The following is a 250,822-nucleotide window of genomic DNA, read 5'->3' as shown; positions in this document are numbered from 1 at the left end:
ACCCCATGAATCGCAGCACACCAGGCCTCCCTGTCCATCACCAACTCCCAGAGTCTACCCAAACCCATGTCCATCGAGTCAGTGATGCCATCCAGCCATCTCATCCTCTGTCGTCCCCTTCTCCTCCCGCCCCCAATCCTTCCCAGCATTAGGGTCTTTTCCAATGAGTCAACTCTTCACATGAGGTGGCCAAAGGATTGGAGTTTCAGCTTCAACATCAGTCCTTCCAATGAACACCCAGGACTGATCTCCTTTAGGATGGACTGGTTGGATCTTCTTGCAGTCCAACGGACTCTAAAGAGTCTTCTCCAACACCACAGTTCAAAAGCATCAATTCTTCAGCGCTCAGCTTTCTTCATAGTCCAACTCTCACATCCATACATGACTACTGGAAAAGTTACTAAGTTAGCTTTACTAACTACTAGCAGTAGTGAGCATCTGAAGTGAAAGTATTAGTCTCACAGTTGTGTCCGACTCTGTGACTCCATTGACTGTAGCCTGCCTGGCTCCCTGTCCATGCAATTCTCCAGGCAAGAATACTGGAGTGGTTAGTCATTTCCTTCTCCAGGAGATTATCCCGACCCAGGGATCAAGCTCCAATCTCCCGCATTGCAGGTAGGTTCTGTACCATCTGAGCCACCAGGGAGGTCTTATGATTACATAAAAGATACTCACTTAACTTCTTTTATGTAATCAGAAGACTGACAACTACTTCTTTGATGTTGTATCTTCCGTTAGTTCAGGGTAAACCCTGGTTCTAACAATAGAGGACCATCCTTGAGTCTAGGGCAAGAAATTAGGTCAACTCTATTGGCTTTCAAGGGAGCAAAACATAAGGCAACATAATTTTTCCTACCTGTCTCACTGCTATAATCTGAATATTTGTATTCCCCTAGTTTTCATATGTTGGAACTGTAACATCTGACGTGATGGTATTAGGAGGCAGGGCCTTAGAAAGATGCTTAGGTCATGAGGATGGGGCCCTCCTGAGTGGGATCAGTACCTTTGTTAAAGGCCCTAGAAGGCATGCTAGCTGCTGTGAAGTAATAGAAAATGCATCAGTTGGTCTTTGCCCCTGGTTCATGGCACCGAGCCCTTAAAACCCTGTAATTTCCTAAATGATAAGAGTATTAGAAGCATCTAGAAGAGTATCTTCTCTTCTAATATTTGGTCTTTCCCAGGAAGGGGAATCATGGGAATCTCTGATTTGTAACCATATCAGACAGAAGTTGTGGGTGACTTGGGGACCTACCACTTGCCATTGGCATCTTAAGTGGGGAGCAGAGGGGGTAGGCTGTCTCATGGGACTGAGCCCTTCACCTAGGGAATCTGTGCTAACTCCAGCTAATATCAGGGTTAAATTGAATTGCAGGACACTCAGCAGGTGTCACAAACAACTGTTTGGTGTGGGGAAAAAGAGTCTATGTGAATGGTCTCAGAAGTGTTGTGAGTATGGTGGTAGCATGAGGCTTAAGGAGAAACACAGGGTGAGTTTTTCTTTTCCATTCCCCTTCTACCACGTGAGGACAGATCACTCATTATGAACCAGGGAGAGGGCCCTGACCAGAACAAAACCACGCTGGTGCCTTGATCTGAGGCTTCCAGATTCCAGAACAGTGAAAAATAAATTTCTGTTGTTTATAAGCCACACAGTCTTTAGAATTCTGTTATAGCACCCCAGGCGGACTAAGACACTTACCATGAAAGCACTGATGTTTCCATGGTGGGTTGAAGAGTCTAACTCTTAGTTTCAAAGATTTTTTTTGACATATTCTTCATCATAGTTCCCAGCAGCATGTCAATTGTCAAAAAGGAGCCACTTTGAAAGAATATGCTAAGTGAGGTGTTGAAAAGTGCTCTCTCAGGACTTCCCTGGTAGCCTAGTGGTTAAGACACCATGTTTCCACTGCAGGGGACGCAAGTTCAATCCCTGGTCAGGGAACTAAGATCCCACATGCCACGTGATGTGGCCAAAAAAAAGAAAAAGAAAAAAGATAAGAATGGAAAAGAAAAAAGAAAAGTACTCCCTCCCCCCACACAGTCAAAGCTCTGTTTGCTTTATTGACAGCTCCATGCACAGACCTAGGCTCAAAGTGTTCTTTGAAGAAATAATATTTATTGAGTGAAGGCATCAAGGTAAGTGCTGGAGCTATGGAAGTGAACAAGACGGGGGCCTGGTCAACATGGTGATCAAACACATCAAACTGCACAGGCTTGTGCTTCTTAAAATTTGGTCCACTAACCACTTGCATCAGAAACTCTTGGAGCACTTATTTTAAAAGAATATTCTTGGACCTCACCTTAGACCAATTGAATCAGATTTTGTCTGGGTATAAATGATTTGAGACCAGTCAAAGTTGAAGAATCCTTGCCATAAACTGAAAACAAACATAAGCAATTCTATTTTTTTAACTCAAGAAATTTTTTGTTCTCATTTGCTTGCCTCACATAGACGCTCACCTTTTTTCCCTCATATATTTAGCACAATGCTTTGCAAACATTAGCTATCACATCAGCTGAGCAATCCCAGAATCTCAGCTATTCTTCTATGCAACCGTAGAACTAACACACCATTTATACCACAGAATAGCTTGCTCTTGGGGAATTGTGTTTCATCTAATTTCTTACAATTAATGAACAAGTTCTATCAGTTTTAATGGTGTTATCTCAGGCCTACATTTTGACATAAATTATTTATCCTACTAATTTAATGGCAAACAGTCACTAAGGTGAGCTTAAGGCAGTAATTTCACACATATATTGGTTATAGGTTAATTATTTAGGTGCCACAACTAGCTTTGTGATAATGAACTCTCCTGGGCAGACCCCATAAAATACATTCCTCAGCTTTAAAAAAAAAAGGAGTTTTAATGCTTCAAAGTCTCTCATGCTGAGGTTTATGTAACTTCTGAGTTGGACTGAAATTTTACAGAAGAGACAGGAAATGTTTGTACCAAGCAAAAGACAGAGACTGGGATGAAGGAAGAAAGAGCAAGTGTATTTGCAAATCTTTATATGAAACTTCTGAAAATTAGTAGTGCCTTTAGTCAAAGAATTATGAGACTTAAAAAGTTAAATGCCCACATTTTACAGCATGTCATATTTTTTAAAGTCTTTTAAATTCTTCATTTTTACTATACAACCTTAATATTTATAACATTTTTGAAATTAATTTTTGTTGGAGTATAGTTGATTTATAATCTTGTGTTAGTTTTTGCTGTACAGCAAAGTGAATCAGTTTTATATATATAAGAATTTGATACAACAGTGGTTCTCCACAGCTATGATGTCACATTGGAATACTCTGAATCTTCTGCAGGCATGTGCCAAAGTTTGATCACTTAAATTTTTATTTATTACAAAATAGAATATATACAATGAGATCCAAGAGGGATTTTGCAGTTTACACAATGTGACATATTACAGAATAAAAGCCCTGAAGAGTAAGAGATGCAGTATTAAGCCACAGCTGTAGAGAAATTACTGAAATGTTTGAGACATTTTTTTCCTGAGTGCATGAATCATCAGGTTAAACATCTCTCTCAAATAGTAACACAAGGCTGAAGTGCTACCCAATGAACACAGTGACACTGATAGATATGCATTAATGTCTTCAAATATTCTGGCAAAAAATCTATGCTCAAAACCCAAAAAGTTGAAAACTGCTGCCATACAGAGTAATAGGGGCTATGGCACAGATATGCACACTATTTAAGGGTGTAGAAGAGGAACTCTTATTCTGTCTGAGTTTGCAGACAGCAGGTTTGCCTTGAGTAGTTGAAATCATGGAAGAACATAATGTAACCTATGTGGGTAATTAATTTATTTTTCCAAATAACCAGGAAAATAGTGAACAGAAAGTTAGACAGTTCCCTTGAGAAGATAATAGACAATGGTTGGGGAGGAAAAAGTATTTCTGCTCAGATGGTCTCAGATCCATCATCCCATCATTTGGCTGCCCACATCAGCTCCATCTGTTTTCCCTGCATAGTAACTAGCCATATTTCCTCTTGTCTTCTGAAGCTAAGAGACATATTAGACCAACAGGCCAACATTTCACCTCTGCAAATCTGACAGCATTTAGGCAATGTGAGAAATGCAAACTTTTCAACCACTGATCCCAGTATAAATCCCAAAACTCTCATATCTGTGTCATCCTCTTGACCCATAATCTTCAGGAAATCCTTTTAGTTCTTCTTCCCTGCTGAGTTCATTATTTTCTCCCTTGTCCCTTTGCTCCATTCAACACTTAGAATGAATCTCAAATCTATGAACTCCCTCCTGGAAAAGCCCAGCCATCCTTCGTGCTTCTGTACCAGTCTCTCATATTCACAGGAGTTTCTGTAAAGGTCTGATATATTCTCAGTTTTCTGATGAGCAACAGATAAGCTCTGCAGTTTACGTGGTAGCTTTGGAGCATTCTATATTATGCCTCATTTTAGTTTTTTGCTTCTTTATTTTGTGTTTTGCTAACGGGCATATTCATGTTTTTCAGAAACTGTTTAAGTGTTCTTAAAAAACAAACTATCATTTCAGTTCTCTGTGTTTCCTAAGACTCTCTCTCACTGTGACTTACTGTAGAATTAACTATCTATGTAATTATTTCATCCCCTTAAATAACACCATTGTTTTACCTCCTATATGTTAAATATCTTATAATGGGCGGCAGGATCAAATAAGATTTCAGCATTTATGTAACTTTAGACCTGGAACGAACATAGTCCTTTGATGAACAACTATTGGTCCCAGAGGATGAGTCCTGCCCAGTTTCTCTGTAGGATTTAAGATTTAATTTCAGCATGAATGATTGCAAAATTGCCTCCAAAAATAAAACCTTTATTTTTTTATTCTTAATTGATTTATAGGATAACTATGTGTTCAAAATAATAGTAATAACAATGTATTCGATTATGTATGTTAATGTATTTATATATCATGCTTTTATATATATTATGCTTTTATATAAATGAAATGAATAACAGCAATGATATAAAGGGTAGGAAGGAGGAATTAGGAACACTTTGTTTTTATAAAGTACTTACACTATATGTGAAGCAGTATAGTGTCATTTGAAAGTGGACTTGGATTAGCTGTAAATGTATACTGCAAACTGTAGAGCAACCACTAAAACATTAAAAAAAAAAAAAAAGACTGTTGATATGAGAAAATAGAATCATATAAAACTTTCAATTAAAACCATAAAAGGCAGAAAAAGTATAGGAAGACAAAACAGGAACAAGGATAAAGGGCAACAAATATAAAAGAATAGCAAATATGATATTACTCCAACTATATCAATAATCATCTTAGATAGCAATTGTCTAAATACATTAATTAAAAATAGAAATTGTCAGAGTAGATTACAAAATACCCAAATATATGTTTTCTATAAAAATTCCCATTAAATATAGAAACACATATAGATTAAAATAAATGGTTGGAGGGAGATGTACCATGCTAACACTACTCAAACAAATCACTATACCACAAAGGTCCATATAGTCAAAGATATGGTTTTTCCAGTAGTCATGTTTGGATGTGAGAGTTGGACCATAAAGAAAGCTGAGCACTGAAGAATTGATGGTTTTGAACTGTGGTGTTGGAGAAGGCTCTTGAGAGTCCCTTGGACTGCAACGAGATCCACCCAGTCAATCCTTAAGGAAATCAGTCCTGGACTGATGCTGAAGCTGAAGCTCCAAAATTTTAGCCACCTGATTCATTGGAAAAGACCCTGATGCTGGGAAAGACTGAAGGCAGGAGAAGGAGATGACAGAGGATGAGGTGGTTGGATGACATCACCGACTCAATGGACATGAATTTGAGCAAGCTCTGGGAGTTGGTGATGGACAGGGAAGGCTGGTGTGCTGCAGTCCATGGGGTTGCAAAGAGTCGGACATGACCGAGCGACTGAACTGAACTGAACACCAATCAAAAGAAAGCAGTAGTAACTATAGCAATTTTAGCTAGAGAAAACTTCAGAGCAAGGAAGATTATCATGAATAAAGAAAAGCATTAGATACTGATAGAAAAGGTCATTATTCCAAGAAGACATAACAACCCTTTATATGTATGTGCCTGACAATAGAACATCAAAATACATGAGGCAAAAATTGATAGAACTACAAGGAGAAGTAAATGAATGCACTGTTATACAGCTGAGACTTCAACCCTCTTCTGTTGGAAACGGACAGATTCAACAGGAAGAAAATCAGAAAGGACATAGTTAACAGCACCATCAATCAACAAGATATAATTAATAACTCTAGACTACCACATGTAACAGCAGAATACAGATTTTTCTCAAACTCTCACAGAACATTCGACAAGGTAAACCACATTCTGAGTCAGAAAACTCGTCTCAACAAATTTAAAGGAAAGAGAAATCATGCAATTTGTACTCTTAGACAGCAATGGAATTAGACTAGAAGTCAATAATAGGAAGATAGCAGAAGAATTTCAAAGTAGTTGCAGATTAAACAACAGACTTCTAATCACACATGTCAAAGAAGAAATGTCAACAAAACTTAAAAAAAACATTTTTGACTAAATGCAAAAGTAAAACTTATTAAAGATTATGTGGAATACAAAGTTTAAACAGACATTTAAAGCATTAAACCTCTATATTAGAAAGGTAGAAAGATCTAAAATCAATAATAACCTTTCATCATAGGACACCAGAAAAAAAAGAGTGAAATAAATCCAAAGTAAAAGAAAAAAAGAAATAACAAAGATTAGAACATAAGTCAATTGAAAAAATGGAAAACAATAAAGCAAAAGGCTGGCTTTTTGAAAATATTAATAAAATTGCTAAGCCTCTAGACAAGCCAACTAAGAAAAAAGACTCAAACTGCTACTGTCAAGATGAAAAATAGAACATTAATACAGAACCTATGGATATTAAAATGATAAAAAAAGAAATATTATAAACAATTCTATGCCCACAAGACTCACTCCATGAAAGACACAATCTGCAAAAATTCATACTCAGAAGAAATAAACTATCTGAATAATCCTTTATCTATTAAAAAATTAAGTTAATTGTTAATCATTCAATCCAATAATCATGCTCTGTGGTATTTACCCAAAGGTATTTACCCAGACTTACATGTCCACATGAAAACCTGCACACAGAAGTCTATAACAGGTTTGTTCCTAATTGCCAAAAGTTGGAAGCAATCAAGATGTCCTTCAGGTTCATCCTTCAGGTCCATCCTTCCAGATGATGGATCATTATTTGAAACTTAAAGAAAAAAAGAGCTACCAAGCCATGAAAAGACAAGGAAAAACTTAAATGCATAATTCCAACTGTATGACCTTCTGGAAAAGGCAAAACTATGGAGACGATAAAAGATGGGTGGTTGCCAGCAGGTGGGAGGAAGGAAAGGATGTACAGGCAGAACACAGAGGATCTGGTGTACAGTGAAGCTAATCTTTGCTATACTACAGTGGTGGATACACACCATTATGCATTTTTCAAAATCCATAGAATGTATGACATTAAGAGTTAACCTCAATGTAAATCAGGGAGGTTGAGTGATAATGAAGTGTGAAGGCCCATTTATTGTAATGAATGGATCTAGTATGGATGTTGATAGTGAGGGAAGCTGTGCACTGTAGAAACAGCAGGTATACGAGAACTTTCTGTGCTTTCTGCTCAATTTTGTTGTGAACCTAAAAAATAAACTTCATTAATTTGGGGAGCAAGGTAGGGAAAGTAAGTGACTCATCCAAGGTCACAGAACTAGGGTGAATATTTGAAGCCAGAGCCCCTGTTTTTCAGCCCAACATTTTCCCTTTCCATTCTTCTATCAGATTTTATTTTTATTTCTTACCTTGAAAACAATAGAGAAAATATTTATTTGTCATGTGCTCTCTTCTTGGTAGAATTTAGCTTACTCTTTCATAATTTCCCAAACATTCCTCCAGTTACATCCTGATTAAAGTGGTGTATATTATTTGTAATGAGAAAATGGTTATTGGATTCATTTGTACTTCAGAATTTTCCTAAGGCTGCATCGTAACTTTTCAGGAGTGTACAGTTCAAATACTTCTTTTCTCCTTTCGGAGTATCCGATATTTCTTCTCAGGTGCACACTGCGTTCTGAAGCTTCAAGTAGATCGTTCCCATGCCAAGAGCTGTTCAGTGCCATAAATTTTAATTTCTTGATTATCTGTTCAAGCATAATCTGTATTTCATTAGTATTACTTATTTCTCCCTAGAGAAAACTCCAGACATCTTACATCTGTTTCTCATAGTCTGATATAAATAATGATGATAAACTGTACATACAAAAAGACAGTGTACTGTTTCACAATATTTTCTACTCTAAGTCGTGTCAATTCAAACTCTTTTATTGAAGTTAACATTCTATCTTTTATAATCTTAGTTGCACCAGGCATAGTAGACAAATATTGTGAATGGGCATTATTTTCTACCTTTCATATCCAGCATCTGCAGACTGTTTATCCTCCATCAGGAAGTTAGCTAATATAAATGTCTAGTGATTTGGATAGAGTTCTCCAGAATTCTTTCAACTGAGATTTGAAGAATTAAACTAACCTCTGCCTTAAGGCTGGGGCATTATTATGCTGAAACTTGAGATAATGGGCTAAATAGAAACCCTGTCACTTAACATCCTCCTGAACCTAAACACAAAAGGAAGAAATTTGGAGTTGAATTAATATTTCTCTTTCAAAAATGAAGTAAAACACATTTGGAATAAGTCCCTTTGAGAAATATGATCTGTATGATTTCACTGTGTGCTTTACAGTTGCAGTTTGTAGGAATATGGAGAAAGGAGAGAGGAAATATAAAAGAAAACAAAGAAGAATTTGGTTTGTTTTTAGTCCTCTCGGAAATTATTAGTTTGGTCATAAAGCATACTAGGATCACAAAACAATCTGAAGGAGTGTATTAAGGAAAAAAAAGATGAGCAGAGAAAGTCCTGAGGACTGGTCAGTGGTGTGTACCAGCCTTTTGTTTCCCGGGACTCAGCAAACCTGGAGAAAATCATAGTTTGCCTTGGTTTAAGGAAGGTAAGAGTAGATGAATGGTTTAGAGTTTGTTTGGCTTTGACTTGTCTTGTTTTGTTAAGAGGGTATAGAATAAGGTGATTCATCAGAGATAGCACCCAACCTAGAATTAAAATTGCTTTATTCATTCATTCAACAAACTGTCTATTTGAGGAAATGGCAATTAAGCTGAGATCTACAGGATGGAAAGCAAAAGTAAAAGACTTCTAGGTAAAGGAAACATCACATGTAAAGGCTTACAGGTATAAAGAGTTTTAAGAAGGACAAAGATCAATGCAGTTACAGTATAAAGTCTAACCAGAAAATTGGCATGAGATGTGGTTAGAAATACAAACAGCAGCCTTTGCAGGTAAGGTCTTAAAAGGCTTTACAAGGAGTTTGAATAATTGTCTTAGACCCACTAAAGGGCATTCAATGATGGGGGGCTAATGACTTATATACTTTTTAGGTTTAACTTTGTATAATAAATAGATTAGAACAGTGGTTCTCAATGGAGGGTGCTTTAGTCCAGAAGAGACAATTGGCAATGTGTGCAGACATTTTTTGTTGTCATAACTGAGGAGGGAAGGGGGAGACTGCTACCAGCATCTAGTGGGTAGAGACCAAGCATCTGCCAAACATTCTGTTATGCACAGGACAGCTCCTCCACACCCAGTTCCCACAATTCACAACAAAAAAAATTGTCGGGCCTAAAATGTACATGGTGCTGAGATTGAAAAACATCAGGTTCAAAGAGGCAACCAAAAATACAGGAAAATTAAGTGAAATTGCTCTTTCATCAGTAGTCTCTGTAAGAGATGATGGTGTTTACTCAAATGGAGAGTAGTGAAATGGAGGCAATCGGATGAATTCCAGATACAGTTTAGAGAAAAACTGATGGAACTGACTTCAGGTTTTGGCAATTACAGACTTGATCATTTAAATAATCACTGAAGACTACTAATAAAGGTGGAATACATGGCTTTTAAAAAAGTCTTTTCAAGATAATTAAACAGCTAACAAATAAGTGAGACATCAATACACCAAACTTAGTCAATAGATTAAGATCAAACGTTTGGATCACATGCTGCATTCAATACACCAGCAAATCAAAAGAAAAGAAATAACAGTGTTTTGGATCATAAGAGGGACCCAGTTATGTCCTTGGACAAAAACAAAACAAAGCAAAACAAAATAAAATGAAGCAAACACATTACAATAAGAGAACAGCAAGAAAGATGAAGCACAGCGGGGGAAAGTAAAAGATGATCAAATATTCAAAAGGACATTGGCTCCTACCTTGTGCACTGCCGGAGTTCTAGCATAACTAACAAGATCAACAATTCGTATTAAATAACAAAGTTTTGTGTTTCAGAAATTAGTTTCTATAGCAAATATGTATAATCGGAAATAACTTCCCTAATTTAAGAAAGTTATAAATGGTGTTTGAGTGCAGCATATGATCCAAACTTTGGCTTCGTGTCACAGAACTCAGCCAGTAGCTGAAATGACACTTGCAACATTTTGCTTACCTTAGTAAACCCAGTAGTGATAATTTAGCCTTTCAATGCCACTTACATATGCTGCATAGTTCTATATTGAAGTAGTGATAAATGAGTTCTAGTTTGATCGTGATAATTTCCTAGAATCTGAGACCAGTGTTTGGGAATTATCTGATATAAAGCTAATCCTATATTTTATCATTCAATGGACACGAACTTGGGCAAACTCCGGGAGATGGTGAGGGACAGGGAAGCCTGGCATACACCAGTCCATGGGGTCATGAAGAGTAGAACACAACTTGGCAACTGAACAACAACATATTTTTTCAAGTTAACTGACATAGAACATTCTGTCTTCATCCGGCGTCATCATTGAGGCATTGTCAACTAGTAAAATCTCAGTATAAACTCTGAAAACGTAAAGTTAAAGGCATAATAAATTAGATTAAATTAAAAGGATTAAATTATGTAGCAATTTATATATATACTCAGTACATTTTATTATTTTCAAGCATGATACTACATTAATATTAGAAAAATGCTTATACAAATTGCTGTATTGTGGAATGTAATTCTCCATTTCAGATGCTCTTCCATGGTTGGGAGCTTTGTTGTTGTTGTTGTTGTTTTTAAATTGTAAGTTCATACAGTTCTTTTACTTTTTAAACTATGTAATGTGATACATTAGGAGAAGGCAATGGCACCCCACTCCACTACTCTTGCCTGGGAAATCCCGTGGATGGAGGAGCCTGGTAGGCTGCAGTCCATGGGTCGCGAAGAGTCGGACACAACTGAGCGACTTCACTTTCACATTTCATTTTCATGCATTGGAGAAGGAAATGGCAACCCACTCCAGTGTTCTTGCCTGGAGAATCCCAGGGACAGGGGAGCCTGGTGGGCTGCCGTCTATGGGGTCGCACAGTCGGACACGACTGAAGTGACTTAGCAGCAGCAGCAGCAATGTGATAGATAATTTTTATTTTCTAAAAAAGGTATAAAAATAAACTCTTAGAATTTTTCTTAATATCTTCTTTTAAAATTAATGGAGATAGTATGGATTTAGAGCATAGATGTGGGTTTTGGTCTTGATTTTTCTTATGATCTATATGACTTTAAATTTATTATTTTATTTCTCTGGCATTCAGTTTTCTTGCCTGAAAATTGGAAAATATTTCAAAGAGTTCTGGTGAGGATTAATGGCATTATTATCATTCAGTTCAGTTAGTCACTCAGTCGTGTCCGACTCTTTGCGACCCCATGAACCGCAGCACGCCAGGCCTCTCTGTCCATCACCAACTCCCTGAGTCCACCCAAACCCATGTCCATCGAGTTGATGATGCCACCCAGCCATCTCATCCTCTGTCGTCCCCTTCTCCTCCTGCCCTCAATCCTACCCAGCATCAGGGTCTTTTCCAATGAGTCAGCTCTTTGCATCAAGTGGCCAAAGTATTGGAGTTTCAGCTTCAACATCAGTTCTTCCAATGAACACCCAGGACTGATCTCCTTTAGGATGGACTGGTTGGATCTCCTTGCAGTCCAAGGGACTCTCAAGAGTCTTCTCCAACACCACAGTTCGAGAGCATCAATTCTTCTGCACTCAGCTTTCTTTATAGTCCAACTCTCACATCCATACATGACCACTGGAAAAACCATAGCCTTGACTAGATGGACCTTTGTTGGCAAAGTAATGTTTCTGCTTCTTAATATGCTATCTAGGTTGGTCATAACTTTCCTTCCAAGGAGTAAGCGTCTTTTAATTTCATGGCTGCAATCACCATCAGCAGTGATTTTGGAGCCCAGAAAAATAAAGTCAGCCACTGTTTCCACTGTTTCCCCATCTATCTGCCATGAAGTGATGGGACCAGATGCCATGATCTTATTTTTCTGAATGTTGAGCTTTAAGCCAACTTTTTCACTCTCCACTTTCACTTTCATCAAGAGGCTCTTTAGTTCTTCTTCACTTTCTGCCATAAGGGTGGTGTCATCTGCATATCTGAGGTTATTGATATTTCTCCCAGCAATCTTGATTCCAGCTTGTGCTTCCTCCAAGCCAGCATTTCTCATGATGTACTCTGCATATAAGTTAAATACGCAGGGTGACAGTATATAGCCTTGACGTACTCCTTTTCCTATTTGGAACCAGTCCGTTGTTCCATGTCCAGTTCTAACTGTTGCTTCTTGTTCCATAAACATTATCATTAATGTTTATGATTAAAAGGTTAAGTAGAATGTAGACCCTCAAAGAATAGCCATTTTCTCTGCTTTTTCCTTGGGTATGTCGTAAGCTACTTCATAAGAATTTATTTAATTCCTTAATGTTTGGAACAATGTGGGATATTCAGGGTTTACTAAATTCTCATTAAGGTGAAATATCCAATAGAAATTTTGGAAGTGAATTGAAGTTTTTTTTTTCTTATTCATTCCTTTGATTTCTTAAATACCTCCATGCTTTTGCTTAAGGGATACCTTTTAAAATAAACTTCTTCCTTAAAAAAAATATTTATTTATTTAATAGGCTACACTGGGTCTTGCAGCATGCATGATCTTTAGTTACAGCATGTGAGCTCTTAATTGTGGCATGCGGGATCTAATTCCCTGACCAAGGATTGAACCCCAGCCCCCTGCATTAGGAGCACACAGTCTTAGCCACTGGACCACCAGGGCAGTTCCATTAACTTTTTACTTAAATACTGTAGGACTGGGTTACATAGCTCTGCCTTGTTTTCCCAAAAAGCCTCTAATGTATCTCCATCATAATGTTTATCACGAAGCTTTATAATTATCTATGAATTGGTAGTCCTTTTTACCAGACTGTGAAGGCTTTGTAACAATATTATTCATTTTTCTTACATCCCTAGAATTTTGCACAGTACCTGACATGTAGGAGTTTCAAGAAACATTTATTAAATAAAAATATGAACGAATTTATGGTTCAGCATTTGAATCTAGCATTGTATATATCATCATCTCTCCCTTCATCAGTTAAAACATCGAAAGAGGGAAATCCAATACAGAGAGTTAAGCACTTGTTCTTATCTCCTTCTATTTAAAAAACGATTGACAACAATGAAGCATACTTAATACATTTTATGATGTAAAGAATATAGTGATAAAAGTATAAAAGATTTTATATTAAAAATCAGAGTTTATAATAAGAATACTAGGATCATAGAAGTTAAGCATGAGTACAATGTATTAATAAAGATAGTCAGAAATGTCCCAATATCAATCAGATTCCAATAGAAAAAGAGAATCTCCTCTGAGGATTTCAAGGCAGGGAATTTTTTACACTGGTGACAGAGGAGCTGAAAAGCCAAAGAGGGAACAATGAAGTAACCCAGAAATTGACAACAACCAGGAATGTCCACTCCATGACCCTCAGCCAGAAAGACAAGGGCCCGGGAGCTCAGAAACAGAGCTGAGGGGCTGAAATCTCTTGTTGGAATTAGGATCCATGAGGGGTTTTCACGCGGCAGCTGTAACCATCAGGGAGATACAGCTGCTTCTGGAGGTGCCACCCAGACAGAGAGGGAGGGAGAGACTCCCTAGTTTCTCCCCTCCTCTCACCACCCACCTCAACCCAGTGGCTCCCTTTAGGCAAAGCCAGCTGACATGGGAGCCTGGGAAACTCAGGCTGCAAGGGATCTAAGCATCCTTCCCTCCAAGGAGAGGATTACCTCCAGAATGAAGCAGATAACATAGGGAAAAAATAGAAGTATGCTTTGGCACAAAGCCCACACTTCAACCTCTATCAACTTACCAAACGGGTCTTCAGTCTCATGTTTGATATTGCAGTAAGCACAGATGTTTAATGTCTAAATGACTGCTTTTAGAGCTTCCCATCTTCCTCACTCCAATCAGAGGAGTGTTTATGATAAAGCTATTGATTCTCAAACCTCAGGACCCCACTGTTGCTCCTGTCTCTCCTAGTGCCCTGCAGAAGAGCTTAACTACTTTTAAAAATTTATAATTGTATATTCTTTTTGAAAACAGAGGATCCAAAATGTTGTATAAGCATCTTGCCCCTTGCATAAAATCTGCCCCTTCCTATCTGCAGTCCTCCCCTTCCTCTTAGATCTAAGTTAGCTTCCTTTCTCAAGTTTCCTTCTGTAACTCAGTCCAACAAATTAAACCAGGACCCCGAATCAGATGAGCATGGGAAATTCTAATTCCATTCAGCAAGGTGGAAAAAAACATTATTCTGCTTATGGAAACTTTCTTTACAATAAGAATCACAAACTCAAATTCTTCCAGGGATCTAAGCAAGTAACCAGTGAAATAGGATCAGTAAGGGCTAGACTAGCCTCTGTGGCTCAGGCACAGGTTGAAATGAGCAATTGTTCTTTAGCTCCAGCCAAAGGTTACGTGAAATTGAGCTGACTATATCCAGATCATCTCCTTCTTTTCTTTTCAAGAGAAACGGAAAATATAATTTTTTTTTCCCAAGTTAAACTGTGAACTCTTTTGATTTTTAAATGTACACTGAAGAAACTTGTCTACACTGCCGAGCAAAACAAATCCCATTCAAGAGCGACATGGAGCCCTCAGGCTCCCAGTTTACGGCACTTGTTTTATAGGAAATATGCATAACCTGAGAAACTTAGAACCAGTCTTTGCAAAAATCTGATTTTGAATCAAGAAAGAAAAGGATATTGCTACCCCAAGAAGTCTGTCTGAGCTCTAGAATAGGTTATTATTTATTGTAGTAAAAATACAGATTTAACAGAATCAGTGTAGTGTCAAGCATATTACTGGTTCTGTTATACATAAGTGAGAGAAAAGTGAAAGTCGCTCAGTTGTGTCCGATTGTTTGTGATCCCGTGGACTATATATCCGTGGAATTCTCCATAATAAGTGAGAGAGATGGGGCCAAAAAATCGAGAGGCCAATTGACATACAACTAAATAGAATTCTGGTGATAAAACACCTAACAGATATTGAGTACTTACTATGTGCCTGCCATGGTGCTCAGTGTTTTGTCAGTCAGATAGTCAGTCAACAAACATGTTCAGCGACACACTGTTCTATGTTCTGGGATAAAGCATTGATGAGACAGAGGAGGCTGTTTTCCAGAAACTTAGACCCCAGAAGAGGATGAGAGTAAATAAATGTATAAGAAAGAGATATGTAAGATGATTGCAAGTGTTCTGTGATATAATAAAGAAGTGGAATAATAAAATAGAGAGTGACTACAGGATGGGAGATAGGAGTTTTCAAAATTGGCCCAGAAAAGCTTTACTTTGGATGAAGACATGACTTATGAGAAGAAGGCTGTCATGAAGCAAAAATTGTGAAGTTTGTTCCAAGCGTAAAGAAGAGCAAATGCTGAAGATCCTGCCATGGCTACAAGTCTGGCATAAATGAGGGATGAAAATTAGGCGAATGTGAGTATAGCAAGGGAAGAGTGAAAGAAGGTGAGCTCAAACCCACATGGCACTGTAGACCATGATCAAGAAGTTGGATATTCACCTACGATGTGCAAGGAAGCCACTGTGGGTTTTCAGCAATGCTCGAGGATGTTTTGATGTAAGCATTAAGGTCAGTTTGGCTGGTCCATGGAGGATGATGTATTGATGTGAAAGCAGGGCTTATGGAGGGCTGGATTAGACTATAGCAGTGCCAAGAGTGAGATACTGGAAGATTTTTTTAAATCTATTTCTTTATTTTTAATGGACTGAAGGCAAGACCTAAAACAAAAATGATATCTTGATTTGGTGCTGACAGGAGCTGCACGGGCCACCGCCACTGGCCTCTAGAACCCCTTAGCAATCACCATCGACTACCCAACTTCCCGTCAGCATCATTCCCACGCCCCGTTACTCTCAGTCATAGCTGATGCTATGCTAGATCATTAGGTCTTTGTAGAGTCAATAGAGTGTTCCTCTTTACAGTCAGAATGGAAGCATTTTAATATACTAAAAACTGAAACAGGGCCTCCCTGGTGGCTCCACGGTAAAGAATCACCGTGCCAATGCAGGTGACACGGGTTCAATCCCTGATCCTGGAAGATCCCACATGCCACGGAGCAACTAAGCTCCTGTGCCACAACCACAACCCTTGAGTCTATGCTCTAGAGCCTGGAAACCACAACTACTGAAGCCCACAGGCCCTAGAGCCCTCACTCCGCACAAAGAGAAGCCATGGCAATGAGAAGACCACCAAGCTCTGCAACTTAGAGAATAGCACCCGCTCGTTGCAGTTAGAGAAAAGCCCACACAGCAATGAAGGCACAAGCACAGCCAAAAAAAATAAATGAAATGTTTTAAAAATTATTTTAAAAATCAGTATTAAAAATAAATAAAAACAATAAAAACTGATACAGCCATACCAGGTGATTGATACCAGCTAAATATCCATCTGAGACTAAGAAGTTTTAAATTGGTCCTGTTGGACATGGACAACATTGGTAGTTTCTGGCCAGGGGAATGACACGATCAAGGTAGAGTTTCCAGAAGGCTGAACTGGCAGCTGTGTGCAGGATGAGTTAGAGAGTGGAGGGAAAAGCTGGAGGCAGGGATCAGTTACCAGGTTATCCAGAAGAGACACAAGATCAAGTGAGTAGAACTCGTAAATTCCCCCGAAGGATTTTGTTGTGAAAGTGAGATCCTCCCTTGATAGGAGGAAGGTAATATAACCCCTTCTCCCCTTTAAGTTGATTTGTTGGAGCTTTGTTTTGTTGCTGAAGGTCCCCAGTGAATACTCGTTCTCACCCACATGCCCTGTGGGTAAATGATAGAATTACCATTCTGGCTTCCTCTTTCTCCAAGGGATGAACTTTAGAACTCTATGGTATGAAGTGGGTTGGATTAGGCACAAATGCCTGAGATAACTTGGTACTTTCCAGAGATAGAATCTCTCTATGAATCTTTAACACATTGGCTAAATTGGGAAAAAAGGAGAGATTCACACTCACATGAAAAACATTCAGAAATCCTTGAAAATACCCTAAAACATATCTTCGCTTATTTATGACTGTCAGAATAGATATAAAAATTGAGGGAAAGAGAAAGAGAGAGAGAATAAAATAGTTACAATAGAATAATTGGTGAACTTTGGTAAGTATATGAATAATCATTGTATTATTTTGCAAACTTTCTGTAGGTTTAAAATACTTCAAAATAAACATTGGGGGAAATACTTTGCTAGTTTGCTACTTGTTCTCTCTGGGAACTAACTGACCTTTGATTTTTAGTAGTGATGATTTTAATGAGTCACTTTATTTTCACTCTTGGAAAAGTCTCTCTGTGGTTTAAACGATAAAGTGAATTCCATTTTTCCAAATCAAGGGATCAAGATCTTAAATATGTCCTAAAGTACAATGGTCTTTTTCTTCTTGTTTTAATTTCCCTAATTATCATTATATAAGCAAGGGACCATTTGTATGGCTACAGATTTTCCTAGGAGGAAAACTGTATTTCCCTCTTTGCCATTTAATACCTATTCAAGTTGACACAGAAAGCACTCAACTCAGTAACTACGTGCTGTGCCTTATCTATTTACAATGTTTGTTTGAGTCTGATAGTTTTGAAAATGTCTGCTAGTTTGAACAAATGTGATATAATATTTAAGAATGTCAGAGCATACTAAATTTTACAGTTAGCCCTCTGTATCCACAGGTTCTGAATCTGCAGATATGTAGGGCCAATTATACCCTGCCATCTAATATAAAGGACTTGAGATCTATGGATTTTGGTGTCCACGGGGGTACTGGAACCAATCCACTGTGGATACCAAGGGACAACTACATTTATTTTTCAGTCCATCTCATCAAAAATACAAAAAAGTTTGAATCTCCATAGCTTCTATAAAGTAGAAAAAATTCCAGTGTAACTCCAGTTATTCTTAGAATCCAAAAAATAATATCATTGCTTGTGGTTTATTTACATCTTAAAATACTAGGTTGAACCATATAAAATTGACATTTAATAGATCAAAAACAGTCAAATATTGACAATGTCATATAGTTAATCCTGTTAAAATAGGTACATTTTCTGTAATGATGACATCAGATAAAAATATTATTCATACTGCCTATTATATATTATTTCCTCCCCAATGAAAGCTCATAGCTTAACAAAAACATGGAGGCTTAACAGTCTACAGAACCTCAGAGCATGTGCCCAGACCAAGTGGGCACATAAACTCACATAAATTTACGAATAATAGAATTCTGTGTGTAACATCCAGATTATTATTATTTTGCTCCATTATGTCCAGGCTGGCAGCAATGGAAGAAATAAATTTTTGATTAAAGTTAACTGGGGTTTTTGTATATTTTGCACATATTCTGTACAAATTCTAAAAACTGTTTGAATGCCTTTTGAGTCCCAAGATTGTCATCATCAAAGTGTGTCATTTCTTTGGCTCTCAAACCCCACTGAGGAGATGGAAAGTTCACTAAGTAGTATTAATCTGTTGGGCAACCTACATCTTTTCCTTTCATTTTTTCCCCCTGAATTACAGCTTCCGATAACCTCTGACAGGTGAAAAACCACTCACAGAATTCTCTTACTCTTACAAGTGGATATTTTCAATTAAGCATGTATCATACTTAAACGCCAAATCCTGAATGTACCACATGATGCAATAGAGCATAGATTATCCTAACTGCTCTGGTAAGTGCAATAAAAAAAAAAAGTCTGTGAATAATTCTCATAATTTGGCTCACTTACAACACAGGAATATCTTTTCCTTGACATAGAAAATGTATTTTCCCCTCAAATGATGAGTGTTTCCCTTGGATATTCCTCATTAATATCCTTAAATATTGTAGTCCTGAGAATTGCAGTTTTTCTAGAAGCAGAAAGTTATATGGGTTTTTTTAACCAAACTCTCTTAATAGAAAATAAAATATTGGAGCTTCTGTACAACGTAGCTGCTCTTTTGATTAATACTTGAAAACTATACTAGCAAAATGAAGAAAGAACTAAAATTTGGGCTCCTTTACTTAATGAATTCACACAAAACTTTTCTATTCCAGTTGCTCTGAAAGTTCACTATTTCAGTTAATAGAAATTTGTTTCCTTTTTTGGCAGAAAACCTACACACTTCCTAATATTACATAAAGTATCCCAATAGTAAAAATAAGCAGAGGAGAAAAGGAATCAGACTTTAATAGAACAAAAAGTCAACTGGAGAAGGAGAGGTATGAAGAAAACAAGTATTATGGAAGAAGGCAGCAAAAAGACTCAGCATATGATAAGGATAAAGAGACTCTTGATGAAAGTGAAAGAGGAGAGTGAAAAAGCTGGCTTAAAACTTAACATTCAAAAGACAAAGATCACGGCATCTGGTCCCATCTGCTGCTGCTGCTGCTAAGTCGCTTCAGTCGTGTCCGACTCTGTGCGACCCCATAGACGGCAGCCCACCAGGCTCTGCCATCCCTGGGATTCTCCAGGCAAGAATACTGGGGTGGATTGCCATTTCCTTCTCCAGTGCATGAAAGGGAAAAGTGAAAGTGAAGTCGCTCAGTCGTGTCCGACTCTTAGCGACCCCATGGACTGCAGCCTACTAGGCTCTTCCATCCATGGGGTTTTCCAGGCAAGAGTACTGGAATGGGGTGCCATTGCCTTCTCTGTCTGGTCCCATCACTTCACCGCAAATAGATGGGAAGACAATGGAAACAGTGAGAGGCTTTATTATCTTGGGCTCCAGAATCACTGCAGCCGCAAAATTAAATGACGCTTGCTCCTTGGAAGAAAAGTTATGACAAACCTAGACAGCATATTAAAAAGCAGAGACATTGCTTTGCCAACAAAGATTTGTATAGTCAAAGCTATGATTTTTCCACTAGTTGTTTATGGATATGAGAGTTGGACTATAAAGAAAGTTGAGCGGCAAAGAATTGATGCTTTTGAACTGTGTTGTTGGAGAAGACTCTTGAGAGTCCCTTGGACTACAAGGAGATCCAACCAGTCAATCCTAAAGGAAATCAGTCCTGAATATTCATTGGAAGGACTGATGCTGAAGCTGAAACTCCAATACTTTGGCCACCTGATGCGAAGAGCTGATTCGTTAGAAAAGACCCTGATGCTGGAAAAGATTGAAGGCAGGAGAAGAAGGGGACAACAGAGGATGAGAAGGTTGGATGGCTTCACAGATTCAATGGATATGAGTTTGAGCAAGCTCTAGGAGATGGTGAAGGAAAGGGAAGCCTCGCGTGTTGCCAACCATGGGGATGCAAAGAGTTGGACATGACTCAGCGACTGAACGACAATGACAAGGAAGCTGCTAGAGAAATCCCTGGGTCTGGTACTGACCTATGTGTGGCCTCACAGCAGCACTACTGGCCAGGATTCAGGTGTCACACTAAGTGGGGCCTAATCCTAGATGTACTTTGGGTGATCTTGGGTAAATTGTTTGCCCTTTGTGCCCCAGTTTGCTTGTCAACAAAACAGGTATAAGAATGGCTTGCATAGGATTGGATGAAGAGGACTGTGTATAATACTTCAAGCAAAGCACATAGATCTTTAGATCTTGATTCTAATGAACTGACAAGAAATGCTAAGTATAAAAGCCATAGCTCATATATTGCAACTTCATTAGATGTGCCTGCAGAAATGCATTGTGCTACGTTGGAAAGAACTAGCAAACTTTTAAACCAGGTAGGGCTGGATTCTATTTTTACCTGTGTGACCTTGGGCAACTCATTTGATCTTCCCAAGGCTCAGTTTCCTGACCTTTACAACAGGAATAACAGCACCTCGTGTAAGGTTGATGTGGAATAAGCACTAATAAACAGGCAGATGCTAGGCAGGCCATGAGCTCTCGACAAATGGCAACTCTTTATTCTCAAGGGAGGGCAGCTATTTGACACAATCATACCAGAACATCAGAGACTTTAACACATGCAAACCATTCAATATCACAGTAATCCAAGTCTATGCCCCAACCAGTAACGCCAAAGAAGCTGAAGTTGAACGGTTCTATGAAGACCTACAAGACCTTCTAGAACTAACACCCAAAAAAGATGTCCTTTTCATTATAGGGGACTGGAATGCAAAAGTAGTAAGTCAAGAAACACCTGGAGTAACAGGCAAATTTGGCCTTGGAGTACAGAATGAAGCAGGGCAAAAGGCTAATAGAGTTTTGCCAAGAGAACACACTGGTCATAGCAAACACCCTCTTCCAGCAACACAAGAGAAGACTCTACACGTGGACATCACCAGATGGTCAACACAGAAATCAGATTGATTATATTCTTTGCAGCCAAAGATGGAGAAGCTCTATACAGTCAGCAAAAACAAGACCGGAAGCAGACTGTGGCTCAGATCATGAACTGCTTATTGCCAAATTCAGACTTAAATTGAAGAAAGTAGGGAAAACTACTAGTCCATTCAGGTATGCCCTAGACCAAATCCCTTATGAGTATACAGTAGAAGTGACAAAGAGATTTAAGGGACTAGATCTGATAGAGTGCCTGATGAACTATGGACAGAGGTTTGTGACATTGTACAGGAGACAGGGATCAAGACCATCCCCATGGAAAAGAAATGCAAAAAAGCAAAATGGCTGTCTGAGGAGGCCTTACAGATAGCTGGGAAGAGAAGAGAAGCGAAAAGCAAAGGAGAAAAGGAAAGATATTCCCATCTGAATGCAGAATTCCAAAGAATAGCAAGGAGAGATAAGAAAGCCTTCCTCAGCAATCAATGCAAAGAAATAGAGGAAAACAGATTGGGAAAGACTAGAGATCTCTTCAAGAAAATTAGAGATACAAAAGAAACATTTCATGCAAAGATAGGCTCGATAAAGGACAGAAATGGTATGGACCTAACAGAAGCAGAAGATATTAAGAAGAGGTGGCAAGAATACACAGAAGAATTGTACAAAAAAGATCTTCACAACCCAGATAATCACGATGGTGTGATCACTCACCTAGAGCCAGACATCCTGGAATGTGAAGTCAAGTGGGCCTTAGAAAGCATCACTACAAACAAAGCTAGTGGAGGTGATGGAATTCCAGTTGAGCTATTTCAAATCCTCAAAGATGATGCTGTGAAAGTGCTGCACTCAATATGCCAGCAAATGTGGAAAACTCAGCAGTGGCCACAGGACTGGAAAAGGCCAGTTTTGGTTCCAATCCCAAAGAAAGGCAATGCCAAAGAATGCTCAAACTACCGCACAATTGTACTCATCTCACATGCTAGTAAAGTGATGCTCAAAATTCTCCAAGCCAGGCTTCAGCAATACGTGAACCGCGAACTTCCAGATGTTCAAGCTGGTTTTAGAAAAGGCAGAGGAACCAGAGATCAAATTGTCAACATCCAATGGATCATCGAAAAAGCAAGAGAGTTCCAGAAAAACATTTATTTCTGCTTTATTGACTATGCCAAAGCCTTTGACTGTGTGGATCACAAAAAAACTATGGATAATTCTGAAAGAGATGGGAATACCAGACCATCTGACCTGTCTCTTGAGAGACCTGTATGCAGGTCAGGAAGCAACAGTTAGAACTGGACATGGAACAACAGACTGGTTCCAAATAGGAAAAGGAGTACGTCAAGGCTGTATATTGTCACCCTGCTTATTTAACTTATATGCAGAGTACATCATGAGAAACGCTGGGCTGGAAGAAACACAAGCTGGAATCAAGATTGCCAGGAGAAATATCGATAACCTCAGATATGCAGATGACACCACCCTATGGCAGAAAGTGAAGAAGAACTAAAGAGCCTCTTGATGAAAGTGAGAGAGGAAAAAAAAAGAAAGTGAGAGAGGAGAGTGAAAAAGTTGGCTTAAAGCTCAACGTTCAGAAAACTAAAATCATGGCATCTGGTCCCATCACTTCTTGGCAAATAGATGGGAAAACAGTGGAAACAGTGTCAGACTTTATTTTTTTGGGCTCCAAAATCACTGCTGATGGTGATTGCAGCCATGAAATTAAAAGACGCTTACTCCTTGGAAGGAAGGTTATGGCCAACCTAGATAGCATATTTAAAAACAGAGACATTACTTTGCCAACAAAATTCTGTCTAGTCAAGGCTATGGTTTTTCCAGTGGTCATGTATGGATGTGAGAGTTGGACGGTGAAGAAAGCTGAGCGCCGAAGAATTGATGCTTTTGAACTGTGGTGTTGGAGAAGACTCTTGAGAGTCCCTTGGACTGCAAGGAGATTCAATCAATCCATCCTAAAAGAGATCAATCCTGGGTGTTCATTGGAAGGACTGATGTTGAAGCTGAAACTCCAATACTTTGGCCACCTCATACGAAGGGTTGACTCATTGGAAAAGACCCTAATGCTGGGTAGGATTGGGGGCGGGAGGAGAAGGGGACGACAGAGGATGAGATGGTTGGATGGCATCGCTGACTCAATGGACATGGGTTTGGGTAGATTCTGGGAGTTGGTGATGGACAGAGAGGCCTGGCGTGCTGCAATTCATGGGGTCGCAAAGAGTCGAACATGTCTGAGCAACTGGACTGAACTGAACTGAACTAACACATGACAGAATCAATTCAACAAACCACACTTGCTTTGAGATCCAATTTACGATGTTTTTTTCATATATTAACCTTTTAAATTCACTCAAACTTTCTTTTGGTCACCCTGTAATTTATTATTGCCTTAGACATTTCAACTTTCACAGCTCCAAGAAATTTGAAACTGAAATTAAACAAAACAAAACAAAAAACCCACTTCAAACAACAAAAGCTCTCCTATGCTCTTGTTGATTGAGCTCTTGCTATGCATTCTACACTTGGGTCTAGTGTCAGACCTGAACAGAATACATTAGTACTCAGGTGATCTTAGACACCATTAAATTAATATTCAAAAGCAACTACTGAGTTTCAGAGACATGAAACAAATTACCTATAAAACCAGTTAAATATATTGTTAATATTTTAAGTTCTTTTCTGTGCCTCGTAGTAAACTAAGTACCATGTATGCATTATCTTATTTAATTATCAAACTACCCTCTGAGGTAAATATGATCATGATGCTTATTTTATAGATGAGAAAGCTGAGTCTTGGAACTGTACAGTCTAATAAGAAGCCACGAGCTACAGGTTGCTGTCCAAATTAAATGAATTTAAGCAAAATGGCAGCCCACTCCAGTGTTCTTGCCTGGAGAATCCCAGGGACGGGGGAGCCTGGTGGGCTGCTGTCTATGGGATCGCACAGAGTTGGACACGACTGAAGCGACTTAGCAGCAGCAAGCAAAATTTAAAATTCTGTCCCCCAGATGTTTCTCAGGCCAATTTTCACATGCTCAAGAGTGGCTATGGTACTAGATTATATAGAACATGAACAACATCATAGAAAGTTCTATTAGACAGCACTGCCTTCAAGTCTTAATCACCTAAGTTAATACAGGATTGGATTGAGAACCAGGACTCAAATCTAAGTGACCTGACTCCTGAACTTGTCCTTTTAAGACCTCATTGCCAAAGTCAGAACCAAGATTTCCCAATATCCACACAAACCTTCTTCCCATTGTCCACTCTTTCTTCTTAAGAATATCCCTACCTTGATGAATTGTGTGCTTCATGGTGACATAGCACTGATGTTCATAAAACCAGGGTTTTCTAGACCTCAGGTATTCATATATCACTTCATGAGTTTTGTACATATACACACAGACTGTACTAGTATTACTCACTTTTTAAAATTTACCTACATTTTTATTTAAATATATTTTTCAAAAATTTTATGTTACTATAGTAAATGATTTACCTCTATCACTTGCCTGTATTTATATATATTAGAAGAAATACAAAACAGCAAAATATTTTGTCATAGTCTATTCAGAATAGATTCTAAGGGATTTTCATTTCTATGTAAGGAGGAGTGTGTTTTGTATAGGTATTAAACAGAGACTAGTACAAAAAAGATACTTTTACTTATCCTCGCCCCAATTATTGAAAAATAATCAAAGAAGGAATACATCTCTCACAATGTGATAGGATGCTATTCAGTGCTACATCTGTAAAACCACCTAAAACTTCCTTTGTGCCCGACCAGGAGATTGTGTAGGAACTCTGCACCAAATATTTAGGGAAACTCAAAGCAGCATATAATAAAGAACAAATATAACCATGTGCAAAAACTATCACACAGACAATGGGTAATTCAGAAAGGAAGTGACTTTCAAGGAATAGCATCATGGAAGGATGTGGAAATGGGCTTTAAACATGGAACAAAATGGGTAAGACATTTTGGCCAAATATTCACTAGAGTGAGAGGGCACAAGTAGTTTTGGGGACAATAAGACTATCAGCATGATTAGCACCACAGGAACACTTTGAAGAACTTTATGAAATAGACTTAAGTAAGTTTGAGAAGGCTCAATTTGGAGTTTTGATGCTAGATTAATACAAACTGAGAGGAAGTGAAATCAGTTCCAAGGAGTGGCTTCAACTTGTACACAGAAGGGTCAGGATGGGAGTGGCCTTGCTAATATCATTATGGAAATGAAGAGCAATGATGAGCAGGATAACTTCATAGAACCAGAATATTCCAGCCTTTATCAGCCGTGAGTTGAAATTTAATCCCCATTGCATGAATATACCAAAATCCCTTTATCAGGCAAATCCTTTTCACTTGACTTAACAAAGTCCAGTTTTCCCAAGGAACTCAGTCCCCCAATATATTTCTAATCCTCAGATGTCAGCTTCTACTTCACTAGGCCCAAGTCTGGATGTCTGGCTCTGGGTCGGTTGTGAGAATAAGTCACAGCCACTGTTAACTGGATGCTGAATGTGTGGAAATCCTACTACAGCCTTTCCGTTTTCACAACGCGTTCCCCATGCAGTGGAGAAGAGAAAGCATCACCCACTATGGTACAACCCTGACACAGGTGTGGTTTTCAGAACCAAGTTAGCTGAGAGGGCTCCAGAGTCACACTGCTTGAGTTCAAATCCAAATCTAACCATTCAATTGTATTCCTTTCTCTTAGTTAAAATAAATTCATAATGATACATATATCATAACTGCTGTTAATATTAACCAAAATAATTCATAGAAAGTATTCATACAACTCCTGATTAAATTCATGCCAGATGTCTCCCTGTTACTAACCCCAGATTATTAGAGCTCTAAGTCACTCATACAGGCAGGCAAGCAAGCAAGCACATATACACACAGACCCACAGTCCCCAGACAGCTCACATCCCAGCAGGGTGACTATTTTGGCACGCTTCCCAGTATTAGCCAAGTTATTTACCCAAATACATCTTGAACCATCACCACCCTCTGATACCTGAGCCTTGGTGCCATCTTGCTGAGACAGATTCCTTCACCTAATTGCCTTCTCACCCCGACTCCCCCTCACACACATACTCCCTACCATAGACTAACTTTTGCCACCAAGGCACCAAGCTCTTTCTTATCTCAGGATCTTTGTTCCTGTTAAACCTTCTCTCTTCAATGGTACTCTCCCCACTCTTCTTGACTAATTTTTATTCAACCTTCAGGGCACTGAGAAGCCTTCCCCAAACTTCGATCTAAATGGGCCACTTCAGTTCAGTTCAGTCCCTCAGTCCGGCCCAACTCTGCAACCCCATGGATTGCAGCACACCAGGCTTCTCTGTCCATCACCATCTCCCAGAACTTGTTCAAACTCATGTCCATCCATCGAGTCAGTGATGCCATCCAACCATCTCATCCTCTGTCGACCCCTTCTCCTCCCGCCTTCAATCTTTCCCAGCATCAGGGTCTTTTCCAATGAGTCAGTTCTTCATATCAGGTGGTCAAAAGTGTTAGGGCTTCAGCTTCAGCATCAGTGCTTCCAATGAATATTCAGGATTGATTTCCTTTAGTATTGATAGGTTTGATCTCCTTATAGTCCAAGGGACTCTCAAAAGTCTTCTCTAACACTACAGTTCAAAAGTGTCAATTATTCAGCACTTAGTTGTCTTTATGATCCAACTCTCACATCCATACATGAGACTACTGGAAAAACCATAGCCTTGACTGGATGAATCTTTGTTGGCAAAGTAATGTCTCTGCTTTTTAATATGCTGTCTATGTTGGTAGACATTTAAATGGCCATTTAGTTATCTATTTCTATGTATGTGTGTCTATCCTTTCTTTGTGAAGTTCAGCTTAAGAAATTCATAAATGTGTGTATAAACAAAGTTTTACCCTGGAGCAAAGCCAAGTTAATTCTGTTTACCAATGACTGAAGACAGAAGTGGTCACGTACAGTCATTTTAATCTTAGTCATCTTGTTTTCATTTATCTTAGTTCTCTAGAGCTTGTTATGTTTGTGTGTAATTTTGAGGTGTTTTATGAGCATTATTAATCTCATTATGTCCAATGAATGTGCAAGCAGTGAGAATGATGAAAACTACTAATTAGTGGCATAACATTATGATGAAAACAAAATGAAACCTAACATTAATTGATGTACATATTTTCATCATTTTTATGGCATCATTTTGGATGTACAAACAAATAGACTTACATAGTCTTTGGAAATTTAACTTGTTTGCACCCGAGGAATTTCTCTTATTCTTTCTTTCTTTGGCTGTGCTGGGTCTTAGTTATGGCATGTGGAATCTTCCTTGTGGCATACATGATTTTTAGTTGCAGAATGTGAGATCTTTAGTTGTGGCAATCTGTATCTAGTTTCCTGACCAGGGATCACACCTAGACCCCTTGAATTGGGAGCTCAGAGTCTTAGCCACTGGACCAGCAGGGACATCCTCCCAGAGAAGTTTCTATGTTTGGCTTTCTGGTTATATATTTTTTTTGTCTCTCTGTCTGTCTATACTCTAAGCTCCATGAGGCTAGGGATCAATGTTTTGTTCACCATGGTACTGCAGATTTCCTCAGGGTGACTGTAACTACCTACAGTTATGCCAAACTTCCCAGATTAAGGGCAGAGTACTCCACAGGACTGCCCTCCCTTAGACCAGTCACAAATTCAGGAGTCCTCAGGCCACATTGACTTCTGACCAGATGGCTGCAAATTCAAAATTTCCCATCATCCTCTCAGGTTGGATAATTCATTAGAACAATTCCCTCTACTGAATGATTATAGTGTTATTATAGCAAAAGGATGTAAATCAGAGCCAGCCAAAAGGAGAAGCACAGAGAATGATGCCTAAGAAGGCCTCAAACATGAGGCTTTGAGTGCTAGTTACCTTCCGGGCACACAAGTGTGTGCCAGAACACAGAGTGTTTGCCAGCCATAGAAGCTCATCTGAACTTCAGTATCCAGAGATTTTATTAAGGTTTCATTATGTAGGCAGAGTTGGTTGAATCACTGCCTTGGAGTTGGTAACTCAATCTCCAGCCCCATCCTTCTCCTCAGGCTTATATCAGTTTTGAGGCTCAAAGCCCCCAAATCTAATCATCTGGTTGGTCTTTGAGGCCCCTCCTGACTCATCTCATTAACATAGATGTCATAAACACTATGAGCTTCCTCATTAGCATAAACTTTCAAGTGTGGTCTGAGGGGTGCATCATGAATAACAAAGATACACCTATCTTTTGGCAAATTCCAACTGCTTAGGGGTTACTTCCAGGAACCAGAGACAAAAGCCAGTGAAATTCTTTACCACATATTGATGCATAGTGGTACTTTAGTTACTAAGTCATGTTCAACTCTTTCAACCCCATGGACTATACCCTGCCAGGCTCCTCTGTCCATGGGATTCTCCAGGTCAGAATACTGGAGTGGGTTGTCATGTTCTTCTCCATTGATGCATAGTAAGTGTAATATCTGTTCAATAAATGACCCCCTGGAGAGTTAGGCCAGATGAAACTGGATATCGCTATGACTATGTCAAGAAGAAAAGTAAGAGAAAACATGATTGAATTTAGCAATTAGGTGATTGCATTCAAAGAAGTTTCAGATGTTAATTGATTAAAGAATAAATGGAAGTTGAAGTTTTATAGATTACTCTATTAAGAAGTTTGCTGGCGACTAGAAGGCTGTAAATACAGGAGGCATGAATAAGCAAGACATGATGGGAAGGATCCAGTGGACTAAAAGGTATTAAGGAGAGAAGGACTGATAGGGAGAATTCAAGCTGGCCTTATGGGTGATTAACTTACTCTTGGCTTTATGGACCAAGCACTGCTCATGGTAAAATACAGGTCTTAGGGATGACGTAGAGATCACTTATTCAACCAGATGGCTTCTAATGTCCCTTCTCAACCTAGAAGTCCATGAATGAACTTGGTAGAAATACAATTGTTCAAAGAAGTTTGCTCCTTTAGATGAGTAGTCCTTAACTGGGAGTGATTTTGCCCCCTGCAACCCAGGGACATTTAACAATATCTGGGGACATTTGACACAGCAATTCCACTTCTGGCCATGTACTCAAAAGAATTAAAAGCAGAACTCAAACAGATATTTGTATACCCATGTTTATAGCAGTATCATTCAGTCAGTTCAGTCCTTCAGTCATGTCTGACTGTTTGCAACCCCATGGACTGCAGCACACCAGGCTTCCCTGTCCGTCACCAACTCCTGGAGCCTACTCAAACTCATATCCATTGAGTCAGTGATGCCATCCAACCATCTCATCCTCTGTCATCCCCTTCTCTTCCCACCTTCAGTCTTTCCCAGCATCAGGGTCTTTTCAAACGAGTCAGCTCTTCGCATCAGGTGGCCAAAGTATTGGAGTTTCAGCTTCAGCATCAGTCCTTCCAATGAATATTCAGGACTGATTTGTTTTAGGATTGACTGGTTGGATCTCCTTGCAATCCAAGGGACTCATATCATTCATATATATATATCATCATATATAGTATAGATCATATACTATATACAGAGTATATGTATATACACATGTATCATATACATATATAGTATAGATCATATATAGTGTCATATATAGCAGTATCATTCATAATAGTCAAAAAGTAGAACCAACCCAAGTCCAACTGACAGATGAATGAATAAACAACATGTAGTATATCCATACAATGGAATACTATTCAACCTTTAAAAAGAAAGGAAATATTGACATGCTACAACATGGATAAACCCTAAAGACACTACAACATAAAACTGGCTAGTCACAAAAGGACAAATATTGTATGATTCCATTTACATGAGGTATCATTAGTCAAATTCACAGATATAGAAAATAGGATGGAGGTTAGCAGGGGTTGGTTTGGGGTGATGGGAAAGGTAAGTTACTGTTCAATAGGTATGAAGAATCAGTCTAGGAAGATGAAAAATTTCTGGAGCTGGATGCTGGTGGTTGCACAAAACAGTGAATGTACTTAATGCCACTGAATTGCACACTTAAAAAATGATTAAAATGGTAAATTTTATGTACCTATGTTTTACCACAATTTAAAAACAGACTGAAGTGTTACTAGCATCTAGTGGGTAGAAGCCAGGCACACATTAAACATGCTACAATATATAGGTCAGCTCCTGAAAAAAAGAACTTGCCAGCCTGAACTGAGGTTGAGAATCTCACTTTCACAGAACAGTGAAAGAACAGGGAGAGACTTACAGTGATGCTGGTCTTTTCACTTTTATACTGCTTTTCCACACTCAAGCCACTTTCTTTTTTTAATATATTTGTTCGTCTTTTTGGCTATGGCAGGTCTTACTTGTGGCACATGGCTCCAGAACTCCTGGACTCAGTAGTTACAGCACTCAGATTAGTTGCTCTGGCATGTGGGATCTTTGTTTCCTGACTAGGGATCGAACCTATGTCCCCTGCATTGCAAGGCAGATTCTTAACCACTGGATGACAAGGGAAGCCCCTCAAGCCACTTCCTTTGTTTCACCAGATTTCACTGGCCACATCGAGCTTTAAAAGGACAGAAGTAGTAAAAATAAATGAATAAATAAGGAGAGAAAGGATCACTTAAACCTCAAGCTTAAATTTTGGAATTCTCTCTTTCTGAAGTACATATATTTCTCTCTCTGTCTCTCTTTTTTAACAAATTTCACCATGAAGTTTGAAACTACGTAAGACTCCCAAGCTTGGCTTGAACTCTTCATTTTGTTGTATTTCCAAAACTATTCTTTGCATGTTCAAGGAAACTATTCTTTGCATGTAATAAAAGCCTTGTCAATGATGTATTATTTCAGTATATATTGTGTCTAAATATATGTAATCTGATTTAAATTCTTGTGAAAATCGTGAGTCTTCTACAGTGAAGAAGGCCTCCTGATTTAAAGTATGACTTTATTTTTCCTGTTCAAAATCTTAAGAGAAATCTCAGTGATGAAGAATAGTTTCTTCCCACTGCTTGCATTATCATTTAAAAGGGGACAACGTCTCCTGTTAAATAACTAAAACAAATTAAAACTTGAATGAATCATGACAGGAAAGGAAAATTATCCTTTGTATTTTTCTGTCATGGGGCCACGAGATCATTGGCCTTTCAATTCAGTCAAATAAACCTCTGATCCAGTCGAACAATCAGTGAGTCATACTATTTTCAAGAAATTGAGCAGCTTATTTGACTGAAAATGATTGAGGCAAGTGTGTGTGTGTGTGTGTGTGTGTGTGTGAGTGAGTGGCAAGGTGGGTGGGTGGGTGCATATGTTGAGACCCACATTTGATACAGATTAAATATAAGTGAAAAATGACCACAATTTGGAAACAATGGAGCTGGATTTTTTTTTTTACTATTTTATTTGCTTGTGCTCATCTCAGTCGTGTTCAGCTCTTTGTGGTCCCGTGGACTGTAGCCCACTAGGCTCCTTGGCCCATGAAATTTTCCAGGCAAGAATAGTGGAGTGGGGTGACATTTCCTACTCCGGGGGATCTTCCCCATCCAGGGATTGAACCCGAGTCTCCTACATTGCAGGTAGATTCTTTACCACTAGTGCCACCTGGGAAGCCCCATTTTATTTATTTAGTATTTGTTTATTTCTCTATCCTGTTCCAAAACAGTTTAGGGCAGCTTTGAGTATTTTCACACTATGCAGGCTCTTGTCTTACGTTTGTGAATATTTTGTAGACTGAGTGATAAATGTTGTTGCTGTTCAGTCACTCAGTCATGTTCAACTCTTTGCAACCCCATGGACTGCAGCACGCCAGGCTTCCCTGTCCTTCACCATCTCCTGGAGTTTGCTCAAATTCATGTCCATTGAGTCGGTGATGCCATCAAACCATCTCATCCTCTGTCATCCCTTTCTCCTCCTGCCTTCAATCTTCCCTAGCATCAGGGTCTTTGCCAAAGAGACGGCTCTTTGCATCAGGTGGCCAAAGTATTGGAGCTTCAACTTCAGCATCAGTCCTTCCAGTGAATATTCAGGACTGATTTCCTTTAGGATTGACTGGTTTGATCTCCTTGCTGTCTAAGGCACTCTCAAGAATCTTCTCCAGCACCACAGTTTGAAAGCATTAATTCCCCGGCACTCAATGTGCTAAATACTAAACTATTAAAGATTATGAAAGGATGAAAGAGAAAGAAAGGAAGGAAGGGAAGGAAGAATGAAGGAAGGAAGGAAAGGAGGAACGGAAGAAGAATGGAAGGAACAAGGGACGGAGAGAGGGAGGAAAGGAAGGAGGCTAATATCGAACATCTAAGCAACTATTTTATCTTGAAGATTGTTTCAGTGACTTCATTCAGTAAAACCATTAGCAGACAAGGTGTACATTTTCCTTGCTATTAATTTGTATTCTGCGATACTATAACCTAGAAACTTGTTTATTTAAGTAGAATGAAATGTGATCTGAGTGCATTCATTGCCTTTTTACCTTCTGTCTCCACGTGTCCTTCTGAAAAACATCCCACTTCTTTTTGGAGAATTTCTTTCCCCTCCAGCCATAGTCTTGGTGAGGATGATATATCCAGGTGCCTGCCTTTCTCCTGGGGAGTCACAGCAGCTCCTGGAGGCTCTTCGTGCCAAATCTTTCCTGTGTCACTCAGATACAGACAGGAGGTGGACTTAATGGCCTCAGCTTTATCTGTGGCTGTACTCTCCAGGACTTTGACTATTGAACAAGTGATATAGGATTGAAGAGACTTTGGGGCTGAGTCATCCTGGTGGCAGAACCGCAACCACACTATTTATGCTGCAAGATATTTATGCTGCAAGAAATTTCTCCAGTTCCCGGTTCCTAGCTCTTTTCATATTCTTTTCTTGATTCCTGCTTCCTGACCAAGTGCTACAACCCATCCCCAGTTTAGTGGTTTAAAACAACAATAAAGGCAATAACATCATTTTGTTCAAGACTCTGCACTCTGGGCAGGACTCAGCAGGGAGAGCTTGTTTCTCCTTTACTCATTTTTATCTGGGGTGGCTTAAAGGCAGGACTTGAAGGCGTGCTCACATGTCTGGCACCTGGTCAGAGAAGACCAAACAGCTGGGGACCAGAACAGGTGGGTCTCTTTGGGCATGTCTTGAAACCTTTATATGATCTTCCCATATATGGTAACTTTAGGGAGGCCAGACTTCTTATGTGGCAGTTCAGGAATCAATGATCTGCAGAGAAGCCAACCTAGCCTCCAAAGTCATGTGGTATCACAACTGACGCGTTCTTGAGTGAAGCAATGCGACAGTCCATCCACATTCAAGGGGAAAGAACTCAGACCCTCTCGTGAACTGGCTTCCCTCATAGCTCAGTTGGTAAAGAATCTGCCTGCAGTGCAGGAGACATGGATTTGATTCCTGGGTGGGGAAGATCCCCTGGAGAAGGAAATGGCAACCCACTCCAGCATTCTTGACTGGAGAATCCTATGGACAGAGGAGTCTGACAAGCTACAGTCCATGGAATTGCAAGAGTCAGACACAACTTTGCAACTAAACCACCACCACCACCTCTCGAAAGAGTACCATCAACATCACATTGCAAGAAGAATGGGATAGAATATTTATTCAGTTCAGTTCAGTCGCGCAGTTGTGTCTGACTCTTTGCAACCCCATGGACTGCAGCATGCTAGGCTTCCCTGTCCATCGCCAACTCCCGGAGTTTACTCAAACTCATGTCCATTGAGTCGGTGATACCATCCAACCATCCCATCCTCTGTCGTCCTCTTCCCCTCCCACCTTCAATCTTTCCCAGCATCAGGGTCTTTTCAAAGACTTTTCAAAGAATATATATTAGTGCAATAATTTTCAGAAAATTTAATCCATCACCCTGAGCCTTTGGATTGATGTAATCCTGTTACTTTTCAATAAACTTCCTGTTGCTCATCTTAGCCAGGGTCAGATTCTATTACTTATAACTAAAGGATCCCAGTCTAATAGAGTAAGGATCTGTTTTATTAATCCCTGGGCAATTAAATGCCACTTTAATGTTGGATATTTAATTAATATCACCATCTAAAGGTTGGTACTTATTCATTAATTAATTACTAGACACACCTGCTTGACTCAGAAGCCAGCTTTGCTTCACTGATGAACGATTTCAACTATTTTATCAGGCTTCCCTCCATCGCTGCAAAACAGACACAATTATAAGAAAATAGCTGAGGCAGAGAAAGGTTATTTGGTTTATCACAGATGGCAATGGGAAGTGCAATGCTTCCAGAAACAGACCCAGAAGTTTTCATTCCCTTGGCCAGGCTGGAATATTAAATCACATAGAAATACCAGGAAAAGATAAGCTACATGAACCAGTGATTGTTGGCACTAAACACTCTAGTGAGTTCAAAGAACCCTTAGGGCCTGTTGTTTATTTGGAAAACCAGGGGGAAAAAAAAGTAGTGAGAGAATGGCGGGATAGAAGCCTAGCTACATATTATCTTATGATTTTATCTTAACCAGGCTTGTTTGAAGAATTTACATATTAGGGGTGCATGAGTTTATGTATATATGTGCTTCGAACGTTTAATCCTTTTTTAAAAAAAGGCTTCGGGGCATGCGTACACATATGAAATAAAAATATATGTGCCATTAAATATTATCAGTCAGTCATCAAAATATTATCCTGAAAAGAATTTTAACATAAGAGCACATAAATTTCAGAAAAGCAAGTTAGAAAAATAACTAATGATATAATTAATATGTAGACTATGATGCTGCTTTACTAAAGGTGAAAATGTTAAAATAAGTAAAGAAGTAAGAGAATAAGCATGTTGTTTCTAGAAATATTCCATCCCTCCTTCTGAAACTTATTAGTCAATTTCCCTAAGATGCCTGAAGGGTCTAGAAGATATTTTTAATGTAATTGTGTGATTGACCACCTATACTTTCAAACTTTTTTATTAATGAAGTTCTTGGAGATAGGAGAGAAAAATATATGCCTGTGATTTCAGCAACTGAAATTTTTTTCAGGGTTTAGTTCTCACCTTTTAGTGTTCAAATATTATATTTTCATCTACTCTTAATCCATCTCTCTCTCTCCCTTTCTCTCTCTCTCTCTCTCTCTCTCTCACACACACACACACACACACACACACACACACTCCATTTCCACCTCTTTTCCTCTTTGGTTCTCTTCCAGAGGCCATTCTTTCAGTGACAGACGTCTCCCTGGGCTGTTCTTTGTGACCACCGGCCCCGTTGTGAGAACTGTTTTGGTCTGGCTTTTCTTCATGCCTGTCAAAGGCCACAGGGTGTTGGGGTCTGAAAATAATAGCTGGCATCAGTATGGACCCCAGAGACTCCCAACACATCTCAATAAAATTTTCAGTGATCTCCATTTTCCACACAGCATTTTGGTTGTGGATGATACACCTCATCCGAAGAGAATTACACTGACCAGCATCTTAAGTGAAAAGGTTTGTTCAAACAGAGAATTACCTCCAATACCTTGTTTTTTTTAATTCTCCATTAGGAATAAAATCACCACTAGACCCCAAGAAAAATCATAAACATTCCTTTAAGAAGTACAAATGGGCTAAAACCTTTGATTTGAAAACCTCTGTGGCCCCAGCACTTTCAGCCACCTTGCAGAAAATCCTATGTGTGTAAAAATACTTGCTAGGACTATTTTCGCAAAGAAATGATGATTAAGGGCTAGTAGAGAAGCACCTTTCTATTGACTAATTTTGGAGTCATCACTTTATTCATTGTGTGTGTTTATCTAATATTATTAGCCACTTGTTGCTGGATTCTAAGGTATTAATTCTATGCAGCAGTTAGGACTTTTTGTGCTATGTTAGTATGAGGTTCCTTTTAAAATGCTATGTTTTTACCCCTGTTTTGCACGGTGCCAAAGAACTAAAGGACATACATAACTCTCGATCTATCATCTGCATTCCCTTTGCATTAGGTGTAACACTGGCACAAAAATCAGAGCCCCAGCTCCAATTTTTCCAGCTGTCTCTGTCGCCCTGTGATCTTTCGGTACAAATTTTCTAGCCTGTTTGAAAAGGCAGCCTCTACCCTCTTCTTTGATTGTGCTTAGGCATTTGGCCAGCCTGAGACATGGATTAATATGAACAGAATCATAGAGTTTTCTGAACATAAGTCATTTATGTGTGTTTAGTGGCAGATACCAAGCAAGGAAAAGGCAGACCGCAGTTGCCTTTGTATAGAGTCTGAGTAGGTTTTGATTTCACTCAGAGTCAAGAACAAAGCAACCTCTGACTTTTCCTCAAACTCAGTCCGTATGGAATGACTTCTAATGACTTCACGAACTGCTAGCCTTCAGATGACTGCTGCGTTTTCGCTTTTTAAGTTTCCTCCTTCTATGACGTTTTATGATTATACCTTATGGTGCAGTTCTATTTTTGTTCTTCATGATTTTCTGCGTGCTTTAAGTCTAGAGGGAATTTTTTTTAATCATTTGGCCAGCATCAAATGTGCTTTTCAGTTTGGGGATGATGTGGAGCGAGGCTTTCAGTACTGTGCCAACACCAAACATGGCATTCCCTGTTGAATGAGCCAAATCCGTCCCTGGAGTCTGAATAATTTAGAGGAGACGTGATGTCATTGTCTACTTAGAGATAAATGGAAAGGAGTCTGGGTGTAGACTTTTGGAGTGGCCTTTGTAATAACAGTAATTAAAAAAGAGCATTACCTCATATATTTAAACTTTTTGTACATACCATGTGCTTTTCTCATTTTTACTCACTATTACTCAGAAAGGGCTAGTAGTTCTGTTTCATTATTTTTGAAGTACTGTTTGATGACACTGGTTTTAACAGTTTCTCACAGTTCATTGCTTCAGTTTTCATCAAATTATATTTCTAGTTACACTAGACATTTTCATCGTCAATTTCCATATGCCTCAAAGATATGCAAGGACCAGTTAGCTAACAGCAAATTTGTATACCAGATAATAGCTGCTGCAGGACACGTTTTTCTCTTAGCACAGCCTTTTCTAAAATGAAAATCTTATACTCCACCAGGCAAACCCCTTGACGCCCAAACACACTCATATTTCTTTAACTAAATTAGCTTACGCATATGGGAAAGGTTGAGGATCATCATAGACTATTTAATTTTGATGTGTAAATCTTATAATAAGATAAACACTAGCCATATACATTTTCATACACTTCAGTTCCCAGCTGGTGGAAACGCAGCAGTCATACAATTTGCCAAAGATCTGCCAAGCTCCAAAGGATTCTGAGATCTCCTTCCCTTAAGTTCTACAACTTTCCCATGTTATTGTCATCACGTTTTGAACCTCCTGTTGTCAAATGAATGCTACAGATTAGGGCTTATTATATATTCTAGACAACTCTGAAGTATGCAAATAAGTGTTATATCAACAATTGGTGGTAAAGTTAAATATCAATTAGTCATCATTCTCAACAAATGATCAGCTTGTTTTGCTTATAAATTTAAACAACATAAATCACCAAAACTGACTGCAGCTAGCAAAATATAAAATCCCTAAATTGCTTTTTATAATATTACCTTTGCCTGAAAAATTTTTTTTATTAATAATATAACAATAAATTAAATATAAATCTTTTGATCTTTCAAAGATCAATGATTCCCATAAATGTGAATATCAGAAAGATTTTCTTAAAATGTTTTAGGATTACCGAATCCTATATTTTTTAACCTCTATGATCATAATGGGGCTTCCCAGGTGGCGCTAGTGGTAAAGAACCTGCCTGCCAATGCAGGGGACATAAGAGATGCAGGTTCGATCCCTGGATTGGGAAGATCTGCTGAAGGAGGGCAAGGCAACCCACTCCAGTATTCTTATCTGGAGAACCCCATGGACAGAGGAGCCTGGCAAGGCTATGGCCCATAGGGTTGAAAAGAGTCAGACAAGACTGAAGTGACTTAGCACGTGCACATGATTATAATATGTGTGCAGTGTCCTGACAAGGAATATGAACTGTTGGTATTCTAAACTTACAGAATGTGTAACACTTCTTTTAATGAAAGTTCCAGTCTACAGAGCCACAGAACTATGTTTAATGACATGAGGAAATATTCACAGTATCTATTTAGTTGAAAGAACAGGTTATATAGGTAATAGGACATGAGGAAGAAAGAGGGGAACTTTTATTTCATAATGTACTTCAGTCTTTAATTTATTTACAATGGCTTCTATTTTGTATTAAAAAGATTTAGAAATGGATTACAAGACTGTACAATAATTACTTGATACATATCATGCATTTTTTAAGTTAGTTTTCTTAAAAAACTAACTCATTTAATATTTGTAACAGCTCTATAAAGTAGGTACTATTAATATCTCCTTTTTACAAATGAGGAAACCCAAGGTACAGAGCGTTTAAGCAACTTACCCATGGTCACACAGGTAGCAAAAGGCAGAGATGGGATACCAGTCTTGCTTTGCCCTCAACTACTACAATATACACTTAACTATGTTCCAAATTTTACTTAATTTTTTGTAAAATACATTTGACTGAAAACTGTATAACCAAAAGTCAACAGTGGACAATTCTGAATGATAAAATTATAGTTATTTTAATTTTTTTTCTTTTTGCTTGTCTGTATTTCCTATTTTCAGAAAATAATAAATAGAAAAAGAAAAAATATTGAAGAGGAAAAAAATAATCTTTTTATAGTTCCTTCTGTAGTGAGCATTATTATAGAGCTGTGACTTTTTAAAAACTGTCCTCCTGTAAACCTTGCTTTTATTTTAGTATCTGGTAAAACCATGTCCTGAAGATCTTGGCCATTCATCTGTTTTCTTGTGTACAGATTTTGCTTTGTTTACAGATGGTCACTATGGGGAATCATGAGGACAGAAGAAGAAACTGATAGAACTTTCAAAACATAGAAATGCCAAGAAAGGGGCAAATTTAGAAAACATGCTTGCCATTATGAATGTCCTTAAATGTTTGTATATATTTCCATTGCATGCTTTCTTGGCAGTCTGACTTGCTAAGCAGGGCCATGGTGACTTAGCTTGCATCAGGAACCCAACAACTAGAACATCTTCACAACAGGTTGGTGAAGACTGATTGGGTCCACATTGAATAATCCTGTACCAAAAGAGCAATATTCTTACTTGTATTTCCTTTGAAAGCATATCTGCTTCTTTCAAGATTTCACTTAAAACACAGCCATATTTTAAGAATCACTTAGAATATTGTTTGGAATATTGAATAGAAATGAACTAGTTCCAATGAAGACAGACGTGGAATTGATGTAGCATCTGCAAACTTTAAAGCAAAAGCAGAAATACACTTACCTCTTGCATTTATATTTCATACAAAACAAGACAAGTCCATATGTGGACCAAAAATAGGTGTGGGACATTGAATGAGGGATGATGTTTTAGAATCTGTGTGTTTGAAAAAAAGATTAGTGACATTTTATGCTAGTATTTAATACTGCAGTTCTTCATGACAAGATGGCATCCCAAAAGGATGTAGAGAATAGAATGAAGGTGACTTGGAGACAGGAGAAGCCTGATCTAAGAGGGAAATGAGGGGTTTAATAAAAGAAGTCGTCAGGTAAGTATAGCTCTCAGCCTCTCTGGCTGGGTACTGCCATGCCTTCAGACAGTATTTCAAGATTTTGGTAATCTTTGTTTTGGGGCTTCCCTGGTATCTCAGTGGTAAAGCATCTGCCTGCCAATGCAGATGAGGGTTGATCCCTGAGTCAGGAAGATCCCCTAGAGAAGGAAATGGCAACCTACTCCACTGAACCCAACCCACTGAAAAATCTCACGGACAGAGGAGTCTGGAGGGCTATAGTACACAGGGTCGCAAAAGAGTCAGAGATGACTTAGAGACTAAACAACAACAAAACTTTGTTTTTATTACATGAAATGTATTCAGATCTCTTAAATCTATTCACATCTCTTCATGCCTTACGTCCTCCAAACTGTTTTGCTGGGGGTTACCATCACCTTCAACCTAATGATTGTTAGAGCTTGCAAATGACCTCCTAAAATTGACCCTAGCCCCCTAAAATCCATTCTCCATGCTGGGGCAAGTGTGGCCTTTGCAAAACATAAATCAAATCATGTTAGCCTTTCTACTTAAGATCCTTAAACAGCTTCCAGGAGCCCTTAGAATAAAGTCAAACATCTTCAACAGGGCCTTAGCTGTGACCTTCAAATGTTTTTAACTTGGCCCTTTAGTTCAGGCTTCTGCTTACAGAGCTGCGTACAGATCCCTTTTGAACTCAGCAACCTGCCAGACGTCTTCTCTTTTCTATGACACCCTTGTATTCCTTTCCTCACTCGGAGGAGGAAAAGTACCCCTACTTTAAGTTTTCTTTGTACCCGTTGCCTCTCCTTTTCTTAGATACAATTTTCACTTGTGTGATTATTTAAAGCCAGTCTCTCATCAGGCTCATTAGATTACATACTTCATAGTGTGGGAGAAAACTTTTGCTTGTTTGCATCATAAGATCATCAGCATGGTTTTGAGTACTCTGCCTGTCACAGAGCATGGCCTATAAAATATTTAATAAATAATCAAACCATAACATTAATAATACTTAGAGAAATGGAATTTAGTCTGCTGGTCTCTCAAAGTCAATTTTTAAAAAATGTATTTATTCATTTATTTTTGCTGAGAAGGAAAATTACATTATATGTTGCTTACTCAAAATATTGATATATCTTATACTAGCTTGTCAAATTGAATTATTAAACTTGAAAACCCCCACATACATTTTCTTTAATCAGGTTATTATGGGTCTTCTACACTGCCCATCTTTCAAAAGAGATTACTTTGGCTTTTACTTCAATGAGATTGCTCATCTTCCACCATGACAAGCCTATCTCAAGTACCACTAAATTCCATCCCACTTTCCCAGAATTGGGACCATGATATACGAAAGACCCAGCAAACACTAACTGACAACAGAGATCATACAGGTTTGTTAGGATGGAAAACATACCAGCATATGCTCAGTATCTTGCTCAGATTTTTTTTTTGAAATTGATTACTAAAATTATTATCACATAAATAATATTCATTTGATTTGTTGATACATGTGAGGCATTAACTAGTAAATATGGTAAGAATTAGTGAGTGTTTTGCAAAATTTTAAGATTTTTCACTTCCTCCATATTTATTACTTAAGCTGCTGGCAAAGGTGGTTCAGATTTAGTCTTTCTAAGATAATGACTATAAAATTTATTTTATGATACAAAATTTCACCAGTTCTAGTGTTTCTTGAATCTTTCTTAGTCACACACATTTCTATTGGTTAACCATAATGAAATTTTAAATAAAAAGGACAAAAACCATTATTTATATATTTATTTTGCCCACTTCAATAAGGATCTAGTAAAGAATCAGGTTAAGCACATAGCTTTCTTGTGAGATTATATCTTGGTATACTAAATATGTAAATTTTAAGACACAAATTCTTTATTTGTACATCCTACTATATTTAAAAACAAGGCTGCCTTTAAATGGATGAGATACATAAAAATCATCAGCTTCTCCATGAGAAAATCAACTTATGAGAGAGTCGTAAGTACTATTTCATGTTTTTGAAGATGTTAACAAACACCTTTAATTGTACTCTTTGAACTCCATAGGAAATCCTTAGCTCTTATCCTCCACACTGGTCTCAGGATGTCACTTCCATTCCTACACATATGATATGGATTTTCATTCATTGCGTAGTTGCTTCAATCACTCATGAGTTCTCTTATTCATTTTCTCATTAATTGACTCATAAGGTTGTTTAACAAATATTTCCAAATTTCTATTAATACTATGTGCATAGCACAAAAGAATGAAAACCAGAAAGGAATAGAGGGCATCATTCTCCAGTTTGAGGGGGATACAATGAAAACATTTAAAACAAGTTTTAAAAAAGTAAAAACTGTAGGAATTTAGAATGAAGTAAAGGTGATAGTTGGCTCAATTTTCTAATTGTGTCATAATAGTTCTATTAACAGTCACTGATTTCTGATCATATATATCTTAAGTTTTGTTGGAAAATGGAATCAAGTTTTTAAGTTATATGCAAGTATCCCTGAAGTATTGGAAAGCTGTTCTTATAGGGAGAATGAAAGCCAACTCCAAATAAAGTACTGAGATTTCAAAGGAAGTAGTATTCACTTTCCAGGCTTCCATCTAAGGTTCTCCCACACTTCTACCTCTCATTTTCTTCCCTGAATGCATTCTGAAATGATATTTTACAAGACACTGTGGCAGGCTATTGGGAAGTGTACTTGCCAGTTCCTTCAATGAAATCACTGGAGAAAGAGTCCAGATTTACATTCCATTAAAGGACAAAATTTATAATATTTGCATAGAAGCAAGCATAAACTTGGCATTTGACTTTCATCCTTCTTTTGTTTTCCATCAGAAGCAATAAAAATTGAATTTAACAACAACAAAAATGGATCTTATAGGCTTACTTACCTTAAAAAAAAAAACAAAACCCACAACTCCCAGAATATAACATTTAAAATTTGGTATAATGAGGCTTGATGTTTCAAAGCTGATGTCAAGGGACAGCCATAGTTCGCATCCAATCATTTTAAAACAATCTTTTAGTGTAGGCAGCTATATTGGTAGAGAATATGATTTCACAAAATGCAGTATGTTCAAATACATGGGATGAGAATTATTTGAAAAGTGAGTTTCTTTTGTTCTTATTGTTCAAATTCATGTATACTTCCCCAGGTTTTTATTTTGGTAGACAAATGGAAATAAAAATTCATAATCCTAATATAGGTTGGTCACTCTCAGTAGGTAACTGATTAGCAGAGACAAAGAAAGGTGAACTTCTTCCTACACTACGTTACAATTTTAAGCTATTTGCCTCAATTTCTCCTCACTCAATTAAATAATAAACAATTCTTCATCAACTTTGTAAAGATCACTGACTTGATTTTTTTTTAATATCATTAAGTGTCCTATAAAATGTGCCACTAAAGTAGAACAGGCTATTATTTATTTTTTGTGTGTACATTATTTAGATCCGGTATCATGTACAAACTAGTTTTGTTGTTTTGATTAACTATCAAGTTTTTTTTAAAAGGAAGGAAACCACAGAAATGATTTGGCTGGTGCAGATTTAAATCAGTCAAAATCAGTTGAAAAATTTTAACCATTTAGATAAGGAGTGTACTGCTAACTCACAGAATAAACAAAAGAAAACCAAGCATATCTTCAAAAACATGACTCCAGTCAATGTTTGCTGCTGGACTGGAAATCAAAAACAAAATATAAAAGGTCCATCCCACCACTCATCTTCGATGTTCTTTTACGCCAGTGCTCCTTGCTGTGGTTTATGCTGGGCAAGGAAAGTGACTGGCCTATGGTTCCCAGTACATTTGACAAGGACGGACACTCTGCACATACTATACAACAAAATAAATACATTAGCAAGACCATCTCCCCTTCATTTCAGCTCGGGCAGAAGACATAGCTTACTTCAAGTGCCAGGAAAGTCCATTGTAAAAGGGACATATTTTCAAGTGAATTCCGTTTGATCTTTTTTATAGGGGCTCCTTCCAGCCCCTCTCCCTTCCTCCCCTGACCCTGGAAACCAATTAGTCTCAACACACAGGCCACAGACCAGGTTGTAATGGCTCCTTTTTATTTTCAGGGGATATAATTTCAGCCAGGATGTCTAGCTCGTTGTCACATAGTATACCTAGCACACTTCACCCTCTCACACACATCCACTGGATTTCCCTTTGGAGAATGCCTCGATTTTTGAGTCTGACTCCTGGAAAGGAATTAAGAGCTGGTTGGCATCCAAATCCTTCAACTCTGACAATGGCATAACATCACAGGGTCCCCTCGTCTTTCACAGTCAACGTCATCAACCAAGTTTTCTAAAAGCTTTCTCTTCCTTATCTTCTGTCTTCCCAGCATCTCAGCGACTTTTCCTTTTCTTAAGTGTTTGCATACAATTCTGAAAATCTTTTCTTCCATAATCCAAAGTAGCAGGGGAAAAAAGGGGGCAAACTGATTTTTACAATGTTTTTGAATTGCTTATCCTTCGGGGGAAATGTGCCCCAAAGACCAAAATGTTAACACTTGGACTCTTTGCCTCTCCTCACCTCTCTAAATTGAACCTGGAGGTGAAAGAAATTGTCAGCTGGGTTGGCCTTTTCTCAGGAACAACATTGCAGAAAGAAAGAGGTGTGTGTGCATGCGTGTGTCTGTGTGTGCAGAAAAAGGTGCATAGCTTTACCCTATTAAAGTCTAAGCTCTGAGACGGGAGGAGACCCAGGGTAGCCCTCCCCCGTTTCAGCGCAGGGCCCGAGCCGCTCTCCTTGCCCCCAGGCAAGCTCTGCGCCCTGGAGCTGTGCCAGGACTCCAGACCGCGCCTGGCAGGTCGGTGGGGGGGGGGGGGGCTGGGGCCTGGGTGTTCCCTTTGCAGAAGACGCCCATTTGGAGGGAAAACTCCCTTTATTTTCCGTAGCCCCCCTCCTCAGTACCCTATCATTTTTACGCTGATCACACTCATGATGATGAACTTGCAGCTCAGCTTCCTGCCGCCTGCTTGACCCGGGAACACCAGCAGGCTACCGGCCTCGCCCTTAGCTCCCGCCTCCTCTCGCAACCCCGGGGCCTCGGGGCGCCAGTGGGGGCTCCAGCGGGCCGGGGCTGCACCAGGGGCGCGCGGGGGCGCGGGGTCCCGCCGGGGAGCGCGCACGGAGCGGCGCCTCGGCCGCCCTGCTTCCTGGAGCTCTGCTCCTTTGACCCCAGTGGCAGTCCCTGTCACTGCACCGCTCTCGTTCCCTCCGGCTCGCCGCGCCCTCGCTCCCTCTCCTCGCCCCCACGCTCGCTCTCTCCCCAGATCGAGGCTGCTCGGGTCCTTTCTCCCCCCGCCCCCCGCCTCCCTCTCGCGCCGCGCCCCCCGGCCCCCCGCCCCAGCCCGCGGCGGGACCTTCAGGGTCGAAGGTTCTGGCCCGCCCGCGCCCCTCGCCGCCCCCGCGCGCCCCCCGCGCGCCTCCCGCCGGCTCCGGCTGCTCCGCGATGGATCGCCTGCTCGTCGGGCGCTGAAGGCATCCCCGGGACCCGGAGCGCAGCCCGGGAAAGGTAATCCGCCCCGGGAAGGGAGGCGGAGGGCGGGGGAGGGGGAGGAGGCGGCCGGGCGCCCGGTGCCGCGCGCGAGAGGAAGGGAAAAAAATGCACACACAAAGCGGAGCCCGGGTGAGAGGTGCCTTGTCAGAGGCGCGTGCGAGGGGCTCGGAGGCTGCGGACCGCGGCTGCCCCGGTGCCCCTGACAGTCGCTCGAGTAGGCGCTTTCCGGGCAATTCGGAACCCGAGGAGGGCTTCTTTTCAACCCACGGAGCGAAAGCGAATTCTTTTTTAGGAGCTGTCTCCCTCCTACTCCCCATCTGGCCCCTCTGCCCTTCTCCCCTCCCCCCGCCCCCGTCCTCGGCCCCCGACCTCCCGGGGTCCCCACCTCGCCGCTCCCTCCTCCGCCGGGCTCTTTTAACAGCGAAGGAGGGGGTGTAGGCGAGGGGCAGCGGAGAAAGCCGGGCGGCGGGGATGGGGGTGGGGACGAGGGCACAGCGAGATGTTTACTAGAAAGTCCCGGGGTTCTGTGTTCGAGGCGCCCCGGCCTAGGCCCGGGTGCATTGTGTTGGCCCGAGCCCTGGGCGCCCGCGGCAGCCGGAGCGAGGTGCGGCGGCCGGGAAGGCGCCGCGCAGCTTTGTGCTAGGTCTGCGCTCCGCGGCCGCCCCCGGGCCGCCTGCGCGCGCGCCGCTCTCGCGCGGGGCCGTTTCTCACCCTCTCCCCGCGCTCCAACCTGGATCTCCCCCGCCGCCTCCGGTCCCCGTGATCGCAGCCTGCAGAGCGGGCCGGAGACCCGGGCTGGGCGGCGGGGGACGAACGGCCAGAAAAAGTAACCGTTGCCGCTCGATTTCTTCCCTCGGGAGGCAGGAGTTTCTTTGCTATTTACATGTAACAGGGTTGTCTTTGCAAAACCTTTGAATTCCGAGGTTTTGCGGCCTAGGAGGTGAAGGGGGCATTTTTCTTGGAGATTGGGGAGGGTATTAGAATCCACCAGCAAGGAAAGAAATTAAGGATGCCCCAGTGGGCAGATTTATACCACACCCCTCCCCAGGACACCCCAAATTAAGTGCAAATGCAGGTCTTGAAAAATGTGTAATTGAGATGCTGCAAACACACACAAACAGGTCAGGGTGGAGAAAAAACAAAACAAAACTTTAAGTGAAAGAAAAGATTTCCAAAGAGGGGGGTGGAAATCCATGGCCTCCACACCCCCTTCGAACGCTCGCTGGATCCCTCCCTTTCTTTCTCTGCCGCTCCAAGGATGCAGCCCGGCAGCTCCGGGGCAGAGAGCAGGGAGGCGCCGGCGGCCCCGGGCGCGGGTTCGGCTCTCAGGGTTCGGGGATGCCAACGCGCCCTGGAGGCTGACGTCGGGGGCGTGGGGCTGTGATGCTCGAGCGAGGATGGCGCGGTGTCAGAGCCATTGGCCGCCGGTGGTCATCAATCAGTTCGGGGCTGGGGAAGCGGTAGAGAAAGAAGGACAAGCGCCCAGCGGAGGCTGGGGCCGCGAGCGCCAGCGCCAACAGTGCCAGCCGCGGCGGCTGCGGCGGAGACGACGGCGGTGGCAACGAGGGACTGAGCGAGTAAGGCGAGCTGGTGCTCCAGGATAGAAGGGGGAGCTGTAGCCCGATCGAGCCGGCCGTGAGCCGGGAGGGCAGGGCGCGCGCACGAGTGAGTGAGTGAGTGTGTGTGTGTGTGTGTGTTTGCTGACCCCCTCCCAACTGCCCACCGTAGATTTAAAACAAACACACCAATCCAAAGTAGAGAATTCCGCACCCCCCGCCCCACCATATATCGACTCCACGCGTTGCCAGAGGCGCGGGAGAAAAGTCCTGCCCTTTCTCTCCGAAAGAATGTGCCAGCCGGGTGTCCGAAGTGCTGGAGACAAGTTCAGGTGTAAGTGCGTTGGGAGGGAGGGCGCTCAGTGGACAGAGGGCACGTGGGACTTTGTGCATCCGTCTAAAAACCTTGGCGGAGAAACCGCCCGGAAGGCTTCTGGGCATCGCTCCGGGATACAGGGATGAGTAACTGGAGATGGGCATAAAAGAGGAAGGGCGTGAGTTGAGAAGGCACTAGCTCTGTGCGGCAGAAGGAGGAGAGAGTGAAATTTGGCGGAGTTGGAGCCGGCGAGTTCCAAAGTCCGGCCAGGAGGTTGGTCGGACGATCTTCTTAGGGGCTAGTGAATAAAATGAGCATCCTTGTTTAAACGAGGAAATCACGGGCTCCTTTCTCATAGGCTGTGCCGTGCGGTGTTCGGGTAGAGAGGTCATGAGTTGTTGCTTTGAAACTTTTGGTAAATTGGACTTCTGGTGTCTAGGAGGTGGAGACAGTTATTTAATTCCTCAGCTTTTAATCCTTTCATTGCCAGCAGACTTTAAAAGGATTTCCCACTAGATTCCTAAAAAAGAATATTGCAAGTTGCACAGCTTAAGGCACAGGAGACGTGATTGCTGTCTAGGAAATGCAAAATGTGCTCACATGATTTTTTTTTTTTTTTTAAGAGAAAATCAAAGTAGCACCAGCATGAATATTTGGCAATGTCAGTCCCTTTTAGATTTTTCTTTAGGATTGCTGGCATTTAGTACTGAGTTCCTTTGTTTTGTAAAGCTAATGTATTGAAGTATAAAAATGGAAATTAAAAAAAGTACTGCTCTCTTCAAATATTATACGTAAAAAATAATGTGTGTGATGAGGATGAGGTGCTCCAAAATCTGATCATTTGGAGGGTTTTATTGCCTGTGTGAAGCAAGGGGAAGCAGGTTCTTAGTAGTTTGAGGTGGTGTATCATTCTGTCTTATTTCAATCTTTTTCTAGGTTTCTCAGATTAGAGGAGGGAGTTTACCAAAAAAAAAAAAGCCTTTCCCATGTGTTGGTGTTTCATATTCTTGAGATGATTATTATCCTGTGATGTGAATGGGGGTGAACATAGCATTTTTTAAAAATAAGCTTTTTCTTGACTTGTCTGTAAAGGTTCCTGTGAAAGTTTTGAAGCTCTCTGCCTCAGTCTGACATTTTCTTCAAAGGACTCCAGATTAAAGAAGATAGACGCTGCAGGGGCACTGTTTCGATAAAACATTTGAAAGAGAACATGGTAAAGATGAATTCAAATGAGGTGCCAGCCACCCATTTACCCTTTTGAGTTACAGGGGCCTGTGCTTGCTGATGAAAAGATGTTCTATTTGTCTTACTGGAGCAAAGGTGCAAAGAGATCTCATCTGATAGAAAAGGCAATCCCATGTTGACTATAGGACATAGTGGACCATAGAAGAGTGCAAACTGATCACCTTCTAAGTTCCTTCTTTTCTGGACTTCAAATGGGAAGGTCTGATGCTAACTACTGTAGGTCATTACCTAGATATTTACATAATAGGTATGTATCTTTCATTTCTAGGCCATTTTGCTGAGTTTAATTAGTGAGTTTACTCCAGGAACATTTAAACTGTTTCTGGCTCCGAGTGCAGAGATTGTTACAGAGAGGTCACAGTGGTCTAGACATGAATTTTATTTCCTTTGCTTCTTAATGTTCTGTATTTCACACAATAGACATTGATGGCAGGAACATAAGAATTGCCGTGTAATTTTTACACCACTCTCTAATTTATGCAAACATGAAGTTCTCCAGTCTGAAAATGTGTATTTTTTCCCCCTCTGTGCTTTGATGGCTAACATTCTTTTTAATGACAGTCATTTCTATAACAGGAAGATGTTTTCATTTGTATTTACTTTTCAGCATGTCGCAATTATGCAGTTTTGCACTTCATTCGTGTCTCAGTACTTTGTGTCTCAAAAGAGAATTACAGTACTTAGAACAGGACTGCAATTTGAAGCAGGTGTTGTGTTTTACTGTTATGCAAAATAACAGTAAAATATAATTGTGGAGGAAATTAAGGAAACAGCTGCAAACTTGGTATGAAAACTGCTACATTATGATTTGTAAGCAGTTCTTATAGATATCTTACATCAGAGAATCAGGCAAAGATTTTAATTTCGTTAATCCTACTGGCCTGGTTGTCTGTCAGCCGGTGCTTAGAGGACTCATACCTCCCATGAAGTCAGGAAGAAGAAAGAGAACCCAAAATGACACTTTGTTTAAAATGCCAGAGCAGGAGGGATTCATGTCTTGGCAGCGCCATTGTGTGTTAGGAACGCAGGCAAGGTGGGTGTTATTTAGCTTGCTTTGCTAATATGAAGAAGGCAATGATTTGAGTAAAAGGCTGTGGAATTTCTTAGCTCAGCTAGCATATGGAGGACTACACAAGCCCTGGGTTGTAAAATAATAAAATAAATGGCCTATGGCAAGCCATCTGCCTTTTGCTTGATATTTAAGGTGTTTCATGCCAAATTTAAATCTAATCTTATTATTCTAAATATTTTTATTTGAGATAGCATCTAAGATTCCCAGAACTTAATGGTGCACATGGTGAAAGTATTGTAATGCAGAGCGCTTAAAGTAAAAGAGTGTGGGTTAACCCAAGGGTATCCAAGGAGCATGCTGTCCCCTTCTTTAAAACTTCCCTGATCAATTGCAGCAGCTTAGAAGCAGGGATGGGCTCTGCTCAGTCTGTGCACACTTGCTATAAAAATAAACATCCTCATTTCTGAACCCAGGGCAATACATAATATAGTGTCTTTTATACAAATAATCAAAATGAGCTGAAAAAAATGTTAAAGGATGAAACCAGCTACTGAGAATATTGCAGTACCAAGCAGGAGTGAGGGCTTCCCTTGTGGCTCAGCTGGTAAAGAATCTGCCTACAATTCAGGAGACCCGGGTTTGATCCCTGGGTTGGGAAGATCCCCTGGAGAAGGGAAAGGCTACCCACTCCAGTATTCTGGCCTGAAAAATGCCATGGACTGTATAGTCCATGGGGTCACAAAGAGTCAGACATGACTGAGCGACTTTCACTTTCAAGCAGGAGTGAAGCGGTCGATTCACTGGCCACCCTGCTTTACTGCTCCTTCTGGTCTCCAAGAGGCTAGTAATGAATGCATCCAAAATGGTGATCCAAGCCTGGATGTGTTCAGCTTTCCCCTGAGTAGCTGGATGGTTTTAAGAAACTATGTTACATGTAGCAAGAAGGATTTTCCTTAACATAAAGTTCTTGGCTAGAGAGGAATCCATATGTATACCATGCTTTGAGTACCTATGTATTTTGGAACCACTGAAAAATTATATGTGATGTGTACATATGTTATGTGTGTATCATAGTTACACACAGGTATCTGTGATGAACCCAGCATTTTAAATTTACATTTGGCATTGTGTTTTATGGCTGTGCTAAGCACCGAGATTTCAAATTATTCTGTGACACCAACTTTGTACAGACCAAACATTCCAATTAGCAGGGAAGGTTTGGAAGACACTCCACTTTGAGCTCAAACCATTTATAGTTAGACACCATGGCAACTGTGGATGTGCCCTTCCGTAATTCACGTTAAGTGCCATAATTATAATAAAGAGGAAATCTTAGTTTGAACACCATTGAAATGATTTGCTAGCAGCCAGCCGTGTCATTTGGAGTGTCATGTCCATTCTGAAGTACGTGCTGGGTGGAGAGTTGGGAAAGGTTTTGTCTATGAAGTGACCACACAGATTAAGATTTTTCCTGAACCAATTTCACATCCAGGTGTCACATCTGACATTGTTTAGGACATCCTCTTTTTCTTTGTCCTCATTTCTTTTTTGTTGTTTTGTTTTTTCCAGAAACGCAGAGCGGCATTGATGAGTAGATCCTTGGGTTCAGAGGTTGGCTGAAACGCACCATGCTCGCTTCCATTCTTTGCTCCGGAAAGTTGTGAATTGCTCATGCCTATAGAGAGGAAGGATGGCACATGGGATTCCTTCTCAAGGCAAAGTTACCATCACGGTGGATGAGTACAGCTCCAACCCCACCCAGGCATTCACGCACTACAACATCAACCAGAGCAGGTTCCAGCCGCCACATGTACATATGTAAGTATCACTCATGAACTTAAAAAAATTAGCCATCAGGGAATTAGAAAGTTGCTAATTACTTGGAGAATAAAAGATGTATGCTTCACCAAACAGATGGGTTATCTGTGTTTCCAAGTACAGCTCAGAGGAATCCTCCACATCTGGGTAATGCTGAACCTTTCCAGAGTATGTACTGTTGATCATAATTTGCCATTAGATCTTTAGAGCCCCCAAGGGCTTGCCTACATTTTGTGGATAACAACAGAGAGGTTCAGATACTCGTCTAATGTCACACAGCGAATTTTGATAGATTCGCCTGACCCCTAGTTCAGTTTGCATTTACCTTGCATTGCTTGCTTCCCTGATGAAATGTCCTTAAAATTTCTGTAGTTTTTTCCCCCTATACCTCACCCCACCACCCCTTTACATTCAGCTGGGAAATAGGCCTAATTGGGACTAACTGTCCAGCCACTGCTAAATCTGTTGTCTTGCCTGTTGCTCGCAGAACGTGTACAGCATGCTGCTGGATTTGAACAATATGGGGAACAAAGGATTAAGGGACAGTGGGACAGTGGGTTCCAGGAATTGTACTTTTCCCTCACTCCCTAATACTTTTTAAGCCCTGTCTTGGTTTAAACTGTTTAAGGAACAAAGTGTGGGAGAAATCCAGAGGCAAGGATTTTGCAGCACCTGGGTGCACACTAGCTTTTTTTCTGTTCCTTTGCTACAGGATGTGCTGGGCTTTCAGCAGAAAGGGCAAAAGGTCACCATCTCCCTTGTTTATTCAAGGCCTGGTGCTCATTCTCTATTAGACCCTTCCAATGTCTAACATGAGTCTTTCATGGTAGGACTAAACCCCTTTGAAAAGCATTGTATAGTCAAGAGAGAAAGGAGGTTAGGGATCTGTTGACTGATTTTGCCATTCCTGGCAAAACTGAACTCAGGGCATGTCCAAGTCACAAGCTCTTTTTTTAAAGTAATTGTTTTATTTGGGCATTAAAAAAAAAAAACCTGGTAAGTCCGCCTCCCTCCCACCACCAACACAGACATACACAGATACATGCAACCCCCTCCTCAAATTTACAAACACTAACCAAACACAAAACTCTTTCTCTTGACTGCATGGGTATTGTCATAAGTACTAGGATGTTACTTTGCAAGTTTGCATGTTCTGTAGAGCTACTCAATTATCTATGATAGGATTTCTGCAAAAAAAAAAAAAAAGAAGAAATAGAGAAATCCTTGCAAATGGTTAACACTAAACTATTTCTAAGATTTTTGTACTCTCTTTAAATCAGGATATGTTCATAATAATGAAGGTTTCCTAACATGGTTTTAAGGAAAAGTTTTTAAGGGAAATATTTTTCTTTGTTAAAATGGCTTTTCTGAACAGTAACTGTGTGTTCATTTCAAATACTCCTTTTATTCTTCTGCTTCTAATAATTGCTTTTCCTTCAAATATGTTATAGAATGTGTGCAAACGGGACTTAGGAATCCTTGAGCTCTGCTTTGCTGGTGTAACATTTCTGTTAAAGAATGGCACAGCACTTTGTGGATTTTTGTTTCCTTCCAGGCAAAAGAAAGTATGTTTTGCCCCAGATTCCTTGGAAAACGACTGACAGGGAATCTCAGCTTAGTCTTTGCTTGTTTATAGCCATAAGATTCCACTGGTGAACTGTGAATGCACAGTGTTATTTTAAAAATCATGTAACCTTAGAACTGATGTACATGATCTAGCCATGAAAAATTTGAAGGATCAAATTATACCTTTTATGAAAACAAGGCTTGAAAAATGGAGTTTGCAGTGGCAGCCTGGACAGCTGTGTAGTCCTCTTACCAGACTTCTGCCCTGGGAGTAGAGGGTTCTTCCGCAGTCAACTCCAGCTGCCCTTTGCACCTTCATCACCCGTGAACAAAAGGTACCGGTGGAGGGCTTCCCAACTGCACCTTTCGTTCCAGCCATGCATGTTGGCACCCCGTGGGCCTTTCTGTCTTGCTGCCATTGCCTTCACTATTTCTCACAGCTGAGGCGCTCACATTTCAGCTCTGCTGAGAGTCAATTCTTGTCCCTCTGCATCTAGGAAACCTCTTCTCTCTTCCCCAGTCCAGAGTGACTATGCCCATCCACCCCCTCTACCAACATGACATGTCTCATCACTTGATATTTTCCTCCAACCAGACCACCTCCATTTTTATTCTTCTCTTTTTCTCTTCTCCCCTCCACTTCTGCCTACCTTCTCTCTCAAACTATGTCATTCATTTCTTTTTTTAAAATACTGGGACAGGTTTGTTTTATTAAAAAAAGTTTTTAACATTTATTTATTTATTTATTTACTGTGCTGGGTCTTAGTTGTGTCACGTGGGCTCCTCAGTCTTCATCGAGGCACGTAGGATCTTTAGTTGTGGCACTGTGGCAAGTGGAATCTAGCTCCCTGACCAGGGATCAAACCCAGATCCCTGTATTGGAAGCACGGAGTCTTAGCCACTAGACCACCAGGGAAGTCCTGTATCATTCATTTTTTTAAAGGCAAGGATTGAGCAGGTGATGGGTGTTTAGAAATATTGATTGATCACTTGATTGATCCATGGATTTGATTGTGCATTGTGTTGAAAAATTGTGATTGAGATTTGGAGATTTTCATTGGGATCTCTCTGACTAGTCTTAACACTCAGTGTTGTTTGAAGGAGTGTACACATTATCAAGATGCTTGCCAACCTTTTCCTTGACCTTTCTTTTCTTGCTGCCTTGGCACAGTGACCAGCCCATACTGGGCATTCAAGTTTCTTGGTTAAATATGATCATGTTATATCTAAAAAGATTGCCCTGAGTCTAAATAGAAACTTAAATTGGCTGGAAACTACCTATAAAATATTTAGTCCAAAATTTCTTCAGTTTTTCTAAAATTTTTAACATGTCATGGTAAGAGCTCTGCTCCTCTCCCTAAAGGTATTTTGTCTTTTCTTCTTGAATAGTTGCTCATTTATTTTGCATGAGTTTCTTAAAACATTGGCTTTCCTTTTGCACTTACAACTGACATCTATGGAGACCCATGACAGATTACCTGGACTGGAGTTACAGTGCTGGTCTGTTTTCTTTTTCTTTTAGGAAAAATCTGATCTTTTTCTTTCAGTAAACCTAGTTGAGGTTTATTTAACTTAGTTAAGAAATAGTTGACTTCCCATTTAATTAGTTTGTCACACCTTAACTATGTGACCCATCTTGGACAACTTACTTTGTCTTCTCTCTCACTAAGTGTAAACATTTGCACCGAGTGATAGATACGAAGCCTTTTAGCTCTGACATACCAAGATTAAGATTGCAGTTAGGATATTTATTTGCAGGATGTGCTGTGAGGGGAACACACATGCATAAGACCCAGTTCCCATCTTCATAACCTCATCATTGATTTCAAAGCTGTCATTTCAACTGGCATTAAGGGTTTACCACACGGTCCTGGTTTGGTTTCACTTGGGAGTTCTGAACAGGTTGCCACCAAGCTTTCTAGGAATCACTGGTCTGCATCTCTGCCTGTGATGTAGGGAAGATTTTTTTTTTTAAGAAAGCAATCCCATATGACCTTGGGAAAGAAAATTAAAGCACAGCTGAAGTTGGCAGGGCAGAATTGAACCCAGAATTTGTAAGCCCCTCTCATCCAGATTCTTAAAGATACTGATAGATGTGATGGTTGAAAACCAGCAATTAATAGGACTTCATTTTTCTATAGCCCTGTCATCTTCCCCAAGCAGAATGCTATTTAGTATTTTTAATGATGAAAATTATTTAATATTTTCAGTGAGGGTGGGAGAAGGTGCTCAAGGAATCAGTGTAGACCTCAAAACGCCAACAAGATTTTGTATGTTTTACATTGTCTGAGCCTAATTAGGTACTGTAAAACATCTTTAGGAAGGTATCTAACCATATCTGTTTTTGCATCAGAAGTCCCATTTCCTGGGAGACCCTTCAATCCCCTGCAAACCAGGATGGTTGGCTCCCCCAAGATTGATTGCTAGGAAGCTCAAATTAAATTTTATCTTCAGTTTTAGATACTTTATACTTTCTTATCTGTGGCTTTAGTTGTCAACACCCGTGGAATCTTACTTAACTCTTTTTCTTTTACATTTGTTTTGAGGAGGCAGTGTAGTATAGTGATCTGTGTTGCCAGTGGAATTATATCGTTGGATTTAAAACCTGGTTGCATGACGTACTAGCTGCATAACCAACTGTGGAGAAATGTATTAACTTCTCTTTTTCCCCATTTCTAAAACATAGATGATAAAAGTAGCACCTATCTCCAAAGGTTGTTGTGAAGGTTAAAAACATTATTGTTTGTAAAGTTTTTAGAGGAATGCTTAGAATATAGTCTGTACTCAGTAATTCTTAGCTCTTCTCTTTGATGATTGTTTTACTGATTCTGCACTTTTTTATTCTGTCTCAGTTCATTTTGAAAATTAGTGGAGTATAGATAAATGAATAAATAAGAAAACCACTGGTAAGTTTTGTCCTGTCTTCCTCAAGGAGTCATTACTAGCAAACTTGCCCTGTGCTCAGTCATGTCTGCGACCCATTGGACTGTAGCCTGACAGCCTCCTCTGTCCATGGGATTTTTCAGGCAAGAATACTGGAGTTGCCATTTCCTTTTCCAGGGGATCTTCCCAATCCAGGGATCAAACCCACATCTCCTGTGTCTCCTGCATGGCAGGTGGATTCTTGACCTACTTAGCCATCGGGGAACCCATAGTAGCAAACTTGACTGGGTGTAATTTTTAGCTGTCAGTGTTGGAAGGTGCCCTTACTTCTTTTTTAAAGTTTTTTCATTTTTTAAAATTTTTATTGAAATATAGTTGACTTGCACAATTATGTTAGTTTCAGATATACAAAATAGTAATTCTATATTTTTATACTTTATACTTCATATAAAGTTATTATAAAATATTGGCTATATTCCCAGTGCTATATATGGCGTTCTTGTAGCTTATCTATTTTATACCTAATAGCTTGTACCTCTTAATCACCCGCACTCGTTTTGCTCCTCCCTCTGCCTCTCACCAGCAGTCTGTTCTCTGTGTCTACGTTTCTGTTTTACTATATTTGTCCTTTTATGTTTTAGATGCTACATGTAAGTGAAAATGTATAGTATTTGTCTTTATCTATGCCCTGACAGTGCTATTGGGATGTCTCACCTACCTCGAGTTACTCCTGGGATTGTCAGTTCCAAGGGGACAAGGAATCTGGAGAGCTGAGTGTTGTCACCTGATTTTTCCCTGTAGAATCATAGTGGCCTTCATTCACTTGTGCTAGTCTTAAGCCTTCGTAGCCCTATCAGTGTCTTAGGCTCTCCACCTATGGCTGTGGTTAAAACAGAAGCATTAAGTCAGTCAGTCAGTCAGTTCAGTCGCTCAGTCGTGTCCGACTCTTTGCAACCCCTTGGACTGGACTGCAGCACGCCAGGCTTCCCTGTCCATCACCAACTCCCGGAACTTGCTCAAACTCATTTCCACCAAGTCAGTGATGCCATCCAACCATCTCATCCTCTGTTATCCCCTTCTCTTCCTGCCTAAAATCTTTCCCAGCATCAGGATCTTTTCCAGTGAGTCAGTTCTTTACATCAGGTGGCCAAAGTACTGGAGCTTCAGTTTCAGCATCAGTCTGTCCAGTGAATATTCAGGACTGATTTCCTCTATGATTGACTGGTTGGATCTCCTTGTAGTCCAAGGGACTCTCAAGAGTCTTCTCCAACACCACAGTTCAAAAGCACCAGTTCTTCGGCACTCAGCTTTCTTTATAGTCCAACTCTCACATCCATACGTGACTACTGGAAGAACCATAGCTTTGACTAGATGGACCTTAGTGGTTAAAATAGAAGCATTAAGAGTTAACTGGATTTAACCAGGACTGAGTACAAATGGCATAGCTTGAGCTGGGGAATGAGGACAGTGTTCACATTGGCAGCTGATAATGTGGTGTGAAGTCAGAGATCTCTATCTGAAGGCTCATCTCACTCATTGCTGGCTTGGCTAGGTGATGATGGGCTGGATTACTGAACTTCTGTCTTCTCATCTGTAACATGGGTTCAATGACTCTCTAAGATGGTTGTAAGCATTACTTGAGATGATGTATATGACATAGTGCCCAGAAGATAGCATTGGTAAATAAATGCTATGATCATATTTCTGGTCTTGTCCGTTAGCTGGTGAGCATGAAGTGTTAACATCTTTTTTTTTCCTGAACTGCTTTGTGTGAAACTTGACAAGTCCAACTTGTCCTTTTTGCTTTGTTGCATTTTACAGCATCTGTCAGTGTTTGCTTGGGCATTGCTAATCAAAAATGGTCTGAAACTTTTGGGTAGCTAGGTGATCATCCCATGACGAATTCTTACAAGATTTTGTTTGTCTAATCTGAAGTTTTATTCTTCAGTGGTAGGAAATAAATATTTATTTCAGGTCTGTATAAGTTATCCTTGGCACTTCCAAGGTGGCAAAGTGGTAAAGAATCTACCTGCCAATGCAAGAGATGCTTGGGATACAAGTTTGATCCCTGGGTCGGGAAGATTCCCCTAAAGTAGGAAATGTCAACCCACTCCAGTATTCTTGCCTGAAAAATCCCACGGACAAAATAGCCTGGTAGGCTACAGTCCATGGAGTCATAAAGAGTCAGACACAACTGAGCGACTAAACACAATAGTATCCTTAGATGTAAGAAGAAAGTTACAGAAGAGTGTTAGAGAATGATGCTGTTTGGTTAAAAAAAAAATCTCAAAATGTGTAAAAAGATAAATATCAACATTATTGGGGATTCTGTAGGAAATTTACAAATAAATTTGGGGGAGGGAATGATGGGTAAAGATCTCAACACTTTTTATTTTGTATACTTTTGTCTATTTTATAAAAACTGTATAATGCTTTTACGATAAAAAACATTTAGTTAAAGAATGATAAACATGTGATCTGTCTGCAGTCCCTTCTGCTTTTAGTTAGCAAGATTTGCGTTGAAGGCTCACTCGCATGTAAATCTGCTTTCTTTGGGCCCAGCTTCCTTGGGTGGTACCTTCTTCTGTTCTGTGTTGTAATCCAGGTAGAGACCAAAGGCTGTTCCTTGGTTCAGGATCATTCAGCGTGCTCATGTGTGTGAAGATGTGAGGCCAAGGATGCTGCTAACTTCTTAGTCCCGTAACTGGAAGGAAATCTAATATTTAAGAAATGCCATCAAGTTCATTTTTGGAAGCCAGCAAAGTGTACAGTATCAGTAAATGAAGAGCTTGCTGTAGCAGATGACTTGCCAGTATTTCAGGAAACCTGGATTCTGGTCCTGTCTTGGTCACTAATTAGGTCTGTGATCCTGAGCAACTTGAGCATCTTTGAATTTCAAGTTCCTCACCAGCCATTGGACTGGATGCACTTTAGCATCGTTCCTTCCTACTCTGGCCGTCTAGGGTTTCCTCTTTTCTTCTCTTTTCTTTAGTCTGTTTGAAATAAAGAACACAAATCCCTCATCATTAGTGATATTCTGTAGGGAAAGACTACATAGTGAGACATCACGGGGTTACACTGGAGGAGAAGACCAGTGACCCCACCTCGCATAGGAAGGAGGAGGAGTATCAGTGAATGAGTGATTGTGTGGGGCTCTGTAAAATTGCACAGTACTAACAAGGTAGAAATTCATTCTTTGTTGCAGAGCTGGGTTGCATTAGCTGTGTGGAAAAAAAAAATTCTAAACATTTTTCTCTTGGTAAGCCGCTTTCTCATTCTCATTACAAATTTATCACTGGCCTGCACATTAGCATGGCCATAATTTTTGTTAATGTTTTCAATCTGAAATTCATCTTGGAGATGCTGAATGGCCCTTTTGGTTTGCGTTCATGTACAAACACAGAGTGTTTTTTCTTTTCCTCTCTCATTTCTTTTTAAAAATAAGTTCTTTTTCCTGTTATGCTCCCTGAGGGTACTGATCTCGTGGTCCGTGACAGTTTAGGCTTCATTTTAGAATTGACTTCTTTCTTATTCTGTCGATTTCTTTGTTTGCATTCTGGCTTTAAAAAGGCAACCTAAAATTAGACTTTTTTTTTTTTTTTTTGTCCCATATGGATTTGTTCTTAGAAATTTAGCTGTATGTTGCATAACTGGGTAGTTTTGTTTGCTTTTGGTTCTTTGACTCTCTGGGAGGGTAAAGAATTTTGACAAAGCCGATTCTTTCTACTATGGTATGCCTGGATTTCAAATCCTGAAACAGTTACCTACTTTTATAGAGAGAAAAGATTCATACGAAAAGTGTGGCTACAGTTAGTGGATTGGCATATCCTGAAACTGGGCAGTTGTTAATCACCTCTCCTTATAGATTAAATTTATCTCCTGATCTGAGTACAATTTTTAAAAAACATTTCTATCAGGGAGACGTTTTGATAAAAATAGACAAAAATGACAAGACTAGCTAACCAGGAAGGGGGTACTATAATAGGGAGTCTGTATTTGAAACCTACTTAATTTTAATTCTAAGATTTAGAGCCTGTGAAGATGTAGATTTTAAGATATGAAAACAAGCTAATAATTAAATCTGCCAGCTCTCATCTAACAGACCCCAGGTATTTCTGAACTGTTTCCAAAAAGGAGAAAAAACTCACGGAGTCTCGGAATGTGTGCATCAGCTTGTTTTTCATCTTCTTCAACGTTTTCTTCGCTCTCTCCCTTCCATGTCTCCTTCCCTTTTAGACTTTCCTAGCATCCTGGAAACTGGATGTTTCAGTAGCTATCCTGGCATAATTAGGCTATTATTTCAATATCAGTGTGGACAAAATTGCCACGATTTTCCAGACCACTGTGTTAGTCTGCCCTTTTTTTTTTTTAATGTCAAAACTACACTCAAAGGCTTTGTCTGTGTAGAAACACTAACTTTGCAAAGAGGAAACTTTGTTGAATTTATTGGCCTTTGCCGTATTTGGGTCTGCATATTTTTCTTCTATTTTGCTTTGAAGATTTTTTTTTTTCTTCAGTTAGTCCCTGTAAAAGGGTAAAATGTATGCAAATAAGAAAATGTGCTGTTTTGCAGGCTTTTAATTTTTTTTTCCTTTACCACACATCAAGAATATAAACTCCTCTAGTTGGTTTAAATTTTCATATGTTTTTATATTAAATAGCAAAGCTCTTGACACTAGTTGAAAAAAAAAAACAAACAAAAACACTAGCACCATTTCATAGAGCAAAGAGGTAAATTTTCAGAACTTGATAGTATTGAGCCTTAAAATTTCATGTGAGAACTAAACCCTTCTTGAGGTTCATCCGTCTGCAGTGGCTTCCTTAAAAGATTATGGTGCCCTACCACCATAACATGCACTGTACTCAAATCCATTTACTTCTTTGAACAGACAGTCTCTGAAACCTTCTAGCTAAAAGATTTGATAATTCTCCAATTGGAGGAAAAATATCTTTTCTCATCTTTTGGTAGACTGTTTTGGCATTTCTACTGACTGGCTAAGAAAAGCAGTTTACTTGTGGTATTTAGTTTTAGGTATTTGGGCCACAAACCAAGTTTCAAACCGTTTACATATTGTACACTTAGTTCAAAATGTGTTTTGCCCAAAGACTTAAAACTGAAATTAAGGGGAAAAAAAAGGTGAAGTCTCCCACTAGCTAAGCAACCTCAGCATGTTTCTCTAATTTCCTGAGTTAGCCTTTTGCTTTGACATAGACCTTCTTCTACCAGCTCTATTTTGGTCCTGAGTTTTGGAAAAATTTCCCCCTTTTGTTTCATTTTGCTTTGACTTAAGACTGCATAGATAACCACAGAAGCCTGTCAGACTGTATTAGGCATTTTTTAAGAATCACAGATACCATACCCATTGCTCTTAGTTTTGCCTTATATTTAATATTATTCCATTTTTTAAAAAGTACCAACTTTTGTACATTGGTCCTGCGAGGGTGTGGAGGAAATATAATGAGGAGATACACGTTTTATGGAGAAGAGGGAAAGTAGTGGTATATGTGAAGAAGAGAGAGAAAAGGAGAGGAAGGACCTGGCAGGTATATTATTAGATTCTAACTCTTTTTTGCAGTTATGATGTACCTGGCCTTGGGCTTGACCTGAATGCCAGGAGTATGTCAGCACATCCCTAAACATCAGTCAGTGGGGAGATAAGACAAATTTCACCTTAGCTTTTTGAGGTATGCATGCCAACTCTACATACCAATGAATCCAGCATTTGAAAGGATCCGAATCAAAATTTTTGATACACTGACCTGTGTTGATCCCTGAGATGGAACAATTTGTTAGACTTTTTTGGGTAACTCAGAACTTTAGGTTTGTGTTTCAATATTAAAAAAAAAATCCATTTGAGAAATAGTGAACCATGAACTGGTTTTTGAGAAATGTAAAAATATCTGAAATTTCAGCTGCCCAAGGTCTGCCCTCTGTTAGTCTCTAGGAGACTTACCGTGTGTTGTCCTCCGATTCTGACTTTCACAGTTAACTTGTTTTCACTTTGTTCCTGACCCTCACATTTTGGGCACAGCTGGATGCCCTGAAACCTATTTTGTCTCCACCAGCTTAGAGAAAAGAACAGTGAGGAGGGGGGAAGTCTTTGGGAAGAACTGACAGACTAGGAAGCAGGTATTAACTCCTGAAGGACATTAACTCCTAATTCTTCCCTAGTGCAGTTCAAAGAAGAATCTCTTCCCCCCTCCATGTGAAATAGAAAAGCACAGGTAGGTGTCCTTTTCCTTACAGAAGAGTGAGTCTAGTACCACCCCCTCATCGGCTGATGCTCTTGAGAATTCAGAAGGAAAATAGTAACCGCGTGGGAGGTGGTTGGCCCCGTGTCCCTGCCCCTCGGTGCTGGATGGCTGGCCTGTTTTGCATCTCTCCATCTCGACCCCTCCACCACGTTAATGGCAGCCGGCACGCTCCACTGTTTATCTTGGAATTCGATACCATCATCTTGGCAACCAAACTGGGACCTTTACTGCTCACATTGTTTGTCATTTGTTGTTAATTATCTGTTACCATAAATTCTGCACTTTGAGAAAAAAGGGAATGTTTTGAAATATTTCCTCCCAACATGTAAGTGGAGCTTCATTTTCTGTGGACAAAAGAAGGGGAAAAAAATCAGCCCTTTTGGGAACTGGTTTCAGGGAATTCAAATGCCCAGGTTTTTCAGGCCGGCTGGGTTTGTTCTTGCTAATGCGGCCAGGATTTGCAGCAAAGGAAACTTTGCAATTTAGGATTGACCTGTATTAGTGAGAGGTACCCCCTTTCGAGAAAAAAAAAAATTAACGTTACATAGGGAGTTGTGCTTTTATTACAGTCTCTTTGTGCCATAATTGTGTGTTGCGTTCTGTGTGAGAGCCTGTTCGCCACAGTGGATTTCTTGCTTTCAAAGGTTATTAAGACAGAGCAGTCCAAAGTGGAAAGTAGCTTCTGCTTACCTGCCTTTATGAGGTGTTTATTTTGTCAAGTGTAGAACTCGAATGAGCTTTCTGGCCATTAGTGGATTTTAGTCACGCCCCCACACTCTGCAGGGAGGGCTGTGTCACCTTATAAACAAACAGCACTGCTTTGAGAGGTGCTCTACCATGGGCTGCTGGAATCACCGCTGGGCTTAACAAAGCAGTCAGCAGAACAGGAGACCAAAGAATGCATGAGTGTATTTTGGAGAGGAGAGTTTGGGAGTGGAGTGGTTGTTGCTAAGCAGAAATCTAGGCACATTTAAAGATATAAAAACTGCTATCATTTAAGAAGTTCCCCAAAAGTATGTCCATAATCCTGGCTGTCTACCCAGGTGCCCCCTGTGTGTGTTCACTTACAGACTCCACTCCTAGAATCTCATCTTTACTGTGGTGAGCACAATAATAGATGCATCCATAGGTAATGGTGGAGGTTATATTAGATGATGCTTAGTACAGAATAAGGCACTTAGCACCGTGTCCCAGTGCTCAGTGCCTGGTAACTATTGTTATTAATACTGTTGTTTACCAGGATTGTACCCACAGCGTCAACACTTCAGCAGAGTTTTAATGGTGCCACGTGGCTCATCCTCACCATCACTTTTTTGGTTGCCCTTAAGCTGGATGTGGTTTGTTCTATTCTTGTTGAGAAGTTTTTGTTTGTCTCAACACTTTGAAAGTATTTAGGGTAGTGCTGTCTCCCAAGGGATTCCCACACTGGGAGGGAGGGATTGAGTCTTTGTTAACCTGCTGGTAGCCAGGGGCACAGACTTAATGAACACTGATCACAGCTCCTGTCTGCTTCTTGGGACAGTGTAGCTCTTGGTTTTCCTGGAGATGAGGCTTGGGTCTGCTGCCTTTGGTTTCTGCAGAACCAGAAAATGTTCTTCCCAGGCTTAGGAGGAAGGGCTCCTGATAATAGTGTTGCCCCCTGAAATAAACCCCCCTTTCTACATAGTCCACTTCCTTTATTCTTTTATTTCCTCTCTTAGTGTTTTTTAAAGGGAGTATGTATGGTAGGTGCACATGCGCAGTTTTAGAACACTGATTACAATCAGAAGAAATGAATATTAACTTGGTGTTTCAGATTTAGGAACAGTTTGGGTATGAGAAAAAGACCGGATGGAGAGGAATGGAGGTTGGAAAAAAAGCACCCTCAGACCGCTCTGGGGGAGGCTGGGAAAAGGATTTAACACTTTGGATTCTTTAGAAGCCATTAAAACTCTGATGGGATCGGATTACCTGACTGCACATCTGAAACATGAAACTCTTGCCCTAAACCGTGCAATTGAGTTAAGCTCAAAATTCAAGGCCTCCCCCCAAGACTGGCCTCTGGGTAAGCCTCACTGTGGATGGCAAAATGATTTCCTTTGAGAGGAGCAAGACTACAGTGAGGTTTTTATGGCCAATTTAGCCTGTGTGTTTGTGCCAGCCAGACATTTGGCAGCAGTTAGTGCCAACTTCGGTGATCTGTCCACCAGTTTTTCCCAAGGTCTTCAGTTCCGTCTGGATTCTGGGCTGACATTGAAGAGAAGATACATTGTAAATCCAGCTTCCTAGGCATGCCTCCTGAATTTTTTATTTTTCCAAGTGGAGAAGTACTGAGAGGTGTGGGGAGAGCAGCAGGCCCCCAACTTTGAGGCTCAGACTGATGCTGACGGTCCTCCTCCCTAAATATACTTTCTTTTCCTCCCTCCACGTTTGTCATTGCTTCAGGGGAGCCCCTACCCCTTTCTCTGGACTCCGTGAACTCTTTGTATGTATGGACTCAGAGCACCTCCTATGAGGAATGCTTTTCTTTGGTTGCACTTTTTATAAATATTTGTTTTTGAGTGTTTGTGAAGTGACTGTCTTCCAACTAGGCTTTAAGTTCTCTGAAGGCAGTGACTGTTTGCATTTTACTTTGTTGCCTTTCTGTACCTGCAGCACCTGTCACAGTGCTAGCACATTCTAGACACTCTTCAAATACCTGCTGAAGGAATGAGTGACTGTTGAATTTGCAAGAATTCCATATTCTCTTACTGTGTGCTTCCCCAGGAAGTGTGTGCTCCCTTGGAATCATTCATTGATTTTGAGAGCGTGTATATAGACTTGACACTATACGTGCCTTTAAAAAGGGTAACCTGAGTCTCCCGTGTTTTTTTCAGGATGGAGCTGGATGAAGCTCAGAGTGAGTATTTCTGATACTCCTACACTAATGCTATCATCTATCCTGCCTCCAGTTGACTCTTACTTTGACAGTAGTAGACTCTCATTTCTAACATAGGAAAAATACCAGTTTCACTTTCATCTTGACCCTAAAGTTTTGGGTTTCCTGTGTCATTCTCAACCTTAAAAATGGAGGCGTTAGAAAGTATACTGTCTTAACTCCTTGTAAAGTGTTTATTTATTGATCCTATTTGGCATCAACTATTATTGAGTAGAAGCATGAAATTGACTCAGTGGTAAAGAATCTGTCTGCAAATTCAGGAGACACAAGATGGGATGGTTCGATCCCCAGGCTGGGAAGATTCCCTGGAGGAGGAAATGGCAATCCACTCCAGTTTTCTTGCCTGGAGAATCCCGTGGACAGAGGAGCCTGGCAAGCTGCAGTCCACGGTGTCGCAGAGTCCGACACGACTGAGCACGCACACATATGCACATAGCAGGACTCTGACTGACAGCTGCCCCTAATATGTGGAGTTTATCTGAAATGAAGACCATGAAACTGGGTCATCTTTATCATGGGAATCACACATTTTGCATAAAGTGAACCAATTTTATTCTGCATCCTTGTTTTCTTAACAATTTCAGTTATTATTTTTTTTTGATAGTAAGCTCTTGTATATCTTACCAGATGACTGTTTCACAGAAACCCGTAATTTGGGTTTAATACAGGTACCAACATTATAACACCATTGGTGTTAGGTACTGATTGAAAGTGTTTTAAATTTTTTCCTTTAAAGGTAAAACAAATTAAATTTAAAATAAGTATTTGATGGATTTCTAATTACTGGTGATTGAGCTATAAACCTCTTAAAAATTAAATGACAAAAAATAAATGCTACTAAAGAGTGCCAAGCTTAAGGAAGAGTTTTGCAAGGGGCTTGCAAGAGGCAGACGGTAAAAGAGGGGAGATAATATGAGAGATTTGCATGGCAAGCACTTTGGGGCAGGAAGTTGTTAATTTAGGTTAATTTGGGGCTTTAGGTTTTCTCCCTGACTGTCTTCTTACTGTGTCTACTGAGAAAGGTGCTATATAATTAGGCTTTCTGGCGATCTCCTTTGGCTGAGGACCTAATTGAGTTTCAGGGCTAGACTGCTGAGCTGGGCTGGAGTTGACGCAGCTTTTGGCCCTGCAGGTCGAAACCCTGGATGGACCTGCCTCTTTGATAAGTACCTGGATCGACTGGCAGTGACACTGGGGAAAGTATAGGTTGGTAACCGAGGAGTCGGTGCTCCTCATTATATGAAAAACTCTCTTTAACACAGGGAAGACACCAAAATCCACATGTGCAATTTAAATGAGCTTGTATTCTGCATTATAAATATGCACCGGATGCCAAGTAGAAAACCGGAACACTCTCTCAGGATGCTGTTAGGGCCAAGCGGAATCTCATTAGGGACGGCTTCAAAGATCAGTTCCTCGTGTCCATAAAAACAAGTGTAAATTATCTGGTGCGCGCCTGCTGTTAGCAGTTGCGGTGTTGCATTATGCATGATGCCAGACTGCACGGAGGAGACACAAACCGCACGGAGCTCCGAAATAGACGTGGGGATTCCTCCACCCGTACATAGATATTTTTTGGTGCTGAGTCCTACCTTTTGGAAATTTATGGGTGTGTTTCAGTTAATGGAGGGTGCCACATATAACCTGCTCCTACATTTTTGATGAATTGGAGTCAGTTCGGAGAGGCATGATAAGACTGAATTGTTTATATGAGCTACCGGTCTACTCAGATTTATGTATTTTGCTTGTTCACATCTGGAGTCAGATTAGGGGGCGATGAATGCAGTCAGTGCTCATAGAATTGGGTGCCTTTGTTTCTACGTTTCTCCTTCTCCTTTTGGGCTCTTGGTTAGATTTTAAAAAATAACTGTGAATGCTCTGGAACTTAAGAGAATGGAGTTGAGTTTAACAAAGCTTTTGGAAAGGAGTTTTGGAATAAATGCCCAAGGGTCTAGAAAGTATTCCTGAGCTTCACTGGACAAGAAGGTAGGAATACATAGTGTTTAAGAACATGGAGTCTACAACCGGATGGCCGGCGTGTGTCTTTGTCTTTTATTAGTTGTATGATTTGGGACAAGGTACTTACCGCCCCCCTCCATATTCTTGTTTATAGATGAGGGAAAAAATTTAGTACCTACCTCGTAGACCTGTCATGAGGGTTGAATCTGTTGATTGTTGTATAGTACCTGGAACACTGCCTGGGACACAGTCCTGTCAAAGCGTTTGTTCATATTAGTGTTGTCATCACTAGTTTCAGAGGTAGAAGCCCTTCTAGTGCAGCTGAGGGTGAGACACGAGGCACAGCACACCCAGAGACTGAGCTCATAAGCACGTCTGTGCCCGAGTGGACATGCACATGTTAGGGCTGAGGCAGGCGAAGGCAGGAAATGATTACCTTGGTGTCAACTGGGAGAAGCCATTAGAAATACAAAATACCAAGTAGATGTCTTATCTTTCTGGTCCACATAATGGAAGGGAGAGAATCATGGTATCTTGGGAGAAGCTTAAGATACAGGCAGAGAGAGGCATTTTTCCTCTCAAAGTAGAAGAGGGTGTCTGTTATGGTCTTTCTCCAGTTGTTTCTCAGAATAAGAAGCCTAGGACAGGGACTTCCCTGGTAGTCCAGTGGTTAAGACTTCACCTTCCAATGTAGGGAGTGTAGGTTGGATCCTGGTCAGGGACCTAAGATCCCGCATGCCCTGGGGCCAAAAACTAAACAAAAAACAGAAGCCATATTGTAAAACATTAGTAAAGACTTTAAAAGTGGTCCACATCAAAAAAAAAAAAAAAGAAGCATGAGACACAAAGATCAAAAGATCAGCCTTATACAGTGTCATGTGACCTACATCCACAAATGGTCCAGCACCAGTTACCTCCATTTGGAAATTTCCATTTGCAAGTATGACGGGGAGTCACAGATAACCAGCACTGCACTTCCTAGACTGGAAGTTTTGTAAGGGTAGGGCTGATGCTGGCTGATCTTGAATCCTCTGCAGCACTCGTGGGCTCAGTAATTAAATACATCTTTGACCAATCAATAAACAGTCTTCAATATGTATTTATTATGTCATCTGTCCTTACTGTAAACTCCATTACATTTGCTTTTCAATTTTATTTCCTGATTTTCCACTGTAGGTATACCCTAGGTGAGTCAAAAATGTCTTCAGGTCTGATCCTTTCCCCAAACATGAAAGAAGGAAGGCTCCCTGTAGGAGGCATCCCGTGATGGAAAACAGTTTAAGTGAAACAGGAGGAGCTGTTCTCTGCCCTAAAGGATCACATTTTGTTTTCATTTCATAATAGCTCCTGTTCTTACCACCCATGTGCCCCTTGGTTCCTCTAAAATCTGGCAGCATTTTTCTGGACTTCAGAGCTCCAGAAACCACTGCCATTTCCTACTCAGAGACTATGCATATTGGACAGCAGTTGCATTTTTGCTGGGATGTGGGAATGGAGAAGTGTGTGGCCATATGCCGTGTGCTTGGATAAGGGCTCACATTCCAAGTAAGTGAAATGGTTTCTGGCCCACTGCTTGTGCTGTGTGGAAATGAGCAAACCTATACGCTTCTGGGTCTTTTCCACTTGCGGACATGAAGATGGAAGGTTGGATGCTTCAACACAATACATTTTCCTAAGTTTCATTTGAGTACAGTTTTGGGACCTGACGTTTTTGAATATGAAGGCTAACTTCAAAGACACCTCCATTTTTGAGAACTTCTCAAAGGTTGCTGTTTGGAAATAATCTCTCTGACCGAAAAGAAGTGGTATTACTACCCAGAAAATTGGTTCTGTGAGCTGTAAACAGTGTTTTGGCCTCATTTAGGAGACCGTTGAAGTGTGTCTTCTTCATTAAGGTTGAGAAACCCTGTAGCCACAAGTCACTCTGCAAGGAGCGCTTCTAGCCATATGCAATTTCCCTCTTGGAAAAAAGCTCTGTGGCAGGTGTGAGGTATCCTATTAAACTTCTTTATGTTTCAGCTGCAGCCAGGCCCAGGTCTGCTTTGGCGATGGTCCTCCCTGCCTAGGGTGCCACAGATTTAGCTATCAGCCAGACTCGAGCCAAATGCCTCGGATGCGGATGCTGTGGCTGGCAGCTGGGCCTTGGCTCAGTTGCTGGTGGTGAGCCCGAAGTACCTGTTCCATCTTTAAAATCAGAGCAGCACAGCAAGTAGGAGAATTCTTCCGGCTCTGTTGCTTTTCTGGGAAGTTCAGAGATGGCAGTTGGCAGTAGCTTTTGCATTCAGTTCTAACTTTTGAACTTCGTAATAGGAAAATTATCTAATAAAAGCTCTATTTTGGGGTGGTTAAAATTAGTAGTTCCCGAATGTTCAAGACCTCAACTTACTAGACCGAGAAGCTCATAAAATACGCATTGTGAGGGATCCAGCTAGTGAATATATTAGTTATAGCAGTCTATAGCTGCCTGTAGAAATTATACGTCGTATCTCTCCATTGTCTTTATACAAATGTGTGTGTAAGTATATGCATACATAAGCCACAGATAAATGAAGGTTTAAAATTAAACACAAGATGAAAGCATCTTCAGAACATTTCTTATGACCATCTAAAAAACAAAACGTTGGACATTGTTAGCTGCACCTCAGCTAACAATTGACCTTGTTTTCAATTGAGGGCACCAAGATGCCACATTATTAAGCATATTGGGTCAACCCAGAGTTCATGGTTAACATCATTTTTCTTTCTGTGGAGATGAAAAGGTCTTCAGCCAGATTGTTTTCTTTTGGTTCCACCCCGGGTGCGGGGTGGCATGATTTTTGCATGACTATGGCTCTGCTCTATAAATAAGCAGATTCAGTCTTTTGTTTCAAATGTAATCAGCAAGATTGCATTTGCATTGCTTGTAAGTGAATCACATAAGTGAAATTACATTGCCTGCATCTCATTTGGTATCATAAAATGTTATGGGATGCAGGCTGTTTTTCTCCGACTAAAGTGTCTTGAGTTGGTATTAGGGTGCTTGCTTTCATTTTCCTTTGTGACCAAATTTGTTGCATTCTAGAGTTAGGGCTCATATTTTCACTTAGGTTAGTTGCGGGAGAAATGCTCCTTCTCTTTCCCTAGAATGAGCTTAAGATATTGGTTTAGTAGGGGGTAAATGGGAGTTTTAAGACCATTCACGTCATGCAGCAAGTGATGGCTAATCACTTTCTCTCATTTGAGACAACTTTTGCTTACTAAGAGTAAACGCCAGTCACTGTGGGTTGGATGTATAATGCAATCTAAAGCTTTTCAGGCAGTTGGCGACAGAAAACGGTTTGCATAAAACAAAATCAAAAGCTTCAGTTAGTCACTATTTTTTAATGACCGTCATAAAATACGTATCTTAATTGGCTCTTAGGATATCCGTAAGGCAGATAACTTAAAAGTCATTTTGAGATTCTCTTGCTTATTTCCTTGAAAATAAATGATTTAACACAACAGTAATAATCACTGACTTCAAAAGTCAGTAAGTTCAGTGACAAATGAGAATGCCCTGTTTTACATATCACCTTCCCCTTCCACTGTGGTTTTCTTAATTCATAAATGTTTAAGGTGGAAATCGAGGGAAGGGTATGCATTCTTAGATAACCTGGAACATGGTGTGGTTATCCACAAAGCCTCTGTTTGTTAACTACATTATTGATAAAACCCCACAAAGCAGTAAGCAGCTATAGTGCTGGGTATGCCCTTTGGTAAATGTGAAAACTGCTTTCAAAAAGAGAAAGGATACCAGTTATAGTGATAGACCAACAAAATGAAAGTGCTGAATAACAAATGATGATCTTCAGTTATTTGGATGGCTATTAGTAGGAAAAAATGGGAAGACTTAAACGTGATGAATAGGACATGTAAATATCAGAGGGTACGTTTTTCCTATCCAAAGAGATGACTTAAGAACACTAAATCCAAAAGAAAAACTAACATTCTAACATAGCTGACAGTTTTTTTTTTTTTTAACAGTAAGACATTGTAGGAGATGTGCAGTTTTGTATTCTCTTTGTTTTTTTAATGTACTTAGGAAAAACATTTCATGTGGAAGGAGAGGATCGAGTATACCTTCTTTTCAATTAGTAAATTTTTAATTGAAGCATAACATACATACAGCGAAGAGTCCAAGTTAACTGTGTTTGACTAAATGAATTCTCACAATAGGAACATGCTTGTGCAATCAGTATTAAGAATTTAAGTATCATAATCTGTGATAAACTTTTATTAATAAAAATTGTAGAGACCTTTGTTACTAGTGCTGTGTGGTTTACAAAGAAGATAATTGTAAACATTGGGATCCCAGTGGCCTCCCTAGGATTCCTCTGCAGCTGAATATTGCAGGGCTGAGAGTATATGTGACTACTGTGACTTTTATTTAAACTGGTCTCCAAGGCATACTTTCCATTTGTAGTCACTTAAGATTTCCTGAAAGCTCCTTTCTGTGATTTGATAATTCTCCGGATAATATTTCCAAATTGATGACCTTCTTGAGTTAAAATATTTTTTTTTAGTCTAGCTTTAAAGACATCTTTATTTTCTCTTCCATTCATCACCATTTTCTCATTGAAAAAATTAAACATGCCTATCTCACTTCAAATGAGCAGCTGCACTTTGAAACTAGATCCTTCTTTTGGCCATAATTGTCCAAATGAGGAGGACTAGGTTGGCTAACTATTTTGAAAAGAATTGGTTGTGACTGTAAAGCATTTTTACACTTTCAGTTTTTTTCTCTTCAAATTTTGATGTGTTTCCAGCCAGGAAAAAAAAAAAAAGAAAGGAAACAAGGAGAGAGGGAAGAAATAAGACCAAAACAAAAGAAAGAGGAAAAAGAGGGAAAAGCAATTCACAAAATACTTAAAACCAAGACAACTCTTACCTGGAAATAGCTTAACTCCAGCTTTGGAGGAGAGAGGGGGACAAAGAATTACTCCAAAATCTAGCCAGAGAGAGACTGTTAGGCTTCAAGTATGTCTGTAAACTACCGATTCAGGATTTTCTTTTTCATAAATTTGCCAGAATAAATAAAATAATAAAATGCATACATACATATATACTTGTGTATGTGTATTCATTTTCATCTATTCCTGCAATACTTACATTGCTGAGTATGGTTCTGAAGCTTTCTTTAGGGGTGGTTTTTGGAGCCAGTTCATGGATATATAAGAAAGGAGTTCTGTTTTCTGGTTACAGAAATCGTCTTCACACATACTCTTCATACCTTCCTAGTGAAGCCCCTGAGGTGCCCAAGGAATAAAACTCATCAGTGAGTTTTCACCTTTGACTTCCTCACTCTGGCCACAGGGCACTTTAGACTTACCAGGCTAAATGTCTTCTCTGGTTGCTGTGAAGAGTTCATATTATATACATAGTACTACAGCAACCTTGGGGCTTCCATGGTGGCTCAGCTGGTAAAGAATCTGCCTGCAATGCAGGAGACCTGGGTTTGATCCCTGGGTTGGGCAGATCCACTGGAGAAGGGAAAGGCTACCCACTCTAGTATTCTGGTCTGGAGAATTACATGGACTGTATAGTCCATGGGGTCACAAAGAGTTGGACACAACTGAGCGACTTTCACTTTCACAGCAACCTTATACTTGTCTGCAAAAGTATTGGACTGTCTGCTGGAAAGTTGATCCAAATGATCCTATATGAATGGGAACTATGGTCCATCAGCTTACAGGCTGAAATAATTGCACATTCTGTTTAGGTCACCAAGATGGCTGACTGGAGATGTTTACTGATTGGTTACTTAACAGATAGTCATTTTTTTCAAAGGAAACTAACAATCATAATAGGTTAGCTGGCTATAAATTTATGTTAAATTTCATAATAACTAGGAAAGAACACTTCCAAATGAACATGAATTATAGCTCTGCTTATTATACAATTGTGAAAGCTAATAATTTGTCTTGACATAAATAGCTGCTTCAAGCTATCAGGAGTCATGAATAAGTGAAAATATATATAAATTTCCCAAAATATATTTAAATTCTTTTATTTTGATTATACAAAATGATACATTATCTCCAACCAAAAGTTTGGACTGGTACCTCTAGTTAAGACAGAAATATTCTAAAACTCACTTAACCTTATAAATAGAATGGCAAATACAACTGTCTTGAGTTTGATATGTACTTGCTTATTTGGCATGGTCATTCTTTTATTCATCCACTAATTAAAATATTTACTGAATTCATGCTGTGTTCTAAACAAGCAGACTCCCTGATTCTGGGACCATTCAGCAAATAGAAAGAAATGATAATGTCATAAATTTATTATGGGGCAAAGTAGTTCAATGTATCGCCCACTGATGATATGTGTTGGCCTTGATACAAAATTTGTCATAGCTTGGAGTATGAAACTAACCCTCATTATTTTGATTATTTTCCATTTGATGGCCTTTTCCTCAACTTGTTGTCTTATTTTCCTTGGTTAAACACTTCTTTTGGGGACCCCTTTCCCCCCCTCCTTCAAGGCATCTTGGATCTTCTGGACTTCAGCGTAGACAGCCTAAGTTAGACCAAGGAAACGAGTTAGAATGAGCAAACCAGACAGAATAAGACAACATCCTCAGAGATAGTAATAATAACAATAATGATAAAATAGCTACCATCTTTTGGGTGTTTATTGTGTACCCAGTAAGGTGGTAACTGCCTTAATACATTGTTTTATTTAATTCATACTGTAACCCTCAGAAGCAGGTGGTAGTCCCATTTTGCAGATAAGAAAGCCAAGGCTGAAAGAAGCCACCGAGAATGACCTGGGTTTCACAGTTGGTCAGTGAAACATGTTTACCTGAGTCTGTGCATCAGGCTGTCTGTCTCAGAGACAGTGACAGACCCATGGATTAAAGATTTGGATTTTGACTGTTTTCTTTTCTAAAACAAATCTCATGATAAAACCATGTGGTACTGAAGTCATGAAGAAGATGAAATAAATACAATCCAGATCCACAAACATATTTTTGGAATAGTTCCACTGATTGAGGCTCTGTAGAGAAGCATGACCTAGGATGACTTATTCTCTCAGATAGAAACACAAATATGGAGGAATTCATTATTTCAGGATCCATGGAGAAAATCATATTGGACTGAGACTCAAGCAGTGTGGGCTTCAGTGCCCACATCTGTAAAACGGAACTAATGCTGGTTAGAGCAGATGGTCGCCAAGGATCCTGGCATTTAGAGTATTCTAAGACTTCAGGCTGATGTTACTCAGAATTCCCTGTATTCGTGGATTTTCTACTCAAATGCCACGTGGATTGGAAGATAATGCAAGAGAGAGGTACAAATTGAAACATTACACTCACAAGTCATGGAATTCCAGAAGGAAAGCTCAAGACTGTTAACCCATTCAGCTCAACACTCAAAGCTGAGCATAAATATTTAAGAAGGAAAAGACTAGGAATACATCAGCAGCCTGAGTGAGCCTCCAGTTTCAGAATAGCTGCTGACTCAAACTTTAATACTGGGCAGGTCTCTCCAGCCTCACTTTCTTATCTGTAAGACGTGGAGTAGGTCTCCCTAACTGCTGAAACATCTGTGAATCAGTTTATATTTTGATGTCACAAAAAGAGAGTGACAGTATTGAGATGGTGTTTGGAGTGCCAGGGCTCCCAAGTGACTGGAGTTAAGGCTGAATGAACAATCCAGAGGACCTGAACTCGGGTCACTCCTATGGAGAGGAAGAAGATACGCCCAGTGTGAAATAAAGGTATATGCAGTGGAGTGAGAACGGTTTGTCCTTGGAGAGGAGTTGCGTGGGTAATGCTGATTCTGCTGTTATACACAGTGGCATCTAGAAGAGTGGTGGAGAAAGCCAGATACTCCAGTCCAGCATTGCTGTGGAGTCCTGGAGACGCCTTGGGGTTGGTGTGAGCTGCAGGTCTGGAAAGAATGAGAAGGCCCGAGGCTGTGAGGAAGTGTGTACTAGTGCAGTCATGTCAGGGAGAGGAGGCTTAAGGGAAGGCAAATATGAGGGATCTTCTAGCCCCAAAGGTGTGGCAGCTGGTGGTAGACTTCTAGTAAACACTGCTGAGTTTGGGGGAAGAGATTCTAAAAATCGGAGCCTTTTAGCCTGGTTTCTCTTCAGATCGTATAAATCTTTCACCTTTTAAAATAGGAGCCCAACCTTAAAGGAACAGAGTGAGGGCAGTTGGCTTGTATGCCGTGGAATTGTGGTAGGTTATAAAAGGCTTGGGCTTCCCAGATGGCCCCAGTGGTAAAGAACTCACCTACCAAAGCAGGAGACGTAAGAGGCGCAGGTTCAGTTCCTGGGTTGGGAAGATTCCCTGGAGGAGGGTAAGGCAAACAACTCCAGTGTTCTTGCCTGGAGAACCCCATGGCCAGAGGAGCCTGGCGGGCTACAGTCCATAGGGTTGCAAAGAGTCGGAAACAACTGAAGTGACTTAGCACACATCAAAGGCTTAAGGCAGGAAGGAGGCAGGAGCCCATTTACTAGACTGAAGTAGAAGGCAAAGCAGAGGGAGATGCCCAAGTGGCTTACCCCTGAGCTGCTTGAGGAATGGACTAGAATTTTTTGGATGCCATCTATGGTCAGAGCTGGTCAGGGTCAGCCCAGAAACCTGGCCTGGAACCAAGCTGAGCGGTGGGCATGCAGCTGCCTATCTCTGGGTAGAGAACTGGCCTGGGAGTAGGGAATCTCGCTGTGCAGTTGCTGGGAAATTCACAAAGTGCCTGGAGGACCCTGTGTGTTGGTTAAGGTATCCCAAGACATCTGGGAAGGATATGCATTTTCTCTTTAGTTCTTAGTTTGTCTCATAAAGTTAAAAAAAAGAGCAGTAGTCCTTCATTTCTTAATCTCTAGGCCTTTGACTTATGTTTTTGATTATTTACAGTCATAAAATGGTCAGTGTAACCTGACTACCTGACAGCTTCCTCCTTGAATCATAGGCTCTTCCTGTTAATATACTGAAATCTCTGCTTCCCTGGTGGCTCCATGGTAAAGAATCCACCCGACATGCAGAAGACACAGGTTTGATCCCAGGATCAGGAAGATCCCCTGGAGAAGGAAATGGCAACACACTCTAGTATTCTTGCCTGAGAAATCCCATGGACAGAGGAGCCTGGCAGGCTACAGTTCATAGGGTCGTAAAGAGTCGGACATGACTTAGCAACTACAAAATGTAAAACAGACCTGCCCTGTGTCAGAGATGGTCCTTGAAATTGTAGATACCATATTTAACACTCTGAGAACCCTCTGAAGTGGCTGCGGAGGGGTCCCTTCTTCATGAGGCCTGAATTAGAATTTAAACCCAGCTCTTATGACAACGCCCATTCTTTTCCATGAGGCCATCTTGACTTTAAATTTCCTGTGTCTCAATCTTGTTTTTAACAGCTGATGATGATTTTCAAAATTCTGGCTGCTGTGCCTAAAAATCCATCCATAGAAAGAAATGCTGTCTTCCCTTTGCTCAAACTTTATTTGCTTCATAAAAAAAAATAATGTGTTTTTTAACTGCTGGAAATGCATACGTATCTCACAAGTTGTTTTTTGAGACAACACCATCCTTCTCAAATTTGAAAGCCATGAAAATATCTTAATGTCATTAATTTTGCACCTTAAGATGATGTTCGTGGGTGAGCATGGAGGTAGTGAGTGAGCCCTGATTATTGTTTTCTGACTTCAGTGTTACATTCTGTGACTCTAAGCAAGATCTACTTGGTAGTTTACTTTATAAAGTAGGTTTGATGGTGCAGTTGGCAGCAAATGGTGTGGAGTGGTGATGGAACGGTGAGTTTTGGAAATAAACTGTGTAGGGGAAGAAGAGGGAAAGAGATACATCTGTGCCCTGTGTCTTCATTGGAGCACATGCTGCACAGGTGGGAGATGTTTGTGCTCATCCCTGGGTTCACCATGGGTGACCAGGACTGTCCAAAATATGATTTTATTTATCTTAGAGGAGTTACTGTAATTTTTTGCCCAGAACTATTGGCATTTGGGGTTCACACATCACTGAACTCCTGATCTGTTGGCATTTGAAGAGCAGGACCCACAGTGTTTCTCACTTGAGGTGTGAAGTTATATAGCAAGTGCCCCAAATAGCCCAGTTCATGATCACAGACAGCCCCAGTGTTAGGGCTGTGTGTCTAGAAATCTTGTCTGGGCTTGACAGCTTAAAAGCCTTTTGGGGGAGTTCAGCAATGGGAAATGGCTAAAAAAATTATGACAAAACTAACCCATGAAATATCCTGCAGCTAGTGAAAACGTTTATAAAGAGTCTGCGGTAACATTGAAAATGCTGACATTGTAATGATTTAAATGGAGCCAAAAAATCCCTGAAATATAACATTTTGAATGCAGAATGATCCCAATTACGTTTTAAAAATGTACAGTGAAAAGACGAAAAGGAAAGAGACCAGAATGTTGCTAGTAGCTCTTCTTATGGAGTTGAGGATGGGTTTCTCTTCTTTGCTTTTTATATGCCTGTTCTTAATTTTATTAATGTTAGTTATTTGTAATTTTAGTAAGCATATATTCTCTAATTAAGAGGAAAAAGTTTTTTTTGTTTTTTTTTTTTACAGCACAATACTAATTTCTCATATTGGGGGGAAATTTACCTTTCTGGATCAGGGAAATTTGCTTATTACTTTTCGGTGAGTCTGGTCTCTTAAGTGGCTCTTACTTGACTGAGTTAACACGTGACGTTTGTGTATAATAACACCTATTTGACACTAGTACTGGGGTGACCTAGAAGACTTGGCAATTTTAATACCATCAGGTGGATAATCATTTTAAGAGCGGGTTGAATTTTGAATCACAAAATGGTATGGTCTTTCCTGTGTAGGCTGCTTTATTGTCTGTTTAGAAGAGAATGTGGGAATAATTCGTTAAGAAGACTAGCAGGTTTTTGTCATCCTAGTGAAATTTGGGCAATCCTGAGAAATTTTGGAGAGACAGAAATAATAACAAAACAGTATTCTGTGTGCTGAGTCGCTTTGGTCGTGTCCAACCCTGTGCGACCCTGTGGATTGTAGCCCGCCAGGCTTCTCTGGCCATGGGGTTCTCCAGGCAAGAATACTTGAGTGGGTTGCCATGCCCTCCTCCAGGGAATCTTGCTGACCCAGGGATCGAACCTGTGTCCCAAGCATCTCCTGCATTGGCAGGCAGGTTCTTTACCACTATCACCACCTGGGAAGCCCCAAAACAATATTAATTGTGATCATTATTGGTTCTTTACACCTTGCCCAGTGTGTTCTCATTATTTCCTTACAACATCTCTGTGGGGTAAGTATTTTTACCCCTAATGCAAATATGTGAAAACTGAAGTATGAGGTTCAGAGACTGTCCACTTGTAAATTTGTGATTTGAATCCATTCTGTTTTGTGAACTTATTATGCTCATAAAGTATTCTGAAGGATTCTAGTAAATTTCATGCAGGAATTTATATTAAACCATCTATTTTTCTTTTAAATGAACTGAGATGGATGTGAATGATACTTGGACCAGTCAAAACACCTGATGAAAGATAGCACTTTATGGTTTTCAGAGTATTTTCTATTGGGCAATATCAGAGTGGACACAATTTGAATTTCAGAAGTTTATTAGGTATTAAAAGTAGTATCTAATATTTGAACTCCTCAGATCTGGAAAAAACTTGTATTTCTTCAATTTAACATTGGATTTGTGGAGAAAAAGGTATTGGACTAGGAGGCAATATAATAGTGACTAGGCCAGGAGTCAGACAAACTTCCATTGTCATTGAAGCTTCACCATTTATGGCATCTCTGACCTTGGGGAGATTATTTAACCTCATCAACTCAGTAATTCTCATCTGTAGAATGGGGTGAATGCATTCATGCTAAAGTCATTTCAATTGTGTCTGGCTCTTTGCGACCCTATGGACTGTAACTAGCCAGGCTTCTCTGTCCTTGGAATTTACAGGCAAGAATGTTGGAGTGATTTGCCATGCCTTCCTCCAAGGGCTCTTTCTGACCCAGAGGTGGAACCTGAGTCTCTTATGTCTCCTGCATTGGCTGGCAGGTTCTTTACCACTTCTGCCACCTGGAAAGACCATAGGATTAATAGTACCCACCTTATAGGGTTCTCACAAGGAATAGATGAGGGAAAGTTTATAAAATTCTGGCACAGTGCCCGAGGCTTGGCAAACAACTTCACTGATGGAAGTCAATATTTTTGTTCCTGGGAGTTGCAGTAATTTTGTTGTTGTTCATGGAACGCGGATCCAGTTCTGATGCTAACACTGACCTGAGCAACTCAACCCATCTGGATCTGAGGCTCCAGTGGCAGAAACAGCACTATCTTTTTTACCTACAAGGTGAGGATGAAATCAGATTATACATGAAGCAGCTTTTTGAAAAAGTCTGAAGAGTTGTACCAACATACCAGTCAAAGAGGAAAGAACTTGTAAGCAGATCAGAAGGGGCGAAGTCGTGGACTTACATTTAGGTTGTAACTGGAACTTCCCAGAGGAGTCCAGTTTGCAGAGAACAAGTTGAGTGAGTAATACTCAATCTCCTGAGGAAAAAAAAAAAAAGCTTTAACCTAGAAACCCTGCAGCACTATTCAGAGATTTGCCTGTCTTGTGACCTCTTATCAAGAAAAAGCCAGCCCCAAACTGGACCTTGTGGGAAGTCTTATTGCATATTTTCCCAGGTGTGGGCTGTGCCTTTGGTTCCTAGGGAACTCTCTGTCAGGCCTGGCCCAGGTTTACTGTTTTCCCTTGAGAGTAAGAATACTCTCAAGGGAAGTGTCCAAGAAGAACAAGAGTCCATTTATTCGGCCTGGCAGGCTGTGGAAGCATCAAGTGTAGATGTGTGTAAGCTTGTCCATACCTCAGAGCACTATATAAAAATTGTCTGTGTGCTAAATTGCCAGCAGCGCTCAGAGAAGTTTTGCTTTGGCAAACTCATATCAAAATTCCTGGCTATTCTTACATCCCTGCCTGTCCGCAGGTCCTGTAGCAAACATTTAGCTTTCTCTTTATTTGTCCTAACTCTTCAATGCTTGCTACAGGACAAAGAGAGATTCTATTCCAGTCCCGCTGCACTGATTGAAACGGGTTCATAATTTTTACTGTGTTTCCCACTACAGTGACATGCTGCAACATGGGTGGGCAAAAGACACAGTAATTTCTTTGGAAGCAGAAACTGTTTGTAGTTGGGGGTTAGAAATGCTTCCAATGACTTTCTCAGGCCACCACCCACCCTAGATTCCAGCAGGAATCACATTGTCTTCACAGAACAGTTCCAGCTCCAACGTTAATCAAGTTTAATATGTCAGCCAAGACCGCTTTCCTACCGTGGGCATTTGGAGGCACTGCCTATTAAAATATCAAAGTCTTTGGCACTTCCTCGAAAGCAAATCTGAAGGCTTGAGTGGGACTACCATCTTTTAATTATTATTGTTGTTATTGTTATTTTCAGGAGCAATTGATATGGGAGTGAGGAGAGGACTGGCTGGAACTTAACCTGCCCCCTTGGCCACCCCTCCCTAAACGATGATTTAAAAACAGGCAGTGAGCCAGAGAATTTTCAAGGCTAACTTTCTCACATGGATGAGAAAAATTATTGCAGTGCCCTTTAGCTAAGTACACTCGCTTCAGCCTTTATGGATGGCAGTGGTCACGTGGTCACCTCTTCAGGAGGAAGAGAGCTTGAAACAATCACACAGCCCAGCCTCCAGAGATTGGGGGTGGAGGGTAACTGATAGTAGGGCACAGGCAGTACTTGGAAGATTTTATTTTATTTTTTCTGAAAAGGCGAAGACTTTTTGAGGAAGTTATCTTCTTGCCAGAAAACTAAAGTAGCCTAACCTCCTTTTCATCTTATCCATCACTGCTCTAGCAAAAAGATACTGGCATGCCTGAGTCTTAGCAGACCGGCAGGGCACTACAGTAGGCAGTTTTGGGGAATGCATTTCAGAGAACAGCCCTCTACAGTTTAGCATTCGAATGGATACATGGAGCATGAAGAGGCACAAACAGACTTATGCAACCAAGGTGGATGACAACTTTCTAGCAAACATTTTGCAAATGTTGATAGGGACCTGAGAATTAGCTGAAGTTTATTCCCCTATCCAGAGTTCCCAGGCAAGTCACTGGTTTGAAATAGAACAGGGTAATTTTACATGTGAACTATCATGAGACCAATAAAAGAATGTAGAAATGACACATAACCCGGTGCTGAAAGAAATTGGATCTGGCCAAGATAAGGACTAGGGTGTAATTAGATTTGTGTGTTATTTCTGTGGGTGTTTAGGAGATCGTGTGTGTGTATGTGTTTGTGTGTGTGTGTTTGCACTGAATGTAAGCTCACTGTTAAAGTACATGGTAGGAAGTCTGCTGCTGCCGCCAAGTCACTTCAGTCGTGTCTGACCTTGTGCGACCCCATAGACAGTAGCCCACCAGGCTCCCCTGTCCCTGGGATTCTCCAGGCAAGAATATTGGAGTGGGTTGCCATTTCCTTCTCCAATGCATGAGGGTGAAAAGTGAAAGTGAAGTCGCTCAGTCGTGTCCAACTCTTCGCAACCCCATGAACTGTAGGTAGCCTACCAGGCTCCTCCGTCCATGGGATTCTCCAGGCAAGAATACTGGAGTGGGTTGCCATTTCCTTCTCCATGTAGGAAGTTTGGTCTCTATAAAATGTGATCTGTACTTTGGGCTCGGTCATTCATGGCTAGTACCATTTGTTGTTTTTATAAAGTTTAAAATAATACAACCACTTGTTCCTGTTGGGTACCTGGGCTGGGTGAGTGTCATAACTGTAGTCATGATAATTTGTTGTCTGCATTTTGTGAATCTGAATAATGCGTTCTGACCTGACTTAGCAGTCTTATACCACTGTTAAGTAGAGAGGTACAAGCTTTAACACTTTAGGAAAATTCAGGTCACCTTATAAACACAATGTCCACTGGGGAATAACCTTCATATAAATTTGGCCCTCTGACTTACTTCCTCACCTTCTTACCTCTCTCTTTTTTAAATAGTGTTCCTTTTATGTTGAATGACATTACCCTGGCTCTCTGCTTGGTGAGCTCCTCCCCCTTCAAGACCCAAATAAAATATATCCACTTTGTGAAGACCTCCCCATCCCCAAATGGAATTAATTCCTTCCATCAATCTTTTTTCTTGGAAGAATCACAGTAATGATTGCTAGCACTTAATGAGCATTTAATATGCACCATTTGCTTAGTCACTCAGTCGTGTCTGACTCTGTGAGACCCTCCAGGCTGTGGTCCGCCAGGCTCCTCTGGCCATGGGATTCTCCAGGCAAGAATACTGGAGTGGGTTGCCATGTCCTCCTCCAGGCAGTCTCCCCAACCCAGGGATCAAACCTGTGTCTCTTATGCCTCTTGCATTGTCAGGCGGATTCTTTACCACTAGTGCCACCTGGGAAGCCCCGTCCCTTTATAAGCAACAGTTACTTAATCTTTGTATCAACTTTATGAGGCAATTACTCTTATCATCCCCAGTTTACAGATGAGGTAGCTGAGGCTTCTAGAAATTTAGTGGTTCGTTCATGGTCTCAAAGCTAGGCAGAGACAGAGCCGTGGCCTAAACTCAGACCCTGTTGATGCTCTCAGTGACATAAATGACCCCTGCAGTGAGCTCTTAATCACTTTATTCTCCCTCCTTTCTGACCTGCATAGATATATGTGATTTATGGTGACATTGATCGTTTGGTACACATACCCTCCCAAGCAAAAATGTGAAGTTCAAGATGGTAAAAATGACAACTCTTATAAAAGAATAATTCTTAAAAATTCTGACTCATAGATATAAAATGAACACTTGTTAAAAATTTTATGTAACTCATTAACAAGAGAACAAAAAAAAAACTGTTATGACAGGTTCTTAGGAGGACCACGAATTTATGTAGAGTAAGAGAATGTTGAAGTGAGTTCACAAATGGATGCAAAACTGGAGGGGGAGTCAATTGAATCTACTGGACAGGAGTTATTTGCATTTATAGATCTTATTTGCATTGCTTTCACTTATCTACAAGTCACAAAGTTGTATAATAGCCCACAGCCTAAGGCCTATATCCTCATGGAATCAGATAATGCCTGGAGGCATTATCATTCCATTAAAAGGATGCTCATTCCAGCCTTAAATTTTTCCCTAAGAAACAGTACATATAGTAAAGGGCAGAAACTTGTGGTTTAGACCGTCTCCGAGTCCAAAGTCCCAAGCTTACTATGTGACCTTAAGTAAAATTTGGAAAGAATACAAAAAGGTTCACATGCGTGGCAGATGTGTGTACACATGTACACCCGTCCTATACAGAAGGATCTTGAGGGAATTAAGTGTAATAATATAGGAAAGGTCCTGGCACATAGTAGATACTAAATTTCTACTATAAATTTCAGGTATTATTTCTAGTAATAGTGTCTAACACATGGTTGTTTCTTAATAAATGTTGAGTAACAAAATCAAGAGTGGACAGACTTTCCTCCGGAGGTCCAGAGAGTAAATATTTTAAGCTTTACATGCCATATGGTGTTTGTCACAACTATGAAACTCTGCTGTTGTAGCTCAAAAGCAACCTTAACAATATTTAAACAAACAACGCAATTGTGTTCCAGTAAAACTTTCTAAAACCATGCACTGGGCTAGATTTTGTCTTTGGGCTATAGCTTACTGACCTTGGACCAAATGATTAAAATGGCTAATTCAGAAACTTGGGGTGGAGGACTAATTGCTAGTCACACCTGTTGGTAAACTTGCCAGCGGCACTCAACAGGGAAACCTGGAGAAGTTTGTTGTTATTGTTGTTGTGGTTATGGCTGTTCAGTGCTCAGTTGTGTCCGACTCTGTGCGACCCCCTGGACCGCAGCACACCAGGCTCCTCTGTCTTCCACTGTCTCCTGGAATTTGCTCAAATTCATGTCCATTGTGTCTATGATGCTATCTAACCATCTCATCCTCTGCCACCCCCTTCTCCTTTTGCCTTTAGTCTTTTCAAGCATCAGGGTCTTTTCAGTGAGTTGTCTCTTCACATCAGCTGGCCAAAGTATTGGAGCTTGAGCTTCAGTATCAGCCCTTCCAATGAATATTCATAATTGATTTCCTTTAGGATTAACTGGTTGAATCTCCTTGCTGTCCAAGGGAATCTGAAGAGTCTTCTCCAGCACCACAGTTCGGAGGCATCAATTCTTTGATGCTCAGCCTTTTTTATTGTCCAGCTCTCACATCCCTACATAGCTACTGGAAAAACCATAGCTTTGACTATACAAACCTTTGTTGACAAAGGGGTATCTCTGCTTTTTAACTCACTATCAAGGTTTGTCATAGCTTTCCATTCAAGGATTCCATTCAAGGAGCAAGTGTGTTTTAATTTCATGGCTGCAGTCACCGTCCACAGTGACTTTGGAGCCCCCCAAAATAAAGTCTGTCATTGCTTTCACTTTTCCCCCTTCTATTTGCCATGAAGTGGTGGGACCAGATGCTATGATCTTAGTTTTTGCAATATTGAGTTTAGCCAGTGTTAATCAGAAGTTGACATGAGAGAGGATATTTCCCTCTGTCATTATTCCTGATAAACAGACTACTGGATATTCAGTCAGATCTAGATTTGAATGTTTTCTCAACCACGTACTAGCTGCGTGATCGTGGGCAAGTTGTCCACCAGGCAGTCTGTACCCTGGATATACCAACCCTGAGATAACCTTGAGAAATGAAACTATGAAATACTCTACCAAGGTGGTAAGTACTCACTTCCAGAAAGGGAAGTAGCCATCTATGGGTTCTGCCATTGTGTAGGAACTATGTGTTGGTGTGGCCAAAAAATTCATTTGGGTTTTTTGGTAAGATGGTACAGAAAAACCTGAATGAACTTTTGGGCCAACTCAATAATTTTTACAGTAGAAGTGGACTAGCTATTTCAGCAAAAGATAAAGATGTAGGGTAAAATGGTTTTCTTACTGTCACAGTCTCCAGAGTGAGATATACTAAGTTTGAAAATTATTGTATAGGGTTTGTTTTGAAAGGTCTTTAAATGTTGGCATCATGTTAAGTTGGAGAAGGAAATAGTAGCCCACTCCTGTATTCTTGCCAGGATAATCCCATAGAGCGAGGAGCCTGGCGGGCTAAAGTTCATGGAGTTGCAAAAGAGTCAGGCATGACTCGGAGAAGGTGATGGCACCCCACTCCAGTACTCTTGCCTGGAAAATCCCAAGGACAGAAGAGCCTAGTGGGCTGCAGTCCATGAGGTCTCGAAGAGTCGGACAAGACTGAGTAACTTCACTTTCACTTTTCACTTTCATGCATTGGAGAAGGAAATGACAACCCACTCCAGTGTTCTTGCCTGGAGAATCCCAGGGACAGGGGAGCCTGGTGGGCTGCCGTCTATGGGGTCTCACAGAGTCGGACACGACTGAAGTGACTTAGCAGCAGCAGCAGGCATGACTTAGCAAATTCTGATTTTAATTTAAGTAATCATATTATGTGGTCTTAGGAATAAGCATTTGTCTCGTAATGGACTTAACATGATGTTGGGTCCTTCTGCCTTAGGGATAACTGATTTTTTGAAAGTAAGTCAATAAACTCAGCTCGAAGTTGGAAAAAACATTTTGTTGTTGTTCAGTCACTAAGTCTCAGACTCCTTGTGACACCATGGACTGCAGCGTGCCAGGCTTCCCTGTCCTTCACTGTCTCCTGGAATTTGCTCAGACTCATGTGCATTGAGTTGCTGATGTCATCCAACCATCTCATTCTCTGTTGCTCCCTTATTATGGACCGTTAAAATTCAACTTTTGGCCACACACTTTAAAAAAGGCCCTTTAGCCATGCAAATATGAAGTTACCTACACAAACCAGTCAATCCTAAAGGAAATCAGTCCTGAATATTCATTGGAAGGACTGATGCTGAAGCTGAAGCTCCAATACTTTGGCCACCTGATGCAAAGAACTGACTCATTGGAAAAGACCCTGATGCTGGGAAAGATTGAAGGCAGGAGGAGAAGGGGATGACAGAGAATGAGATGGTTGGATGGCATCACTGACTTGATGGACATGAGTTTGAGCAAGCTCTGGGAATTGGTGATGGACAGGGAAGCCTGATGTGCTGCAGTCCATGGGATCACAAAGAGTTGGACACAACTGAGTGACTGAACTAAACTGAACTGAACACTTCTGATAAGCACAATTAACTAAACAACAAATTCTGTTAACAGCTTCTTGTGAGACATTGAGCCTTAGAAAACTTGACTTTGATGAGTTGAAAAGTGGAGAAGAAGGATTCAGTTTCCTTTGGTAGAGTTTTAATACCAAAAAAAAATCCCTTTTTATCCATTAGACCCAATGCTCTTCATGAATATCTCCCCCAACATTTAAAAAAGTAAATGGTTGTCTTTTTTATGTCTCTTAACGTTCTTTCTCCTGGACTGAGCCAGATGAAGACATGTTTTTCAGGTGTACCTAGTGTTTGGAAATCACCCGCAGTTTATTTTTGAAGTTGGTCGTTGTAATTATTGATTAAAAAAACTGTTTGCCCCATTTTAGGACAGAATCTGCCCTAACATCTGGATGTGCTGTGTAAGTGTTAATTGCTCAATCGTGTCAGACTCTTTGTCACCCCATGGACTGTAACCCATCAGGCTCCTCTGTCCATGGAATTTCCAGGCAAGATACTGGAGTGGGTTGCCATTCCCTGCTCTAGTGGATCTTTCCGAATCTGGGTCTCCTGCAATGCAGGCAGATTTTTTTACCATCTGAGCCACCAGGAAAGCTGTGTAAGAGGAGGCTGTAAAACTGTCCGATGACAGAGCAGACTCTGGATGGTCATCTTGGGTCAGAGCCACCTACTGGTCTTGTGCCTTTGCTTAATCTGAGTCTCAGGTTCCTTGTTTGTAAAATGGGAGAAATATGGGGCCTACCTGCTGTAGGGATTAAATGAAAGCTGTTCAGATGAAGGGCATCACATAGCACCTGGCTTCAAAATGAAAACGGTTGCTGTCGCTCCCCATCATGACCATCATTATTTTCAGCCGAAAAATTCTATGTCGGGATCCAGATTTCATCCAGATGTTTTAGTCAACTTGAGTTGCTATCACAAGTACTGCAGACTGAGTGGCTTAAACAGCAAATATTTATTTCTTATGATTACAGAGCCTGGGAAATCCATGATCAAGGTGCCAGCCAATTTGGTTCCTGGTGAGATCCCTCTTGCTGGCTTGTCGATGGCTGCCTTCTTGCTCTGTCAAGGTCATCTTTCTTGTGTCTCTTCTTATAAGGCCACTCACTCTGTTCATAAGGGTTCCTACCTCTTGACCTAATTACCTCCCAGAGACTCCACCTTCAAATACAATCATATTAGGACTTCAACATATGAATTTTAGGGGAGGATACAGACACTCGGTCTGTAGCATCAGATCAGTGATAAAAATGGGGACCGGGTGGAGCTACAGGAACTATAATCATGTAGGATGTCGTAGTTCATTTTTGACTACTTCTCCAATTATCATTTAAAGTTTCTATTTTTAATACCATCAGGTTTCTACTGCCTTTCCTTCTTATCCTCTACTTTCTGGGTTTACTGGGTGTGGCTTTATCAAACATATGCCTAGATTTTTTTTTGCAGGTAATTTTGAGTCAGCCTCCTTTTCTTTAGTGACCCAGCACCATTCCATCCCTCACATCCTGCAGTGGCCATGTCAGTTTTCCTTAAAGCCAGCTCTCTTTGTGGCCCCTGGCACCATCCAGTGAGTGTGGTGGAGGGGGCGGGTTTCCACAGCCTCCAGGACTGGTTCAGGCCCTACAGTCTGGCTCTCTTGGGTGTGGTCCCCAGTCCCACCAGCCTTTCGAACCTTCTGCTGCTCCGTGATACAGTCACTCTGCTCTGGCATTGCCTCTTCACTCACAAGTCCCTAAATAAGAGATGTGCTTCCTTGCAGTGCGCACTGTTGCCTGGATAGTTCCTCTTTTCTGCCTGACTTTCCAAGTCCTGTGCTTGTTTAAATCCCAATTCAGATTCCAGCTTCAGGCCACTCTCATGCCTCTTCTTTCTGAGCCTGAGATCCTTTGTCTCTGGCATTTGAAATTGAATTGACACATCCCCTTGTGTCCTGTGTCCATTGTAATGTTCCCTGTCCTTCCTAGCCCACAAGCAGTACCAGGCATTTTCTCCTTTATCCCACAGTACCCCACACATCCTTGATTCTTTGCGACAACAGCCACCATGCAGGTCCTTGATTCTAGCTGTTCACGAGTTGTTTCATAAATCACTTGTTTATGTACCACAGAAACCCTCTGGGGCGTGGCTTTACCCATCTCCCCAGCACCGAGCGCAGTGTGGTCCATAGAAGGTGCTTAGTAAATGTCTGGGAAAGAGCTCAGTGACTGAACAGAAATCATACATTTGTTGAATACGGACATAGCTAGATTTATTGTGCTTCATTTTGTTGTGCTTTACAGATGCTGCATTTTTTTGTTTGCTTGTTTGTTTTTTATAAATGGATGGTTTGTGGCAATCCCTCTGTTGAACAAATCTTTTGGTGCTATTTTTCCAGCAGCATTTGGTGACTTTGTGTCTCTGTGTCACGTTTTGGTAATTCTTACAATATTTCAACATTTTTCCGTATTATTATACTTACCATGGTGATTTGTGACCAGTGATCTTTGATGTAACTGTTGTCATTGTTATGGGGCGTTGGATGCCACAAACCATGCCTTGTATAAGGCAATGAACTTAATGGGTGTTTTGTGTATTTCTGACTGCTCCACTGACCAGGTGTTCCCTGCTCTCTCTCCTCCTCCTTCCCTATTCCCTAAGACACACAAAAAATATTGAAATTAGGATAATTGATAAACTTACAGTAGCCTCTAAGTGTCCAAGTAAAAGGAAGAGTTGCACAGCTTTCACTTGAAATCAAAGAAAAGTAGGAATGATTAAGCTTAGTGAGGAAGGCATGCCAAAAGCCAAGACAGACTGAAAGCTGGGTCTCTTGCACTGAATAGTTAACCAAGTTATGAATGTAAAGGAAAAGTTCTTGAGGAAAATTGAAAGTGCTACTCCACTGAACACATGAGTGATAAGAAAGTGAGACAGCCTTATTGCTATTACAGAGAGAGTTTGAGTGGTCTGGAGAGAAGATCCAACCAGTCACAACATTTCCTTAAGCCAAAGCCTGATCCAGAACAAAAGCCTAACTCTCTTCAATTCTGTCAAGCCTGAGAGAGCTGAGAGCTGAGAAAGCTGCAGAAGAAATGTTTGACGCTAACAGAGCTGGTTCGTGAGGCTTAAGGAAAGAAGCTGTCTCCAAAACATAAAAATGCAAGGTGAAGCAGCAAGTGTTTATGTAGAAGCTGCTTTAAGTTGTCCAGAAGATCTAGCCAAGATAATTAATGAAGATGGCAACACTAAACCAGGGGTCTCCAGCTGCCAGGATCTAATGCCTGATGATGTAAGGTGGAGCTGATATATAATAATGGAAATAAAGCGCATGATAAATGTAATGCACTTGAATCACCCTGAAACCATCCTCCTACTGGTCCATGGAAAAATTATCTTCCAGGAAACTGACCCCTGGTGTCAGAAAGGTCAAAAAGGGGAGCCTTGCATTAAATAGCTATTTTTCAATGCAGACGAAACAGCCGTATGTTGGAAGAAGGTGCTATCTAGGACTTATATAGCTAGAGAGGAGAAGTCAGTGCCTGGCTTCAAAGCTTCAAAGGACAGGCTGACTATCTTGTTAGGGGCTAATCCAGTTGGTGGCTTTAAGTTGAAGCCTGTGCTCCTTTAGCATTCCAAAAAGCCTAGGACTCCCAAGGATTATACTTAATCAACTCTGCCTGTACTCTATAAATGGCACAGTGAAGCTGGGATGACAACAAATCTGTTTACATCGTGGTCTAGTGAATATTTTAAGCCAACTATTGAGACCTACTGTTCAGGAAAAAAACATTCTTTTCAGAATATGACTGCTCACAGACAGTGCATGTAATCAACCAAGAGCTCTGATGGAGATGCTCAACACGGTGGTGTTGGGGACGTCCCAGGTGGCTCAGTGATGAAGAATCCACCTGCCAATGCAGGAGACGCAGGTTTGACCCCTGGGTCACGAAGATCCCTTGGAGAAGGGAATGGCAACCCACTCCAGTATTCTTGCCTGGAAAATCCCATGGACGAGGAGCCTGGTGGACTACAGTCCATGGGGTCACAAAGCATTGGACACGATTGAGCACGTATGCATGCCACACCAACACAACGTCCATTCTGTAGTTGTTGGAACAAGGAGTCATTTTGACTTTCAGGTTTATGATTTAAGAAATGTATTTCTTATGTCTGTAGCTGCTATAGATAATGATTCCTCTCATGCATCTGGGCAAAGTAAATTGAAAACCTTCTGTTTCCAAACAGTGAGGGATTCACTGTTGTAGATGCCATTAAGAACACTGGTGATTCGTGAGAAGAGGTCAGAATATCAGCAGTAACGAGAGTTTGGAAGAAGTTGATTCCAGCCTTCCTGGGTGACTTTGAGAGGTTTAAGACTGAAGTGGAGGAAGTGACTGCAAATGAGGAAGTACCAAGAGAACTAGAATTAGAGGTGGTTCCTGAAGATGTGGCTGAATTGTTGTAATCTCAAGATAAAACTTTAACAGATGAAGAGTTGCTTCTTATGGATGAGCAACGAAAGTGAGATGGAATCTACTCCTGGTAAAGATGCTATGAAGACTGTTGAAATGACAGCAAAGGATTTAGAGTAGTAGGTAAACTTGGCTGATTCAAGAAGAAACAGGATTTGAGAGGACTGGTACCAGTTTTGAATGAAGTTCTTTGGATGAAATGCTATCAAATGGCACTGCTTAATACAGAGAAATTATTTGTGAAAGGAAGAATTAATTGATGTAGCAAACTGTTGTTATCTTATTTTAAACAGTTACCACAGCCACCCCAACCTTCAGCAACCACCACCCTGATCAGTCAACCACCACCGACAGCAAGGCAAGACCCTCCACCAGTAAAAAGTTTGCAACTCACTGACAGCTCAGATGATAGTTATTTTTTAGCAATAATTTTTTAAAGCGTGCACCTTGGTTTTTTTTAAAGATACAGTGCTATTGCACACCGAATAGACTATAGTATAGTATAAATATGACTTGTATATGCACTGGGAAACCAAAGAATTCTTGTGATAGTCACTTTATTGTGGTGGTCTGGAATTGAACCCACAATATCTCTGAGGCATGCCAGTAAGGAACTGACAGATCAACTCCAGAATCCTTGTAGGTTGCTTCTTTGTCTTCCTAGAGCTTACCGTGACTCCTGGCATGCAGGTAGGTGTTTAAGAAATCGCTGCTGACTGTGGAGTGACAGGCACTCAGTTCAGTGTCATATGCCTTCTTTTTTCAAAGGCAAGGCCAGTACCCAGAAGTGTAAGCTAACAAACCTGGTTGTTAAAAGAGCAGGAAACATTTAACCCTGGACAACACAGCTCCAGTGGGATATTTATGACCCAACTGTTTGCCATTTGAGAGGCTTCAGTGGCTACCACAGTAGCTAGCCTGATGGGCACCAAAACACCCCAGTGGAATCAGCAGAAGGACCAGAAATTCCTATCACATGCAGTGCTCAAAGAATTAAATTATTACCACTTAGTATTCATTGGATGTCAGCACTGTACTTCTGTACTAGGAAAAAAATAGATGAAACACGAGACACACTCTGTGCAGTGGGCTTTTGTTAGCTATAATTAGTTGGTGGTAGAACAGTGTTGATACAGCAGTTCAGCAGTTAAAGGAAAGCAGTGCCCTTGGTACAAATGTGAGGATATTTAAACATTTGGCTGTGTTAATGCTTCCTCACCGTGTTTCAGCATCATTACTGTTCTGGGACATGAAGGCTAAACTGGGAGAGTTTCATCAGCTCAGAGTTTTAGAAAATGGAGAACAGCCCATTTTTGAAGCAACTAGTTAAATCCCACATCGTTTAATTTTTGTTTAATTGTGGTAACTGGGATTCTGGTTTCTTTGCTCTTTTTTACACTAGAAAGACCTGGGAGCTCCATCTATGGTCCTAAATTGCAATTTCACTTCTCTTTGTATGTGAAGTCTGGCTAATTCTGATTCTGTTTGGAAGGATCTGGACTGCATTTACTTTTGCATTGTCTGGAAAGCAGAAAATACAATTGCAAAGAGAAAGAGCGTGTTTTAAGCTGCTTACGAGACTGACTTGTTTCTAAGGTCTTGCACAGATTTCTGGCGGTGGAGAAACCAGGCAGGTAATCATTTGAGCATCATTTGGTCCTGCCTCTCTTTTCACACTTGAAGAACAGAGGTTACAAGAAGGGCAGTGACTTGCCCAGGATCACATTACTAATTGATGACCACCGTAGTGGGGTACAGGAAGGCCCTGGACTCCACAGCCAGAGCTCTTTTTAATGAAGCTTGTCTGTCAGCTAAAGTGGCCCCTCTAATGCCACCTATATTTGGAAACATTCACAATCAGTTTGCACGTGTGACTTGACGTCTCCGAGAACAAGAAGCACTCTTTATCTTTGTTGTTGTTGTTGTTCAGTCGCCCAGTCGTGTCCGACTCTTTGCAGCCCCATGGACTGCAGCACGTCAGACCTCTCCCCTCACCATGTCCCAAAGTTTACCCAAGTTCATGTCCATTGCGTTGGTGATGCCATCCAGCCATCTCACGCTCTGACACCCTCTTCTCCTTCTGCCCTCAGTCTTTCCCAGCATCAGGGACTTTATCTTAACCAATACTCAAAAAATTAAATTCTATATTGCTTATTTTCCTAATGAACTCTAATGTGCATTTTCTTGAGGTTTTAAGAGACTCCAGTCAACTGGATAACAGTCATAAAAATAGAGGCATCAGTTCACTAAGACTTGAGTATTTTTGACAGTGAGCTCCAATAATTTTGGGCAGAGTCTCTAGATAGTAATGATTACAAGAGTTTAGGTGGTTTGCTTTGATGTCATTTTATTATTTTTAACATCTTTTATTCTCCAAGTCCAAGCATATTTTTAGTTTCCAAAGTTAGGTAAAAAGAGAAGTAAATCAGAAGTTAGAAAACTTTAGTTCTAGCTCTTTAGACTGGACAAATCTTAAAAATTTTCATACCTATGTGTTTTTTTTTAATGTTAGTTGAAAAGTACAATCAGCATATCCACTTCATGCCTACATAGATGAAACTGTTTAGGGCAAAACTAAACAAAATTGTGTAAAAACTGTAAGATGCTTAACAAAAATTAAGTAATAGCATACAAAAAAGGCAAAAACCATGAAGCCGATGTTCAGAGAAGAGAAACACAGGATTATATCATCTCTGAAGCCCTTCCAGTTGAAAAATTCTGTTACCATACTAACTTAAGCCTGGTATTTATTTATTCATTGTTTTGCTAGAGGGTTTTGCATATCTTTATCAAACAGTCGATTGGAGAGGGGACTGAATTCTTTATCTAGGGTGGATGGTGTAACATCACAAACGTAATTTTAACTCTCATGTCAGCTGAATTGTCAGGGTAAAAATGAAAGCTTTAATATCACATTTGAAAACTTGTTAAAGTCACTGGGATGCGTAAGCACAGCATCATGGTTTTCAAGTGGAATGGGAGATGGTAAATACATTGGAATCCTGTCAAAATGCTTTGTAAGAGTTTTATTCTAGTTTGACAGTGAATTATAGTCTAAATGTATACATAAGGCTTTTACTTCTCATTTGGCCTAAAGAAGAAATTCATGTCATAACAAACCACATGATTACAGCTCTTCTGAAGATCTGTCAATAGGGCTTGCAACAGTGTGTACATTTGCTATTGAAAAAATAACAGATATGACCAATAGAGCTTTCCAGAGTGGAAGCAATAATATTATCATATTAGTGTTGTATGATAAAAAGAAAAAAAAACTCTAATGGATCAGATGGAATGAATGAGAATGGTTTATTTGTTTGAGTAGGCAATGGAATATATAAACATTTGACGATCAAGCTTCAAGAACAAGATTTGAGGCTTGGCACAAAACCTGGAGACTTAATTGGAAAACTCTTCAACATGATAGCTCAGGCTTCCCCTAGGAAAATCCTCCAGGGTGTCCAGCTTTGGTGGTTCTCCAGCGCCTGTGCTAGCATTTGTCTTGGATAAACAGCTCACGGGCCCATGAATCCATATGTGCTTGTGTTTAGTCGCTAAGTTGTGTCCAACTTTTTGTGACTGCATGGATTGTAGCCTGCCAGGCTCCTCTGTCCGTGGGATTCCCCAGGCAAGAATACTGGGGTGGATAGCCTTTCCCTTCTCCTTGGGATCTTTCTGACCCAGGGATCGAACCTGGATTGCATTAAAGGCAGTTTCTGAGCCATCAGGGAAGCCCCCCATGAATCCATATGGCTCATGAGTTCTGACACTACAGATAGAGGAGTTCTGACCAATTGGATTGTATCCAGGAGATCACCAGGATGCCGAGGGTACTTGACATTCTATCGCAAAAGGAAAAGTTGAGGACAGGTTGGCCACTCAAGTAGGTTAGAGACGATTTCAGGGGATTATACTACATGTCCTCAAATATTTGAAGAACTCTCCAATGGAAAAGGGACTGAATTCTTCTTCTCTGCTGTTTGAGTGCAGAACTAGGATTAACAAAGAAGTGACAGGAAGGAAATGCATGGTTTTAATTTTTTTTAAGTATTTTTATTTTCGTCTGCATCGAGTCTTAGTTACAGCATGCAGGATCTTTGTTGTGGCATGTGGGCTCACGGGCGTCTCTCTAGTTGCAGCACTAGAGTGGCTCGGGGATTCTGGCATGTGGGCTTCGTTGTCCTGTGGCATGTGGGACCTTATCCTCCTGATCAGGGATAGAACCCTGGTGTGTCCCTTGCCTTGGAAGGTGGAGTCTTAACCACTGGATCACCAGGGAAATCCCAAGAAATGAATGTTTTTATTGACTGTGGATTATGTGCCCAGTGCTTTGCTGGCTGTTGTGTGTGTAATCAGCTTTCATTGAACAAAGTTGTGTGCTAGCTGTTATTATCTCCTTGTAATGGAAGGAGACATGGAGGTCAGAAAAACTTAACTACTGCTACTAATAGTAGTAAAAATATTACTACCGAGTTAAAATAAAACCTAACATTGATAGTCTGCTGTGTATCAGGCACTGTTCTAAGTGCTTTGAGTACATTATTCTTTGTCATCCTCGTGGCAACCATATGAGTTAGGAACTATTTTTATATTCATTTTATTGGTAAGGAAACCAAGACACAGAAATCAAGCACGTTGCTCGGTGTCACACTGTTAATAAAAGGGAAGTGAGATTCATAGCCAGATAGTCTGGCTTTATAGCCAAACAATGACCCTCCCCCCACACCCCACCTTACATCACTCAGTATCTTTAATTTCGAAGCATGTGCTGCGTGTCAGATCCAGTACTGACAGTTTATTTCCTTATAGTGATAGAGTAGATTAGGCAGTGAAAAAGCTGGCTTAAAACTCAGCATTCAAAAAATGAAGATCATGGAATCTGATCCCATCACTTCAAGGCAAATAGATGGAGAAACAGTGGAAACAGTGACAGACTTTATTTTCTTGGGCTCCAAAATCACTGCAGATGGTGACTGCAGCCATGAAATTAAAAGACGCTTGCTCTTTGGAAGAAAAGCTATGACTAGCCTAGACAGCATATTAAAAACCAGAGACACTGCCAGCAAAGGTCTATGTGATTAAAGTCATGGTTTTTCCAGTAGTCATGTATGGATGTGAGAACTGGACCATAAAGAAGGCTGAGTGCTGAAGAATTGATGCCTTGGAACTGTTGGTGTTGGAAAAGACTTTTGAGAGTCCCTTGGATAGCAAGGAGATCAAACTAGTCAATCCTAAAGGAAATCAACCCTGAATGTTCACTGGAAAGACTGATGCTGAAGCATCCAATCTTTTGGCCACCTGACGTGAAGAGCCGACTCATTGGAAAAGATCCTAATGCTGGGAAAGATAGAAGGCAAGAGGAGAAGGGGATGACAGAGGATGAGATGGTTGGATGGCATCACTGACTCAATGGACATGAGTTTGAGCAAACTCTGGGAGATGGTGATGGATAGCGAAGTCTGGCGTGATGCTGTCCATGGGGTTGCAAAGAGTCGGACATGACTGAGTGACTAAACAAAAACAGCAGAGATTAGGCAGTGTTATTCCCATTTTACAGATGAGAAAATCAAGATGAAAAGAATGAAATATCTTGCCCAAAATGAATAACTCAGCCAAACTGTTACTCAGTCTTCAGGCTCCTGGCCAAGTCACTTTGGACCATGCTCAGCTTTCTTAGAGTTTCTGGATCGGAAACTTTCTAGCAAGTAGAGCAAGTAACCAGAATTGGCTGCCCTGGTGGAGAGGAGGGGATGCAGGGGCGGGGCTTGCCTTCTCCGGAAAACTTGGAGAGAACATTTATGTCAGCTAACCAGGAAAAGGATAGAGGAGGTTCAAGCTTCGTATAAAGCACTGAACCCGATGCCCCCTAAGGTTTTGTCCTGCTCTGGGATTTTATGATGCAGTGTTTTCTTCTCATCTTCCCATGTCATCTTGTTTTCCCCTGGGTGTACTCAGATGTACGTGCAAATCTCACTCTGCTATTTGAATCTGGCTCTGGGGGTTAGATTGCTTTGGTAAGAGACTCACTTGCTAGGATATTTGACATGTTGCCTTAGGGGAAATGTTAGGTCATGTGAGAAGTCAGCAGCATAAACAGTAAGCAGTAAGGTTGTTAACTAAGAGGGAACACACAGCAGGAGGGTCTTCCCACAACACGAACAGGTAGATCTTCTGATAGCCTTCAGGGTCTCCCTTAAACACGCTTTTACGGGAAAATGTTTGGCTGTCTTTCCTTTTCAAAGTGTTTACCAAATGCTCAATTTGGAAATGGTCATTTCCCTAGGGTTGTCTCAACTTTAATTATATCTGCTGCAACTTGCCTCCTCTACTAGGGGTCTTATTTTCAACTCTGAATGTCTTTGAGTGGAAATGCCTTCTTTCCTGTGACCCCTACATGATACTTGTCCTGTTATCCTGCAGTGTGGCTCTGACAGGCTATGCTGTCTTATTTTCTTGTACTTCGATGGACGGCAGAGGACATCGGTGCCTCTGGGTCAGGGGATGTATGTAAATTATGTTTTTGTGTGTTTATACCCACCCCCACCCCCGGCTTGGGGCTTCCACAGTCCTCTTCCTTGAATCAGTCCTCGATGTCTTTACCAGTGGCTACTAATTGTTTCTCTTGGATGACATCAAGTTGGTGGTGGTGATGGATACACCTTCTCAGTCATTCTGTGTCCCTCTGATTCATTATTTTATTTCAGCTCAAAGCTGAGAGGACTCATTTTTCTCTCTTCTTCCCATCTCTTCTACTTTTTTAATTTCTTGGCCTTTGCTGCTGCTGCTGCTGCTAAGTCGCTTCAGTTGTGTCCGACTCTGTGCGACCCCATAGACGGCAGCCCACCAGGCTCCGCCATCCCTGGGATTCTCCAGGCAAGAATGCTGGAGTGGGTTGCCATTTCCTTCTCCAGTGCATGAAAGGGAAAAGTGAAAGTGACGTCGCTCAGTCGTGTCCGACTCTTAGCGACCCCATGGACTGTAGCCTACCAGGCTCCTCCGTCCATGGGATTTTCCAGGCAAGAGTACTGGAGTGGGGTGCACCATTAATTCTGTTGGACCTTGGAGTGTTTCTCTGGAGGAGGAGGGAAGGTGGGGAAGGACTGGAAACCACTCAGAAATTGACTGATGTTTTAATAGTCATAGAAAATGATTGTCCAGCACAGAGCTAAGAAACACAACGTGTACTGAGTGGTGATTCACTTCTCTAAACTGAGTAGGTGCATAGCACAGGGGCCTGTTTACAGGGAGGGATTTATATCTGTGCTCCTTTCTGTTTTATAAATGGAAAATGATGACTCTGATGTCACTCTGATAAATTCGTGTAGACTCTTAAAGCTGGGGTCCCCAACCTCTGGAATCGAATGCCTGGTGATCTGAGGTGGAGCTGATGAAATAATAACAGAAATACAGTGCACACTAAATTAATGTGCTTGAATCATCCCCACACCATCCCTACTCCCCTTCCGCCAGTCAATGGAAAAATTGTCTTCCACACACCTTGTCTCTAGTGCCAAAAAGGTTGGGGGCCACCTTCTTAAAAGATTTTGATGCACTAGTTGTGCCCATAGCTTAGCTGAGTTACAGAAAGGAAGAAATGGGGCTGTGTCTGTACTTGACCATTAGGATGAGAACAGAACTGGAAAATAAAGATATATAAATAATGAATTTATGTATACCTTTAAAGTCCAGTGGTTGATGAATTTTCTTTCAGACATTGGTGGTTTCCACATAGATGTGCACAGCCCCTTTCTAGCAAGCATCTTAACTTTGGGTGTAGGAATAGAATATTAAGTGTCACTTCCAGAGGGTGACACAGTCTGCTGTGGCAGGAAACAGTCCTTCATTGTCTGGGAAAACTACCTTTAGAAAACAGGCAATGTCAACTGATACAGTTTAGAACCACTGAGATAGTATAATAGAGTCTCAGTAATGGAAAGGAAGACAAACATTTTAATATATATTTAAAAAATCAACACTGGATACTATCAGAAGGGTTTCTAGGTTGCTTATGAGATCTCAGTGGATTAGTGAATTTTCTTCATGATGACAGCATTGTTAATTTCTAACCTTTACAGGAAAAATCAGGTGTGTGTGTGTGTGTGTGTATATATATATATTTTTTTTTTTTTTTGCAGAAGTTAAACTTTCTTTTTGGGTTTTCAGTGAGCCCCACTGTGTTCACCAGTTCACAGTCCCTGCATCCTTTTTGTCTTCTTCCAGTTCTCCTTTCTTCTTCCTTACTTCTCTGACAAAGGTAAAATAAAATTAAAAGACTAACCGTTAAGGAAATGTGGGACTCGGCAGGCTGTATACTGAGTGCCTTTGTTTCCCTCACAAACATTGCCATTGTGAAAATAGATTGTTTCTTTTTACAAAAGTGGGGAAAAGAACGAAAAATTAAACAAAGCCTTTGGAGGCAACTGGTACAGAGAATCTTGTGTTGAGCTTTCCCTGTGTTCTCTGCTGCATGTTAATGACCCAGGGTGGGGCGGTGATATGAAATATTGTTCCTTATTTAACATTTTCCACTGTCATCTCCACATTGCGTATTTGCTTCTCTTGTGACCTTCTCTTTGCTTTGATAGCTGCTTCTTTTCACCCCTAATCCAAAGTAAGTGTATATTCCTACAGAGAAATTACAGGAAGCTGTCAGTGTAGAGTTAATATAGTTAAAGCATCCTTAACTCTGCTATAAACCCTTTAAATAATTAAAACTGTATGCTTGAAGAGTCAGATTTGCATTGCTTTACCAAGTTTATTTAGCACACTTTGTTACACTCAATTAAATGAGAATGTTCTGTTTCATTTTCTTTGCTTCGGGTGGATCATTTTGCCTTTTGATTCTTATGCCCGAGTGTAATTTCACAGTGCTTAGATCTCTAAAACTGTACGTATATTAATGCATATGTAGATCTGTACACACCCATTAAAAAGCTTACTATATTTGTACTGAATAGACTCTTTGCCCAAGGCATGTGAGCATTCCAGGTAACCTAAGGTGTAACTGAGGCTGCAGGTGGTAGTAGAGAAGCAGCTGGACAAAGTTCTTGGAACATCCAGTGTTTTATTTAAAAGTCCTTTTACTTTGGCATCACCTTCCTTCCCCACAATTTGATTTGTGAATCTCTGCTTGAAAACGTGATAGAGGTATTGAATGGTTCTAGAAAGGAAATTACATAGAAGTCCTTACCATCTACTATGTCTCTTAACATTTCAGTTGGCAAAGCATGTTCTCCATAAATTAGAATGTTCTCCATAAATTAGTTCTTTGCTAAAGTTATGCATGTTTAAGGAGGAATAAATTAGTTATCCATTTCCTAATGAGTAGTGGGATCAATTGGAGTATGAAGAGAGAGAAAATAGTATTTTGCTTCCCCAGTTGGGGTTCAATATCCCTAAACTTCACCATTAATCACTCTCTCAGTTGCCTGGGTTACTTCTGACTCTACGTGTAAGATAGTGTGGCCTTTTAATTTTCCTACCAGGTAAGTAAGACTTTTTGAATTTGCCCAGTGGATTTGTAGACGGGTGATGCTGTCTCTTTTGCACCCCAAAGGGTTCCTTGTTATGGTGGGCCCTTCTGTCTTTGCATCGGTTTGTCTGGGTGCGTTCACGGATAACAGTCAATATGTATGTGCGATGACAATTACGAGGGTTCTAATATATTTAACTGTTATGGGATCTGTTATGTCTACTTCAGGGTCGACCCCATCCCATATGACACTCCAAAACCAGCGGGCCACACGCGGTTTGTCTGCATCTCAGACACACACTCCAGAACAGATGGTATCCAGATGCCTTATGGGGACATCCTTCTCCACACAGGCGATTTCACCGAGCTGGGACTGCCCTCAGAGGTTAAGAAGTTTAATGACTGGTTAGGTAAGGAATGATTGCGTTCTGGCGCCCCCAATTAACCTTTCCCGTCCGAGTGTCACTCACTGCGTCCTAATTGAATTAGAGCACTTGGAAGCCAGCTCAGCCATTTCTCGTATGATATGCGGTGGTGTCTAGCTTTAATCCAGTTCTGTTAATTAAAGATGAATTTTTAGATATTTAATTTTACTGTGCATCCTTTCAGCGCCTGGCCTCGGCGGCTCTGGGGCAAAGGGATAGAAAGCTTTGAAACCGATCTCATCTCACTCATTCTGCTTTAACGAGGGCACTCATTGGCACATATGAGACCTAGAATCATATTTTTAATTCATTGGCTCTGCAATCTTTCCCAGATAGTATGAGCAAAGACCTACTAGTAAGAGAAAGTTTCTAAAGAATGAGGGGGATGTCAGAACCCTTATTTAAAGGGAGGGTCTTAGTACAGGGATGCTTGGGGGGCAGCTTTCCCAAGTGAACCAGAAGGATGTCCTGAGACCCCTGAAAAAGATGAACTGTCCTACTGTAAAGCTCCAAAAATCTGGACTATGAAATCACCCCATACACTACTGTGAAAAAGGTAATGGCAACTTTGTGGTTATTGTAGGGGAACCCTACTGGAAAAATGCTGACTCCTGGGTCAGGCAGTTGCCAAATATTAGCATTACAAGGGAATCATGGGGTTATTCACATCAAGATTAGATGACAAATCTTTGTAAGAATCCTCTTAGGTGAGGGAAAGAAGTGCCAGGGTTCTGAGATTTTAGAATCTCTAAAGACACTGAGGAATTAGACTGAGATTTTAGAATCTCTAAAGACACTGAAGAATTACAGAAAGGGCAGAAATTACTCCCCAAGAATAATGTCATGAATAATGTGTCAGCCAACGAAAATTACTTAGGAGGTTTAGGCAGAAACTTGAAAATTCATTTTCCACCGAACTAAAGCAGGGCTTGAGAAATTTTTAAATAATTGATTAAATGATAAGGTGTATGTGTTGATGGAAAACAGTATTCATTAAAAAAGGTTAAAATATTTAGAAAATAAACAATAAACTAATAACAACTATTTTGAGTTTTCTTGTGACTTGTACTTTATCCATCTTTTATAGAGTTGACATCAGAATACATATTTGCTCTTTTACTATTGTTTATTTTCATTTGATAGTATTGATAAGATATTACATGATTTTGCATAATTTTCATATTTATCCTTTTTGATAGAAATATGACATTTGTATTGTTCTGTATTTTTATTTAATAGGACAGCTCTCTAAAAATGAACTTTCAAATTGATAACAATTTTTCCTCTGAAGCTAGCACTGAAATGTGCATTTTCATTCGTATATGTCTTTTTGTTTCCATTGATTTATTTCTTAGGGCAAACTACAATGTGAGTGAAATTACTGTGTCAAAGGATATGGAATTATTTATGGTGCTTATTGTATATTGACATATTGCTTCCCAAGGGGATTGTAGCTGTGTCCTGAATACACCAATTTTACCACGATCTTGGATATTGGAGCTTTATATTTTGTACTGTTTCAGTAGGTACTCAGTCATATCACTTAAAATAGCAGGATATCTTAAACATCATTCAGCATAATCCCATTTTTACAAGTGACTCTGATGCAGAGAAGTAAAGTGACTCGTGGCAGACTATCCTGTGGTACAACTGGGCCTGTAATCCTGTTCTTTCCACTCCTCTTTCGCATCTGTCAAGTTTGCTTTCCAGTACTATTACCTCTTTCTTTTAACAACTTGTATTTATGAACTATTCACAGACAGGATTATTTGGGGTTGAATTTGACAGTTTCAAGCTGTTCTGTGACAACTGAATCAACACAGAAGTGATCTTGCTGCATTGACAATGTTGATTTGTAAGGAAAGTGTAAGCCTATGGGAAGAAATACAAGACAGGGTGGGTCCTGGTTATAATCTTGTTTAGCCACTGACCTTGGGCAACTGAGTTAACCTCGCTTTTCCCCTTGGTTTCCCTCTGCAGAACAAAGGATTAATACTACCTGTCTTTCTGGTTTGTTGTGTAGATTAATCAGTAAATGATTGCAGCTAGGAAGCTTTTGTGGGCCATTAATAACTGAATGGGGAATGTGGTGAATGAACCATCAACAGATATTTAAAGGGTAAAAACAAGATGAGGTCAGAGGAATTATTTAGTGGAATGGGAGTAAACACGGGGAGATTTTATAAAAGAATGTACTTCTTAGATGGAAAAGTGCCACAACTGAGGCAATAAAATAGTAAAGAAATAAAATGCTGAGGTCCAACTGCAAGATCAGTTCCTTCTCACCCATTTCCCTTCTGATGGCCTGACGCAAGAGGAAGGGGTCTCAGAAGGGGATGCAGAATGTGAGGTTGAAGGAATACCCCCACAGAAGTATAAGGGAAGATAAGTTGGGAATCCCATAGGGACAGCCCAGAATAGTTCAGTTACCCTGGCAACCTCAGGGTGCTCCAAGGGTGAGAGTTAGTATATGATTACACACTACCACTTGTCTCAGTTGGAAACCTCTTACCTGAAAAAAGTGCTTCCAGCAACAGCTGCCAAGTGGCCTAACAGAGTGGAGTCAGGGGTCAGATCAGTCTAGGGCTTTAGCTATAATGGGTCATCCAACCCTCACTGGCATGAGTCCACACAGACTTGGCCAGCACTTTGAGTCCAGGGAACCTCTTGCTGATTTCCATCTTTCTACTTGGGTCTAGACTACCCTGATTCTTGGCAGCAACTGACCATCCCCTAGGCTCCTTTACTTTCCCAAAAGGCTATTTCTGCTTCAGACCAGGCACGCCTTCTATCTGTCCCAACCTTTACAAGTTGCTAATGTTATCCCCATTTTACAGATGAAGAATCTGGAGTTCAGTTGGGCTAACTTGCCCAGGATCCTTTAGCAGAAAAGAAACTCAGAGAGTCTAAGACATGCACCCAAGTTCACTCAGTGAGTAAACCTGGTATTGTCTGAGCCCTTTTCTTTCCATCCTGTGATTTTACTAGTGGGCTTATGGCACCTAGGAAGCTTGCAGACTTGAGCTTGAACTAAAATGTTCCAGCATCTTCATGGAGACTTGAGTTACGCTGTTATTTGAAAAATGTATTTAAGCTCTGCCCATCTTGAATCTCACCCTGACCTACCAGTTGGAGGGGCTGAGAATCCCATCATGAGTTCTCTGTTGGTTCAGAGATGATGGGTCTCTTGTTAATATGTATGTATGCCACCTGGCAGGAGGAACACATAAAGTTATTAATACAAAGTAATTTATGAGATAAGCAGGCACAGCACAGGGTCATAAGACGATAGGACCCAAACTAGGTACAGCCAAAGGTTGGAAAGGTAGTGCAGCCTGTAATGAGAAGAGCCTGTGTTGAATTCCCTGCCTTTGTTACTTATATCCTGAGCCTTGATTTTCTCATTTGTAAAATGGGCATGATAATAATACACCCCATGGTTGCTATGAGAATATGTTCTGTGATAAAGCTTGTGTCATTCTTAACATGGCTTCTCTGATGGCTCAGCAGTAAAGAATCTGCATGCAATGCAGGAGACAGTGTGTTTGATCCCTGGGTCGGAAAGATCTCCTGGAGAAGGAAATGGCAACCCACTCCAGCATTTTTGCCTGGAAGATCCCATGGACTGAAGAGCCTGACAGGCTACAGTCCATGAGGTAGCAAAAGAGTTGGACATGACTTAATGACTAAAACAACAAACAGCAACCTTCTTAACACAGCCCCTGGCCTGTAGACAGCTTTCAACAGATAGTGTAGAGGGAGACAGTAGAGCCAGAGGCATAGAATCCATAAGGTGGAAACTAGAAAGGACTGTCAGTTTAGGAGACACAGGACACACAGGTTTGATCCCTGGGTTGGGAAGATCCAGAGGAGGAAGTGGTAACCTGCTCCCATAGTCTTGCCTGGGAAATCCCAGGGACAGAGGAGCTACAGTCCAAAGGGTTGCAAAGGGTCAGACACGAATGAGCAACTTAACCATGCAGAAAGGACTGGCACGTTACTTTTTTTTAACCTAGAAACTGAATTTATTAACTTGCATAATGTTCCATAGGTTTAAGAGGAATTTAGAGTGAAGAGGGAGGCTGAAGAAGCGTTAAGAATAAAGGCTGAGGACAGGCCCCCCTCTTAACAGTGACACTAGTGGGATGAAACGTTGAAACTGTAAGAGGACTTGGAGGTCCTACCTCCTCATTTGATGGAAGGGGAAACTGAGGCCAGAGAGATTATATGAACTACTCAAGGTCACTCAGATAATTAATGGTCTCATTGAAACTAGGACTTGGATCAGGAGAGGGTTGAACTAATATACATTGTCTGTGGGTGGTGGAGGCTAGACCCTGTACCTTTTCCCCCACCCCCCCATTAACATGTATCATTTTATGCAGTCCTCAAAATAACTTGTGAGATAGCTTCTATGACTTATGAGAAAGATATTATTAGCTTGTTTACTACCTGGGAGGAAAACTGAGCCTTGTTGAAGTTAACTTACCTAAGATCACGCAACTAGGAGGTGACCTGAGAATTTGATTTTCAGTCTATTAGACTCCACTTCCCACATGTGTTCTGTCTTTCTCTAGCCCCAACCTTGAGTTTGGGATCCCTGCTGGGAGGGATCATGTTCTGGATAAAATTGTTTTTTTTTTTAATTAACTACCTGTCTAAACTTAGGGCTTCCCAGGTGGCTCAGTGGTAAAGGATCTACCTGCCAGAGCAGGAGCCACAGGAGACGCTCGTTTGATCCCTGGGTTGGGAAGATCCCCTGGAGGAGGAAATAGCAACCCCCTCCAGTATTCTGGCCTGGGAAACCCCATGGACAGAGGAGCCTGGCAGGCTACAGTCCAGAGGGTCTCTAAACGTACACACTCACGCGTACGTAGACTCAGAGCCCAAGATGGCTCTACGACATTGCTCATATGTCAGAGTTGTGGGGACAAGGTGCAGATAGGTCTTTCCTAAAGAAATAATTTTTATAGCCCCATTCATGTGATAGCTCAGATATGCTCCAGGGATGTTATGAATGAATAAGCATTGGTGAGCTGAACTGGGATCCTAGCCACTCAACCGTGATGGCATTTTCTTTTTTATCTTGGCAAAAATGCATCTCATTTACAGACAGGGTTTAAAAATAAACTTGCCAACTATAGATTAACTGCCAGTTAAAATGTTATTGTTTTTATTGCTAGTAAGTTCTGAACCACTGAAATGCCTAAAGACACCTTTTGTGAGGCAGTGGGTTGTGTATGGTCTTCCTTCACTTTGCCCCTATGGTGTTCTGACCTGTGCTACTTTGATGTTCTTTACCGATTGCTCGATTTCATGCCTCGTGTCCTCTCATCTTTGGAATATTTGTGGTAGCCTTCTTCTTGAATGTACGTCTTTGCCCTTGGAGGCTACACAAATGGAGATCTCATCATTTGATTGCACACTCACCTTTGTATTTCCATCTGCCAGTGGCACCCACACTTTCTTCCCACTCCCCAAATGCACATGCCCTTCCACATGGCTTTCCTGTTGCAAGCCCTGTTTCTGTTTCCTGGAATGACCAGGAGACCTCCTTCGTCCTTTACGACCGGTTCTCTTTCCCTTAACACTAGGTCAGGCCTCTGTGCAGCCCTTCCCGTGGCTGTTATGCCATTGTTTCCTTGTCTGTCCCCAGCAAGACGACAGAGCGTGCCCAATGAGTGCTCCTTCTGCACCAATTCCGAGTAGAGCCTGGAACGTCAGTGCACATAGCGATTCACACTGAGTGAATGAATGAACATAAGGGACAGGGCTTTTTGTGTGGTTTTTTTGCACTCTTGGCTGAAACTGTAAAATTATATTGTCCTGTATATAAAATGCTGTGCCCTTCCTTTCTCTTTTTGTCCTCAAGATATGTATCCAGTTGGCTGCCATTAGGGATTCAATGAGACTTCGAGCAGAAATATTTAAAAGGGGTTTATGGTAGTTGTTTTATTTCCTCAATTAAAATTAGAAAGACAGGGTTCTTGGGTGGTCTGTTCTTTCAGCTAAAAGTTTATATACAACAATCTAGTCACTCAGAATCCCTCTTAACACAGCATCAGTACCATGAACTTAGAATTTTTTATTTTCTCCTGCGTTGGTTGTTGGTTAATAGTTCAGAGTCTCCGTTTCTCCAGGCCTAGAAGAAAGAATGAAGAGGCTCCTAAGGAGACTCTCAAGAAGAAGATTCTTCTTATTTGTAGGAGCGCTGTATTAGGCACGGTTATAACCGAGTGTGACTGTGGCAAACATCCCAGATCGTAGACACTAAAATTGATTTTGCCCCTTTCAGAATAGTCGTACTGAGAGACTGTGTCCCTTTTCCAGTGATCTTGCTATTGGCTGGAAGTTTTGGAGCTGGTCTTTTGGAGAAGCTTTCACAGCCTGGGCTAATTATTTTATTATTATAATACATGTAGTACATGTTCATTCCTGATAACTTAGAAAATAGAGATAAGTGAAACAAGATAACAAAATTACCTGTAGCCAGAGATAACCACTGTTAACATTTTTATAGAATGTTTTCTATTGAATAGAATAGGGTAATTCTATATAGAACATTTTCTATTGATACATATGAGCGCATACACACGTGAGCACTTTCTATCAAATTAGAGATCTTTGAGTAAGACTGTTGTAAGCTGTTTTTCATCTTAACAATATTTCATGAACAACTTTCCACATCAATAAATATGGTTAAAATACTTTTTCCCAAAAAAGAATACTTTCAGTATAAATAACACACACATACATTACAGAAATTCAAGTTTTTGACATGTGCAAAGTAGAAGATACACATTTCTTCATGTAATCCTGTCTCTGGAGTAATTACTATTTGATGTGTAGCATTTGAGACATTTTTCTTTTCTATTTTGAATATCCTCAATAGCAGCAAGTCTTTACCCTTTAAGGGTTTTTATTTAAGAAATATTTTGATTTTTTTTCCTTTTTGCAACTTGTTGATTTTATTTTAACCAGCCTCATCCATGTTCCCTGCTGCTATAATAGTCAGTTTCTACACACGCAGTAACCATTTCTCAGCAGCCCGTTGCTGAAGGTACACAGCTCATGGTGCTGAGACCCCTGGCCCTTGCTCTGTAGTTAGTGGTATAGCCACTAACTTTAGACTTTCATGAAAGGACGATGGTTATTGGAGGGGTTTTTTCCCCCCAAACTCCCTCTAAGGGCAATAGAGATAAGTGAAAACCTGATAACAGGTGCCCAGTGTGTACAGGTAGTGAATGGTCTCTATCTGTTTAATTTCATGTTTTCTTAACCAAGAAGGGCAACAGAGTAAATCCAGAAGGACATGGGTTTAGGGGAAGAGGTTAGGGACAGGATGGAAAACCAGGCTTCACAAGAAGGAGTGCCAGGTGAGAATGGTGTTGGTACCACCAAGGCTGAGCAGGAACCTTGGAGGGAAGGGAGCCAATGGGAAAGAAGAAGAGGCGTGTGGCAGGGTCATTTGCCCTTGCACCGCCTCTGTGTAAGGAATATTTTGAAAAGTTAACAGAGCTATGCATATTGTCCTGTAACTTAAAAAAAAATTACAGCACAGTATTTTGCTGTATGGGTGCTGTTCCTGCTGTTAGTCACTGAGTTTGACTCTTTTGTGACCCCATGGACAGTAGCCCACAAGGCTCCTCTGTTCGTGGGATTCTCCAGGCAAGAATACTGGAGTGAGTTGCCATTTCCTCTTCCAGGGGATCTTCCCAACCCAGAGACTGAATCCAGTTCTTCTGCATTCCAGGCTGATTCTTTACTGCTGAGCCGCCGGGGAAGCCCAAGTGTATGGATGCACTCTGGCTCATTTATCCAGATCTTTACTACTGGACTTTTGAGCAAACTCTTGAGACATAGTGAAGGACAGAGCGCTACAGTCCATAAGGTCGCAAATAGTAAGACAGGACTTAACGACTGAAGAACAACAAAAATTACTACTGGCCACCTACAGTGTTTTCATTTTTTATTATTATCTGCACTGGTGTGAAAAAACATCTTTCTTGCTCTTTGCATGCATCCTTAATTTAGAAGATATCTTCCTATAAGTAGAATTGTTGCTTCAAATGGTGTGTTTTTTAAAAGGGTTTAATACATATTGTCAAATTTCCCTCTGTAAAGATTGTAATTTCTTTCTAATGCTTTCAGTAGTATTGGGGAGTTTGTGTCACATATTTTTGAATATCTTCAGTGGGAGAAAATTCTCACCCTTTAAGGGCTTTTAAAAAATGACTATAAACTCTTTTTTTAATTGTGAAAGCTTACATACTCATTGTGAGAAAATACAAATAATTGTACAGAAAAAAATCAAGATAACTACTGTTAACAGCTGGTGTGCATCCTGTCGTGTGGTGTATAAATGCACGTGTGTGTACTGATGTGTGAAAAGATAGTATGCTGTCAGGCTAAGAGCGTGAGTACCAGATCTAGTCTGCCTGTGTTTAAATCCTGGTTTTAATGTTGTTAACTTTGTGATCTTCAGTTTATTCATCTGTAAAAGGAGATTGATGAATGCTTAGTGTATCTAACTTAAAAGGGCTGCAGAGAGGTTAAATAGGGCACCTGATAACAGGTGCCCAATGTGTACAGGTAGTGAATGGTCAGTAAATATTACCTACTACCCAAGCTGCCATAACTCCACCTTTCTGTCCTGTTGGTGAATTTCTTTTATTCCTCGGGATGCCAAAACTTCAGGGAGAGTAGCCTTACATTCTCTTGTGCCACAGGGACCTCTGGCAGGCGGCCCATTCTGCCGGTGGAGTATAGAAACGGGTGAGCAACATGGCCTGTCTGGTCCCCCAGAAACCTGGCCCTCTCTCCTCTCCAAGAACCCCATACCCAGCACACGTAGATATCTCCTTGGATTCTGATTAACTTTTCCACAACCTGAGGGGCCAGGCCTCCCTGTTCCCTATCCCTCTCTTCAGTCTCCTGTCATCTCCCCCTTGTCTGCCTCCTTGAATCTGACCCACTGGCTCCCCGACCCCGTCCCCCAGCGTCACCATCTCTTTTTCTGAAAATCGTTTCTGCCCACTAGCTCCTGTCTTAGGAACTTCAGCACACTAAGCTTTAACCAGGTTTTTGATGGCAGGTTTTAATTTATATTTTAAACTCTTACATGTAATGCTTTCCAGGCATAGTTTGCACATTTTAAGGCTTATTTTTTTTTTTTTTTCAACAGTACAAAATTATTAGGAACTGGAGTTTGTGAAGTGGGCAGGTTGCAATGTGCGATTTTGAATAAAAAGCAATGATATGACATAATGGCAATGAAATAAATAAGTCATGGGTTTGTAACGAACAGCGTGGTGACTAGAGTTAATAATACATATGCTATAGTGTAAGTATAGTAGTATATATTATAATCATATCCTAGTATAGCATTACATATTTGAAAGTTGCTATAAGAGTAATTCTTAAAAATTCATATCACATGGGAAAAATTTGTAATTATGTATAGTTAAGACATTAACTAGACTTACTGAGGTGATCATTTTGCAGTGTATACAAATAATGAATCATTATGTTATACACCCGAAACTGATATGTATCAATTATACCTTGATAAAAAATAAGAACAAAACAATGATGTGACATAATGGCAATTGCTTTCTAGTAAAGGAGTTCCCAAAAGAAAATTTCAGGAATAACTTGAGCAGGGGAGCCTCATTGGAATGTTTATAGTGATATAACTTTATGACCACTTAATAGTCATCTCTAATAATGAGGTCAAGGTAAGAGGCTTTAAGAAAGGGCAAACAAGATGACTTTTCCCATGATTTATAGAGGGGAGTGTGTGAGAGAGTTCCTTAGAGCCTAGAATTCCATAATTCTTACTGTTTAGAGTTAATATCAAAGAAGGTTCTTAATCTTTAGTTTGTTCACAGAAACAGTATCTCACACGCTGATACTCTTCAACTGTTGATTCATAGTTTGGTTTTCCCACTTATCATGCAAGGGTTATAGTGTATTTGATAGTTTCTTTTTCCATTTAAATTTATTCATAGCTTCTCTTTCTAAGCAATTTATCTAAGTTTTTTCCCTTGGTATGAGATTCTAGAATAAAAGTGTCTGCACGTTATCTATATATTCTATCAGGTGGATATAGACATCCTGTTTTCCTGTCTGTAATAGTATAGAATGAGTATCTACTTAATCCACATAACAGTTGATTCATTCTCACTATTTACTTCTCCTGCTTTCTATTGAAGAATCTTTTATCTTAAAGTTAATTACTTCATGATTTAACTCATACATAAATATGTAAATACATTTTCCCAATAAAGACAAAATTAACATTCAAGTATAGTTCAGCTTGATGTAGAATTAAATAAGGTACTTAAAAAAAGAAAAACCCAAACACCGAACAGTTGAATATGTTCAAATAAGTAAGATTGGGTTTTGTTGCATTAGAAAGGATTGTCAGTGACCTCAGGACACAAAGACTGGGTCATTTGTGATCCGTGTGAACCTAATCCTCTCTGTTATGACCAGCTATTTTCTTAAATTACATTAATTATACTGCCTCTAATTTATATGACACCTTTCCTCCAAAGGACTCAAAGTATCTTTGAGTATATTAGATCATTAATGCTTATAATGGTCCAGCAAAGTTGGTATGGCCAGACAGTATTTTCCCTGTCTTGCTGATGGATGGATGGAGATCCAGAAAATAGAAGGACAGACTGGGGTTATACCATGAGCCAATCCAGGAGCTGAGCCAAGAGCTAAAGTCCCTGGACATTGTCTCCACTCTTTCAACCTTCAATTCTAAAGCTTTTGGCTTCCTCCTTCGCTGAAATGTCCCCATCTCCTCAAGAGAAATATACATGGCCAAGATGTATATAACCATTACTTGAACAGCCAGGTAGACACTTTACTGAAAAGGGAAAATCTTTTCACATTTTTCCAAATGAAAATTGTACCACTATTAAAAATAAATAAAATTAAAAATGAGTTCTTCGGAAATAAAAATGTCCTCAACTTTTCCAAGCCATCTGGCCCAAGATGGAATATTGGAGTCCCTAAATATTACAATCCTAAATCCTGGAGCCAGGCTCCCTGTATCTCAGAGTGTGAAGGGACTTCCTCCTCAAAAGATTATTTACCTGTGAGCTTAGCGTTACTCTGGACCAGGTCCTGCTTTGCAGAAGGAGCTGAGAATGCAGAAGGTAATGAGAGCAATGTTGCTGCATTTAGCATCCAGCCTTTGAGGGTCGGTATTGTTTCCCTGATTTTATAAATTAGGCAGCTAGAACTCAGGGAGTTTAAACATCGTACCTGAGTTTTCACAGGACTACGGGCTTTATCTTCTGCCTGCGTGTGATGCCATTTCTCGTTGTACGCTATTTCTACATATCAGAACCTGGGGGATTATTCTTATTCTTTGAGGTTTTATTTGTGGATTGGAGTCCTGATTCTCTCTTAATCTCTCTCCAGATACTTGCATCTAACTGGAGACTAGGCATTTTGCCACAGAAGGTTGAAGGTACACAAGATTCCTCAAAACCAGTACATCTGAAACTGAATTTCTGTCTCCTCCAAATACTGCTCATTCTCCTGAATTCTCTTTCTGATTCTCATGACCGTTAATCCAGGCACCTAAACCGCCTCTATCTAAATATGACTATGTTTTGTCAGTTTACTTTCTTGAGTATCTATTGTATCTAAAGAAACTGCCAAGGCTCAGCCTACCATTCATTTTCCTGGAATCGTTTAATAAGTAACACTTGCTAAGTACTCATATTTGCTTGATCCTCTACAAGAATTAACCCATTCAATCCTCACAACATCCTGGTGGGTCCATGCTGTTATCACCATTTTTATAGATACAGTGGAGGCACAGGACCCTTTTCCTATGAATTATCCCATCAGATTAATATTTTCCACCATTAACTGATGGAATAAAATTTGTCGTGACATTCAAGACTCTTCATGAGCTGGTTCAGTCTATCTGCCCAGCTTCCCTCCCCACCATTCTTCTCTCTACTCTCTCTTTAGCCCTTTGGGCATATGTCATATCTTTTCTCCTTTGCTTGTCCTCCAGCCACAGCAAACATTCTGGTCCAAAGTCATTCCCACCTTATCCATTTCCTGGGTCTGTCGGTCTCTGCTCAAATGCCACCTCCTTGGTGAGATCTTATTTTTTCCTATTCTGTGTCTTCTTGTTTATCATCAGCCTTCCTCCACTGAATGAGAGGTCCGTGAGCATATGGACTTGCCCCATTTACCACTGTTGTATCCTCTGTATGCACAAGCGTGCGTAACACACAGGAGCTGCTGAGCACAAGTACGCTGAGTGGGTGGCTGGTGGATGGAGAGCAGGCGCCGTGAGAGCAAGAGTGTGCCTGTCTGCTCCTCGCCAGTGATGCGGGCGCAAGCACAGTGCTGTGTGCATAGTAAGCGTTCAGCACAGTTTTGCTAAATAGCTCAATATTTGCTCTTGTGGGTCCTGCTGCCTGCCTGCCAATCTTGTGGCCTTTCTTCTGTGAATTCTGTTCATTCTTTAAGGCCCGATTCAAAGGTTACCTCTGTTACGAAATTGGCCCTGCCTTTCCAGTTGGTCGTCATCCTTGCCTCCCCTCTGTATGGTGTTCACACTGTTAGCACATGTTACTCTAGGGCTGCTGCTCTCCTCTTTAAAAAAAAAAGTATGTATATATTATTTATTTATTTATTTGACTGCGTCGTATCTTAGTTGAGGCATGCAGGATCTTTGCAGGCTCAGTAGTTGCAGCAGGCGGGCTCTCTAGCTATGGCGCGTGCTTAATTGCTCCAGGGCATGTGGGATCTTAGTCCCCTGACCAGGGATGGAACCTGAATCATAAGGTGGATTGTTAACCCCTGGACCACCAGGGAAATCCCTTATCTCCTCTTTTCATTGTGAGTCTCCTAAGAGCATATTTCCAGAGGAGTCTTTGGCAAATAAGGACTCTTCAGTAAAAGGTTTGGTTTTCTTCACCTCCTAGTTGGACTTCCATGAACAAAATGTGCTGCTTCGCTGGTGTCCAGCCACCGCTTTTCTCCAACAAGGAGAAATTGAGATGTGAGGGTGAAGTTTGAGGAACATCCTCAGAAGATGTCAAGTGCCCTGTAAATGTGAGAGATGATCATTTTATTTTTAACATCACGTTGCATCACATTCTTACATCGGAAAGCTCCAGATGCCTCATTTCCAGACCCCACCACAGGTTTCTGGGTGAAGATAGTCATCCTTGCCCCAGAGTGACCCTGGGTTTGAACTTACTGAGACTGCATAGATCATTTCCATTTCAGCTCTCTCACCTCCTCCCAGCCCGTCTGCATATTGTTTCCTGGAATCTTTTCTCCAGCTGTCCCCTGGGTTTTTGACTGTCATTTTCGTGGCCCTAAAGCTGCAGGGAGAGTCAGTTCTGCTTTTAGTCTATCACTCGACTCACTAATTCCTGACATCCTCCATCTCCCCCTTTGACTGATAAATTTTCATTATTGGTTTTGCGTGAGAGTCTTCAGGGTTTCACTCTGCCTGACCCCTGTGGTCACTTAGTGATTACATGTGCTAGCTGAGGTAATTTATTCACTTTGTTTTGGTGTGAACATGTCCCATGGGTCTTGTAACTGCTGTAATCACTTGACCCTAGTGACTGTTAAATGCTTTAAACACAGTTATTTTAAATTTATAATTGTTTTCATTAAAAATCCCTTGTAGTAACTTAGCTGACCTTGCTGTCAATGTGGCATTCTGTGCAGGAGAAAGAAATGAAAATATTATGATGCAAATAATATAGTACTCATCAGAGATAACACAGCAAATCATTAGCTCACCCTACACATGCTCACTTTGAGTCATGCAAGGAAGATGAGAAGAGGATTTGATTATAGCATTGTCCACATAATTCAGTTAAGTTACTCCTTCACATGGGGCAGGCCGATAGCCGAGGGAGTAGAAGGTGGAGTGGAGTCCAAGATGAAGCATCAGAAGGGCCATTAAGGTGTAGACAGCACTTCTCACACCAGTGGGTGGCCCCAGTTGCTTAATCATTTTTTCAGTGAATACTTTTATACTTCTTATTTTGAATCAAATTTCAGAAAAGTTGCTTCCCTGCTGGCTCAGCTGGTAAAGAATTCACCTGCAATGCTGGAGACCTGGGTTCAATCCCTGGGTTGGGAAGATCCCCTGGAGAAGGGAACGGCTACCCACTCCAGTATTCTGGCCTGGAGAATTCCATGGCCTGTATGTATAGTCCATGGGGATGCAAAGAGTTAGATATGACTGAGCAACTTTCACTTTCTTTCAGAAAGTTGCAATAATAATATAACGAATTCCCATATACCCTCCACCCAGATTACCCAATTGTTAGTGTTTTGCCTCATTTGCTTTATCATTCTTTCTCTATCTGCCTTTTTCTGAAGCATTTGAGAGTTTGCTACAGACATCAGGCCCCTTAAATATACTTCAGTGACTTTCCTGAAAACATGGCTATTCATTTACAATAAGCCACTGCAGTTTTCAAAATCAAATGTAAATTGATACAACTCTATTATTTACTCTCAGACTTTTTTTTTCAGATTTTGTCAATTGTCCTAGCAATGTCCTTTATAGCATTTTTTTTCTATTCAAGGATCCAATCCAATCATGCCTTGCAGTTAGTAAAAACCAAGCCAAATCATATTAAATCAAAATACTGTTTCTTACTTTCTTACCCTAAAGAAGTGAGGAGGTTATAAAGGAAATTTGACCCTATAAAATTAGTCTACCTATGCCTATATTTCTTACTAATATAATAAGAAGAGTTGTATGTTAACTAACAAGATGCCACGCATCGCAGGTGTTTTGCAAGCACATTTATTTTATTTGATCCCCTGAGCAAATGTACAAAGAGGAGACTCTTTTATTATGTTTTTAACTTTTTATTTTGTATTGGGGCATGGCTGATTAACAATGCTGTGATAGTTTCAGGTGACTCAGCCATACATATACATGTATCCATTCTCTGCCTAACTCCCCTCCCATCCAGTTTGCCTCATAACATTGAGCAGAGTTCCCGGTGCTATATAGTAGGTCCTTGTTGTTTATCCATTTTAAATATAGCAGAGTGTACATGTCCATTCCAAACTCCCTAACTATCCCTTCCCCTATCCTTCCCCCCTGGTAACCGTAAGTTCCTTTTCTAAGTCTGTGAGCCTGTTTCTGTTTTGTAAGTAAGTTCATTTGTATGATTTCTGTTTAGATTCCATGTTTAAGGGGTATCATATGATATTTCTTTTTTTCTGTCTGACTTACTTCACTCAGTATGACAGTCTCTAGGTCTGTCCCTGTAGCTGCAAATGGCAAAGAAGTTCTTCTTGATCTCAAGTTACAGATGCTGCACCTACCATAACACAGATCTCCAAATTCTAAGAGGCAGCATCCGTGCTGAGTGCTGCTTTCTTCCATGCATTGGGGCGGGTAGGCCCCCAGGATCCTAGAGACTCATGGCAGTGGGGAGCTGAGTGATGTTACCTTTCTTTCATTTCTAGTTTTTACACTACTATCAAAGACTGGAAAATACATTTACCTTAGAGAGGTATCTAACAGTTTCAGGGGTTTTTTTGCTCCAAGAGATGCTGCCTGGTATCTTAATTAATTTTAAAAATTAGTGAGATCCTTAATAAATGTCAAATCGATTAGATTTGTTTGATGGAAAGCTCTTGGACTGCTGGCTAGAATGTGACAGAGTGAGCTCAAAAGAGCTTGGATAACCTGGCTACTGGTACTGGAAGTTTGTGCACTCTGGTTCTCTGTGTGTTTCTGACGTGGCTAAGTTAGTCCTGGTAGAAACTGGAAGGCACAATTCAGAGCCATCAGTGGAAAGGTTCCTATAAAGATGGTTGATTAGTACTATTCATCATTTAGCCTAAAAGGGGGCAGGATTCATTTTGAAACTCAGATCCAAACAACTGGTTTTGATTTTGTTTATTCTTCTTCTTGTTTTTCTACTTTATTACTTGGAGAAGGAAGTGGGAGTAGTTTGCCTTTTCATTTGAAGCTTTTTTCAATTTTTCCAATATGTTATTCCTGATTAGGACTGCTGCTTGTCCATAAAGTGTTTTTGCTCAGTGACTCCTGAGCCCAGTCGGTACATGCTTGTTGAAGAGCGTACAGCTCCCACTCAGCCCCGTGGCTGCTGCCCTTTTGCAGTCAACAGCCTTTGCAGCCACATACAGCAGCCTTCAGTTAGTCTTCTATTTTGACTTGCCCCCCTGATGAATGTTTTCCTTGTTTGCTTTTTTCACCCTTATTACCTATCTTTGGTTAATGTTTTTAGACTCGAATTTACTTCTGTTTGTCACTTTGTGACCTTTTATAATGTAATATATGCCATTTTTATGTAGAGTATTTTGAAATGGGGGATTTAAGGCATTTGATTTTAGCATTTGTAGTGGTTCATAAAACACATGTAATTGTAGAAAATATAAAGTTCTTAATCAAAATATCTCTTTCTAATTTTGAAAACTGGAGGAGACTTTTATGAACTTTCAGGAAAGAATTACATTGGGGAGAAACTTTTCTTTTTGATTGCACTGCCTGTCCTTTCTAGCTCTTTCCACATTTGCTTTAAAACCTACTTGGTTATATCCAAAATGAATAATTAAGCAGCTATCTGTAACATGCATTATTGATCTGCCAGATTTAGATGTTATTGCAGCAAGTGTTGTGTACATTATGAAACTGAAATAAACCTTTTTTTTCCTGGTGTTTTAAAAATTCTATTGAAATTTCAAGATCAGGAAAGAAACAGCACATTTTTTTCTTCTCATTTCGGGATAAAGTGCATTAAACTGTATTGTCTCCCTTCTTTCTGCCACTGATACGAATCTCACTTATTTTCTACTTTGTATTTTCCCCCTTTGTTTGAAAATAAGGTTGGAAGGTAAACTGTTTATTTTGAGGAGACTAGACTTGCCTGTGAAGACAGATATCTGGTATAAAGTATACAACTTCCAAGCTTTGATTTCTCTGAAAATATTGAGAATAAGACTGTTAGTTCTTTCCTTATAGACTGAATTGTTTCACATTACACAGTCGTTTGTGATTCAGTGCCTGCCTGTATCAAAGCCCTATGCATTTATTTTCCTTTATCATTTACTTTTGAAATTGTAAAGTCTGTATAACAGTCTTAGTGATGATGATGATGGTGGCAGTCCTAGTGATTGGACTAGTGTTTATTGTTATTTAGTCGCTAAGTCGTGTCTGACTCTTTGAGGCCCCATGGACTGCAGCACGCCAGGCTTCCTTGTCCTTCATTATCCCCTGGAGTTTGTTCAAACTTATGTCCATTGAGTCGGTGATGCTACCCAACCATTCTCATCCTCTGTAGGCCCTTTCTCCTCCTGCCCTCAATCTTTCCCAGCATCAGGGTCTTTTCAAATGAGTCAGCTCTTCACATCAGGTAGCCAAAGTATTGGAGCTTCAGCTTCAGCTTCAGCATCAGTTTTTCCAATAAATATTCAGAGTTGATTTCCTTTAAGATTGACTGGTTTGATCTCCTTGCAGTCCAAGGGACAAAGTATTGGAGCCTCAGCTTCAGCATCAGTTCTTCTAATAAATATTCAGAGTTGATTTCCTTTAAGATTGACTGGTTTGATCTCCTTGCAGTCCAAGGGACTCTCAAAGAGTTTTCTCCAGTAATACAATTCGAAAGAATCAGTTCTTCGGCACTCAGCCTTCTTTATAGTCCAACTCTCACATCCATGAGGAATACTAGGTGAATAGGCTGTACTTAGAGAGTTTCTTGGGGATTTAGGAAACTAAGCTGATATTTGCATAGACTCATATGTTTCATTTTATGAATCCTTCCTTCACAGAAGACCTGGATTTATAAGTAAGTGTAACACAAAGCCTAAAAATGATTTATATTTGAGTGGACAAATGAATCTTTAAACTTGAATATGTGGAGCTGTGGAAATGAGGAAAGTTATGATTCTCCTATAAAAATAAGTAGAAACCAAAATACATGTATGCCTTCTGTAGTGCAGATCTAGGTCTGGATGTTTTGTTCCTTGCAAAGGCCATGTGAGGGTTACGGGAGGGGAAGGGTGTCATTCCCACCTTCACAGCTGTTTGCAAGTACAGTTCCTACTCTAGCTAAAGACCTCTTGTCTAGTGTGATGGAGACTAGAAAGTGTGCAATTAATCAAAACATCAGCTAAAGCAGGAAGCTATAGTGGTGATAACCATGTAGGTAAATACTTTTATTTTAACTTAAACATACAGATGTTCAGGTTTTGCCCAGTCTTCTGATCTCTAATCACCGTGTGCAAAATCTTTTCTTTGAATCCAAATATGGTGATTCAAGATCAGCACTGTTTTCCTTGGGTAAATCACACATACAATTTATCACCTTTATCTAAAATGTGTCATATTTATTATGTTTCCATTTTATTTATTGGTGAGTAAGAATGAAAACTTGCATGCAAAACAATCTGAGTGCAGAGTACTTCTAGATTATTATGATTCTTTTTGTCTCACTTAAATTTTTTTTTTTTTTACTTTATTTGTGTATTTTCTTGGCCGCCCTGTGCGGCAAGCAGGATCTTTGTTCCCCAAGCAGGGATTGAACCCACACCCCCGGTGGTGGAAGCCTGGAATCTTTACCACTGGACCACCAGGGAAGCCCCGCCCCCCCTTTAGACTGGTGTCACTTGCTCTTTATGCAGTGACAAATTATACAGTCTTTTAAAGTTCACATTTAGTCATTTTAAAGAATATACAATGGCATTAGATAATTATGGTAAAAAGTACATAAACTAATTTGGGGATAAAGGCATGTGGCTGTGAGATGCTATATGGGGGAGCAAAAGTGACAGAGGTCACCAAGAATAATTGTGACTATCAGTCAGTGCGCTGTGGGCAGAAGCCAGTGTAGGTCTTTCAGGGACTAGGAAGTGCCAGTTATGAGAGTCTAGGATTTCTAGAAAGATCTAAAACAAACTGTGTGCGGTTTCTGTTAGTTGTTCATGAGCTCATAATTTGTTATATGCTTTTTCAGTAGCTCTCAGTTATAGGTTTTTATTCTTACATATGATCTCTTTGCCTGCCTTGCAAGTGTTGTTAAAAAAAAAAAAGTCACAGATACAGATCAGTGACAAGGAGCATGCATGTGTTCACATGTCAGTGTATCTGGGTGTGTCTTTCATTTTATTTTACATAAATCAGATACATCACGGAGTAAGATTGCACAGTCTGGGGTGTCTGGAAAGAGCTAGAGTTTTGAGAAGAGTCAGGTATCCTAGAAAATCCCATGGACAGAGTGGGCTACAGTCCACGGGGTCAAAAAATCAGACACGACTGAGCATGCAAGCATGCATGCACGTCTCCTAGAGGTACTTTATATGTGGTTTTAGTAAGGTCAGTTTGGAAACTCGTGTCCCATGACAGGAAGAAGAAGGATCAAGAAACTTGTTAAGGCAATTGTTGTCACCTTCTCTTAGTTTTCTTTGTCGGCATTAGAGCAGGTGACATCTGAAGTTGTCCATGATTATAGAACATGCTCTTTCTCCTCACATAAGCACCCTGCTCCATCACCTACAGGGTGAGAGAAGCATAGCAAATGAGCAAGAACTCAGTCACACAGGCAGCCTCAACCCTCAAAAGGGTTAGTACTACTTCTAGACTTGGATAGGTCAGAGTTTCTGAAGTGTGCTTGCTTTATCAAATATGCAGTATGCAGGGTTCTGCGTGTCCTTTTTAAAAATTTAACAAAGCTTCTTGATAGTGTTGGTTTTAAAAATCTCTTCCACCACCTGTGTACATTTGAATCCATCTTTTTTTTTTTAAATGTGTGCTTGTGGTATTAGGAAAATAGGCCTGGTGTTCGTAATATTGTTTGTATATATTCTGGTGTGAAATATAGATGCACACCAACTAACAATAGCTATAAAAATGAAATCTTGCACAAGCCATGCCCTGCCTTTGCAGTCAGCAGGAACAGTGCTTTTGGGGTTGAAGAGATGCTTTATCATTGAGGAGGTATGTGTGGGGGGATCTTAGCTCAAGCAGTGGGGAGGGGGAGGTGCCACAAATTTTAGTATAATGCATAATGTTGAAAGAAATTTTATCCCATCATAAAGATTAGCAGGCTGTGTAATTCAATTTAAAATTGGTCGGCGTGTCCTGACTATTATACAGTCTTCCTCTTTTTTTTTTTTGTTTTATCGCTATTCCATTATTTTAGATCGTACACCAATGTATTGTAGAGTGGAACATGCAGCCGAACCATACAGAGTCTCTTACTGTGGTTTCACTCGTTGGAGAAATTGTTGGTGAATGCAAGAGATTATTTTAAAATGAGTTAAGAAAATGCTTGCTCAATTGAATGCCTCCTTGTTTTCTTTCGTACTCTTTTTTAAACATAAAATGAGTTTCTTCTGGGCAAGCAAACATTGAGGGTGAAATTCTTTTAAAAGCATGTGCTGGACACAGGGCTTGGTTCTCAAAACTCCAGCGTTAGCACTTAATCTGCAGTATCATAGGCATTACCGTGCCATTGAAAACCGAGATGCAGTAGCTTATGTTAATGCAAGACTGACAGACCCACATCTGATGGCAATTACCCATACTGAGGGGTTAATAAATGTTCTTAGAATTACTGTCTTTATTTTCTTTATTACAAGAAAAATGGGCAGCTTCCTAAGCCGTGCCTCCTGCTTCTTGCTCCAGTCTTGGTGACTCGCTAATTAACTGCTTTGGTTCCAGTGTTTCATGGGCTCTGCTGAGTTTAATATTTGTGTTAGAGAAATGCTAAATCTGTTGGCTGAAGAAGTAGGAAAAAACTAAATTAAATTCAGCAAACATTTATCCAACAAGAAACGAGGAGCTATAATAATAATGAGACTTGTATGCACCAGAAGAGTATATGGGAAATGAACGCATAATATTTTCACATCTTGTTTTCTTCTAGCTATAAAAGATCTTAATTTGCATCCATGTTCTTAGGGAGTGTCAGCCCTGAAGCATTTTGTTAAGGAGAATCTTCATGCCACATCCAGACTCAGAAGTTGCGATCAATTAGCAATGTTTGTTCCATTTCATAGGATGGGAAGATGGTTACACACATACCATGTGTTTTCAGATCCTGGTTTAGTGTCATCCATCTTTCATCAGATTCATGCTCTCTGACCGTGGCAGACAGAAAATTGCCATAGTGAAAATACATGCCTGCTTAATTTTAATTCTGACCAACCCAAACTTTCAAGTATGTCTATTAGAAAGTCCCTGAAATGACTGTGACTTGGCTTGATGGGATTTTTAACTTTCTTTCACATTGTAGGCAGTTCCATGACTGTTGCAAGAGGTTCTTGGCATATCTGGGGACAAGCTGGGGCTAGTATGTGAATCAGGCAATCAGGAAGACAAAACACATAAGACTGTTTGTATCCTATAGGATTTAGGAAGTAAATTAATTTTGGCTTATGATTTTAATCTATAAAGAATCAAGGTTATCTAATCACTCTAATGGGAGTTAATATTTTAGCTTTTTGCATACTTATCTGTAAAGGCGTTAATAGATCAACTCAGTTTATCCTATTATGTCTCCCAAATCTTGAACAGCTCACTTTTCTCTGGTTCCCTGTCTCCTAAAACTAACTGCTTATCAGAATGTCCCAGGTTTAGTTCAGTTCAGTTCAGTCACTCAGTTGTGTCCAACTCTGTGACCCCATGAACTGCAGCACACCAGGCCTCCCTGTCCATCACCAGCTCCCGGAGTTTGCCCAAACCCATGTCCATCGAGTCAGTGATGCCATCCAACCATCTCATCCTCTGTCGTCCCCTTCTCCTCCTGCCCTCAATCTTTCCTAGCATCAGAATCTTTTCAAATGAGTCAGCTCTTCGCATCAGGTAGCCAAAGTATTGTAGTTTCAGCTTCAACATCAGTCCTTCCAATGAACACCCAGGACTGATTTCCTTTAGGATGGACTGGTTGTATCTCCTTGCAGTCCAAGGGACTCTCAAGAGTCTTCTCCAACACCACAGTTCAAAAGCATCAATTCTTCGGCACTCAGCTTTCTTTATAGTCCAACTCTCATGTCCATACATGACTACTGGAAAAACCATAGCCTTGACTAGATGGACCTTTGTTGACAAAGTAATGTCTCTGCTTTTCAATATGCTGTCTAGGTTGGTCATAACTTTCCTTCCAAGGAGTAAGCGCCTTTTAATTTCATGGCTGCCATCACCATCTGCAGTCCCAGGTAGGTGTATAAAAATTTAGATTCCTGGAATCTAGTTCAGACCTATAGAATCAAATTCTCTACTGGTGAGACTGAATGATTACAGTCTTTTTTTTTTTTTTGGCCATGCCTTTCAGCATGTGAGATCTTAGTTCCCCCACCCAGGGATCGAACCTGTGCCCCCAGCATTGGGAATGTGGAGTCTTAACCACTGGACCACCAGGGAAGTCCCATGAATAATCTCAGTCCTAATGAACTCTTCTGTGGCTTTCCAGCCACTCCAGTGCCACCATTTTTGCTTATGATAGTGTCTCATGGTCACGTTCAGGGATGTATTCCACAGGCTCTCGTCACCCATAACAATAGGCCATTCTTTTCCATTGTGATCTCTGTTCCATTCAGTTACCTCATCTGTAAAAGGGGACAGTAGTTCTCATTTCATATGGTTGATGCAAGTATTAAGTATTAAGTAGGTTAATGTACAGAGTTTTTTAAAGCAGTGCCCAGCAGAGGGTATGTATTTTGTGTTCTAAGCCTCATAATGGTCATCATCGTTTGATTTTGTTTATAGGGGCTCTGAGTAACCTTGCCAGAGGCAGCAAATCATGAATCAGGATCTCTTAATAGACTGTTCTTAGAAGGAATGGGGGGTATACAAATAGTATTGTTTGGGGATAACATTATTCATAGTGAGTTGAATCAGGAGGCTTTTGGCTGCAAGAAACAAAATAGCTTAAACAACAACGGATTTGTTATCCCATATAACAAGAAGGCTGGGGGTATTTTCAGGATCTGATAGTTCATGAATTCTTTTAACTCTCCTTTCTCTACTTCTCCTATGTTGTTAGTCTCGCTACTAAGTTTGGTGAGTGACTGTTGTAGTTGCAGGCATAGTGTGAAGGCATAAAGTCATGACAATGTTCAGAGGAAAAAGGCCATTCCCTTTTTGTATTGTCTTTTTGTACACGTGGTGACCATTTCCCAGCAGTTCATCAGCAGATTACCCCTCTTGTCTCATTGACTAGGACTGGGTGACATGCATCTGTTTCAGCGAATCACTGGCAAGGAAAATACAATTAATGATTAATCAAGGTCCACTTGCCCATGTCTTCTAAGAATAGGCCTGCGTTTCTTGAGCGTGTAGCTTTGGAGAAGGGGTAGTTGAAGGGAATGAATATATGAACGAAATTGGATATTCTGCTATTGCAGGAAGCTAGGGTGAAGATTTGAATAGACCATCAGCAGTGTCTGCTTTATGAGTCAAATAAAGAAGGATCTTTGGATGGCACTTTGAGAGGTCACCTACTGTTTTCCTAAAATAGAGTTTATTCTGCATGACTTTTTGTAATTCAGGAGGTAGTAGCCATTGTGGATGGCTTGGCTGGTGACTGAGACAGCCTTGCATAACACTTGAAATATCATGCCTATCACCTGTTTCCTATTTTTATCGTGAAGTGTTTTACTTTTCTCTTTTCCTTTGATTGTTTTCTCTTTTCTTTCTTCTATTTCATCTCTTGTCCTTCCCATCGAGCAACTACCAGGCCCCATATGATAAACAGGATGATTGACTTCTAGTCATCTGTGCCTCTTTCCAGTAGAAATGATGTCCAGAAGGAAGATTCCTGTTATATAGTCAGATTCCAAAACTTTGTGAGGCTCTACTCATAATTATGTACTATGTTTGATGGCTGGCTTTTCAGAGTAACTTAAACTTCTTTCTCTCTTACCCATCTAAACTTGGCATGTCAAGATTCTTAACAATAGCATAGGAAGCATCCTTTTAATAATCCAGATGAATTAGTTGTTACCATTGATTGGTCATCAAGAGGTGGAAAGACACTTGGTTAGAACCTGAACCCACCAATATAGGGTGACAAGGATGCCTGTTAATAACTGCAGTAAAAGAGACCTGCATAGCAGCAGGGCCTGGCAGAGGCAACAACAAAAGAACAAGCAAGAACAAAAACAAAAAGAAATAGAAATAAATGATATTATTGTTCAATTCTTGTGGTTTTGAGCCCAGCTCCTTTAGTGGGCTCGGTCATGTCCTCTCTTTGAGTATGGACTATAGCTCCCCCAGGATCCTCTCTCTGTCCATGGGATTTTTCAGGTAAGAATACTGAAGTGGGTTGCCATTTCCTTCTCCAGGGGATCTTTCTAACTCAGAGATTGAACCAGCGTCTCTTTCATCTATCTCCTGCATTGGCAGGTGGATTCTTTACCAGTAGTGCCGCCTGGGAAGCCTGTCAATTCCTTTATAGGTGAATTAGCCTGAGCCATGGGTAGACTAAGGACTAACTCTGCCTCGGCATGAGAACGAAATTAGGACAAGAAGCCTCCATTATCCCTTATGTTGGCCACTGAGATCTTACCTGTTTGCTGGAAGATGCAAAGAAGGAGTGAATGTGAGAAAAAAAGGATATTTTTCCTTAAGAACATGGCCCACTCAGATCTAGAGAATCAGAATCTCCCAGGAGGAAACCTGAAATTTGATTTTTTAAAAATTCCCTACATAAGTCAGGACATCAGACAGGTTTGGAAGCCACTGGCCTAGAGTGACTATCTCAGACCTTGTAATAATTAAAGGATTTACACAATCTGACTTGTAGGGCAGTGAGGGGCTAGCAGTGGAGGACTGGGTTGGGGTACAGAACTCTATCTCTCACCCCCACCTTCAAGCTCTCTTCAACCACGGCAGATGCATTTTGACCCTTTTTCTTTAATTCACAGACATATTTATTTTTGGCCATGCGGAGTCTTCATTGCTGGGAGAGCTTTTCTGTAGTTGTGTTGAGTGGGAGCTATCCTCTAATTGTGATGCGTGCGTTTCTCATTGCAGTGGCTTCTCTTGTTGCAGAGCGTGGGCTCTTAGCACGTAGGCTTCAGTAGTCGCAGTTCCCAGGCTCTAAAGCACAGGCTCGGTAGTTGTGGCTCATGGGCTTAGTTGCCCCGAGGCCTGTGGGATCTTCCCGGATCAGGGAGAGAACCCGTGTCTCCTGTCTTGGCAGATGGATTCTTAACCACTAGACCACCAAGGAAGTCCCTTACAAACTTTGAACAGAGTTTTCCCTTGACTCCACTTGCCCCACCACACAAACAAACAGGAGCAATCTGCTTCTGGACCAAGACACAGGCTGGGACAACTTCCTGTAAATCCTTGTGCGCGGCATCTTTGGGGGGCTGAGAGAAATCCTGTTAAGGCCTTGCAGGTCTGAGGTTGCATAAATAGATCACGGAAAGTCAATGGTGGCCAAGGAGAATGACCGCGGCAGGGGGAGGGAACAGGGTCCCTGTCAGGAGTCAGCCCTGCTCGTCCCCTCCCCCAGGTCAGCACAGTCCCCAGGGGACGGTCTGTCACCACCTGTTTGACAGCCCCTCAGTTAAGCCATCATGCTTACCCTCAACTACCCAGAACCCAATTCCCTATGATAGTAAGAATTCTGAAGAGACAAAGATAGAGCCGAAGAAAATAAGCAGAAACGTCAGCTTAGTTGAACTGCTCCCGACCATACCTAGACAGCAGCATTACTTCGGGGTGTGGACACGTTCAGCTCGATCTTGTGCTTTTGTACCTCCTGCACGGCTGCTGCAGCATCAGGCCCTTAGTGGACTTGCCTTCCCAGGGCAGGAAGTTGAATAAACACATTTTAGAAATATTTTTGATCACAAGAGTAGGTTTAGAAATATTCTCAAGTTAATTTTCAGCTAATTGACAAAAGGAGAAATGGGTGTTCTCATGAAAATTGAGAACCTGAAGGAATGATGTCCTTGATACACTGTTCTAAGCATCTCTGATATGTGCGTGTGTGTGTGTGTGCACTCTTGCATAAATGTGCTTTCTGCTTCCTTACCTTCTGTTAAACAGGATCAGGCAAGTCTATTTCTTTTTTTTTTTAGTATCTATTTATTCATTTGACTGTGCTGGGTCTTAGTCATGGCACGAGGGCTCTTCAGTCTTCACTGCATCGTATGGGACCTTTAGTCACAGCATGGGAACTCTTTGTGGGGCATGTGGGATCTAGTTCCCTGATCAGGGGTTGAACCTGGGCCCCCTACATTGGGAGCTTAGAGTCTTAGCCATGGGACCATCCAGGAAGTCCCAGGAAAGTCTATTTCTTATGTATCTTATCACTGATAAAGGGCTGGGCAGACTGAAAATGTCCACTATCTGCCTCAAAGACACCATCCTTGAAAACTGCCATACCTCAGTAGATTTCCTCTGTTACTCTCTTTCATAGAACCTACTAACTCCCTTTCTAGCACTTACCGTAATCTGAATTATGTTAGTGAGTATTCACTGCTTAATTGTCTGTTGCTCCCAGCTGAGTATAAGCTCTATAAGGATGGCGATGTTTCCTGTTTTGTGTATCACTACATCAAGCACAGTGGACCCCAGGGCATAGTTGTTGAAAGTTGTGGGAAGACTGATCGTTCATGGGCATTCGGGACCCTATTTCATTATCAGATCTCATCCTCACTTTGAGAGGATCAGGTATCTAATGAGATTTAATGGGATCTAATAGGGTTTCTTTCCCCAAGGGCTGCTGGATTAGGAAATTAGATTGTGACCCAACTTTGCAAGAGCTTTGAAATGAGCCAAAAGAGAAAGGAAACCACAAAGTGGGTAAATCTGAGAACGTGGCATTTAAAGTGAAATGCCATACTACAGAGTTAAAAAGTGAAAGGAGATGAACCCAAAGAATTGAAATCTGCCCAGACCTTTCTAGTAAGAAATCAACTTTATAATCTTCGGATGGGCTTGAATAGAAGTAGTTGGCGTTCTCAGTTGTGGAGAATTACGTTGTTGTTCAGTTGCTAAGTTGTGTCTGACTCTTTGTGACCCCATGGACTGCAGCACGCCAGGCTTCCCTGTCCTTCACCATCTCCTGGAGTTTGTTCAAATTCATGTCCATTGAGTTGGTGACGCCATCCAACCGTCTCATCCTTTGTTGCCCCCTTCTCTTCCTGCCGTCAATCTTTCCCAGCATCAGGGTTTCTTCCAATGAATTGGCTCTTTGCATCAGGTGGCCAAAGTATTGGAGCTTCATCTTTAGCATCAGTCCTTCCAGTGAATATTCAGGGTTGATTTCCTTTAGGATTTACTGGTTTGATCTCCAGGCCACTGGAGGGGGGAATGGCAAACCACTCTAGTATTCTTGTCACAAGAACTGCTTGAACAGTACAAAAGGGGGAATTATGTTAGACCCTGAAAAAATGTCTTTTCCTGCTAGTGTATCTCATCTCCAGTTTCTGGCCCAAACATTCCAAAAGAATTCATTTTTTAAAAAGTAGGCTTATTTCAAAAAAAATTTGACTGCCATCTTCAACATTTAAGATCAATGATACTGTTTTTACCTCCTACTCTGAAGAGAGTAATCCTAATGGAAGATGTTAGTATTTCAGAGACAGGCAGACATGAAATACCACGGTTGAGATGAGCTTATGTGTTATAAAAATATCAATCTAGAAAATCTTTTGTTCAGAGCCTTGAGAAACCACCTTGGTATTTGATATGAAAAAAGGGTGCTGAATTGACTGAGAGTCAACAAATATAGCTCCTTAGCTATTGAAGGAAAAAATAAATAAAAATGATGATGTTGTCCTCTTGGAAGATTATTTTTAATTTTGTTTTATTTAAAAAATTTTTACAATGTTGTGTTGGTTTCTCCCATACAACAGCATGAATCAGCCATAATTATATATACATCCCTTCCCTCTCTAGCCTTTCTCCCCTCCCTGTATCCAATAAAAATGATGATGTTGCCCTCTTGGAAGATTTATTTTTAATTTTGTCTTATTTAAAAAATTTTTGCAGTGTTGTGTTGGTTTCTGCCATACAACAACACGAATCAGTCATAATGATATATACATCCCTTCCCTCTCTAGCCTCTCTCCCCTCCTCGTATCCCATCCCTCTTGGTCATCACAGGGTGCCAAACTGGGGTCCCTGTGCTACACAGGAACTTCCCACCAGCTGTCCATCTTATACCTGATAGTGTATATATGCTGATGCCACTTTCTCCATCCGTCCCGTTCTGTCCCTCTCCCATTGTGTCCATAAGTCTGTTTTCTACATCAGTGTCTCCATTCCTTCTCTGCAAATTGGTTCATCAATACCATTTTTCTAGATTCCATACATATGTGTTGATATACTATATTTGTTTTTCTCTTTCTGACTTACTTCACTCTGTATAACAGGCTCTAGGTTCATCCACCTCACTAGAACTGACTCATTCTTTTTTATCATTGAGTAATATTTCATTGTATGTATGTAGCACATCTTTATCCATTCATCTGTCGGTGGACATCTAGCTTGCTCCCGTGTACTAGCTGTTGTCATTAGTGCTGTGATGAACATTGGGGTACATGTGTCTTTTTCAGTTATCGTTTTCTCACTGTATATGCTGATCTTCCATGGAAGATCTTTAGTCTTGGGCTTCATTAAAGATGCTTCAGAAATAGTGTCAGAGACTGAAGGAAAGTTTGGAAGGATTGTGGTTGGATTCAGAGCTGTCATTTCTATTAAGGTGCTCTCTGATTTAAACTCACAGTTAAGGTGGCTAAACAGACTCCTTCCATGGGTTGGATGGAAAGAAGATGATCTTAATCTATATGAGCAGAAGTTTAGAAAAGAGCAGAAAAGAGTATCCCAACAATAAACTGAGCAGTTGTGAGTGTCTATGAGATACGAAGAACTTAGTAGCCATATGCCCAGGAGTGTTACCTGCAGATACTGGCAGATTGATTTAATCAGGATTCATGATTGAAGACACAGCCTTTGGAGAAGTCTCTCAGTTTTTTGAACCTTAATTTCCTAGTTTAAGTGATCTCTCTGAGTCAAAAACCCTGACTTGGTCACTGTATGATGTGGTGGAGGAAGAGAGGATTGGTCTGCAAAATTAGGAGTTTCACCTAGCAGGAACTCACTGGGTGACCTGAGTCATTTAGCCTTGCTGGGTCTTAGTTCCTTGTCCCATGGAAGGAATGACTGATCTCAGAAGACTTGACTAGGTTGGAATCTCAGTGAGCCTGGAATTAGAGGATAAAAGGTCTGGATCACCCTGCTGCCCCTTGATGTTCTATTGGAAGCAGAAGGAAAAAGCCAGCCCTACAAGTATGTTAGCCTGGATTCTTTCATCTGACCCAGTGACTTGGGGGCCTGAGAAGATGCACACACATGTCCTGTTTGGCTTGATCAGTAGACTCATTCGTAAAGAGTGGCCTTTGCAAAGCCAGCTGTCAAAACAGCAGTGATTCGCCTACAAGGCCTAGGAGTGAAGACGTTCACATGAAGGGATAAAGAGAAGAAGAAATACAGGCACCCTCCTCAAGTAATAAACGGCTATTGCTTTAGCTTCTCTATTGACTATCTCCTGAGCACCCTAGTCCTGGGAACAAAGGCTGGAAAATCTTTAAATGTATAGTGTTAATTGTGCAACAGTAGTCATTCCTTTCTCTTTTAAATTGAAACATTATTTGTGTGAAGTGTATAGAGCATTCATTCATTTATTTATCCTCTTATTTGCTCACCCATTCAACAGATTTGAATCTTTACTGTGTGTGGATCAGTCTGCTTCCATCTGCCTTCCCCAACGAAAAGTCCCCTTATAGTGGATTTTTAAAACCAGATTTGGTTTCTCCATGACAAATGAATAATATATCTTGTGATGGATATAACTGGTGCTATCTTAGGGATAAAATAAAAACAGGATTTGTTACACTTTAAAATCACCTGGAATCCAAAACTGAGATACCAGCTACTCATATTCATGTTATTCTTAAACAGGATAAAATTATTTCTTCACTCATTCATTCATTTGATTAATAATTATTGAAGCCTGCTGGGAATGCAAAGAGGGATAGAAATAGTCTGACCTTGCTGAAGTCCATACTCAAACAGGAAAGAGAGCTCTGTAGACAGACTCTTCATTCTGTGAACTGCAAGTACTTGGCAAGCTCAGAGCCCAAAATATGAGTTGGAAGGGTGGCCAGTGCGGGCCAGATCATGAAGAGTTGTACACATCACATAGGAAGTTTAGCTTTTTTGTCTGCAGGCAATAGTTGGGAGTCTAGGGGAATTTTAACGTGGGTGAGTTTCTAAGTGAATAGAGGAATGTGTATGATCAGTTTTCTATTCTAATAAGATCACCTTAGCTTTTAGTGTATAGGATGGATCAAGCCTTCTAAGAAGCTATGTAAGTTTGTTAGGGCTGTCAACAAAATACCACTGACTGAGTGGCTTAAACAACAGAAATTTATTTTCTCACAGTCAGAAGCCTAGATGTCTGAGATCAAGGTGTCTGTGGGTTTAGATTCTCTCTGTGGGTTTGACTTTCAGATACCTGTCTTCCTCTGTGCATACACATTCCTGGTACCTGTCTGTGTGTCCAAGTTTTTTTCTTGTAAGGACATCAGTCAGATTGGACTAGGGCCCATCCTATGGTCTCAGTTTGTTTTTTTTTTTTAGCTCATTTTAATTGCAGAATAATATTCAGTAGTGTGGAGATATCAGTTTGTTTATGCATCTCCCATTAATAGACATTTGCAGTGTGCCCATTTGGGGCTGTTATGTGCTTGTTTGTCTTTTGGCTGCACTCTACAGCATGTGGGGTCTTAGTTCCCTGACCAGGGATCGAACTCGTGCTGCCTGTAGCAGAAGTGCTTAACCACTGGACTGCCAGGGCAGTCCGCTATGGTCTTGTTTTAATTACCTCTTTAAAGGCTTTATCTTCAGTCACATACTTAAGATACTGTGGGAGAGGGCTTCACATGAATTTTAGGGGAACACAAGTCAGCCATAAAAGAGGCAAACCAAAAGGTAGAGGAAATCCACACCTTGTCATAAGGCATGGATGTGTGTGATAAGGAACAAAAATGGACATGTATTTTTATATTAACAATTTAAGGCTAAAGAAGTATGTATTCACTTGACTTCAAATGTTCAGTAACAGGGACTGAACAAGACCACCCATGCTTCCCCCCACCCCATTTCACTGTCTTGCTTCTAACAGTGTTCAACAGAGTATGCTCTCCAACTGTGGTCTGATTGTCCGGATTCCTTAAAATATTTAATTGAAATACTTAAAGGAGTGCTTTAAGAATACTTTATGCTTTAAGTATACTACTTATAAGAAAAAAGATTTAGGAAGACACAATGAAAACTTGTCTCTTGACCTGTGTTTTTAAGACGCTGAGGACTAGATCTCTTGTTGTTGTTCAATTGTTCAGTCATGCAGTCGTGTCCGACTCTTTGTGCCCACCGGGACTGCAGCATGCCAGGCTTCCCTGTCCTTCACCGTCTCCTGGAATTTGCTCAAACTCATGTCCATTGAGTCGGTGATGCCATCCAAACATCTCACCTTCTGTCATTGTCCCCTTTTCCTCCTGCCATCAGTCTTTCCCAGTGTCAGGGTCTTTTCCAACAGGTCTGCTCTTCACATCAGGTGGCCAGAGTATTGGAGCTTCAGCTTCAGCATCGGTTCTTCCAGTGAAGATCGAGGGTTGATTTCTTTTAGGATTGACTGGTTTGATCTCCTTGCAGTTTAAGGGACTTTCAAGAGTCTTTTCCAGCACTGCAGTTTGAAGGCATCAATTATTCAGCACTCAACCTTTTTTATTATCTAGCGCTCACATCATTTCCAGTACATCAGTACTGGAAAAGCCATAGCTTTGACTATGCTGACCATTGTTGGCAAAGTAATGTCTCTGCTTTTTAATATACTGTCTAGGTTTATCATAGCTTTTCTTCCAAGGAGCAAACATCTTTCAATTTCATGGCTGCAGTCACCATCTGCAGTGATTTTGGAGCCCAAGAAATTAAAATCTGTCACTGTTTCCATTGTTACCCCATCTATTTGCCGTGAAATGATGGGACCAGATGCCATGATCTTTGTTGTTTGAATGTTGAGTTTTAAGCCAACTTTTTCACTCTCCTCTTCCACCTTCACAAGAGGCTCTTTTCTAGGTCTCCATGAACTAGTAAGCTATAATATCTTAGTCCCTTCAGTCTGCTATAACAAAATACCACGGACTGAGTGGCTTATACACAACAGAAATCCTCTCACAGTTCAGGAGGGTGGCAAGTCCAAAATCAAAGGACCCACATGGTTGAGTTCTGGTGAGGGCCCTCTCTGTGGTTCATATACGATGCCCTCTTTCTGTGTCTTCACATGATGAAAGGAGCAAGGGAGCTCTGTGGCTTCTTTTATGAGGGTGCTAATCCCTTTAATGGGGCTCCACCCCCACTCTCATGAACATTTAATCACTTTCCAGAGGTTACCCCTCCAAATACCATCACATTGGGGATTTCACTACATGAATTTTAGGGGTGACGGACAGACTGTCACATATGGGTAAAGAATATAAATGTAGAATGTGAAATAGATCTCCAACTCCACTCCTTGGAACCTTGGGCCCCAGGGGCCATGATGGACTTCCCAGAAATCTTTTCTTCCTGAGAAATCATACTGCTTACTTCATAGTGGTTCATCCCAGCGGGGAAGCTTGGCGAAGTTAGTCCACAAAGCTGTTCCCACCAAAAGAGGTCGGAGACTGTTGGAACTAATGTTTCAGTGAAACCAAAACCTGATCAGTAGGAGACTTCATGATTTCACACTGCCCAGGAAGTCTTCTTTGTAGCTTCTGATTATCTGGAGTTCTTATTAGTAAAAATGTTACCAGTTGAAGGGTGAGGAGGAAACAAAAATGGAAGAGGAAATGAATGTGACCTCCGTTCTTTTCATCTCATCACCGTCACTATTGATCAAAATAACCTTCCCTGAGAGATTTCTTTTAAATTTTCACTCTTGGAAGGCTTCATTAAAATTTTGAATTATAAAATGGGAAAAGTCAATTTTATTGGATCCTAAATTTTGCTCTATACGGCTTCCTGTCCAGAGTGCAAATTGTTAAAATTGACATAGGATGTATGTGCAAGGTAATATCTTTTTTTGTAGACTCTTCTAAATTTCATGATATTCTACTGAGTGGATTAGATTGTATAGCAAGTGGGCACTCTGAAAAGAAAATAGAATTGTGTATTGATGCCTTCAGAAATATTATTTGATGGCAATAAAATATTCTCTGAAATTCCCTTCAGAGGGCAGAAAATGGAGTTTGTTTGCAGTAATTGCATTTTCTAGCATTTGCTCTCACACTTTCCAATATAAGCCGATTGGAACCTGTGATTTGGTTTTGCTTATTGGCAAAAGTACCATGTAAATTGATCTGTGATGCATTTAAAGAAGATGCTTTTGAAAGTTTGGAAATTGAGATGGTTCTTTCTTATTAGATTTCAAGAGTATTAGGGTTTATTTCTATATTTTAGTCTAATGTAATATTAGCCAAATATGTTCTTTTTCAATTTAGTTTTAATCAAGTTCTAGAAGACCATTTTCATCTAGCCCCAGTGGTGCTGTTAAGGCAGAGATTTTATTTCCACTGTCAACCCTCTGTTCTGGCTTCTTTGAACCAGCAGCTTGGAATCACTGCACACTGAAATTCTGCATTTCATCTTGCCCAAGCATTGTTTCAGCATGCAAAAATAATAGTAGTTATTACAAAAAGATTTTTTTTATTACTACTTGTGAGGTAGTGCAGAGGGAATCTAAAAAGCTTTAAAATAGTTATGTTTTAAAGAAGATGACCTTTATGCTAGCATTATTTTTATTTAATTTGATTTTTCATCATACTTAATGGTTTAAAAGGCAAGCACATAGGATTTGTATTTGGTCCTCTTAATTATTCAGGAGAATAATTACCACTTGTTTTATAATCACTGCTGGATGGACCACCTTTTTCTTAGTTGGTTTTATTAACAGTTTTATGGGGAACAAACCCCAATATACTGTTTTTCAGCTCACCATAGACTTTGTCAGTCAGCACTACCAGTTTATTACAGATTAGTTTATAAAAGATATTCATTGAATACATTTTCAAGGTGGTAAGAGTAGGAGATGAACCCCTTATCCCAAATGCAGTTACAATGCAGAACAAGGACAGGATAAAAATAATGATAATAATAATTGTCCTTTATGTGTCAGTTTTATATTAGGTTCTTTACCAGTCTCACTCAGTCTGCACATCCACTCCATAATATAGGTTGTGCAGTTACCATTATTTTTTCTGATGAGTAGTATAAACATTAAATTGCATGCTTTGAGTTTGAGTTTCACAGATAATAAATGACAGAATCAGAAACTTGGTCCCAAATCTGTCTGACTCCAAAGCCCATCAGGCCATCATTTCTACATCCCAGTATGCTCCAGTGATATATACACAGCTGGTGGAGACGAGACTTGAGAATACTGTCACCAATTCTTCTTGCGACTGTCCAGTGAAACTCTGATTTGGATCCAGTTTTCTGAAACTTGAGGAAGTTGCTTCAACAGCCTTTAGGAGATAGTCTGATGGTTTCAAATCAGATTTGTTGTATGGCATATCAGTCTTTCTCAACAAGCCAAGCCTGTCATTTGTTAGAAAGAGGTTGGACAAAATAAACAACGAAGAGACTACCCATGGTTCCAGTGATCCAGTCAGATGGTAATAGTCAAGTATAATTGAAGCCATGCTTCCTTGGACAGTTCCCACCACGGCTTCACATGTAGAATGTGCTGTGTTGTTCTGGGTGGCAACTTAGAGATACTCAGTTGGGAAACAAGGAGGATATTGTCATTCATTTTTACTACCTGTGGTAATAAAATGTATGTGTGTCTGTGTATGTGTGTACGTCACAGAAAGCTATGTTAAAGTAAGGTTATGGTTGAGACAAGAATGCATGAAAACAAGCTGCTGCTGAGAAAAGGTCAAATCTCTGAGATGTTTTCAGGTTCCTAATAATTATGGAAATTAATGGTCTGCTCCTTGTGGTTTACACTTCTTACTAGTTCTGTTACCTGCCGTCATTGTTATATACTGGCAACCACTTGGGTCCAGAACGGGGTCTTCTTTCCTGGATGAGGGATGGACTTTTGTCTCCTTTGTGTACATTAAGGCTTATAACATCTCCTCTTGCTTCGTGGTTCTTTTTACGGAGGAGGGTGAAGAAGAGGAGGGAGTGTTTCAACTGTGGCTTCTTAGGCTAGCCCTAATTCCTGCAGCAAACCACTGGACATTCACTCAGCATTCCTTACTTTCTCCTGGGTTTCCGACTCAGCCCTGACATTATTGTAATATAGTTTTCTGTGTTTAATATTTCTTAGACTTGGTTTCCCATTGCAAGCATGGAAGAAACCCTAATGCATGAGTTTCAGAGGAGAAGGTAGCAGTCTGAACCTGCTGTGTGGCTCCATCAGCAAGTGTGAGTATTAACGTTAGAGCTGTCAGGACTTGTGAAAATTAATGGAGCCTGACGGGGGACAGACCGAGGTCAGAGACGGAGCTTGCCCTGATTGAATGTTTCTGGTGGCTTTGCAACCCAGGCAAGTGAGTGCAAACCATGGAGTGAGAGGGAGTGCTGGAGGCCCGTTTATTTGTTTAAGGAATAGACAGTGGGCACTGACTAAGTGCCAAGCATTTTTCTAGGTACTGGGAACACAGCAGGAAAAGATGGGTTGTGCCCACTTATAGCTTCAGAGCCCTGTTCCTGCCTTCAGGCTAGACCCACCCTTTCTGTGCTGTCAGCCCCTGGTAGTCACCTAGGCAGGAATTTTAATTTATTGCAATATAGTTGATTTAAAATGTTGTGTTAATTTCTGCCGTACAGCATAATGATTCAGTTATTTATATATATGTTATATATATTCAAACATATATACCTATCATTTCAGTTCAGTCGCTCAGTCGTGTCCAACTCTTTGCGACCCCATGAACCGCAGCACGCCAGGCCTCCCTGTCTATCACCAATTTCCGGAGTCTGCCCAAACTCATGTCCATCGAGTTGGTGATGCCATCCAGCCATCTCATCCTCTGTCGTCCCCTTCTCCTCCTGCTCCCAATCCTTCCCAGCATCAGGGTCTTTTCGAATGAGTCAACTCTTCGCATATATGTGTATGTGTATATACATATAACTGTTATATATGTATATATATATGTATATATAACTGTATATATACATATATATAAATGGGACTTCCCTGGTGGCTCAGATGGTAAAGAATCTGCCTACAATACAGGAGACTCAGGTTTGATCCCTGGGTCAGGAAGATCCCCCAGGGGAGGCCTTGCCAACCCACTCCAGTACTCTTGCCTGGAGAATTCCATGGACAGAGGCTACAGTCCATAAGGCCACACAGAGTCAGACATAACTGAAGGGACTTAGCAGACATGCATGCGTATCTGTATATATACGTACACACACACATATGGGGTTTCCCAGGGGTTGTTAGTGGTAAAGAACCCACCTGCCAGTGCAGGAGACATAAGAGATGCAGGTTCCATCCCTAGGTTGGGAAGACCCCCTGGAGGAGGGCCTGGAAACCCATTCCAGTATTGTTTCCTGGAGAATCCCATGGACAGAGGAGCCTAGTGGGCTATGATCCATAGGGTCACAAAGAGTTGGACATGATTGAAGCAACTTAGCATGCATGCATGCATGCTTCCGTGGTGGCTCAGACAGTACAGAATCTGCCTGCAATGCAGGAGACCCAGATTCCATTCCTGGGTCAGAAGTGAAGTGAAGTGAAATGAAAGTTGCTCAGTCGTGTCCAACTCTTTGCGATCCCATGGACTATACAGTCCATGGGATTCTCCGGCCCAGAATACTGGAGTGAGTAGCTGTTCTCTTCTCCAGGGGATCTTCCCAACCCAGGGATCGAACCCAGGTTTCCCACATTGCAGGTGGATTCTTTACCAAATGAGCCACCAGGGAAGCCTGGAAAGAAAATAGCAATCTACTCCAGTATTCTTGCTTGCCTGGTAAATCCCATGGACAGAGGAGCCTGGGAGGCTACAGTACACGGACTCACAAAGAGCCGGACATGACTGAGCTGCTAACACTTTCACTTGCATATAAATATATATATTTTTTCATATTCTTTTCCATTATAGTTTACCACAAGATATTGAATACAGTCACCCATGCTGAATAGTAGGACCTTGTTGTTTATATATTCTCTGTATAATAGTTTGCATCTGCTAAGCCCAAACTCCCAAACAAGGAAGGGATTTAAATGACACATCCTTATTCCTTCCCACAGCGTCATAGTTCTTCCATCCTCATAGCCATTGGCATTATTTTTTTTCCTTCCATCCTCCTGCAAAATTTTCTGCTTGACCAGTTTTCAAGCCAAAGTTAGTCTTATTGAGTCCTCAGTGGAATAAAGAACCTTCAAGAGTTTGAACATTTCCCTCTCTGCTGGAGTCATATATTAAAACTATAATAATACTTTTAAATGGAAAAAAAAATGCTTTTCTTTATCCACCTTGGGGATATAACAAGGTCCCTTTATAGCATTGGCATTAGGGAACATCTGCAGTGCCCCACGCAGACCAGAGGTTTCAGCAATGTGATTGAATTGCAAGATACCTCTTTTGTGTGGAAACACTCCCATGATAATAGGACTGTAGTAGTGATAACATGATAACATGACTACGTATCTGTTTTATTCTTTTTAATCTCAGAAAGTTAGTTTTCTTTTCTTCCTCTCACATTGTCAAGGGAAGGTAAGCCTGAAGGTTGTGCCTCGTGAGTTGTATTTTCCTGGGCATCTGGGAGCCATTATAGGTTCTTCTGACTTGTCATCTCTGTCTTGTTTGCTTCTTGTAATGTAGAGAGCTTTATTTAATGTGAGTGTTATGCCAGAAACATTTTTGGTTTCCTCATAAATTTTCATTTTGGTTTCCTCATGAATTTTCAAAGTCTAGAATTTAGGAGTACTGAGGAAAGTGGGCATAGAGATTGGAGATTTTGAAATTATTTGTCACCTTTATATAAGTAGGATTTCTTTTCCCCAGGGGTGCTTTGGGGTGCTCTCCTTCACAAAGAACTACCATTGTACTTTGGGTTCCCCCCCCCGCCGGGTTTTTAGCAGAAATAAATAGGCGATCCCTGATAAAAATGGGGCATGAGGAAAGTGGTATTTAGTGTAAGTCACAACCTGATGGCCATATTGGTTGTCTCTCTTCCCCATACTTCCCATTCGTGAAGAATGAAGTGTCTGGGGCAAGAGCCAACTCCTAGTAGGTGGAAGCAGATTCTCAAGAAAACAAAATATTTTGGAATTAAGTTTGCATTTTGATCTGACTGGAACTTGAGTTTTTAAGAGGAACACATTCTACAATGATTTAAAAAAAAAAGAAGTTGCAGTTGTGTGATAATTTTGAGGGACATTAATTTTTTTATTGGTTGGGGGCAAAGGAACCTTGTTGGGTCAGAGCAGTGCTTATTTATATTTATTTTTTTAACTTTTAAAATATTTATTTTTGGCTGCATCAAGTCTTAGTTGCGGCACAAGGGATCTCTGTAGTTGCTGCGTGCAGCTTTGGAGTGTGTGGGCTCTGTAGTTGGGGCTTAAGGGCTTAGTTGTCCCACGGCATGTGGGATCTTAGTTCCTGGACCAGGGACTGATTCCACATCCCTTGCATTGGAAAGTGGATTCTTAACCCCTGGACCACCAGGGAAGTCCTTATATATGTTTATTTTAAAATACTGATGCACATGTGCCTTAGTCTTCACCACTCTCTATAACTTCTAATCGGTTCAGCTCACATTTGTGTTTTATGTCTCTGGTCCCTGTAGACATTTTGGTTTATTACTTTGAACTTCTGTTCTCCTGTCAGAGCCTCATCTTATTTCTCATGATATAGCCTACACGTTTTTAAATGCTGGGACCCTGGATGAAGATGGGCCAGAGGAGTTTCTTTCCCCTTCTCAAGTCTGTGACCTTCCTTTCCTTGGGTAGGCTCCCAAATTCTTCGGGGAGCTAGTAGATAAGAAATTAAGCCCACAGCTACAGTAGCATTTGGGAAATGCCTGAATTGAGCCAGTGTATGTGTTGTCATAGTGTGAAGCTGACATGGCTTCATGTCCCCTGGAGGAGAAATCCATGACACAGGCAGAGAGTCATGTAGAAAGGGAAGTTCTATGTCATGATACAAACATAAGGATCATAGCTGCCCAGATCTAGAGAAAAGATCACCGTAGATGGAGGAGTGGGATGAAGAGGACTCATGGAAGAGGTAGGTCTTGAGCTGAACCCCATGAGGCGGTTAAAAATTTGATCTCACCTGACAGAATACTATCAGGAGAACCAAAGAGCTTTTCTGTCCCACTTTTGAACCAGCTTGACCTGTGAACTTTGCTTAGAAAGTGACAGCCCCTCTCTGGTACTCACTTTCTTCATTAGTAAAATGGAACTGGATATATCTATGATTTTTCTTTTTAATGTTTTTAAGCCAAGGATGTTGTTGTTTAGTTGCTAAGTCATGTCTGACTCTTTTGTGACCCTGTAGACTGTAGCCTGCCAGATTCCTCTGTCCATAGGATTCTCCAGGCAAGAATACAGGAGTGGGTTGCCATTTCCTTTTCCAGGGGATCTTCCCAGCCCAGGGGTTAAACCCACGTCTCTTAGGTCTCCTGCTTGGCAGGATAAGTCTTTACCACTGAGCCACCTGGGAAGCCAAGCCAGAGATAACTTTCTTCAAATCAAACCATGTACTAAATCATAATATAAAGGAAAGTAGCACTGCCACGGTGAACACGACAGCAGTTCCCTTCCTTCTGCCCTTGTCTGCTTCCTCAAGTTGCCCTGCTCCACCCGAAGGAGGCTTATGGAGCACGACTTTCAAATTACTCAGGCTCTTCTGAGGATGCTTCTAGGGTCTTGTGCTGTGATTCATGGGAGCCACTTTCAGTGACATGTTCAATATCCAGAGTTTGGGAAGGAAGGGAGGCTGACCTCGACACAATCTACTGTGTGTCTGCTTTAAAGTTGTTACAGCTTTGCCAGACGTGTATAGCTGAAGATCTTAGCTTTTCTGTTCCTCTCCATACACTCATAGAAGAGTACCCTATCTGATTCAGTGAAAGATGTTAGGCATTATTTTGTTCTTTTCAGGGCTGAGTAATATTCCATTGTATATATGTACCATATCTTCTGTATCCATTCCTTTGTCAGTGGACATTCATTTTTTTTGTTTTCTCATTTTTTAAAATTAATTTTTATTGGAGTATAGTTGCTTTACAGTGTTGTATTAGTTTCTACTGTAGAGCAAAATGAATATATATATATATAGCTTCTTTTTTTTTGGATTTTCTTCCCATTTAGGTCACCACAGAGTATTGAGTAGAATTCATGGTAGGTACTCATTAGTTATCTATTTTATACATAGTATCAATAGTGTGTGTATGTCAATCCCAATCTCCCAATTCATCCCACCCCCCCTTCATTCTTGGTATCTGTATGTTTAATCTTTATGTCTGTGTCTCTATTTCTGCTTTGCAAATAGATCATATGTACCCCTTTTCTAGATTCCACTTGTATGTGTTAATAGATTCATAGATTTTTTAAAACAAACTTGTGGTTACCAAAGGGGAAACATTGCAGGAGGGATAAATTAGGAGGTTGGGATTAACATACCCATACTACTACATATAAAATAGATAACCTACAAGGACCTACTGCATAGCACAGGGAACTCGACTCACTATTCCATAATAACCTATATGTGTAAAGAATCTGAAAAAGAGTGAATATATGTGTAACACTGAATCACTTTGCTATAGACCTGAAACTAACACAAAATTGTAAATCAACTATACTCCAATAAATTTTTTATTAAAAAATATATTAAAGATATTCCAAGTGAGTAGTCACTCTTGACAGAAATAGAATTGAAGCTGTTACCTATCACATATTGCACTATTCATTTGTTAATGAGGGACTGATCCTGGCCCATTTGGGGGCAGTCAGTAAATGTTAGAAGAAATGAGTAACTGGATCATTGAAGGAGAAAATAAGTGATGTGTTAAAGGCACACATTTTCAGGGTTAGAAACATCTTGACAGAGGCAGCTAGGTTTGCAGTGTGTACAGGTTGAAAGTCTCATGTGTCCACCCACCATCACCTCCAGATCCAGACATCTTAATGACCCTAGTGATATTTTTGTTAACTTGAAGGACACATTGCACCATGTCAGTTTCAGCCTTTGGAAAGTCAAAGTTTTCCTTTTCATCCTCAGATGCTTATCTTTGAAGATAGTGACGTTGTGCAATGTGACCAGAGGGTGATCCAATTTGTGGACAAACTAGTATTTTCTTGGTTGGCAAGTAGGAAGGGCAATCATTGTAATAATTATTTGAGCACAGCTAATACCTGTTTAGAGATGATGAAGTGTTAGAAACTGTGCACATCTTTACATGCAGTAGATTATGTAATGTGCATCAAACCTTAAGGGCAATGTGATTATGAGCCCCCCCCATTTATATTTGAAGAAACTGCAGTTTAAAAATAGTGTGTTGGAGATTATTTGGCTAGACTGGATTGGAGATGCGTCTTCATTTCACTTCTAAAATTCTGGAAAGAGGATTCCAGAAGCTTGCATCTCGTAGGCCAAATTCAGCTCACAGATGTATTAGAGTTGGCCCCCAACTGTGTGTGTGTTTTTTTTTTAATTGAGCTAGCAGTTCAGGAGGGCTTAAACTTGGAGGAGAATCTGATACTGGCTTAAACCTTGTCATGACTCAAGATGACAAGCTCATTCCTGGAATTCTTTTTAGGAAGCTCCTGGTGAGTCTTGAAGGGATTCAGTCATTCCTTCACTTGTTGAACGATGCTTATTATGTGCCTGCCATTTGGAAAGTATTGAATTGTGTGTGTGCTCAGTCGCTCAGTCATGTCCAACTCTTTGCGACCCCGTGGACTGTAGCCCACTGGGCTCCTCTGTCCATGGGATTTTTCAGGCAAGAATACTGGAGTGGGTTGCCATTTCCTCCTCCAGGGGATCTTTCTGACCCAGGAATCAATGTCTCCTGCATCTCCTGCATTGTCAGGCAGATCCTTTACCACTGAGTCACCTGGGAAGCCCAAGGTATTGGACTAGTTTGGATCAAACAGGGAACTACAAGCCACAATCCATGCCTTCAAGGACCGTCTAGGAGGAGCTAAGTCACATGCAAAGGGAAAAACTAAACAAATGGAATAAAATAATAATTAATGTGCACTGATTATTTACTCCATACCATGCATGTGCTTTAGAAGCTCTATCTCATTTTATCTAGAACACAACCTGTGAGGTGGGTGCAATTATTGTCCTTGTTTTTCTAAGACAGCTTAGAGGACATAAGAGCTCTGTCCAAGCCCATATAGTTAGTAGGTGGTGAAGCCTGCAAAACCTCTACAATTACCCATGCTGCCGCTCCAGTTTAATTTGTAATAAGACTTATAAACTTAATCATAAAGAGTAGAAATGTGACACATGCAGTAAAAAATACTAAATAATATTCATAGAAGTAATGATAAAGAGCGGAAGTGTAGCAGGTCAGCTGAGAACGAGATGAGAGGCACAGGGAACTGAGGGGGAAGGGAGGAAGGGATACCCTGGAGAGGCAGGAGGAGAAGGCAGAGTCCAGCATCACTAATCTAGGAAAAAGATACTTTAGTGGACAGAGGTGTCACTGCCGTGTGATCCTTGGAGATGAGGATGCAGGAAAAACCTCGGCTTTGGTTTTTAGGAGGTAATTATTGACATTCAGGGAAGCTTTTGGTTGAGTGCAGAAACAGAGGGAGGTTGCATTGGGTAAATTATTGTTTTTTCAAGTTTTATTCATTTATTTATTTTTGGCTGCTCTGGGTCTTTTTTGCTGCGTGCAGATTTTCTCCAGTTGTGGTGAGTGGTGGCTTCTCTTCGTTGCGGTGCACAAGCTTTAGGCCCAGGGGCTTCAGTACTTTGGCGCGTGGGCTTAGTTGCTCCTTAGCTTGTGGGATCTTCCCAGACCAGGGATCAAACCCATGTCTCCTGCATTGGCAGGTGGAATTCTTAACCTGTGGGCCAGCAGGGAAGACCAACATTGGGTAAATTCTAAGTAACCATTTATGTCTCAGTTGCTGATTCTAATAGTAGGTTAGCCCATCAGGGTACCCAGTCATGATAAGTGGGCCAGCAGTGAGAAGTAACAGAGACTGAGGAGGTCTGCAGTAGGCTGGAGGTCAGAATTGCCTGATTTTTGATCTTCCAAAAGAAACCAGAAACCCTGAATTTTTAGTGCGATACCTCCAGATTTCTAATGTTAGTTCAACTAAGAAAACAAAACAGTTGACCAAGTGTAGTACATCTCTGAGCTGAATTTGGCCTAGTAACAGCAAACTTCTAGAAGCCTCTTTCCAGAAGTTTAGAAATAAAATGAAGAAGCATCTGAAAGAAGAAATAATTCCAGGGATGGTTTAGGATTGATTTGAGATGTGTGTGTGTGTGTATGTGTGTGTGAAGAGCTTCTTGTTTTTATTTTCTTGGGGTGAGTAAACATAAACCTACTAAGTGGGAGAAATATAATAAAGACATCCAAAATAGCATAGAGAGATGTCTGAAAAATTAAAGTGCCAGTGACAAGAAAAGCATTGAGGCCAATTATTAAAAAGATGAGAAGAAGTAAAGGAGCAATTGGGAAATAAAGAGAGCCTACCTTGGGGCTAGAGGATGCGTATTGTGAGCTAAGTGGGGAATCAGATGGAGCCTGGAACCTGGAAAAGTTTTGTGATGGCTGCTTAGGGAATAGACAGTGGCAAGAGTGTAGGATAAATAGAATTGTGGCATAGCAGTGAAGACCTAGCTTGCTTCAGCTATCCTTTAGTTTTTAAGTGAGCATCTACTTATATGATATAGTGAGGTAATACAGATACAGTAGGAGACACAGTTGTGAATAAGACTTAATTGCTGCCTCCAAGAACTTGTTGTCTTACTTATGATCTATAGCTCTAAACTGAACTGATAGATGGGCTAGTTTCCCAAATTTCATTCATTCACTTGGTAGTCATCGCTTTGCCAAGTCTTTGAATTATCTATATGGTTATTTGCTCAATAGTTTTCTTTAAACCATCTCCTACTTTATATACAAAAATAGAAAAATGAAAATAGAAAAGATAGTAGAAAAATGAAGCCATATATCATTACTTTCATTGGCGTATTTTTTCAAATGTGCATTTTTAGAACATACTAAGCTGTTTGACATTCTATCAGAAATTCATCTCTATTTCACCTAAAATCATCTCGTATCTTACCGGTAAAACATATACCATGTCTTGGGGAAGATAGAACTGGTTAGTTGGTAGAATTCTTTAGGTCATTCAAAGCAAGACTTTTTCCACATTAGAATATCTGCATATGGCCTTGGTTTTTTATTCAGGCAGATCAACTTCGATGACCTGATCTGAATAAAATGGATAAAGGCAGGCACCTCTTTGTCTGACAATTTTAAAATCATGCTATTTGAATACCAAGAAGGTTGGAGCTTGACTGCAGAGCCTTCCAAATTAATCTAGTCTGGAAAAAGAAAAAGAAAATGCCATCAAGTAACAGGAGATTTGTCAGCTGCCTTGCTTACACTTTTCATATAAAACATAAAGGTTGGCAGATTACAGATGAAAGGTCAGTTCAGCAAAAAAGAAAACATGTCAAACAATCTCATAACATAGGTAACAGAGGATGGAAGTTGGAAACTACTATTGGATTCTCAGAAAGAGATGAGTTTGTTGGCAGTGTGTAAATATCATGACGATTTCCACGGCTGTTCATTTTGGTGGCTACTTCTTTATGCTGAGTCTCCAAAATTTGATTTAAAAGATACTGAAGAGGCCTGTCTTCCTGAGAAAGATTTACTTTGCAGCAGTTTTATTTTTTTTCTTCCACTGATCTGAAGGGGAGAAATGTACTTCCTTCAGGTCGCCTTGTTTCCCAGTCTCACCCATCCCATCCCTGAAGCAATGCTCTAAAATGGAAAAAGCAAGAAGCCAAGGCCTCTTGCAAGAGCAGTGGTGCATAAAGAGAGAGTTTGCAGTGAGTCCATCATCATGAATCATTAAAGGAGAACTGGCAGCTAAAGCGTGACTCGTACAAATGGAGTTGCTCAAAGATTCAATCAGGTAGTACCTGCCTTGGAGCAGATTACTGTCCAGGAAAACATTTCAGCCTGTTCCAGCCTTGGGAGGAGGGTGGATCCAGGGAGGTAGTACTGCGCCAGTGGGGTCACAGAGCCATGATGTTGAAGTAGTGGGGCATCTCAAAAATTTCTATCGTGTACAGTGCTGGGAATTTTCAGACTCCTGAATACATCTTTTATCTGTATTTTAAGTGTAGGGAATTGTGCAAAATATCATCATTTTAGCCAAGTAACTTGCAACATACATCACAGTCTTACTGCCTTATGCTAGTGCAGATTATAAGCTTTGCATGTGTTTAAGAGAAGTTTCTTACTTTCTTTTTTTAATCTATTTATTTACTTATTGGCTGTGCTGGGTTTTCGTTGCTGTTCGTGGGCTTCTCTAGTTGTAGTGAGTGGAGTCTACTCTCCAGTTTGCCATGTGTGGGCTTCTCATTGTGGTGACTTCTCTTCTCGTGGAGCACAAGCTCTAGGGTGTTCGGACTTCAGTGGTTGTGGCACATGGGCTTCGTTGCCCTGCTGCATGTGTAATCCTTGCAGGCCAGGGATCGAACCCAAGTCTCCTGCATTGGCAGGCAGATTCTTAACCACCGGGCCACCAGGGATGTCCTTGAGAGAGGCTTCCTATTTTTTTGGAGCTCTTCACCGCAACCTTTTGAATAGCTGAGGCCAAAGGCATGTCACACAGCTCTGTGGGCCAGTAGTCAAGGATATCCATTGATAACTTAGCCACCATGTTTTCAGTTTTATCTTCCTGCAGTATTATTTTCTGCCTGTTTTCATCTCTCTCATAAGTCTCCCCATAAGCCCACATTCTGTGTATCCAATTTTAATACTATTTACAATTTGCATTGGTGAAATCCAACTGGACCTATGACAAAAACTTGCCTTCCCCACGCAAATACAATTCTGTCTCCGACTGTAAGCTTCATTAATTGATTCATTGACTCTGGCTTGCTGGTAAGGACAAATTCTTACAACAAATATATCCAATTCCTGCTCGTGGTAACTTTCATTCTTCCTGGAATAGCAGGAAACATTAATTTTGCATTGGACCCGGGAGTCTCAGGAAGCTGGAATTATAGGCACCGTCTTCCCACCCTTTTCCTCCTCAAAATAAAAATGAAATAAAATGAGCAGCTGCCCAGTGGTGAGGCTTCAGGGATGGGTAATGAGAAAGAAGAGAAAAGGGCATTAATTTCAGGATGGGGACAGCTGCCGGGCACTATCTCCCTTTGGATTTTGGTTCTTATAGCATCACGATGAGTTATTAATATGTATGATCTGTACTTTATTCAAACATTATAAATCTATGCAGAAGTCTGGTGTTTGGGTTTTCCTTTATAGCTTTCATTCTTCTTCCCAGAATTATCTCATTTTGATCGGGAAACTTTTGCATATAAAGCACGCACGGCGAACTCACATTTCCATACCATAAATATTAAAAGGGGGTTAAGCTTTACAGTTTCTTCTCGCATCCCAATGGGAGGGAAGTTAGCCTTCTAATCAGGGGGTCATTATTAATCTTTTTATTCACAAGCCAAAAGGTAAACTTTAACTTGCCATATGAAATTGTACTGTGTGCTTCCTTTGATTTATGCAAATTGTGAAATATGTATGCCATGTCTTTTGTACTAGGTGATACTAAAAATCTAGCAGTGAACAGAGTTGTCGCAAACAGTTGGTCGGCTTATTTTTTAAGGATTAAAACCGAGTCTAGACCTTTTTTTAAGGCTTATGACTAAAGTACTTTTTGCTGGATGATTCTAAACTATGGATCACAGTATGGATTCATCACAGTGAAGCTGTAGCAAACAGCAAAGGGAAATGGAACTAGAAAACTTAATGTCTCCTTAGTAGCTTTTTAGCTTCTGAGCGGCTTCCTGTCTCTCGTTTATTGTCATTTTTGTTAGCATAAAGGAGTAGTCATAAATTTTGGTTCCCATGGAAATATAAAGGAACGTGTGAGCTATTTCGTTTGGGGATACTGTCTGGTAATCACGCAGTCTCGGCTGTTGTACTTCGTGATGGGAAATGAACGTGCTAATTGGTGCTTTTTTTTGTTTCGTATTTCAGGAAACCTGCCATATGAATATAAAATAGTGATTGCTGGGAATCATGAACTGACATTTGATAAGGAATTCATGGCAGACCTTGTTAAACAGGACTACTACCGTTTCCCTTCTGTGTCCAAATTGAAACCAGAGGACTTTGACAACGTTCAGTCCCTCCTGACGAACAGTATTTACTTACAAGACTCGGAGGTAACAGTGAAGGGATTCAGGATATATGGTGCACCTTGGTAAGTGTTCATTCCAACAGTCTTCCCCTCCTTTTTTTTTAGCTCAACGCTGAGAAAGCATGGTGCCAGCTTAAGTGTCTTAAACCAAAAAAATAAAGGTGAAATGAAACCTTTTTGCTGTATTTCCAACAGAACACGAATTTTGGCACTGCTGCGAATTGTTGGTTGTGATGCAGATTTCTTTAGGCGAGATCAGTGAGGGCAGGGCTTTGGTACAGTAGATACATGTCTGTTTGTGTGACTGGGGCTGCACGTGTGTCGGTGGACACAGAAAAATTTGGGGGAAGGTCACCGTGTTACCCTTCACGCAGATTCAGCCACTCTGAACATTCCATCAGCCTTAGGTGATTCATTTCCTCCTTATGTTTTACATTGGAAACACTCATGAAATAGCTTGCTTAGAGTTTCTCAAATCTTGCTACGCATGAGAATCACCTGATAACTCTGAAGAAATACAGATTTTGAAGCCATAACCGCTCCCCCCACCCCCCGCCCAAGATGCTGATTCTCCTTCTTGAGGTGGAGCCCAGTGACCTGTATTTTTAAAGCTCCCCAGGCAAGACTGATTAGAGAAGGGAATGGCAACCCACCCCTTGCCTGGAGAATCCCATGGATAGAGGATCCTGGCGAGGTACAGTCTATGAGGTCGCAGAGTCGGACAGGACTGAGTGACTAATACACACACACACACACACGCAGGCAAGACTGATCCCCAGACAGTTTGGAAGTTACAGGCTAAGAGCTCAGTTCTAGAATTCTTGGTACTGCAGTTCTCAGCTCTAGAAAACTTGAAGCTGGTGCATATTCTTTGGGACCAGATAAGGAAGCATGTTGATCTTGGCTCTGTCAGCTGGCAGTTGTCTGGTTTTGAAGAAGTTAACTTATAGAGGATGAACCTCAGTTTCTGCATCTCTAAGATGGTGGAAATAATACCTGCTTTAGAGGGTTATGGTGATGATTAAATTGGCTGATGTTTGCAATGAATTGAGAAGAATGTCTGGTGATTTGCTTAGAGCAATATTAATAATTACCACTTTTCAGGCCTTACCTCTGCTACTAAGTATTTATGTGAACTTAAGCAAGTCACTTAGGTTCTAGAGCCAGTTTTTGCATCTTTAAAATGGGAGTGTTAGATCAGAAAATCGATAGCAGAGAAGTCTTGGATTTTTATTTATTTGCTTTTTTACTCTTTGAGAGCCCTATGTGTATATAGAGCACAAAAACTGACCTTTACTTACACAGCCTGGAAGAGTATCCTGGTCATGCCCTAGGAGTTGTGAATAAGGCTGGAAAAGGACAGAGTGAATTCAGATTGGCCACCTCACTCAACTTCCCAGGGCTTCCCAGGTGGCGCAGTTGTAGAGAATCTGCCTGCCAATGCAGGAGACATAAGAGGTGCAAGTTCTATCCCTGAGTGGGAAAGATCCCCTGGAGTAGGAAATGGCACTCCACTCCAGTATTCTTGCCTGGAAAATTCTATGGACAGAGGAACCTGGTGGGCTACAGTCCATGGGGTCACAAAGAGTCAGACAGTACTGAGCATACACACAGACCCCTACTCAACAGTTTGGATTGTCCTCTGTAGAACAGAAAGTTGAGACATTTCGTGTAATTTTTTTTTTCTAGCTTTGCTAGTTAGTATCCAGAAGGACTGATTAGTGGATACAGGAAGAATGTTAGTCGCTCAGTCATGTCCAACTCAGTTCGGATCTCACTGAAGATTTTTTTGGTTAAAATTAATATTCCCAGAACTGCTGTAATCTGAACGTTGATTTAGGAATGCTTACATCAGCGTTTCTGTACAGGGACAACTGATTTCCCATTTCCACCGCTTATTCAGCTTTTGGACTTGAACTTTTCCCCGAATACCTCCTTGCCTCTGTTTTCTCATCTGTAAAGCGGGAAATAGCAATTTTACTTTTCTCTCATGGTTGTCATAAGTGAGTTAATGCATCCACAGCATGCAGAAGGCTTTCTGACATAAGAATAAGCACTTGATAAGTCACCTGTTACTGACCTGGTGAGGTTGGTGTTTCCAGTCTACTTTGTACCTTTGTCCACCTTTGTACAGAGACTGTTGCACTGGGAGTTGGATGTGGGGGTGTCTAGCCTTAGTTCAGTCTCTGGTGACTGCGTGACAAATCCGTTAACTTCTCTGTAAAACAGGGGCAGTGAGGTCTGCCCCACTTTCTCTCTAATGCCACCCACTTCAGTAGTCACCCAAATTAGAATATTCAAAGAGCATGTATTTGTGGACATGCTTGATTATTTTAATATTTTGTACAATTTTTAGCCTCTTTCATTATTAAGAATTAGATTGGAAACAAATTTGGGGGAATTTATATCAGAGCTGCTACTTTTATCCTGTCAGCAAAAAGGATTTTTCCATCCCTGAGGTTCACAAGTAGGTGAATGGCTGCTTAGTAACCCATCAGATATTCCAACCCCAAAATAATGTGAACTGATTTAATAATTTTTTTGACTTTTTATTTTATGTTAGAATATAGCCAATTAGCAATGTTGTGATAATTTTACCTGGACAGCAAAGGGATTCAACTATACATATATCTTTTCTCCCCCAAACTAACCTCCTGTCCAGTTTGGCACATGACATTGAGCAGAGTTCCATGTGCTATATACTAAGACCTTGTTGGTTATCCATTTTAAATATAACAGTGTGTATATGTCCATCCCAAACTCCCTAACTGTCCCTTCCCCCTGGTAACCATAAGTTTGTTCTCTAAGTCTGTGAATTTGTTTCTGTTTTGTAAATTAGAACTGATTTAAGTTTGATTTCCATGCTTTCCCAATGAGTTTTCCAGAGAAAATATTAAGTTCTGATTTGCTGATATTGCTATTGGTTTTAATTTAAAAACAAATCAAAATGAGAACCTTGATACTAAGGATTTCCATCATGTCACAGATTTCTCAAAAGTAATTGCCATCTGACCAGGGAGAGAGCTATTAACTCATTTACAAAATGTGAATTGTGACTCAGTTTTGCTCTAAACAAGGTATATTAGCTCATATTCATTCCATGTTTGTAACTTGTAGCACCACTGAAAGCTTCCTAAAGACCAGAGAGAATTAACGCAGTGTCTCCTGACTTACAATTTAGGAGGAATTTGTATGTGGAAAATAACTTAAAACAATCCTGAGCCCTCGTGGGTGTTTGCAATTGGAGTGCACTGTGGTGCTTATTACATCTGCAAGGAAGAGAGTTTGGCTGTGGTTTGATGGGTCTGGGAAAATCCGTTGACCTACACTGAAGAAGTAAATGGGGTGCCTTGTCCTGGAAGAAAGGTGTTTCCTTGGAAGGAAGGCAGGAGTTGACTAGTTCCCGAGAGGGGGGGGGGGGTGGGAACCTGACTCAGGAGGCCTTCTGCCGGATTCTGTGGCTTCTGTATATACTCCTTCACCTCATCATTTTTCCAAGAGTCTTAAAGAAAGGAATCAGGCGTGATGTATTGTCACAGAATTAACAGTGCAGTTAAAGCTTTTCGTAATTTCTCCTGTTACCTTTTTCATTCCCTCTCTGGGGGACAGAAGAAGAGGATATTGTGTGGCCTGGCAGTTAGATCTGCCCAGGACTCTGCTCTTGTTCAGCAAAGCTCGTGGATTTCTTGTATCCCTCATGTTGGTTCTTTGCCACTGAGATGGTTCCTAATCTCTTATGATCGCTTTCAGCTCTTGTACTTCTTTTCCAAATGCTGATCAGAGGAGACAAAATTCTAATCTGTCAGATATCAGCCACTGTGCTAACTCACTCACTGCTGGTCTGGCCAGCGTAGAGGAGAGGTGGCATTTTGAAATCATCTTTGTATTTTTGGTTACTGGATCTGTAGCCAGCATTTTAGTGCAAGCTATGCTAAGTCACTTCAGTCGTGTCCGACTCTGTGCGACCCCATAGACAGCAGCTCACCAGGCTCCGTCATCCCTAGGATTCTCCAGGCAAGAATACTGGAGTGGGCTGCCATTTCCTTCTCCAGTGCATGAAAGGGAAAAGTGAAAGTGAAGTCTCTCAGTCGTGTCCGCCTCTTAGCGACCCCGTGGACTGTAGCCCACCAGGCTCCTCCGTCCATGGGATTTTCCAGGCAAGAGTACTGGAGTGGGGTGCCATTGCCTTCTCCGTTAGTGCAAGCAGATTTCAATAAATTCACTCATGGGACTAGTTATTTAAAAACTGACTACTCTTCTTATTCTTCTTCTTTTTAATTTCAGTTGTTATTTTGCTACCAAGATGCTTATGTAGAAAAGAAAAAAAAAGAAAAAAATATGGGTACAAACGGAGCAGTAGCCAAGCTGCAAAGAGTAAAAAGTGCATCTTGCTCTGGTCTGAGCATGGCGGTTGTATTGTTCGGCAGTGAACCTTGTTCCCCTCCTGAACAGACATGCAGAGCTGGTCTCCCATTGCTTTTAATGAAAATGAGTGGGGCTTTCCAATGTCCAGGAATTTGATCTCTATGCTGACCAAGGGTCGGGAACAAAGAGCACGCTTTTTCATGTTAGAGTAGACCCAGGTGTAATTTGTCAGATTTAGTAACTGTGGAGGAAGTGCCTTAACTTCTGCAGCCAGAAAATTAGATGGAGTCCCAGGCAGCGTAATTCTAAGATGGTTGAAACAGCAAGAGAAAGCCCATCAAGCTGCGTTTTCAAAGGAAGTGTGAGCAGGATGTATTTTCTCCCTTCTTCTCTCCCCCTCATTTTGGATCATCAATATGTTGAGTTCGTCCATGCCTTTAAATGTAATTTTCTCAGTGTTTTTCAAAGTGGGAGTTAAGTGTTGATTCAACTCTCTGCCGCATTTATACATAATTGTGTTTGCACACAAACAGCTATAAGGTTGCTCACGTTTCCTTGTTCTGATCAGCACCATGGTACTTTACCCTGTCAGAACAGCTTCAGATATTTTTATTTCCAATTATAAGTTTTGTGATGCATCATGTATTTTGCTGACAGTCTTAAGTTCTGGCAATAGCAAACAAATTAACAGCAGATATTGAGTGAGAGGATTAGAAAACCAATGGGCAACTCATATGATAGAATTCAGATACGGGGATGAGTGGAATGGGCTCATTTATTTTATTTTCATAGTCATACTTTGTAATTAACTTGGGCCAAAAAAAAAGAAAGAAAAGAAAGAAATATCTCTACATTCAAGAGGAAAGTCTGTGAATGCTAAAGAACAGCAATGTAGGAACAATATTGTTTCTGTACCACAGTCTCAAGGATTCCAGCTTTTATTCAGGAGGGTTCAGGAAGGTCTTGGCACAGAAGAAGGTCTGTGTATTTGTGTTAAACAAATATGCACTCTGCTTCTACACGATTCTGTTTAAAGGCCCAGGCTAACATTTCATTTTTCTTGGCCCTGGGCCCATGGACTCTCCCATTCTGAAACCTGTGGCGGGTCTACCCTGCTCCAGAGTTTCAGGCTCTGCTTACATTTTTGCTTGCTTCAGAGTGCAGCTGACTTGCTCTTAAAGCTGCAAAGGATCAGATTCACTTCTGGTTTAACAGCCGCCTTGTTTATTTGGAAAGGGAGAAAGCAACACCAGTCCCCTGGCTTCCTATCTCCCGTCAGTGGCCATGCCAGTAAATACCATGGCAGAAGCTGGTGTATGTGGAGTTTGGGATGTTGGATCCAACTCGTACCTCTCTGCCCGCTGGATCCAAACCTTTAAAACCTGCCATGTGCTTTTATGGGTTGTATAAGCAAATGTGGGAGGAGATATATACGTGTTCTTGAGCAATCATTTATGCTTAATATCGGCATTGGGCATGATTTAAATTTTTACCTGAAAATTCTGAGAGACCAACTCAATTAGCCAACAATGATAAGAAACATATTTGGATGGTATATTTCACTTAGGGAACTTTCACCTGTGTTCATTTGGGCTTCACAACAATTCTAAATAGTTAAAATTTAAAAAAAATTCTTAACAAAATGCAAAGGGTGTATATTAATAATTATTAACAATAGCCAGATTTTGCAAGTGCTAGCGTGTCATGATGGTATTGCCTTCATTTGACAAAGGAGACCAAGACTGAGTTTTTGGCAGAGAAGGTGACATGCCCAGAGTTAGTCTGGGGAGAGACAGGGCTAGAATCGGGGCTTGCCTGGTGACTTTGGCAGTAAAGGATCTGCCTGCAATGCCGATCGAACCCGGAGACTTGGGTTCGATCCCTGGGTCAAGAAGATGCCCTGGAGAAGGGAATGGCAACTCACTGTAGTATTCTTGCCTGGAGAATTCCATGGACAGAGGATGCTGGTGGGCTACAGTGCATGGGTCGCAAAAAGTTGGACACAACTGAGTGACTAACACATACACACACACACACACACACACACACACACACACACACACACACAGAGCACTAGAATCCAGTGTTCCTTTGAGGAGCTTTCGAGGCTGAGGGAAAATATCCTAGTAACCGCAGATGTCACTCTACTCCTTGACCTGAGGCAACTCAGGAAATGGCCACATAGAAGTCTTGACTGTTCCCGTCTGGTTGTGAAAAAGGACACGCAGAAATCCAGGCCAGTCCTTCCAGGAGCTCTCAGGCTTCAGTGGTGAGGTGTTTGAGGGGAGACAATGGGAATGTTGGGGGAACGGAAGAAGGGAATGATCCAGCCTCTTTTGCATGATATGCTCCAGAATTTAGGGTATAATGGGAATCTGTGCCTCAGTCCATCCTAAAGGAAATCAGTCCTGAATGTTCATTGGAAGGACTGATGTTGAAGCTGAAACTCCAATACTTTGGCCACCTGATGCGAAGAACTGACTCATTTGAAAAGACCCTGATGCTGGGAAAGATTGAAGGCCGGAGGAGAAGGGGATGGCAGAAGATGAGATGTTTGGATGGCATCACTGATTCAATGGACATGAGTTTGAGTAAACTCCAGGAGTTGATGATGGACAGGGAAACCTGGCGTGCTGCAGTCCATGGGGTCACAAAGAGTCGGACACGACTGAGCAACTGAACTGAACTGAACTGAATACTTCAGTGTTTCGTAAGACGTGGGCCAGTTCCTCTGGTCCTTCTGCTTCATGGGGACAACTTCCATCCCCTCTGCCGAGGAGCTGCTGAGAGAGACGGCAGCCCTGGGCACATGCACCAAAAAGGAAGTGCTGGCCGAGTGTCGCCACTGAAGTCGGGCTCACATGGACCCATGCACTGTGCTTCAGGCAGACTTGGACTTCCACGTTGAGACCCCGTCGCTGGCTACTTGGCATTCCCTCATTTTCTCATGTCACACTGATAGGCTCCTTTTTAACCCAGAGTTGTTGGGGTGGATGGAGGGAGATGATACAGTGGCTGTAAGTGCCACGAGAGCAGGGGCCTCCATCCCCAGCCTGGAGCCTGGCACAGTGGATGCTCAGTCCATTTCTGCTAAATAAATGAATGAGTGTGGCGGTGATAGAGATGTGTCTGTGGCTCCTGGACTGCAGGTCTACACTTATGAGACACTCAGTTGCAAAAGAAAAGAAAATATTTCTGAGACAAGATCAAGCATTGCCATGAATCTGCAAGGACCACTAGAGATGGTAGAACAAAATGGAGCCAAAGAAAGGGCTAACCTATGCCCATGAGCTCTTCATGGACACGTCTAGATCCTTCCCGAATGTTCAAAAAGTAGAGTGCATAAAATCTCTTCAGGTGAGCATGGTCTCATGAAGGTGAGGAAGGGGAGTGGTGAGACAGACCTTGAAGGCAGTGAGAACTTTCAAAGACAGGCTCCAACAGTATTTTTAAATTCTCAGTTGTCAGTTCTTTACTTCATTTGCCTTATCCCCATGCTCTGGGTAGCTACAGAAGTTTCTTTTAGATTTGGAGACTATCTCTTTAAGCTATAGTAAAAGCAACCAGTGTAAAGTGTGAGTTCGGCCAGAAGCTAAACCAAGTGGGCCTTCAGAATGTCCTTTGGACATTAGAAACCAGTTATTGAACATATGACATTTCTCGATGGTTGTGGTCTCAGTGGCTGAATTCTTAGAGTTGAATTAAAGCCATATAGATTCTGTACCATTTATTTTCAAGCTATGTGACAAACATGTATTTCTTATTTAATCCTTGAGTTGTAAGTGTAACATGAGTTTCTCCAGCTATTACCAGATACTGAGCCCACTGGGGTCCCTTTGACAGTTGCAGCCCGTGTTTGCCTGGTTCCACGCTCTGCCTTCCGGCACCTCCTGCATACCTTTCCCCTGTAGTTCAGGTGTACCCACGAGTAAGTCCAAGTAACCGTGCGGGTTCCTTTAGTCCTCCTGATGATGAGAGTGAATGGGCTTTGGAGTCCAGCTAGGAAGCTGCCCCTTCTACCCAGTGCTTCCTTTTTGCCAGGCACAGGGGCCTCCCAGGTGGTGCTAGTGGTAAAGAACCCACCTGCCAATGCAGGTTAGACATAAGGGACTCGGGTTCGATCTCTGGGTCAGGAAGATCCCCTGGAGGAGGGCATGGCAACCTACTCCTATATTCTTGCCTAGAGAACCCCATGGACAGAGGAGCCTGGCGGGCTACAGTCCATGAGGTCACAAAGAATCCGACATGACTTAACGCCTGAGCATGGCTCGGGTGGCCCATTTGCCCTTTCTGATGCATCTGCCCCACTGCCAGAGTTGTTTCACAACAGAATCATGGTAATCAAAGCCATTCTTGTATTCTGGGAGAGGCCCTCTTCCCTTTGCATACCTATTTGCATATCCATTTCACAGATGAAACTGTGGCTCAGAGATGAAGCAACTTACTTAAGGAGGGAACTGAGATCTACATGATAAAACTGAGACACAAGTTGTTAGGCTGTGTCTGTAAGAAGGCCATCAAGGTATGTCACGTGGCCTCCCAAGGGGTCACCTGTAAGCCTGTGGGAGCTCGTTGGGGGACAGGCGAAAAGATGCTGTGTTCAGGGACATCTGTCTGACAGTGAAGGGTTTGTTGAACCTGGGCTGAGTTCCTGTTGATCCCCTCTTCCCTTAAACCATTAGTTCTTCAGGTTAACAAACTGCCAGCTGGACCTCCCCATCAGGGAGATACACCCTGAAAGGTCTGATTCCCAGACTGGACGTAGCTTAAACAGCTATAGCTCTGTTCTGCCTACTGACGGGAGAAGCAAGGAGTGTGTAGAGGCTGCAGCCTTTAGAAGCAGCTGTCTGCAGCAAGCTTGTGTCTCAGTTTTATCATGTAGAACTCACCTGGTTAAGCCAGTTGTTTCATCTCTGAGCCACAGTTTCATCTGTAAAATGGGTATGCAGAGAACAGTAACTACTGTTTCTTGAGCATCACTCACGTATAGGTATTTTACATAAAACAGTTTTTAAGCCTCAACTGTCATCCTGTAAAGGAAGTAATATTACCCCCCATTTGGGAGTTGATAAAAATTGAAGTTTTATGATGAAAATAGATAAGTTAAATACTACAGAAAGATACTCATTTCCTTAACAGCAGAACTGGAAGTCTAACCCCAAAGCCTTTATTTTTTTCACTACTCCATGTATGTTTCATGGCATTAAAATTCGATTATGTATGTTATGTTCCTGACACTCAGTAAATCCACAATAAATACAATTTTCTTCCTTGGAAGGTAATATCGATAGTTGTGTAGTTTTGTGATGGCTACTTTTGTTTGTTTGTCAGCTTTCTTTTCTTTTTTATTATAATATACCAAAGTAGAAGGGAAGAAGCAAAAAGGGACAAGAAATGAAGTGAATAGGAAACTGTCTAGGAAAATAGTCACCCTGTATGTGTATGTGTGTGAAGCAGGGGAGAGAATTTTTAAAAGCAAACATTGTACAATTTTTTTGCACAGCAAGTTGTAATGATCTGGATAAGTGGAAACCATTTAGGAAGGGAACCCCATATATTGGCAGCATGTGGTCAAAGGATGTGGAAGAGTAAATAGATGTCTGTTAAATGAAGACATATGGAGTGTTTTAAGGTCACTTACATGGAGCGTCATTTTAAATGTATGAGTAACGTTGTGTACTGTGTTTTCACCCAGAAAAAATAAAAGTGATCTTGGATGGGAACTATAAATTGAACGTGGAATGTTCCATGAGGGTTCCTGAAACAGGAAGTTGGTGGCACACTTTGAAAGCCTCTGGGTTAGCAGAATGTGTCTGCATTCCATAAAGAGCAGAAAAAATGAGTTGCAAACCTGCTTTAATTCAGGAGGAGATACAGGAAGACTGTTCTGCACGAATATTAGAAAAGATTGGCTTGGTTAAAATGTAAATACAATTACTGTGACTAAAGTGTCTAAGTATGAAATTTGCAACAAAAAAATGAAAAATAAATGAAGAGAAGCACCTGGTTTATAAAAGCCTAATGTCTGGCATGGTGGATTTTGGATGGATCTCTATTTTTTTAAGTGGTGCTAAAATTTCATAAAACCTACAGTAAATCGGCATTGAAGACTAAGTAAAATCAATGCTAAGTGTGTAAAGGGGAAAAAAATCAGAGCTGACAGACTGATTTTCCATTTTCTCCCCTAATTTGTTATCAGCTTCTTTTACATATGATGTACAAAATGATGTCACATAAAAAGAAATGCCTCTGATGCCTGTCTGGCTTCATAAATGGAGATGACTGTTTCACTACACTTCAAGCTGCTGTATGTATTGAAATGATGGGACGAATCAGTCCTAACTCTGAATCCAGTAAGGAGTGCTGACTTTCAATGCCAAACAAGGCTTTTATAAGCAGTGGGAAGTAGCTTGGAGTACCATGATTCCAGAAACGGGGTTATCAAAGACAGAAACTAGGGGGAAAAAGTTTTCATTGTCTTAATGCTTTAAAAGTCCAGCCCCTCCAGCTTGGATGGCAGGAGAGTTTGGGAGAGAATGGATACATGTATATGTATGGCTGAGTCCTTTGCTGCCCACTTGAAACTATCATGTTGTTAATCAGCTATACTCTGATTTAAAGGACTTCCCAGGTGGCTCGTTGGTAAAGAATCTGCCTGCAATGCAGGAGACATGGGTTCAATCCCTGGGTCGGGAAGATCCCCTGGAGAAGGAAATGGCAACCCACTCCAGTATTCTTGCCTGGAGAATCCCATGAACAGAGAAGCCTGGTGGTCTGTAGTCCATAGGGTCACAAAGAGTTGGACACGACTGAAGTGACTGAACATGCACACATGCCAGCAGAAAATAAAAGCTTTTTGTAAAAAAAAAAATCAGTTGACCAAAAAAAACATGAAAAATGGCCAGCTCCTCAAATCACTAGTTATAATTGGGGCCTCTATTCTGAATCAAGGATCAGTAGAAGAAAACCATCTAGCTTTGATCTTTTCAAAACAAAGTAAAAGATACTGGATTAAAACCTAATCAGAAATTGTTGGAGGTAAAACTATTAATAGTTGGAAATAAGCTGTTGGGTTATTATCAGCCAATCTCTACTTTTATTTTTTCTTTTTGGGTGTTATGGCTTGAGAAAAATTGTGGAAAGGACATTTGTTTAAGAAATTCAATCTGTGAGTTTTGTTTTTACATTATTTAAATAAATTAATACATAGGAAGCTCTTGAGATTGAGGATTTTAAGCTGTTTATGATGCCTTTGTTACTAAACATTTTTTAATGCTTACCATTTTTCACAGTGAAACAGCCAAGACTTAGTTTTCTTTTTTTACCTCAATTCTGTCTCTCCCTTAAAAAAATGTCACAATTCTGTAAGAAGTACTTACCTGTAGGTCCAACAGAATGAATAAGATAGACAGGAGACCTAAGTGTGTATGTATAATGCTGGCCCTGACCTTTGTGCTTTTAAATAACTTTTCCTGGAGGCAAATTCTGTGTGGTTTGCTGGCTTACAGAGGAGCCTCAGAGGCAGGCCCAGGAGAGGTGAGGGAATTTCAGGGTATTGACTGTCTGCCTACATTCAAACACACCGTATGTGCAGTTCAGTACTACTCATAAAGGGAAAACCTGATATTAAGGAGGGTATTGGTTTTTAAGGTTATTTGCCCTAGAAATTACCTCTGTACAGTTTGAACTGTGTTCTGAAAAGTCTGAAAGAAACAGGATCATTTCTTTGAAAGTTTTGGAAGTTTGTCTAGCTTGTAAACTCAAAAGCCTTCTCTAAAGTCAGTTCTGACATTTTGTAACTGTTGATATTTATGATTTTCATTATTAGTGTGTTTTTACTTTGTGGATTGTTGCAGTAAACAAAATCATTGGATTATTAATAGAACAGAACAGGAATATGCTAGAGAAAATTAGTTTTCTTTGTCCATTGATTCAAGTACTTTTCTTGTGAATGAGACCAAAACACTGGTTTTTCTGGATTTCTACAAGTAAGAACAGAACCAAAAAAAAGTAAAAGGAAAATACTTACTGCAGAATATCAAGGTTAGGAATCATACAAAAAACAGACATCTCAATTCCTAAAGATTATGTTTCTCAAGCTGTGTAAACTGTCTTCAGTTAGCCAGACACGCACATGGATGAAAGCTTTGCAATTCCAGTAAAATAATTCACCCACTCACCTGGTTTTTCTCATTCAAGAATTAGCATCAGACATCAAGAGGTTCATGGTATGTTTTTCTTCTTAAATTTAGCAGTAAGCTTTTCAAAAGCCATATGCCTGCCAAAAATACACAGAGGTATATCAATAGCATCATGAAAATGTATATACATATATACAGAAAAGGAAAACTGAAAGGTAATAACCACAAGTATAACATTGGTTTTCTCGTATGAAATTTTTTTCTTTCATTCTACTTGCCTGAGACTGTATATGTTCTTACAGTGGGTAGGTTTTATTTTTATAGTCAGGAGAAAAGGCCACATTCTCTAGTTGTAAAATGTATGCCGGGGTAATTTGGACATTGACTCTCTTATTTTTGCTGACTTCATGCCGCTGGTGTGTATCTAGTTCTTGCGTGATTGTGGGCCTGCACGTATGCATGCACTCCCAGGGTGACCTGTGTGACAGGCCATTGCCAGAGATGGGGAGGTGGGTGTGTCTGTGCTCATCAACAAGGGCTGTGTGTGCCTGGCTGAAGTGTGGAAGGATTCCCTGAAAGATCAGAGCTGTACCTCACTCTGCTGAAAATTCTTACTTCCTCTTTTAATTCAGACTCGCCCAAAGAAGGGGAGCCCAGACGCCTCGTTTGGGGCTGGGGTGACTGATGGAACCCCGCTCTCTTGGGTGCTGCGTTTTGATTCATCCCCGAGTGTCATCTGGGTCTGTGGGTCTGGCTGTACAGGATGCGACTTCAGTCAAGGAAAGCCTGGTGCCCACCTTTGCTTATTTGTATTCCAGTGCTGTGCCCTCCCCTCCTCTCCTGTGTCTTTGTTCTATTAATCTGCAAAACAGGGCTCGACTTGTGATTAGTCCTTGGAGCTTGTTTCTATTAATCAGCCTGCAAAACAGGTCGACTTGGACGCTTTTGTTCCAGAGCTTAATGTGTTCTCCTTGTCAGGCTGTGGTTCAGGCTGCGCGGTTTGCCTTAAACGGGACAAGGCGGTGAAATTTGGTTTTTATATACAGATTGCATTGTCAAGAGAGAAAAATACCTTTGGAAAAGACAACAGGAAAATGCTAACGTAGAATTATTGAGATGTGTTTTAGGAAGCAGAAAAGTTTTTGGAAAATATAACTTGCGTCGCCCGGTTGTGTTGTAGAATGCACTGCAGAGTGCAGTAGACTGGAAGAGAAAATAAAGCATTATTTATGCTATATAGCTGAGAAGTTTGGTGTCCAGAAAGGTTGCCTACTGACATTGAAATGTAATTTTATTTTGATACTTAAAATGGAAATAGTGTCGTTTTAGCTACAATATTGAATAATTATAAAAAGACCCAATACAATTGTGTGAGTTTCTTTGCTTTTTTTCTTTCCACCTTCCTTTGACTGAAAGACCTTGCCACAGATTAAAATTCCTCCACCTGTTAGGTAGGGGGAAACTCTGTGTCTCAATTTTGTTATCTTCATTATCAAGGGACAAGCATTGACCTAACTGTGTGAGATCGAATATGGGTGAGCTGAGTGATGATTATAAATTGCTTCGTAAAATGCTCGTTGTCACCGTTTAAAAAATTCTACTAACTCTAGTGTGGGAAGGCTAGGATTGCAGAAAAGAATTTTAATGTGTAACTTTTCCCAGTGATAGCAACACTGTGGGACAAACACTGTTTTCTGTGGGAAGTCATCTTTCACATCTCTAAAAATTTCTTATGAAATAACACCCCCCCCACTAGGGCAAATAATAATAAAGAAATCTGTTGAAGTATATTCAAGGAGCAAAACTGTCAGAGTCCCAAATTAAATTTGTCATCAGTGATAAATTTAGTGCTGTAAGATACTTTAATAAGTGCTTCAGCTTGATTTATTGGTTTTGTTAGTTAACAAGAGTATATTATGTCTTGTACAGAACTTAGCAGAAGCAATTTCTGACCAGACCTTCCTTGATTAAAAAAAAATGATGTCTCATTTTAGTCGCTGTGGTAATTATTTTAGTGCCAAATTGGAAGGTAAGCACACTGCAATTCTGTCATTAATGTAAGAAAAAGAAAAAGAAAAATGCCAAAATGCAAAAGGGAAAACATTTGAGCGGTTCCAGTTCTTTATTTTGTGCATACTTGATTTCCTCCATGTGTATACAGGGTGTCTAGGCTGTTTCCCTGGTTGGAACTCAGTTGCAGCCTCTACATATAGAGTCACACTAATGAGTGTCAGGATTCAGCTGCTAATTTGAAAGGCCTTGTGGCTCTTTCACCCCAGACACTAGCAGCTTCATTAGACTCTGCTTTGTCCAACCTGACCTTTGCTGGCCGCTAGATCACAGCTAAATACCAGCGCTACACCAACACCCTCCCATTGAAACAGTCCAGACGTGATTCCTTTGGTGCCTATCTTATCAGAATCTGCTACTGACATAAACTTGGGGCCTCATGCTGCATAATTACGATTACCTTCCCCTGAAGAGACCCTATGTCCTCACACCCATGAGAGTGTTCACTTGATTGGAGCTTTGAATTTTAGAGCAATTAGCATATTTCTCTGTCCTTTTTTTTTTTTTTAATGGACTCTTAATCAGCATAACTTTTAAAATGTGTCTTTAAATGAAAAGCAACAAAAAGGGTTTTTTTTTTTTCCCCTTGACTTGGGTAAGGAAAATATATACTATTTATTATTAATGGCATCAAATAAGAAAAAAAGAAAAGGAAATCTAATGCTTTTTTTTTTTCTTTAGAGGTTTGTCCTTGGGAGTACACTTTTCTTCAAATCAGACCAGTTAGCAAGCAGGTGAAGAAGAGCTTTCTGTTTGCTGTACCCTTTTAAATATACTGAGATGTAAAACGTTGATATGATTCATCAATCTTTAGGTTGTTGGGAAGGAGAGCCTTTATTTCTCAGCATCATTTGTTTGTAGATTCTCCGCCTGCTGTTCCCAATTCCCAGAGAAATTATTCTGTGTAAGTTTAAAATTTACCCTATATTTGCTACAAAGCAGTAGTCAGGTGGAGTTGTCCTTTGGCATGGACTGTGATTATCAGCCAGGAAAATAAATCCTTATAAACTTCTGTCTCATCAGAACCAGTCTTCCAAGCCAAGTCTCCTCCGGTGATCTTATTTTGAAGTGGTTTGAATTCTCCTTCCTTTTTTAAGGAGAGTCATAAAACTAGAGATGGGCAGGAGCTCTCTGATTGCATCACTTTTTCCACCCCTTTGGCCAATGGCTCCCCTCCCTCCAGCATATTCCCTGGTGTTCCATTCAGCCTCGGTTAAGATACTAAGACCAGAGAGGCTTCTTATTCAGGCCCCCTGGGAAAGTGTCCCACGGCCCTTGACATGTGGATATGCTTTCAGCCATGTGAGCTGAAGTTTTCTCTTGTTTTTAAAAATGTTCCTACCTTCAGTCACTCTTCTTACTCCTTGACCCACAGGAACTTTTCCTGTCTCAGTCAAACAGCCTGTATGTATTGTGAACAGAGACACAATCCACCCATGTCTGGTTTTGTGTTTTTATCCTCCTCATTCAAAATGACAACATTATTTAGGGAGTTTTCTCTTTATTAACCATGTGTTTGAAAAAAAAGGGGGGGGGCTAGTGTTAGTCGCTCAGTGGTGTATGACTCTTTGCGACCCCATGGACTCCTCTGTTCTTTGGATTCTCCAGGCAAGAATACTGGAATGGGTTGCGGATTCCTCTTCCAGGGGATCTTCCTGACCCAGGGATCAAACCTGAGTCTCTTGAGTCTCCTGCGTTGACAGGAAGATTCTTTACCAGTGAGCCAACTGGGAAGCCCATAGGATCTAGATGAAGTATCTGTAAAGGTTTGTTTTTAGATGGACAAAATTAAATGTATCAAAGTCCTTGATTCATGACACACTGTTATCATGAGTTTCTGCATATCCCTTATTATTATTGTGTTATTTATCCATTTATGAATAATGTAGTGAACACCCATTGACCCACACCACACAGAGAACTATCTATGACAGTAATTCATTGGAAGGACTGATGTTGAAGCTGAAACTCCAATACTTTGGCCACCTCATGCAAAGAGTTGACTCATTGGAAAAGACCCTAATTCTGGGTAGGATTGGGGGTGGGAGGAGAAGGGGATGACAGAGCATGAGATGGTTGGATGGCATCACCGACTTGATGGACATGGGTTTGGGTAGACTCCGGGAGTTGGTGATGGACAGAGAGGCCTGGCGTGCTGCGATTCATGGGGTCGCAAAGAATCAGACACGACTGAGCGACTGAACTGAACTGATGTACTTTCACCTCTGTTACTGTTCCGCCATGCTTCTCCACGTGTACATTAATTTGAATTTTGTCTTTTCAAATAGATTCAGGAAAAGCTTTTGAATAATTTCAACATTCATTCATAAAAACTCAGCAGCTAGGAATAGAAAGGAGCCTCATCATCTTATACAGGGTCACAACCTACAGTTAGCATCAGAGTTTATGGTAAGCATTGAATGCTTTCAAACTAAGATCAGGAAAATGTAAGCCTTCTTGGACTCACAGTTCTAGTCACCAATATTTGGAGGCCCTAGACAGCATAATAAAGCACAAAAAAGAAATAGAAAGAATGAAGATTGTAAAGGAAATGTAAAATTTTCTCTTTTTTGCATGTGACATGATTGCTAATTTAGAAAATAGAAAGGAATCTCCAAAACAACAAAATTCTAAGGAATTTCTAAGAATTAAGAAGTAATAAGTAAATTTAGCAAGGTTACAGAATAAAGGGCTAGTATATAAAAAAGCAACTGTTTATTTATGTACTCAACATAAAATTGAAAATGAATTTTTAAAATGTTAAATATAATAGTACCAGAGCTTCCCAGGTAACACAGTGATAAAGAATTTGCCTGCCAATTCAGGAGACACAGGAGACTCAGGTTTGATCCCTGGGCCAGGACGATCCCCTGAAGGGAAATGGTAACCCACTCCAATGATCTTGCCTAGAGAATCCCATGCACAGAGGAGCCTGGTGGGCTATAGTCCATAAAGTCGCAAAAGAATCAGATGTAACTGAGCATGCACATACACACAATAGTATCAGAACCATAAAATGCAAAGGGTGAATATATTAATAATAGAAGATCTGAGTATCTTTTCACTGATAATTAAACAATATTGCTGAAAGGATTAAAGAAGACTTAAACAAGTGAAGATATACTATGTTTGTAGACTGTTCGGTTCTCCCTAGATTGATCTATAGGTGCAAACAGTCTAGGTGCAGTCAGTGTAGGCTGACTTATGATTTTCAGAAATAAACAAGTTTGATTCTAATATTTTTTTGAAGGTGAACAAAGATATAGAATAGCTGAAAGAAATTAAAAGATAAAAGTTGGTGGACTTAAATTTTCTAATTTTCGGACTTACTATAAATCTTTTAATAACCAAAACTCTGTGATAATGGTGTTATGGTATGAAAGATAGACCTGTAAATTAATGGAAGAGAAAAACAGTCTGGATACAGACTCAACACGTATATGGTCAAATGAGGTTTGACACAGTGCCAAGGCAATTTAAAGAGGAAATAATAGTCTTCAGTCATTGGTACTTGGACAAATAAATGTCATATGGAAAACATTGACCGATACCTCACAAAAATAAATACAAATAGATATTATACTGAAATAGGAAAACTAATTCTGTAAAACTTCTAAAAGAAAACTTAAAATATTGTGATAGGCAAAGATTTCTTGGGACACATAAAAAGCATGAGCCTAAAAGGAGAAAAATGACAAATTGAACTGTATCAAAAGTAAAAATGTTGATAAAAAACACCATTACAAAAATAAAAAAGGCAGTCCATAATCTGGATGTATTCTCAGTATATAAAGCTCACAATTATGTAAATCAGCTCACAATTATGTAAATTCAGAATATCTGAAGGACTCTAACTCAATAATAATAAAAAATAACCCAATAAATGGTTAAAAGTTTAAATTGACTCTTCAGAAAGAGATACATACAAATGACTATTAAGCATACAGAAAGATATACACCATCATTAATTATGATGGACATATGGACTAAAACCACTCAGAGATACCACAGCAGACGGTGTAGAGTGTCTAAAATTTCTTATAATACCGAGAGTTTCAAGTATAGAGCAACAAATGGAGTTATTATACACTGCAGGAATGAATATAAAATGGTACAGTCTCTTTGGAAAACTTTTGGCAATTACTTATATACCTACCATATAACCTAGCCTTCTGCTCCTTGATATTTATCCAAACAAATGAAAATATGTGTTCAAATAAAGATTTGTACACAAGCATTTATAGAAGCTTTATTAACAATAACAAAACCCAGGAAGCTGCCCATACATCCATCAACAGGTAAATGAATAAACAATTTTGATAGAGCCATGCATTGGAATACTACTCAGCATCAAAAAAGGAATGAATCATGCAATAATATGGACAAATCTCAAAATGTTATACTGAATGAAAGAAGCCAGACCCAAAATAGTACGTAAAGTTTGGTTCCATTTGTATAAAGTTCTAGAAAACACAAACTAATCTGACAAAAAGATCATCAGTTGCTTACACTGGGCGCAGAGGGAAGGGAAGACTGCAAAGGTATGAGGAATATTCAAGGGGGTGGGTTGTGATGGGGATGTTTGGTGTTGTGACTGTGGCCATGTTTCATCATCACAAATATGTATACATATCAAAAATTTCACAAAATTGTACACTTTAGATGGATACAACTTGTATGTAAATTTTGTCCAAATACAGTTGACTGTAAAAGGACATTAGGCTAAATATAGTCTTCTGGTGCTTTCTTATTTCATTCAACATTTATTGCTATGTTTAATAAAATATTTGAGGAAAGAAGGAAGGCGTTAATGAAATATATTTATGTCATTTCTTTCATAGTAGGAAACAGAAATATGGGAAAAAGTTCAAGTCTTAAACAAAACAACTCAAATTCTAGATTCCATTATCTGTCCATCTTAAATATAAGAGAATGGCCTTTGTAGAATCAAGTTTACCAGTAACTTACAGCCCAGGGCTATTGCTGCTTTTAATAATCAGGAAAAGGTCAATTTGTTTCAACAACATTCTTGGTCAAGTTATACAGTGTTTTTTTAATTTGGTTTTTTGTGTTGGAGCAGCAAAGCAGGAGGAAGGTATTCATTAAAACTCTTTGGAGTACATGTAACAGATCTATTCAAAATAACTCAAGCAAAAATAAAAAACTTGACTCATGTAACTTAGAAGTCAAGTCGGTGGGGATAATGACATCAGGCATGGCTTGATCCGGATGCCCAGGCATTATGATAGGAATCCATCTCTCTTTCTTGGCTAGATCTTCAGGTGTTGACTTCATCTGTAAACAAACTCTCCCCTTGTGACGGCTGCTGACACTTTCAGCTTGAGGGTCATTTGAGACAGTCTAATGAGCTCAGCTTGATTTACATGGCCTTCCTAAAACCAGTCATTGTGGGAAGGAAGATGAAACACTCTGATTGGCTTGGCCTAGTCATGCACTCTGAGGCAGGCAGGGGGTGAGACAGAGGTGAGTTTTACAGGAAAATTTAACGTGCGGTTTTGCAGAAGAAGGTGGAGTAAATGTTCCACAGACCAAATAATGGTCCGCTCATCCAAACACACACACAAGATACCTGATGTGGTTAAGAAAAGGAATTATCTTCCAGTGATAAAATTTTTCAAGTTTCTTGTCCCATTTATCTTACAGCCTATTTTCTCAAGAACCATGATCATTTCTTCATCCCAGTATCTTTGCTTCTGGCACTAGTCGCTAGAGACGCTTTCTCCAGTGGGTGGTGGCAATGATTTGAATTGAAAATTCTGGAATGGCAAATGCCTTTATTTATATTAGGCTTGGCAATCTGAGATTGTAACCTTGCAGCTGTAGTGGTTATCTATAGCTGTGTAAAAACATCACAGAATTTAGTTGCTTAAAGAACAGACATCTCTTATCTTATAGTTTCTATAGGTGAGGATCGAGGTACAGCTTAGTTGGGTCTTCTGGCTAAGGGTTTATAGACTGTACAACCCCAGTGTTGTCCAGAGCTATGTTCTCATTACAAGAGTGGACTTGGGTAGAATCCACTTCCAAGATCACTTTAGTGATTGTTGATAGGACTCAGTTCCTTACAAGTTATTGGACTGAGAGTCTCGGTTTCTCGTTGTTTCTTGCTAACTGTCAGCCAGTGGCCTTCCTCCAGTCCTTGCCGTGTGGGCCTCTCCAGAGGGTAGCTCACAACTTGGTTTGAATCAGAGGCAGCAAGTGAGAGAGCAGGAGAGGGCCAGCAAGGTGGAAGCCAGGGTATTTTGGTGATCCAAGCTCAGAAGTAACATCTTGTCAGTTTACCATATTCTTATGAAGCACATCACTAGGCCCAGGCCATTCCCTTACCTGAGGGGGAAAAAAATGACACATGGGCATGAATGCCAGGAAGCAGGATCATTGGGAGCATCTTAGAAGCTGCGCATCACAGTGCCACTGGCAGTGGCTGTAGAGGAAGGGATTTGCCCATCTCTCTTGCCCTTGAAGTTTTCTTTTGAGAGCTTTGAATGGTGGCCTGAGTACACGAAGTAGACTAAGGAGATTCCTGTAGCAGGGTGAGAGCTTTGGCAGGAAGGGTTTTATGTGTATGGTTAGCAGTTGGATTATGGGGTACAAAAATGTTGACAGAAACAAACTGAAAAAATAATTGCATAATGAGGTGAAATAGAGATGCATGCAAAGAGGTATGTTTAAGAATGTTCACAGAGAATAAGCAAAAAGAAGAAAAAATAAGAGAAGGACAGAGAGAGGGAGGGAGGAAAGAAGGAAATGACTTGAATGTCTAAAAGCAGAAGCTGATTTAAAAATTGCAGTATATCCTTGATAGAATGTCCTGTAGTTATTAAGAATAATTTTGGGGAACAGTGGTCTTAAACATTTTTGACCACAACTCACAATAAAAAAATCTCTTTATACCAAAATTAAATATGTACAAACTTTTACTTGAAAATAAAATTTCGTAGAACATGCTTATCCTTTGTATATAAGACGTACTTTTGTATTTTTTACTTTATTTGATTTCATATTTTAAATTGTGGTAAAATATACATAACATACAATTTACCATTTTAACCATTTTTAGTTGTACAGTTTAGCAGCATTAAGTGCCTTCACATTGTTGTACAGTCATCTCGACTACTCATCTTTCGAACATTTTCATCTTCTTCAATTGAACTCTGTATCTATTAACCATTAATACCCTTTTCCCCTTCTCCCAGATCTGGCAACTGCCATTCTACATTCTGTCTCCCTCCATGGATTTGACCATTCCAGGTACCTTGTACAAGAGGGATCATAAATATAAGTGAAATACACCTATATATGTATATACAGTACTCTCATTCTGTGACTGGCTTATTTCACTTAGGGTCTTCAAATTTTATGTATGTTGTAGCATGTATCAAAAGTTTTTCCTTTCTAAGGCTGAATAATATTCCATTGTACATATATCGGAGAAGGCAATGGCACCCCACTCCAGTACTCTTGCCTGGAAAATCCCATGGACGGAGGAGCCTGGTAGGCTGCAGTCCATGGGGTCGCTAAGAGTCGGACACGACTGAGCGACTTCACTTTCACTTTTCACTTTCATGCATTGGAGAAGGAAATGGCAACCCACTCCGGTGTTCTTGCCTGGAGAATCCCAGGGACGGCGGAGCCTGGTGGGCTGCTGTCTATGGGGTCGCACGGAGTCGGACACGACTGACGCGACTCAGCAGCAGCAGCAGCAGCAGTACATATATGCCACATTTTGTTTATTTCTCCATCTGTCAAAGGACATTTGGGTTGATTCCATCTTTTGGCTATTTATGGGCTTCCTTGGTGGCTTAGGCAGTAAAGTGTCTGCCTGCAATGCGGGAGACCCAGGTTCGATCCCTGGGTAGGAAAGATCCCCTGCAGAAGGAAATGGCACCCCACTCCAGTATTCTCGCCTGGGAAATCCCATGGACGGAGGAGCCTGGTAGGCTACAGTCCATGGGGTTGCAAAGAGTCGGACAGAACTGAGTGACTTCCCTTTTGGCTATTTTCAATAATCCTGCCATGAACATGACTAGATAAATACCTGTTCAAGTCCCTGCTTTCAATTTTTGAGGTATACAGCCAGAAGTGGGATTACTGGATCATGCAATATTTAATATTTTGAGGAATTGCCTTACCATTTCCATGGTGGTTACACCATTTTATATTCCCATCAGCCAAATTCAAGGGCTCCAACTTCTCCACATTATTATCATTTTAAAGTCTTTATTATCATTTTAAAGTCTTTATCATATTAAAGTCTTTATTGAAGTTGCGCTTCCAAGGTGGCTCAGTGATAAAGAATCCGCCTGCCATTGAAGGAGACGCAGGAGATGTAGGTTCAATCCCTGGTTCAGAAAGATCCCCTGGAAGAGGAAATAGCAATCCACTCCAGTATTCTTGCCTGGAGAATCCCATGGACAGAGGAGCCTGGTGGGCTACAGTCCATAGGATTGCAAAGAGTTGGACACAACTGAGCACATTGCACTTGTTAAAATATTGCTTCTGTTTTATGATGTTTTGGTTATTTGGCTTCGAGGCATGTGGAATCTTAGCTCCCTGACCAGGGATCAAACCTGCACCCCTATGGAAGGCAAAGTCCTAACCCTTGGGCCCCCAGGGAAATCCCCCTAGTTTCTCCACATTCTTGCTAACACTTTTTTTTGTCATAATAGTCATCCAAATGGGTGTGAAGTAGTATCTCATTATGTATTTCATTTTTCAAATGCTGGTCACTAAATTCTTTTCATGACCTGCTAGTGGGACATAATCCTCAGTTGGAAAAAAAATTCTCCTATGAGATTGTTTGATGAAAAAAGTCAAATTATGATCCCAACATGGTGGTAGGACCAAAAAAGTTTATGCAGAATATGAAGACTGTCTCCAACTAGTGGGATAGTCTATGATTTTTTAAATTTTCTTTGTGTCCTTCCAAAATTTTGGAAAGTGAAAATGTATTTCTTTTCTTACATAAAAAAGAGAGAGTTTGTGCCTATGTGTGATGTGATCTTGTGAAGACACTGTAAGAATTAGAAAATTTAGGAGAGCATACAGGAACATGCATATTCTCAAAGAAATGAATCCCAGTGGGTCAGTGAACAAGTATTTAATGAGTCAGACTCTGAGACTATGATAGTGAGTAAAAGTTTTGTGGCCCTTGCTCTCAGGAGCTTATTCTCTTAACGCAGAAAAAAAGATGCATTCAAAGTAGGTTGAATATGATTCACTTAGGCTGTTAGAAACTAGGAAAATGCCCTTGGTGTGCTAAGAGGAGGATTCGGAGACTCTGTGAATGTACTGGGAGCAGAAATATGAAGCCTCCCCATGAGCATCAGGTTAAAAACCCCTGTTGGCTCACAGTATCCTGAACTGTACTTTGGGTTTTTTCCTTCTCTGGCCTTCATGCTTCACCTGAGATGCTTAAACACAGTCTATACAAGTACCCACAAACAGTCCACAAATAGTGTGCATTGTATCTGGGATTAACAAGAGTCACACACCTTGAAAAGAAAAATGCTTGGTGTCATTTGATTGCATGAGGTTTCTAGAGATTATTCTGAGTCTGTTTTAAGTTGATTCATTGTCCTTTAGAGATCCTTGGATTCTGGGTCCATGAGAAGAAACAAAGCAAATTCAAGAAGATGGACATTCTCAGAGGATCCTTCTGGAGTCCATACTCAGTAGTAAAACTTACTTTTGTGATGTCTTGGGTTTTGTTTATTAACTTGGCTAACATTTGTTGAGTTGCCTGCTCTGTGTAAGGCACAATGCTAGGTACTGGGAATATGAGAATGAACAAAACAAAATACCCTTACTAAAGAGAGGGCAAGTTGCTCCTTTAACAACTAAGTTTCACAAGCGCTACAGCTAATATTTTAAGATTCCTTTGGAGATAGACATGATGAGCACCCAGTTGAGCTTTGGGTGGGTAAGGAAATCCTTCAGGAAAATTGAGAAGAATCTGTAAGAGAATATTTCAGGCACAAAGAGCCACACATACAATGAATTGAAGCAATTCAGAATTTAGGATCTGGAAGTATTATAATTCTGTTGTGAGAATGCCGGGTGTGGTGGGGTAAGAAGGCCATAAAGGGCCAGATGAGCTAGGTGAAAGAGTTTGGACTTTATCTTCTGGTTCTGGTGAGCCATGAGTTCAAAGTGGGAGAATGATTTGACTCTGTTGGGAAGAACTCTAACAGCAGTGTAGACGAAAATGAAGCGAGCAAGAAAGGAAATGTGACTAGGAACAGTAGTCAGAAATGCTGTTAATTGTCCAAGAACAAGATTGGGAAGAGAATCTTCCTTCAGATACTGTCTGGGGGTTGGGGATGAGGGGCGGGGATGAAAAGGACAGCAAGACTGCAGACATGTTGAGAAGATGGAATTGAAAGATACGGGACTGGTGGACCAACAGTGAGGGAGAAATTAAGATCAGATTTTGGCTTGCCAACTAGTATTAAATAATTCCAGTAACCTGATAATGGACCATTAACATTAACTGAGTCTTTTTCCAAGGAGTCTTATTTTGAGAGATGTTGGATTTTTTGACTCGAATATAGCCAGGTGCCTTCATAACTGGCACATTCTACAAGCTTTCTTCTTTCATTGTCCTTGGAGGCATATTCGTGTTAGAGTCTTAGAGATCGGAAATCTATTGAGGATGACTCGAGGCAAATAAAGTGGGGGAAGAAACAAGGAGAGAAGCATCCGTTGAAACCAGACCTTGGGTGCCCAGTGTTGGGCTAAAGTAGTAGCAAAGTGAATGGGCAAGAAATGAGCTCCCTGGTCCTCAGCTGGGAGGAATGGGAGATTTTTGGAACGTAGATGCAAGTAGCTCAGACCATGGGTGATTTAAATAAGGCTGTGAATGATATGAAGATGTGAGCACTCTACTTTTAATTGATGCCTGCTGCTGATCACGGGGGACCTGTTGGCTTGAAGGTTCAAGTTGAACCAGTAGGGTAGGAGATAAATGAAGGGAGAATGTTTTCTAAAGTTTCTTGTGTTCGCATCAAGAACTTTGGTGTTTAAATCACTGTCTTCACACTGACCACTGCATGATGTACCATTCTACTTATACCTGGAAAGGAAAATATTAAATGAAGTTAAATAGTCAAGTTACGTAAAGAAGCATGCTAAAATAAAAATAGAGTGATTTAAATGAACAGCTGAAAGAATTCAATCACAGGCACAAGAATAACCACTCAGAGACAAGCAAGACTCTTTGAGTTGAAATAACTGCCAACCATACTTTGAATGCTGCTGGTTAAGGGACCTGGTTCTTGATGGGCTCAAGGCACTCCCTATGGAGTTCTCTGGATGCCTTCCAGGGCACCATGACCAGGAGCCCAAGCTCATTTTCTTGGAGAGATCATAGGGGTTAGGCCATGCTCTTTGCACTGAAATTTACTTGATTAATATTGTATTTAGAGAGAGAGAGAGATAAACAGTTATCTTCCTAATCAGTGGAGGATATGGAAGAAGGAATGATGGTGATGATGGTGATTATGCTTTGCTTTTGAGGGCTTACTCTGTGGCTGGTAGTCTCTGAAGGACTTTACACACCTCTCCTTTAGTACTCATAGCAACCTGCATCTTGGATATTCTCACTTACAGAGGAGGCTGGGAAGAAGTGATGCTTATGGAGCTTTCATGCAGATATACATGACATTTGGAGAAGCAGGGCTGGACTTGGATTTCTCTGCTATGCTATCGTTACATCTCTGATTTTAAGTTGCCTCTTCTATAAAAAAGGAGTAAAAGTAACCATGCAAGGACTTCCTTGGTGGTCCAGTGGTTGAGAATCTGCTTTCGAAATCAGGGGACATGGGTTTAATCCCTGGTCCAGGAATGAGTGGCTTCCCTAGTGGCTCAGTTGGTTAAGAATCTGCCTGCAATGCAGGAGACCCAGGTTCAGTCCCTGGGTCGGGATGATCCCCTGGAGAAGGAAATGACAACCCACCCCAGTACTCTTGCCTGGAGAATTCCATGGCACAGAGGAGCGGGACAGGCTGCAGTCCATGGAATCACAGAGTCGGACATGACTGTGTGACTAACTTTCACTTTTCCAGGAACTAAGATCCCTCATCCCAAGGGGCCACTAAGCCCGGACACCACATGTAGAGAGCCTGAGTGCCACAAAGTACAGAACCCATGTGCCACAGCTGACACTAGGAAGCCTAAAACAAGTAAATACTAAAAACAAAGAAAAGAGGAACTGCATCCCTATTAGGTTATTTGTTGTGCAGATTGGATGAGTCAATACATGTAAACTTCCTAGACCCATGCCTGTCATCTAGTAAGTGCTCAAGGAATATTAGCCATTATTTTATATTATTATGTTGTTGTTATTCTTAGGAACTAAACTAAGGAAATGGCTCAGTCGTGTCTGGACTCTTTGTGACCCCGTGGACCGAAGCCCACCAGGCTTGTCTGTCCAATGTGATTCTCCAGGCAAGAATACTGGAATGAGTAGCCATTCCCTTCTCCAGAGAATCTTCCCGACTCAGGGAATGAACCCAGGTCTCCCGAATCTCAGAAAGATTCTTTACCATCTGAGCCACCAGGGAGCTTTTGATATTTAAAAAAGGACCATATTTTAAGAAAAAGAATACGCATAGTCAGGGAACAGAAATGTACACACACACAGCCAGGGAAAACTCACTCTTTTTCTGCTTCCATCAAAGGCTATTAAAATTGGAGAGCCTGCTATTGTATGTTTATTCAGACATCAATCTTCATCAGCCCCTTTGCTACTTTGGCGGTAAGGGCATTGTAATTCTATTTTTATCGGTTCCTTCCTGTGCACCAGACATTCAAAATAGCATGAGTAAGGATCAAAAATATCTTAATGGATTTGGTTCCCATAGATATCAGTGACCAGAGGAAGAGTTTTGCAGAAATTTCTTCCTGAGCTGATAAGAGAGGTAAGAAGGGAAGGGTGGAGGGAGGACTGGCCATCCAGCCAGCTGGGAGCCTCTGAAGAGGCTGAGATCGAGTGGCCGGGGGAGCTCCAGGGGAAGACTCTGGAGGATTAGAGCATAAATGCTTCCTATTTCCAGGTTTGTGCTTGGGACCAGCATTGTTTAATTGTTCAGGATAACATTGGCCCTTTACGGGGCAACTGTGTTTTTGATAAACATACTTCCTGGTGTGAATGCCTTGTTCACACACACATACACAAATAGAGAGGTTCCTAGTCTGTTTTAGTTTGGATCTCTTGCCTGAGCATCTTTTATTTCTCTTTCTTCTTTTTTCTTTCCATTTCTTTCCTCTCCCTCCTCCTTCTGTCTCCCTTCTTTGTCTCTCTCTCTCTTTCTTCCTCTCTTCCTCCCTTTCTTTCTCTCTCTCTCTCAGTCATTCATCATCAGAAAGATGTCAAAGTCGGGAGACTGGGATTTTTGTCAAAGGGAAGACAAAAATGTGATCAGAATATCCCAAACAACCATACCTCTTACAAACTGGGCCAAGTTATGCCACTGAGGGCTTTCCAGGCGGTGCTAGTGTTAAAGAGCCTGCCTGCCAATGGAGGAGACATAAGAGACGTGGGTTCAATCCCTGGATTGGGAATATCCCCTGGAGGAGGCAATGGCAACCCACTTCTGTATTCTTGCCTGGAGAATCCCCTGGACAGAGGAGCCTGGCAGGCTACAGTCCATAGAGTCGCAAAGAGTTGGACATGACTTAAGCGACTTAACACAACCGGAAGCATGACATAATCCCAGGCAGTACACAGATGAACATGTGTCCTTTAGTAATTTTGTATTTATGGCACGCATATTAAAAAGTGAGTGTGTGTGTGTGTGTGCACACCAAACTTGTGATTAAATAGATGTTATTGTTTATGGTGAGGATAAACTTCTTTAAGTATTAAAACTGTGGCCATTTGCAGAGAAATATTTAGTAAATATTAGTCCAGGTGGTACACAGATGTGGCAAATGAATCACGATTCAAGTACATGAGGAGTGAAGCTTGGGAAACCCTGTTGTAATAGACAGCATTTTTCACTTGTGTCGGGGGCCACGGGGGAGCTCTGATGCCTTCTCTGGAGAGGTTGTGGGGTCGGTCTTTTCTCAGTTAGTCTCCGGGACAGCCCTGCCATCTTACCGTGGTTCTGCCGTACCGCCAGCAAGTCTATCTCCGAGGTAAGATTCTGTACAGAACCCACCCCTTCTCACACCCAGCAGTTCCACAGCTGCGTGTGCTGATGAAAGCCCAAGGCGTGAGCAATAACTCTGCACCAACAACTTGAGTTTTTAAACATTTAAACATGTGTAGCAGGTGTGAATGTTATTCCACTAGGATACACAGATGCAAGAAATTTCACATCAGCTTATCTGTTTGTTTGCTTTTAGAGTTGGAATAAATCTAAATCTGAGTTCTTAGCGCAGGAAGAAATTAGATCTCGCTCATGACTGAGGCTCCCTTTGCCCTCACTCCCAACCAGGGGCTTGGAGAGAAGAATGAGATGTTTGGAGGGGGCCCTCTCGACTTGGGTTCTTTGGTGGCATTGCATGGTCCCTTGAAAGCAGGTGATGACTGTGTTTTCCCTGGCTCAGGCTGGGGGATCTCTGCCCAAGCGGGGGGTGAGGGCATGGTTTGGCCTCCTGAGGGACGTCACACAATGGTTGCTGCTGAGGGCTGGTCACTCCCCCGCCCACCCTGCCCCCTTGGCAGGAATTCCAGCTGAGTCCCCACTGCTCCAGACAGTGAGGACTCATTGTCATTTCATGTAGAGAAGCTCCCTCCCCAGCCTGCTGGTAAACCTTCACACACACACACACACACACACACACACACACACACACACACCACACACACACACACACACACACCACACACACACACACACAACACACACCCCCCAGCCCCTGGCCCCAGGGGCACTGACCGGCCTTCCCTCCCCAGGGTGTTGACCTAGCCTCATGCCCACAGTGAAAACAAAAGCCAGGAAGGGTGGGGGTAAGGGCTGTTTCTGGCAACTTCCACTTAAACCCGTGATATACAAACACCCCTGAGGCAAAGGAACACAAAGGCCTTCTTGGAATAAGGGAGAGAAAAACAGAGGAAAACCAAACAGAGATAAATATCTCTGTTAACTATTCCGTCATGTGTGAAGGTAAAAAATTTGAAATATGTGTATATGCTGAAAGTATTTGTTATAATATTTCTTTCTCTTTCTCTCTCTTTCAACTCAGAGACTCAGGAGTATTTCAGATAGGTACAGTATTAAACATGGATTCCCATTCTTACCAGTTTGCTCAGGAGAACCAGAAAGACGTGGCCTTAATAATTACCTCTTTCAAATGCAGTTTAATCCAAAAATTTAATAGGTTTGAGGCCCAAGAAGTACTGTTTGTGTTCAATTTGCAAAAGCCTTTTAAGTGGGGGTAGATAACAGTGTTCTTGCCCGGAGCATCCCAGGGATGGGGGAGCCTGGTGGGCTGCCGTCTATGGGGTCACACAGAGTCGGACACGACTGAAGCGACTTAGCAGCAGCAGCAGATAACAGAGAACCAGTTCAGTACCAGACGTGTGGTTAGATCCAGGCAAGTCATCACCCCTTTGGTGTTATAACTCACAGGTCATGCTGATCGTTTGTTCTTTGCATCAGATCCTTTCTCTGCCCTTGCCCTGCTCCCGTCTGGGTCACAGGGCGGGCCAACTGCTGCTAGCTGGGATTCCAGATTCCTTTGCCAGGGGCACAGCTTCTGCTGGGTGAGCCATTATGGCCTCGGTTGTTGGGGTGGTCCTGGCTACTGGCAACAGTACCTTCTCTTTTTATCACTCCAGCCCCATGGGAGGGCAGTCGCATCCTACAGTTCCTAAATCCAAGTTCCTCTTCAGCAGCTTTGAAGCGAACTTTCCATATTAATATGAATCCCTTTATTGAATTACCTGGCTACTGTACATTGACCACTTTGTGGAGTCCTTATTCAGAGGGGAAGATAAATCTGTTAGATTTCAGAAACTAAAATTCCTAATCTGAAAGTAATGATTCTGTGTAGAAATCTGCCAGATCAAATCATAACTTTCCTTTAGTCGTTCAACAAATATTGGTAGAACACCATCTTCTGCTGGGCTCAGGAACAGTCTGTGGTCTCATAGAACTTTCATTCTGGCAAGAAATCAGCAGATCCAAAATAGAAATAATGTAAGAGAAGACTATCAGAGACTGTTAAGTGCTGTGCACAGGAATAAAACAGACTGATGTGTTAGCAAGTGGTTACTTTAGGGAAGGCATTATAGTTACTACAAATTTAGGTGTGGCTTTCTAAGATGTTCCATTCACAAAAACATTCTCCTTTTCACTATCTTGTCAGATTCTACCTGCCGAAGATCCGAAACTAGTGGACCCCAGATGTGTTGTTTTCCATGTACGGTATTTTGCTTAAGCAAATAACCAAAAAGTTTAAGGTCTTCTGAGGTCCATGCGATAGGTCCCATTACTTTTTCCAGTTGCTTTCATATTCCAGCTTCACCTACGTACCATACCTACATGGACTATAAATGCAATGGCAGCCTGAAACATTTGAGATCCTTTAATTTGCATAGTATCACTCTTTCTGTTTGATTGAAAACTTACCATGTGCCAGACATGGTGCTGAACATTTTATTTCATCTTCACAACCTGGTGAGAAAGATACATTACCCATCACTGTATAGACTCCAGAGCCAAGACCCACAGGTGACTTGCCTAAGGTCATAGAACTGCTGCTGCTGCTGCTGCTAAGTCGCTTCAGTTGTGTCCGACTCTGTGCGACCCCATAGACGGCAGCCCACCAGGCTCCCCCGTCCCTGGGATTCTCCAGGCAAGAACACTGGAGTGGGTTGCCATTTCCTTCTCCAATGCATGAAAGTGAAAAGTGAAAGTGAAGTCGCTCAGTCGTGTCCGACTCTTGGCAACCCCCTGGACTGCAGCCCACCAGGCTCCTCTGTCCATGGGATTTTCCAGGCAAGAGTCCTGGAGCTAGTGAGTAGCAGAAATAGGAATCAGACTCAGTCTGCTAAATAGCATCACTTAGTGCTTAGCTGAGTGGGATGGTGTCAGAGAGTCTGTGAGGTATCAAGATGCCTTGGGGGTGTTCCTGTAGGCTCCCCAACCCAATAACTTCCTTGAAAAAGTGAAGTCGCTCAGTCGTATCCAACTCTTTGCGACCCCATGGACTGTAGCCTACCAGAATCCTCCGTCCATGGGATTTTCTAGGCAAGAGTACTGGAGTGGATTGCCATTTCTTTTTCCAGGGGATCTTCCCGAACCAGGGATCAAACCCGGGTCTCCCGCATTGCGGGCAGATGCTTTACCATCTGAGCCACCAGGGAAGAGTTAACCTCCTTGAGCACTCACCTAAATTTTTGTACCCTCACGATAGAAGGTGGCACTAGTGGTAAAGAACCCGCCTGCCAAAGAAGGAGACAGAAGAGACAAGAGTTCGATCCCTGGGTTGGGAAGATCCCCTGAAGGAGCGCATGGCAACCCACTCCAGTTTCTTGCCTGGAGAATCCCATGGACAGAGGAGCCTGGCAGGCTACAGTCCATGGGGTCTCAAAGAGTCAGACACAACTGAAGTAACTTAGCACGCGTGCATGATAGAAACTCAAACATAAAATAAATTATAGGATTGTAATTTTATAAAATTATTACATCATAAAAGTAAGTTGAAGGTGAGCAACAGGAAACAGCTTTGAATATTCATATATTTTACTCTAAACTTGATCAGAGACTCTCCTCGTAGGCACAATAGTCTCAGATTAACAGGTTTCCACCCAGTGGCATAGAAGAGACTCAGCAAGTGTTGTTTTTTCAGACAGTTTAGAAAGAGCAGTCTGAATTAGTGAAAAGTCTAAGTTTCAAAATGGTTAATTAGAGTTACGTGTATGGAAGAACTGAAGTAAACTTTCATGGAGTTATTATGACAGTGAGAAAGACAAAGTGTTTATGTGTGTCAACGTTTTATTGTACGTTATCAGCTTTTCTTAAGAAGGACTGTTCTTTATTCTGAAATTATGTTCATCCTACATTTTATTTTTTACTGAAACATAGTAGATGATAGTCAAGTGTGGTGTTTGTGAGTGTGTGTATGCATGTTTGTGATTTAATATTTTTTTCATGCTGGCTTCCCATGTGACACAGTGGTTAAGAATCTGCTTGCCAATGCAGGAGGTGCAAGAGACATAGATTCGATCCCTGGGTCACGAAAATCCCCTTGAGGAGGAAATGGTTGCCCTCTCCAGTATTCTTGCCTGGAAAATCCCATGAATAGAGGAGCCTGACAGGCTGCCGTCCATGGGATTGCAAAGAGTTGGACACTACTGAGCACGCACACACATCCTTTCATGCTAGAATAAAAATTAACAACTTATTAGTACCTTAAACATTCCTTGAAATTTTACACGTCTATGAGATCCAAAAGTCTGGTTACTTCTGGCCTTTTGTGATTAAAGATCAAGTCAAAGAGGCCAATATGTGTTTATCTCATTTCATTTATTTGTCATGAGTATTTGCATACTTCTTACGATATCCTAAACTTATCAATCTAACTAATCAAATTTTTATTGAATGGTTACTGTATATCAGCTTATAGTCTACTAATTTAAATGTTCTCTTTGAATCTTGTCTCTTTAGACATTGCATGGGTAAATTTCAACCTAGCCCTTCCCTGAGTTATATTTTAAAAAGTTCACCAGCATGGGGTACCTGTGAATGATGTTTTAATATATTGAAATATATATTATAACAGTTTAGGCATAGCACTGTATCAGTGAGGATTTTAATGTTGCAAGCGAAATTGGCTTGAACAAATGTATTGGCACACATTTTTAAAAAATTCAAAGTACATGGAGCTTTGATGATGTTGTTGCTGTCGTTTAGTCACTAAGTGGTGTCTGACTCTTTTGTGACCCCATGGACTGTAGCCCTCCAGGCTGCTCTGTCCATGGAATTCTCCAGGTAAGATACTGGAGTGGGTTGCCATTTCCTCTCCAAGGGATCTTCCCAACCCACGGATCAAATCCATTGCGGGCATGTTCTTTACTAGCGCAGATATGGCTTTAGAGGAGGGTTTAACAGGACCCTAGACACGTGACTGCAGCACTGTCTCTCTTTCCATTTCTGAGGTTGGCTCTGTTCTCAGGCGTACTGTCTCTTCGTGTTCTCAAATCAGCTGCCAGTGGCTTTGTGAGACTGAAGGGAAAAGAGAGAGCATATAGGGAAGGCAGACTTGGTAGAATCCAGAAGCTGATCCTGCTGGCTGACTTGGGCCCCATGAACCCAGTCACCATGGCCAGAGCGATGAAAGGCACTCCATCCTTAGCCTAAGCTGCAAGCTCTGTCCTGCTGGGCCTGAAGAGGAGTCAGCTTACTCCGGATGCTCAGGTGGAAGCTGGGGCTGTGGGAAAGAGGAGCGGAAGAAGGAGCATGGGAAAGCAATTAACAGATGTCCACTCGAAGCTGCTTACTGAGGGCGGGAAGTGGACAGCTCCCCTTTGAAGCTCCTTTCCTTTACATAATTACAATTCTTTGGTGTTTATTTCTTTCAATGGTTCTCAGTAGTGTATTGGAACTGACATTTCAAAATTGGCCTGAATAGATAACAGAGAAACATTTCTTAGTGACATAAACCTGTACAAAAAAAAAGATGTTAGAATTTTTTTTTAACCTCTAAGTTTACCATTTGAATAAAAATGGACAAATTCAATGCCAAAGTCATTTAATTTTTCTTAACTACTGTATTTCCTTTTTTCTAAACCACAGGCTCTTGAAGAAATTCCTTCTTTCTTTCCTGCAATAGTTAAAACTCTTTTCTCTAACCAGTTCCCTTCTGTATGATTCTATTTTTTTCCAGATTTAAAATCTCTTCATATGTGCCTTTTTATTTCTTATTAAACTTTCCATTCATCAAATAAATGCCAGATGATAGGAACTGTACCCTTTTCCATACTTTTTGCCATGTGCGTAATAAATACATCTATTTATTTCAGTTTCCATCAATTAAACATACTACAGTGGCTTTTTATTTAATCAGTTACATGGACACTAGAGTGGATGGGAATGGGATATTATTGGATTCCTTGTTTGCAAGTCCTTGGACGTTAGTAAACTCTCTTGGAGATCTAGTCCAAGAAAATAGATTGAGGGCCAGAAATAGAAACAGGGTTGTTTTTTTTTTCCCTGTTAAATGAAGGAAGTCATTGTTTAAAATTATACTTAAAAGAGAGCAACTTCCCTCTTCCTTTTAAAAAGTGTTTCTGAGCATACTTTTAAAGGATCCTTTGTATCTTTACATTTTAAAAAATAATTTGCATTATTTATGCCATGATTTTTATGCAAAGCATACATTGAAGTTTTGTTATTCCTTCATGCCCAGGTTGAATCTGTAGGTTTTGGGTGATTTTTTTCCTCTCTTTCCAGATTTGGCAAAGAGTAACATAAGTGAGTTCATGCTAGTGGTTGGTGCTTGTAGTTTGTCTTGTTTGCATTCTGCTTTTTGCTATTTTTGATTTCTTGTTAAGTTAATGGAATGTTTATATCTGTGACTGTTCCCTGGTACAGGCATATCTTTACCCTGGAAAGGGGGGTAATGAAGAACAGGTGTTGCCTGTGAACTTGCAGTTTTATGTTCTCAAAACGTGCCCAGATCCAGGGCGGAGCTTTCCGAGTTCTTTATTGCTAATCACTTTGTTGGTATCTGCAGTATTTCTCCCAGCCTCCCCTAACTTCCCCACTTCCAGACTTCGGAGTCTAGCAATACCTGAAGGGAACACATAAACTTTTTGAATTACAGTTGGTAAGTTCATCAGATGAGTTTATGCCGGACAGTGAATGCCCGGCATCTCTGCCTGAATGTTTACACAGGATCATCCCCTGAAACACAGCGGAGTTCCTGTTTGTTATGGGAGACGTCTGATGCTTACCTTCAGACGCTGAAATAAGACCTAGGAAAAAAGTTGTAGAGATTAAGTTGTCGAGATGATTTTCACTTATATATGTGAGGGTCAAAAGAATGTTTACTCCTCATAAAGATTTAGCCATTGTGATCAACTCTCAAAGCATGTTTTCTCGTTTTTGAGGTCCCTTTTACCCTATCCCTGCCTCGTGGTGCCAGACTTTGCACGATCCAGTCATCGGTCATGTGTCTCCATTTCTTTATCCCGTAGCAACCCTGACAGTCACTGGGGCTTCTTCTCAGGACACTGACACTGGAATATGATTTACAGAAGGTAGAGCATCCTTTCTCCTTGGCGCTAGACTTTGCTGTGGCTCAAATGAAGTGCTGAGTCCCATTCATTGGTATTACTGGTGCAACATCACGTTTTTTCCTATCAGAGTGTTTTGGGTTTTTATTTTTTTTATTATGTTAGTGTACATGACATAATTTACCATTTTAACCATTTTCAATGTACACTTCAGTGGCATTAAGTACACTCATATTGTTATGTAACCATCACCACCACCCTCTCCAGAACTCTTTTATTATTTCAAATGGAAACTCCATAGCCATTAAATAATTAACTCCCATTTCTCCCTCCCCCCAACCCCTGGCAGCCATTCTACTCTCTGTCTCTATCAGCTTGCCTATCTAGATACCACGTGTAAGTGGAATCAAATAGTATGTGTCCTCTTGTGTCTGCCTTATTTCACTTAACATACTGTGTTCAGGGTTCATCCATGTTGTTGTAGCATGTATCAGAATGTCCTTCCTTATTAAGGCTGAATAATATTTTGTTTTATGTTTATATCTCATTCATCCATCGATGGACACTTGGGTTGCTTCTACCTGTTGAATAGTGTGAATCATGCTGCTAAGTACATGGGTGTACAGATTTCTGAGTCCCTGCTTTCATTCCTTTTGGGTATATAGCCAGAAGTGGAATTTCTGGACTCTATGATAATTTTATGTTTAATTTTTTGAGGGGAAAAATATCATTTCCATGGTGGCTGCACTGTTTTACATTGCTGCTAGCAATTTTCAGGTTCTTTTTTTAGCCCACCCAAGTCCCACCCCCTCCCTACCCCCCAAAAATGTGATATCATTAGTAATGGTTTTCTCCATTTCGGAATGGGCGTGGGAATGGGAATTGGACTTCACATTTATATTATGGCCAAGGGAAGTAGAGGTGTATTTAAAAAAAAAAAAAAAAGCAAAGAATAGAATGTTGAAACTACGGCATAATAAATGCAGAGAAGCAAAGCCAGCTGTCACAAAGAATACAGGAGCCTCTAGATTTAAACAGAAATGCTGTAAACAGGGTGTGAAACTCTCATCTGTCCAGTGCTCCTTCATTTTAGGGTGCACCTGGTCTTGTGTGTGTCAAATACAAGGCTCCGTATGCGCCTCCATAAGGACCGAGCCTGCGGTGTTCTCTCTTCTACCCAAGTGTCCGTGTGGACCGCAGGGTGAAACAGACCCCAGCCTGACTCCCTTGCTGCTGTTTGCCTCCAGATAGTTCAAACCGTGTCCTTTCATTTCTGGAAGTAGAGAGTGTCCATGGCTTTCTGAAAGCAGTTTCTGCCCTTGGGCAAAGCTAATTGTCACAATGCACATGTTCTGCTCAGGATTTCCAAAAAGAGAGACACATTTGATGCCGGTATATGTTCAGTCCAAGCTAACCAACCACACATCTGGCAGGTTTGGGTTTGGGAATGGGGGTGGTGAGGGAGCCGGAGAACGCTACTTCACATTTCATATAACTTACTTATATGAAGTACAAGCCAAGCTTGTACTTCAAGCTAAGCTTGAAGTACTTAGCTTGTACATCTTAGTACAAGCTAAGATGTACTTAGCTTGCAGTACCTCTTGGAATAATATGACCCGGAGAAAGAGCTTCTATGTGAAACTTTGTGGATCTGAAAGCTGCTCTACTGAATATTTTATGATCTTTTTGTCAAGGCCTCGTCTTATGACGTGACCTCTGGGCGCTACAGCGGCTCCTTTCTTATGAAGATGTGAACGTTTACAATTGCAGAAAAACCTCAAGAGATGCAGCCTTTCCAAAGCCATGGTCTAGGTTCTATTTTCTCTGCTGGGATGTTTGTGGATTTTCTTATTATAAAATTAGAGTTGTCATAGCGACTCTATTTCAAACCAGATATTCCACTGTCCCATAAAAGTCCCACATTAGGTGATTGGGTTTATTTCTGAATGTGCTGACATTGGGCACGGAAAGTAACAGTTTCCTGGTAAACAGGCATCTGTGATAGAGTGGTTGTGTGTGTGAGCTCAGTCACTCAGTCGTATCCGACTCTTTGGTAGTGTGGTTGGGTAAGTTTAAATTTCTGAGGATTAAACAAAAAGGCTCTTTTATTTCAGTACCTTTTGGAAATTGCCCTAGGAATTTTAAGTCAGGGTCATCTAGTGTTTCTAGGTGACCATAATCAACAGAATTTTATTGGTTCCACTCATCTAGGCTCAGAACACCTGATTCCTGAATACAGGTCTCAGCCTTGACCTTGGTTCTTGTTAATCCAGTGACTAGGTCTTGCCTAGACTTGAATCAGAACCTTTGACAGTGGGACGGAAATCTGCACTTTAGCCCCCAGGGTGATTTTTATGCCCCCGAAAATGTGAGAACAACTGGCTTTGAACTTACACAGTTATTTGAGTTGGCTGTGTATTTATTCCTCGAATTTCTCCTTATGAACCGACTCCTGATTGGGGTATATTTTTGCCTCTTTCCTGTAAAAGAGCGTTAGTTGCTCAGTCGTGTCCAATTCTTTGCAACCCCTTGGACTGTCGCCCGCCAGGCTCTTCTGACCATGGGATTTCTCAGGCAAGAATACTGGAGTGGATTGCCATTTCTTCCTCCAGGGGATCTTCCCAGCCCAGGGATCGAACCCAGATCTCCTGCATTGCAGGTGGATTCTTTACCATCTGAGCCACCAGGAAGAGAGGGCAAAATAAATTAAAATTCAGTTAATTCAGGACTCTGGATTGATTGGGATATGGGTAGCTGTGCCTTTTATTAACTTTAAAAAAATCTCTTTCTGTTAATTAGATGTTTCATTTCAAACTTGTCCTCCTCTGTGTTACAGCATAAGGGTTGCTGCTACAATTCAGGGAACCCAGATTAAATGCATGGTTCACTTTCTTTGATAATTTTGGGTGTTACCTGTCCCCTTGGCCCTTACTTTCTTCTTGTAAAATGAAAAAATTGCATGATCTCTACCTGATCTCTGAGTTCCTTTCCATCACTAACATTTTATGGTTCCTAACATGTTATGGTTCCACTAACATTTTATTTTTTCACTTTTTCTCTCTCAACTGCATAACATTTTCTCATGCATGGAGCTGGAAAGGAACTTTGAGATCATCTAATCTTAATTGCTCAGTTAGCACCAGAGAAAGCAGACTGAGAAGCAGATGGGAGGTGCTGCTTTGGAGGAGCCAGAACCCGATCGCAGGGCTTCTCCCACTGTGACACTGTGACATGAATGGTGTGTTACAGGAAAGGCTCTGTTTCTTACACTCCAGGAACACCTCACATGTATTATATTAGGTGCTGCCTCATCAGAGTTTGCCCTGGACATTTGGATAGGAGGAAATGAATGCAGATTGGTTCATTAGTGTCATTTCTTTTAAATTGAAGTACAGTTGATATACAATGTTATATAAATTACAGGTATGCAACATAGTGATTCACAGTTTTTAAGGGTTATACTCCAAAGAGTCGGACACAACTGAGAGACTGAACTGAACTGAACTCCAATTAGAGTTATTTTAAAATATTGGCTATATTCCCTGAATTGTCTGTTATATCCTTGTGGCTTATTTATTTTATACATAATCGTTTGTAGCTTTTAATCCTATACTTCTATCTTGTCCCTCCTTCATCTTTCTTCCCACTAGTAGCCACTTGTTTGTTCTCTATATTTGTGAGTCTGTTTCTTTTGTTATATTCACCAGTTTTATTTTTAAAATTCCACATGTAAGTGATATCATACAGTACTTGTCTTTCTATCTCTGGTTTATCTCAGCATAAGGCCCTCCAAGTCCATCCATGTTGTTTCAAGTTGCAAAATTTCATTCTTTTTTTATGGCTGGGTAGTATCCCATAGTGTGTGTGTACACACATCTTCTTTATCTGTTTATCTGGTGATGGGCATTATTTCTCTTCCATATCTTGGCTGTTATAAATAATGCTGCTATGAACTATGGACATTGGGGTACATGTATCTTTAAATCATATATTCACTCTGAGAACCTAGATTCTGGGGAGATTCATGTATGAACGAACACCCAAATAGGACTATGGCAATCCACAAGTAAACCCGGATGACTTGCCAGGACAGCATAGACTGTACAGTTTATTGGAGCCTCTGGTTCATGGGAAAGAGCATGGCTTTTAGACTTCGAACTGTATCTGAACCCTGGCTCAGTTTCTCACTAAGTGTGGGATCCTGAGCAGATTACTTTACCTCACTGAGCATCCTCAACGTAAAGGTTATGAAATGATTTGCAGATTAAATGCAACCACTTATGTAAAGATTGCTGGACTTTAATGGGCACTGAGTAAATGCTAGCTTTCTCTCATGGACCTTTATTTACCTTTTGGTATCATTGTGTGTGTTAGTTGCTCAGTCATGTCTGACTCTTTGCGGCCCTATGGGCTGTAGCCTGCCAGGCCTTTCTGTCCATGGGGTTTCCCAGGCCAGAATACTAGAGTGGGTGGCCATTTCCTTTTCCAGGGGATCTTCCCGACCCAGGGATCGAACCCAGGTCTCCTGCATTGCAAGCAGACTCTTTACCATCTGAGCCACCAGGAAAGCCTTTTGGTATCATTAGGGTCTGCAACTTTATAAATTTGGGGCACACATTGACAATTTGAAAATGCCAAGGGGTCATTTTAAGCTTCTCAGGTTACTTAAGGAGGATGTCACTTTTCAGCAATTGGAAAAGAAAGGACTGTTTTGAAAACTTAGAAGGTCAAAATGTCAAACCAGTATATGAGTGAGAAACTTCTTTTAAACTTCCTATGGGTTTGGGGCTTCCCAGATGGTGCTAGTGGCAAGGAGCCCACCTGCCAATGCGGGAGACATAAGAGACACAGCTTCGATCCCTGGGTTGGGAATATCCTCTGGAGGAGGGCATGTCACCCCACTCCTGTGTTCTTGCCTGGAAAATCCCATGGACAGAGGAGCCTGCCGGGGCACAGTCCATGGGGCTGCAAAGAGTCGAATACACCTGAAGCGACTGAGCACGCATGCATGCACGTTACCAGTTTATGTCATCATTAAGGATCCAGCCTCTGTGAGAACCCTGTCCCAAACCAGGGCAAAAAACCTCTCTTTCCTTCCATCCCCACCCCCTTTTCCTGTTCTCAGCATCTCTTTAGAATGGGTCCAAGGAGCAGAGCTGGATGAGCCTTCTCAGAACATGGTGGTTTACTCCATAGATGCTGATGAACTGTTTTCTCAGCAACACTGAAACCTTCTGAGTGAGCTCCTTCTCGTTAAAGGACAGAGAATAAAATTTATCAAGCAGAGACTGAAAAGTCTGACCCCACCAGGAATTTTTTTCTACCGCTTAGTCGTCTCGCTGAAGTGTTAATTTTTAACAGGAGTATAGATCGCTGTTTTTTCAAGTGCGAGTTAATTCCTATTGCCATATATTTGTCAGTCTAAACAGTTTTTGTTCATGCTGCTAGCTGTGTGGTTGCCTGAATAATTAGTTCTCACAGAGTATTTGAAGAGAAGTAAATGGCAACCCACTCCAGTATTCTTCCCTGGAGAATCCCATGGACAAGAGGAGCCTAGTGGGCTATAGTCTATGGGGTCGCAAAACTGTCCAACACAACTTAGTGACTAAACGACAGACCTTCCTGGGAAGACGGTGCTGGTGTAAATGGTCTTAAATATGGCACTGTTTAAGCAATTGTCAAGGCCCCATGTAGATACATTGTCCCTATGGAGAAAAGGGGAGCTAAAAAATAGGAAGCTAGGCCATTTCTTTTCATTCCTCTTTTCATTTGATTTTTAGAATGATAGAATTTCTGGATTGCAACATTCCCTAATGTTTAGGTAGCCATCCAGCACCTTTAAACAGTTCTTAACGCAGGAGAGAGAGAGACTGAAGAACGAGAGTGACTGAATTCATCCACTCTCAGCTTAATCACCCATATAGTATAGAGGTGTGGCCAGGCCACCTGTTGCCCTGTGTGTGGTCAGGATGGATTCCGCTGGTTGCGTGCTGCTCCCGCTTCCCCTTGCACTGCAGCGCCTCTGTTCCTCTCACCTAAGGGTCACTAGTCAGGCAAAGCTATATGTTCTCCTTTGGTCGAATCCATATTTGTCTATGTCTTACTGCACACATCAATTCCTCAGATATTCAAAGGAGATTCGGTGTTCTCCTTAAGTGTTGTCTCCTTTCCAGGTGAGTTTTCCCCCAGATTCTTAATTTGCCCCTCATTATTGGGGATGACAGCAAAAACTAAAGGAACTGCTGCAGAATTCCCTCCACTACTCATCCTACTGTGGGTTTTCTCTGCAGAAACAATATTTATAAAGAACAACTCAAGTCATGCCTGAAGAGAGGTTTCAAATTTTAGACATTATGTTCTACTTCAAAAGTAAGACATAGAGGCTTTGAATTCAGGATGAAACATTACCCAGGTCAGCATCCTGTCTGTATTAGAGTGGGAAAACTGAGTCATTGAGCCTCTTGGTTAGAGCATCAGTAAGTCAGTCTCAAAGGGCTGAATGGCTGACAGGTTAATGAGTTCTGGATATGCCCAAAGATTGTTGTGATCGGGCAGAACTGTCCAGGTGAAGGATCTTTACCTTTGTGAATGGGGGTCTCCCATATCTCATCATGCTAAGCCAGGCTGATCTGCAGAGGGACGACTTCCTGGAGGGAACAGCGATGCTTACTTGATTTGCACTGTTGAAGCACACAGCCCTGCCTTCTGATTACCTCCAATCCCATATGGGGAGGAAGGCATAGGTTGTGGAAGCTGCCTTTTGGTATTAAAAAGCAGAAGGGGGGAAAAAACAAGACACTGGAGTAATCTAAGGATATACCCTTAGCTTTTTCATTTTTGTAACACTATGAGAACTAGTTTTATGGAAAACGGGTGTTCTGTTTTAAATGTATATTCTCATAATAAAATTAGAGCTATTGCCAAAACTCACTCGGACAGGCAGTCTTTTGTTCTTAAAGCACAAAGAGGAAAAGAGACAGAGATCGTGTCCTTTATTTTCAGTAATACTTGTTCATAGTCTCTCCTAATTAATTGGCCTTTAGAGAGGGTTACGGTCAAAGCTCTGAGTCCCCTTTGGCAGAGCTGCTTGGTGGGACAGAACATTCACGGAGCCCCCAAGGGGAGTGGGGCGGAGGATCTTAGGCTGCTTCCCAGGCCTGTTTGCTCTGAGCTCCGGCCAAGCCAGGTTTGGCTTATGCTCACCTCTCACTTCAGCAATAGGTAGTGACATTTCAAACTGCTAGAGTGGAAACAAGGTAAAAACTGCTTGGGACATCTGGGAAATTTCATTTAGACAGATTGTCAGACCTTGGTCTCCAGTGTAAATACTAGAGGCTTTGCTCTGTCCAGTTATGCAATAGCACTTGGTGTGAAATTAAATCAGAATCCAGTGAAAACCTGGATGGGATCTAAATGTGTCGAGTGTATTTGAGTTTTTTATCCCCTAGGTTAGGAAACCTTCTGCTTCTCCACCTTTTGGCCTCCTCAGGTATTTTGAAGAGGCCTTCACAGTCTTGAATATGAATGTGGTGATTAGATGCTGTATCCCAGAGAAAAAAAATCCAGAGTTTATAGAACTTCTGATTTTTTAAAATATTGCTTTAGAATCTGGCTTGGCACTAGTTTTTGGTTTTTTTCTTAATTAAAAAATTATTTCTTTATTTATTTTAATTGAAGGATAATTTACAATATTGTGGTGATTTTAATTTGCCCAGCAACCTAACTCATATTCTCAAATAAGCAAGCGAGACTTCAATTTCTAGAAGGGTGAGCTGTGTATATTCACAAGCCATTCTACTCATTTTTCAGATACAGGATTTTTGAAAAAGAAGAATAGGGTCATTTTGAGTCTATTCCCTACTCGTTTTATCTTTCAGGGATCAAATTATCAAATTTTAGGAAAATTTTTTTAAATGACGTCATGAATTTCAAAGGTCATCTTTACTCTCCTTAGTAGAAACATTAAACTTGTAAAAAAAAATTTTAAATTTCCCTCTAGTGAGTTTTTTCTTTTTCTTTTTTTTTTTTTTTTTTTACCCCCCACACATACAAAAAGCGCTTGGGGAAAATGTTTGCCTTCACTTCCTGCTATTCAGCACTGTGCATTGTTAAACTGATGCTGTGTTTATACACATCGTGGTTATGGCTGAAACCCGGCTATTGTTGAAGGATGTTAGACAGCCATTTATCACGGTGCGCCAGTAAACCCATTGTAAAAATGTCCTACTAGTTAAATGAGGCTTAGATTTAATGAGGCTGTAAGAATGGACCCGGTTTTTGTCATACTGTAAATAAGGTTCCTATAGCAATGTCATGGGATGAAGGTGCAGATTCCTTTTGTTTTCGAGCAACAATAGTTTCCTTGCCAAGGTAAAAAGGAGCCCCTTCCTTTTTTTAAAGGAGTCTTTTGAAGAAGTTGTTGCTTGCTCAAAGGAATGCATGAAACAAAGGTGTGTGGCACAGAGACAAGATCTGGGATGACCTCTTTGGGAAAGAAATGACACTTCCCTGCCCTCATTTGTGTCCTACAGCAGCTCCTAGAGCACCGGAAGTTGCCTTTTGGACACCAGCTCCATGCAAATGCCATTCAGATGCTGTCTTGGTCCCTCCTTGGGGAGAGCAAAGCCAGCCTCACAGAGACCAAGTCTGAGACTCCTGGCAGCCTTTGAAGGGAGTAATCAAGTTAGACATAGCAGGAGGGCATCTGCTCCTATGAGCCAAGTGGCAAAACTCAGGAGAGAGGAAACACTTTCCCTTGCTTGGTTTTATCCTTGCACAATGAAATGTGCCATTTTGAAATCACAGAGCAAACTGTAGAAAATGACCAGAAATTTTGGTGCACTCAATTTTCCCCATGGGAAGGGAAAATCAGTTATTTTCCTAATGCCTGAGGAAAACAAACTCAGTGAGAGTGTCGCCACACAGCCGGAAGCAGGTGTGCAGGGTGTGGTGTTACTGGTGGGGCTGCAGGGCACTGTTTACAAAAATAGCCAGTCTTGAAATTGCCCTATTGGAGAGAAATTTGATTGTCTCAGAAATAAAATAAAGTGGTCTCCATCTTCATTTTGCGAGGGCCCCTGCAAAGCCTCAATTCAAAGAGATGGGTTTTCAGGAAGGCTAAATGAAAGGATGCCCGAGGGCCAGTTGGTAATAGAAGCAGATCCTCCACCTCTGCAGGTACCGGCTTCTGTCTGGGCCTGGAATGCCTTCCAGCCGTGGAGCTTCTACACTGGAGCCTGTAGCTGGACCAGACAGCGCACCCCTTTGGGCTTGGACCGTAAATCTCTCTGTCTTTTTTTTTCATTTGTAGTTCTTTTTTTTATATGTATAATTTTTATTTCTTTATCTTGTTTTTGACTGTGCTGGATCTTCTTTGCTTTGCAGGCTTTTCTCTAATTGTGGTGAGCGGGGGCTACTCTTCATTGCGATGAGCTCGCTTCTCATTGCGGTGGCTTCTCTTGTTGCAGATCACAGGCTCTGGAGCACGAGGGCTTCTGTGGTTGCTGCCAGTGGGCTCTAGAGCACGGGCTCAGTAGCTGTGGGCCTAGCTGCGCCATGGCATGCAGGATTCTCCCAGATTAGGGATTGAACCCGCGTCTCCTGCATTGGCAGGCAGACTCTACCTCTGAGCCACCAGTTCAGTTCAGTTCAGTCGCTTAGTCGTGTCCGACTCTTTGCGACCCCATGAATCACAGCACGCCAGGCCTCCCTGTCCATCACCAACTCCTGGAGTTTACCCAAACCCATGTCCATTGAGTCAGTGATGCCATCCAGCCATCTCATCCTCTGTAGTCCCCTTCTCCTCCTGCCCCCAATCCTTCCCAGCATCAGGGTCTTTTCCAATGAGTCAACTCTTCGCATGAGGTGGCCAAAGTATTGGAGTTTCAGCTTCAACATCAGTCCTTCCAATGAACACCCAGGACTGATCTCCTTTAGGATGGATTGATTGGATCTCCTTGCAGTCCAAGGGACTCTCAAGAGTCTTCTCCAACACCACAGTTCAAAAGCATCAAAAGCTCAGCTTTCTTCACCATCCAACTCTCACATCCATATATGACCACTGGAAAAAAGTTTGTTGGCAAAGTAATGTCTCTGCTTTTAAATATGCTATCTAGGTTGGCCATAACCTTCCTTCCAAGGAGCAAGCATCTTTTAATTTCATGGCTGCAATCACCATCTGCAGTAATTTTGGAGCCCCAAAAAATAAAGTCTGACACTGTTTCCACTGTTTCCCCATCTATTTCCCATGAAGTGATGGGACCAGATGCCATGATCTTAGTTTTCTGAACGTTGAGCTTTAAGCCAACTTTTTCACTCTCCTCTCTCACTTTCATCAAGAGGCTCTTTAGTTCGTCTTCACTTTCTGCCATAGGGTGGTGTAATCTGCATATCTGAGGTTATTGATATTTCTCCTGGCAATCTTGATTCCAGCTTGTGTTTCTTCCAGCCCAGCGTTTCTCATGATGTACTCTGCATATAAGTTAAATAAGCCGGGTGACAGTATACAGCCTTGACGTACTCCTTTTCCTATTTGGAACCAGTCTGTTGTTCCATGTCTAGTTCTAACTGTTGCTTCCTGACCTGCATACAGGTTTCTCAAGAGACAGGTCAGATGGTCATCAGACCATCAGACCATCTGAGCCACCAGGAAGCCCTAAATTCTCTTTTCAGTGAAAAAGTCGTCCTAGGGAATCTGTTGCTTCTACTTTAATAGAACGTAACCTCACAAGTGACTACATTTAGGCTGCACATAGTTTTTACCATTTTATATTTATTTTGCCTGTATTTACATGAAATGTAAATATATATATAAACATCCATGAGGCTTCCCAGGTGGCACTAGTGGTACAGAACCTGCCTGCCAATGCAGGAGACATAAGAGATGCCGGTTGAATCCCCAGGTCAGGAAGATCCCTTGGAGGAGGGCATGGCAACCCTCTCCAGTATTCTTGCCTGGAGAATCCCATGGACAGAGGAACCTGGTGGGCTATAGTCCATAGGGTGGCAAAGATTCAGACATGACTGAAGTGACTTAGCAGCATGCATAAACATCTATAAATTTGTTTTCTGTTTTTTAATTTATTTGTTTCTGGGCAGAAAACAAAGTTCAAAGGGGTGTGTTTCCTCTCAGTGCCCACAGCACATAACTGAACTGATTGTGCATCCTTGCAGGGAATGCCGACTCCATCCTGGTGCTGACTCCACCAGGGAGCCACACTTGGACAACGGCCAGTGCGTGCTGGGCATCCTCGACCAGGCGGGTCTCCTCCACAAGGCTGCCATCTGCAGCAGCTCCCCCAGTCCAAAGTCCTTCTTACCCAGATTTTGTTTTAAGCTCCCGCCGTCCTTTTTGTAGAGCCATGTAGAACAGTGTTGGCAAGGAAACATACCAGTGCTGTCTGATCTCCTTCATCCTAACCAGGTTTTATAGCCCCACTGCTCGACAGAATGCGTTTCTAGAGACATCTTAAGGCAAAATGTCTTCATGCCAAACCCTCAGGACAAGAACTCCACTTGCCTACATCCTAAGGGCATAAGTGATTTATTCACTCGCAAATGTTGATTGAGTGCCTGCTAGGTGCCAGGCACTGTGCTGAGCTCTGGAGACGCACAGAGAGTCAAGCGTGTTGCCTGCCTCTTGAGAACTCATGCACTAGCCCAGTGATTCTCAGGCTTCACTGACCCCAAAACATACCAGCCTCCAAAGGTATGATTCACTGAGTTTGAGTGGGACCCAGAAGCCTTCGTTTCTAGGGAGCATCCCAGGTAATCCTGATGCAAGGACCACAAAAGAAACAGTGATATAGGGAGGGAAGGGAACACAGAAACATCATTAATTACAAATACGCCTAAATGAAGGTCCTCACAGAGGGCTGTAGAAGCAGAGGAGAAAGAAAGTGGTCGTGCTAAAGATGGGCTGGGGCAGGTTCACAGGCCCAAAGAAAGGATCATGTTTAAGCCAGATCTTGGAGGATGACCCCGCCGCGGCCACTCGGCAGTGCTAGAGAGGAAAGGCCCTTGGAACAGAAGATAGAAGAATCAAGGAGACTGAGGTGAAAGAGAGAAGTGGATGCAGGCGAGGATTCTATGTGGGGAGCTCACGGATCTGAGGTTTGTTCTTAGATAATGAAAAGCTTGTAAAGGATTTTAAGCAGAGAAGTGAAACACTCTTGATTCTGCTTTCCTGCTGTAGTGATCAGTGGCGGTGATTTTAGGCAGCGTGAACGTACAGCAGGGGCAGAATGAGCAGAGCAGGAAATGGGAACTGGCTCGCGGCTTCCTTCTGCTTTAACGTGCCTTTGAGGCCGGCCTAATTGGTGTGATTCCGTCCTCAATGTAAGAAATCAAGATTAAATGACTTGCCCATGATTGCGCTGAGCTACAGGGAAAGCAGGAACTGGGGCACAGGCCTCCTACCTCCAAATCTCCAAGTGGATCCCTCCCTGTGGGCTGTCGGTCAGGGAGATTGGAAAAAAACAAAAAACAAAATCCCACCCCGACCTGTTTAAATTCTGTGATAATGAAGCCCACTGCAAAACCAGTTGTCTTCTTTGGAAACTTCCTGTAACCTTATAGGAAGATGCATGAAAATGGTAAAAGTTAAATTGACGTTTGCGGTAATAGGCTTCTTTTACCATTAAAACTGGAGAGGAAATGGCAACCCACCCAGTACCCTTGCCTGGAAAATTCCATGGACAGGGGAGCCTGGCAGGCTACAGTCCGCAGGGTCGCAAAGAGGCGGACACGACTGAGCGCACATTGAGATGACATCTCCCATGGAGTAGTGGGGAGGTTTCTAGTGAGATTCTATTTTTTGTTTATGTATTTATTTTGGGCTGCACTGAGCAATATGTGGAATCCTTGTTCCCCAACCAGGGGTCAAACCTGCGCCCTCTGCATTGACAGGTGGAATCTTCATCACTGGACCACTGGGGAAGTGCCCTGATAAGAATCTAAATGGACTATAAATTTCTCACCCTAAAGTAGATTCCTTAGTAGCAAAGTCCCTGACTCAGTTCAGTTTTAATATGAGACGCGAGGTATTAGGAATCCCTGTTATCCATCATAACAGCCGCTGCCTGGGGACCAAGACCACCGCCTCCCTCTGAGCCCCTACTTACACACTGCCCGAGGGACAGCTCAGCAGTGGCCATTGTGTTTCTGAGACCTGCAGCCGAGGTCGTTAGTCCTCAGGGGCCAACCTTTGTCACATACAATTCCCAGGTGTCATAAAAGCAGCTGTAGATGAAGGGAAGCTGAAAAAGAGAAACAAAACAAGGGGTGAGGTGTGGCTTCCCATGTGTCAGAGCTGAAAAGTAGCCTACAGATCACTGTCATCAGGGCCCCCACCCCCATCTTGCTGGGAAGAAGCGGAGCCCAGAAAGGGGAAGGGGTTCACTCAGACCCCACCGCCAGCAGTGGCGAGGCTGGAGTGCAGAGCCCAGGTGCTCCTGCATCACACCAAGCTGCTGCTCTCCTCTCTCCTGACCCTGTGCCTCCCACCCTCAGATTGTTTTCCAGGGATCACAATTGAGAAGCTAGGGGTAGTTTCCGAATCCTTTACATGAAGAAAATAAAATGATGCTGGGGACAGAGAGCCTCTTCTCTACCTCTTACCAGTTGTGTGACCCTGAGCCAGACCTTTCCTGAACCTGTTACCTCTTCTGGTCAAAAAGGCTAATATTCTCTCTCCTCTCCTGCAGAGTTTCTCTGAGAGTAAAGTGTGTAGCCTTATGTGGATGTTCTTTGCAAACTGAAAAACCCCATTAAGACTTACGCCATTAAACTCTTGGCTGTAAAACCTGGATGTAGAACAGGAGAGGAAGTTCACGTATGGAGCTAATATTTTTCTGTGTCTGTTTCCTGGGTGTTTTAGAAGTACCTGGGGGTGACCCTGTTTTGCTGATCCCAGGAATCCAGGCTTTGGAGTCAGGTTTCACTGGTGTCAAACCCCAGCTTCCCCATTTGCCCTTGCTGACCATTGGCAGCTTACTTCATCCCTTCAGAGCTCAGATCTTCATCTGTATTATGGGACCATTAACAACATTTCATTTATACCATAGATATGAGCATCCATGAGATAATATGTGTGAATTACTTTGTGTAACCTGAAATACAGGAACAATTTAACACCTGTTATTACTAATACAGGCTTCCCTGGTAGCTCATCTGTTAAAGAATCTGCCTGCAATGCAGGAGACCTGGGTTCAATCCCTGGGTTGGGAAGATTCCCTGGAGAAGGGATAGGCTACCCACTCCAGTATTCCTGGGCTTCTCTGGTGGCTCAGATGGTAAAGAATCCTCCTGCAATGCAGGAGACCTGGGTTCAATCCCTCAGTTGGGAAGATCCCCTGGAGGAGGACTTGGCAAACCACTCCAATATTCTTGCCTGGAAAATCCCTACGGACAGAGGAGCCTGGCAGGGTACAGTCCATGATGTCGCAAAGAGTCGGACCCAACTGAACGACTAAGCACATCACAGCATTACTAATATACTTACAGTTGTTTTTGTTGTTTAGTCGCCAAGAATTGTCCAACTCTCCGCGACCCCATATGCCAATCATTATATTTATTATTTATTCTGCTCTAGACAAGGAGTGAGACTGTAGAGCTTTGTACAGGCCATGTCAAGTCTCTTTTGGTAACTGAATCCCTAGGTTCTAATAAGGGCTGGCAATATTGAATGTCCAATGAATATTTTGAAGTGAAGGAATGAGTTCATATTCAAGCAGAGTAGAATTGTAAGATTCATGATACTCTGATTGATTTTATTTTCAGTTGGACTTAAGGGCATACATGTTCATTCATTCATTCATTCTGCAAACATTTATTGAGCACCTACCAGGCTTTGTGTTTGGCAATGGACATATATTAGGCATAAAATAGATCACAGATCCTGCTGTGGTGACCTTAAAATCTAGTATGAGAGACTAAAGAACAAGCACGAAAACAGGTAAATTAAAACAAATACATTCAGTCTTCTTTCTTTCTTTGTTTCTTTTTTTGTCTGTACCGGGTGTTAGTTGCGGCATGCAGGAATTTAGTCTCCTGACCAGGGATCGAATCCAGGCCTCCTCCTTTGGGAGCACAGACTCTTAACCATTGGACCACCAGGCAAGTCCCTGTGTCCAGTGTTGAATTAGATAAGTGCTGAGAAAGAAGCATAGAGAGGGGAATTAAAAATCAGGAAAATACATGCAAAAAACATGAATTAACCCTTTGCATTTCTCCCTTATTGATGAATGTTGTCTAAAATGGTTTAATCCATATTCTAGTCATACATTAAATTGGACACCTAGCAGTAGCTTCCCTGAGAGATGTTGTAAGAATCAATGCAATAGAGCTGTAAACCTTTTGGGCACATGGTGATCATCTGGAGCCCAGGAAACCATTGGAGGTCTTCCCACGTGGCTCAGTGGTAAAGAATCTGCCTGCCAAGCAGGAGACGTGGGTTCAATCCCTGGGTCAGGAAAATCCCCTGGAGAAGGAAATGGCAGCCCACACCTGTGTTCTTGCTTGGGAAATTCCATGGACAGAGGAGCGTGGTGGGCTACAGTCCATGGGGTTGCAAAGACTTGAATACAACTTAGTGACTAAACAACAGCAAGCCCTGTCCAGAGGTCAAGAATGGGGCTGCCCTGTGGGGGTCTGGCATCTGTGCCAGGCTTATGAAACTCCTCAAGTGCAACTGCTGTGCCCTCAAGTCTCCAGGAGCTGTTGATTCCTTTGCTGGCTAATGCCTCTGAACGTTGTGGCTACTTCCTCAGTAACAGAGATGATGCTGCAGAAAATAAGATGGGGTTCAATGTGAGTGGTGTGAAGATATTGTCTTTTTCTGATGGAAATCCTGTTACGAAAATGATGCCCTTGTGGTGTGTCTCCTTCTTCCCACCGAATAATGCTCATTTGCCTCTGAAAAAAATACCCCCTCAGGGACTTCCCTGATGGTCCAGTGGTTAAAATCTACCTACTAATGCAGGGGACATAGGTTCGATCCCTGGTCTGGGGAGGTGCAACTAATCCCATGTGCCACAACTCCTGAGCCCCTAAGTTGCAACTACTAAAGGCTGATTGTCCTACAGCCTATGGTCTGCAACAAGAGAAGCCACTGCAGTGAGAAGCCCATGCCATTCAACTAAAGAGTAGCCCCCACTTGCTGCAACTAAAGAAAGCCTGAGTGCAGCAATGAAGACCCAATGCAGCCAAAAATCTGTATATAAGTATTTTTTAAAAATAACCCCTCAGTAGTAGGTGGTAACAGCAGACAGGGAACTCTTAAGCTGGAACTCCCCTCTAAAAATGCCCCTGAATGGGCTTCAATTCTGTAAAACCCCTGCAGTTATATATTAATTCTGTGTCTTTGGTATAAATGTGAATTTTCTGTTTTGAAGGTCTGTCACTTTCATCACTTTCTTAAGGGAATCTGCTCTCCAAAATAATAAGCCCAGCAGGTAGGGGTAATAGCTTGTGCATCTTGACATCACAGCACCCAGCCCAGGACTGGTGCAACCAGTCTGTGGATAAATACTGATTGAATGAAATAAGGATTCATTTCGAGTATGTGTGTGTGCTTTTAGTTGCTCAGTCGTGTCTGACTCTTTGCGACCCCATGAACTGTAGCCCACCAGGTTTCTCTGTCCATGGGGACTCTCCAGGCAAGAATACTGGAGTGAGTTGTCAAGCCCTCCTTCAAGGGATCTGCCTAACCCAAGGATTGGACCCAGGTCTCCCTCATTGCAGGCGGATTCTTTACCACCTGAACCACCAGGGAAGCCCAAGAATGGAATGGGTGCTGGAGTGGGTAGCCTATCCCTTCTCCAGGGAAACTTCCCAACCCAGGAATTGAACCGGGGTCTCCTGCATTGCAGGTGGATTCTTTACCGGCTGAGCAACCAGGGAAGCCCTATGTGTGTGTATGTGAGATATATATATATATATATATATATATATATATATATTCCCTCATATATATATGAGGGAATGCAACTTAGTCATAAAAAAGAATGAAATTCTACCATTTGCAGCAATGTGGATGGACATAGAGAATATTATGCTTAGTGAAATTAGAGAAAGGCAAATAATATATATCACTTATATGTGGAATCTAAAAAACAATACAAGTGAATGCATATGCAAAACAGAAACAGACTCATAGATAAAATGAAGTTGTGGTTATCGAAGGGGAGAGGGAGATGGGGAGGGACAATTAGGGGTATGGGAGTAAGAGATACAAATTACTATGTATAGATAAGCAACAAGAATATATTGTATCACACAGGGAACTGGAACCATTGTCTAGCACTAATACATAAGAGAGTACAATCTGCAAATACTGAATCACTTATGCTCTATACCTGAAACTAATATTGTCAATCAACTATACTTCAATTTAAAAAAAAAAAGACTCATTTTCAGGCCAGCCCTTTCAGCTCTCAGCAAAAGACAGAATCTGCACTCCGCCTTTTCTCCCTGGCCCCTGCCTAACTGCAAACCCCTCTTGGCTGTGCCACTCTCTTTGATATGCCCCTTTGCACCAGGTTTCCTATTTATCAGCTATCAATATCCGCCGAGTGCTGGCTCTTGTCAGTCTAATTTCGACTCGCTGCTGCTGCTTGACACCCCGTACTTTATCAACCACACACTGCTTGGCTCCTATTACCACTGATCTCAGCATTGCTAATAAACAGCAACACCAAGGCCATATTTTCTGGTCCCTGTCAGGCCGCCGCTTTCCTGGGTGAAATACAAGTCCTATTAACATGCTCCTCCTCATTGCTTCTGACAGTTTGATTAATTAGGCCTCCTCTTTGGATGACCTCTGCACTAACACGACAAGGAGGTGAATGTAAAATGAATAGTTTGCCCACATAATGGGCTACTGTGGCTTTGGGATTTTTATCAAATCAGACTGTCAGAAGTTCCGAACTTGTTTGAGATTCCATGGCAGGTAACAGCCTAAGAGGGTAGCTTCTGATCCACTGGGCTCTGTCACTTAGAGATGGAACTTGATGCCCAGTGCTCCGGGGCAGGAAGACCCCACCTGAACAACTGCAACCTGCTTGACTAGAATGACCCATTGTTTATGCAACCCGCGATGCAGAGTACAAAATCTAAAGTTTTTCAAATGCTATCAAATAAAATGACCTTTTGTTTTCAACAGCTTTTCTCTGCCTCAGTCCCTCCCTCCCTGCTAGAAAGCACAGTATGTTAAGTTTGTTGCTGCTTTGCTTTGCAGAACCATTACAGAAGAGCACTTGAGCTAAATGTCCACATTTTCATTATAACTCAATATTTTCAGTGAAATCAATAACTTGGACAGAAAAAGTCATTTTAGACCAAAACTTAGTATCTAGGGTCGGGGGTGGAGAGCTCTGACAGTCTTGGCAAGTAAATTGGGCTGCTTGTTTTCCATCACGGGAGTGTGGAGGGATGTCGACTTGGAGGAACACTCCTGTGGTGGTAGGCACTTCTTTAGTGATGGAATGGCTTGTGAAGCCATTAGCCAGATTGAAATGTACGCGGGGCTCTCTAACTGCTTTGCCCAGCAGGCTCCGTAGATGTTTTAAATCCTGCCTGCAAGAAAGAGAGGAACAACCGGGCAGAGTGTGGAGGCTGCAGGAGGCCGAAAACAGGGACAGAGGTGATGGAAATGTGTTTGTTTCTTCTGCACACTTAGACTGTTTTTCCTTTCCTTTGCAGTGAGTTAATTTATTCCTTTAAAGGCACAACTTGTGAAAGCTAGCACTTTTAAAAACATGCATTTCCATTACAGTGTCTTCTGAACAAAAATAGTTTAGTGATGCTGAGATCCAGCCAGTGAATACCTAGCACCAAGCTCGGTGCTTGCTAGGTGCTCAGTAAGCGGTTGTCAAGTGAACTGAATTGAGTCTGCACAGGATAGATTTCTCGTGGGTGAAAAGCTAGGAGCAGAGAGTAGGGGAGGGAACTTACCAGTATCGTCTAGCATGTTCACTTTTCTGTACGCAGTTGGCATTCCCAGGGCCAGGAAGGAACTTGCCACCTTTGACTTTGCCAAGTTATTCATTCTGTGGCAGTCTAAATTTGGGCTGGGTTAACAGCTTTCCGAAACCAGTTTAGTGAAACACTAGATTGTTCCATGGAGAAATGATTGTACTAGTAGCAAATGGGGCACTCAAGAAAGTACGTATCATTACACCATCTTTTTAGGAATGATAATATTGACAGTAAGAAAGGGAGAGGTTGCTGGGTTAAAGGTTACACGAATTCAAACAGATTATCTGTACATCCATGATCATAGCAGCATTATTCACACTAACCTAAAGGAGGAGGCAACCCAAATGTCCATCGACAGATGAATGGATAAACAGAATGTATATACATAAATGGAAGGGCATTAAAAAGGAAGGACATTCTGACATCTGCCACAGCATAGATAAACCTTGGAAAGATTATGCCAGTGGAATAAGCCAGACACAAAAGGATAAAGATTCTATAATTCTATTTAGATGTACCTAGAGTACTCAAATTCATAGAAACAAAAAGTAGAATGGTGATTGTCATGGGTGGGGGAAGGGGGCATGGGAAGCTGCTAATTGATGGGTACAGACTTCTAGCTGGGGAAGATAAAAACGTTCAGGAAGTGGAAGGTGGCGAAGATTGTACAACAATATGAATGTACTTCGTGTCACCAGACTTGTTCTCTTAAAACTTGTTAAAATGGAAAATTTTATGTTATGTGCATTTTATCACAATAAAGAAAGTTTACATTAATCAGTGGCAGATTGGACTGGAACTCAGGTCCCAGGTCTCCTGATCCCTAGGCCAATAGTGGAATGGAAAGATTTTTGCCTAGGAGTCAGAAAGTGTGGAATCTAGGCCCATGTATTCGTCAAAGACCTTCTAACAAATTACATCAGCCCTTTGAGCCTTATTTCCTATCTATGGTATGCAAGGGCTTCCTTGGTGGCTTAGATGGTAAAGAGTCTGCCTGCAATGCAGGAGACCTGGGTTTGATCCCCGGATTGGGATGATCCCCTGGAGAAGGGAGTGGCTACCCACTACAGTATTCTTGCGTTGAGAATTCCATGGACAGAGGAGCCTGGCAGGGTACATTCCATGGGGTCTCAAAGAGTTGGACACAGCTGAGGAGCTAACACACACACAGTATGCAAGGATTGACCAGTATTCCCATTATGCCAGCCTTACACACCCAGGGCACTTCCTCACCTACTGAGTTCTCCTATTGGGTATTTTAATGAGGCCAACCTGGCTTTTGCTCTGTATATTTTCTCTTTGTCTCGGGTCATTCAGGCAGTGACTGAACACCTAGACTAGGTGTTGTCGGAAACAGTGAAGAAAAGACAAAAGCTTTATGAAGGGACTGTTTTGTCTCCCCCCAACCTTAATTTCACAATTTCCAGAGAGGGAAAAAAAAAAATTAACATGGTTGCTGTCAAGAAACTGCTGTGTGTCCTGTTCTTTCATTCCAATGTGGATGATCAACTAACTCCCAGAGATCCTGACAAATCAGTCAGAGGACATGCTGAAATTTAATTAAGGTGGTCCAGGGGCTGGTTCAATGTCATACACAGTTATGAAGATTCAAGAACTTACTGTTGTCATGCATGCGTCTGAGATTGTTTAATGGTTTGGTGCATTACCGAATAAGCATTTTTTAACTAAGATAAATTAAACAAGTGGGAAAAATCAAAACAAAAGGGAAAGTGGAATGGAGCAAGATTACAGTATATGTTTTTTTAAAGTGAGTTACTTTGTTTATTCTTGCTAAATCTTAACTTGTAACATTATTTAGGATCACAGTAAATGTGCATTTTATTTCTTCTGTCAACCCTGAGGTGAGTTTATTTGGAATGTTTATCTGGAATGTTTATTTTAAACAGATTTAGCCATCGTGGAAGTTAGGTCATCCTGGAAAAATGTGTTCCGTCTTAAAAAAAAAAAAAGATGGCATGTTGTGTGTTTGAGAGTAATTCAGAAACCACTATTAATTTCCAGTCTTGTTATGGACTACTCCTTCAGAAAGGCAAGTGCATTTGATATGTTTGAAGCACTTTGTGAGACAAGCAAAACAATTTGGAGCAATTGAAAGTGACAGCCCTGCCTCAGCACATGGCTTTATTTTCATTAGGTTGGAATGCAGGTGGAATGCAAATCATGCCTCTCATCGGTTGCCTCTCTCAATTTCATATATTCTGCTTTTCTGTGCTTTGAGGACAGAATTTTCACCTCACACTACAATTACACCCTGTTTGGTTTCTTTTTGGCTTTCGCAGCCATTTGGCCTTGTTACTTGTTTTTTTAACTCATTACCAAAAACTTGGGGCTTCTCTGGTGACCCAGTGGTAAAGAATCTACCTGTCAATACAAGAGATGCATGTTCCATCCGTGGGTTGGGAAAACCCCCTGGAGAAGGAAATGGCAACCCATTCCAGTATTCTTGCCTGGGAAATCCCATGGACAGAGGAGCCTGGCAGGCTACAGTCCACTGGATCACAAAAATAGTCAGACACGACTTAGCTAAACAACAACCACCAACAGCTTTAATCAATTTCCTTTCCAAATAATTGTTTTTGCTTTAACTCTCAAGAGATGGAAAGAAGACAAGTAGACGTTTATTCAGCTTTCAAAGAAGTTCTTCCAGAAGATCTTGTGTCCCTTAGTCATTCACATTCATCCACGTATCAAATGTAGATTGAGAGCTGAGCACCTGGGTGCGAGGGAGACACATAAGGTGGGTTCATCCCTGCTTAAGACGAGAGCTGCCTGTTTATTATAGTGAGACAGGCTGCCTGCTGGTGAGACGTATCACTGATTCGTCGTGTTTTCAAGCAGACAGAATTCCGTCCAGCTAGTTACTGATCATTCTCTTGAGACAAAAGGCCCCCAAGAAGGGATCTTACTGTTACCCCTGACTACATGCAAAACATAGTGTGCGTTTGCGCGTGTGCACTCGCGCTCACTCGTGTCCAATTCTTTGCTACCCCATGGACTGTAGCCTGATAGGTTCCTCTGACTGTGGAATTCTCCAGGCAAGAATATTGGAGTGGGCAGCCATTCCCTCCTCTGGGGGATCTTCACCACCCAGGGGTCAAACCCATGTATCTTGAGTCTCCTGAATTGGCAGGAGGATTCTTTACCCCTGAGTCACCTGGGAAGCCATTACCTCTTCCCTAAATCCATTCTGAAGAGGCAGGATTGGAACTCACATCTGTCTGGCCACAAGTCTGGGTCCCTTCCACTCTCTGCTGCCATCTCTGGGAAATGCTTGACCTCTCTCTCTTGCCTGTCTCCTCTCATGCTGTCTCTCCTCCACCTTCTCTCTTTCCCTCCCCACTTTCTGCCTCTTTTCCCTCCTGCCCTCTCCTCCTCCCACAACGTGAGAGGAGCTCATTGAGGCAGGACACTGACCCTGAAGTCAGGCAGACCAGGGCTTGACTCCCACGCAGGCCACATGACCTTGGACAGGTTGTTTAACGTTGCTCAGTCTCAGATGTCTCAGCTGGAAGCAGAGACGATGCGAATACTGAGAAGTCGTAATCATAAGCTCCGGCTTGTAAAGCGCTCTGCCTAGTGCCTGACCCAGAGGAAGCTCTCACTAGTGTTAACTGTTTTTACTGTCTTCTCATCAGAAATGCCGTTTCCGTTTTATGACTTTTTCAAAATATATTATTTCCTGCTAGATCCCCAGCAGAGTGGATGGGGAAGCAGGTGTGGAGGACCGGTTTCAGGAGTCTGTGTGTCTGTGAGCAAAGGGATATATTAATATTGCAGCTGAGAAATTTCTCATGTGATGCATCCAAAGCAGATTGGAATCCAAGCTTAATGGTAATAATTATTTTTTAAAAAAGAGCCCCAATGGATAGTCTGCTGAATTATCCCCTTGCATGTGACTTTCTGAGAGTCTCCCAGTGGATGTGGTCATTTCATCCTCTGCACAAGAGTGTAGGGTGACTGAATGAGCGAAGTAATGTGACTTCACTCATTGTTGTGTGACTGAATGAGTGAAGTAATGAATGGATGCCAACACTTTTCACATTGTTTTAAAATATTTTCAGGGACTTCACCGGTGGTCCAGTGGTTAGGACTCAGAGCGTCCACTGCAGGGGTCCTGAGATCCGTTCCTGGTCTTGGAATTAAGATCCTGCAAGCCATATGGCACAGCCAAAAAAATAAATAAGTAAAAATAAAATATTTTCATATCTGGTTCCCTTATCAGACCATGAAATTGGTCACATTCAGAGATGTCTTGTCTCTTCCCCTGTCCCTGCCATTCTGACACAGCGCGCCATCAGCCCGTGTTTCTCTGTTGATTTTGTCGGCTCTTTTCCTATCACAGACACTTCTGCAGACAGCTATGACTTCATTCGACTAAGTTCCCACATCATACTTCTTAATTAGTTGGGCCCTGTTTCTTTTTTTCTCTAAAACACCCCTGAAGTATTCCTGTCTAGAGGCCACTCTTCTGTTTTTCTCCTCTTCCAAAGTGTCAGGATTTTTAAGCTGCCATGCTTGATGGTTCATCTCCTCTTCGGATTCTCCCCACTTTGTTCCACAGCTTTCCAACAACTCTTGTCATTGCTGTTGTTCAGTCTCTTAAGTCATATCTGACTCTTTGTGACCCCATGGACTGCAGCATGCCAGGCTCCCCTGTCCTTCACTGTCTCCTAAAGTCTGCTCAGACTCATGTCCATTGAGTCAATGATGCTATCTAACCATTTCATCCTCTGCCACCTCCTCCTTTTGCTTTCAATCTTTCCCAGCATCAGGTTCTTTTCCAATGAGTTAGCTTTTCATATCAGGGGGCCAAAATACTGGAGCTTCAGCTTCAGCATCAATCCTTCCAATGAATATTCAGGGTTGATTTTCTTTAGGATTGACTGGTTTGATCTGCTTGCTGTCCAAGGGACTCTCAAGAGTCTTCTTAAGCACCGTAATTCAAAAGCATCAGTTCTTTAGCATTCAGCCTTCTTTATGGTCCAACTGTCACTTCCATACATGACTACTGGAAAAACCATAAACTTTGACAATTGCTATATTTCTACGCAAACTAGATACCTTGAATGTATATGAAATGCTCCCTTCCTGCTATCTTGGAATGACTTATTTCAATGAGCCAGAGATCAGCAGAAATACTTGTTTAACATCTAGGTGCCAGGCACTAGACTAGGCTGTGAAGATACAGTGGTAAACAGGATCTGCCTCTTGGGACTTAGACTCTAATAATGAAGCAATTCAAGGGTGATCAGTGTTGCAGAGTGCCAAGGTGAGAATAGGACGGCAGCCTAGCCTCTTTGAGGATGGGGTTCTGACGACTGTCGTGTTCCCATTGGGGCTCAGGAATGGGGAAACATACAAAAAAATGAAGGGGGACAAAAGAAGAAAGGGGACAAAGACAATGCAGGCCATAGGACTGGAACAGCATTTGAGGACAAAAGCTTTTGAAATTTTTCCCACTTTCATAGTTGGGATTGAATTAAAGGACAAAAATGGGAGAGAAATACGAGACTGAACCACAGAATCACAGATCTGTTGCCAGGCTGCTGGAAGGAGGGGGGCATATTTTTTGGAGGCAAATTAAGCTTTTACTGCAAGATTGTAGTCAATTGTAAGTACTTCATACATTACAGATGTTTCTCAAAGTGATTGGTCTCATAGAGAGGGATTATGGCAAATGTCGAATAAAAATATGACCTCTCACTTGTTCCATTTCTGATTTTCCACATGGAACAGATGATCTGGATTGTCTCATGGTCAACCCAGAATTATGAAAGTCTAGGAAGATTAGAAGGAGCATAAACTGCTACTTAAATCTTTTCTCAGCAGCATTGGAAAGCATGTGTTTCTAGTAATAACTCCTGGGAACTATTTGGTCAGTAAATGCTTCAGCTGTAATTAAAAGGGCGTTTCCTTGGTTTTAATTTCTTTTAATTAATTAGAAAATATGTCGTCTGGGTATGAGGAGGTAGAGTCCCTTCTTAGAAACAGGGAAACAGTCTCTCTGAGGCCAAAAAATAAAGCAATATTTCCCAGAGAATGTGCTGAAAACCAGCAGTCCTGCTGGGTGACTCACGGGAGGAAGAGAGAGAGGAGGGATTGACTTGGGAAGCGCTTCTCGCTGTGTCCTCTTGGAGGATCCCAGTGTGCACTGATACAGTGAAGGCTCTTAAATCCTGCAGTTGGAAGTCCTGAAACTTCTTTAGTTTCACTCAGCTTTTCACAAATGTGCTTGACTATGGTACCTTGCTTTTAACCCAAGACCTGTTGTCATTCCACAGAACCCACTTTGGAAAGCAGGGCTGTCATGGGATCTCTTAGCATCCTCTAGATGCATCCTTATGATGACTCTGAGCTGGCAGGACTTAAAGGGGGTGTTCCTCACACAGAACTCAACGGCAAGGGATGGTTTATCGAGAGAAATGAACATGTCAGTAGAATGTATTGTGAAAATAGTGGGCTTGGAGGCGATGGTTGGGGCCTCGTCTGGGCCTGACACTTACTGGCTTCGCTATCTTAAGTCAGGAACGTAACCCTGTTGAGTTTTTCTTCTTTTATGTGTGAAATGCTGTAACAGGTACCCGGTCTTCTGCCCTCTGAATCATTATTCACCCAGTGCTCTAGAGTCTAGAACGGGGTAGGGAAAATTAAGGGCTTATATAGTAAAATATCTTAGACTCTGTGGGCTATATGGGCTCTGCTGTCAAATCTGTCACTGCAGCATGAAGCAACTACAGACAATATGCAATAGGTATGGGTGAAACTCTGTTTACAAAAGCAGTCACCACGCGAGATTTAGCCAGTAGACCAGAGTCTACTGATCCATGGTCTAGAGTCTGCCAAGGGCTTTACATATGTTGTCTCTAATTAACCCTGTGGGGTGATACAATTAATACCTTGATTTATACCTGAGGACACTGAGGTGGAGAGATGCTAAGTAACTTGCTTAAGGCAGTTAAATAGTTGATAAGTGGGACTGAGAGTTTTGCTCTTACCTTCCATGCTAAACTCCTCTCCTTATGACATCACAAAAACAAGTTCCTGAATTACAAAGGCATATACCTTTCAATCGGACATGAATTGAAGTGACTGAGCACACACACGCTATCTGAGGGAATTTCCTTTTACTTGGCTGTAGGAGGCAGTTCAGAAGGAAAAAGCATGTGTTAAATAATAAGCTTACCATTTCCTCTTCTCTTCTTTTGCTTCTATACTATGTCCCATGTGTGTGCTCAATTGCTCAGTCATGTTCAATTCGTTGTGACCGCCATGGACTGTAGCCTGCCTGGCTCCTCTAGCCATGGGATTCCCAGGCAAGAATACTGGAGTGAGTTGCCATGCCCTCCTCCAGAGGATCTTCCTGACTCAAGCATAGAACCCATGTCTCTTGTGTCTCTTGCACTGGCAGGCAAATTCTTTACCAGTGAGTCTCCTGGGAAAACCCACTATATCCTGGGCCCCACATACTCACCTCTTCTCCTTGAGCAGTGACTGGGATTTGTAGGACACCACAGTTGATAGAGATTGCCTTCTTCTAGAAATTACCTAAATCCACTGGAAGTCTATTGCTGCTGCTGCTGCTGCTAAGTCGCTTCAGTCGTGTCCGACTCTGTGCGACCCCATAGACAGCAGCCCACCAGGCTCCGCCGTCCCTGGGATTCTCCAGGCAAGAATACTGGAGTGTACTAATAATAGTGACCCTGAAAATGTGCCTGAAACTTCAAATGTCAATGTATCAAGATGCTAAGCAGGATTGTAAACCAAAGTCTATAATAGGAGCTTAGAGTTCCAACAAATTCAGACTATTTCTTAATAAAAAATAACCCCGTGTACATTCATTTATATTTCTCTTCCTAAGTGGAGTAAAACTAGCCCTAGAGTCAAGTTTGAAATTATTTCCATAATTTTGGGTAATTAATACACTTCCCAGATCTCATTAGCAAAAGCCCAAAATAGAATAATTGCCATATAATTAGTGATTGGCAAGCCTTTAGAGGTTTAGAGAGTTTGTTCTTTTCTGAATCTGGAAGTACAAGGGCCTAACCTGAGTTTATCTGAACCCAGGATATTTCTGAACCAGGAAATATTCCTTGCCCAGTTTATTTGTTTTAGGCCACTTGATTTATTCTACGTAACTCCTTATCCTTCTGCTATTTTTTGGACACATTTTGTCATTTTTTACTTAAATCTTTCTCCCTCACTGGGGTTCTGTTACTGAACAACTGGTTAGTATGTTCCTTCTCTGTGTCTTGTTGTTTAGTCACTAAGGCGTGTCAGACTCTTTTGCAACCCCATGGACTGTAGCCCACCAGGCTCCTCTGTCCATGGGATTTCCCAGACAAGAATACTGATGGGTAGCCATTCCCTTCTCCAGGGGATCTTTTTGACCCAGGGATCGAACCCAGGTCTCCTGCATTGCAGGCAGATTCTTTACCATCTGAGCCACTGGAGAAGCCCCAAGATTAATGGAGTGGGTTGCCATTTCCTTCTCCAGGGGATCTTCCCAGCTCAGGGATCAAACCCATGTCTCCTGCATTGACAGGCAGATTCTTTCCCACTGAGCCACCTGGGAAGCCCCTCTCTGTGTCTAAAAGCAGTCATCATACTGTAGAGTTGCAAGAAAAGGGGAAGACGCTGTCCCTGCCCTTAGGAAGCTTCCCACCTGGGTAAGGAGGTAGGACTGCATGGTAGCTGCTCAAGAAAGACAGGGTGACAGATCTTCAGGCCATGGCTGTTGTGCTGTGAGATTTAGAGCTGGAGCATCCTACTTTTCTCCAGCATCCCAGAGGCTTCTCAGGGCTGCCCTGGTTATTGCCATTGATCTCACACTAAGTCTACCTGGCAGACTTAGTGCAGGTAGATCACAGATGAGCGCTACATTATACCTGGAGAAGCTGGTGCGCGAGGGAAAATGGTAATTACTCCAGAGTCACACAGTTATCTATAGGTTGAAAAAAAAAAAACTGGTCTCCCACCCTCTAGCTCCACCTGTTTCTCCTGGGATGCAGGGCAAATGGCACATAATTTCCTAGCATCTCCCCCTATATCTTGTCAGGAGAAAGAGCATGAACTTTGAAGTCGGGCAGCTCTGAATCCAAATCCTAGCTCAGCCACTTGGTTGTAACTAGTAGGTCAGTGACTTAAACTTCCTTAGTCTCATTCTTCATAAGTAATTTGAGACTATAATTCCTACCTTTTGCAGAACTCTTAGAAGGATTAAAGAGAGGACAGATGTAGAAAGCACATAATAGATGCTTAATAAAAGGAGGTTGTTGTATTTATCCTCCAACTGGAGCTCATCACTCCACACACACTTGCACCACTTACTTTTCCCAAGTCTGTCTCCTTTAAGAGACCATGAACTCCTTAAGAATAAGGGCCATTTCTTGGCCATCTGTGACACATAGCAGGGCTCAGTAGATTTTATTCATTTAATGAACAACTCACAATGTGTGTCAGGCACCATTCTATTTTCCTTTTTTTTTTTATTGCTTTGAGACTACATTGAATGACAAATGCTCGTGAACAAAAAGGGAGAGTCATCCCAGTGGATTGATCTTAATGAGGGCAAGAAGTTAATTTATTTATTAAAAAAAACAACTTTATTTCATGTTGAAATATAGCCGATGAACAATGTTGTAACAGTTTAGGGTGAACATCGAAGGGACTCAGCCATACATGTACATGTATCCATTCTTCCCCAAACTCCTCACCCATCCAGGCTGCCCTGAAGCATTGAGCACAATTCCTTGTGCTATACAGTAGAACCTTGTTGGTTATCCATTTTAAATATAGCTGTGTGTACGTGTCCACGGTATATGACATCCCTTAGATGTGGACTCTAAAAAGAAATGATACAAATGAACTTACTTACAAAACAGAAACAGACTCACAGACTTAGAAAATGAACTTACGGTTGCCAGGGAGGAAGGACGGGGGAAGGGATAGTTAGGAAGTTTGGTGTTTTACATGTTTGAACTCAGCTTTAAGGAAGAAGGTAGAAAAGGTAGAAAAACTGTCCTGCTTTTACTGATGACGAAACTGAGGCATGAGAGGGGTGTGTCAGAGTCCACCGAGCTAACGAAGAGGGAACCAAGTTTCAGACACAGTTGTGTGGCTCTCGAGTCCCTGCTCCCATCATGGGCTGCTGTCACATGGACTGGATGGCCAGGCCTGTCAGCTCTGTCACATTTCTGCTCCTTGACCCTGGAGGCCCGTTTTGTTCACAAGTCAGAAATTCTCCCGTGAGGTCAGATGCCCTCCAACGGCCTCCCTTGTTCTGCTCTTGATCTCTTGATCTTGAATAGCAAGTGAAGATGACAGCTGAACCCCAGACCTAAATTCCAGTGCAGAAATCCAGAGGTATTTTGAATAAAGAGGGGAGGCTGTTCGGAGGCCTGCTGGGTGGAGGAAGGCTGGAGACTGGACTCAGTCTAGAATTCGAGTGAGTCTTGATGGAGAAGAGCCCCAGATCACGTAGCCCAGATAACAAGGCAGGTTCTTATTCTTTAGAAGGAAAAGACTTAGTTGGAAACAGACAGCAGCCCCTTCCAAGCACCCTCACCATTCTAGGGTTGGACTGTGACGCAGAAAAGAAGGTTTTTCAGGTCTCACTTAAGAGAAAGTGGCAAAAAAATCCATCTCTCAGTCGCAATTTGAGCTTCCATCTCAGGTAAGGTGTGCAGTCATTTGCAAAGGTGTGTAATCAGTATAATAGAATCATAGAAAAGCTTGAACGAACAGGGAAAGGAACATATTAAAGCAAACGTAAAATAGTAAAGATGATCCATCCTGAGTTGTGTATGGGTAACTCAGCATTTAGGCCTGTTTTTTTTTTTTTTTTTTTTTATTGCATCATGACACTGTGAGCCCAGCAACTCTGAGGTAGGCCTGGTGATGGCAATATCCATTAAAGTTAATTTCCTGAGAGAAGCCGCTTAAATCTGATTGTTGTTTTAATTTGTTTCACTGCTGTTTTCCTTCAGCTTAAATAGAGGAAGCTCTCTGCACCTCTCACAGCCAGCCCAGGTGATCTCAATAAGGTGATATCCGTCAGTATCCATCATGGCCTTGACCATCGGACCCTCGTGGCCACACTCTCTAGGCAGAAGACTTATCACTGTAACTGGATGTTGGCCTAATTTGGGAAATATAGGTGCTCACTTTAAAAGTCTAAAGGTCTATTGATCTATTAAGTGAGAAATTTTCTGTTACTCGGCATAGGTCCAAATCCATATAGATCTTCATGGGGGAAAGCTGGTCCCCAGTCACGTGCAGAAAAACTATTGAGGTAAGAGCCAGGCCCTCCAAATTGTACATCCTCGTTTTGTTGTTGAAACAACTGATATAAACACAGGCTAAAAACATCAAAGCAGGAGAGAAAAATCTCCCGTAATAATAGCAAACACAAGGTTTTTGAAATACCAGGTCCTGTTGGAAGTATTCTGCACTCAGGAATCTTGTGAGGTAGGTTTTTGTTGGGATCTGCATTTTCACAAGTGAGGAAGCTGATGTTCAGAGAGATGGAAGAAGTGAACGGCCAGGATTAGAACGAAGAAATTCTGCCCGGGAAGCTAGCTCTTTACCATGACAGAAGAGGGTCTCAGGATCTGCATCACCAGCAGCGCCTTGGACCTTGTTGGAAGACGCACGCTCACAAGGCCCACCGCAGACTTCCTGAACTTTTAAAGGGGCCTTTCGGGTGATTCTTATGCACCCAAAAGTGTGAAAACCTCTGTACAACACTATGCTCCCTCCAGACTTTGTTCTTGCATCCCATAAATATTTTTCAAGTATCTTATAAGGGATGAGCACTGTTGGGAATACAGCAAAGATTAAAAAGTACCTCCCTTGGGACTTCCCTAGTGGTCCAGTGGTAAAGAATCCACCTTCTAATGAGGGGGTCACGGGTTCGATCCCTGGTCGGGGAACTAAGATCCCACATACTGTGGGGCAACTAAACCCATGCACCACATCTAGAGAAGCTAGCACGGCACAACCACTGAGGTCGAGCACTCTGGAACCCATGCTTCACAACAGGAGAAGCCTACATCTTGCAACTAGAAAAAAGAAAAAGCCCGTGTACTTCAATGAAGACCCAGTGCATCAAAAAAAAACAAAAAAACCCTCCTTTCATAGAGCTGACAGCTTAGAGAGTAAGACAGACACTAAAGAAAATTAAGTGATTGATGTACCAAGCTCTGTGCTCTCAGGTTGGCAGATTACATTGTTAGTGAAAAACATAACATGTGGAACCCCAGCCCTCTACCTACTGATGGGTAGATGAAGGAACAACTGCATACAGGAGTTTAGCCACAGACCTCGGGTGACACAACTGTTTATCATTCAGAGGCAGGTTTAAGACCCAAGTCTCTTGGTTCCTGCCTGGAGAGATTTTTTGCAGTGCTAAACTGGACGTGCTCTCCTGAGCTCCTCTGTCCTGCATCTTGAAGCTTAAGACAGGCTGTTGTTTAGTCACTAAATCGTGTCTGACTCTTTTGTGACCCCATTGACTATAGCCCACCAGGCTCCTCTGTCCAAGGGATTTCCCAGGCAAGAATACTGGAATGGGTTGCCATTTCCTTCTCCAGGGGATCTTCCTGACCCAGGGATTGAACCCACATCGCCTGCATCAGCAGGCAGGTTCTTTACCTGCTGAGCCACCAGGGAAGCCAATTGACAGGCTGACTTGAGACGAGATACCCACTCTGCTGCGTATGGATCCCACATGAATTAACATGGGGACTTTGACAGTTTTTGGTAAAGACAGAACTGGAAATGCAAACCCAGATTTACATCTCGCTTACACAACTGAGAGACTGCAGTCTGGGGGAGAGATGGGAATGATGGGCAGGCGGGCTGTGCCAGCCCATGGGAGTTACAGCTCCTGGGCTCAAGAATGTCCTGTCCTTCCCAGCTGTGATGGTTTAGGGAAAGACATTTTTCTCTCCTTCGCCATGTGGTCTGCTTAGCCAGCATCCATGTGTGAATCCTGGGTATTCGTCCACATGTGGAGCTGCCATGACTGACTGACACTGCCACTCCTGGCTCAAAGCTTTCTGTTTTAGGGGCAGTCAGCAAAACTCTGGGCTTCCCAGATGCTGCTAGTGGTAAAGAACCCGCCTGCCAATGCAGGAGACATAAAAGACACAGGTTCGATCCCCGACTCGGGAAGATCCCCTGGAGGAGGACATGGCAATCCACTCCAGTATTCTTGCCTGGAGAATCCCATGAACAGAGGGACCTGGTGGGCTGCAGTCCTTAAGGTCGCACAGATTCGGACACTGCTGAAGCAACTTGGCACACACGCGCAGCAAAACTCTAATGCTTGAAAATTTCCAGTTATTGAAAAAGTCAGACAACACCACTTTTATACTGTTTATTAGAAGACTTTGAGAAGAAGGGGTTTGACTAAGTAGAGACTGGGGCCATTTCACACAGGAGATGGTGTGTTATCAGAGAGTAAAGTGACCTAGGAAAGCTGTGTGTGTGTTGGGGCTGGGGGGACACTGTCTGTTTCCCGTACTCTCTAAGACACTGGCACCCACAAGGAAGTATTCAGGAAGCCGTCAGACAAGAGCCCCATAGGAACTCACTCGGAAGCTCTATTCTCTCTGATTTAACTCGTGGTTGTGACATGCTCTATGGGCCCCGGAGGACTAGGAGCCACAAAGTTGGAGGAGAAATGGAAATGTTGTAACTGTGGACTCTGGAGGCAGAGTTGGGGTCCTGACTTTGCCAGTCAAATGTGCGACCCTGTGGAGTGATTTAAACACTGTAGACCTCGCCTCGTCTGATTGTCTATAAAACAGGAAAAAAAAAGTGTCGTGGCTCACAGGGTGACTGTGAGGCTCCAAGGAGATGTGTATTGAAAGCACCTGGTAGGTGACTATGCAGTTGTTTTGGTACTGGAATAACAGCAACCAGATTGATTGGTTACACTTCACTGAGAGTTTCTGTGTGCCAGGCACTGGTCCAGGCACAGCATAGGTATTGATTTCTTTAATTGGTCCCTAGTACCATTGAAGGTAGATGGTGTTATGCACTCTGACAACCAGGAAGATTTTTAAAGTGTTGTGTTTCAGCAGAACCAAAAACATGCCTGTACTTGTCATATTGTGTAAATAGTGATTTTGATTTAAAAAATCTCAACATTGGGACTCCCTGGTAGTCCAGCAGTTATGAATCCACCTTCCAATGCAGGAGATGTGGGTTCGATCCCTGTTTGGGGAACTGGGATCCCGCGTGCTGCGGGGCAGCTGGGCCTACACGCCACAATGAGAGAAGTCCACATGCTGCAACTGCTGAGCCCACATGCTCTAGAGCCCAAGCTTCCCAACAGGAGAAGCCTGCGTGCTGCACGGAAGACCCATCACAGCCAAAATAAAATAATAATAATAAATAAAATAAGGTAAAATATTAAAAAAAATAAATAAAAATCCCAACATCTTTAAGGACGCGCAGCTCTGCCTTGCTTTTTCATCTCCCCTCTGCTGTTCAGGGGCCGTGATAGCCAAGCTGATGACGGTGAAGCGGGTAAGTGAGGAAGGGAGAGACCCCATGACCTTGTCCCTTCCCCCTTCTCCTGTAGCAGGAACTCAGGGTCCCAAAGGAATCCCCATCTCCTCCCTCCTCCCAACTCCAGGTTCCTGCCAATTCCAGGTCCCCGTTTTCCTCTGCAGCTCCCCAGCAGTTCAGTGCAGTATTGTAGGCAGATTAAGGGGCCCCCCAAGATGTCCATATCCTAATCTTCAAAACTTGTGAATGTCACCTTACAATAGCAAAATTGATTTTGTAGCTGTGATGATACCAACGGCAATGAGCTGGGGAGATTATCCTGGATTATCTTGGTGGGCTCAGTGTCATCACAGGGGTCCTCACAAAAGAGAAGCAGGAAGGTCAGAGGGAGAGATGTGGTCACAGAAGCAGAGGTCAGAGTGATACAGGGCTGGGAACCAAACAATGTGGTGGCCTTTAGAAGCAGGAAAAAACCAAGAAATGGATTCTCCCTAAGAACTTGCAGAAGAAGCTTCAAGCCCTGCCAATAGCTTGATTTTAGTCAGAGGAGAATGATTTTGGACTTCTGACTTTCAGTACCGTGAGATAATAAATGCATGTTGTTTTAAGTTGCGGCAATTGTTATAGCAGCAATGGGCGGCTAATACACCAGGATGAAGTAAACCTGATTTCCTCTGAAGCATGGGTCTCTTGTGGATAAAGAGGCAGCCTGGACCTGCCCCTTGGACAGTGTTTCTTAAAGAAGGCTTTCAAGGAGATTGGTCTCCAGGGTTGACTAGGCGTGGTCACGAAACACGGGTCTCTGTGTGCCTTTGAGAATCTGTCACCTCTCTTTGCCTCAGTTTCCACATCCATAAAATAAGGTTAATCTTAGCGTCTGCCTCAGAAGTTTGCATGTGTGGGCATTAAGTGAGCTCATGCATGTGAAGTGCTTAGAACAGTACCTTCCACGTCATAAGCTTTAAATAAATGTTAGCTGTTAGGAAGATCCCCTGGAGAAGGAAATGGCAACCTACTCCAGTTTTCTTGCCTGGAAAATCCCATGGATGGAGAAGCCTGATGGGCCGCAGACCATGGGGTCACAAAGAGTCGGGCACGACGGAGTGACTAACACATTATGTATAGGCATCATAGAAGAAAAGTAGGACAAGATTCATAGGGGCCTGATGTGTTTGGAACATGTTCAGTGATATAAGGGTATACATTTCTGTTCCTCTTCGCTTTCTCAGAGCTTTACCACGGCAGCATTCATGCTGTTGCCCCCAAGTGGAGGGGAAACGCAAATAGCATTTCTCAGACTTGCTTATCCCTAGAGCCCTTTGTGAACAGAACACTCTCCAACGCTCTCAGTGGATCAGGTCTTTTGGACCGAGGATGGTAAATACTACCCCGGAAAGTTACACCAGGAGACTTCAGTTCACTTCTGTCCAACTCATAGTCTCTGCCCCTGGCCCCAGAGTCACCACTGAACTGGAGATTGGAGAGCCCCCATCCCCACCCTGGGCAATGAGAAACGGGTCCCTCTAGCATCCAGAGCTGAAAAGTGGGCTTTCCCCCAAGTTCGCATTGTCCTAAGCAGTTGATGGAGCTCTTAGCGTTAGCTTTGTCATTGTCTGTCAGTCATGAATTAGCTGGGCTGCTGGGGTCTTCCCTGGGAACGTGGCCCTGTTTCCACAGCATGACCCTTCAGTTCCAGCCAGGCAACCTAGAGACAGTTGGAACAGAGCCCCTTCACAGTCCGGGGACCAGTGGGTTCAGCTTCAGAGTAATGCTGTCGGTTTATGAGCAGATAACCTAGAATTTATATTTTGAAATCATTATTGTACCCCTCAAAGGGAGTGATTTTCAAAGAGGAATTGTGAGTACTTTATAGGGTGGAAGTACAACATTCAGGTGTGTTCATTCTAAGGCAGGTGTTTAAAACAAAACAAAACACCATGGTGTCTGAAAATAAAAACCACTTTGGTGTCATTACTTTACATAGCCACACCTTGTATAAACATAGGAAATCTAATTTCTGGGGAATTTCATTTCCAGAAATCAGGCCTGGCTCACATAAAGATGCCTTTTCAAAATAGAAATATAACACATTTAGTTAAGCTCAGGCTTTCGTGTTTTGTTTTGAAAGCTATAAAGAAATAAACTGTAGCCCTCTTTATTTTTAGCAGGCACCTCTAGAAAACCTTGAACAATGTTCTATTTATAAAACAAAGCGTGTTTTCAGGCAAACTTGCTTAGTCTCTTATTAGAGAAAGAACAGGACTATCAGAAAAATGAAATGTTTCTTTTTCTAGATTTGTTGACTTCCTCAGCAATTCTGTAAGAAACAACAAAGCAATTGACCTGGATTTGTTTTTGACTAATAGAATGTCACCTGGAGATTAATAAATTGTGTTTAATATTCTAAATAAATTGGAGTGGAACGAATAATATACTGGGGAGAAAAAGTGGAATTTGAAATGAGAGTACAGCTTGGCTTTTTTAAGAGTTATGCTGGTGAGTGAGAGACAGCAGACCTAAATAATTTTCTGTTTAAATTATTTCACTATCACGTTATATAGAACATTTACAATCTCATCATCCTTCAAGGCATTAAAAGTAAAAAAGAAGATGAAACCTTGGCTGAGTAAATTCAACAGCTATAAAAGATTCTAAAAACTGAAAATACGTGAACTAATGGAGGCAGAATAGTGTTACGAGCTTGCAGGTTCCATCCTTCTTATTTTGCCATCCCGATCAACTAGGTCATACTATTCCTATAACCTTTACAGTAAAAATAGCAAAGTCAGCATTTGTTGTTGTTGTTTAGTTGCTGTCGTGTCTGTTTTGCAACCCCATGCTTTTCATTCAGTGCTTATTGTGTATAAGGCATCCTGTGAAGAACTTTACGTGGATTATTTTATTTAAATTTCTCAGCCAGGTATCAATGAGGTAGATACAGTCATTGTTTCCATTCTACAGATGGGCAAACTCAAAGGGAGCAGCAGGAGGTATTAACGCTGGTGCAGACACAGGTCTGACCCTAGACACCCGGTTCCTCTTTAAGCCAGCAGTATATACCTGTCCAGGACCAGAGACTCACCAGAAAGGCTCATCTCCCTTCTGTTTTCTTATGGTAAAAAATCCTAGAAAGCTTAGGAATCCAAGTAAAAAATCCATACCATTCTGACCAAAAGAATAGCTTGTTTTTTTTTTCTTCCCATTTTTCCCAGTCATTGCTCATCCCAGGAAATCTTGTAACCTCCTTCAGAAGGCCATCTCACCTGTTACATATTTTCATACACAGTTGTCTGTTTTTCTTAACTATTCTTATTTATTTTACAGAGTTTTGAATATACTTGCTTCCAATATTTTGCTCTTACAAGTAACACTGTAGTGAAAAACTTTGTGCGTAGCATTTATGCTTGTTTTTAGATTATTTTATTAGGATAGAATCCGTAAATAAGGGTTACTGAATCATAGTATAAACATTTGTGTGGCTTGTGATAGCACTGTCCAATACAAATATAGCATGGCCCAATATAAATATAGCATGAACCACATGTGTAATTTTAAAATTGCTGGTAGCTTCACTAGAAAGTAAATAAAAATTAAATTCATTTAAAAAATATATTTTATTTAGCCCAACATATCCAAAATGTTATCATTTAACATGTAACCAATGTAAAAATTATGATATTTCTCCATTCTTTTTTTATGTGAAGAATCCAAAATACAGTGTGTATTTCACATTGATGGTACATCTCGATTCAGATTACCCACATTTCCAGTGTTTAGTAGCCACATAGTAGCTGGAGTATTTGGCAGCACAGATCTGTAAGATTTATAATCCAGTATTTTAAATGGCCTTTGTTTTTTAAAAACCCAGACCTTCATCTGTCTTGCCCACTCTAACCTCCAGACACACATATTATCTGGATTACTCCCTTGGGCCCTTATTCTAAACTCCTTTTGCTTTTTTCATTATTATGAATATTTTCCTGACATCTGTCATGTACCAGGTACGGTGCTAGATCTTGGGGTTCCCAGTATAAATAGGACAATCCATTGGGGAATACAGAGATCTTCACAGCACAGATTGGACTCACCTGCTTATTGGAAGTAAGAAATAAATTAAAACACACACGTATACACACAAGCAAGGGATAATGCAGAGTACTAGAAATTCCCCAAGTGATGATTAAAGAAAGTGCTGAGGGGATCAGGGCAAGCTTCTTAGGGAAAATAGGAGTTGAGCCTTAAAGGCTCAGTAGAATTTTAATGGGCAGAGATGGGAGAACAGTCTTGCCTGTGACTATCTCGTTATCCCAACCAGATGGCAGGTTGGGATGGTCTTGCATTGTATGTAGATCCCTGGAGGCCTTGCCAGGGCCTTGCAGTGGAAGGTGCTGGCTAATGCTTGCTGAGCCCAATTAATAATATATGGTTGGCTGGCACACAGTGACAGAGATACCGGGTCTGTCTACTCGCTTTAACCTCTGAATTGAAGGGGCAGCTTAAGCTTCTCACTCATTCCTCTGATTGTGTGTCCTGCCAGTTTGCGGTCACAGTTTTCTCACTTTACTAAATCGGTCTGGATTGAAACCAGTCGTTTAGAGCCAAAATGGTAGATAAATGGAGGCCAGCACTTTAACTTACATCTGACCTACTTGTCACTTACTCTGGCTCCTCTGAGCTTTTCAAACAGCATGAGCAGGCAACACGGACAGCCAGTGACATGGGAATTCCAAGGCACTTCATCAGAAGGCACTTTTTATGTAGTTGCAACTTGTTTATGTAGGCATTTGTGTGACAAGCTCGCAAGTTTCATCAAAATTGTTATCCCCCTTGCACAGTTACAGAAACAGGAGATCGGAGAGGTTTCTTGCTCAAGGTTTTGTAGCAGGTAAGTTGGAGGAGCCCAGACTAGCGCCCAGGTCTTCAGACACCAAGTCAGTGCCCTCCCGTTCATTATCTAAAGCCTGGTGGGCTACAGTCCATAGAGTTGCAAAGAGTCAGACACGACTGAAGCGACTTGAGCATGCATTCACACATGTAGGTAATGTGGAATAAGTGGATTGCCATGCCCTCCTCCAGAGGATCTTCCCCATCCAGGCAAGGATTGAATCCTCATCTCCTGCATTGGCAGGCAGGTTCTTTACTACTAGCGCCGCTGGGGAAGCCCTACAGTCAGACTAAAATCCCTCTGTAAGTTGAACCACCCCCAGCAGACTGGTGCCTGGCATGTAACAGATGCTCAGTAAATGTGTATTAAATTCAGTTCAGGTCAGTCACTCAGTCGTGTTCAACTCTTTGCAACCCCATGAACTGCAGCACACCAGACTTCCCTGTCCATCACCAGTTCCTGGAATTTGCTCAAACTCATGTCCGTCAAGTCAGTGATGCCCTCCAGCCATCTCATCCTCTATCGTCTCCTTCTCCTCCTGCCTTCAATCTTTCCCAGTATCTGGGTCTTTTCCAATGAGTCAGTTCTTCGCATCAGGTGGCCAAAGTATTAGAGCTTCAGTTTCAGCAGCAGTCCTTCCAATGAATATTCAGGATTTATTTCCTTTAGGATGGACTGGTTGGATCTCCTTGCAGTCCAAGGGACTCTCAAGAGTCTTCTTCAACACCGTAGTTCAAAAGCATCAGTTCTTAGGTTCTCAGCTTTCTTTATAGTCCAACTCTCACATCCATACACGACTACTGGAAAAACCATAGCTTTGATAGATGGACCTTTGTCAGCAAAGTAATGGCTCTGCTTTTTAAAATGTTGTCTAGGTTGATCATAGCTTTTCTTCCAAGGAGATTGGCCATAGCTTTTCTTCCAAGGAGATTGGCCATAGCTTTTCTTCCAAGGAGCAGTAAATATGTATTAAATTACTTGAATGAATACAAGACTGCTGCTCAAGACACCTTTCCATCCCTACAAGTGGCAATGAGGAGGGGAGAGAAAGAACGCAAGCCCTGTGTCAGCTTCCTGAGCGCAAGTCCCCTAAATCCACCAGTTTCTTCACCCTCTGGAAGAAACTGCTTTGCAGTCTAAGTAGATTACAGATCCTCTAAATCTTTCCATCCGTGCTCAACTTGCATTCAACTATATGGACATTTTAAGTTTAGTCGCTAAGTTGTGTCCAACACTTTGTGACCCCATGGATTGTAGCCCACCAGGCTCCTCTGTCCATGGATTTCCCAGCCAAGAATACTGGAATGGGTTGCCATTTCCTTCTCCAGGGGATCTTTTTGACCCAGGGATCTAACCTGCACCTCCTACATTGCAGGCAGATTCTTTACCAGCTGAGCCACTGAGGAAGCCTGTAGTCATTTCACACTGGATAAAAAAATTTTTCCCCCTAATGATATTCAGTATAGAAAAAGTAGAGAATAATAGACAAATAGAAGGGAAAAAAAAATCATTCTTGATTCTTCTGTAGCCTCTGAGATTACCATTTAGCATGTTGATCTGTTTCTTTTTTCTAAGCATTTTTTTACATCCTTGGATTCATCCTGATCTGCAAATTGGCTTTTCCACTGACCATCAAGGAATGCACATTTTCTCATGAAGTTACAAACACCTCATGAACACTCATTCTTAGCTCAGTTCAGCTGACAAATACTTAAGTTTCTGCTCTGTGCCAGGTGCTAGGGACGTGATGGTGAACCAGGCCAAAGAAGTCATTGAACTTCCAGTCTTCCTTGTTACGTTTAACGAGTGGCTGCCTAGTGGGTTTTGGCCCTCTAATCATTTACTCTGTTTGGGTCTCTTTTTTCAGGATCAGGCTTTCTCACCCGTGCGGTCCTCCCCCTGGTGCCCTCAAATATGAAATTACATAAAAAGAAACCAGCAAAAGCAAAATGAGTGTGTGACAACACACACTCAACACAAACATGTTCTAAATGAAACATAATAAAATACTGTTTTATCCTCTATTTGGGAGCAGAGATTTTATCAGTGCATCCCTGTCTGTTAACATCAATTTTTAAGAGTTCACTATGTAACACAATCATATCCAGCTAACCCCAAAGCCACCTTTCCTCGTTTTCTTACTCTTTTGGGAAACCTAAGCTAGATAAAGACTCCCTTCCGACTAGGTGTCTGTGACATGTCTGCAGGATAGTAGGGTGGGGGCAGGTGCTGTCTGCACAGTTTGCTGAGTACCTGGCAGTCTTCCCACCTCCTCCCCTGTCCTGTTTGTCCTGTGCTTTAGAGCCAGCCAGGCGTGTGACACACACCGCCCTGCCAGGCTCGTTCTCCGGTAGGATGTGGTTCTGTGTTTCGTGTTTCTGGTATTAGCCACGGGGTCTTCCTAAGGGGTGGACATGGAAGGAGACACCTCCCCCCCACCAAAATCCTGCCTGCTCTGCCCCAGGTCCCCTCTTGTCCAGTCTGCACTTGAAATTGCTGGATTCATCCTCAGATCATTTTGGTGTTCCCCCAAGTTCTTCAGAAATTGGGTTACTTAGGAAAGAAGATCAGCGTTTAAAGACTTCTAGTCCAGGGCAACTTTACCTATGAAATGGCGAGCCATGGGTTTATCCTGGAAACTGTGTTCAGTTTTGTATTCCCAGCAATAACCTTGCCAGAACCTGGCTCACTAAAGGCATCCAGGTCATGTCTGCTGAATGATTAAATGCCCCAGAAGGACCATACCGATCCCATCCTCTGAGCTTTTAACCCAGTATCTGTGCACTTGCTGCAGAAAGGAACTCAGACTTGTCATCCTTGGTGCCTTATGGCCAAGCTTAGTGCCTGGCACATCCTGGACTTTCGGAAACCTTAGATGAAAAAAAAAAAAGTGAATGCTGTATACCCATACAGTGGAATTTTTTCAGCCATAAAAAGGAATGAGTTTCTGACACATGCTTCTGCTTGGATGAAACTTGAACGTATAATAACTAAGCAAAATAAGCGAGACCCACAAGGACAATTACAGTAAGTTTCCACTTACATGGGGCACCTGGAGTGGTCATATTTGTGGAGACAGAAAGTAGAATGGTAGATGTCAGGGGCTGGGGGGAGGAGAGACAGGAAGCTACTGTCAGTGGGTCAGATCTTCTATCAGGGATGTGAAAAAGCCCAGGAGATGGACAGTGGTGCTGGTTGTACAACACTGTGAATGTACTTAATGCCACTGAGTTAGACCCTCAAAAATGGTTTGAATATTAAATTTTATGCTCTATATATTTTACCACAATAAAACTTACTGGAGAAAATGAATCCTGCTTTTCTTTTTTCTACTTCTCTCTTTCCATTGAGCCTCCTTTTTCTTTCAAACTTGGCCGTGATGCCCCTCTTTGAGGAATTCTCCCTGCTGGGGATTAGATGTCAATTAATACAGGTTGCACGGGGGGTGCTCGCATCAAGGCCCCTCCTGGTCAGGCACCCTGGTACCCAGTCCTCTGATTTCCTCGTCAGCAAAACCGAGAGCCATGTCTGGAAGCACCAGGGCATAACCCCAAGGCCGCCTCACCTACCCACCAAGACAGAAGTCCTGCCACGGTCTTTCCTCTCCCCTGTCAGATTCTTTCCTTGATGGGTGGGAACAGTCTCCGTCACAGCCCGATGGGAAGGAAACCGATTGAAAAATCTTTCTCTTCCTGCTGTGAACTTGTTTTGAAGATTAAAAGCAGGTATGCTTTGGAGGACCAGGCAGATGCTGTAACATTATTTTTAATAATTCAGGGCACACCAAGTTCAAAAACAGGTCAGGGTGTTTTTTTTCCCTTGACTCCTAAAGCAAACTCTGCTTACATCATGTCCTTTCCATCAAGAGAGGAAAATGGGTGGCAGAGGCTTACTTCTGACACTTGCTCCTTATTATTTACAAAAAGAGGACACTGTCAGCCTGTTTGTCAAGACAGAGGTGTGTGCTGCCTGGGATTACGAAGCCTCTACTTGTAGCTCATGGGCCTCAGGTAACTACCTTGGGTGTGATTTGCTCCTGTCCTATCTATGGCAACCGACCACGTTATTCATCTAGGCCCGCCCTTTATCAACACAGTATCTCTTTTCATCCCAAGGACCTCATAACGAAAGGCGAAGCTACCAGGCCATAGTGAAGTGATGGGATTAGACAGCTGGTGTGGGAGAAGCCGGCCCTGCCCTTTGGAGGCAGCTGAACCCGTGGTTTGGGTAAGGCAGGCTTCCCAGGCAGCTGCCCAGGGCTGTCAGTCTCCCCCCGAAATTCAGCTTTGTGTCTCTCTTCTAGCGACGTCAGTTACCATGTGCGTCTCTTTGCTGCACGACCTTCCATGGGCTAATGCAAGGCAGCTTTTTAATTGCATGGGAGAGTAACTTCCAGGCTGCCAAGTGGAGGGACCCGGGGAGGGAAAGGGCTGGCTTCTTAAACAAACTCCAGAGCTGCGGAGAGAAAAGGAGGCAAGGAGGGGAGCGGGGCAGGTGTCTGCCTTTCATCTGGATATTCAGGATGACACATCTGGTGCCAGGGAAACTGCTATTTCTAACTGACGGGAAGCTTTGCAGTCAAGGGAGGGCTAAGCTGTCAGGTGAGCCAGAGATCAAGAATTATCATGACAGCTTCATGGCATGTGAAAGGCTCTGTGAAGTGCGGTGTGATTTTAACCAGCGGTGGTTAAATTAGCTTCTCTCGGACCTGGTGTGATGTGTAGTCAGAAGGGCCGATGGCGGCCAGGAGCACCCGGCGTGGAGGAGGTTGCGATTCTGAAGCTCCACCATTTAGAAAAGAAAGGGAATGTGGAAGCTGGCTCCTGGTTTCTGAGTTTTGCTTCACAGAGGTGCCAGGCAGCAATGATGGCTTTAATTAGTAGCGTGTCAGTTCCTCCACTGAACCTCTCTGAGCCCCCTTATTATAAATATTCCAGGGACCCAGAGCAACCCCCTTCCTTGAACTTCCCCATTTAAAATCCTGTCAAAATCTAGCCACCTGTACTTGCCGGCTAAGCAGCCTTGACTAACCGTTTTGCCCTGTGCTCTCACATTCCACAGGATTGTCTATGCAAGACTGAGCCAGCCAGCAAGCAAGGGAGGTAGTGCCTTTCTGAAAACCTTCCACTCAAAAGTGAGCTGAGGAAGTGCCTTTTAATAAGTAATCAGCCAGAGGAAGTCAGGCACTATCTAGCCATCTAGTAATTCTTGCCTGTGCACTGGGGACTTTTCCAGAGTCTGGTGCAATGGGGTTTAGGGTTTGATGAGCCGTAGCTTGGGAAATTCTAGAGAGAAAAAAATAACATGAGCAGTTATGTCTGTACACACGTGTATATATACATCTCACACACTGTCAGTATATAGCATATATAAATTAGAAGCTGCACATTAATACTCTCTGGCAATTCTCTGCCAAAAGTTTTATATAAATTACATCGTCTCACTTCATCTACTTAGGCAGATATTCTGTTTCGTTTTGAAAGGTTAGGAAACTAAGAGAGAAGCCAGCCAGTGAACAGACCAGGAACTTGAATGTGTATTGTACCCACTGTCTCTAAAACAAGAATGGCTAACTTTTACAAAACCCCCAGGTTCTTGTAGTTTTAAGTGGCACAGCCAACCCTCCAGCTCTTAATTAAATCCGGGTGTTCCGTGAGCTTGCACTTTCCCCCTTTACAGCTTTCGTGCAGAATCCCAGCAGAGCCCACCTAGTGATTCCAGCCCTAATCTCTGCAGGGGGCACCCAGGCGACTGTCTTCATTAAGAATCCCAAGATTTGGTGATGCACCCTGCCCTGGTCCCATGGCCCTTGGGGAATTGTTGGCACTGCCTAACACCAGGGCTGTAAACCTGAGTAGCCCATCTGAACTGAACAAGTACCAACTGTTCGTTTCCAAATCCTGCTTTGCTGGGGTGTGCCCAGCCCCCAGTGAAGTGGGTGGGGGAGTGAAAGGCCATTCACCTGTCCAAACCTGGGATTTATGCTCCGGCAGCTCCCTTCCGCCCGCCCCACAGGATTGTGTATGGCAAATACACATGACCTTTGCAGCGATTTCATCTCAGCCTGCTTCCAGAGAACAAACCTGTTTTGTATTGACATTGTTCGGAACAAGTTCTGCCTCTGTGAACTCCCATAGCACCTGCCCCTGGACTCTCAGCCCGGAGAGGCCAAGTGCCTGTAATTCTGAGAACAAGGGGGAGGGGGCCTTGACAGCATCTCCAGCGTCCATCCATCTGAGTCTTCGGTCCACTGGCTTCAGGCGGCTGAAGTCCTCCCCTTCCTTCCAGGACTTTCTGATCCCTGCCTGGGAGGGGCAGTCCCGGGCTCGGATTGGCCCGTTGGCAATGGGGTGCTTTGTGGGACATTTTCTTACAAGTCGGTTCCCATGTGGCATTTGTTAGTCACAGCTAATTATTAAGTCCTTGGCCGAGGCAGTAGACGTTGTTCCTGTGGATTCCTCCCTCCTCCTCCTCCTCCTCCTCCCCGCCTTGCCTCCCCATTGCTACAGAACAAAACTCATTGTGGGCCACTGGAGATTGGCTGTGCACACATTTTCCAGTGAACCCCTGATGGGCTTACTGCTGGGGTTTCGTGTTTCAGGTTGAAATTCAACTGGAGAAAACATCCTTCATTGATGCTGACACGGTCAGTCTCCGCTCTGTGCAGCTATTTCTTCCACACTGAACTTGGTCCCTTACAGGCAATTTAGGTAATTCATTGAGAGCAATTTGCAGCATTTACTCAGAACATAGATAGGCTGCAGAGAGTGATAGAATTCGGGGGTTTTTAGATCACAGAAAGATCATCAAGTGCCAGGTTTTGCCAGCTGTGCTCAGAAGCATAGGTCAGAAAGGAGGAGGGGGCTGAGGGAGTGAGCAAGTTTGGAGCCCCTTCCTCCCTGGCAGGAACACCCCTGCATGTACCTGCTTTGGGTCTGGGGCCTGTGCATAACATTTATGCAGCCTAAAAACAATACTGCAGTGGGTAGCCATTCCCTTCTCCAGGGGAATCTTCCCAACCCAGGGATTGAACCCAGGTCTCCCACATTGCAGGCAGATTCTTTTACCATCTGAGCCACCAAGGAAGTCCAAAAGCAATCCTGAACTCCTGTAATGGCATCCACCCACTCATTCTTTGCTCAGATGAAGAAACTGGCTCACTGAGGTCCTTTCTCCTATCTAAAGGTCTTGTGCCATGGTGAACTGATGCCAGAATGCGAATGAGCACACAGGTCTCCCACTTCTACATGTCCCATTTATTGTACCATGCTGGGATAATTCTAGAACCCATCACTGGGCTGCTTTATTGGTCACTGTCTTATGGAAAAGGCCTGATCTAGAGGATCTAGAGGAACAGAAAGCATCCAGCATTGTTGAAGTCACACTGAATTTTCACTAAGAGCCACCTCCATCACAGTGCCATGGAGCCCTCTGCAGTTACACAATGCACAGCCTCAGAGACTGTATTGATCAGCCTTGTTTATATATGTGAAAGCCAAAATGAAAACTGGGCTGCAAGGTTTTAGTTGTGCATTGTGCACAGAAAGAACACAGGCTTTGAAGCCAGCAGATCTGGGTTAAAATCTTGGTTCTGCCTCTTGCCAACCCTGGAAACATGAATAAATGACTGGGCATCACTGATCATCAGGGTTTTATCTAAAAACAGAACTGATAATACCTAAGGATTATCAAGGATTATTTTTTTCGATATCAAGGATTGCTGATAACCAATATCAAGGATTGTTATAAGAGATTATTAATAAATATAATAGTCTTTGTAAAGCCAAACCCCTACAGAAAGCATATTTCTTTATGTTCATTCAGTTTTGTCTGACTTTCTGCAACCCCATGGACTGTAGCCCGCCAGGCTTCTCTGTCCATGGGACTCTTCAGGCAAGAATACTGGAGTGAGTTTCCATGCCCTTCTTAAGGGGATCTTCCCCACCCAGGGATCGAACCTGGGTCTCCCACATTGCAGACAGATTCTTTACTGTCTGAGCCACCAGGGAAGCAAGCATATCAGGGACTTGATAAATGTTCGTTTTCATATAACTTAACGTCTCTCTTGCTCTCGTGCACATACAGGTTTGAGTCAAAAGAAAAACCAGACATTTTCAAAGTTTACCCTTAACTTGGAACCGTCTGGATTTTGTCATAGGCTTAACATTAACCAAATAAAATTTAAGGTATCTCTAGACCATGGGCCTGTCTTAATCTTTTACAGAGCCCTTGTAAAACTGAGCATTTCCTGGGGGAGTAGGGCTGTGGGTTTCTAAGAGAAAATTCTATGAGGAAAAACTGGAAAGAGTGAAAAAATTAAGTCCCGTTCCTTTGACTCTGGAAGCCGCTGGGATACCCTGGGGGTTCAGGGGCTGAGTGACCTCGGACAGACTCCGGCAGTGAAATCAGAGCCCCTCATTGTACCAACGACTTGGGTGTGCTTGGGACTCTTTCAAACCCTTCTTTATTCACCATTCAGACAGGAACCATCGGCCCAGAAGCTTGTTTTCAAAATCTAGGAAAACAGATGTTTTTGCTTATTTTCCTCTCTCTCCTGCCAGAATGCTCACTACGTCTTCACTGGGTTCTGAGCTTGCCTTTTTTTCTCTCTCTCTTTTTATTTTTAAAACAATTCTGGGAAGAGGGTCATTATTATATAATAAAGGGGAAAGATGGGCATCCCAAACTGACAAAGCTCTGTTTTAGACTCCAATGAAAATATTGAAGATCTTGAAGACAGGGAGTCCTAAAAGTCAAGAGAGAGCAAGGTTGGCTCATTGAGCTCTGAAAGGGTCACAGACAGTGTGGTTGTGGAAGGACTGTTGATTGAACGTACACTGTGTACCAGGTGAGTCTCAGGCCACTCGTAATCCCTGGATTTTTTTCAAGGATATTTTATTTATTTATTCATTTATTTATTTGACTGTGCTGGGTCTTAGTTGCAGCATATGAACTCTTAGTTGCAGCAAATGGGATCTAGTTCCCTGACCAGGAACTGAACCCCACTCCACCCCCCCACCCCCAGCCCCCTGCATTGGGAGCACAGAGTCTTAGCCACTGGACCACCAGGGAAGTCCCTAGTTAGTCCCTAGATTTTATAACCAGTTTGATACTCTATTAGTTTTCTGTTGCTGCTATAACATCATCACAAATTTAGTGGCATAAAACAACATATTTATTTTTAATATATTTTAAATTGCAGTATAAGTGTACAATATCATATGTTACAGGTGTACAATATAGTCACAATTTTTAAAGGTTATACTCCATTTATAGTTATTATAAAATATTGGCTATATTCCCCACGTTGTACAATACATCCTTGTAGCTTATTTTACACCTAATAGTTTGTACCTCCTACTCCCCTCCCTCTGTATTGCACCTCCATCCTCCCCTTTCCCCTCTGGTAACCACTAACTTGTTCTCTATATCTGGTGAATCTGCTTCTTTTTTTTTGTTACATTCCCTAGTTTGTTGTATTTGTTAGATTCCACATATAAGTGATATCATACAGTATTTGTCTTTCTCTGTCTGACTTATTTCACCTAGCATAAAACCCTCCAAGTCCATCCATGTTACTGCAAATATGAAACATTTACTCTTTTTCATGGCTGAGTAGTATTCGTTGTATATGTATACTGCATCTTCTTTATCCATTTACCTAAACCAACACATATTTATTACCTCTCAATCTGTTGGTCAGAAATCTGACAGTGGTCACACTGGGCTGAATACAGGTGTCAACAAGGCTGTATTCCTTTCTGGAGTCTCTGTGAGAGCCTTTGTTTTCTCTCCTTACCTTCTCCAGCTTCTTGACACTGCCCACCTTCCTTAGTTTGCGCTCCTCTTCCTTCCTCTTCAAAGCCAGCCACAGCAAGTTGATTGTTTCTTACACTGCATCACTTTAATCTCATCTGCCTGCCTTCTTCACTTTTAAGGACCTTGTGCTTTCACTGGCCTACCTAGGTAATCCAGGATCATCTCCCTGGCTTAAGGTTAGGTCCTGAACTCCATTGGCAGACTTTTAATCCCCCTTTGTCATGAAGGGTAATATATTTATAGGCTCCAGGGATTAGGACATGGATATCTTGGGGTGTGGATAATGATTGCCAACCACAGATACATAGGTCATTTCTGCACTAAATACAAGGTTTCCCTGATAGCCCAATCAGTAAAGAATCCACCTGCAATGCAGGAAACCTGGGTTCGATCCTTGGGTCGGGAAGATCCCCTGGAGAAGGCAATGGCAATCCACTCCATTATTATTGCCTGGGAGATCCCATGGACAGAAGAGCCTGGAGGGCTACAGTCCACGGAGTCACAAAGAGTTGGCTACGACTGAGCAACTAACACTAACGACTAACCCACCACCATCGTACTAAATACAATAACTGTATATATTAGCACTTTTTCAGTTGCAAGAAACAGGATCTAACTCAAACTAATAAGAAGAAAAGGATTTTGGTGGCTTATATACTTGGAAGAAAAATGTGGTTTCCTGTGCCAACAAGATCATCAAGGCACTCTGCTTCTTGGCTTGGCATTCTTTGTGGTGATTTTTTTTTCAAGCACAAGCTATCTGCATGGTGTAAGATAGCTCCCGGGCAATACTAGGCTTCCCTACTTCTCAAGTTAGGATCCCAGAGATGAAACCATGCCGTGTCTTTAGGTTGTTGGTGTTCAGTAAGTTGTGTCTGCCTCTTTGTGACCGCATGGACTGTAGTTCGCCAGGCTCCTCTGTCCATGGGATTTCCAGGCAAGAATGAGTTACTAGAGAAGAAAATGGCAATCCACTTTTCACAGATGAGAAACAAGGACCCGCCTGCCAATGTAGGAGACATTTCCTTCCTCAGGGGATCTCCTCAACCCAGGAATCAAAGCCACATCTCCTGCATTGACCAGTGGTCCTTTACCACTGAGCCACCAGAGAAGCCCTCTCTTTGGGTAGCACCAACAAAATCTACAGGATGACTCTCACTGGCCCAGCTTGAGTCATATGTCCATCTCTAGATAAATCTGCTCAGGAAGAGGCAATTCTGAGCAGGTAGGAGTCAGCTTTACCAGAGCGCAAGGAGGGAAAGGTACTTTGGAAGAAATTCAAGTGTTGTTACCAAAAGAAAAGGGGAAGAGTTGAGTAGGCAGAAACCATCGCTGTGCACTTTAGCCTCTTATGGCTGGATTTCAGAACCAGGCAGTTGACATACTATTCTAGTTCAGAGCTCACTTGACTTCAAGCAATAAGACACTCAAACTTGAAAGAATACAGAGGGAGGCTTCCTCATGGCAAGAAGTAAATTAATCCAGCTTGTATATGAGAAGGGGAATTGCATGGTGATTAAGAATCTGGATTTTGGAATCAGACTGCCTGGATTTTTGTCCAATTCATTGGCTGTGTTTACCTGACCACTCTGTGCCTGTTTTCTCATCTGTAAAATGTGGTTAATAATAGCACCTACCTCATGAGCTTGTTGTGAGCTTTGGATGTGTTAATACAAATAAGCTACTTAAGAGTGATACCTTGACATGGAGTGAACACTCACTGAATAATAGCTTTAATAATGATGATTGTTATTGTATAGCTATTGTTAGTACAAGTAAGTTTTCTGAGGATGGCTTAGGGACTTGGTTAGGAACCAAGTCAGATATTTCATTGGTTTCTCTTTTTTTAGCTGATGCCACACAGTCTGTTATCTCTGTAACTTACTCTCAGCCACCTCAGGTGCGGTCCTCACCTGTAAGGTTGGTCTTCAACAGGCTGTCAGGTGACATCCTTTTACCTCTGGCCTTGACCATGCATGTGTGTGTGTTAAGTCGCTTCAGTCGTGTCCAACTCTTTGTGACCCTGTGGACTGTAGTCCACCAGGCTCCTCTGTCCACGGGGTTCTCCAGACAAGAACACTGGAGTGGATTGCCATGCCCTCCCTCCAGGGGATCTTCCAGACCCAGGGATCGAACCCACAACTCTTCTGTCTCCTGCATTGGCAGGCAGGTTCTTTACCACTAGCGCTACCTGGGAAGCCCCTTGACTATGCACGCCCACCCCCAAAAGAACGATGGTTAAGTGTTTCTAAGTGCAGAGTCTTGAGAGTCACCGATTAGTCTAACCCGTGACCAGCTTTAAATACTCATGCCCTCATTTTATTGGCTGTGACAAAACCAGGTGCCCTTGTACACAGGGTTATCTCTCTCAGTAGGCATGGACGGGGCAGCTTAAGCTGAAGGGCAAAGTTGGGCTTAGCCAGAAAACAGACCAACCTGTCTTTGACGTGTATACCCTAGTAAATTAGAATTTTCCTGCAGCACAAAAGAGAATCGGTTTTGAAAAATAATGGTTACATCTAGATGTTTGGGAACAGGACAGCATTGGGCACTGTTTGGTGCTGGTGTGATTTAGCCTGTAGTACTTATAGAAAAAAATTGATCATTCTCCTGTTATTATAAATGATAGAGACATTTTCAGCCTCAGTTAGAAATCCTCATTGGATGGACAAAGACACCATCATTTCTGTGTAGAGCATCAATCTCAGAAACTCATTCCTGGAGCAGACAGCCCTGAGAGGGTGGAATGCATGCGTTTGGGGTCAGGAGAGTGGATTCCAGAGTGACCAACGATGTCCCCAGAAGTCTCCCTTTTGGTGATGGGGGAAAATTCCACATTGAGTTTTCGTTCCCTGTGTCCCTTCTCACCTTTCAGAGCCCCCCGCCTCCCAACTTTTTTCAGCATTCTCAGTCCAGGATGTTCAAAACATCTCTAAGTGCACAGGTTTCTGCCTTCAGAGCGCTTGTCTATTTCTCCAAGGATTTCAGTAAGAATCTTTCTGGTGAAGCTCTTCCATAGTGATGGTGAGGAAGAAGGGCGACTGATGAAATTTCTTAGCCCTGAGGCACTATAGCAAAAGTGGATAGGCTTCAGATCTGGGTTGGGCATCTTTCGGAAGCACTGAGATTTGGGGGAAGACAAAGCATTGTTAAGATTTTGATAGAGGTCTGCTGGGAAAGTCTCCACTGGAAAGGCTCTTGTGCCCCTTTCTAGTTGAACAATTCGTAGGCTCCACATTTGCTTTCAAATGCATTGGTTTTGAAGCAGTCAACAAAAAAGCATCCTGCTGCCAGGGCCAACCATCAAAAAGAGAAAAGAGAGCAATGCAAACCATAGGGGAATGAATGTGTGAGAGAGAAATAGTGTAGAGCAGAAATGTGGCTCTGCTGGCCTGATACCATGTACGTTATCTCCCCCAAAGGACCCCGTGGTTTAATGGATGGGGCTTTAACCTGCCCAGAGGTCAGTCTCTGCTGGACAAGTGGAACCTCATCCCCGAGGGCATTGACATACTCATGACACACGGACCTCCTCTAGGTAAGTGAAGCAAAGGTGTCCTTTCGTTATCTGTGATGCCTTTTTTTCCCCAAGCATAATGACTAATGCTTCAGGGACATAATCATTTTCCTTCAAAAAAAAGATCGAAAAAAGAAAAGTCAGTGTCTTTAAAGAAACCCAGTATGATAATTAAACTCAGCAGTTCTGCTGGGCTTACAGGTGTTCTTGAAATTAAATTTTTTGATTTAGTCAAGTCAGGAAAAAATCAAATGAGCATAGAGCACCACAGTCCTTTGAGCTTGATCATTTATTTTAAGAACTGTATTCACTTTGGAGTGAGGGGGTGGGGTGGGGAATGGAAGGAAGACACAGACCTCCCAATCACAAGGCTTTTGAATGGTAATGAAATGATGGAATCTTTCATTCAAAGGAACACATTTTCGTTTTCCATGTAATAGTGAAACCTAGGAGGTCTTTAAAAGTTTAACACTGAGCTAATTAAACAGAAAAAGAATCTTTTTTCTCTCTCTCTCTTTTTTTAAGCTAAGGTGTTAAGTAAGGACTTATGGTGGCTCAGACAGAAAAGAATTTGCTTGTAATGCGGGAGACCTGGGTTTGATCCCTGGATTTCCTGGAGGAGGGCATGGCAACCCACTCCAGTATTCTTGCCTGGAGAATCCCCATGGACAGAGGAGCCTGGTGGGCTACAGTCCATGGGGTTGCAAAGAGTCGGACACGACTGAGTGACTAAGCACAGCACAGTATGTTGAACCTTAATTAAAGATTCTGGATCTTATACATACAGTGAACGTGCATCCAGGTTTAGATCGCCAATGTGTACCACAGCTGCCTTCAGTTACCCAGCCTGTGTCAGAAGATGATTATTTGATTTATATAGTTATCTTCTAATGATTCATGTGCTTATTAGTGGTTTGGTTTAGCCACAGTATATTTTTCAAATAGGTTGTTGTTTAGTCACTAAGTTGTGTCTGACTCTTTCTCGACCCCATGGACTGTAGCCAACCAGGCTCCTCTGTCCATGGGATTCCTTGGGCAAGAATATTGGAGTGAGTTACCATTTCCTTCTCCAGGAGATCTTCCTGGCCCAGGAATTGAACCCACATCTCCTGCTTGGCAGGAGAATTCTTTACCACTGGGAAGCCCCTTTTCAAACAGGACTACCACTCTGATCCTCCCATCTACTGAGTGTCTATTAGGCTGGCATCCTTCCTTGTCAAACGAAGGTATTCTCAGACAATCCAGATGTTTCCTTTTTAGTAGAAGAGTTTCCTTTTTTAAAAAAAAAAAGTGTATTAAAAACCACATAACATGAAATCTATCCTCTTAACAAATTGTTAAATGTTCAGTGCTAGGAAAGTTTTCTTGATCCTCTTGGTTTGGAGAGAGGGGGAAAACAATGCAAAAACAAATGATTTTTTTTTTTTTTTTTTTTTACTTTCAAATTTTATGTATTTATTCATTTTGAAGGATCATTGCTTTTCAGTTTTGTATTGGCTTCTACCAAACATCAGCATGAAGCAGCTGTGATTTACCCATGTCTCCTCCCACTTGAACATCCTTCCCACCTCCCTTGCAATCCCACCCCTCTAGGTTGTTAAGACTACTTTATTTTTTTTTTAATAAATTTATTTATTTTAGTTGGGGGCTAATTACTTTACAATATTGTAATAGCTTTTGCCATACATTGACATGAATCAGCCATGAGTTTACATGTGTTCCCCTTCCTGAACCCCCCACCCTCTTCCCTCCCCATCCCATCCCTCTGGGTCATCCCATTGCCCCGGCCCTGAGCCTTTGTCTCATGCATCGAACATGGAATGGTGTTCTGTTTCACATATGATAATATACATGTTTCAATGCTATTCTTCCAGAACGTCCCACCCTCACCTTCTCCCTCAGAGTCCATAAAATTGTTCTATGCATCTGTGTCTCTTATTCTGTCTCGCGTATAGGGTTATCGTTACCATCTTTCAAATTCCATATATATGCATTAGTATACTGTATTGGTGTTTTTCTTTCTGGCTTACTTCACTCTGTATAATGGGCTCCAGTTTCATCCATCTCAATAGAACCGATTCAAATGTATTTTTTTAATGGCTGAGTAATATTCCATTGTGTATATGTACCACAGCTTCCTTATCCATTCGTCTGCTGATGGACATCTAGGTTGCTTCCATGTCCTGGCTGTTGTAAACAGTGCTGCGATGAACATTGGGGTACACGCGTCTCTTTCAATTCTGGTTTCTTCGGTGTGTATGCCCAGCAGTGGGATTGCTGGATCATATGGCAGTTCTATTCCCAGTTTTTAAGGAAATCTCCACACTGTTCTCCATAGTGGCTGTACTAGTTTACATTCCCACCAACAGTGTAAGAGTGTTCCCTTTTCTCCACACCCTCTCCAGCATTTATTGCTTGTAGACTTTTGGATAGCAGCCATTCTGACTGGTGTGAAATGATACCTCATTGTGGTTTTGATTTGCATTTCTCTAATAATGAGCGATGTTGAGCATCTTTTCATGTGTTTGTTAGCCATCTGTATGTCTTCTTTGGAGAAATGTCTGTTTAGTTCTTTGGCCCATTTTTTGATTGGGTCGTTTATTTTTCTGGAATTCAGCTGCAGGAGTTGCTTGTATATTTTTGAGATTAATTGTTTGTCTGTTGCTTCGTTTGCTATTATTTTCTCCCATTCTGAAGGCTGTCTTTTCACCTTGCTTATAGTTTCCTTTGTTGTACAAAAGCTTTTAATTTTAATTAGGTCCCACTTGTTTATTTTTGCTTTTATTTCCAATATTCTGGGAGGTGGGTCATGGAGGATCCTGCTGTGATTTATGTCGGAGAGTGTTTTGCCTATGTTTTCCTCTAGGAGTTTTATAGTTTCTGGTCTTACATTTAGATCTTTAATCCATTTTGAGTTTATTTTTGTGTATGGTGTTAGGAAGTGTTCTAGTTTCATTCTTTTACAAGTGGTTGACCAGTTTTCCCAGCACCACTTGTTAAAGAGATTGTCTTTTCTCCATTGTATATTCTTGCCTCCTTTGTCGAAGATAAGGTGTCCATATGTGCGTGGGTTTATCTCTGGGCTTTCTATTTTGTTCCATTGATCTATATTTCTATCTTTGTGCCAGTACCATACTGTCTTGATGACTGTGGCTTTGTAGTAGAGCCTGAAGTCAGGCAGGTTGATTCCTCCAGTTCCATTCTTCTTCCTCAAGATTGCTTTGGCTATTCGAGGTTTCTTATATTTCCATACAAATTGTGAGATGATTTGTTCTAGTTCTGTGAAAAATACCATTGGTAGCTTGATAGGGATTGCATTGAATCTATAGATTGCTTTGGGTAGTATACTCATTTTCACTATATTAATTCTTCCAATCCATGAACACGGTATATTTCTCCATCTGTTTGTGTCCTCTTTGATTTCTTTCATCAGTGTTTTATAGTTTTCTATATATAAGTCTTTTGTTTCTTTAGGTAGATATATTCCTAAGTATTTTATTCTTTTTGTTGCAAAGGTGAATGTTATTGTTTCCTTAATTTCTCTTTCTGTTTTCTCATTATTGGAGTATAGGAATGCAAGGGATTCTGTGTGTTAATTTTATATCCTGCAACTTTACTATATTCATTGATTAACTTTAGTAATTTTCTAGTAGAGTCTTTAGGGTTTTCTATGTAGAGGATCATGTCATCTGCAAACAGTGAGAGTTTTACTTCTTCTTTTCCTATCTGTATTCCTTTTATTTCTTTTTCCGCTCTGATTGCTGTGGCCAAAACTTCCAAAACTATGTTGAATAGTAGTGGTGAAAGTGGGCATCCTTGCCTTGTTCCTGACTTTAGGGGAAATGCTTTCAATTTTTCACCATTGAGGATAATGTTTGCTATGGGTTTGTCATATATAGCTTTTATTATGTTGAGGTATGTTCCTTCTATTCCTGCTTTCTGGAGGGTTTTTATCATAAATGGATGCTGAATTTTGTCAAAGGCTTTTTCTGCATCTATTGAGATAACCATATGGTTTTTTTCTTTCAATTTGTTAATGTGGTGTATTACGTTGATTGATTTGCGGATGTTAAAAAAACCTTGCATTCCTGGGATAAAGCCCACTTGGTCATGATGTATGATCTTTTTAATATGATGTTGGATTCTGTTTGCTAGAATTTTATTAAGGATTTTTGCATCTATGTTCATCAGTGATATTGGCCTGTAGTTTTCCTTTTTTGTGACATCTTTGTCTGGTTTTGGAATTAGGGTGATGGTGGCCTCATAGAATGAGTTTGGAAGTTTACCATCTTCTGCAATTTTCTGGAAGAGTTTGAGTAGGATAGGTGTTAGCTCTTCTCTAAATTTTTGGTAGAATTCTGCTGTGAAGCCGTCTGGTCCTGGGCTTTTGTTTGCTGGAAGATTTCTGTTTACAGTTTCGATTTCCGTGCTTGTGATGGGTCTGTTAAGATCTTCTATTTCTTCCTGGTTCAGTTTTGGAAAGTTATACTTTTCTAAGAATTTGTCCATTTCTTCCAAGTTGTCCATTTTATTGGCATATAGCTGTTGGTAGTAGTCTCTTATGATCCTTTGTATTTCTGTGGAGTCTGTTGTGATCTCTCCATTTTCCTTTCTAATTTTGTTGATCTGATTCTTCTCCTTTTGTTTCTTGATGAGTCTGGCTAATGGCTTGTCAATTTTGTTTATCTTCTCGAAAAACCAGCTTTTAGTTTTGTTGATTTTTGCTAATAAATGATTTTTGTAATTTTTTTTCCTGTGGTTTGGGGTTGCTGTCCATGTCACTTCCCTCCTCTGTCAAAGTGAAAAATACAAAATGCCTAACGCACATCCCCTAATGTGAATTTAATCTTCGTAGATGTTACCCCCTCCCCAGCCATACCACTTAGTGCTGCCTTCCTGCCCTGACAAGGGAAGTGCTGTGTGATTCACAGAGAAACAGCGGAAGGGAGGACCAGGGCATGAGCCACGGTGGCACGTTTTCATAAAGAAGAGTGAAGGGAAAACAAGACAAGGAGCCAGTTCTGTTGCAGACGGGGAATTTATACAGATTTGCACAAGATCAGCACTTCCCGACTTTTCAAAGCTTCAGAATCTCCATCCCTGTGCTTTTTCCCTATCCCATCCCACCTCCTCCACACTTTACATGGTTATACTTTCCAGTAACCTTTATCACGGAGAAGGCAATGGCACCCCACCCCAGTATTCTTGCCTGGAAAATCCCATGGACGGAGGAGCCTGGTGGGCTGCCGTCTCTGGGGTTGCACAGAGTCGGACACGACTGGAACGACTTAGCAGCAGCAGTAGCAGCAACCTTTATCAGGTCATAAGTAATTAATTTCCCTGTTTTGCAATCATTGGAGACTAAGTCATTAAATTGTTGGCTAAATATTCTGCTCAGCATGAGTTAACTAGAGAGACACTACAGAGACCGAATCCTAGCCAACTCGATCCTTTCCCCGAGTAACCTAGTTAGGTCTGGGCTTGATCCTGTTAAGGCTGTTTACTGTCAGAGACTTGGGCATCCTCAGCATAGAAATGTTTACCTGCCTGAAGTATTATTTGGAAAATAACTTTGAACAGAACAATTGATTTGTTGTTAACAAAGTCATTAACTTTGGTACAAAAGCAAGTGGCAGTCAGTCTGAATTCTGGCCTCCAAAGAATTCATACATTCCAGGAGCTCTTTTTTTTTTTAATTAATTTTATTGACATATAGTTGCTTTACAATATTGTGTTAGTTTCTTCTGTGCGACAAGGTGAATCAGCTACACATATACATCTGTCTCTTTTGGGGGAAGATTTCCTCCCCATCTAGGTCACCACGGAGCATCGAGTAGCAGTTCCTGTGCTGTACAGTAGGTTCTCATTATCTATTTTATACATAGTATCAGTAGTGTATATACATCAATCCTAATCTCCCAATTCATCCCACCCCTATCCAGGAACTCTTAATAGAGAGGCTACCATCCTTCTCTTTGTAGTAAAGATGGAGTAACCCAGAGAGTGGCTGTGCATGTAGTAGAGTAAGATCTACATCAGAGAGTTCCAAAATATTAATAAAAGTGAAAATGAAAGGCACTCAGTTGTGTCTGACTCTTTGCCAGGCCAGAATACTGGAGTAAGTAGCCTTTCTCTTCTCCAGGGGGATCTGCCTGACCCAGCAATTGAACCGGGGTCTCCTGCTTTGCAGGCAGACTCTTTACCAACTGAGTTATCAGAGAAGCCCTATTAGTAAAAGGTCAGGCAAACTTTTCATTAGGTAAAGCTGAACATTAACCAGTGTAGTTACTGGGAATTCTTGTGAACATTCTGGACTAGGAGGTAGGAGGTGGATGTGGGGATTGGTCTTGAATCTTTTCCTGTTAAGAAAGGAACCATGGCACATGGGACTTCATTATTATGGTACAAGCAAGACACTTTCTCAGGTGATTATATATGAAATGAGATGTTTTCCCTCTTCAAAAAAAAAATACAGCCATGAGGGAATATGCCAATCACTGTGCATTAAAGTTTTTTCCTCTAATTAGCAAAGTTTTGAAATCTCTGATTGAATTTTTTATAGGACCCCTTGCTTGTATTCCATGCTTTTCCATATTCTCTGGCCACTCCCCAGTCAGCACGTCTTTACAGAGATGTTAAACCTTCATTTGTACTGTTTTTCCAAACAAAGTGGAGTGAGCTGGCCTCTCCCTTTCTGCCTGATCAGTTCTGAGTGGTAGAAATCACCTAATGAAGCTATGAGTGTGTTCCCACTGATTATGGCTTAGCCTTTTGGCCTGTCTGCTTTCCTAACACCCCATCCCGCTGAGGTGATTGGATTCCATCCTGGGCCATAATCATTCAGATTGCTAACTTTTGCTGTAATTGTCAGTTTTTATGGATTTTCTGCATTAGGCATAGAACTAAGTGGCTTTTACATAAAGGTAGTCCATCAGCCCCAGCTTACTGCATGCCACCACAGGGTCACCGTGGTTGCCTGGTTGCTAGAAAGGAGACTGGAGGAGGAGCTTGGCATTCCCAAGCTTGGGTCATCAGGAACCACCAAAGGTTAAGAGTTGATGTGTTTAAAGTGAACAAGGACTTCCCTGGCAGTCTAGTGGTTAGGACTGTGTACTTCCACTGCAAAGGGGCATGGGTTCAATCCCTGGTCGAGGAACTCTAATACTCTACATGCCACGCTGTGCTGCCAAAGATAAAAAGTGATAATAAAAATAAAATAAAGAGAACAAGGTATCTTGTGGCCAGTTTATAGGAAGTCCCTCCTAGCCCTTCTTCTTTAAAGTCTACATCTTGGAAGTAGACTGCTCTAAGAGAGCTATAATTAAAAAAAAAAAAGGAAGCAACTGAATTGAGAGGAAAAAAGAGAGTATGGGACTGCCGGGAATAAATGTCATTGGGCCCATGAAGAAGATTTGAAGCCCATGGCTGAATAAATCAAATCCCTCACAGGGAGAAAAAAAAAATGTTAATTAACAGAAGAAAAAAAAATGGAAACCAAAAAAAAAAAATTTCAAGATCCTAAAGAAGACAAAGTGACGAGTGAAAAGTTCCTTAAAAGCCATTGTAAGCTTTAATGGGAGGCTAGGATTACAGATAATGTAATAAACCTTCTGTGAGTTATGGCTTCCTGAAAGTCTAAATGAAACCTTACCTGAAGACAGAAAATTAAGAGTATTGATTGCATTTTACCTTTAGGTTTTCGAGACTGGGTTCCAAAGGAGCTTCAGAGAGTGGGCTGCGTGGAGCTTTTAAACACAGTCCAGAGGCGAGTCCGGCCCAAACTCCATGTGTTTGGTGGAATCCATGAAGGTAAGACCAGAAGAAAGGGGTTCACAACATTTTGAGTCATTATCCGTGATCTCAATCCACAACGGAGACCTTAGTTACTGGGAATAACCGGAGTGGTGGTTTCCAAACTCTTTACCTGTGGAATGCTTTCAATGTGATGAAATGCTATGAAAAACACTTTCATATAAAGCTGAGAAGTATTTTGTGGAGAACTGCTCTCTTTTAAGCAGAATGTGTGTGCTCAGTCGCTCAGTAGTGTCCCAACTTTTTGCGACTCCACAGACTGTAGCCGACCAGTCTCCTCTGTCCATGGGGGTTCTCCAGGCAATACTGGAGTGGGTTGCCATGCTTACTTTCTTACTCCATAAAGAGTAAGAAACCAAGTCTGGTCCACCTTTTGGGAAGCCCATCACTAACCCCAGATGACTTCTGGAATCTCAAGGCTCTGATGAAGAGCATTTGATAACCACTATTGCAGGGCAGCACTGACAGAATAAAGGACAGATTTTCTCTTTAAGAGCATTAGAAGAAATGGCCTGGATTTTAGACTAAATAATGTCCTTGACCTCTTCCTACCTATAAATATTATAGCTCATATGGAATATACATAAGACAAGACTTTCTCCAAAAAATATTAATAACTTTGCACATGCAATGAAAGATATAGAACTGAAGTGGCAGAACCTACACATTTGCAGGTAGACTTTTCCTTACTAAGCTCAGAAAACCATTTCAGACTTCTCAGAAATCATCAGTGCTATTAGTTGGGGCTGAGGTTAAATAGCATAATTAAATCTCCCCTAGATGGGAACTGGTCAAGTTGCTGTTTTCTGCCTTTCAAGGTGCTGTGAAGTCAAGTTCACAGAATCTGAAAGCTTCGCTGGAGGCTCTAGATTTTGTCTCTCCTCACTTTTTCAAACCGAGGGTCCCTGGGCCTTGGGGCAGACAGGCCTTAGGTTTTGTGGCTGTACCATTGTCTCCTGGTTACATATGTTTGTGTGCAATGAGTGTGTGTATTTGGGCAGCCTCCATATTCACTCAATTACGGCTGTTACTTTGAGTTATTTATGAACTTGCAGGTGAGGAGTTTAGGCCTGATGCTGCGAAAAACTAAAGTTTGCTTTGCAAAGTTCTCAATCTAGTGGCTTCCTGGCTAGATGGGTAATAAACAGCACATTGAAAATCATCCTACTGGGGCCAGAGAAAATCCAGTTTGCTCCGAGTGCAGGCAAGAGCTGTGTGGATGGAGAGCAGGGGGCCAGCTCCCTGAGAGCGAATATCATCCCACCCTGACTTTGATCTACACTCTTTGGAAAGGAGGGCACTTCTCTAAGGCCTGATATAGGCTGGGAGTAGGGGAAGAATGGAAGATCATGTTTAAATAGCATTTCTGGGGAGCAGTTATGAATTTCTGCATCCCCGCTTATAAGTTTGCATTTTATCCTTTTTTAAAAAAATCATTAATTAGCTTTAAAGTAGCCAGACAATTGGGGAATTCCACTGAAGTCCTCAAATAATAAACTTGCTTAAAAGGAAGGAGATCACATTCAAATAAACTTGTCTTGCTTTTATTCGTTTAAGATAGCTGAAGAGGGCAGAGAGAGGGCAAATACCAGCCTCTTGATGGAGAGAGATAACAAGACTTTATGACCCCAGAACTAAACAGTGCACATTTTAAATGCTTCTTTTCTTTTCTTACGAGATTTTTTCCATTGACCCTCATTAAGCTCTCCACAGGCTTATTTAGAGAAATTTTAGCAAATGGAAGAAGAAAAAGAAAGCCTTATCAGTTATTTGTATAAGTCCTGATAAATTTCTTTTTTCACAGATGTAGTCTTGTGTGCCATAAGAACCTGATACCGACATAGAATTACAAACTTAATTACAGAGGCTGTAAGACAAAATACAAAGTATCCAGGGACATGTGCAAATCTGCAAACGTGCTAAAAATTTCAACGTGTTGAAGTTTATAAGAGATATGAATATATGTACCAAAGGCCCAGAGAAACTTGCTTAGCTTTCTTCTCATAAGTCACAAGAGATTTATACTGCCTATGGGAAGTGTTTTCACTTGAGCCTGTGTCCAGCGGTGTAGGAAGTGTAGGAAGCAGCGCCCTATGGTGGTATCTCTCCAGACCACTTGGACATTTGATTGCTTCTTGTTTAGTTCCTAAGTTGTGTCCGACTCTTTGCAACCCCAAGGGTGGTAGCCCACCAGCCTCCTTTGTCCATAGGATTTTCCAGGCAAGATTACTGGAGTGGGTTGCCATTTCCTTCTCCAGGGGATATTCCTGACCCAGAGTTTGAACCCAAGTCTCCTGCATTGCAGCCAGATTCTTTATTGCTGAGCTACCCAGGAAGACCCCAGATATTTGATTATTTCCTGATTCTTTTGAATAAAATGGAACTCAGCATCAAAGTCACACAATTCAAGTAAGAAAATGTTGACTAAAAAGATGCACAACGTGAGAGTTTTGAGTTAAGTTTTATTTGGGGCAAAACGAGAACTGCAGCCTGGGAGACAGCACCTCAGATAACTGAGAAACTGTTCCAAAGAAGTAGTAGAGAAATGTCAATATATAAGATTTTGGTGAAGGGGGCATTCAGTGCATCAAGTATTTACTTTATAAAAGGTTTTCTGATAGTCACGAGGAGCTGATGTCACCGTGAAGGGATTTAGTGCTTTTCTAGATATGAAAAGATGCAAAGGTTGGGGTCCATATAGTCAAAGCTATGGTTATTCCAGTAGTCATGTACAGATGTGAGAGATGGACCATAAAGAAGGCTGAGCGCTGAAGAATTGATGCTTTGGAATTGTGCTGCTGGAGAAGACTCTTGAGAGTCGCTTGGACTGCAAGGAGATCAAACCAGTCTATCCTAAAGGAAATCAATCCTGAATATTCATTGGAAGATCTGATGCTGAAGCTGAAGCTCCAATACTTTGGCCACCTGATGCGAAGAACTGACTCATTGGAAAAGACCCTGATGCAGGTAAAGATTGAAGGTGGGAGGAGAAGAGGAAGACAGAGGATGAGATGGTTGGATGACGTCACTGACTCGATGGACATGAGTTTGAGCAAACTCCCAGAGATGGTGAAGGGCAGGGAAGCCTGGAGTGCTGCAGTCCGTGGTTCACAAAGAGTCGGACGCGACTGAGTGACTGAACAACAACAGAGGATTGGGTTCATGAAATCAGTTCCTGAAAATATCTTAGCTATCTAAAGACCTGTTCCACCAGTTTCCCTGGAGCACAGAGTGCCTCACTCCCCATCCTGACCTGCCTTCAGGGCATGTCGAAAGTCAACAGCTGCAGCAACACAGGATTCCATCTCTACAGAGGCAGATGGCAAATTCCCTTGGCAAGCACCAATTTGTAGTTGACAGTAAGATCACTTAGTGTTGGAATTTCCCTGATGGTCCAGTGGCTAGGATTCTGGCACTTCAAATGCAGGGGGCCCAGGTTTGATTCCTGGTCAGGGAACTAGATCCCACATGCCACAACCAAAGATCCTGCGTGCTGCAACTAAGACCAAGCGGAGCCAAATTAATTAATTAATTTTAAAAAGATGACTTATTTTTAACTTTCATTGAGGCAGTTTAGAGCTTATTTTATAAATAAGGAAGCTAGGCATTTATGTCTTCCAACTCCCAGTACAATACCCTGCCTGAGTCTTACCTGTCTTGAAGCCCATTTGGGGTTGAGTGAAGGATGTGTTTGCCCTTGAGGAGTTTATGTTACTCATCTTCTTCCCTGGAACTCAATAGTTAATACAGGGCTTTGAAATGAAAATCATATGTGAAAAAAGAGGGGAAAAAATGTTTTTTCTTTATTCTCACTAGTAAAGAAATCACAGCCTCTCCTCTACAAATTGAGTGTTGAAATAAATTAAAAAGAATCACTTTTCTTTGAAGTAGGGGATTCCCCCCTTTAAAGAAAATAAAATCGGGAAACAGCTTCTGAAAGCTGTAACATCCAGAGGGGGCTCCGCTGAATTTCATCTCACTGCCCGCTGGCAAAGACTTTTTTGTTTTCCTTGTCTGATAGTCCTGCACTGAGTCACTATCATTTGTATATTTCACAGTAAGTGTGACACTCTCTCTCCACAGGTTATGGCATTATGACCGACGGTTACACAACGTACATCAATGCCTCAACGTGTACAGTCAGCTTTCAACCGACCAACCCTCCAATTATATTTGACCTTCCAAACCCACAGGGTTCCTGAAGCTCCAAACACCCAATTGGAATGTGAGGGAAGGTCTAAAAAAACTGCCATTTTTCTAATTATAAACTTACATTCTCTTCCTTGTTTATTTCCAGATCCTGTGAGTTCTTTTTGTAAATTGCTGGAACACAAATGATGCTAGAGGTTATGCTTCTTCTTTATTTTTTTTTTAAATGGGGCATCCATTTGGAATCAAAAGACCGTTGTGAATTTGTAAAATGACTTCTGTTTTCTCAAAGGCCACGCCATTGTAAATTGTTAGTGTTCGCCAAAGGACAGCCAAGCTTTCTTTTGAAAAGGTGACAAAAGTCTTATTTTAATATGCTTTAAGCTGGAAAAAAAAAAAGAAATAAAGCAGGTAGGCAGTGTTTTAAAAACCACCCAGATTTGCACAGCAGTTTAAGAGTATTGTTTGAAGTATTTTATTTTTATGATGTTTGTTGTTGTTGTTGTTTTTCTTGGGAATGCTTCTTTTTTGCAGACGTGGCCCAGATTTAGAGCAATCTTTGCAACAAAAGTAGGCGTGGAAAAGACTTCCCTTCACACTCTCACTATAAAGCAAGCTGTGTCAAGGGAAAAAAACGGCTCTCGTTTAGAGGATGGCTTAGCTAGTGAGATCCACATTGTGGTTATACAAGGTCTCATCGTTTGTTTGTTTCTTTTAAATTATTTTAGCTTTAAAAATATGGAAATGGAATCTGTCAAGAGCAGGTATTTCATGCTGTTAAAAAAAACGAGCGTGCAGACTCCTTTTCAATATGGGTTTATATATATAAATATTTTTTGTGTATTATGACTAAGTTAGGAGTTTAATATTGCCAAGGACAGTACAACTGTAAAGGAGTGCTTGATAGTGGAGCATCAGAAGTTGGAAGGAGCTGACGCATGTTCTCAGAACTCAAGGTCTTAAAGAGCTTGAGTTAAATCTAGGTACACTCGCAGGCGTGTATAGATTTAAATGGATGCAATGGAAGCTAACTAAAATAAGGCTTAGTTGTCCTTTATATTTAAATACCCTGAATTGTCTTCTTACGTCCTTCTCCCTCCCCACCCACCTCCCCATTTTGCACTGTGTGTTGATGCAATCTTCGCTAGCACAAAATATTGTCGCTAATAGTCATTTCTGTTTTCCCATTGTAAATGCTGTTGAGCTTTATTCTATTTTATGTTATCTTGTTAATGAAATTTAGGAAAGCAGTTGTTTCTTTAAATTTATTGTGATATTCTATATCTAGCGGCCTTTATATGCAAATAAAATTGCAAGATTTTTAATCTGTGCTGTTTGGAGGGTTGGCTGGTGGGAGGGTGGTAGTTTAGTCCTGGGGAAAGAGGAATTTATTCATATGCAACATTGGTACTCCCTTTCAGAGGAATTAGAATAAGTGACTTTTTTTTTCTAATTTTCAATAAATTTTTATTAGCTGCCATTCACGGGCTGGCGGGTAGATCGATAAGGCGCTCAGTGCACTCTTTCCTTCCATCATGCCGTCATCTATCTTGCTGCAGATTTCAGAGGGTGAGGATTTCATCTTTAGCTATTGTAATTTCTAAAGGAACAGAGGGACTGTGCAGAGGAGGGACTGTTGTGGACGTGTGTGCTAACGAGAAGACAAACCAGTGGGTAATGGAATAACCCCTGCATGCTCCCTTTTGTCCCCAGGAGCAGTCACAATCCCCCCCCCCCACTTTTTTTTTTTAAATAAATAATGTCCACCACTAGAATCCCTGGAGGAGGAAATGGCAACCCACTCTAGTATTCTTGCCTGGGAAATCCCATGGACAGAGGAACCTGGCAGGCAACAGTCCATGGGGTGGCAAAGAGTCAGGCGTGACTTAGAGACTAGGCACGCGCCCACCGCTAGAATGTTTGTGGCAGCCAGGAGGCAGCAGGGGGCCGGGTGGGGAAAACCATATTACGTCTTTTTTATTTTCTCTGGAAGAGCCATTAAAGAAAATCAGCGTGATCTTGAATCTGCAATATATCCCATACGTCTGCATTCCAGTGCCTGTTGCATTGTAGCATTCTGACATATCTTCCTCCCTTCCTACCCACTGGGCATCCTTTGGTATAATCCACAAAAAGAATTCTTTGATTTCAGTATCAACAAATTACAGAGAATGTCCTAGGCCAGAATTCTGGCTCAGGTTCATACTGTTAATACTCATGAAGTGTCTTGGGTGGCCACCCAGAGCCAGAAGTGGTCCATGACCCTAGTAGCTGAAATGTGCTGTGGAGGTTAACCATAGTTCCTTGACCTACTGCATCAGCAGAAGAGAGTGGTGATTTCAGGCTCATTCCCCGGGTGCTGAACTGAGCATTGACCGAATGGGAATTTCAGCTGGCTACAGTGTAGGGAGTTAGGCCCAGACTTCTGGAAAAGCAAGCTCTCCAGAGACAGGTGGATGATCGTGATGACAAGTGTGCGTGCCCAGCCCTTGAGACAACGTCTGGACACTAATTAAGCTAAGCACTTACTAAAATTGCTTTCCATTGTGTGGGGGCAGGAAGCAGCCTAGTCTGTTAATCTACGGGGTGGACTGGCTCAGACAGAGCTTCCTTCGGCTGGTCCGGGTTCACCATTCCATATGTGTGAACTGCCTCTGGGGGGGCCCAGGATGACTGTCCCAAGGCCAGACGTTTTCTTTGCCGAGCCTTATAACAAGGAAGCATCGGAAATAGCTCTTAGACATCATGCACTTTCTATCCTTCTGTCACCAGCCACTCTGCTGAGTCGGTTTCCTATTTTGTGTCTGTTGTTGTTATTCAGTTGCCAACTCATGTCTGACTCTTTGCGACCCCATGGACTGTGGCATGCCAGGCTTCCCTGTCCTTCACCATATCCTGGAGTTTGTTCAAATTCATGTCCATTGAGTCGGTGAGGGTAGCCAACCATCTCATCATCTGCCGCCCCCCTCTTCTTTTGCCTTCAACTTCTCCCAGCATCAGGGTCTCAGAATCCTGGGAGAGGTTACATAAGCCCCACTTTTTAGATAGGAAACTGAGAGTCCAAAAGTTAAATCACTTTCCCTAGGAAAATGGAAGATTCAAATTCATTCCCTAGGGAAATGGAAGGTC

The 250,822-nt window shown here is 41.5% G+C and overlaps 1 protein-coding gene across 15 annotated transcripts; it reads left to right on the top strand.

Annotated features, from left to right (window-relative positions):
* Positions 1-44,958: 44,958 nt before the first annotated feature.
* MPPED2 (metallophosphoesterase domain containing 2) lies at positions 44,959-249,018 on the top strand. 15 transcript variants are annotated; one of them, XM_081543535.1, is made up of 8 exons: positions 46,135-47,619; positions 48,694-48,814; positions 51,428-51,676; positions 100,553-100,734; positions 148,049-148,274; positions 235,638-235,753; positions 243,428-243,541; positions 247,628-249,018. In XM_081543535.1, the coding sequence occupies exons 3-8, from the start codon at positions 51,549-51,551 to the stop codon at positions 247,744-247,746; spliced, it is 885 nt and encodes a 294-aa protein (XP_081399661.1). In that variant the 5' UTR covers positions 46,135-47,619; positions 48,694-48,814; positions 51,428-51,548; the 3' UTR covers positions 247,747-249,018. The 15 variants fall into 15 exon arrangements, 8 of the variants coding, with proteins under 8 accessions (XP_081399662.1, XP_081399659.1, XP_081399666.1 ...); XM_081543536.1 differs by lacking the exons at positions 46,135-47,619; positions 48,694-48,814 and adding an exon at positions 44,959-45,036; XM_081543533.1 differs by lacking the exons at positions 46,135-47,619; positions 48,694-48,814 and adding an exon at positions 45,035-45,744.
* Positions 249,019-250,822: the final 1,804 nt, after the last annotated feature.

Source organism: Giraffa tippelskirchi, chromosome 11 (assembly GCF_054371585.1).
Source record: "Giraffa tippelskirchi isolate mGirTip1 chromosome 11, T2T-mGirTip1v1.2.pri, whole genome shotgun sequence".
NCBI lineage: Eukaryota > Metazoa > Chordata > Mammalia > Artiodactyla > Giraffidae > Giraffa > Giraffa tippelskirchi.
Note: the sequence above shows the minus strand (reverse complement) of the source record. Positions and strands in the feature narration are given on the sequence as shown.

What these genes read in the sequence shown, in the direction of transcription:
- MPPED2 (XM_081543536.1), top strand. Translation starts at nt 51,549, where the DNA reads ATGGCACATGGGATTCCTTCTCAAGGCAAAGTTACCATCACGGTGGAT. An exon ending in AGGATATATGGTGCACCTTG is followed by an intron (nt 148,275 to 235,637) that starts GTAAGTGTTCAT and finishes TCTCCCCCAAAG; the next exon opens with GACCCCGTGGTTTAATGGAT. An exon ending in GTTTGGTGGAATCCATGAAG is followed by an intron (nt 243,542 to 247,627) that starts GTAAGACCAGAA and finishes CTCTCTCCACAG; the next exon opens with GTTATGGCATTATGACCGAC.